The sequence below is a fragment of the Lynx canadensis genome, chromosome D1, assembly GCF_007474595.2.
Source record: "Lynx canadensis isolate LIC74 chromosome D1, mLynCan4.pri.v2, whole genome shotgun sequence".
Lineage (NCBI taxonomy): Eukaryota > Metazoa > Chordata > Mammalia > Carnivora > Felidae > Lynx > Lynx canadensis.
The window spans coordinates 30,625,270-30,907,939 of record NC_044312.2 but is presented as its reverse complement, the minus strand read 5'-3'; the positions used below and the strand labels follow the sequence as shown (position 1 = coordinate 30,907,939).

The 282,670-nt window shown below is 39.7% G+C and overlaps 5 protein-coding genes across 10 annotated transcripts; 2 read left to right on the top strand and 3 right to left on the bottom strand.

The window, feature by feature from the left end:
• Positions 1 to 71,666: 71,666 nt before the first annotated feature.
• Positions 71,667 to 90,031, bottom strand: ACAD8 (acyl-CoA dehydrogenase family member 8). Its single transcript, XM_030330875.1, has 11 exons — positions 89,688 to 90,031; positions 87,847 to 87,947; positions 87,008 to 87,177; positions 86,225 to 86,334; positions 85,785 to 85,861; positions 85,045 to 85,182; positions 80,437 to 80,572; positions 80,245 to 80,342; positions 79,713 to 79,865; positions 78,976 to 79,078; positions 71,667 to 72,444 (listed from the first exon to the last, which is right to left on the bottom strand). The coding sequence occupies exons 1-11, from the start codon at positions 89,794 to 89,796 to the stop codon at positions 72,392 to 72,394; spliced, it is 1,248 nt and encodes a 415-aa protein (XP_030186735.1). The 5' UTR covers positions 89,797 to 90,031; the 3' UTR covers positions 71,667 to 72,391.
• Positions 89,961 to 95,305, top strand: THYN1 (thymocyte nuclear protein 1). 4 transcript variants are annotated; one of them, XM_030330879.2, is made up of 8 exons: positions 89,961 to 90,017; positions 90,261 to 90,396; positions 92,119 to 92,300; positions 93,056 to 93,124; positions 93,432 to 93,524; positions 94,279 to 94,374; positions 94,628 to 94,778; positions 95,100 to 95,305. In XM_030330879.2, the coding sequence occupies exons 2-8, from the start codon at positions 90,345 to 90,347 to the stop codon at positions 95,144 to 95,146; spliced, it is 690 nt and encodes a 229-aa protein (XP_030186739.1). In that variant the 5' UTR covers positions 89,961 to 90,017; positions 90,261 to 90,344; the 3' UTR covers positions 95,147 to 95,305. The 4 variants fall into 4 exon arrangements, with proteins under 4 accessions (XP_030186739.1, XP_030186738.1, XP_030186740.1 ...); XM_030330878.1 differs by having other exon boundaries at positions 93,390 to 93,524; XM_030330880.1 differs by lacking the exons at positions 89,961 to 90,017; positions 92,119 to 92,300 and adding an exon at positions 90,031 to 90,140 and having other exon boundaries at positions 93,390 to 93,524.
• Positions 95,306 to 95,749: 444 nt separating this feature from the next.
• On the bottom strand, positions 95,750 to 118,344 carry VPS26B (VPS26, retromer complex component B). Its single transcript, XM_030330877.2, has 6 exons — positions 117,661 to 118,344; positions 108,742 to 108,898; positions 103,283 to 103,447; positions 100,293 to 100,468; positions 98,520 to 98,662; positions 95,750 to 98,101 (listed from the first exon to the last, which is right to left on the bottom strand). Exons 1-6 carry the CDS (start codon positions 117,881 to 117,883, stop codon positions 97,955 to 97,957), a joined length of 1,011 nt encoding a protein of 336 aa, XP_030186737.1. The 5' UTR covers positions 117,884 to 118,344; the 3' UTR covers positions 95,750 to 97,954.
• Positions 118,345 to 118,965: 621 nt separating this feature from the next.
• Positions 118,966 to 181,766, top strand: NCAPD3 (non-SMC condensin II complex subunit D3). 3 transcript variants are annotated; one of them, XM_030331632.2, is made up of 35 exons: positions 118,966 to 119,108; positions 121,255 to 121,409; positions 122,890 to 123,052; positions 131,231 to 131,415; positions 132,061 to 132,225; positions 132,330 to 132,391; positions 132,587 to 132,674; positions 134,391 to 134,524; positions 135,932 to 136,004; positions 137,278 to 137,403; positions 137,535 to 137,787; positions 139,562 to 139,618; positions 139,875 to 139,964; positions 145,651 to 145,724; positions 146,514 to 146,648; positions 147,950 to 148,170; positions 155,249 to 155,440; positions 155,763 to 155,860; positions 155,955 to 156,070; positions 160,597 to 160,704; positions 162,487 to 162,601; positions 162,696 to 162,803; positions 164,162 to 164,400; positions 165,335 to 165,414; positions 171,213 to 171,350; positions 171,624 to 171,757; positions 172,007 to 172,206; positions 174,425 to 174,535; positions 176,417 to 176,554; positions 177,264 to 177,430; positions 177,648 to 177,787; positions 179,191 to 179,268; positions 180,959 to 181,033; positions 181,111 to 181,171; positions 181,262 to 181,766. In XM_030331632.2, the coding sequence occupies exons 1-35, from the start codon at positions 119,045 to 119,047 to the stop codon at positions 181,368 to 181,370; spliced, it is 4,452 nt and encodes a 1,483-aa protein (XP_030187492.1). In that variant the 5' UTR covers positions 118,966 to 119,044; the 3' UTR covers positions 181,371 to 181,766. The 3 variants fall into 3 exon arrangements, with proteins under 3 accessions (XP_030187492.1, XP_030187493.1, XP_032450930.1); XM_030331633.1 differs by having other exon boundaries at positions 118,977 to 119,108; positions 132,590 to 132,674; XM_032595039.1 differs by having other exon boundaries at positions 118,977 to 119,108; positions 162,699 to 162,803.
• A 936-nt stretch (positions 181,767 to 182,702) lies between these two features.
• JAM3 (junctional adhesion molecule 3) lies at positions 182,703 to 265,751 on the bottom strand. Its single transcript, XM_030331634.1, has 9 exons — positions 265,638 to 265,751; positions 194,707 to 194,772; positions 194,076 to 194,189; positions 189,881 to 190,033; positions 188,987 to 189,189; positions 187,897 to 187,996; positions 185,798 to 185,927; positions 185,646 to 185,700; positions 182,703 to 185,356 (listed from the first exon to the last, which is right to left on the bottom strand). Exons 1-9 carry the CDS (start codon positions 265,711 to 265,713, stop codon positions 185,321 to 185,323), a joined length of 933 nt encoding a protein of 310 aa, XP_030187494.1. The 5' UTR covers positions 265,714 to 265,751; the 3' UTR covers positions 182,703 to 185,320.
• Between the last annotated feature and the right edge of the window lie 16,919 nt (positions 265,752 to 282,670).

The window sequence follows — 282,670 nt, the reverse complement described above, 5'->3', positions numbered from 1 at the left end:
TCAAAAATAAACATTAAAAAAAGTTCTTTTTTTTAAAAAAAGAACTAAAGACAGGAAGTAAGGTTCCCTGCTGACATCCTAGTCTCTCTTTTTCTTCAGTTTATCACACTCCTTCTGGCCTCACACTGTGTTCTGCTATCTCAAATAGATGCTTTCTTCCTTGTAAGAAGTTGTTATTTCCTTAACCTCACACATTCCTACTTTGCTAAACCTCACATTTTGGTAACAAACCAATCTTTCTCTTTCCTTTGCCCTGAGCTGATGAGGTGAAATAGGTAAGATCATAAAACCAAACTTACTTAGCACCAGGCAGTAGGGATCCATTTCATGGCTATATATATATATATATATATATAAAATCCTACATGGTATATATACATACATAAACATATACATAAAATGTATGTAAACCTGACACTATACACACACACGCACACACACACACACACACACACACACATATACACACACGGATATACTAGTGTTCATTGTTGGTAAACATAACCCATAAACCCTAAACTCTAAACATCCACACTCTCAGCTAACACCTTTCAGTCTCCATAGAAAACTTCTCCACATCTTTGCTATTTGTCTTCAAATAAAAGATGGTTGTATCTGAATATCCTGAAAGGGTTCAAGCGGGCAGTTTCCAAGATTGTAAACAGAAAATGAATGTGCATGGTGGAAGTGCTTAGGTAAAAGCAGAAGACAAGTTAACTTGTTCAATCCTTCCACCCAAGTGTAATAACTGCACAAGACGCTTACATAATGAAATTATTCAGGTAATGCTGAGCATCCATTTATTGCCTTTTTTTAAATATGAAATTTATTGTCAAATTGGTTTCCATACAACACCCAGTGCTCATCCCAACAGGTGCCCTCCTCAATGCCCATCACCCATTTTCCCCTCCCACCAACCTCCCATCAACCCTCAGTTTGCTCTCAGTTTTTAAGAGTCTCTTGTGGTTTGACTCCTTCCATCTCTGCACTTGTTTTTTCCCCCTTCTACTCCCCCATGGTCTTCTGTTAAGTTTCTCAGGATCCACAGAAGAGTGAAAACATATGGTATCCGTCTTTCTCTGTATGACTTATTTCACTTAGCATAACACTCTCCAGTGCCATCCATGTTGCTACGAAAGGCCATATTTCATTTTTTCTCATTGCCACGTAGTATTCCATTGGGTATATAAACCACAACTTCTTTATCTATTCATCAGTTGATGGACATTTAGGCCCTTTCCATAATTTGGCTATTGTTGAAAGTGCTGCTATAAACATTGGGGTACAAGTGCCCCTATGCATCAGCACTCCTGTATCCCTTGGGTAAATTCCTAGCAGTGCTATTGCAGGGTCATAGTGTAGATCTAGTTTTAATTTTTTGAGAAACCTCCACATTGTTTTCCAGAGTGGCTGCACCAGTTTGCATTCCCACCAACAGTGCAAGAGGGTTCCCATTTCTCCACACCCTCGCCAGCATCTATAGTCTCCTGATTTGTTCATTTCAGCCATTCTGACTAGCGTGAGGTGGTATCTGAGTGTGGTTTTGATTTGTATTTCCCTGATGAGGAGTGACGTTGAGCATCTTTTCATGTGCCTGTTGGCCATCTGGATGTCTTCTTTAGAGAAGTGTCTATTCATGTTTTCTGCCCATTTCTTCACTGGATTATTTGTTTTTCAGGTGTGGAGTTTGGTGAGTTCTTTATAGATTTTGGATACTAGCCCTTTGTCTGATATGCCATTTGCAAATATCTCTTCCCATTCCGTTGGTTGCCTTTTAGTTTTGTTGTTTCTTTTGCAGTGCAGAAGCTTTTTGTCTTCGTGAGGTCCCAATAATTCATTTTTGCTTTTAATTCCCTTGCCTTTGGGGATGTGTCAAGTAAGAAATTGCTGGGGCTGAGGTTAGAGAGGTTTTTTCCTGCTTTCTCCTCTATGGTTTTGATGGTTTCCTGTCTCACATTCAGGTCCTTTATCCATTTGAATTTATTTTTGTGAATGGTGTAAGAAAGTGGTCTAGTTTCATTGTTCTGCATGTTGCTGTTCAGTTCTCCCAGCACCATTTGTTAGAGAGACTGTCTTTTTATCCATTGGGTATTCTTTCCTGCTTTGTCAAAGATTAGTTGGCCATACTTTCGTGGGTCGAATTCTGGGGTTTCTATTCTATTCCATTGGTCTATGTGTCTGTTTTTGTGCCAATACCATGCTCTTGATGATGACAGCTTTGTAGTAGAGGCTAAAATCTGGGATTGTGATGCCTCCCGCTTTGGTCTTCTTCTTCAATATTACTTTGGCTATTCGGGGCCTTTTGTGGTTCCACACAAAGTATAGGATTGCTTGTTTTACCTTCGAGGAGAATGCTGGTAAAATTTTGATTGGGTTTGCATTGAATGTGTACATAGCTTTGGGTAGTATTGACATTTTAACAATATTTATTCTTCCAATCCATGAGCACGGAATGTTTTTTCATTTCTTTATGTCTCCTTCAATTTCCTTCATAATCTTTCTATAGTTTTCAACATACAGATCTTTTACATCTGTGGTTAGGTTTATTCCTCGGTATTTTATGATTTTGGGTGCAATTGTGAATGGGATCAGTTTCTTTAGTTGTCTTTCTGTTGCTTCATTGTTAGTGTATAAGAATGCAACTGATTTCTGTACATTGATTTTGTATCCTGCAACTTTGCTGAATTCATGTATCAGTTCTAGCAGACTTTTGGTGGAGACTTTCGGGTTTTCCATGCATAATATCATGTCATCTACAAAAAGTGAAAATTTGACTTCATCTTTGTCAATTTTGATGCCTTTGATTTCCTTTTGTTGTCTGATTGCTGATGCTAGCACTTCCAACAGCAGTGAGAGTGGACATCCCTGTCGTGTTCCTGATCTCAGGGGGGAAAGCTCTCAATTTTTCCCCCTTGAGGATGATATTAGCTGAGGGTTTTACATAAATGGCTTTTATGATGTTTAAGTATGTTCCTTCTATCCTGAGTTTTCGAGGGTCTTTATTAAGAAAGGATGCTGAATTTTGTCAAATGCTTTTTCTGCTTCGATTGACAGGATCATATGGTTCTTTTATTAATGTGATGTATCACATTGATAGATTTGCGAATGTTGAACCAGACCTGCAGCCCAGGAATGAATCCCACTTGATCCTGGTGAATAATTCTTTTTATATGCTGTTGAATTTGATTTGCTAGTATCTGATTGAGAATTTTTGCATCCATATTCATCAGAGATATTGGCCTGTAGTTCTCTCTTTTTGCTGGGTCTCTTTCTGGTTTAGGAATCAAAGTAATGCTGGCTTCAGAGAATGAGTCTGGAAGTTTTCCTTCCCTTTTATTTTTTGGAACAGCTTGAGAAGGATAGGTATTATCTCTGCTTTACATGTCTGGTAGAATTCCCCAGGGAAACCATCTGGTCTGGGACTCTTATTTGTTGGGAGGTTTTGGATAACTGATTCAATTTCTTCGCTGGTTATGGGTCTGTTCAAGTTTTCTGTTTCTTCCTGTTTGAGTTTTGGAAGTTGTGGGTGCTTGAGAATTTGTCCACTTCTTCCAGGTAGTCCAGTTTCTTGGCATATAATTTTTCATAGTATTCCCTGATAATTGCTTGTATTTCTGAGGGATTGGTTGTAATAATTCCATTTTCATTCATGATTTTATCTATTTGGGTCCTCTCCCTTTTCTTTTTGAGAAGCCTAGCTAGAGGTTTATCAATTTTGTTTATTTTTTCAAAAAACCAACTCTGGTTTTCATTGATCTGCTCTATGGTTTGTTTAGATTCTATATTATTTATTTCTGCTCTGATCTTTATTATTTCTCTTCTTCTGCTCGGTTTGGGGTGTCTTTGCTGTTCTGCTTCTACTTCCTTTAGGTGTGCTGTTAGGTTTTGTATTTGGGATTTTTCTTGTTTCTTGAGATAGGCCTGGATTGCAATGTATTTTCCTCTCGGGACTGCCTTCACTGCATCCCAAAGTGTTGGTATTGTTGTATTTTCATTTTGATTTGTTTCCATATATTTTTTAGTTTCTCCTCTAATTGCCTGGTTGACCAATTCTTTTCTTAGTAGGGTGTTCTTTTACCCCCATTCTTTTGGAGGTTTTCCAGACTTTTTCCTGTGGTTCATAGCATTGTGGTCTGAAAGTGTGCATGGTATGATTTCAATTCTTTTATACTTATGAAGGGCTGTTTTGTGACCCAGCATGTGATCTATCTTGGAGAATGTTCCATGTGCACTTGAGAAGAAAGTATATTCTGTTGCGTGGGGATGCAGAGTTCTAAATATATCTGTCAAGTCCATCTGATCCAATGTATCATTCTGGGCCCTTTTTTTGTTATTGACCCTGTGTCTAGATGATCTATCCATTCTTGTAAGTGGAGTATTAAAGCCTGCAATTTCCACATTATTATCAATTAGGTTGCTTGTTTGTGATTAATTGTCTTATATATTTTGGGGCTTCCGTATTTGGCGCATAGACATTTATAATTGTTAGCTCTTCCTGATGGATAGACCCTGTAATTATTATTTAATGCCCTTCTTCATCTCTTGTTAAAGCCTTAATTTAAAGTCTAGTTTGTCTGATATAAGTATGGCTACTCCAGCTTTCTTTTGACTTCCAGTAACATGATAGATAGTTCTCCATCCTCTCACTTTTAATCTGATGGTGTCCTCAGGTCTAAAATGAGTATCTTATAGACAGCAAATAGATGGGTCTTGTGTTTTTTTTTTTTTTAATCCATTCTGGTACCCTATGTCTTTTGGTTCGAGCATTTAGTCCATTTACATTCAGTATTATTATGGAAAGATATGGGTTTAGACTCATTGTGATGTCTGTAGGTTCATGCTTGTAGTGATGTCTCTTGTACTTTGTGGTCCTTGCAACATTTTACTCACAGAATCCCCCTTAGGATCTCTTGTAGGGCTGATTTAGTGGTAATGAATTCTTCAGTTTTTGTTTGCTTGGGAAGACCTTTATCTCTCCTTCTATTCTGAATGACAGACTTGCTGGATAAAGGATTCTCGGCTGCATATTTTTTCTGTTCATCACATTGATGATTTCCTGCCATACCTTTCTGGCCTGCCAAGTTTCAATAGATAGGTCTGCCACTAGTCTTATGGGTCTCCCTTTATATGTTAGAGCATGTTTATCCCTAGCTTCTTTCAGAATTCTCTCTTTATCTTTGTATTTTGCCAGTTTCACTATGATATGTCGTGCAGAAGATTGATTCAAGTTACATCTGAAGGGAGTTCTCTGTGCCTCTTGGATATCAATGCTTTTTTCTTTCCCCAGATCAGGGAAGTTCTCAAGCATGATTTGTGCAAGTGCACCTTCAGTCCCTTTCTCTCTCTCTTTCTCTTCTGGAATTCCTATGATACAGATATTGTTCTGTTTAATTGCATCACTTAGTTCTCTAATTCTCCCCTCATACTCCTGGGGTTTTTTTTATCTCTCTTTTTCTCAGCTTCATCTTTTTCTATAATTTTATCTTCTAATTCACCGATTCTCTCCTCTGCCTCTTCAATCCAAGCTGTGGTCACTTCCATTTTATTTTGCACCTCATTTATAGCATTTTTAGCTCCTCATGACTATTTCTTAGTCCCTTGATCTCTGTAGATTCTCTGCTGTCCTCTATGCTTTTTTCAGGCCAAGCGATTAATTTTATGACTATTATTCTAAATTCTCATTCCATATATTGCTTAAATTAGTTTTGATCAATTCGTTAGATGTCGCTACTTCCTGGAGTTTCTTTTGAGGAGAGTTTTTCCGTTTCATCATTTTGGGTAGTCTCTGGGGTGGCGTGGAACTGCAGGGCACTTCTCCTGTGCTGTCTGGAGTAACTTGTGTTGGTGGGTAGGGCGGCAGTCAGACCCGATGTTGCCCACAGCTGGGGCCACAGTCAGACTGTTGTGTATCTTATCTTCCTGTCCCCCAGGGGCAGGACTCAATATGGTATGGTGTGGCCTCTGTCTGGGCTACTTGCACACTGCCAGGCTTGTGGTGCTGCTTTGATGGGATCTGGCATATTAGCTGGGTGGATCCGTAAGATGCACAGGGGTGGGAGGGGCAGGCTTAGCTCACTTTCCCCTGATGGTCCCCTCTGGGAGGGGCCCTGCAGCACCAGGAAGGAGGCAGGCCTATCGGAGGGTTGGAGCCACAGAAGCACAGCGTTGGGCATTTGCAAGTTGGTGCAAGCAAGATCTGTGACTGGAACTGGTTCCCTTTGGAATTTCAGCTGGGGGATTGTAGAGGGAAATGGTGCTTGCCAGTGCCTTTGTTCCCCCACTGATCTCTGTCTTTCTGGGACTCAACTCTCCCTCCACTTGCCCTCCCTGCTTTCTGAGAGCAGAGCTGTTGACCTTTAAAATTCCAGATGTTAAGTCCTGCTGGCTGTTCAGAACTCATGGAGTCCGGCCCCTCCACTTTTGCCAGCCAGACTTTGGGGGCTCTGCCTTGCCTGGTGGGCTGCCCCTCCTCTGCCCCGGCTCCCTCCTGATAGTCTGTGTAGCACGCACTGCCTCTCCGCCCTTCCTACCCTCTTCCTTGGGCCTCTTGTCTATGCTTGGCTCTGGAGAGTCTGTTCTGCTAGTCTTCTGGCAGCTTTTTGGGTTATTTAGACTATGTGGGTCGAATCTAAGGGATCAGCAGGATAGCATTGGACATAACTGGACAGCAACATGCAGAAGCATGAAACTAAACCACTTTCTTACACTATTCACAAAATTAAACTCAAAATGGATAAAGGACCTGAATGTGAGACAGGAAACCATCAAAACCATAGAGGAGAAAGCAGGAAAAAACCTCTCTAACCTCAGCCCCAGCAATTTCTTACTTGACACATCCCCAAAGGCAAGGGAATTAAAAGCAAAAATGAATTATTGGGACCTCACGAAGACAAAAAGCTTCTGCACTGCAAAAGAAACAACAAAACTAAAAGGCAACCAACGGAATGGGAAGAGATATTTGCAAATGGCATATCAGACAAAGGGCTAGTATCCAAAATCTATAAAGAACTCACCAAACTCCACACCTGAAAAACAAATAATCCAGTGAAGAAATGGGCAGAAAACATGAATAGACACTTCTCTAAAGAAGACATCCAGATGGCCAACAGGCACATGAAAAGATGCTCAACGTCACTCCTCATCAGGGAAATACAAATCAAAACCACACTCAGATACCACCTCACGCTAGTCAGAATGGCTGAAATGAACAAATCAGGAGACTATAGATGCTGGCGAGGGTGTGGAGAAATGGGAACCCTCTTGCACTGTTGGTGGGAATGCAAACTGGTGCAGCCACTCTGGAAAACAATGTGGAGGTTTCTCAAAAAATTAAAACTAGATCTACACTATGACCCTGCAATAGCACTGCTAGGAATTTACCCAAGGGATACAGGAGTGCTGATGCATAGGGGCACTTGTACCCCAATGTTTATAGCAGCACTTTCAACAATAGCCAAATTATGGAAAGGGCCTAAATGTCCATCAACTGATGAATAGATAAAGAAGTTGTGGTTTATATACCCAATGGAATACTACGTGGCAATGAGAAAAAATGAAATATGGCCTTTCGTAGCAACGTGGATGGCACTGGAGAGTGTTATGCTAAGTGAAATAAGTCATACAGAGAAAGACGGATACCATATGTTTTCACTCTTCTGTGGATCCTGAGAAACTTAACAGAAGACCATGGGGGAGTAGAAGGGGAAAAAACAAGTGCAGAGATGGAAGGAGTCAAACCACAAGAGACTCTTAAAAACTGAGAGCAAACTGAGGGTTGATGGGAGGTTGGTGGGAGGGGAAAATGGGTGATGGGCATTGAGGAGGGCACCTGTTGGGATGAGCACTGGGTGTTGTATGGAAACCAATTTGACAATAAATTTCATATTAAAAAAATAATAAAATAAAATTTAAAAACGAAAGTAATATGTGAGTGAACCTTTTGAAAAAGTGAGGAATGGAGGTTGGTTCAAGGTCACAACATAGAAAGATCTTGGCCTCATATCCTCCCATGGCTGTATAAAATCTATATATACATTTGGAACAATTTCCTCTAAGAAAAAAAATCATAAACAAACAAACGAACAACAACAAAAAAAACGGAACAAAAGTAGCTGAGCAACTCTTACAAATTGAGCAAATGAGAAAAAAAAAAAAAAAACCACACACATCAAAGTCAGCCGGAGAAGCTAAGACACAATCTTGCCATAAACCCTGTCCCCACTGTGGTAATCCACAATCAGAAGTGAAATCAATACCCTAAGCTTCGCCATGAGGAGCAAAGTGTTTAAACCCCACTTCTGGCGCTTCAACATTTGAGACCTGCACTGGAGAGATGAGCCCCCTTACCATCTCTTTGAAAGCCAAAGGGGCTTATGTCCATGAGACCCTCAAGTCTATAGCAAACTGTGAAACAGTTCTTCACGGGCTCGAACATATGGGCTCGTTCACCCCAGGGTTAGGGTTAGCACAGAGGCTGCTAGATGACCGAAAAGTTCCCAGACCTTCTGTGGAAAATGTTTACTTGCTTATCTTAGAGCATTGAATGCCTGAGGAGCAGACAGGCATCTAATGTAACACATTATCTAGTGGCCTACTGAAATATTCTCCAAAGATGGAGACTGACAGGTGCCATTTTAGTGCTCTCACTCTGCCTCATTCCAGCTCACTGGAAGCTCCTGGGAAGCAGCTTGTACTCTTGTCTGCATCTACAATTTTTGTGGCTGCTAGCCTGGGGACACCTCTAGATGATCTGGTTCTGGCAACTAGTAGAGCTATGCTCTGGGTCCCACAGGGCTGTAACAATGGAGAAAGAGTCTTAATATCCCTAAGGGCAGAACAGAGAGGTAGCAGACTAAGACACCCATCCATTATTTAAAAGAGCCACATTAGCTTATCTCCTTAGCTGTGGCCTGAGGGGTAAGCCTCTAATTAAACACACATCAAAGGGCTGACTTTAATCTTCCCCAGAGTTCTCAGAGGGTGGTTGCTATCATCACTCTCTTTCTGCCATGCTCCAGAGATCTGATATCTCCCAGGAGGGAGATGTACAAACAACTGGTGCCCAAGTTTATACATGTGCTACTTCAGCTTTCATGGTTGCTGCCCAGGCAATGTCCTTTGATCACCTACCTCTGATGGTTAGTCAGGCTTGCATTCATGAGACTCTTAAGACTATAACAAATGCAGAGAGATTTCTGAGTATCCTACCACTCTCAGGGCACAATGCAGAAGGCAGACTGAAACGTGCCCCCAGTGTTTTTGTGAAAGTGGCCTATTTGCTTACCCTGGAGCTTTAGACTGAGGGGCAGGCTTCTGGTTTGGTACACAACTAGGAGCCTACTAAGGTGCTCTTTGGGGACATAGCTGGTGTGTACTATCTTTGAGTTCTTCCTCTGCCTTATTCTAGGTCACTAGAATCTGTCAAAGAGGCCTATTAGCTTCTTTTCATAGCTGTGGCCTGAAGTACAGGCTTCTAATTAAGCAATATCTAGGGGCTGACTACCATCATCTCCAGAGAGTGAGAGGCTGGAGGTGCCAACTTCACACTCTCCATCTGTCTCATGTGAGATTATTCGTGTCTCCAAAAAAGGAGCCTGTGTACACATCTGGCACCCTGGCCTTTGTGGTGGCCACCTAGAGGATACATCCTTTGATAGCCTGACTCTGGTGAATGCCAGGGCTTGTGTTCACAGGTTTAATAGCATGGTAGCAAAGAAAGAAACAGTTTCTAATAGGCTATCACCAGAAGACTCAGTGCAGAGTGAGCAATCAGAAACTCCAATCACCAGTCTTCCCCTGAAAGAGGTATATTTGCATACTTTAAAAGCTGATGCCTGAGTGTCTTGCTCCTAGTCAGCCTGCATCTGGTGCTGATATCTTCCCATTTGGGGCAATGACAGGTCTTGATACACCTTCACTACTGGGAGCTACTAAAAATAAAGTAGGCTTCTTGGACAATAACAAGAATTGGAGTGATAACCAAAGCTATGGCAAGGTTTAATGGTCACATCAGTCTCCTACACAAGACCACTCCTTCAATACCAGGAGAAGGGGCTGTTTCATATAATAGACAGAAAACAACATAGTCCAGGAAAATTAAGAAACAGAGAAATATGTCCCCCAAAATAAAAAGATAAAACTCCAGAAACATATCTTAATGAAATAGAGATAAAATAATTTACCTGACAGAGAGTTCAAATAAAATTTATAAAGATGCTCACCAAGCTCAGGAGAAGAATGAGTGAACAAAGTAAAAATTTCAACAGAGATATAAATAAAAGGAAGGGGGTGCCTGAGTGGTTCAGTTGGTTAAGCGTCTGACTCGATTTTGGCTCAGGTCATGATCTCATGGTTTGTGAGATTGAGCCCCATGTCAGGCTCTGTACTGACAGCACAGGGCCTGCTTGGGATCCTCTGTCTCCTTCTCTTTTTGCTTCTCTCTCTCTCTCTCTCAAAGTAAATAAACATTTTTTAAAAAGGAAAATAAAAGGAAATACGAAATAGAAGTCATAGAGCTGAAAAACACAATAACTAAACTGAAAAAAAATGCAATTGAGTAGTTCAATAACAGAATAGATAAAGCAAAAGAAACCATCAGTGAACTTGAAGACAGTGTAGTAGAACACACCTAATAGGAGCAGCAAAAAGAAAAAAGAATGCAAAAGAGTGAAGATACTTTAAGGAACTTATATGACAATATCAAGTAAACCAACATTGGCATTATAGGGGTCCCAGAAAGAGAAGAAAGAGAGAAGGGGGCAGAAAATTTATTTGAAGAGATAATGGCTGAAAATCTCCCTACCTTGTGAAAAAGAGCAAAGATATCTAAAGGGTCTTATATGACAATATCAATCTGACCAACACTTGCATTGTAGGTGTCTCAGAAAGAGAAAATAGAGAGAAAGGGGCCAAATTTTTATGGAAGAAACCCTTCCTATCTTGGGGAAAGAAACAGACATCTAGATCCAGGAATCCCAGAGAGTCCCAAAGAAGATAAAACCAAAATAGATCTCCACCAAGACACATTATAATTAAAGTTTCAGAAGCTAAAATGAAAAAAGAGAATAAAAAAGCAGCAAGAGAAAAACAACTTGTTGTATACAAGAGAACCTCCATAAGACTATCAGAAGATTTTCTGCAAAATCTTTGCAGGCCGGAAGGGAGTAGCGTGATATATTCACAATGCTGAAAGAAAGATAAACACAAATACAAAAAGTAAGAATATTTCAGCAAAGTTGTCCTTCACATTGAAAGAGAGATGAAGAGTTTTCCAGATAAGTAAAAGCTAAAGGAGTTCATCACCCCTTTAGATGGACCCTACAAGATAAGGATTAAAGAAAGGGCTTCTTGAAGCTGAAACAAAAGGTACTAATGAATAAAGAAGAAAACATATAAAAGTATATATTTTACTGGTAAAGGTAAATATGTAGCAAAATTCAGAATAATCTCATGTTGTAAAGGTGGTGGGTTAATTACTTATAAACCAGTATGAAGGTTAAAATAAAAAGTAGTAAAAATAACTATAATTACAATAACTTGTGAAGGGATATACAGATAAAACGATGTAAATTATGACATCAAAAACATAATATGTGTTTGTAGTAAAAATGTAGAGCTTTAGAATGCATTCAAACTTAAATCGTTATCAACCTAAAATAAGCTTTTATTACATATGCTGTTTTATATAATCTTTATGGTAACTACAAAGCAAAATCCTAGGATAGAAACACAAAAGATAAATATAAAGGAATCTAGGCATAACAATACAGAAAATTATCAAATCAGAAAGAAACAAAAGAATCATAAAACATCCAGAAAACTATTAACAAAGTAACAAGTCCATACTTACTGATAATTCCTTTTAATGTAAATGAACTAAATTCTCCAAACAAACAGTGGCTGAATGGATTAAAAAAAAAAAAAGATCCTTTTATTTTATTTTATTTTATTTTATTTTATTTTAATTTTATTTTATTATTTTATTTTATTTTATTTTATTTTATTTTATTTTATTTTAATCCCAGTATGGTTAACATACAGTGTTATATTGATTTCAGGTGTACAAGGTAGTGATTCAACATTTCCATAATCTTCTAGTGCTCATCACAAGTATACTCCTTAATCCCCATCACCAACTTCATCCATCCACTCCCTTCTTTCTGGTAACAGTTTGGTCTCTATAGTTTCTCTGGGCTTCTCTCTCTCTCTCCTTTCCTTTGCTCATCTGTCTTGTTTCTTAAATTCTACAATAAGTGAAGTAATATGGCATTTGTCTTTCTCCAACTGACTTATTTTACTTAGCATTATACTCTCTAGCCCCATCCACGTCATTGGAAATAGCAAGATTTCATTCTTTTTTTATGGACAAAAAATATTCCATTGTATATACATTGTACATACTTTTTCTTTATACATTCATCTATCAATGGACACTTGGGCTGCTTTCATAATTTAGATTTTGTAAATAGTGCTGCAATAAATAATAAATAAAAATGGTACATGTATCCCTTAGGATTAGTGTTTTTGTATCTTTTGGGGTAAATACCCCGTAGTGCAATTACTACATTATAGGGTAGTTCTATTTTTAACTTTTTGAGAAACCTCATACTGTTTCCACAGTAGCTGCACCAGTTTGCATTCCAACCAGTGGAAAAGGGTCCCTTTTTGTCCACATCATCACCAACATTTGCTGATTCTTGTGTTTTTTGTTTTAGCCATTCTGACAGGTGTGAGGTGATATCTCATTGTAGTTTTATTGGTATTTCCTTGATGATGAATGATATTGAGCATCTTTTCATGTGGCTGTTGGCCATCTGCATGTCTTCTTTGAAGAAATATCTCTTCTTCATGTCTTCTGCCCATATTTAATTGGATTATTTGCTTTTGGGGTGTTGAATTGTACCAGTTCTTTACATATTTTGGATACTAACTCTTTATTGAATACGTCATTTGCAAATATCTTCTTCCAATCAATAAGTTGCTTTTTAGTTCTGCTGATTGTTTCCTTTGCTGTGCAGAAGATTTTTTGTTTTGATGCAGTCCCAATAGTTTATTTTTGATTTTGTTTTCCTTGACTCAGGAGACATATCTAGAAAAATGTTGCTAGGTATGGCTGATGTCAAAGACATTACCACCTATGGTCTCTTCTAGGATTTTTATGGTTTCAGAAAAACAAGACCAATTTATATACTGCCTATAAGAGACTCACTTCAAATATAAGGACACACATGGACTGAAAATAAAGGGATGGAAAAAGATATTCCATGCAAATGTAAACTAAAAGAAAACTGGGATAGTTATACTATCAGACAAAATAGACTTTAAGACAAATACTGTAATAAGAAACAAAGAAGGTCATCATATAATGATAAAGGGATCATCTAACAGGAGGATGTAACATTTGTAAGTATTCATGCCCTCATAGCAGCACCTTAATATGCAAAGCAAGTATTAAAAGACCAAAAAGGACAAATAGATAGCAATAAAATAATGGTAGGAGACTTTAATGCCCCACTTTCATCAATCCATATATCATTCAGACAGAATATCAATAAAGAAACATTGGCCTTGAGGGAAGAGGGGCCAACATGGTGGAGAAGTAGGGGGATCTGTACTTCCTGCATGTCTCAAACAATGAAAGGTTGAAGTCAAAGGACTTTGAACCCCAAGAGTCTGGGAGGAAAAGAGACTGAGTCGACCAGGGAGACACCGAGACAACCTGATGGGCCACCAACCCATCGGTAGGTGATTGCAAACTGGGGAGATAAAATGGGCCTCGTAGGCATGGAGGAGAGGGATCCCTTTCTGCAGAGAGACAAAGGGAAGAGAACGAGTGGCTGGGGAAACATAGGACTGTATCTGGACAAGAGAAAAACCTTGGACTGGGACAGAGAGGGATCCCATTTCTAACTGCAGGACTTTCTTCTGACTGGGACTGGCTGCCCTTTTTGTGTACCTGGGAAGGAGGGGAGCCACCCCTGGGTTTGGTGGTAGGTCAGGGGTGCAGTCCCTGAGAAACTGGTCCCCTCCCTGAAGTGCTGGAGGACAGGGCAAAACAAGCCAGGACAACATATCGGGGGGCATAGGCAGGTACTTCCCCAGTGCCTGGGCCCAGCCAAACTCCAAGGCATGAGAGTCAGCAGAGCTAGAAAACCGCCTCATCTGCATCCATGGCACAGTGAGGAAGGCTTGAATGGAGTGATTTGGGACACCGGGTCTGTGGAGAAGACCCTGGGGGTCATCATTTTTCTCCCCTCCACCACCAAGAGGGGACTCCAGCAATCGGACAGTGGGGCCCACAGTGGAGGTGGGACCCGCCTACACCAAACCACACCCCTCTGCACTGGGTAACTGTGTATGTACTAGAGCAGGATAGACACTGAGGGACCAGAAGGCCCCCTCCTCCAGACCAGAGCTGCTGCATTGCCTGGATAAATTTTAGGACAATTTTGTTATTTAGATATACCCTTCTTTCCATTTCTCCTTCTTACCTCTTCCATCCTGTAGGCTGGTTACTCTGGTTGTTGGTTTGTTTAAGCAGGCATATTTAATCCATTCTCTTGATACATGTTCTACACCTCCTTCTTTACTTTACTTTCTCTCTCTCTCTGGAGTAATCAAGTTGTATAGTTTCTCTGTTTGGGTAACTTTATCTTTATTTCTTTCTCCCTGTCTCCTTTATTTTCCTTTCTCTCTCTCTGGATTAAGCCTTTCAGTCTCTCTGTCTGGTCAATGTTTATTTTTATTTTTTTCTTTTTCTCCACCCCTGTCATTTCTCTCTTTGTATGTGATCTTCCATCAACACTGCCTCTACCCTGTTCTTCACATGTAGCTGGTGTGTCTGGGCTTTTGTTTTTGGATTATTTTTGTTGTTGTTTGTTTGTTTGTTTGTTTCATTTGTTTGTGTGTTTGCCTGTTTTTGTTTCCTTTTTGTCTGTTTTCCTTTCCAGTGCTACTTCAAGGAACAAACTAAAACACACGTAGTGGAGGGTCCAAAACATCACTACAAGTAGGGAAATAAAATAACCAAATCACAACAGAGAGCAAGTAACACTCTCCAAAAAACACCTCCTGAAAGGCCAGGCCCTGGACAGTGTATGACCCCTCTTTAATATAGCAGTACTCCCAGGTGCAGAGCACATAACAAGCTTTTAAAACTCATAAGGGAAAGAAAGCTAGCCAAAATGATGAAATGATGGAATTCTCACCAAAAGAAATTCCAGAAAGAAGTGAAAGCTAAAGAATTGATCAAAACAGATGTAAGAAATATAACTGAATAAGAATTTAGAATAATAGTCATAAGATTAATTGCTGGGCTTGAAAAAATCATAAAAGAGAGCAGAGAATTAGGAGATGAGCCAAGATAGTGGAACAGCATGGAAGCTTTTTGTGTGTCTCCCATCCATGAAATACAGCCAGACAAAACTAAACCATCCTACACACCCAGAAAACTGATTGGAGGATTAACACAACAATCTGCACAACCTGAGCCACAGAATTCAGCAGATACACAGTGTGGAGAGCTGAACTTGAGGAGCAAGAAGCCATGAAAGGTAGGGAACTGCTTTTGCAGAGGGAGAGAGGATGGAGACTGGGGAGTGGGGGAGAATACAGGAAAAGAACCACTCCCCAAAAGCAGCTGGAGAGAAATTGGAAAATTGGAAACAGCCACAGGGACTAAACTAAAAAGGGAGAAAGGAGAAAGGAGAGGGTTTAAATTCCATTAAGACTGTAAACAAGGGGAGCTCAAAGGCTGCAACCACAGCTCGATACCTGGTGGTGCTCTGGTGGGAAGGGCAAATCCCCAGGAACAGAGTGGGGTCCAGGAGTTTCTTGGGCCACATGGGCAAAAGCAGTTCCACTGCTGGGAGGACATTTTGTGGACACTGGTGAAGCCACCTGGTCCCAGCAGACCCCAGAAGGCAGCCACATTTACTGGTGCTGGGGCAAGGTCATTAAGGGTGAATCCTGGTACCAGATGTGTGTTGTGATTTTCCATGATCCCTGAGACACTGCTGCTACACTGTCCCACAAACATTTTCTGGGACGGGCTGGCACCTGGCCTGCAGTCTTGGGGCACCAGCAACAACAGAGTCCAGCAGGCATACCTGGGTGCAGCTGATATTCGGCCATTTCTCATGTGGCCATTGCTTGCTGATACCCTCCTGCAGAGAGGTGGAACAGGTCAAAGCCGCAGTCCTTCAGAAGTAAGGGGCTGGGGAAAATGGCCACATCAGAGACAAAGTTTGGGAGAGAGGTACTGCCTGGGACCTGGTCACAGAGAGTGAAGAAGCAGGGAGTGGATGAGAGCTGAAGCAGGAAGATGGATGCGTGATTGCCGATCCAGGAGAACAGACTGGGTAGCTGGGTGGCGCCATTTTCAACGCTCCTGCACATGCGCATATGCACCTATGGGCCCTGCAACAATCCACCCCAGTAGGCTAGCAGTGACATCTAGTGGAGAGTGGAGCTGTTACACTGAGCCCCACCCAACAGGGCCAACTTCCCTCTTCAAGAATACAAGTCTCACCGCCTGCTAATTTACGGACTATAAAGAGCTACATAGACTGACTTCTAGGAGAAAACGAAGCAATTTCAGTCCTACTTCAATTTGTTAGCAGGTTCATATATTCAATTTTTTTCTTTTTTTCTTTTTCATTTTTCTCTTTTACAATTCTTTTCTTTTTCTTGAAACAGAAATATAAAAAATTCATTTTTATTTTCAACTTTTATTAAAAATATCTTTCTGTAATTTATTTATTTTTTTAAATTTTTTTTAACGTTTATTTATTTTTGAGACAGAGAGAGACAGAGCATGAACAGGGGAGGAGCAGAGAGGGAGACACAGAACCGGAAGCAGGCTCCAGGCTCTGGGCCATCAGCCCAGAGCCCAACGCGGAGCTCAAACTCATGGACCGTGAGATCGTGACCTGAGCTGAAGTCGGATGCTCAACCGACTGAGCCACCCAGGCGCCCCTCTTTCTGTAATTTATATTACTATATCTTTTACTTTTGTGTAAATGTTTTCGAATTCTACTTTACTTCCATCATTTTATTTTAGTCTCCTTCAGTGTACTCAAATTTTCAAATTTTCAAACAATTAACTTTTTTCTTTCTTTTTCTTTTCTCTTTTTTGCTTCTTTTTCATGAATGCAGAAAGAGAAAAACTCAATTTTTACTTTAAATTTCTATTAAAATATTTTTATTTGATTTTTATTACTATATTTTTTGCTGTTCTGTAATTTTTTTCAAATTCTATTCTACTTCCATCATTTTATTTTAGTGTAGTACAGTGTAGTCACTTTTTCAAATTTTCAAACGATTTTTTTCTTTTTTCTTTTCTTTTTTAATCTTTTTAAAATTTTTTTTGTTTCTTTTCTTTCTTCTTAACTACATAAAATGAAAAAAATAGTATTTATTTTTAATATTTATTAAAAATATTTTTCCTTAATTTTTTTCTGCTATAGTCTTTACTTGTATGTATATTTTTTTCAAATTCTATTTTACCCCCACATCTCAGTTTAGTCTACCTCAGTGTATTCATTTCTCAAATTCTCAAACGATTTCCATTTATGTTTCACCCCCCCTTTTTTTTCTCTAATCTGTTAAACCATTTAAACACCCAGACCAAAACACACCTAGGATCTAGCATCATCTATTCAATTTGTGTGTGTGTGTGTGTGTGTGTGTTTAATTTTTAATTTTAATATTTTTTAATTTTAAGTTTTTTAATTTCAATTTTTCTACCCCATTAATTCCTTTTCTCTCTTCAAAATGACAAAATGAAGTAATTCGCCCCAAAAGAAAGAGCACAAAAAAACGACAGCCAGAGACTTAACCAACACAGATACAAGCAAGATGTCTGAACCAGAATTTAGAATCACAATAATAAGAATACTAGCTGGAGTTGAAAATAGATTAGAATCCCTTTCTGCAGAGATAAAAGAAGTAAAAAATAGCCAGAATGAAATTAAAAGTGCTATAACTGAGCTCCAATCACAGATGGATGCAGTGGCAGCAAGGATGGACGAGGCAGAACAGAGAATCAGCAATATAGAGGACAAACCTATAGAGAATAATGAAGCAGAAAAAAAGAGGGAGATTAAGGCAAAAGAGCACAATTTAAGAATTAGAGAAATCAGTGATTCATTAAAAAGGAACAACATCAGAATCATAGGGGTCCTGGAAAAGGGAGAGAGAAATAGGGGTAGAAGGGTTATGTGAGCAAATCATAGCGGAAACCTTTCTTAACCTGGGTAAAGACACAGACATCAAAATCCAGGAAGCACAGAGGACACCCATTAGATTCAACAAAAACCAACCATCAACAAGGCTTATCATAGTCAAATTCACAAAATATTCAGGCAAGGAGAGAATCATGAAAGCAGCAAAGGAAAAAAAGTCGCTAACAAACAAAGGAAGACAGATCAGGTTTGCAGGAGACCTATCCACAGAAACTTGGCAGGCCAGAAGGCAATGGCAGGATATATTCAGTGTGCTGAATCAGAAAAATATGCAACCAAGAATTCTTTATCCAGCAAGGCTGTCATTCAAAATAGAAGGAGAGATAAAGAGTTTCCCAGACAAACAAAAATTAAAGGAGTTTGTGACCACTAAACCAGCCCTGCAAGAAATTTTAAAGGGGACTTTCTGAGGGGAGAAAACATAAAAAAAAAATTATATATATATATATATATATATATATATATATATATATATATAATAAATGCCAAAAAACAACAAAAGATTAGAAACAACCAGAGAACACCACCAGAGACTCCAACTCTACAAGCATCATAATGGCAATAAATTCATATCTTTCAGTACTCACTCTGAATGTCAGTGGACTCAATGCTCCAATCAAAAGACATAGGGTAACAGAATGGATAAGAAAACAAGATCCATCTATATGCTGTTTACAAGAGACCCACTGTAGACCTAAAGACACCTTCACATTGAAAGTAAGGGGATGGGGAACCATCTATCATGCTAATGGTCAACAAAAGAAAGCCAGAGTAGCCATACTTAGATAATTTGGACTTTAAAATAAAGACTGTATCAAGAGACGCAGAAAGGCATTATATCATAATAAAGGGGTCTATCCACCAAAACCTAACAATTGTAAACATTTATGCACCAAATGTGGAAGCACCCAAATATATATATCAATTAATCACAAACATAAAGAAACTCATCGATAGTAATACCATAATAGTCGGAGACTTCAATACCACACTCACAGCAATGGACAGATCATCTAAGCAAAAAATCAACAAGGAAACAATGGCTTTGAATGACACACTGGACCAGATGGACTTAACAGATATATTCAGAACATTTCATCCTAAAGCAGCAGAATATACATTCTTCTCCAGTGCACATGGAATGTTCAACAGAATAGACCATACACTGGGACACAAATGAGCCCTAAGTAAGTACAAAAAGATCAAGATCATACCGTGCACATTTTCAAACCACAATGCTATGAAACTCGAAATCAACCACAAGAAAAAATTTGGAAAGGTAACAAATACTTGGAGACTGAAGAACATCCTACTAAAGAATGAATGGGCTAACCAAGAAGTTAAAGAGGAAATTAAAAAGTATATAGGGGAGATGGTGGGGAAGATGGCGGCGTAGGAGGATACTGGGCTCACCGCGTCCTGCTGATCACTTAGATTCTACCTACACCTGCCTAAATAACCCAAAAAACCTCCAGAAGACTAACAGAATGGATTCTCCAGAGCCAAGCGCAGATGAGAGGCCCACAGGACCACGGAAGAGGGTAGGAAGGGCAGAGAGGAGGTGCGTGCTACAAGGACTGGTGGGAGGGAGCTGGGGGAGAGGGGCAGCCCATCGGCCAAGCAGAGACCCTGAGTCTGGCTTGCAAAAGCAGAGGGGCTGGACAGAGTGTGTTCTGAAAGCAAGAGGGACTTAACATCTGGAAGGTTATAAGTTAACAGCTCTGCTCAGAGAGCGGGAAGGCTGGAGGACCATGGGAGGGAGAGTTGTTGAGCCCCAGACAACAGAGCTCAGCTTGGTGGGGAACAAAAGTGCTCGCCAGTGCCATCTCCCTCGCCCATCCCCCAGCCAAAATACTAAAGGGAAGCAGTTCCTGCCAGGGAACTTGCTTGTACCACGCAAATGCCCAAAGCTGTGCTTCTGCGGATCCATCCCTCTGCCGGTGGTTCTGACCCTTCCCGCTGCCTCAGGGCCCCTACCAAAACAGATCACGAAAGGATAAGCGAGCTGAGCCTGCTCCTTCTGCCCCTGTGCACCTTGCAGATCCACCCCAGCTAATACGCCAGACCCCCAGCACCACAAATCTGGCAGTATGCAAGTAGCCCAGATGGGCCACCCCACCCCACAGGGAATCCCACCCCTAAGAGACGGGAAGAGAAGGTACACACCACTCTGACTGTGGCCCCAGCGGTGGGTTGGGGGCAGACATCAGGTCTGACTGCGGCCACGCCCACCAATGCAAGTTAATCAAGACAGCACAGGGGAAGTGCCCTGCAGTTCCACACCACTCCAGGGACTATCCAAAATGATGAAACAGAAGAATTCCCCTCAAAAGAATCTCCAGGAAATAGCAACAGGTAATGAGCTGATCAAAAAAGATTTAAACAATAAAACAGAAAGTGAATTTAGAATAATACTCCTAAAATTAATCACTGGGCTTGAAAACAGTATAGAGGACAGCAGAGAATCTATTGCTACAGAGATCAAGAGACTAAGGAACAGTCAGGAGGAGCTAAAAAATGCTATAAACGAACTGCAAAATAAAATGGAAACAACCACGGCTTGGATTGAAGAGGCAGAGGAGAGAATAAGTGAACTAGAAGATAAAATTATGGAAAAACAGGAAGCTGAGAAAAAAAGAGATAAAAAAAAAAACCAGGAGTTGGGGCGCCTGCGTGGCTCAGTAGGTTGAGCATCTGACTTCGGCTCAGGTCATGATCTCGCGGTCTGTGAGTTCGAGCCCCGCATCGGGCTCTGTGCTGACAGCTCGGAGCTGGGAGCCTGCTTCGGGTTTTGTGTCTCCCTCTCTCTCTGCCCCTCTCCTGCTCATGCTCTGTCTCTCTCTGTCTCAGAAATAAATAAAACACTAAAAACAATTTTTTTTAATCCAGGAGTATGAGGAGAAAATTTCAGAACTAGGTGATGCACTAAAGAGAAATAATCTATGCATAATTGGTATTCCAGAAGAGGAAGAGAGAGGGAAAGGTGCTGAAGGTGTACTTGAAGAAATAATAGATGAGAACTTCCCTGATCTGGGGAAGGAAAAAGGCATTGAAATCCAAGAGGTACAGAGAACTCCCTTCAGACGTAACTTGAATTGATATTCTGCATGACATATCATAGTGAAACTGGAAAAATACAAGGATAAAGAGAGAATTCTGGAAGCAGCTAGGGATAAACATGCTCTAACATATAAAGGGAGACTGATAAGATGTGTGACCGATCTCTCTACTGAAACTTGGTAGGCCAAAAAGGAATGGCAGGAAATCTTCCATGTGATGAACAGAAAAAATATGCAGCCGAGAATCCTTTCCCCAGCAAGTCCATCATTTAGAATAGAAGGAGAGATAAAGGCCTTCCCAAACAAAAAGTGAAGGAATTTGTCACCACTAAACCAGCCCTACAAGAGATCCTAAGGGGAATCCTGTGAGACAAAGTACCAGAGACATCGCTACAAGCATGAAACCTACAGACATCACAATGACTCTAAACCCGAATCTTTCTATAATAACACTGAATGTAAATGGACTAAATGAGCCAACCAAAAGACATAGGGTATCAGAATGGATAAAAAAACAAGACCCATCTATTTACTGTCTACAAGAGACTCATTTTAGACCTGAGGACACCTTCAGATTGAGAGTGAGGGGATGGAGAACTATTTATCATGCTACTGGAAGTCAAAAGAAAGCTGGAGTAGCCATACTTATATCAGACAAACTAGACTTTAAATTAAAGGCTATAACAAGAGATGAAGAAGGCATTATATAATAATTACAAGGTCTATCCATTAGGAAGAGCTAACAATTATAAATGTCTATGCACTGAATACCGGAGCCCCCAAATATATAAAACAATTACTCACAAACATAAGCAACCTTATTGATAAGAATGTGGTAATTGCAGAGGACTTTAACACTTCACTTGCAGAAATGGATAGATCATCTAGACACATGGTCAATAAAGAAACAAGGGCGCTGAATGATACATTGGATCAGATGGACTTGACAGATATATTTAGAACTCTGCATCCCAACACAACAGAATATAGTTTCTTCTCGAGTGCACATGGAACATTCTCCAAGATAGATCATATACTGGGTCACAAAACAGCCTTTCATAACTATACAAGAATTGAAATCATACCATGCATACTTTCAGACCACAATGCTATGAAGCTTGAAATCAACCATAGGAAAAAGTCTGGAAAACCTCCAAAAGCATGGAGGTTAAAGAGCACTCTACTAAAGAATGAGTGGGTCAACCAGGAAATTAGAGAAGAAATTAAAAAATACATGGAAACAGGGGCGCCTGGGTGGCTCAGTCAGTTAAGCAGCCGACTTCAGCTCAGGTCATGATCTCGCAGTCCGTGAGTTCGAGCCCCATGTAGGGCTCTGTGCTGACAGCTCAGAGCCTGGAGCCTGTTTCAGATTCTGTGTCTCCCTCTCTCTGCCCCTCTGTCTCTCTCTGTCTCTCTCTGTCTCAAATATAGATAAACGTTAAAAAAATTTATATATATATATATATATATATATATATATATATAAATATATATGGAAACAAACGAAAATGAAAATACAACAATCCAAGCACTTTGCAATGCAGTGAAGGCAGTCCTGGCAGGAAAATACATTGCAATCCAGGCCTATCTCAAGAAACAAGAAAAATCCCAAATACAAAATCTAACAGCACACCCAAAGGAAATAGAAGCAGAACAGCAAAGACAGCCTAAACCAGCAATAGAAGAGAAATAATAAATATCAGAGCAGAAATAAACAATATAGAATCTTAAAAAACTGTAGAGTAGGTCAATGAAACCAAGAGTTGTTTTTTTGAAAAAATAAACAAAATTGATAAACCTCTAGACAGGCTTCTCAAAAAGAAAAGGGAGAGGACCCAAATAGATAAAATCATGAATGAAAATGGAATTATTACAACCAATCCCTCAGAGATACAAGCAATTATCAAGGAATACTATGAAAAATTATATGCCAACAAACTGGACTACCTGGAAGAAATGGACAAATTCCCAAGCACCCACACACTTCCAAAACTCAATCAGGAGAAAAGAGAAAGCTTGAACAGAACGATAACCAGTGAAGAAATTGAATCAGTTATCAAAAATCTCCCAAAAGATAAGAGTCCAAGACCAGATGGCTTCCAGGGGAGTTCTACCAGACATTTAAAGCAGAGATCATACTTATCCTCCTCAAACTGTTCCAAAAAATAGAAAGGGAAGGAAAACTTCCAGACTCATTCTCTGAAGCCAGCATTACTTTGATTCCTAAACCAGAAAGAGACCCAGCAAAAAGAGAGAACTACAGGCCAATATCCCTGATGAATATGGATGCAAAAATTATCAATCAGATACTAGCAAATCAAATTCAACAGCATATGAAAAGAATTATTCACCAGGATCAAGTGGGATTCATTCCTGGGATGCAGGGCTGGTTCAACATTCACAAGTCAATCAACGTGATGCATCACATTAATAAAAGAAAAGATAAGAACCATATGATCCCGTCAATTGATGCAGAAAAGGCATTTGACAAAATTCAGCATCCTTTCTTAATAAAGACCCTCGAAAACTCAGGATAGAAGGAACATACTTAAACATCATAAAAGCCATTTATGAAAAGCCCACAGCTAACATCATCCTCAAGGGGGAAAAGCTGAGAGCTTTCTTCCTGAGATCAGGAACACGACAGGGATGTCCACTCTCACTGCTGTTGTTTAACATAGTGTTGGAAGTGCTAGCATCAGCATCAGACAACAAAAGGAAATCAAAGGCATCAAAATTGGCAAAGATGAAGTTAAGCTTTCACTTTTTGCAGATGACATGATATTATACATGGAAAACCCGAAAGACTCCACCAAAAGTCTGCTAGAACTGATACATGAATTCAGCAAAGTTGCAGGATACAAAATCAATGTACAGAAATCAGTTGCATTCTTATACACTAACAATGAAGCAACAGAAAGACAACTAAAGAAACTGATCCCATTCACAATTGCACCCAAAATCATAAAATACCGAGGAATAAACCTAACCACAGATGTAAAAGATCTGTATGTTGAAAACTATAGAAAGATTATGAAGGAAATTGAAGGAGACATAAAGAAATGGAAAAACATTCTGTACTCATGGATTGGAAGAATAAATATTATTAAAATGTCAATACTACCCAAAGCTATCTACACATTCAATGCAATCCCAATAAGAATGCAATCCCAGCATTCTTCTCAAAGCTAGAAAAAGCAATCCTAAAATTTGTATGGAACCACAAAAGGCCCCGAATAGCCAAAGTAATTTTGAAGAAGAAGACCAAAGCAGGAGGCATCACAATTCCAGACTTTAGCCTCTACTACAAAGCTGTCATCATCAAGACAGCATGGTTTTGGCACAAAAACAAACACACAGACCAATGGAATACAACAGAAACACCAGAATCGGACCCACAAAAGTATGGCCAACTTATCTTTGACAAAGTAGGAAAGAATACCCAGTGGAAAAAAGACAGTCTCTTTAACAAATGGTGCTGAGAGAACTGGACAGCAACATTCAGAAGAATGAAACTAGACCACTTTCTTACACCATTCACAAAAATAAACTCAGAATAGATAAAGGACCTGAATGTGAGACAGGAAACCATCAAAACCCTTGAGGAGAAAGCAGGAAAAATCCTCTCTGACCTCAGCTGTGGCAATTTCTTACTTGACACATCCCCAAAGGCAAGGGAATTCAAAGCAAAAATGAACTATTGGGACCTCATGAAGAAAAAAGCTTCTGCACTGCAAAGGAAACAATCAACAAAAGTAAAAAAACAACCAACGGAATGGGAAATGATATTTGCAAATGACATATCGGACAAAGGGCTAGTATCCAAAATCTATAAAGAACTCACCAAACTCCACACCTGAAAAACAAATAATCCAGTGAAGAAATGGGCAGAAAACATGAATAGACACTTCTCTAAAGAAGACATCCAGATGGCCAACAGGCACATGAAAAGATGCTCAACGTCCCTCCTCATCTGGGAAATAGAAATCAAAACCACACAGAGATACCACCTCACGCTAGTCAGCGTGGCTAAAATGAACAAATCAGGAGACTATAGATGCTGGCGAGGATGTGGAGAAACAGGAACCCTCTTGCACTGTTGGTGGGAATGCAAACTGATGCAGCCACTCTGGAAAACAATGTGGAAGTTCCTCAAAAAATTAAAACTAGATCTACCCTATGACCTAGCAATAGCACTGCTAGGAATTTACCCAAGGGATACAGGAGTGCTGATGCATAGGGACACTTGTATCCCCCTGTTTATAGCAGTACTTTCAACAATAGCTAAATTATGGAAAGAGCTTAAATGTCCATCAACTGATGAATTGATAAAGAAGTCGTGATTTATATACACAATGAAATACTACGTGGCAATGAGAAAGAATGAAATATGGCCTTTCATAGCAACGTGGATGGCACTGGAGAGTGTTATGCTAAGTGAAATAAGTCATACAGAAAAAGACAGATACCATATTTTTTCACTCTTATGTGGATCCTGAGAAACTTAACAGAAGACCATGGGGGAGGGGAAGAAAAAAAAAAGGTTAGAGAGGGAGGGAGCCAAAAAATAAGAAACTCTAAAAAATTGAGAACAAACTGAGGTTTGATGGAGGGTGGGAGTGAGGGGAGGGTGGGTCAGGGGTAGTGACGAGGTACCTGTTGGGATGAACACTGGGTGATGTATGGAAACCAATTTGACAATAAATTTCATATTTAAAAAAACACAGAAAAAAACAGTATTGGAAGTCTTAGCCTCTGCAATCAGACAACACAAAGAAATAAAAGGCATCCAAATCAGCCACAAGGAAGTCAAACTTTCACTGTTCACAGATGACATGATACTGTATATGGAAAACCCAAAGAATTCTACCATAAAACTGAGAGAACTGATTGATGAATTCAGCAAAGTTACAGGATATAAAATCAATACACAGAAATCAGTTGCCGTCCTATACACCAAAAATGAAGCAACAGAAAGAGAAATCAAGGAATCGATCCCATTTATAGTTGCACAAAAAACCATAGAATAGCTAGAGATAAATCTAACCAAAGCTTATGAAAGAAATTGAAGAAGACACAAAAAAATGGAAAAAGATTCCATGCTCCTGGATAGGAAGAACAAATATTATTAAAATGTCGATACTACCCAAAGCAATCTACATATTCAAAGGAATCCCTATAAAAGTAACATCAGCATTCTTCACAGAGCTAGAACAAATAATCCTAAAATTTGTATGGAACCAGAAAAGACCCCGAATAGCCAAAGCAATCTTTTAAAAGAAAAACAAAGCAGGAGGCATCACAATCCCGGACTTCCAGCTGTATTACAAAGCTGTTATCATCAAGACAGTATGGTACTAGCACAAAAACAGACACTCAGATCAATGGAACAGAGTAGAGAACCCAGAAATGTACCCACCAACATATGGCCAACTAACCTTTGAGAAAGCAGGAAAGAATATCCAATGGATAAAGATGGTCTCTTTAGCAAGTGGGGCTGGGAAAACTGGACAGCGACAAGCAGAAGAATGAACCTGGACCACTTTCTTACACCATCCACAAAAATAAACTCAAAATGGATGAAAGACCTAAATGTAAGACAGGACGCCATCAAAATCTTTGAGGAGAAAGCAGGCAAAAACCTCTTTGATCTTGCCCACAGCAACTTCTTACTCAACACGTCTCCAGAGGCAAGGGAAACAAAAGCAAAAATGAACTACTGGGACCTCATCAAAATAAAAATCTTCTGCACAAAGAAGGAAACAATCAGCAAAACTAAAAGGCAACTGACAGAATGGGAGAAGATATTTGCAAACGACATACCAGATAAAGGGTTAGTATCCAAAATCTATAAAGAACTTACTAAACTCAACACCCAAAAAACAAATAATCCAGTGAAGAAATGGGCAAAAGACATGAAAAGGCACTTCTCTAAGGAAGACATCCAGATGGCCAACCAACACATGAAAAAATGCTCAACATCACTCATCATCAGGAAAATACAAATCAAAACCACAATGAGATACCACATTACACCTATCAGAATGGCTAACATTAACAACTCAGGGAACAACAGATGTTGGTGAGGATGTGGAGAAAGAGGCTCTTTTTTGCATTTTTGGTGGGAATGCAAGCTGTTGCAGCCACTCTGGAAAACAGGATGGAGGTTCCTCAAAAAACTAAAAATAGAACTACCCTACCACCCAGCAACTGCACTACTAGGCATTTATGCATGGGACACAGGTGTGCTGTTTTGAAGGGACACATGCACCCCCATGTTTATAGCACCACTATCAACAATAGCCAAAGTATGGAAAGTGCCCAAATGTCTATTGATGGATGAATGGATAAAGAAGTGGTATATATATACAATGGAGTATTACTTGGCAATCAAAAAGAATGAAATCTTGCCATTTGCAACTACATGGATGGAACTGGAGAATATTATGCTAAGTGAAATTAGTCAGCCAGAAAAAGACAAAAATCATGACTTCACTCATATGAGGGCTTTAAGAGACAAAACAGATGAACATAAGGGAAGGAAAACAACAATAATATAAAAACAGGGACGGGGACAAAACAAGAGACTCATAAATATGGAGAACAAACTGAGGGTTGCTGGAGGGGTTGTGGGAGGGGGGATGGGCTAAATGGGTAAGGGGCATTAAGGAATCTACAGCTGGGGGCGCCTGGGTGGCGCAGTCGGTTAAGCGTCCGACTTCAGCCAGGTCACGATCTTGCGGTCTGTGAGTTCGAGCCCCGCGTCAGGCTCTGGGCTGATGGCTCAGAGCCTGGAGCCTGTTTCCGATTCTGTGTCTCCTTCTCTCTCTGCCCCTCCCCTGTTCATGCTCTGTCTCTCTCTGTCCCAAAAATGAATAAACGTTGAAAAAAAAATTAAAAAAAAAAAAAAAGGAATCTACACCTGAAATCATTGTTTCACTATATACTAACTACTTTGGATGTAAATTTTTAAAAATAAAAAATTAAATTAAAAATTTAAAGAAAAATATTTTTAATAGAAATTGAAGGTATAAATGAAGTTTTTCTCTTTCTGCCTTCAAGAAAAAGAAAAGAAATGAAAAAGAAAAAAAGAAAAAAAGGAGATCGTTTGAAAATTTGAAAAGGTGAATACACAGATGTAGACTAAAATAAAATGATGGAAGTAAAATAGAATTTGAAAAAATTTACACAAAAGTAAAAAATACAGTAATAAAAATAAAGAAAATATTTTTAATAAAAATTGAAAATAAAAACAATTGTTTTCTCTGTACTCAAGAAAAAGAATTGTAAAAGAGAGAAAAAAAATGAAAAGAAAATTGAATAGATGGACCTGGTAACAGATTGAAGTAGGACTGAAATTATTTCGTTTTCATATAGAAATCAGTCTATGTAGTGCTTTATAATCCATAAACTAAGCCTGTGGTCAGACTTGTGTTCTTGAAGAGAGAAGTTGGCCCAGCTGGGCTGGTCTCAGTGTAATGGCTCCGCTCTCCTCTAGATGGCACTGCTAGTATACTGAGGTGTAGTGTTGTGGCGCTTGTAGGAGCATGCACAGGATCAGTGAAAATGGTGCCACCCAGTTACCCAGTCTGTTCTCCTGGGTCAGCAGTCACTCACCCGCCCTCTGTCTTCAGGTTTCATCCACTCCCCAGACCCCAGGCAGTACCTCTGTCCCAAGTTTTGTGTCAGATGTGGCTGTTTTCCGAGCCCCTTACTTCTGAAGAATTGTGGCTTTGACCTGTTCCGCCCCTCTGTGGAAGGGTCTCACTGAGCAATGGCTGCATGAGAAATGGCTGAATGTCAGCTGCACCCTGTAACGCTTGCTGGACCGTGCTGGTGCTGGTGCCCCGAGACTGCAGCCAGATGCCAGCCCACCCCAGAAAAAGTTCGTGAGATAGTGTAGCAGCCGTGTTTTAGGGATTATGGAAAATCACAACACAAATCTGGCACCAGGCTTCACCCTTAATGACCTTTTTCCAGCACCAACGAATGTAGCCATTTTCTGGGGTCTGCTGGGACCAGGTGGCTTCACCAGTCTCTACAAAATGTCCTTCCAGCAGTGGAACCGCTTTTCCCCATGTGGCCTGAGATCCTCCCAGACCCCACTCTGTTCCTGGGGATTCACTCTTCCCACCAGAGCACCGCCAGGTATTGAGCTGCAGAGTTGCAGACTGTGCTCCCCTTGTTTACAGTCTTAATGGAATTTAAACCCTCTCCTTTCTCCTTTCTCCCTTTTTAGTTTAGTCCCTGCAGCTGTTTCCAATTTTCCAATTTCTCTCCAGCTGCTTTTGGGGAGTGGTGCTTTTCCTGTATTCTCCCCTGCTCCCCAGTCTCTGTCCTCTCTCTGCTCACAAAAGCACCTCCCTTCCTGCACCTTCTCACTCCCCAAGTTCACTTCTCCATGCCGAGTATCTGCTAACATGTGGTTCAGGTTGTGCAGATTGTTGTGTTAATCCTCCAATCAGTTTTCTAGGTGTGTAGGATGGTTTAGTGTTGGTCTGGCTGTATTTCATGGATGTGAGACACACAAAAAACTTCCATATTGTTCCACCATCTTGGCTCCTCCTCCAGAATATTTTTGAAAATGCCAACTTAAAAGATGCTTAATACATTTTAAAAGGAAGATGGACAACTGACAAATGGATAAAGATGTGGTTTATATCCACATGGAGCAGTGGGAGGGGTGAAAAAGTTACAGAGAGGGAGGGAGGCAAACCATAAGAAACTTTTAGATACTTAGAACAAACTGAGGGTTGATGGGGGGTGGGGGAGAGAGGAAAGTAGTGATGGGCATTGACGAGGGCACTGGCTGGGATGAGCACTGGGTGTTTTATGGAAACCAATTTGACAATAAATTATATTTTAAAAAAAGAAGACAGAAACAATCAGGGCTTAGAGAAAGGTATCTTGATGGACATAAGTTTAGGGCACTTTGTTATATAAATATAAGCGAAGTTCTAAAATGAAAAGTTAGCATTTTGGATAAATTTGCCAAAGTAAACTTGCCATTTTAAGAAATGCCAAAAAAAATTTAAATCATGTTTAAAGAATAATTTGGGCATCTCTGAAAGTCAGTTTGAATACATTATTTTGTTTACGGTGATAAAAAAAAGTTTTGTTTTAAATCCTGAAAAATAGTCCAGTCTGGTGAACGTCTAAACCTGAATTGGTCTAAAAATGTCTGCTTCTCTCCTATGTTTATGAAACATATTTCCATCCATTTACCACATATTTGCATCTGGATGGTATAGGAGTTAATTAAACCTATTCATATGCCTCAAACATATATATACATACATATTCATATATGAATATATAGGATGAGGCGGAAATGAGCTATCAAGCCATGAAAAGACATGGAAGAAACTGAAATACATATTACTAAGTCAAAGAAGCCAATATGAAAAGGCTACATACGTGTAATTTCAATTATACCACATTCTAAAAAGGACAAAGGTATGGAGACAAAAAAAAGATGAGCGGTTGCAAAGGGTGGGGGGAGGGAGGGGTCATGAATAGGTGGAGCCCAGAGAATTTTTAAGGCAGGTGAAAACACTCTGCATGAGGGGGAGGGGCCCAGATGGCAGAGCAGCATGGAACTTTTTTTTTGCCTCTCTCATCCCTAAAATTCAGCTAGATCAATGCCAAACCATCTTGCACACCTAGAAAATTGATTTGAGGGGCGCCTGGGTGGCGCAGTCGGTTAAGCGTCCGACTTCAGCCAGGTCACGATCTCGCGGTCCGTGAGTTCGAGCCCCGCGTCAGGCTCTGGGCTGATGGCTCGGAGCCTGGAGCCTGTTTCCGATTCTGTGTCTCCCTCTCTCTCTGCCCCTCCCCCGTTCATGCTCTGTCTCTCTCTGTCCCAAAAATAAATAAACGTTGAAAATTGATTTGAGAATCAACACAACAATCAGCACAATTTGAACCACAGAGCTCAACAGGTACATGGCGTGGAGAGGTGACCTGGAGGAGCTAGAAGCTATGGAAGGTAGGGAGCTGTTTTGCTTACAGAGAGAGATGGAGGCAGGGAGGAGGGCATAGGAAAAGCATGCCCACCCTGGAAAGAAGCTGGAGAGAAAGAGAAAGAGTGGACTGGAAAAAAGGAGAAAGGGACTGCAAAGGACTGAAAAAAAAAAGGGGGGGTAGGAGAAAGGGACTGCAAGGGACTCAACAAAATATGGGAGGAAGGAGAAAGGAGAAAAGAGGGGGTTTAAATTCCATTAAGACACTATAAACAGGGGAGCACAGAGTCTGAAATTCTGCAGCTTCAATACCTGGCAGAGCTCTGGTGGGAAGAGTGAATCCCCAGGAGCAGACAGTGAGTTCCGAGGGGTCCTCAGGCCACACAGGGAAGGGCGGTTTTCCTGCTGGGAGGACATTTGGTAGAGGCTGTGTGGCCTCCCCACAGGCAAAGGTCCCAGAGGACCCCAGAGAACAGCCACATTCGCTGACGTTGGAACAAGGATGTTAAGGGTGTAACCTGGCACCAGATGGTGTTGTAATTTACCATAATCCCTGAAATTCTGATGGTACACAATTGTGCAAACCTTTTTGGGGGCAGACTGGCACCCGGCTACAATCTGGGCATCTGGAGGGACATGGTTGTGTGAATGTACTGGGGTGGCCAGCATGTGGCCATTTCTCAGAGAGATGCTCCCCCAGAGGGTCTGAGTGGATCAAAGCTTCAGAACTCTCAGAAGTGAGGGGTTTGGAAACATAGCCACATCTGAGACAAAACTCTGAAGGGAGATGTCGACTGGCAGGGTGATGACTTGGTCACTAATGGTGTAGAAGTGGGCAGCGGATGGAAGCCAGAGACAAAGGAGGGGTGCTTGGTTATCAGTGGGCAAGAGCACTGAGTTCTGACACTAGAGACTAGGAGCTGGGTGACACCATTTTCACCCCTCCCACACATGTGCATACACGCCTACATGCACTACAACAATCCACCACAGTAAACTAAGCAGTGCCATGTAGTGAAGAACTACACCAAGCCCCACCCAACTGGGCCAACTGCGCTTTAGAGGAACACCACAAATCTCTTTACCTGCTTAGTTTATAGACTATAAATTGTGTCATAGTTTGACTTCTAGGGACACTGGATGTAATTTCAATCGTATTTCATTCTGTTTGCTGGTCCATCTATTCAATTTTTTTTCTTTTCTTTTTCTTTTCTTATTCTTGAATACAGAAAGAGAAAAAATTTCTTTTATTTTTCATTTTTATAAAAAAGATTTTTCTTTAATTTTATCTACTATTTTTAAAATCTTTTTGTAAGTTCTTTAAATCCTATTTTACTTTCATCATTTAATTTTATTCTATTTTATTGTATTCATTTTTTAAAAATTTCAAATGTTTTCCTTTTCCTTTCTTTCCCCTTCTTCTCTATTCTATCAAGCTTCCTTCAACAACAGACCAAAACACACCTAGGAGCTAGCATCCTTTATTTGATTTTTTGTGTTGTTTTTAATTTTTTAATTTTTATTTTTTTAATTTTTTTTGTTAATTCTTTTCCTTCCTTAAAAATGATGAAGCAAATGAATTCACCCCACAAGAAAGAACAGGAAGAAATGATAGCCAGGGACTTAACCAACACAGATACAAGCAAGATGTCTGAACAGAATTTAGAATCACGATAATAAGAATACTAGCTGGGGTTGAGAAAGGGCATAGAATTCCTTTCTGTGGAGATAAAAGAAGTAAAATCCAGTCAGTACAAAATTAAAAATGCTATAACTGAGCTGCAATCTTGAGTGGATGCCACAGTGTCAAGGATGGATGAAGCAGGGCAGCAAATCAATGATATAAAGGACAAACTTATGGAGAATAATGAAGCAGAAGAAAAGAGGGAAACTAAGGCAAAACAGCACGGTAGAAGAATTAGAGGACTCAGTAACTCACTAAAAAGGAATAACATCAGAATCATAGGGGTCCCAGAAGATGAAGAGAGAGAAAAAGAGGTAGAGGGCTTATGTGAGCAAATCATAGCGGAAAACTTTCCTAACTTGGGGAAAGACACAGAAATCAAAATCTAGGAAGCACAGAGATCTTAGATTCAACAAAAACCAATGATCAACAGGGCATAGCATAGTTAAATTCACAAAATACTCAGGCAAGGAAAGAATCATGAAAGCAGCAAGGGGAAAAAAAGCCCTTAACCTACAGGGGAAGTCAGATCAGGTTTGCAGCAGACCTATCCACAGAAACTTGGCAGGCTGAAAGGAGTGGAAGGATATATTCAATGTGCTGAATCAGAAAAATATGCAGCCAAGATTTCTTTATCCAGCAAGTTGTCATTCAAAATAGGAGAGAGAAAAACATTCTCAGATAAACAAAAACTAAAGGAGTTTGTGACCACTAAACCAGCCCTGCAAGAAATTTTAAGGGGGACTTTCTGAGGGGAGAAAAGATGAAAACAAAACCAAAAACAACCAAAAGCGACAAAGACTAGAAGGACCAGAGAAGACCACCAAAAACTCCAACTCTACAGGGAACATAATGGTAATAAATTCGTTTCTTTCAGTATCCACTCTAAATGTCAATTGACTAAATGCTCCAATCAAAAGACATAGGGTAACAGAATGGATAAGAGAACAAGATCCATCTATATGCTGTTTATAAGAGACCCGTTTTAGACCTAAAGACACCTTCAAATTGTAAGTAAGGGGATGGAGAGCCATCTATCATGCTAATAGTCACCAAAAGAAAGCCAGAGTAACCATACTTATATCAGGCAATCTAGATTTTAAAATAAAGACTGTAACAAGATATGAAGAAGGGCATTATATCATAAATAAAGGGTCTATCCACCAAGAAGATCTAACAATTGTAAACATTTATGCCCCAAATGTGGAGGAACCCAAATATATCAATCAATTAATCACAAACATAAAGAAACTCATTGATAATAATACCATAATATTAGGAGACTTCAATACCCCACTCACAGCAATAGACAGGTCATCTAAACAGAAAATCAACAAGGAAACAATGGCTTTGAATGACACTGGACCAGATGGACTTAACAGATATATTCACAACATTTCATCCTAAAGCAGCAGAATACACATTCTTCTCGAGTGCACACAGAACATTCTTCAGAATATATCACATACTGGGACACAAATCAGCCTTCAACAAGTACAAAAAGATTGAGAGTATACCGTGCATATTTTCAGACCACAATGCTATGCAACTTGAAATCAACCACAAAAAAAATTTTGGAAAGATAACAAATACTCAGAGACTAAAGAACATCCTACTAAAGTTAAAGAGGAAATTAAAAATTACATACAAGCCAATGAAAATGATAACACCACAGCCCAAAAGCTCTGGGATACAGCAAAGGCGGTCATAAGAGAGAAGTACATAGCAATCCAGGCCTTCCTAAAGAACAAAGAAAGGTCTCAGATACACAGCCTAATCTTACACCTTAAAAAGCTAGAAAAAGAACAGCAAATAAACCGCAAACCAGCAGAAGACAGGAAATAATAAAGATTAGAGCAGAAATCAATGCTATCAAAACCAAAACCAAAACCAAAACCAAAAACAGATCAATGAAACCAGGAGCTAGTTCTTTGAAAAAATTAACAAAATTGATAAAACCCTAACCAGTTGGATCAAAAAGAAAAGGAAAGGACTCAAATAAAATCAATAATGAAAGAGATCAGGTCACAATCAACACAGCAGAAATACAAGCACAATAAGAGAATATTATGAGAAATTATACGCCAATAAGATGGGCAATCTGGAAGAATAGGGCAAATTCCTAGAAACATATACACTACCGAAACTGAAACAAGAAGAAATAGAAAATTTGAACAGACCCATAACCAGTAAATAAATCAATCTGGTAATCAAAAATTTCCCAAAAACACAAGAGTCGGGGTGGGGGGGGGATGGCTTTCCAGGGGAATTCTACCAAACATTTAAAGAAGAGTTAACACCTGTTCTTTTGAAGATGTTCCAAAAAAATAGATGTGGGTAATAAGCTTCAGAATTCCCTGAGCTTGCACCCATGGGTTAACAAGGCATATAGGAATAAGAAGCCTCAGGATGAACGCATCCAAGATTAGGTAATTAAGATTAGATATTCAGGGTGGAAGCGATCCCCAATTTAGTACAGTAGCAGAAAGCTGCTTTCAGAGGAGGGAAGGACCAGTATGTAAACTGGTAAACAGGGCTATAGACCTCAGCAGAGTAAAGTTGCCAGGAGCGGAGCTAATTAGCAAAAGAAAGGTGCCTTGTTGACCTTGAAGTAGCATGCTGTATCTGTCTTATTCCCTAGGCTAGCTAAAGTAAACAGACATGGCACCTCATACCTGCCATAAACAACCATCTGCTGCATGCCAGGACTTTGTTTTGTATTGACCCAAACTCTCACTGCATATCTTTGAAATCCCCTTTCCCTCACATACATGAGTTAGTGTTCATGGTTTCATTGTCTCTTTGTGCATGTCCATCGTGCTTGCAAGCCTTCTGATCCCAATAAAAACGGAGCAAGGACCCTTTTGGGGTCTCTTGTCTCCTCCCGGATATTAGCCTCTCTCAAATTTTAATCCTGTGTCCACTCTCTTGCTGGACAAGAGAGAACTCCAGAACCAGAGTCTACGACAAATAGAAATGGAAGGAAAACTTCCAAACTCATTCTATGAAGCCAGCATTATCTTGATTCCAAAACCAGACAAAGACCCCACTAAAGAGAACTACAGACCCATTTCCCTGAAAAACATGGATGCAAAAATCCTCAACAAAATACTACCCAACCAGATCCAATAATACATTAAAAGAATTATTCACTACGACCAAGTGGGATTTATACCTGGGATGCAGGGCTGGTTCAATATCCACAAAACAATTAATGTGATTCATCACATCAATAAAAGAAAGGACAAGAACCACATGATCCTCTCAATGGATGCAGAGAAAGCATTTGACAAAATATAACATCCTTTCTTGATAAAAACCCTCAAGAGTGTAGGGATAGAGGAATCACACCTCAAGATCATAAAAACTATATATGAGAAGCCCACAACTAATATCATACTCAATAGGGAAAAAACTGAGAGCTTTCCTCTTAAGGTCAGGAGCATGACAGGGATGTCTACTCTCACCATTGTTGTTCAACATGGTACTGGAAGTCCTACCCTTAGCAATCAGACAAAACAAAGAAATAAAAGGCATCCAAATAGGCAAGGATGAAGTCAAACTTCCACTCTTTGCAGATGACATAATACTCTATATGGAAAACCCTAAAGATTCCACCAAAAAACTCCTAGAACTGATCCATGAATTCAACAAAATCACAGGATATAAAATCAATGCACAGAAATCGGTTTCAGTCCTATACACCAATAATGAAGCAACAGAAAGAGAAATCAAAGAATCAACCTCATTTACAATTGCACAAAAAACATAAACTACCTAGGAATAAACTTAACCAGAGGTGAAAAATCTATACATTGAAAATTATAGAAAGCTTATGAAATAAATTAAAGAAGACACACAAAAAAATGGAAACTTATTCCATGTTCCTGGATTGGAAGAACAAATATTGTTAAAATGTCAATACTATCCAAAGCAATCTACATAATCAATGCAATTTCTATCAAAATTACACCATCATTCTTCACAGAGCCAGAAAAAGCAATCCTAATATTTGTATGGAATCAGGAAAGACTACAAATAGCCAAAGGAATCCTGAAAATAAAATCAAAGCTGGAGGCATCACCATTCTGTACTTCAAGATGTATTACAAAGCTATAATCATCAAGACAGTATGGTACTGGCACAAAAACAGACACTCAGATCAATGGAAGAGAATAGAGAACCCACAAATGGGCCCACAAACATATGGTCAACTAATCTTTGACAAAGTTGGAAAGAAGATCCAATGGAATAAAGACAGTCTCTTTAACAAATGTGATGGGAGAACTGGACAGCAACATGCAGAAAAATGAACCTGGAACCATTCTTACACGATACACAAAAACAAACTCAAAATAGATGAAAGACCTAAATGTAACACAAGAAGCCATCAAAATCCTAGAGAAAAAAGCAGGCAAAAACCTCTTGACCTTGGCCGCAGCAACTTCTTACTCAACACATCTCCAGAGGCAAGGGAAACAAAAGCAAAAATGAACTATTGGGACCTCATGAAATTATAAAGCATCTGCACAGTGAAGGGAACAATCAGCAAAACTAAAAGGCAACCGACGGAATGGGAGAAGATATTTGCAAATGACATTTCAGATAAAGGTTTAGTATCCAAAATCTATAAAGAACTTGTCAAACTCAACCCCCCAAAAACAAATAATCCAGTGAAGAAATGGGTTAAAGACTTGAATAGACACTTCTCCAAAGAAGACATCATCTATATAGTTAACATACACATGAAAAAATGCTCAACATCACTGATCATCAGGGAAATACAAATTAAAACCACAATGAGATACCACCTCACACTAGTCAGAATCACTAAAATAAACAACTCAGGGGGGCGCCTGGGTGGCGCAGTCGGTTAAGCGTCCGACTTCAGCCAGGTCACGATCTCGCGGTCCGTGAGTTCGAGCCCCGCGTCAGGCTCTGGGCTGATGGCTCAGAGCCTGGAGCCTGTTTCCGATTCTGTGTCTCCCTCTCTCTCTGCCCCTCCCCCGTTCATGCTCTGTCTCTCTCTGTCCCAAAAATAAATAAACGTTGAAAAAAAAAATTTAAAATAAACAACTCAGGCAACAACAGATATTGCCAAAGATGCAGAGAAAGAAGATTTATTTTGCACTGATGGTGGGAATGCAAACTAGTGCAGCTAGTCTGGAAAACAGTATGGAAGTTCCTCAAAAAATTAAAAATAGAACTACCCTAAGACCCAGCAGTTGCATTACTATAGTTGTGCTGTTTCAAAGGGGCACATGCACCCCAATGTTTATAGCAGTGCTATCACCAATAGTCAAAGTATGGAAAAAGCCTAAATTCCACTGATGGATGAATGGATAAAGAAGTGGCATATATATACAATGGAATATTACTTGGCAATCAGAAAGAATGAAATGTTTCCATTTGAAACTACATGGATGGAACTAGAGGGATTATGCTAAGCAAAATTAGCCAGTCAGAGAATGACAAATATGTAACTTCACTCATATGAGGAATTTAAGGTATAAAACAGATGAACATAAGGGAAGGGAAGCAAAAATAATATACAAACAAGGAGTGGAACAAAACATAAGAGACTCTTAAATACAGAAATACTGGGTGTTGTACATAGGGAATGAATCACTGGAATCTACTCCTGAAATCATTATAGCACCATATGCTAACTAACTTGGATGCAAATTAAAAACTAAGTAATTGAAAAAAAGAAAATACTCTGCAAGATAGTATAATGATGGACACATGTAATTATACATTTGTCCAAACCCACAGAATGTACAACACCAAGTGTGAACCCTAATGTAAGCTATAGACTTTGGGTGATGATGATGATGTGTCAGTGTAGGCTCATCATTTGCAACACATGTATCACATTGCTGGCGGATGTTGATAGTGAAAGAGGGCAGGGGGTGTATAGGAAATCTCTGTACTTTCCTCTCAATTTTGCCGTGAACCTGAAATTGTTTTTTTTTTTAAAGTAATATCTTTGAAAAAAATAATATGAAGTGAGGAAGTATGGTACTGAGAGGCTCTGGGTTTCTAAATCTCTTCTTGATGAATACTTTTGGAATTACTTATCTGATCTCTCTCTCTCTCTTTCTCTCTCTCTCTTTCTCTCTCTCTCTCTTTCTCTCTCTCTCTCATTGTTAAGTGTTTTTACATAGTGGCCCAGCACACTAATCTAGGCCAATGATTTGGTCTCCACAAGTTGATTTTTATTTTAACTTTTTAAAAACTTTTTTTTTTAATTTTTTTTTTCAACGTTTATTTATTTTTGGGACAGAGAGAGACAGAGCATGAACGGGGGAGGGGCAGAGAGAGAGGGAGACACAGAATCGGAAACAGGCTCCAGGCTCTGAGCCATCAGCCCAGAGCCTGACGCGATAACTTTTTAAAAACTTAATCTTTGATATTTGTGTCAATTTTCCATTGATTTGACTAATTCTCAGAAACAACAACTTAAACAATGTCCCCCATAACAAATATGAATTCTTATAATCTGCCTCTTTCTTATTGTTAGAAATTTGACAAATTTAGTAACTTGGGAAAATAATAATATTCTATTTGAGGTTTTGATTAAAAGACAAGGATTTTTGTACGGGATGTTCCCAACTGAAGTAATAGCTACTTCATTGCACGAACTTACTTTCCCAAGATGAGAAAATCTCGTTGATACAAAATACAATAGAGTATTTTCTGTGACATACAAACTGGTGTCTAAGAGACTAACACTTGCATTTTCAACTGAAAGTAACACTTGTCTATCTGTTGAATAAGTGCTGTATGAAGGAAATTCATGCACTTGCCATGGCGTGGGGAGAGAAGTTAGGGACATAAAAATGCTTAAAAGGAGGGGTGCCTGGTGGCTCAGTTGGTTAGGCGACTGACTTCATCTCAGGTCATGATCTCACAGATCATGAGTTCGAGCCCCACGTCAAGCTCTGTGCTGACAGAGCCTTGAGCCTACTTCATATCCCGTGTCTCCCCTGTCTCTACCCCTCCCCTGCTCACACTCTGTGTCTCTCTGTCTGTCAATAATAAACAAACATTAAAAAAAAAATTTAATGCTTAAAAGGTGGCTTTTGGCATGAAAGAACATTCCACTTGCCATCCCTAAGGATTAATTCCTTGAGTTGGGACCATAACCCTTGGGTCCTTGGTGCCACATGCTGCCCCCAGTGAGCATGGCTGGCCAAGATTCGCACAGAGCCACTTTTGTAGTAGACATATTCTGGAAGTTGCAGGAGAGAAGTCCACAGGGCCCAGTGGAAAAGTTTCCTAAATTTGAGACATCCTGTGCCCTCACCAGCCCTCTGCCACCTATCCCTGGTGCCTGACTTTTCTGAATGGGAGCTAACAACCCAACCAGAGCTACCTCAAGCCCCTGCAGGCTCTTAGAACTTCTTTCTTTGCCTTGAAACAAGCATTCTGTTTCCTCAAATGTTAACAGGTCAACCTCAGAGAGAATTGAGTCCTTTCCCCCATAAAAATGGATGCAAGTTATTTTAAGGTCCTGTAGCTTATCTATGGGACAAATCAGATCTACCCATGGCCAGGTCTTTTCCAGGCCACCAATTCTTTAGTGGGTCACTTAGTACTGCATATACACCTGATGTCATCTCCATTTGTGTGGAGAGCTCCAGGTATCAGTTTCCACACATTCCTGGGCATGCGGGATCTAACTAATAAGTTATTTCCAAACTGACCAGAAGATAGCTGCTCTTTTCTTCCACACATGCACACCTGAAGGTGTGTCCACTGAAGCATGGGAGCATGCAGTGTTCTTTGGTCTGGTGACTACTTTTATTTTCCAGTCCATTTCCCTTAGAGTAGCCACTGTTCTTAACATTGATGGTGAATTATCAGAAGATAGCCCGACGTGATGTAGAACTGCCTTTGGCAACTTGTTTGCTTTTTTTTTTTTTTATTTTTATTGAGAGAGAGTAGGAGAGAGAGTGTGCGTGAGCACATGCCCAAGTTGGGGAGGGGAAGAAAGAGAGGGAAAGGCAGAACCTAAGCAGGCTCCATGCTCAGGGTGGAGCCTGACATGGGGCTTAAACTCACAAACTGTGAGATCATGACCGGAGCTGAAATCAAGTCTATTTCTTAACCAGATGAGCCATTCAATTGTCCCTCCACAAGGCTTTTAACGAAAACTGTAACCCTCTTTCCCATTTCTCTCCACAGTTCGACAGAGTCATTTTCAAAAATTTCATCTATGTCTTCTAGTTATTATCCCAATTTCTAAATAACATGCTTAAATTCCTATGTATTGATTTTTAATTTTGAATCATTTTATTATTTCTTGTTATAAAAAATTAGTATTTATGGCTCCTGCACTCCTGCTACTCTTTTCCTCTACTCTAATCTTTCTCTCTACCTATCCTCCCAGTACAGTTATACCATGATTTTGGTTAAATCAATATTATTATTTGGTTAAATATTTAATAATCGTATTTTATTAATTTAGTGTGCATATTTTTTTTGAAAATATTGACTCTTCTCCCAGTTGACAATCGAGACACCAAATAAGTCAAAATTGATAAATATTTATCTATATGCCAGATTTTATAATAATATATTTTCTTTTTAAAAATATTTTTTACCGTTTTATTTATTTTTGAGACAGGGAGAGACAGAGCATGAACAGGGGAGGGTCAGAGAGAGGGAGACACAGAATCCGAAACAGGCTCCAGGCTCTGAGCTGTCAGCACAGAGCCCGACGGGGGCTCGAACTCACAGACCGCGAGATCATGACCTGAGCCGAAGTCGGCCGCCTAACCAACTGAGCCACCCAGGCACCCCTATAATAATATATTTTCATCCCACAAATGTAGTCATAATGCTGATATAAAATACTGTTATATAAAATATAATTAGTAATACTAATGCAAATGCTAATATAATAATTAGTGTTATCAGTATTAATTATTAATAGTAATATAAAAATAAATTCTAAGAGACAGATGTTGCAAACTGAAAACACTAGAATATCTAGTTTGAATTGGCTTTCAGTTCTGGGACAGTAGGGACAGTATAAAAGTTTGGTATAGCCTTTGAGGAAGACACCTAGACTCAAAATGGATCACTGACTTAAATGTTAAACATAAAACTATAAAACTTTTAGTAAAAAGCATACAAGAAAATTTTCACGATGTGGGGCTAGGCAAAAAGTTCTTAGACTTAACACCAAAAGCATAATCCATAAAAGGAAAAATAGATAAATTGGTCTTCATCAAAATGACAAGCCTTTGCTCTGTGAAATATATTTAATTCCAATATAGTTAACCTACACTGTTATATTTGTTTCAGGTGTACAATACAGTGATTCAACAATTCGATACATCACTCAGTGTTCATCACAAGTGCACTCCTTAATCCATATTACCTATTTCATCCATCCCCTTACCCCTGATAACCGTTAGTTTTTTTCTCTATAATTAAGAGTCTGTTTTGAAAGATCCTGTTAAGCTGAAGGAAGGATAAACTACAGACTAGGAGAAAGAATTTGTAAACCACATTTCCAATGAGCTTCTAGTGTCTGGAATATATAGTGAACTCTCAAACTCAAAATAAGAAGCAATGCAATTAGATAAGAGACATTTAACAAAGATATATATGGCAAAAATGCACATAAAAATGTTCAACATCATAGTTATTAGGAAGTGAAAATTAAAACTACAATGAAATATTATGCAGTTATAAAAATAACTGAAATTAAAAAAATACAAGCAACAGCAAATGCTTGTGAGGATATGGAGAAGTTGGATTACCCGTACATTGCTTGTGGGATTGTCATGGAAAATAATTTGGCAGTTTCTTTAAAACTAAAAATGGGCTTACCACAGGACCCAGGTATTTACCCCAGACTTATGAAATAAAGACTTATGTTCACACAAATGCCTGTACATGAAATTTTCCATAATATTCAGCCCACAGTTGGAAAATACCTAGATGTCTTTAATGGGTGAATGATTAAGGAGACTGTGGTATACCCACACCATGGAATACTGCTCAGTAGAAAAAGGAACAAACTATTGATATACCTAATAACCTAGATGAATCTCCAGAATACTATGCTGAGTAAAAAAAGGCCAACCCGAAAAGATTGCATAAATGGAGAAGAGGTAGGAGGGGTGTGTGTGGCTATAAAAGTACAATAGGAGGGATCTTTTTGGTGATGGAAATGCTTTGTATCTTGACTGTCTCAATGTCAACATACTGGTTGTGATGTTGTGCTATAGTTTTGCAAGATGTTACCATTAGAAAAATTAGGCAAAGTGTATAAGGATGATTCTATTATTTCTTAAAATTGCATGTGAATCTATAATTATTTCATAATATAAGTTTAATTAAAAATATTAACAGGGATAGAAAGAGTTAGTATGAAATGATAAAAGAAATAACCCATTAAGAAAGTAATATAAATTCTAATATAAGTAAAGCAAAAATAAAATTTTAAGTAGGAATTGATATATCCACAATAATAGTAAGGCTTTTTAATACATTTCCACCTTAAGCTTATAGATTCAGTACAGTAAAATTAAGTAAGAATATAGATTTAAACAACACAATTACACAAGCTTGACCTGGTAGACATATATAGAGCCCATAACCTATCAAATAGATACTGAAAGGGGTGCCTGGGTAGCTCAGTCTGTTGGGCATCTGACTCTTGATTTCAGCTCAGGTCATGATCCCAGGGTCATGGGACTGAGCCCTGAGTCAGGCTCCAAGATGAGCATGGAGTTTGCTCAGGATTCTCTCTCTCTTTCCTTCTACCCGTCTCCCTCACTCGTGTATGCTCTCTCTCTCTCTCTCTCAAAAAAAGATAGAGAGACTGAAAATATTTCTGAAATATTTATAAAAATGTATCATGTTTGGCAAAAGTTTATTTATTTATTTATTTATTTATTTATTTATTTATTTATTTATTGTTATTTTGAGAGAGAGAGAGAGCACGTGTATGTGCACTAGGGAAGGAGGGCCAGAGAGGGAGAGGGAGAGAGAATCCCAAGCAGGCTCCATGCTGAGTGCAGAGCCCAATGTGGGGCTTGATCTCACAACCCCAAGATCATGACCTGAGCCAATATCAAGGGTCTGACACTTAACTGACTGAGCCACTTAGGTGCCCCTGGCAAATTTTATTTTTTAAAAATCTTATAGAGAATCCTTACCAGTCAATAAAATATAAAATCCAATGGAAAATTAGTTATAGTCACAATGAGGGAATAAACAAAATATGAGACACAAATACTCAATACATTTATAAAATTTTGTTCAATCTCACTAAAATTTAAAATAAATTCAGTTCAGGGAGGCCTGAGTGGCTCAGTCAATTAAGTGTTTAACTCTTGATTTTGGCTCAGGTCATGATCTCACAGTTCATTTTGAGCCCTGTGTTGGGCTCCACACTGATAGTTCAGAGTCTGCTTGGGATTTTCTCTGTCTCCCTCTCTCTCTGCCCCTGCTTGATCTCTCTCTCTCTCTCTCTCTCTCTCTCTCTCTCTCTCTCTCTCTCTCTCTCCCTCGCTCCTTCTCTGTCAAAAGTCAAAATAAATAAATAAACTTTAAAACAAAATAATAAAATAAAATAAAAAATACTGTCATTCCAAAATATTCTAGATTCCAATATGGCAAACGGGCAGTTTTCTCTAGTTCAGAATTATCATTCTCTGCTGCTAGGTACGACACTTTTTAGAAAGCATCATGGCAATGTATTAACAGCTGTCTAAACATGCTTATCAACTGCTTTGAGAGAAGATTTAACAAATTTCAAAAGTCAGCATCATATAAGTTGCATTCATTGACTCTCTGATCATAGTGCAATAGTATTAGAATTTTGGAGAAAACACACACAGAGACACATACACATACTCATAAAAATAATGCATCAAGAAAATCATAATAGATTTTGAAAAATGTTTAGAGCTGAATGACAAAATCACATGACATTTGTATGATGAGTTTAAAAAGCAGTGAGAAATGTAAATCTTTTACAATTGCACCAAAATAATAAAATACCTAAGAATAAATTTAACCAAAGATGTTAAAGATTTGTAGACTGAAACCTATAGCAGTGATGAAAGAAATTGAAGACAGAAATAAATGAAAATATATCACATGTTTGTGGATTGGAAGAATTAATATTGTTAAAATATCCATACTAACCAAAGCAATGTACAGATTCAATAATGTATGGTGACAAATGGTGACTACATTAATCATGGTGAGCATTGAGTAATGTATATAATTATTGAATCAATATGATATACACTTTACACTAATATAACATTATATGTTAATTATACTTTAATAAAAATAATTACCATAAAAATTTCAATGGCATTTTTCACAGAATAAAACAAACAGTTCTAAAATTTGTATGGAACCATGAAAGACCCCAAATAGCCAAAGCAATCTTGAAAAAGAACAAAGCTGAGGCATAAGCCTCCATGATGTCAAAGCTACATAGTAATCAAAACAGTATGGCGGTGGCATGAAAACAGACACAGGGATTAGAGAAACACAAAATAAAGAGGCCAGAAAAAAATGCATGCATATATGGTCAATTAATTTAAAACAAAGGAGCCAAGAATATACAATGTGAAAGGATTTTTTTCTTCAGTAAATGGTGATGGAAAAACCGGACAGGTACATGCAAAAGATTGAAATTGGACCACTTTCATACATCATTTATAATAACTAATTCAAATGGAATAAAGACTTGAATGTAAAATCTGAAACCGTAACCCCCCTAGATGAAAACATAAGAAATAGGGGCGCCTGGGTGGCGCAGTCGGTTAAGCGTCCGACTTCAGCCAGGTCACGATCTCGCGGTCCGGGAGTTCGAGCCCCGCGTCGGGCTCTGGGCTGATGGCTCAGAGCCTGGAGCCTGTTTCCGATTCTGTGTCTCCCTCTCTCTCTGCCCCTCCCCCGTTCATGCTCTGTCTCTCTCTGTCCCCAAAAAAATAAATAAACGTTGAAAAAAAAAATTAAAAAAAAAAAAAAAAACATAAGAAATAAACTCCTTGACATCTATCTTGGTGATGATTTTTTGGGTTTGACACCAAAAGCAAAAGCAACAAAAGCAAAAATAAACAAATGGGACTACATTAATCGAAAAAAAAGTTTCTATATAGCAAATAACACCCTTAACAAAATTAAAAGGCAACCTAGAAAATATCTGCAAATCATATATTGGATAAAGGGGTAATATCAAAAATATATAAAGAACTCATATAACTCAATAGCTAAAAAACAAAAAACAAAACAAAACAAACCACGTTTAAAAATGGGCAGAAGATCTCAATAGACATTCCCCCAAAGAAAACATATAGTCAACAGGTACATGAAATCATGGTCAGCAGGACCAGTCATCAGCAAAATAAAAATCAAAACCACAGTAAGATATCACCTCACTTCTGTTAGAATGGCTATTATAAAAAAGACAAGAAATAAGTGTTGGCAAGGGTGTGGAGAAAAGGTAATGCTTGTATACTGTTGTGAATGTAAGTTGATGTAGTCACTATTGAAAACAGTATGAAGTTTCCTAAAAAAAATTAAAAATAAAATTACTGTGTGATCCATCAATGCCACTTGTGGGTATTTATCCAAAGGAAATACAAGCACTAAGTCAACAAGATATCTGCTTCCCCATGTTTATCGCAGTATTATTTATAATAGCCAAGATATGGAAGCAACACAAGTGTCCATCCATGGATAAATGGATAAAGAAGATGTGGTGTGTATACACAGGAATATTACTCAGCTATTAAAAAGAAAGAAATGTTGTTATTTGTGACAACGTGGATGACCCCTGAGAACATTGTGATGAATAAAAGAATAACAAATACTGTATGATCTCACTTACATGTGAAATAAATTAAAAAATCATAGATACAGAGAATAGACTGGCGGTTGACAGAAGCAGAGTAATGGGGTTGGAAGAAATGGGTGAATGGGGTCAAAAGGTACACACTTCCAGTTATATAATAAAGAAGTCAAGGGCACCTGAGTGGCTCAGTAAGTTAAGCATCCACTTCAGCTCAGGTCATAATCTCGCATTTCATGGGTTCAAGCCCTGCATTGGGCTCTATGCTGACAGCTTAGAGCCTGGAGCCTGCTTTAGATTCTGTGTGTGTCTCTCTCTACCCTTCCCCAGACTGCACTCTGTCTCTCTCAAAAATAAATAAACGTTAAAATATTTTTTAAATAAATAAGTCAAGAGGACATAATGGATAGCATGGCACCTACAGTTAATAATACCATATTGCATGTTTGAAAGTTGCTGAGAGAGTAGATCTTAAAAGTTCTCATCACAAGAAAAAATTTTGTTATTATGTATGGTTATAGATGCTAATTGGACATGTATCCAAATACTGAATCATTATGTTGTGTATCTAAAACTAATATAATGTATGTCAATCATGCCTCAATTAAAAAAAAATAAAGAGGTGAGGCTGGAGCTGAAAACATATTTCGTATTTTCTTTCTTTCTTTCTTTCTTTCTTTCTTTCTTTCTTTCTTTCTTTCTTTAAAATAATTACAAATTTGTAAATATATTACAAATTATCATTGTAATAAGTCTAGTTATCATCTGTCACTATACAAATTTAATACAATGTTGTTGTCTATGTGACCTTGCTATATATATATATATATATATATATATATATATATATATATCTCTTAATCATTTTATAACTGGAAGTTTATACCTCATAATCTTTTTCAACCCATTCCACCTACCCCAACCTCCTTTCCTCTAGCAACCATTAGTCTATCTTCTGTACCTATTAGTCTGGTTTTGTTTTGTTGTTTTGTTTTTTAGATTCCACATATAAGTGAAATCATATGGCATTTATCTTTCTCATTCTGACTTATTTCGCTTAGCATAATGTCCTCAAGGTCCATCCATGTTGTTGCATATGGCAAGATTTCATTATTTCCTTTATGGCTGAGTAATATTCCATTATATGTATATATCACATCTTCTTTATGCCTTCATCTATCAATGGACACATGGGTTTCTTCCATTCCATAGCTATTGCAACTATTGCTGCAATGTTTATTTTTGCTTTTTGATTTAGTGATTTTGTTTTTGTTTTTCGGAAAGATACCCAGGAATGGAACTGCTGGACTATATGGTAGTTCTATTTTTGTTTGATGAATCTCCATACTCTTTTCCATAGTGGCTGCACCAATTTACATTCCTAGAAACAGTGCACAAGGGCTCCCTTTTCTCCACATCCTTGCCAACACTTGTTCCTTTTTTCTCCCTCCCTCCTTCCCTTTTTCTTTCTTTCTTTCTTTTCTTTCTTTCTTTCTTTCTTTCTTTCTTTCTTTCTTTACTAGCCATTGTGACAGGAGGGAGGTGATATTATTGTGGTTTTGATTTGCATTTCCCTGACAATAAGTGATGTTGAGCAACTTTTCATGTACTCTTCATGTACCTCTTGGCCATCTGTATGTCTTCTTTTGAAAAATATCTATGTGGAAATTTTACCCATTTTTAAATTGAATCCTTTGGGGTGTTTTTTTGTTTTTTGGGTTTTTTTTTTTTGTTTGTTTGTTTGGTTTTGCTATTAGGTTGTATGAGTTCTTTATATATTTTGGATATTAACCCCTTATCAGATGTATGATTTGTAAGTATTTTCTTTCAATCAGTAGGCTGCCTTTTCATTTTGTTGATAGTTTCCTTCACTGTGCAAAACCTTTTTACTCCCATTTGTTTGTTTTTGCTTTGTTGCTCTTACCAATGTAGTCAGTTCCAAAAAAGTTACTAACATTGATATCAAGGAGATTACCACTTATATTTTAATCTAGGAATTTATGATTTCAGATCATACATTCTAGTCTTTAACCCATTTTGAGTCAGTTTTTTTAATATGGTATAAGAGAGTGGTTCAGCTTCATTCTTTTGCATGTACCTGTCCAATTTAACCAACACCATTTATTGAAGAGACTATGTTTTTCCCATTGTATATTCTTGCTGCCTTTGGTTAGATTAATTGATCATATATGCATGGGTTTATTTCTTTTTTTTAAGTTTACTTATTTATTTAAGTAATCTCTATACCCAACATAGGGCTCGAACTCACAACCCCAACATCAAAAGTTGCATACTCTTCTAGCTGAGCCAGCCAAGTGCCCCTGGATGGGTTTATTTCTGTGTTCTCTTTCTGTTCCACTGATAAGTGTGTTTGTTTTTGTGCCAATACCACATTGTTTTGATTACCATGTATGGATTAAAATCATGGTGCATGATACCTCCCGCTTTTTCCCAAGATTGCATTGGCTACTCAGGGCCTTTTGTGGTTCCACACAAATTTTAAGATTGTTCTTATTTCTGTGAAAAATGCCACAGATCTACAAATGCTACAGATGGCATTGAATTTGTAGATTGCTTTGTGTAGTATAGGCATTTTACCAATACTAATTCTTCCAATCCATACCATAGGATGGCATATTTTTCTATTTATTTGTGTCTTCCTCAGCTTCCTTTTATAATGTCTTATAGTTTTCAGTGTACAGGTTTTTCACTGCTTCAGTTAGATATATTCCTGGGTACTTTATTCTCTTAGATGAAATTGTTTTCTTAGTCTCTCTTTTTGATAATTTGTTATTAGTATATAGAAATGCAACAGATTTCTGTATGTTAATTTTGTGCCCTCCAACTTTACTTATTTCATGTATTAGTTCTAACAGTTTTTTTGTGGAGTCTTTAGGGTTTCCAACACATATAGTATCATGTCTGAAAATATGTCTTCCTTTCCAATATAGATGACTTTTACTTATTTTTCTTGCCTTGTTGTTGTGGCTAGAATGTCCAATAATATGTTTAATAATGGTGGGAAGAGTGGGCATTTTTCTCTTATTCCTGATCTTTGAAGAAAAGCTTTTAGTTTTTCAATGTTGAGTATGATGTTAGCTGTGTGTTTGCTGTATATGGCCTTTATTGTGTTGAGGTATGTTCCCTCTACACCTACTTTGTTCAGAATTTTTATCATAAACAAATGTTCAATTTTCCAGATGCCTTTTCTGCATCTATTGAGATTATCATGTGATTTTTATCCTTCATTTTATTGATGTAGTGTATCATGTTGATTGATTTGAAGATATTGAATCATCCTTGCATCTCTAGATTGAACCCTACTTGATCATGGTAATAGGACCCTTTTAATGTATCATTGAATTAAATTTGTTAATATCTTCAAGATTTTTGCATGTATTTCATCAGAGATATTGGTCTGTAATTTTTTTTTTTTTTTTTTTTTTTTGTCTGTTGATGATTTTGTCTGGTTTTCATCAGAGCAATCCTGGCCTCATAAAATGAGGCTGGATGTATTCCCTCTTAAATTGTTTTTGAAATAGTTTGAGAAGAATAGCTATGAAGTCTTTGAATATTAGGTAGAATTCACCAGTAAAGTTATCTTTCCTGGACTTTTGTTTGTTGGAAGTTTTTTGATTATTGTTTTAATATTATTACTAGTAATCGATCTATTCATATTTTCTATTTCTTCATTATTCAGACTTGGAATATTGTGTGTTTCTAGGGATTTATCTATTTTTTTCTAGATTGTCCAATTTTGGGGCATATAATTGTTCGTAGTAGTCTCTTATGATCCTTTGCATTTCTATGTTATCAATTATAATTTCTCCTTTATTTCTGATTTTATTTTTGGCCTGTCTCTTATTTTTCTTGATCAATCTTATTTTTCTTGACTAAATATTTCTCAATTTTGTTGATCTTTTCAAAGAACCAGTTTTTAGTTTCATTCATCTTTTCTATTTTTATTCTCTACTATTATTATCATTATCATTAATTTGTTCTGATATTTGATATTTCTCTCCTTCTACTAATTTTGGGCTTTATTTGTTCTTCTTTTTTATAGTTCCTTGAGGTATAAGTTAGGTTGCTTATTAGAAATCTTTCTTGTGTCTTGATGTAGGCATTTAATACTATGAATTTTCCCTCTGGGGAATGCTTTTGCTGTGCTCCATAAGTTATGATGTTGTATTTCCATTTTCATCTCTCTGAAGGATTTTTTTAAATTTCTTGTTTGATTACTTACTTGACCCATTGGTTGTTCACTACCATGTTGTCTAATCTCCACATATTTGTGATTTTTCCATTTCTCTCTTATAATTTATTTCTAGTATCATAGTATTGTGGTGAGAAATGTGCTAGATATTATTTCAATCTTCTGAAATTTATTAAGACTTGTTTTATGGCCTAACAGTGATCTATTCTGGAGGAATTTCATGTGCACTTGAGAAGAATGTGTATTATATTACTTTTCAATGGAATGTTCTGTAAATGTCTTAAGTCCATCAGGTCTAATGTGTCATTTAAGGCCAATGTTTTTATTTAATATAATTTATTGTCAAATTGGCTTCCATACAACACCCAGTGCTCATCCCAACAAGTCCCCTCCTCCATGCACATCACCCACTTTCCCCTCTCTCCCACCTACTATAAAGTCTCAGTTTGTTTTCTGTATTTAAGAGTCTCTTATGGTTTGCCTCTCTCCCTCTCCCTGTAACTTTTTCCCCCTCCTCTCCCACATGGTCTTCTGTTAAGTTTATCAAGATCAACATATGAGTGAAAATATATGATATCTGTCTTTCTCTGATGCATTTATTTCACTTAGCATACTACCCTCCAATTCCATCCACGTCGCTGCAAATGGCAGGATTTTATTCTTCCTCATTGCCAAGTAGTATTCCATTGTATATATAAACCACATTTTCTTTATCCATTCATCAGTTGGTGGACATTTAGGCTCTTTCCATAATTTGGCTATTGTTGAAAGTGCTCCTATAAACATTGGGGTACAAGTGCCCCTATGCATCAGCACTCCTGTATCCCTTGCGTAAATTCCTAGCAGTGCTATTGCTGGGTCATAGGGTAGATCTAGTTTTAATTTTTTGAGGAACCTCCACATTGTTTTCCAGAGTGGCTGCACCAGTTTGCATTCCCACCAACAGTGCAAGAGGGTTCCCATTTCTCCACATCCTCGCCAGCATCTATAGTCTCCTGATTTGTTCATTTTACCCATGCTGACTAGTGTGAGGTGGTATCTGAGTGTGGTTTTGATTTGTGTTTCCCTGATGAGGAGTGGCATTGAGCATCTTTTCATGTGCCTGTTGGCCATCTGGATGTCTTCTTTAGAGAAGTGTCTATTCATGTTTTCTGCCCATTTCTTCACTGGATTATTTGTTTTTCAGGTGTGGAGGTTGGTGAGTTCTTTATAGATTTTGGATACTAGCCCTTTGTCTGATATGTCATTTGCAAATATCTCTTCCCATTCCATTGGTTGCCTTTTAGTTTTGTTGTTTCTTTTGCAGTGCAGAAGCTTTTTGTCTTCATGAGGTCCCAATAATTCATTTTTGCTTTTAATTCCCTTGCCTTTGGAGATGGGTCAAGTAAGAAATTGCTGCAGCTGAGGTCAAAGAGGATTTTTCCTGCTTTCTCCTCTAGGGTTTTGATGGTTTCCTGTCTCACATCCAGGTCCTTTATCCATTTGACTTTGCTTTTGTGAATGGTGTAAGAAAGTGGTCTAGTTTCATTCTTCTGCATGTTGCTGTCAAGTTCTCCCAGCACCATTTGTTAAAGAGACTGTCTTTTTTCCAGTGCATATTCTTTCCTGCTTTGTCAAAGATTAGTTGGCCATATGTTTGCGGGTTTAGTTCTGGGGTTTCTATTCTATTCCATTGGTGTATGTGTCTGTTTTTGTGCCAATACCATGCTCTCTTGATGATGACAGCTTTGTAGTAGAGGCTAAAATCTGGGATTGTGATGCCTCCTGCTTTGGTCTTCTTCAAAATTCCTTTGGCTATTCGGGGCCTTTTGTGGTTCCATATGAATTTTAGGATTGCTTGTTCTAGCTTTGAGAAGAATGCTGGTGCAATTTTTATTGGGATTGCATTGAATGTGTAGATAGCTTTTGGTAGTATTGACATTTGGACAATATGTATTCTTCCAATCCATGAGCATGGAATGTTTTTCCATTTCTTTATGTCTTCTTCAATTTCCTTCATAAGCTTTCTATAGTTTTCAACATACAGATCTTTTACATCTTTGGTTAGGTTTATTCCTAAGTATTTTATGTTTCTTGATGCAATTGTAAATGGGATCAATCTCTTGATTCCTCTTTCTGTTAATTCATTATTGGTGTATAGAAATTCAACTGATTTCTGTGCATTGATTTTCTATCCTGTGACTTTGCTGAATTCATGTATCAGATCCAGCAGACTTTTGGTAGAGTCTTTCAGGTTTTCCACGTAGAGTATCATGTTATCTGTGAAAAGTGAAAGTTTGACTTCTTCTTTGCCAATTTTGATGCCTTTTATTTCATTTTGTTGTCTGATTGCTGATGCTAGAACTTCCAACACTAAGTTAAACAACAGAGGTGAGAGTGGGCATGTCTGTCATGTTCCTCATCTCAGGGGGAATGCTCTCAGTTTTTCCACATTGAGGATGATATTTGCTGTGGGCTTTTCATATATGGCTTTTATAATGTTTAGGTATATTCCCTCCATCCCGACTTTCTTGAGGGTTTTTATTAAGACAGTGTGTTCTATTTTGTCACTTTTTCTGCATTGATTGACAGGATCATATGGTTCTTACTTTTTATTTTATTAATGTGTAATATCACATTGACTGATTTGCAAATATTGAACCAGTCCTGCAGTCAAGGAATGAATCCCATTTGATCATAGTGAATAATTCTTTTTATACGCTTTTGAATTTGATTTACTAGTATCTAGTTGAGAATTTTTGCATCCATATTCATCAGGGATATTGGCCTGTAGTTCTCTTTTTTTGATGGGTCTCTGTCTGATTTGGGAATCAAGGTAATGCTGGCTTCATAGAATGAATCTGGAAGTTTTCCTTCCATTTCTATTTTTTTGGAACAGCTTGAGAAGGATAGGTATTATCTCTGTTTTAAATGTCTGGTAGTATTCTCCAGTGAAACCGTCTGGTCCTGGACTCTCATTTGTTGGGAGATTTTTGATAACTGATTCAATTTCTTCACTAGTTATGTGTTCTGTTAAAATTTTCTATTTCTTCTTGTTTGAGTTTCAGTAGTATGTGGGTGTTTAGGAATTTGTCCATTTCTTCCAGGTTGTCCAGTTTGTTGGCATATAATTTTTCATATTATTCCCTGATAATTTCTTGTATTACTGAGGGGTTGGTTGTAATAAATCCATTTTCATTCATGATTTTACTTATTTGGGTTCTCTCTCTTTTCTTTTTGAGAAGCCTAGCTAGAAGTTTATCAATTTTGTTTATTTTTTCAAAAAAAACAACTCCTAGTTTCATTGATCTGTTGTACTGTAGGGCTTTTGGGTTTTTTTTGGGGGGGGGTTCTGTATTGTTTATTTCTGTTCTGATCTTTATTACTTCTCTTTTTCTGCTGGGTTTGGGGTATCTTTGCTGTTATGCTTCCAGTTCTTTTAGGTATGCTGTTAGATTTTGTATTTGGAATTTTTCTTATTTCTTGATATAGGCCTGGATTGCAATGTATTTTCCTCCTAGGACTACCTTTGATGCATCCCAAAGGTTTTGGATTGTTGTGTTTTCATTTTCATTTGTTTCCATATATTTTTTAATTTCTTCTCTAATATCCTGGTTGATCCATTCGTTCTTTAGTCAGATGTTCTTTAACCTCCATGCATTTGGAGGTTTTCCAGACTTTTTCCTGTGGTTGATTTCAAGTTTCATAGCATTTTGATCTGAAAGTGTGGATGGTATTATCTCAATTCTTTTATAGTTATCGACAGCTGTTTTGTGACCCAGTATGTGATCTATCTTGGAGAATGTTCCATGTGCATGTGAGAAGAAATTATATTCTGCTGCTTTGGGATGTAGAATTCTAAATGTATCTTTCAAGTCCATCTGGTCCAGTGTATCATTCAGGACCAGTATTTCTTTACTGATTTTCTGTCTAGATGATCTGTCCATTGTTGTAAGTGGAGTATTAAAGTGCCCTGTAATTACCACATTCTTACCAATAAGATTGCTTATGTTTGTGATTGTTTTATATATTTGGGTGTTTAAATTGGGGGCATAAACATTTATAATTGTTAGCTCTTCTTGATGGACAGACCCCATAATTATAGTTTAAAATACAGCTTGTCTGATATAAGTATGGCTATTCCAGCTTTCTTTTGACTTCCATTTGCATGATAGATGGTTCCCTATCCCTTCACTTTCAATCTGAAGGTGTCCTCAGGTCTAAAATGGGTCTCTTGTAGACAGCATAGAGATGGATCTTGTTTTTTATTTTTTATCCATTCTGATACCCTCTTGTGGTAGGGTCCCCTCCCTAAGGAAAGAAAAAAAAAACCCTCAAAGCAACCTGACTATATGCATACATGACAACGTCTCTCATGACCTTGTAACATAAGACCACTTTATCAGACTACATGTTTGTCTGTTACCATATATGGAAGACAGGAAGTACAAAATATATATTTTAAAAAACTATGCTACGTGCTGTTTGGGGCTCATTTCTTTGGGTACAAACCCAACTGAACAGTGCCAGCAAAAATGAAGTTGCTCCCTAGAAAGAAAAGCTTTGGTGTCATAACTCTGTGTGCAAGAATCCTATTACACTGTGCCTTTGATTGGACCATTTAGTCTATTTACATTCAGCATTATTACTGAAAGATATGGATTTAGTGTCATTGCGTTATCTGTAGGATTCATGCTTATGGTGATGTCTCTGCAACATTAGTAGTCTTTGCAACATTCCACTCACAGAGTCCCCCCCTTAGGATTTCTTGTAAGGCTGGTTTAGTGGTGATGAATTCCTCCAGTTTTTGTTTGGGAAAAGCTTTCTCTCTCCTAGTATTCTGAATGACAGGCCTTCTGGATAAAAGATTATTGGCTGCATATTTTTCCTGTTCAGTACATTGAGTATTTCCTGTCACTCCCTTCTGGCCTGCCAAGTTTCAGTGGATAGGTCTGCTACTACCTTCATGTGTCTACCCTTGTAGGTTAAGGCCTGTTTGTCCCTAGCTCCTTTCAGAATTCTCTCTGTATCTTTGCATTTTTCCAGTTTTACTATGATATATCATGGAGAAGGTCAATTCCTGTTACATCTGAAGGGAGTTCTCTGTGCCTCCTGGATTTCAATGTCTATTTCCTTTCCCAGATCTATGATTTGTCAAGTAAACTTCTGCCCCTTTCTCTCTCTTCTTCTGGAACTCCTATGAGATGGATATTACTATGTTTCATTGAATCACTTAGTTCTCTAATTCTGCCCTCAGTGGCCTAGACTTTTTTTATCTCTCTGTTTCTCAGCTTCATCTCTTTCCATAATTTTATCTTCTATTTTACTTATTCTCCCCTCTGCCTCTTGAATCCTCATTGCCACTGCATCTAGTTTATTTTGCACCCCATTTAAAGCATTTCTTAATTTGTCATTACTATTTTTTAGTTCCTTGATCTCTGCAACAATAGATTGTCTGCTGTCTTCTATGCTTTTTTCAAGCCCAGTGATTAATCTTATGCTTATTATTCTAAATTCTTGATTAGATATATTGTTTGTATCTGTTTTGAGCAATTCTTTAGCTGTCACTTCTTCCTAGAATTTCTTTTGAGGAGAATTCTTCTGTTCCATCATTTTGGCTGGTTTTTTTTTTTTTTTTTTGGTTTTTTTTTTTTTTTGTCCCTTATGTGTTTTAAAAGCTTATTATGTGTCCTTCACCTGTGAGCACTAGTATATTAAAGAGAGGTCATACACTGACCAGGGCCTGGCTCTTCAGGTGTTTTTTTGGAGTGTGTTATATGCTCTCTGTTGTTGTGACTCTGGTTGCTTTATCTCCCTACCTGTAGTGATGTTTTGGACCCTCCAACAGGTATGCTTTGATTTGCTCATTGAAGTAACCCTGGAAAAAAAATTTAAGGGGTGGTGGTGGTGGAAGAGCCTTATCACATACAAAGAGAGAAATGACATGGGTGGGGAAAAAGAAAAGAAAATTTATCAGGCAGGGAAAATGTATGACTTAATCCAGAGAGAGAGGAAAATAAAGGAGGAGACATAGAACAGGTGTAAAGAGAATAGATTAAATATGTCTGCTTAAACAAACCAACAACCAGAATAACCAGACTAGAGAAGGGAAGAAAAAGAATGAGAAAAGGAAGGAAGAAATGTATATATTTGTCCAAGAATTAAATCAGAAAGTGAAAAACCACTGGGTGCCTTGGAACTGGTGGAAGAGCTGGTCTGGAGGAGGGGCTGTCTGGTTGGTCAGCATCAATCTCTCTCTGGTAGATTCACAGTTACCAGGTGCCAAGGGGCCTGGTTTGGTGTAGGCCAACCCCAAACTCCATTGTGGGCCTGCTGTCCATTCCCACCTTGTTGGTGATGGGGAGAAAAATGGCGACACCCCAGTCTCTCCTCCTTGGAACGGGTGTCCCAAACCACTCTGTTCAGTACATTCTCACATTGCTGTGAGGGTGTGAGCGGGCCATTTTTTTTTCTCCAAAGTCTCCCACATCTCCCTGGGGCCTGTCTGGAATTTAAACCCCAATGTCTTAAAGGATCCCGCTCTGTATGCCCCAGTTCTGGGGAAGTGCTACTCTGCCCCACCGATGAAGGGCTTCTTCACAGTGCCCCAGAGGCATGAACAAGGCAGTTTGTCCTGCTCCGCCAACTCTGGAGCCTCCCTGGTGCTCACTTGGACTCAAGCCTCAAAGTCTTAGAGGATCCCACTCTGTGCACCCTGGTTCTGGGGAAGTGCCGCTCCACCCTGCCCATAAAGGGTCTCTGCCTGGTTGGCACAGGCAGGGTCCTTTGTCCCTTGAATGGCTATATACCTTTTTCCCACAGTACTCAAGGAAGGGGATTGCTTTCTCCCACTGCAGACTAGCCTCTGAACTAGTTACTGAGCCCAGGGCTGGCTCCCCACCTCACCAGGTACACGAACAGAGCAGCTGTCTCCAGTCTGGAGAAAACCCTGCAGTTAGAAATTGGATTTTCCTCTGTTTTTTTCCGATCTCGGGCCTGTGATTATTCTCTTGTCCAAATACAATCCTACACTTTCACAGCTTTTCTTTCTCTTTTGTCTCTCCGCAGAAGGGGATCCTTCCCCTCCATGCCTATGTCACCCATTTTATATCTCCCAGTTCACAATCATGCACCTATGACCTACCAGATTTTCCTCGTGGTCCCCTGAAGACATCTCTGTCACTCTGCAGCTCAGACTTTTAGAATTCCAAGACCTCTGGCCTCAATACTGCTGTGTTTGAGGGACGAGGGAACTTTGGGTCCCCCTACTTCTCATGTTGGATTCATCTGGATGCCTTTTCTTTTTGTTGTCTAATTTCTGAGGCTAGGACTTCTAGTACTGTGTTAAATAACAGTGGTGAGAGTGGACATCCCTGTCTTGTTCTTGACTGTAGGGGAAAAGCTCTCAGTTTTTATCATCATTGAGGATATTAGCTGTGAGTCTTTCATATATAGCCATTATTATGTTGAGGTATGTTTCCTCTATCCCTACTTTGTTGAAGGTTTTTATCAGAATGGATGTTGTACTTTGTCAAATGCTTTTTCTGCATCTATTGAGAGGATCATAGGGTTCTTATTCTTTCTTTTATTAATGTGTGGTGTATCATGTTGATTGATTTGTCAATATTAAACCACCTTGCATCCCAGGAATAAATCCCACTTGATTCTGGTGAATTATTCTTTTGTACTCTTGGATTTGATTTGCTAGTATTTTATTGAGAATTCCTAATTTCTAATACTAATTTCTCACCTAATTGGATGACTTTAGGTAAGTCTATTAACATCCTTGGGATTTTTTTCCCTAGTAATTAAATGTATTTCTGTTGTTCTAATATATTTTTGGTTGCCTCCTATATGCATGAACTTTTCAGGACAATGGGAAGGACACATGGATAAAACATAGACGGATCTCCTGAGTCTGGCAGGTTGAAACTCTACATTACGTTGTGATGTATAGAACGATAGAAATATATCCAAAGTAAAAACTCTGTTTTGTCATTTGCTCTGGACTGAATGTTTGCTTCACCCTAAAACTCATATGTTAAAGCCCTAATCCCCAGTGTAATGGTATGTCTACTATACAGTTTGTGATCAAGTCTTTTGTAAGTGGAGCCTTTGGGAGGTTATTAGGTCATGAGGCTGGAGACATGATGAATGAGAGCAGCACCCTTATAAAAAGAGACATGAGAGAGATGATCTCTGTCTCCACCATTTGAAGACAAAGCAAGAAGGTAGCCATCTGCAAAACAGGAATTGGGTCCTCACCAGATACTGAATCAGCAGCAAGTTGATCTTGGATTTCCCAGCCTCCAGAACTATGAGAAATAAATGTTTGTTTTTAAACCACTCAACCTATGGTATTTGTTAGAGCTGACCAAGGTGACTAGGGCAGTCATTCATACAATAACCTTTTAGTAAACCTGTTCAGTCTATGGCATTGCTTTAGTCTGTTCTCCCACCAATCGTGCAACAAATGCTGGTGTTGAATATAGCAAGTCTTTAGCACTTTCCTGATTGTAAATTCTGGTTGTAGCATTATATTAAATACACTGTTCAAGAAAATATCTAAGGGCTTATATATGCAGAAAATTCTTTATTTCATGAGTAAAGCAAGTTGGCAAAGCACCAACGAACTCGAAATAGTGGAACATCTGTAGAAAGAGGGTAAAGACAACAGTTTTTTAAACCCTAGAAGACTGCAAATACACTCAGGAGAAATGACAGCTGATTGGAAGTTTTAGTGGAAGTCATAGTGTGTACCACTATTGAAAAGAACTGGACAGTCTGACTCAGTGTGTGGGCAAGCAAGCTTCAGCATGTCCAGCCCAAATCTCTCTCATGAAGGCTACAACCATTTGCCCACCAGTCTATTCTACAGCTCACATGGAGGTCTCATAGTGAGCACCATATCAGACTGCAAAATATTTAGTTTATTATTCTTATCCCCAAACCTTCTTTTTTTCCTACTGTTTTCTCATTTCCTCAATTTTCCCATTTCTTCGAGCCTGTGAATCATCCCTACTCCTTCTTCAACAACACCCCACATCCAGTTTGTGACCAAGTCTTTTCAGTTCACCTTAATGGTTGCTTGTACATCTTCTCTGCTTCTGTGGCCACAGTGCAGGCCTCCCTCATTGCTCTCCTGCTAGTCACAACCATCAAACTTGTTGTCCAACTTTAATACATGTCTTCTACCTCTACCATATATGCTTTCTGAAAAGTAAATCTTTTAAGTTCCTCTCCCTGTTAAAATCCATCTGTGCAATTACCACAGAATAAAATCCAACTCCTTGGCATACAGGACCCTATATAATTTAATATTGCTTAGCAGGGGAATGGGGAAGGATAACACTAATCTTCTCAGAGCTGTGGGTCTTTAAGGGTCTTGATCTCCACCAAGGAATGCTATGGAAGTGCAGGGGGTTCCTGAACCTTGCTCTCAGGAGCCTGAATTGCAGGCACAGACCCCCTGGCTTGAAAATTAAAACCCAGTCCAAACCACCTGGCCCACCACTGCCCTATTCACCCAGTCTTCCCACTTTCCTTTGGGCCAAACCCTCTGTCGCCTGCACCCTCACCTAAGCAAGTTCAGTGAACTGTACTGTAGGGTGTAGAGGCTGCCACCAATAGCAGGGGATGAGGAGGGCTAAATCTGCAAAGAACAGGCCAGGTCTGGCAAGCAAGGTCTCTCATCAGCTAGTTGACCTATTTTTTTTTATTTTGAAGTAGCTATAGATTCACAAGAAGTTGTAAAAAATGTGTAAGGAGGTCCCAGTCACCCTTACTCCGCCCTCCCAACAGTAGCCTCTTGCATAGCATACAATATAAATACCAGGAGATTGACATCGGTGCAATCCACAAGGCTTATTCAGATTTCACCAGTTATGTTCATACTCACTTGTATGTGTCTGTGTGTACAGTTGTATGCAATTGTATCACATCTGTGGCTTTGTGCAGTGTTGGGGAACCTGGTCAAAAAGACCTGACTGCCGATTGACTCTACAGCTAGACCTGGGCACTCAGAGGCTCTTAAGATTTAACAGGCCAGTGCAGAGATCCACCTGTCTTGCTGCTGCCCAAGACAAACCTCATATAGAAGTTCCTTTTGTTTATTAAAACTGCAACCTACCAACCTGGAGTGACCTGCCTCTTTCTCTGATAGATCTCTGCCCTCTGCAAAAGGCTGGTTTCAGATTACACCTTGGAAGCTTCCAAGAGGGTTGCAAATCAATTTATGGCCACCACCACAATCACCATAGAGAGCCGTTCCTTCACTAAAGCCCACCCCGCCCCCAGCACACTACACTTTGTAGACCCTCTTTCTCTTCCCGTAATGGAACCCTTGGCAACTACTATCTTTCTTTTCACTTCTATAATGGCATTATTTCAAGAATGCTGTATGAATGGGATCACACAGTACACAGCCTTCTGAGTTTGCCTTTCTAATCACAAAACTTCCCTGGAGCTACATCCAAGTTCTTGTGTATCTAGTTAGCTGACTTTTGATTGCTAGCAAATACTTCATAATAGTTGCCAGCTGCTACAATGAGTATTACATTAGTGGAGATGGCTTTTTTTCCATTCTTTATCTGCTCAGTAAACATCAGGCTCCTACTATATAGCTCCTACTATATGCAAGGAAAACACAAGAATAAAGAGATGAATCAGATATATTTCTGACAACTTGAAAGTCTGGTGGAAAAATCTTATGGCCCATTAAGCCCACAGACTAGTTTAAAGAAAAAGGGGAGACAGATGATATTTACAGATTTTCTGTATAAAGGCCAGAATAGTGTGAGTCACTAATCGGGAATTGGAGTGGGGATGCAGGGACCTGTGCTGTTCCAGTGTATTTATCACGCCACCATGGCAGGCACTCCTCACCCTTCCACACTCACATGGAGAGCATTCATTCACATGGTGTTTGGCTGATCATAATTCCCAGGGATAACAGCTTGAGTGCCAAAGAAAAAATAAATTTTGGGTAGAAGAACATATATGGAAACGTTCACATAAAGCAAAGACGATAGGTGATAGGAATTTACTGTGATGCTAAGGAACCTTAAGCTCTGTGTCCCTTGTAAGATCCTGGGAGAAACCTTAGAAATCTGTTTATGTGCTTACATGTTTCTGTAAAGCTGGCAAAAGAGAAATGCAAAACTGCCACTTACCTACCTGGAAGAGAGACCAGAAATATCTGGTATTCAGTACTAACTGAATACTAGTCATGATTCTAACTTTTTAAAGGTTCTTGGAAAAGATGTGTCTTAAAACTTCAGCCTGCCACCTGTGTAAGTTTAAGCAAGACACTTAATCTCCTTACAGTTCACTATGCTCATCTATAAAATGAGGTTGATAGTATCTACTAATATTTGAGATTGCTTAATGTACTCTTTATATGGATTTTTTCACTTGATTCACCAACTGTTCTACAAGGCAGGAGCCTTTATTATCTCTAATTTACACATAAGGAAACAGGGACAGAGTGTTCAGTGTTTTGTCTTAAAGTCACATGGTTAGTGAGCAAAGCTGGCAATCAAACCAGGGGGCCTGAATTCAGAGCCCAGTCTCTTAACTGAATAGCAACACTGGTAGTTGCTGTTTTCAGCAGGGTTGTTACTCAAGTCAATTCAGATCAATTTAACACAAAAGCTATCTCAAGTACCTATTCATGCAGGGAGCCCCTTGTGAAAATCAAGAGAGATGTGAGACAATTGATAGGAAAGTGCTTTGGAGGAGATCTATGGAGGAGACCTAGTAGTTTTTTGTTTTTGTTTAGTTTTGTTTGGCATTTAGTTTTCTTTTTTTCAAGTTTTTATTTAAATTCTAGTTAGTTAACATATGTGGTAAAGTTGATTTAAGGTGTAGAATTTAGTGATTCATCATTTACACATAAAACCCAGTTCTCATTACAGCAAGTGCCCTTCTTGATGCCCATCACCCATTTAGCCCCTCTCCCCCTACATCAACCCCCAGTTTGTTCTCTATAGTTAAGAGTCTCTTATGGTTTGCTTCCCTCTCTTTTTTCCCCCTTTCCATATGTTCATCTGTTTTGTTTCTTAAATTCCACACATGAATGAAATCATATGGTATTTGTCTTTCTCTGATTGACTTAACATAATACACTATAGAGATTTCATTCTCTTTGATACCGAGTAATATTCCATTGTGGAGATCTATCTCTATCTATCTATCTATCTATCTATCTATCTATCTATCTATCTATCTCACATCTTTATCCATTCATCAGTCAATACACATTTGGGCTCTTTCCATAGTTTGGCTATTGTTAATAATGCTGCTATAAGCATCGGGGTGCATGTGCCCCTTTGAATCAGTATGTTTGTATCCTTTGGGTAAATACCTAGTAGTATAATTTCTGGGTCCTCGTGTTTTTAAAATAAAAGTATAACCACATAAGCACTAAAGCAAATAAGTAAATAAGGCATTTCTAATTTACTGAATCTACAAAGGATGAAAATTTTAATAGGTGATCTAAACATTCTTCTGTTTAAATATATATATAATCAGAGCAATCAGATTTTCCCTTCAACTGTAAGAGTGCTATAATGGGAGATAGTTTAAAAAGATATTGAAAAGTTCAGACAACTTGGAAATCCAATTTTGACTGAGGTCATCATGTTATGATCACAAGACTACTTGTGTCCCAAAGCACTTTGTGAATGTCTTTGTTGTAGCTATCACACACTGAAATTATATTTTCTAGTTGTTAGCTTTCTGGGCCCATAAACTCCATCCAAGTTAAGTTCTGTTTATCTGTACATATGCTGCACATAATATAGCACTTGGCACAGAGGTTTTCCTTAAGGCATGTCTATTCTGCTCCTTTTGGTTTTATTTATGGAACACCCAAATGAACAGTGACAGAGATTAGCTTGACTTTCCCTATGTCCTTGCTGCAGGGGTCAAATCCCTTGCTAGGCTGCTGGTAAACTGAACTCTGAATAATAACTGAGGGTGACAGTGTGCATTGCATTTGTAATAAGTAGCATTTCATCAACCTCTTATGAAGGGCACAAACAGATATCAATATAACCCCTATTTTTGCTTCAAGTCTGAACAGAAGTCTCTCAGAACTGAATGCCAGAAAGCAGCCCAATTACTAGAGAGATATTCATGTTCCATGCTCCACAGCAACATTCTAAGCATGAGTCCATATCTTCTCACATGTCCTCTTTTCTTTACCTTCCAAGTTCAGGCTCAAATTGCCTCATACCTGACTACTTTCAGAACCTATGGATTGGATATGCCTTATCTTCTTTGTCTTTCCTCACTCCTACTCATCTTTCATATGCATTCCAGAATGTTCTCATCAACGAATTATCTCATCATATCTTCACTAAAAACATTCTGTGACTCTCCACTACTTATAAAATAAAACACACCCTTTCGTTTTTATAACTCTCCATCCAGATTCAACTTACATTTTCTTTCTGTCCCATACCAAGGCCAAAGCACAACAAAAGAAAGGTACAAACAGCTCCCACACAAATTCTTCACTTTTTCTGCTCCAGGTTCTTTCCTGTCTGAAACTGACTTTCTTGGTTCTCTTTAAATATTATGCATTTTCATAAAGTTTAATTTGAATTCCTACCTTCTTTATGAATCCCTTCCTACTTATCACTTTTGCTAGATCACTCTCTCTCTCTACTATAGACCTATCGTTACCTTGCACTACAGCTGTTAAAAAGGCCTTTAGGAATTTGAGAAAATGGCAGTGGAATAGGAGGACCCTAGGCTCACCTCATCTCATGAACACAGCTAGGTAACTACCAAATTATTCTAAATACCCCAGAAATCAACCTAAAGACTGACAGAATAAACACCACAACTACAGGGAGAGAAGAGGCCACATCAAAGAAGGTAGGCTGCAGAGAGATGGTTTGGGGGAGAAGTGGATCATGGGTGCTGCAAAGGGGAGGGAACCGTGGGGGAAGAGAAAGGCAAGAGAGAGAGGAGCAAAAGGGGAATGCACAAGAACATTTCCAAAAGGCACTGGCTGGGAAAATGAGAGAAGCTGATTTTTAAGTTCTTGCAACCAGTGGGGCTTAAAGACTGGAGTTTTAAAGGTCAATGGGCTTGGCTAGGATAGAGACCTGTGGGTACTGCCCTCCTCCTGGAGAGAAGGTAGGCAAACAACCCAGAGACAGTGTGGAAACAGAGATCTAAAGAACATCTGGGTCACACATGGGGGAGATTATTCACTTTTCTTGGAGTGCATCCCAGAGGGGTAGTGTTCACAGAGATGCCTCTCTGGGGAAAAATGCCCCTCCAATGTCCTTCAGCCTGAATGCCTACCCCCCTGTGGGGGGCAATTCAGCCCTGACACTGGCCACCTAGCCTGCTTACTCCAAGTCACACACCACTGTGCTCTGGTGCCACTGCTCTTCTCAGTAAAACCTGCTTGAATCCCAGCACTACAAGACCCTTCCCCAAAAGACCAGTGCAGGGCCTGCCCACACCACATCTCTGAAGCCTGGAGTTTTGTTTTGTTTTTGTTTTGTTTTGTTTTGTGTTTTAAGCCTGGAGTTTTAAAAGTCAGTAGGCTTGGCTGGGATAGAGCCCTGAGAGCACTTGCTGTTCCTGGCAGTCAAACAACCACAGGTGGACAGTATGGAAAAAGCAATCTGAAAAATGCATGGGTTATACAGAGGGGAGATTATTCTTTCTTCGTGGAGTGCTTCCCTGAAAGGAAGCTTTCACAGAGATGCCTTTCTGGGGACAAAGGAGCTGGCTGGTGTCATTTCCCTCCCCCACCTTTCAGCATCAAAACAGAGCCACTTGCAGGGAGCAAGGCAGTGCTCACAGTGGTTGCCTAACCTGCTTACACCAAGTCCCACACCATGTGGTCTGGCAGGACTGCCCCACTCTGTTAAACTTGCCACATGTCCACACCATGTCTCCTGACCAGAGAGTTCTGCAGGGCACCAGTTCTAGTTGAAGTAGCACCAGGTCTCATTTATCAAGCAGACTAGAGCATATCTAGTTAAGATTTGCCACTCTGGCCAAGGATCAAACACTGCCCACTGCAGGCAAGAAGAGTCTCTGCAGATGACTGGCCCGAAGGAGAGAGCAACCAAAACACAACAGCAGAGCACACACAGCACACACCAGACACCTTCTTGAAGAGCCAGGCCCTGGATACTATAGGAGCTCTTCTTCATAAAGCCATTACTCTCAGCAGTGACAAACATAACAGGCTTTTCTAACACAAAAAAGAAGACAGAGACTTAGACAAAATGCCAAGGTGGAGGAATTCATCACAAATGAAAGAACAAGACAAGGTCATGGCCAGAGACCTAAGCAAGATAGATATAAGTAACATACCTGGTGGGGAATCTAAAGCAACAATCATAAGGATACTCACTGGACTTGAGATAAAAAAAATGGAGGACTTCAGGGAGACCCCTGCAACAGAGATAAAAGAGATTAAAAAAAGAATCAGTCAAAAAAAAAAAAAATGCTATAACTGAGACCAGAAACAGGCTTGATGCAATGAACACAAGACTGGAAGAAGCAGAGGAATGAGTTAGTGATATGGAAGACAGAATAATGGAAAATAATGAAGCTGAACAAAAGAGAGAAAGAAGATGTATGGAACATGAGAATAGACTTAGGGAACTCAGTCAAATGTAATAACATTTGTACTATAGGAGTCCCAAAAGAAGAAGAGAGAGAGAGAAGGGGGAAGAAAATTTATTTGAAGAAACAATAGCTGAAAACTTCCCAAATCTGGGGGAAAAAAAAGACATCCAGATCCAGTAACAGAGAACGCCCATCAAAATCAACAAAAGCAGGCCAACACCAAGACATATTGTAATTAAATATACAAAAGATAGTAATGAAGAAAAAAGTCTTAAAAGCAGCAAAAGAAAAGTAATCCCTAGCTTACAAGGGAAAACCTATAAGGCTAGCTACAAATTTCTCAGCAGAAACTTGGCAGGCAAGAAGGGAGGGGCATGATATATTCAAAGTGCTGAATGGGAAAAATCTGCAGCCAAGAATACTCTATCCAGCAAGGCTATTATTCAGAATAGAAAGAGAGATAAAGAGTTTCCCAGACAAAAAAAAAAAAAAAAAAACTAAAGGAGTTCATGACCACTAAACCAGCCATGCAACAAATATTAAAGGGGACTCTTTGAATGGAAAGGAAAGACCACAAGTGACAAAGACAAGAAACAATGACCAAACAAGCAATAAAATGGCACTAAAGACATATCTATCCGAATGTAAATGTACTAAATGCTCCAATAAAAAGACATAAGGTGTGGAAATGGATAAAAAACAAGAATCATTCAACAGGATCAGGTGGCATTTATTCCTGGGCCACAAGGGTGGTTCAATATTTGCAAATTGTATGAATGACTGCCCTAGTCATCTTGGTCAGCTGTAACAAATACCATAGATAGAATGGTTTAAAAACAAACATTTACCAGGGCGCCTGGGTGGCTCAGTCAGGCGTCCAACTTCATGTCAGATATTGGTCTCACCGTTCCCAAGTTTGAACCCCATGTCAGACTCTGTGTTGACAGCTCAGAGCCTGGAGCCTGTTTCAGATTTTGTGTCTCCCTCTCTCTCTCTGCCCCTTCCCCACTCACACTCTGTCTCTCTCTCAAAAATAAATAAACATTAAAAATAAAATAATAAAATAATAAAATAAAATAAAATAAAATAAAATAAAATAAAATAAAAGACAAACATTTATTTCTCATAGTCCTGGAGGCTGGGAAGTCCCCAAGATCAACTTGCTGCTGATTCAGTGTCTGGTGAGGACCCATTTCGTGTTTTGCAGATGCCTACCTTCTTGTCATGCCTTCAAATGGTGGAGTCTGAGATAATCTCTCTCATGTCTCTTCCTATAAGGGTGCTCATGACCTGATAACCTCCCAAAGGCTCCACCTACAAAAGGCTTGATCACAAACTGGATGTGGGTGATGTTTAGTAGACTTACCATCACATTGGGGATTAGGGCTTTAACATATGAGGTTTAGGGTGAAGCCAACATTCAGTCGAGAGTGAATGACAAAACAGACTTTTTGCTTTGGATACATCTCGATCCTTGTATACATTACAATGTAATGTAGTGTTTCAACCTGTCAGACTCAGGAGATGCAGCTGTTTTATCCATGCATCCTTCCATTGTCCTGAAAAGTTCATGCATGTAGGAGGCAATTAAAAATACATTAGACCTTGGATGGAACTGGATGGTATTATGCTAAGCAAAATTAGTCAGTCAGAGAAAGACAAATACCATATGACTTCACTCATATGAGGACTTTAAGAGACAAAACAGATGGACATAAGGGAAGGGAAACAAAAATAATATAAAAACAGGGAGGGGGACAAAACATAAGGGATTCTTAAATATGGAGAACAAAGAGGGTTATTGGAAGGGTAGTGGGAGGGGGGATGGGCTAAATGGGTAAGGGGCATTAAGGAATCTACTCCTGAAATGATTGTTGCACTATATGCTAACTAATTTGGATGTAAATTAAAAAAAAAATTAAATTAAAAAAAATATTAGACCAACAGAAATATATTTAATTACTAGGGGAAAAAAGTCCCAAGGATATTAAGAGACTTACCTAAAGTCATCCAATTAGGTGAGAAATTAGTATTAGAAATTAGGACTTCTCAATAAAATACTAGCAAACCAAATTCAATAGTACATTAAAAGAATCATTCACCAGAATCAAGTGAGATTTATTCCTGGGCTGCAAGGGTGGTTCAATATTCACAAATAAATCAACATGAAACCCCACATTAATAAAAGAAAGGATAAGAACCATATGATCCTCTCAACAGATGCAGAAAAAGCATTTGACTAAGTACAACATCCATTCATGATGACAAAAACCCTCAACAAAGTGCAGTTGGAGGGAACACACCTCAATATAATGATGGCCATATATGAAAGACCCATAGCTAAAATCATCTTCAATGATGATAAAAACTGAGAGCTTTTCCTCTACAGCCAGGAACAAAACAGGGATATCCACTCTCATCACTGTTATTTAACATAGTATTAGAAGTCCTAGCCTCAGCAATCAGACAACAAAAAGTAATAAAAGGCATCCAAACTGGCAAGCAAAAAAATCAAACTTTCACTATTTGCAGATGACATGATACTCTATATTGAAAACGCAAAAGACTCACAAAAAATTGCTAGAACTGATACACAAATTCAGTAAAATTATAGGAAACAAAACAAAAATACAGAAATATGTTGTATTTCTATACACCAATATATAATGAAGCAGAAGAAAGAGAAATGAAGGAATCCCATTTACAGTTGCACCAAAAACTATAAAGATACTTAAGGTATAAACCTAACCAAAGAGGTAAAAGATCTGTACACTGAAAACTATGAAAACACTGATGAATGAGATTGAAGATGACACAAAGAAATGGAAAACAATTCCATGCTCATGGATTGGAAGAACAAATATTGTTAAAATGTCTATACTACCCAAAGTAATCTACACATTTAATGCATTCCCTACCAAAATACCAACAGCATTTTTCACAGAGTTGGAACAAGCAATCCTAAAATGTGTATGAAACTACAAAAGACCCCGAACAGCCAAAGCAATCTTGAAAAAGAAAAGGAAAGCTGGAGGCATCACAATTCCACACTTCAAGTTATATTGCAAAGCTGTAGTGATCAAGACAGTATGGTACTGCCACAAATAGACATTTAGATCAATGAAACAGAATAGAAAACCCAGAAATTAATCCACAAAGATATGGTCAATTAAGCTTTGACAAAGCAGGAAAGAATATCCAATGGAAAAAAGATGGTCTCTTCAACAAAGGGTGTTGGGAAAACTGGACAACATGCAAAAGAACGAAACTGGACCACTTTCTTACACCGTATATAAAAATAAAGTGGATGAAAGACCAAAATATGAGACAGGAAACTATCAAAATCCTAGAAGAGAACACAGGCAGTAACCTCTCTGACACTGGCCGTAGCAACTTCTTACTAGAGATGCCTCCTATGGCAAGGGAAACAAAAGCAAAAATAAACTATTGGGATTTCATCAAGATAAAAAAGCTACTGCATAGCAAAGGAAACAATCAACAAAACTAAAAGGCAACTTATGGAATGAGAGAAGATATTTGCAAATGACATATCAGATAAAGGGTTAGTATCCAAATTATAAAAAGAACTTACAAAACTCAACACCCAAGAAACAAATAATCCAATCAAAAAATGGGCAGAAGACACGAAAAGACAATTTTCCAAAGAAGACCTACAGAGGGCCACAGACACATGAAAAGATGCTTAACATCACTCATCATGAAGAAAATACAAATTCAAACTACAATGAGATATTACCTCACACCTGTCAGAATGGCTAAAATCACCAACACAAGAAACAATAGGTGTTGCTGTGGATGTGGAGAAAGGGGAACCCTATTACATTGTTGGTGGGAATGCAAAACCAGTGCAGCCAGTGAAAAACAGTATGAAGGTTCCTCAAAAAGTTAAAAATAGAACTACCCTATGACCCAGCAATTGCACTACTCAGGCATAAAATGAATGAATTCTTGCCATTTGCAACAACATGAATGGAGCTAAAGAGTATTATGCTAAGTGAAGTCAGTCAGTCCAAGAAAGACAAATACCATATGATTTCATGCATATGTGGAATTTAAGAAACAAAACATATGATCATAGGGGAAAAAAAGAGAGAAGCAAACCAAGAAACATACTCTTAACTATAGAGAACAAACTGATGGTTACCAGAAGGGATATGGGTAGGGGGATGGGTTAAATAGGTGATAGGGATTAAGGAGGGCACTTGTTATGATGAGCACTTGTAATGATCATAATTTATAACAGGGTTCTCCAAAAAGTCTCCATTTAAATATTACTTTAAATCTACTTTCATAAATTATAAACAGTTCTTTTTTAAATGTTTATTTATTCTGAGAGAGAGAGAATGCGAGCACGAGTGGGAAAGGGGCAGAATGAGAGGGGAGAGAGAGGATCCCAAGCAGGATCCACACTGTCAGCTCAGAGCCCGACATGGGGCTCGATCTCACAAACTGTGAGATCATGACCAGAGCAAAATCAAGAGTTGGACACTCAACCGACTGAGCCACTCAGGTAACCCATAAACAATTCTTAATTTACAAATCCACTAGTAATATAAGGAGCCTATTATTTATAAGCTACTTTGGTTAAGGAGAGATTTTTTATTATTCCAAAATCTAGTTAAATGTTTAATTAAATATCAAAAAATTTTTAAAAATTGTTGTAAAGGCTTAGAGGATAAAATAAAAACTAACTTTGGGGCACCTGTGGCTCAGTTGGTTAAGCATCTGACTTTGGCTCAGGTCATGATCTCGTGGTTCCTGAGTTCAAGCCCTGTGTCGGGCTCTGTGCTGACAGGTAAGAGCCTGGAACCTGCTTTAGATTCTGTGTCTCCCTCTCTCTCTGACCCTCCCCCCCACTCATACTCTGTCTCTCTCTCTCTCAAAAATAAATAAAACATTAAAAAATTAAAAAAAAAATAAAAATTAACTTCAACAGAACTAGAGATGATACTGAGGGGGATAGATTTTATTTATCAATGTAGTGACTAAAATATTTATAATGACTAAAATATTTATAAAGAGGAGCAACTTCAAGAAAGGAAAGAAAAATGCAGAAAAAAAAATATGCTCAAAGTATTTATCAGGAAAGGTTATAGAAACTTGAATAACATTCCTAGATCATATACTTCTAAAAAAGAATATAAAAAATATTCAGAGTTCCACATAATCTCAGCCTTTGATGTTCACAAGTCTACAAGTATGGTTATCCCCTAAATCACAGTTCAGGAGTTAGGTTGCCTGAATATTCATTTTATCATGATTCACATTCACAGCAGTACTACAAAGAAAATGCAACCCACAGAAACCTTCTGCATGTTTAGCTGAGGTACAGAGGACAGCAAAAGATAAAACTACATTTTTCTCCATTTCTCCTCTCCCACACCTTTGCTTTATAATCAGGAAAAAACCCTCAATGGAAATATCCAGACCCCTGGGAGCAGGATTCGGGGAACCAGCAAAAAGCACACAAGTCAAGACAATGTAGATCCAAGAGAGAACGTTGATTTGGTGATGAATCTTTACTGGTCACCTTTCTGCATTAGGAAAACAAGGTAGTATGTCTACTTGTGATACTCCCAGTTAGGGCAGCTCCTCCAGTTCTGCTCAAGACTCTGTCCCAGTCCTTTAGCTGATGCTGCTCTCAACACACAGATGAAGGGCCCAGGTGAAAGAGCTCAGGCCTCCAATCTAATCCATGACTCAACTGGAACACAACAGTCCACATGAACCACTCAATGCTCATTCAAGTTGTACATTAACTGTCATGCCTGAACATCAAGTCTGGGTATTACTCTTGAAGCAGGCTTCGAGAGATCAGCATCCTCATCACTTCATTGCTACCTGCAAGGACAGAAAGAATAAGGATTTAGTTGCAGCAAAGTCTGAGAGCTCCGTAAACCTCTAACTAGTGTGCTCCAAGCCTCACTCAGGATAGGAGTAGGTGTAAACTACAATTGTTGCTTTAACACTGAGAGGGATGGGATTATCACAGACTGCTTTCCAAAGCACAGAAAAATGTCAGGAAGTAAGAAATAAACGTACCCTTAAAAACACCTCTCTTGGGAGAGGGAAGATGACTGAGTAGGAAGATGCTGAGCTTACCTCCTCCCATGGACACACTAAGGCTGAAACTACATATAGTGCAACTGACTCTGAGACCCTGAACTCTAGCAGAACAGCTATTCCACACCTAAAGATATAAAGAAAACATCACATTGAGGAGGGTAGGAAGGGCAGAGATGGTCAGGAGCCAAAACACCCCAGTGTAGTGACCCATAAGCAGGAAGATATCACAGGTGTGGAGGTCCTTCCTGAGGAGTGAAAAGTTCAAGTCTCACATCAGGCACCTTCTGCCCTGGGGATCTTCACTGGAAAGATGAGGCCCCATATTGTCTGGCTTTGCAAATTAGTGGGGCTTAACTCCAGGAGAGCCAGGGAGCTACAGGAAACTGAAAGGGCCCACACACAATATCAGTCACTCGGAGCTCAGGACAGAGGTAGTTGTTTGAAAAGCTCCTGGGCCATACATGAGGGAGGCTTAATGACTAACGTTTGAGTGTGTGCCAGAGGGACAGGGATCTGTAGGAACTTTGGGAATGAAAGTGTTGGCAAGTGCATTTTTCTTGTACTCCTATAGGTTAGTTAGCTAGATGCTTGTAGGACCAAGATCTGACACTCTCCACCTACCTTGCCAGCACTCTTTGTCCCACCCTGGCATTCCTCCACAGACCTTCCCTGCTTAACACACTCAACCCAGCAGATAGATGTCCCTCCAAGCAGATACCACCCACCATATCCAGCAGGTCACCTTAGATCAGTACCCGCTCCTGCCCAAAGTGACTGCTGCCCACTAGCACCCCCAGATGACCCAGAGCTGGGCCTGGTAGCCAGCCACAGTGGGGGCTAACCCCACCCAGCAGCACAGATACAACAGTAGGACACATACATCCTATATAGGGGACAGCCCTGGAATGCTTGGTTCTAGTGGCCAGGGAGATGTCTTCTATCCAGGACATTACTTTCAGGACCAGGAGACACAGCTGGGCTATCTAATACACAAAAACAAAAATGAGAAGACAAGAATATGCTCCAAATGAAAGAACAAGGCAAAACCTCAGTCAAAGAACTGATAAATAGAACAGATAAATAAAACAGATAAGCAATCTACTTGATAAACTTTCAAAATAATAATCATAAAGATGCTCACGGCCTTGAGAGAAGACTGTTTGAACTTAGTGAGAACTTCAGCAAAGAGACATAAAATATAAAACAAAAAGTAGTTGAAGAGTACAGTAATTGAAATGAAAAATACACTAAAGGGAATTAACATCAGAAGATTCAGAATGGATCAGCAATTTGGAAGACAGGGTAGTGTGTAAAGTGCCCAAGATGAGCAGCAAAAAGAAAAAGAGTTAAAAAAATAGGTTAAGGGACCTCTGTGACAACATCAAGCATACTAACATTTGCATTATTGGGGTCCCAGAAGGAGAAGAGAAAGAGAAAGATGCAGAAAACTTATTTTAAGAAGTAATAGCTGAAAACTTCCGTACTCTGGGGAAGAAAACAGACATCTAGTTTCAGGAAGAAAAGGAAGCCCCAAACAAGATAAACCATGACATATAATATATATAATATAATATAATATAATATAATATAATATAATATAATATTAATATAATATAATTAAAATAGTAAAAATTACATATAAAGAGAAATCTTAAAAGCAGCCAGAGAAAAGCAAATAGTTATATAAAAGGGAAAGTACTCAGAAAGGTAAGAGCGGTTTTTCAGTAGAAACTTTGCTGCCAGAAGGGAATGGCATGATATATTCAAAGTGCTGAAAGGGAAAAAACCTAAAACCTTGAATAGTCTACTGGCAAGGCTTTCATTTAGAACTGAAGGAGAAATGAAGGATTTCCCAGACAAACAAAAGTTAATGGAGTTCATCATCACTAAACTGCCCTCATAAGAAGTGTTAAAGGAACTTCTTTAAGTTGAAAAAAAAAAAGACAACAACTAGAAGTAAGCAAATTATGAAAGGAAAAATTTCACCGGTGAAAGCAAACGTAATATAGGTAGTAAATCAATCACTTATAAAGCCAGTGTGAAGGTTAAAAGAAAAAAATAGTAAAATCACTTATATCTAAAAATTAGTTAAGGGACTCATAAAATAAGATGTAAAATATGATATCAAATACACAAAATGGGGGGGTACTAAAAATGTAGTGCTTTTATAATGTGTTTGAATATAAGCAAACATCACTTAAAATAGACTGCTATATACATACGGTGTTATACATGAACCTCATGGTAACCACATACCAAAAACCTGTAAGAGATGCACAAAAAATAAAGAGAAAGGAATCCAAGCATAACATTAAGGTAAGTCATCAATCACAAGGGAAGACAGAAAGAAAAGAAAAAAGAAACTGAACAAAAACAACCAGACAACAATTAACAAAATGGCAATAAGTACATAGCTATCAATATTACTGTTACTTTAAATATAAATGGACTAAATGCTCCAATCAAAAGACAAAAGGTGACTGAATGGATTCAAAAACAAGATCCATCTATAAACTGCCTATAAGAGACTTACTTCAGACCTAAAGACTCATACAGACTGAAAGTGAAGGGATGGAAAAAGATCTTCTATACTAATGAAAATTTTTTAAAAAGCTAGGGAAGCAATACTTATATCAGACAAAATAGGCTTTAAAATAAAGACTACAACAAAACATGAAAAAGGTAATTACATAATGATAACAGGATCAATCGAACAAGAGGATATAACAATTATAAATATTGACACACCCTACACAAGAGCACCTAAATATATAAGGCAAATACTAATGGACATAAAGAGAGAAATTAACAGTAATACAATAATAGTAAGAAAATTTAACACCCCACTTACATCAATGGATAGGTCATCCAGACAGAAAATCAATAAACAAATAATGGCTTTGAATGACGCCTTAGAACAGATAGGACTTGAGGATATCACAGATATATACAGAACATGCCATCCAAAAATGTGAGAACACAATATTCTGTTCACGTGCACATGGAAGGGCACATTCTCTGAGACAGATCACATGTGAAGCCACAAAACAAGTCTTAATAAATTTAAGAAGACTGAAATCATATTAAGCATCTTTTTCAACCACGATGGTATAAAACATGTGGAGGCTAAACAACATGCTATTAAACGACCAATGGGTCAATGAAGAAATCAAAAAGGAAATAAATAAAATAGCATGAGACAAATGAAAATGGAAAGCCAACATTGCAAAATCTTTGGGCCAGAACAAAAGCAGTTCTAACAGGCAAGTTTATACTGATATGGGCCCTCTTCAAGAAACAAATCTCAGGGTTGCCTGAGTGGCTCAGTTGATTAAGCATCTGGCCTTGGACTCAGGTCATGATATCGTGGTTTGTGAGTTTGAGCCCTGTGTCGGTTTCTGTGCTGACAGCTTGGAGCCTGGAGCCTGCTTCAAATTCCATGTGTGTGTGTGTGTGTGTGTGTGTGTGTGTGTGTGTGTGTGTGTGTGTGTCTGCCCTTCCCTTCCTCATGCTCTCTCTCTGTCTCTCCCTCTGTCTCAAAAATAAACATTAAAAATAAAAGAAACAAATCTCAAACACACAATCTAACTGTATACCTAAGGGAATTTGTAAAAAAGAATGAACAAACTCAAAGTTAGTAAAAGGAAAGGAATAACAAAGATCAGAGTAGAAATAAATGAAATAGAGACTAAAAAAACAACAGAAAAGATCAGTGAAACCAAGAGTTGGTTCTTTGGAAAGATATACAAAATTGATGAACGCCTAGCCAACTTTATTAAGAAAAAAAAAAAAAAGAAAAAAGAGAGAGAAGACTCAAATAAGTACAATCAGAAATAAAAGATAAGAAGTTACAACCAACACCCAGAAACATAAAGGATTTAAGACGCTACCACAAAAAATGATATGCGAACAAACGGGACAACCTGAAGAAAGAAACAGATAAATTCCTAGAAACATACAATTTTCCAAGACTGAATCAGGAAGAAATAGAAAATGTGAACAGGCTGGGGGCACCTGGGTGGCTCAGTCAGTTAAGTGTCTGACTCTTGATCTCAGCTCAGGTCTTTGTCTCAGGGATGTCAGTTCAAGCCTGGCTCTGGACTCTGTGCTGAGCATGGAGCCTAAAAAAAAATCTGAACAGACTGATTACTAGTAACAAAATTGAATTGGCAATCAAAAACCTCCCAACAAAGAAAAGTCGAGGACTGGACAGCTACAAACATTAAAGAAGAGTTAATACCTTTCCTTCTCAAACTATTTCAGTTGTCAAATTACTATGCTGTCCACCTGAAACTATTATAATATTGTATGGCCACTATGCCTCACATAAAGAAAATGCACCTACAAAAGCACAGAAAAAGCACCAAAGGAGATATTTTGGACTTACATATATAAAGAATCTAAAATACGAATTCTGAATGTTGACACATGAGTCATTTTTTTTTTTTTTACTTTTCCTATATTTTATGAGTTTTCAATAAATATACCAATTTCATTGGTAATCAGAAAAATAAATTTTAGGGATGCCTGGCTGGCTCAGTCAGTGGAACATGCAACTCTTGATCTCTGGGTTGTGAGTTTGAGCCCCATGTTGGGTGTAGAGATTACTTTAAAATCTTAAAACAAACAAACAAACAAACAAACAAAAACACTGAATTTTTTATTTTATTTTTTAATTTTTTAATGTTTATTTATTTTTGAGAGACACAGAGAGACAGAGAATGAGCAGGGGAGGAACAGAGAGAGAGGGCGACACAGAATCTGAAGCAGACTCTAGGCCCTGAGCTGTCAGCACAGAGCCTGACGCAGGGCTTGAACCCACGAACCGTGAGATCATGACCTGAGCCAAAGTCAGTTGCTTAACTGACTGAGCCACCCAGGCGCCCCAACACTGAATTTAAAAAAACAAACAAACAAAAACATTTTCCCTGAAAGGAGGGGTCAACTTTTTGCTTCATTTTTACAGTGGGTTTTAATGCAAAGAGAAATATGAACCCCCATGAAGAATGAGTAATCACACATCTTGAATAAAACCAAGCCAAAATTTCAGATTTATCCAGTAACAAAGTCCACAATGAAACAAAGTGATCAAGACCAGTGCCCCAAATTTTCTAGAAGTGGATGATGGCATGGCCTGAAATCTATGTATCTGGCCTTTCCCATTTCTTCTTACAAGGTTAAAAGGCAGAGTTGGAATAAAGGTGAAGTCTCACACACTCATAAAAGCTGGGTAAGGAAACAACCACAGGAGTAATCAGAAGAATTTGACCAAGAGTGACTGACCTCATCGATGTGCTTCAGGAATGGGGTTTGCAGAAGAAAGCGAACTCTAACTTTTACAAGCTGTGATTTGGTCATCACACCAGAGCAGTGGGTTCAGTTTCAGAGTGGTGTTCCCAGACACACAGTGACAGTCTCGTTTGAAAACTTGTTAGAGATGCAAATTTTTAGGCCTACCCAAGACCTACTGACTGAGAACTTCTGGGCACAGAGCCTAGCAATCTGTTTTCACAAGCCCTCTAGGTGATTCTGACACTTCTTCAGGTCTGAGAAGAATGCTTTGAAAATGGCAGAGAGACCAATGCCCACAAGCCTCTCCTCGGCCACCATGGAAGCAGCCCCACATCGCACCACTGAAAGTCACTTAGACAAACCTCTGCCCCATCTGGCTCTCCTACAGTGTAAGTACCCCTGGCTGTTTACACTAACTGGGACAGGAGTCACTGGTGTGGAGTGTGGAGATGGCCATGCCCTGAGCCATACTCCCAACAGCTTACACATTTCCCAGCCCAATGAACTCTGTGATTGCCAAGAAGATACCCATATGATTTAGTTTACTGAAAAATCCATTAGTCATATTATAGAGATATGAATTTATAGAGGTTCCTGGTGATCAAATTAGCTCACATTTGCTGTGTTAATTACTGTACCGAAGTTTGGGGATCCTTGAGGACCAAGTACTTTATGAGAGTAAAGAACAGTTACTACTGCAGTTTTCAAAATGCTTTCTCATGTATTATCTGAGTTTGAATGTTCTCTAAAGTTTGCAAAGAAAAAGAGTAGAAATGGAGTGATTTGACAGCTTATTTCTGGTGACAAAGCAGAGCCTCCTGACTCCCAGGATAGTGCTCTTGTATGGCATCAAAAAGCACTTCCAGAGTAGGGTCAGGAAAAAGAGGAAGGAGGAAGGCAAAAGACAGACAGGATCTGATGGTACCCTGAGAACCAGCCAGCACAGGGACAGACAGGCCAGGGAAAGTGGTGACCCTATAACCATTCTGGAGAATAACCTCTGGCAATTTTTACCTTCTAGGATTTGATGGACTCTGGAGTCCCGCACATACTGCTGAACAGCATAGTCCTTCAGGTAGCCATAGCCTCCATGCATCTGTAAAGCCTGGTTGCAGATCTGCAGGGAGATAGGGACTACACATCTCTGATTTTGGGAAGACTATGGAACAAGTGGCTTCTCCTTCCACCCCAGCCTCCTGTAAACTAATATGAGGAAGAACAACCTACAGATAACCAGCCAAGCTCAAAAAGGGGCTCTGTATTCTGTGTGATTGGACAACAACTACTGAACTTACCAGTTCCCACCAGGCAGGCAACTCAGAAAGCTCTGCTTTTCTTGCTTATTATCTGCAGGGGAGAGGCTGCCCACAAGCACTTTGGCTGGGATTATGTGAAGTCATGGTGTCATCTAGTGGCAATGCAGCCTCATGTGGAAATGGCTTAGCCCTTGACATTTAAACACAGCATAGTGCTAAATTTGAACAAGAGGCACTGGAAGGCTCTGAACCTTCTTCCAAAAGAAGTGTCTCATCTAGAACACAATCAAATGACAGTGCCACAGTGGAGTGTGCAATGGCACAGGGCAGATAAAAAGTCAGCTCCCAAGCAGACCTCTCATTTGTTCATTTATATCCGTAAGCCCCAAGGCGATCTCTGCAGCATCTGAGGAGTTAACTAATGGCTCTCAACATCCCTGGACCCAAAAACTGGTCCCTGTCCACCCAAGACAGCCAGAGGGCACCATCACGCACAGCAAAGCATTCATCTGTAGCGAAGAGCTTGGCCATGGAGCACAGGGCCACTGCATCTTCCCGCTCCTCCTGCAGAGCTACTGCTGCACTGCGGATTATCAGCCGCGAGGCCACCAGCCTTGTTGCCATATCAGCCAGTTTGAATTGCAGGTACTGCAGCAACAGGGGAGAAGAGAACCAGACAAGATAGACAGGCTTAGACCAGCACCTGATCTGGGGACCTCCATAAGCCTTCTCTGATGAGGTACCTTTTCTAAGTGACCCCAAGCTTCAAAGTCTTCTTCAGACTTTGCAGAGAAATGTATTTTCTACAGAGAAAATGTATCACCTTGTGAGTTCTAAGACCACTTCACTTGCCCTGCACTTCAATATTACCTCCTGAAAAAGATTACTGATAAAATTAGAACATAAGTTCTAAGATGGGGGCAAAATTCCAACGAGAAATCACAGCCTCACCCTCCTAGAGGATGTGGACCACAAAGCAGATCTCACACAGAGCTGAAAGCAAATGCAGGGGCATCTGGGAAATGACCTGGTTACTGGCCAGAGGCTCTCCAAACTGCTTCCGAACGTTGAGGTAGTCTCGAGTGAGGATGACCGAAGCATGAGCAGCTCCTAGAGAGCAGGAAGCTGGAAAGGAAGAGTGCCAACATTTCAAGTGAGTCAGCACAGTGCTGCCTGATGGAGCCCGCTACCTCCCTGCCCCATCCTGTTGTGTTCTCACCAACATTGATCCTCCCTCCATTCAGTCCTTTCATGGCAATGATGAAGCCCTGCCCTTCATCCCCAATTCTGTTGGCCATGGGGACTACACAGTCTTCAAAGATCACGGCACGGGTTGGCTGTGAGTTCCACCCCACCTGGCAAAAATCAGGGACTGTATGGCTGCCCAATAGGGCAGCATTTAGGGCACCGTTCTCTGTTGATGAAACCCTGTGAAGTACAGGTTCCATTATCCTGGGACTTAGACCTTGAGAACTTAAAATCAGAGAAAATACAAAAGTTCAGACTTAAACACTTGTCAATTGTCATAGATAGTTTTTTCAGTGAAACATTTTTTAACATATTATCTGGTTTCTAATGTCTACTTTACCAGACTAACCTATCCACAAACATTTCTCACAATTTCTTTGAGGATTGGGGCAGAACTGTCCTAATTTTTAGTCCCTCTACAAGTATATTCTTTTATTAAAAAAAAAAAGTTGGGGGGGGAGCGCCTGGGTGGCACACTTGGTTAAGTGTCCAACTTTGGCTCAGGTCATGATCTCACATTTCGTGAGTTTGAGCCCTATGTTGGATTCTCTGCTGTCAGCACAGAGCCCCTTTGGATCCTCTGTTCCCTCTCTCTCTGCCCCTCTCCTGCTTGTGTGTTCTCTCTCTCTCTCGCAAAAATAAATACACATTAAAAAAAAACAGACAATATAAGGATTATTTGATTTGTCCTTCTGTAAGGATAACAAGGATTATCAAGAATACAGTCACACTTCTCCTTTTAAAAGCTTAGTGTTACTTCTAAGATTGTTATCATTAGATGAGAGGAATAACACTCACTGTGCTGGCAATACCTGGTTGAGTGTTTGGCTGCAGAGAGATCTAATGACGTGCTGTCAGCAGCTCACATGAGCCAATTACACACATCTTTTCCTAACGTGGCATTCAGTGATAACAGGTTGGTGGCCTTACATATGAGTGTTTTGGTTTTTGTTTTTCTTGGAGAGCCAATTTACCAGGACATCCCTGAATATGTCAGCCATGAGCCCAGAGAGAATTCTAAATACCTAAGATGTAGTCCATGTTATGAAACTAGCTGTATTTATCTCTGAACAAATCACTTGATTTCTTTGGGGCCTCGGTTTTCCTTTATGTAAGAGAACTGGACTGGAAAGCCCACAGGGCCACTTTCTTCAAATAAAATCTTATTCAGAAGTCTCATATATAAATAGATAAAGGCCCTCACTACTTGATCCTCCTCATCTCTTCTTCGAGGTACTTCAAGGTTTCAAAGAACCCTAAGGCTCAATGAGGCAGATTTTGAAAAGCACAAGACTATGTAAAATTTCCCACTTCTCGTATAGCTCTGTAAACACTACTGCCTTTACATGACCATTTCTTTACATAAAAACACTCAATAGCTCCCTCTGTTGGCAAATAAACTTTATTCCTCAACCTTTCATTTAGGGTCTTGTACAATTTGGGCCCGTCCTTCTTTACCAGCCTTTTCTTCTGTTGGTCACCTATTGGTAGTCTCAACTCAAACTGGTCTGTGTACTGTGCCACTAGGTTTTTTTCAATCCATATTTTTCTTATTCTGCTCTCTCTATCAAAGTCTGGCTTAAATGAAACCTCCTGAGGCCTTCTAGGTCACTTGAGCCAACACTGAACTTCTCTTTTAGGCTCCCATAATCTCTACAAGTCTCAAACCTCCCAATATTGGCCTGTACAGGGGTTACCTGAGAACCTATCTCCCCAAATAAACACCTGAAAGCAAGACTGAAACAAAAATTATTATTTTAAAAATATTTCTAAAGAGCCCAAAACAAATACCTGCTACCTCTTCACTTCTAACCCCTTACTATAAAAACATCTACCTTCCTCCCCTATGCAGAGAATTCCTTTCCTAATCCTATCTGGGCCCCTGGGTAGCTTTAGCCAGTGAGAACAGATACCCCCTTTCCCTTTCTGAAGGCCCTGAACTGCTAGACCACTACCACTAGAGCCCATTCCTTCTGTCACTCTTGACTTCTGTTCTACATATTATCTTCATTCCCTCTTCTGAGAGTCCTCACTTCCAGCCCTCCTATGACAAAACTCATTCTCCTATGCAAAACCTTTTAACAATTAAATCCAAGATAAAGTCCTCATTACCTTCCCATAAAGTCAATGCAAAACTAGTAGTTTAAAGCTCTCAGCTATACAATGTGCTAAATATACCAAGTCACAGCCATACTTGCAGGAAAGATGGCATGGAACAGGGAGAAAGGCCGGCTGCTTGGGTCACCAGAACAGTCAGGTCAACCATGGGGATCAATGGGTGACTCTTCATCTCGGTCTACAAGGCCCTGCTTGCTGTCCAATTTCATCCTACACCTACACCATTCTCTTCTTTGCTCACTTCTCTAGGACCATACTGAACATTTTTTCCATTTCCCAAATAGGCCATCTGTCTATTTGTTGTCTCTGCCCAGAATTCTTCCTATGGTTGTTCCTTCTAATATACTTGGGATCTCATCTCAAAAGTCATGACCTCTCAGAGTTCAGGTCTATTGTAGAAGCTCCCAAACTCTCCTCAATCAGTATCCTATCAACCTGTTTTATCTCCTCTGTAGCAGAGAACACTTCCAGAAGGCACCTTGCTTTTTCACCTGTCTGTGACTTGTCTCTGCTTGCTGGAAAGTTAATTCCATGGAGGCAGAGCTTGTCTTTGTTCACTGCTCCATCCCTACTGTTTAGAAGAATGCTTGGCACACAGTGGGCACTCACCAGCTGTCAAATGCATAAAGAGATGTCCTTCCAGATTTCCCTTACGTTGAAACATATACAAAGCAAAACTAATAATTAAAAAAAAGACAACAAAAAAAGAAAATGTATACACTTAAAAAGTGAGAGAAAATAGAAAATGAAAGGAGGAAAAGATATACTTTTTGTTTCTGGAACTTATTTATAACTTTTCTCTAGGCACTAACCTTGATAGCTTTGGTATTCTGTCAACAGAATACTGAGGTAGATACTACCCTTGTGTGTTGAAACAATTATCACTACCTTTATAAGCACAGACAACCTGAATCATCATAACTCAATCCTGTAAAATTATGTGCCAGACTATGTAAGTTGATCTATGTCATATGGCCCAAAGCAGACATTCCTAGAATTAAGATATCCTATAGCTGTATATCTTCACATACATTATACACATAAGACAGCATATGTCTTATAATTTCAGACAAGGCTAGGAGTGACTTTTGTATCCTCCCCATCCCAGGAGCCAGCATCAGGCTTTGTACATGGCAGGAATCTAGTAAAAATCTATTATCCTATAAAGATAAGGGCACTAAAACTTCTAACTCTTTGGCAGTTTATAAAATATCAGGAAGGCTCATGAAGGGAAATATGGAAACCCTAGGAGCTATGAACGGAGAAGTACATTTAGGGGTCATTTCATTACCTAAATTCTCCTCCAAAGTCATAACTGTAACAGTACATATTGGAGGCAGATGACAATTCTGGTCACCTGCCTTAACAAATCTGAATGGTCTCATCTTACCACCAGCTACAGTTACGTAACCATAGTTTTACTGTTCATGGCCTGACTAGGGGATTTCTTAATCCTAGAAATGTCTTTCCAAACCACCTGTGGAAACACCCTTCTTCTTAAATTATTGAAATACCCATAATCATCTCCAATGAGTTTTATTTTATTTTTATTTAAAGAAGAAAAGTGGCTGATATGCTTTTCATTCCTGAGACTTCTAGTCACCAACAGATCTTCTGTAAGTATTTTTTCCTGGGATAAAAGTGTGCACTAAAATAAGTTGGATAAAAAACACAGGTCAGGGGCGCCTGGGTGGCGCAGTCGGTTAAGCGTCCGACTTCAGCCAGGTCACGATCTCGCGGTCCGTGAGTTCGAGCCCCGCGTCGGGCTCTGGGCTGATGGCTCAGAGCCTGGAGCCTGTTTCCGATTCTGTGTCTCCCTCTCTCTCTGCCCCTCCCCCGTTCATGCTCTGTCTCTCTCTGTCCCAAAAATAAATAAACGTTGAAAAAAAAAAAAATTAAAAAAAAAAAAAAAACAAAAAACACAGGTCAGGGGCTATAGCTGAGTGGCTCAGTTAAGCGTCCAACTCTTGATTTTGGCTCAGATCATGATTTCATGGTTCGTGAGTTCGAGCCCTGCACTGGGTTCTGTGCTAACAGTATGGAGCCTGCTTGAGATTCTCTCTCTACCTCTCTCTCTGCCCCTCCCCTGGCTCGCACTCTTCCTCTCTCTCTCTCTCTCAAAAATAAGTAAAATTAAAAAAAATGAAATAAAAAAAACACAAGTCAAAAGTGGAGGTGAGGCAGACAATAGAGAACTCCCTCACACTAAAATGACAGGTGGCTTATGGAACTTACTGACAAACTCCACCATTTTTGCCAGTGGCATAGTATTTCTGTAGACATGCCCTATTTTATTTCACCTGCTCCTGTTGAAACTGTAATAGGAGCAACTGCCTCCAATGCAAGTTAGCAAGTATGTGAACCTATTCAAACAGAATAAATAGAACAGAGGTAGGTCTGGCAGGTAACAGATTCTTGAATTGCTTGAACTTGAATTGATTCATGTCCATTAGCCACTCACCTTTTTTTCCTTCTTGCCAAAGCTGAGGCCAGGTGTTCCCTTCTCAACAACTATACATGAGATGCCTTTGGGGCCTGGTCCTCCTGTTCGGCACATGACTACATAGATATCTGATTCACCTCCACCACTGATAAAGGCCTGGTGGTTGGAGAGGGGGTGCACAAGGATCAGGAAACACATGCATTCCTGCAGCCTAACAACTGGGAAAACATAGGGATTCTCCCAACAGTAGGTTGCTAAGAGGTATATGATGGCACAGAGAAATGAAGAAGGGGTAAAAAGAACCTGTGCTGACTGGGGAATCAGGGATCTAGCTGATGAGACTATAAAAAGGATAAACAAAAATGAGCAAAATTATCTGGACTCAGATCAGAAGAAAGGGAAAGCGGGGCATCTGGGTGGCTCAGTTGGTTAAGCGTTTGACTCTTGATTTCGGTTCAGGCCATGATCTCAAGGTCATTGACATGGAGCCTTGTGTTGGGCTCTGCACTGAGTGTGGAGTGTGCTTGGGAGTCTCTCTCCTTCTGCCCCTCCCCCACTTGCGCTCTCTCCCCCTCTCTCAAAATAAATAAATAAACTTGAAAAAGAGATAGAAAGTGAAGGTAAATAAAGGGAAATAGGTCAGAGGTTCTCTACCCAACATGTAAAAATCCCAGGAAATATTAACTCGCAGAGAGCAAGGATCTAGGTAATATCAGCAGGAAGATGGGAACAATTCTGTAAGGTGGGTATGCTGGTACCTTGGAGCCATTGAGGATGTAATGATCTCCTTGTTGTTTCGCTGAGGTTAAAAGGGATGCAGCATCACTGCCACTTCCTAAGGCAGGGATCAAAAGGAAGCAGAGAGGGTAGGAGACAAAGTCAGTGAAGTTAAGGGAGACCCAGCACAGCTCCATTTCCAAGGAAATCTTTCCTTATAACAAACAGCTCAGTGTTTCCTACTTTGAAACTCAAACAGCCAAAGGAACTCTCTGTATTTGGTGAAAACGGTGGACAGCAATCAGATTATTTTCCTACAAGGAAGTTCTAGTCGACAGCCTGGAGAGACTCTGGCCTAGAGGCCTCTGAGTCTTGTGACATCAGGCCACAGGAATGGATGAACTTCATGGTAAATAAGGGTTATATGCTTTGCCTGGGCAGCATCTCCTGATTCATCTTGCTGGCAGTGTGGCAAACCCACCTGGTTCAGTGAGGCAGTAGGAAGCAAATTTCTCCATGGTACAGAGCGGTGGGCAATATTTGTACCTCTGTTCCTCATTTCCAAAAGTATCGATCATCCAGACACACATGCTGACAGGTACACCAAGAAGAAAAGACCAAAAGGAAAAAAAAAAGAAGAAGAAGAAGAAGAAGAAGAAGAAGAAACAACAATGACAGAGTTAATATGGAGAAAAAAACATCTGAAGGGGGAAGGTCTGGGGAAGGAGAACACAGGTAGCAAAGCAGAATGAAGCAGAAGAGAGAGTGGGAAGAGAAAAGCTGCCACTGAGGAAATTCAACTTTAAAGGAAAGGCCTAGGTTAAAACATATTCCCGGAACACGCAGTTCCCACAGATAATCAGGGTCAAGGTATTTCTCACTTGGATGTTCATGCTACTTCTATTTAGGTTCAATAAGGTCCCTAAAAATCAAAGAGTTATATAGGTACTTTTGTAAATTCCTGGAGGCTTTGTCTTTGGGTTGAGGAAGAGGGGATCAGGGCCCTAAGCACTGTCCTAGAGAAGTCTATTTGGTTCCAGCTCAATCTAGGATTTGAGAGAAAGCTGACAGACCTCATTCTCCAAGCAACATACAACATGACAGATTCCAGTCCAAGAGGCAATAGCAGGCCTAGTGTGAACTTTTACAGTTAGGTTCCTCAACGGAAGTCAACCTTCAAAGATGAACTTTTCTCTCTTTATCTGAAATTTCGCAGTCAATTGGTATGAGCACTTTGTTGTGCTCACCAAGCTTTGGCACTCACTTGTGGATGCTTATATAGGCTGTGGTGCTTGTACAGCCTGTAGCCAAGGCTTCAAAGATGACAGAGGTATCGAGCCGTGACAGTCCAGACCCACCTACATCTGTTCGTACGTAGACCCCCCCAAAGCCTAGCTGAGCAGCCTTCCGCATAGCATCCACTGGGAACAGCTCCTACAAAAAAACCAGGGTCATCAATAAGTGATTCACAGATGGACTTTTCTTTAAATGGCACAATGGGGGATTAAGATGTTTGCATTTGGGAGACTGTAGTATTCCCTTAAGATAACAGGCTATTTGTTACCTATAACAGTTAAAACGCATTCTGGAAGTACTGGTTTTCTAGTGTTAAAGTTTCTTTTTATTATCAGAATTGCCTTGGTTTTAAGAGTGTCCAAATCTTTGTATAATTTAAAAAACAAAAAAACAAAAAAACAAACTGGTCTTAGGCACCTGGGTGGCTCAGCTGGTTAAGCAACCTGAGTTAGGCTCAGGTCATGAACTCATGATGGGGAGATGGAGCTCCATATTAGCTGACAGGAAAGAGCCTGCTTGGGATTCTCTCTCTCCCTCTCTCTGTGCCCCTCCCCGACTTGCACACACTCTCTCAAAATAAATAAACATTTTAAATAATTAATTAGTTAAAAAAAAAACAAAACAACCAACAGGTCTCTACAAGATGATGAGGATGTTTCTAGGAAAGGAATCACGCCATTACCAGTACTCTAATCTGCAGTAAGAATTGTGCATGGAGAATAAACACTGAAAAGTTAGGACTACAAGGAGATCTTGGTCACCACATGAGGCATTTTTGGAACATCTAGCCATAAGGAGAACTCCCACCTTCTGGTCCCACTCTGCCATATGTGGAGCCATCTCCTGGGCAGCAAAGTCAAAGGCCACTTTCTGAAATTCCTTCTGCTCTTCATTTAGTCCCATGGAAGCTGTGGGCAAGATTGTATACACTCAGTTCCAGGACAGGGGTCAGGGAAGGATACTGCCAAGAGCAAGAACCACAAAGCTGGGACAGTTGACCTAATACAGCATTTCTCTTACATAATAAGGTAAGTCAGGAACCCCAATCAACTTCAGTTATCCCATTGTAAAATGAGGGGGCTGCACTATATACTGAGTAAATTTCCTCATCTGTAGAATGAGGAAAGTATACATAATGAGTATATATGTAATATATGATACGTAAAATACAATACAAATCATAATTGTCTTAATCACTTTTCACTTATGCAATGAAACAAAGAAATATTTGTTAATCACTCCCATTAATTTGATATTCTAATATGTGGAATGATACATTAAAGGACAATTTCCTTTAATTGTACTGATTAAGAGATACTTTCTTTTAAAGGTGAAAAAGTACCTCATTGGTTGAAGTTACACAACTAGCTGATGGAAGTACTCCAACATATTTATTTGTTATTTAATATTAACCTATTTAATATTTAATCTATTTGTTGCCAGAACAATTCCTTACCTGCCTTGGTATCAGCAAGGGTAATTTTGTTTACCAAATTCTAAATGCTAGAACAGGGCAGCAACTTATGAAGGAGTTTTAGGACATGGAGAAGAAAACAGTATTCTATACTAGTGTATATTATAGATCTGGGTGTAATCTAAGGGATTCATCACCTATTCTACAATGAAGAAGTGTCATTTATTCGAAAGGTTTTTGTTTTGTTTTGTTTTTGTTTTTGTTTTTTTCAGAAGAAAAAAATGTGGTTAGGTACTTGACAGAATCACAAAGTGGCTGGGTATCTATCCCTAGTCAGCCTAGGCCCCTATCACTCTCTGTTCTTCACATCCAAATTATTTGGTACTTAAAAACATTCAGGTCTGTCAATTCTCATAGTTTCCCATTTGCAATAATAATTATTTTCCCCGCAGGAATTTCAATAGTAAAAGGTTTTAGGTGTTACATCATAAAATTTATGTGAGCAAATCTTGTGTCACATAAGGAAGGAGCATTCCTTCATCTAACACAACCAGCACCAGGCTTTTTACATTCTTACTACCTTTATGACCCTTAAATGACCTATGATTAAAACAAAATAAAATGAAACAAAGTCAAGAGTTTCTGCACCTCTCTCTATATTCACTCCTTATCAGGAAGCAGGGATCGTAACAGAATCTACCTCAGAGTTGTGAGGATAATGGTAAAACCCTTAGTTACTGTTTTCACAAGTAAACGTATTAAATGTATCAAGAAGTCGATAATATCAACTACGTTTAAGGAGATTTGAACAATTAACAAACAGCATCAGCAGCAAAGATTAAGCTGTAACTACAAAGTATTTTCCTATCTTAATATATCTTTAGAGGGCCCCTGTGAAGTAGGCAGGAGGAAAGACAGGGCTTAAGCAGAAGGCCTGGAGCACAAATTCGGACGCCTGGCTTCCCGACCACGGAGGGGATGGGGTGGAAGAGTAATGGACGAGGGCCAGGGGCGCAACAGATGGAAACAGCAAAGAGTGAGGGCGGCCAAGGGAAGCCAGCCAGGTGGACGGGATGGGGTGACCCGCCAGCGAAGAAAGCCGACTTGGGAGAGGGCAGGTGGGCCTTGGGGTGATGACCCCGGTGACGGCCCACGACAAGCCAGGGGTGACAATGCGCTCTACGGGCGCTCAGACCACTGCATTCCCTCCCCGCACACCGGGGGAGAGACTTACGATCGATGCAGGAGATCAAGCTCCGGCGGCCGCTCTGGGCGGGGACCTGCAGACCACCACGCAGGCAGATGAGCGGCCTTCCCAGCCTCCAGCAGCCTCTGCGCAACATAGTAGCCCCTGGTCCACACAGAGCTCTGCAAGCGGGTTACGTTCGCTACTGCAGGAGCCAGGCCCGCAGTGCACCCTGGGAGCTGTAGTGCATCCAGCTACCCTCACAGGCCAGATTCAGGGAGGCCTGCTCCAGAGGCAGGACTACAATTCCCAGAGACGCCGGGGTCTCGGCGCAACAGAGCCGGGTCTTGATGCGCCGCACTGGGACGCTGTGACCAGGTGCTGGAGCCTGGGGTGGTTGGTTGGGGTTGTGTAGGCTGTGCCTTTGGGTCAGTGTAGCGGGAGAATGGTGAATAAATGGGACAAGAATCAGATTACGAACCGAGGAGACGTTAGCGGCAGGTTATGCAAGATGGAATAGATAACTGGGGGAAGGATTGACGGGCCCAAGTCCAGGTCCGCAAAAGACCCTCGGGACTGAAACTCCGCTTCCTCTCATTGTCTGCATCTTGCTTTGCACAGGTTTCTGGGGGCAGATTCAGAGTTGCCTCTTGTACTCTTGGTTGATTCCAGAATCCTCTGCACTTCAGCCCTCGCAGGGGAACCATGCCGAGACCCCGGAAGAGGCTGGCTGGGTCTGCCGAGCCTGCTGGGCCAGGTGAGCTGCACCTAGGCTGCAAAAAGGCGGCCCTAGTTTCTCTAGGACCTGTTTCGTACTGCTCACTTTCAACTCCCTGTCTGTCGGGAGAATCCTTTTGTGGATTTTCTGTTACGTTATTCCTAATTGACTTCCATCTTCTTTATTCTTCCCACCAAGCTTATACCCAGAGCTTCTTGTTTGTTCATTAAAGCAATAGTAGATAAGGGGTGGCTTGTACTAAGGTCAATAACATACAGTTCTGCTGGGTGCCTCAGTTCGTTGAATGTCAGACAGTGGCTCAGGTCATGATCTCACAGTTTGTGAGCTTGAGCCCCACATAGGGCTTGCTGCTGTCAGCGCAGAGCCTGCTTCAGATCTTCTGTTCCCCTCTCTCTCTGTCCCTCCCCGCTCTCTCTCAAAAATAAATAAAACATTAAAATTAAAAAAAAAAAAAAGCCTAGTTCTGCTGTCATGGAAAATGCAAACAGACATGAGTGAAAAGGTCTAGGAAACTAGATGGCTAAGGGTGTGAGGGCAGTAAGGACTGCCAGAAACGGAAGTGGAACTTGAATCTAGCCTTAAAGAACGGGAAGTCTTTCCTCAGGCAGAGAAAATGCAATGACATTTTTATATTCACAAGAATGAATGGCATTCTAAGTAGATGAAGTGCAGAAACAAAGCAATTAAAGTACTTTTGGGAATGGCAGAAGTTCCAGATTGACTACAATACATTGTGTTATTTAACAACACATAATGGTATTTGCAGTGTGCTTACCTCCAAAGGGACCACCTGATCAACTAGGCTAGGGAGGTTCTGAGTATTAGACACCCATAAATGATACTTAATGAGGGCTGATGTAGGAGAGGTGGGACTAAATTCAGAGGCAGTGTGGTACAGTCATTAAGGGTGGATCCAGATAGACCAGGGGACAGTTCCTGATTATATTGTTTACTAAGTGTGTAATCTGGGACACATTTAGCAGATGAACAGAATATCTCATTATACAGATTAACTGAGTTACTGTTAGGGTAACAAATAGAGCTCAGGGTCCGTCATAGAGTATGGATTTAACAACTCATATTAAGCTATTGAGTGCCTAATATGTTCCAGAAACATTTTCTCTAATTCTCTTAGGATAAAGTCATCTTTGCCAAGTCTACAAAGTACAGAATGAGCTGTTTTATCCAGCTTCTTCTGGCACCTTCAAGGAGCTGAAAGGAAGCAGGCCACAAAGCACAGTGAGCAAGCAAAAAAGAACTATGAGATGATAATTATAATAATAGCTTATATTTATTGAGCATTTATTATAATGCCAGGCATTGTCTAAACCCATTGTTAGCACTATTGTTCTTAATCTCTAAAACAAGTTTGTGGAGTAGGTGTTTGGTTTCCTCATTGGAGAGAAATAGCCTCAGCAAGGGCACAGAAGAGAGTGAGGTAAAGAAAGAAAATTACTTAACACAAGTCAGAACTCTGCTAGGACTGTCAATCCTAACCCACAACCATCTAAGGTATTCTTATCCCACTGAATGGATAATCCAGAAGATACCCTGTGAAGATGGGCATTCCTGTCCCATTTTTATAGATAAACTGAAGTTCAGCAGTTCAGTTGCTACTGCTAGTAATCGACAGATCCAGGATTTGAATCCAGGTCTGACTCCAAAGCATGTGGTTTCCCCACAATGCAACATTACTTCTCAGCCAGCATGACCAGTTTCTGCTGTTTGTTTCTATTGCAGACAATAAGGGACCAGCAGGAAAACGTACCAAGACTAAGAACCCAGTGGGGGCATCAGCTCAAGTGGTTAACTCCAGCCCTCAGAAGACTTCAGCCTCTAAAACCTGTGGGAAGAATCTAAGTAGTTACTGGCTGATGAAGTCAGAGGCAGAAAGCCGATTAGAGAAAGGTGTAGATGTGAAGGTGAGACCAGGTACCTGTCTTTAATCCCTTCAAGCTGTTTTTTTAGGTAAGAAATAAATATGGGACACCACAGAGTCCACCAGCTTCTCTGAAGGGTAGAGTTAAGGGAAAGATAATAAGGAAATAAGGAATAAAATCAGCAAGGTTTATTACCAGCAACATAATAAATATTTTAGGTTTTCAGGTCTTCTCATTGCTGTTGCAGTTCTGCTGCTGTTGCAAGAAAGTGGCTATGGACGACATGTAAATAAATGGTGTGGGTGTGTTTTAATAAAACCATTTACAAAATCAGGCCTAAAACCTATAGTTTGCCACACCCTGACCTGGGCAACATTTCAATCTTATGTTGCCTTACTCTTGCCACCTGCCATAATCCTACATATTTCTCTGCCAACAGCTAGTATTTATTCAGTGAATTAATATAAACCAATTTTAATAATAGCTTGGAGAAAAATATTATAGAAGAAATATATAGTACCTTAATGAGTAAAATACAAATAACCAACACATTATCATCTGGATTATCCATTCAACTGATCTTCTTAATTAACAAGGATAACAAGTTAATACAAGGCTTACTTACATGTGCCCAACAGAAGTGGCTTTGCGGAACTACTTCCCAGTAAACTACATACTCCCACTATAGCAAGTAGCACCCTCACAGTGTAGGGTAGTAGAAGAAACTATCTACTTCCATATTATTTCCAGTTGGCGTCAAGATTGTTTAATGAATGGGTTCATTTCCTGTTGCCTAGTTCAGCATCGAGGATCTTAAAGCACAGCCCAAACAGACAGCATGCTGGGATGGTGTTCGCAACTACCAGGTAAGAGGGTAAAAGCAGGGCCTGAGACCCAGGCGTTGGGTAAACACCTGCCTCCTTCCATAACTTATTCAGTAGCAAAATCTCTTGGCCAACGGCCCTGATAATAAAATAGAAAATGTATTCAAAAATACCTTAATTACTCTGCATGCAGTTTGCAAATGGTCTGGATACAAGTCTGGGTGTTTCGGTAAAGGCAAGCTGCAGAAAAGAAAACCTCATCTAAGGAAAGCAGACTTGATTTCCACTAACAGCTAGTGTTTTCCAGTGGGTGAGGAGGAAGGTAGTTGTTTATTCTCCCCTGGGACAGGCCCGGAACTTCCTTCGAGCCATGAAGCTGGAGCAAGAAGCTTTCTTCTACCATAGCAACTGCAAAGAGCCAGGCATCGCAGGACTTGTGAAGGTCAGTTGTGTAGGCATTGGTCTTAATCCCTCTCCCTTCAGGGAAACTTACTCATGTAGATATAAAGGAACAAAGCTTAAATCAGTTAACAAAAAAGAAGTACCCTCCTCCCCATCCCTGATGTCACCACTCAGGCCTCTTCAGTATGAGAAGGACTATAACAAGGCCTTCATTTCAGGTCCCGCTGGTACAGACTTCTCATTTCTGTGCCTTGGTCTTTCACTCAAAAACAGGCCTGATGATAGCTCTTCCAGATCAGAAGTTACTAGGATAAAATTATGAACTGCAGGTGGAAAGACAGTGGCATCAATAATAACCTTTAGAACATTACTTTTAAGATTTTATCAAAATAAGATTGATTCCTATGCTTGCCTGTATATTATTTCCAGATATATGAGCCTTCATTGGCTCTACAGCACAGCCAAAGAGGTTAGAATGTGCAGGGTCAGAAGTGAAAGTCAGACTAGAATTAAAAATTGGCCCTGGAGGGGCGCTTGGGTAGCTTAGTCAGTTAAACATCCGACTTTGGCTCAGGTCATGATCTCACGGTTGGTTCATGAGTTTGAGCCCCACATCGGGCTCTGTGCTGACAGGTCAGAGCCTAGAGCCTGCTTCGGATTCTGTGCCTCCCTCTCACTCTGCCCCTCCCTATTCATGCTGTCAAAAATAAATAAACGTTAAAAAAATTTTTTTTAAAAATGGCCATGGAGCTGACTGTACAGGCAAATGATTGGAGACTTGGTTTTGTTTTCAGATTGTGAAGGAGGCTTACCCAGACCACACACAGTTTGAGAAAAACAATCCCCATTATGACCCATCCAGCAAGGAAGACAACCCCAAATGGTCCATGGTAAAGATTACTATTTTTCCTATTTCATGAAAGGAAAAGAATGGACAAAGAGAGGGAGGAAGAAGGTGTGGGGTGTCTTTAGGTCAAGGTATAGAGTCCAGTTCTTACTCAGATGAGGTTACCCTGGCTTTGGGAATAGGAACAGAACACTGGTAGCCCTACCTATAAGAACCTCCCATAAGAAGCTAAAGCACACAGTGGACAGAATCTACCTGCACGTGTCTTTCTGTCCCATACACTTTCTGTCACATAGGTGGATGTACAATTTGTTCGGATGATGAAGCGTTTCATCACCCTGGCTGAGCTCAAAACCCATCACCAAGCTCACAAAGCCACTGGAGGCCCCTTAAAAAATATGGCTCTCTTCAGTCGCCAGAGGCTCTCAATTCAGCCCCTGACCCAAGGTAAGAGTGGGCCCTTTCTTTTATATTACTCACATACTAGAATGACTACGTGAACTCACATTTATTACTGATTAAGCTTGGGCACAGTATTTAACCTCTTTGAGCCTGTCTACTCACCTATAATATCCACGAAGGAGGAAATAGGTCTGGAGTTACTCATTACTATGTGCCCAGCAGTGCTTGGCACATAGTAAAACATTCCATAGTTTTTGAATGAATGACAACCTACCTCAGTAACAATATGAAATGTCTGACACAACCTCCCTGTTTAAGAGACACACCTCCTAATTCTTTGCTTTCTTTTCCCCCTTTTTTTGGTAGAGGAGTTCGATTTTATTTTGAGCCTGGAGGAAAAGGAACCAAGTTAACTGGGACCCTGTTGCTGGAATAGGCAAGACATTGTTCCAAAGAATTCAAGCTTTTGTAAGACAGAAGGAGGTGTGAGAAGGCTTTCTTGTTATGTTGACCTGGGGTTGTGTACGTAGGTGATTTTCATGTACCTTTTTCAATAAAACATTAATATCAAAGTTGGGAAGCTTTTCTTTTAAAGTAGCACTAGGTGTGGTAGACTACTCCACTGCAGATCTTCTGCCCATCAGTAAGGTGCAGGGTTACCCTCTACCATCTTCCTTTACTGTAGCAAATTCCAGGGTGCACAGGGTTCTGTCTATTACCCCTACTGAAATGAACTTTTGTCTTTCTACACCAGCCTTCCTCAGGTGCCCCTGAAGTCATCTGGGTCCCATAGGGCTTTAAACCACCAGCAACATCAGCACAGGTTGCCAGGTGAGAATACAGCTGGGATTCCTTTCTCAGCATATGCTTATCTAAAATGGGTGTGAATAAAACATCAGTGTTCGCCAGGGGCCACAGCCACAGAGAGGGCAGGTGTCATGTTGGATCAGGGTGGGTGTCTGTCTCCCCTTTTGTGTGAGTATAAGACAGTATAAGACAGAAGAAACCACAGAACCTGGTGGACCATGGGCACAATGCCTCCAAGCCACAGGGGCTTCCTTTAATCAGAGAGACAATTGAAACAAGTGTTCTTTTTTTTTCTTTTTTTTTTTTAAAATACAGCCATTGAAAAGACGACACATTAAGAAACATGTAAACACTGCAGCTGCTTAATTACAAGTTGCACTGCTTGGTTTAGTACCTATGCACTCCCAGGTATGGGGACCTTTAAAGGAGGGGGCGGTCCCTCCTCTCACTTCCACAGTCGCATAGAGAAGTAGAGAATGGGGGCAGAGTGAGAGAAAACAGAAGACCTGGCTTGTGCACAGCTCCTGAGAGAATAAAAGCAAATTCTATCTTCTAGTTCTCCCAGAAAAAAAAGTTTAAGATGTTAGGAAAGTTGGAAAATGAATTTGGGTTATCAGTTGGGAGGCAGAGGAACTTTCTAGTTAGAATACCAGCTGTTATGGGAGGCACACCAGAGCCTAATCTCATGATCTGGAAAAGACAAGGAGCACACAATCTGCCTCCCCCATATCCTTAAACTCCAAACTTGATAATCCAGGGGCAGCTGAATGGGTGATTCTCTTCCCATGAGATTGTCCGTCGCACCTGAACTTGGGGTCCAGCATGTGGGGGAGCCACCTTACCTTCTGTGGTTCTGCTGTCCCCAGTCAACCTCTAGTGTCATCCCAGTGTCTTCTCCCCCCAGTCTCAGTCCTGACCCATGAGCCCTGCCCAGTCAGAGGCCCACGACTACACTGATTTCTGAGGAAAAGAGGAGTCCCCATTTTCCACACTAAAAGATGACAAAGGAACAAAACCCCCTGCTTTCCAAACTATAGAGAACTCAGACCCACAGATATTGGACTTATTGGCCAATGGGGTCTGCCTGAAGGGAAGGAAGGCCAATAGGTCATTTCCAGATGAGGCAGAAAAGGATGTCAACACCTTTACTCCAATAGGCCCGAGCACAGTGCAACAGAGGGAAGGTCCCCTTTCCTTTCATGTAACAAGAATACCCGCAAGAGTTTCTGTATGTTTTTAAACAAAAACATCAATGGTCCTAAAGTCTGGTCAGCCAACTGGTGAAGGTGAAGACATAATTTGGCAAGCAGAATTATTCTGAAGTTGTGTAGCAGAGTCTTCTGCTGAGGCTCTCCTCTCCCTCCTGAAACTCAGAGAATGAAGGGGCATGGGTGACAGTAAGAACAAAACTTAGAAGCCCTACTTCCCACAAATTAAATGAAGGGAGAGCAAGGAGTGATGAGGATCCATTCTTAGGGAAGCAAAGAGATCAAGGCCTTCCCGGGATCTCTTAAAGGAAACACATGCCCTTATTTGGGCTTGCTGTGGCACACAGCAGTATCCTAGAGCCACCCAGCCCTCAGGGCTGGAGAGTGCAGTCATGGGGTGCAGGCAGACTGCAACCACACATAGTCACCATACTTCTGGCTTGGCCTCTTATATCCAACACTGCTGCCATCCATGCGTGACACTAACCCCAGGTGTCTCTGTGCCCAGAATTTCTCACAGGTGAGGGGACAACAGCCAAAGGCCCTTCCACAAGCTTCTGTTCCAGGACATTACTGACAAGAGTCCGTAGAAGATGGAGAAGGGAGGTGCTTGGGTCCCAGCAGTGAGAGAAAGGCCAGAAAGGAGGTGGCTTGTGGAAACGTCAAAGCACCACATCCAAGACTCCCAAAGAGGTAGCTTCCTGATCTTGAGTCTCCCTGCTGCCATTTAGGATGGGGAAGGACCAGCTTCTTTGGCCACTACCTCAGAAACAGCAGAGGGGAGAATAAGATAGGACTACCCCCTGGCCCCGCTGGCAGTTCAGAATCCCAGGGACATGCTCAGATCCTGTATCAGGAAGCTCAGAGACCCAGGATCCAAGGATGCCTGCTCTTTGCTCCCCTGCAAGATGTGAGGCAGCCCCCCATGGAAGGCCTCAACAAAAGGCTCTTTTCCCCAGAGAGACCAGCTACCAGAATGCTACCTCTCCCTGTTCTCACATCAGCCGCAGAATCTCAAGGAGACTGCCTCCCAACCCACGCCCCTTAGGTTCTTCAGAAAAAAAGAATTTAAGTCAAAACATGATTTGTTTTCAGGTTGCAAGTAACGGGTCAGTTGAACATCACACCGTCCTCCCCTCCCCCAGCCGCTGGTGTTTGGTAGACGGGTGCTGGGTGGAAGCCCAGCAGCTTCTTGGCCCTGGGGGCCTACTGCCTGCTGTTGTTGTCAGACAGCTGGCTGGGGGTCCGCACCTCACCCAGGGAGGTTGTGCCTTCGAAGCGCTGTGAGGCAATGGCTGCCTGATGGGACATGCTCTTCCGTACAATGTCACCCTTCCGCCACAACACCACTTCCTGCAGAATTGGGAGAAGGAGGTGACATGATATCTTGAGAGGGAGGCATGAGGGTGGGGTTCCCAGAGGCTCTAACTTTCTCCCAGGAATCTTAGCAAAACCTCCTCTGCTCCTCTCTCACCAAAGATAGCCACTGTCCACACCACCCAGGGCTCCTTCTGGTGTGGGCAGGAAGGGCAGAGTGGTCACTGGCCTTGGGCCTGCAAAAGCGAATTTGAGGTGTCAAGTAGGGACCCTCATTCTTGTCATGGGATTCCCTCTCAGTGAACCAACAAGTGGCACAGAGACTAATAAACTCTCTCCCCTATACCACTCCACTTAATCCGTCAGAAATGGAACCTGATCTTCACAGGGATGATGCCCTTCCTGTGCTGGCTCTAGGGCAGCCAGGGGTCTCAGGGAGGTACCTGGGCCTCACCTGCTGTTTGAAGTAGCGTCGTTCCTCCTCGTCTATCAGCACCAGGTTGAGGTAATAGCGCACGGAAAACTTCTTGTTGATGTCCCGCATGGTGGGGGTGAGCTCGTAGCCCGCCAGGAAGAGCCGGATCGGGATGGACTCTCCTGGAAGGGCCAGGCAGAAGTCAGAGCAAAGGGCAAAGTGACCCACCCTACCTTACACCAAGTCACTCTCTGCCCACAGCAAGGGAGGCGCCACCTGAGCGTGTCATGGCACACTCAAGGGAATACTTCTAGCCTTTGGGAAGTTGCACTCTGTGGCTCAGTGATCTTCTGAAGCAAAAACGTGACTCTGCAATTCGATTCCAGGTCCTGTTGCATCTTCTCTCACTGTTCCAACATAGAGACCAGTGAGTATGAACAGCACAGGATACTACTGCTAAGCATCTTTCGATTATATGTAATGTGTCTAGTTGTTGTGTTTTAACAGGCCAATTGCCAAGCCCCAGCTAACTCATCATGTCAGTCAGCAATTTCAATGCCACCTTCCTCCAACCTAAATGGTGTATGCCCCGCAAAACACATCCCACTCTAAGATGGATAAACAGGGTGGTATAGTGATCTGAAAAAGAGAAAATCCTCATTCTGGTCCCAGTTCTCCATTAACCAGTTGTATGACTTCTGTGTAAGTCCATTGCTTTCTCTGGACCCTAATTTTCTCATGTGGAAAATTGTGGAATCAGACTACATGATATTTTAGGTCCCTTCCAGCTCTAACACTGTGCCTTTCCTAATTTAAGAGAAATGAAATTAGGACAGTAATTCTACTGAGAAAGGCCAAACTTATAATGTAGCCTAAGCTAAATATAAATGCACTTTTAATTATCTACTGTTTTGTCTTATTTCTCAGGGGAAATGACAAGTGGGTTTACTTGTACAGCTGGTGAAAAAAATGGAACATGCAGAGAGTCAGGAGAGTTCAGTCCTATCCCCCCGCAAGGACCTAGAATGATGATGCCCAAGAATCGGCTGTCATTGTCCCCTCCTTCCACATGGAAGACATGTAGGAATAAACTGAATAAAACCTTGGCATCACCAAGCACTTCTAAATGAAAAAATATATTCTTCATCATCAATGGCTGCAGGGCCAGAAAAACATAAATGATTGCTACTCCCAAATAATCACAGACTCCCCAAATAACAAAGCTTGCAACTCCATTCACTCCAGATGTAATGTCAGCTCTGGGGTGGGTGGGGCGGAGGCGCACTGTTTCTGTCCCGTTCCTGGTGTGGTCTGTGGCACCTGGTAGTGCTGGATGGAGTATGTGCACTTGGTGAATGAATTCAGAGAATGAGTCATTTCATAAGAGCTAGAACTAAGGAACAAAAATGATTATTCTGCATTAATATCTTGCTCCCTAGTAGCAAAGAATGTCAGTAGGTAAAATGTGCAAACTATCTGCTAAACCAGTACTTTTCAAGCTTTTGTTGTTGTTGTTGTTGTTTTTAAGACGTGTAACTCTTAAGATGAAATCTCCAGTACAAGCTCAATGTGTAAACGAGGCCAAGGTGGAGCTCTTCTGGGTGAAGGTAGAGAAGGATCTTGGAGTTCCATATACCCAGCCCTTCTTTTCCTCTTTATTGGGATCCACAATAAACAATTAGAGATGAGAAATTATAGGTGAATAGGCAATCTTACTTTAGCAGTATAACCACCCCAGGCCCCTCCATAATTCCATGCTGGGCCTGGGAAAACAGGGGAGGTGGCTGTGGGCTTGGGGGCCAGGATGCTCACCTCTCACGGGCGCCCCATCCATGATCTCATACTTGGCTATCGTGTCGTTTTCATGGTACACATTGGGGCCTGTGCCCGTCGTTTCCCGCTTGATGATATCTATCTCCATGTGCTTGATTTTGATTCTCACCAACAGGAAGTAGATCTTCCCTACAATGACATCTTTCAAGTGGTATCTGGGGAAGAGAAAGCACAGAAAACAAGATGTGTGTACAGCAACTGACCTGTGCACATTTCCAGGCCTTCTGGGTTTCAGGACAGGGGCGCCGCCATGCAGGCTGGCTAAAGATGGGGAGTCATGGTGCACACTCACTCATATTTTCACCACAACTGCCACTGCAGAATGATTTCCCACTATGCTCTTTACTTGAATCACAGTAGTCCCTATCCCTTCCATTCTTCCGTATGTAAGCACAGGACATCTTTCCTGCATGTTATATGCTCATCTGATCTATCTCTCCAGTGCTTTAATTCTGTTTATGCCTTGTGTATTTGTGTATGTGTTGTCTCAGATGTCCTGATGTATGGGAGTCCAGCCCCACAAATACAGGAACCAGGTCTTGCTCTCTGTCTCTGAACTCCACAAGACGTCTTTTGGGAAGTGGGCCTTGGTGGCCTGCAGCAAGCAGCTTCGTCTGCTGTGGATGTGACAGGCCAGGGCATGCATACTGCTCCATGGGCACCTTCTCTCTGGGCCCTGTTGACATGGTGTGTGCTCTGTGAGCTGTTGTGAATTCGGCCATGCTGCACGATGCTTTCTGACCTTTCAAGCTTTTGAGTCATTCTGTAGTACCAGTGGTCTGTGTGTGCACATGCAGGCAGAGGGGAAAATCTTCAAACCTGAAGCTCAGAATCATGGACGTAAGTATTGGCAGGGACTTTAGAATTCAACCTCCTTATATTACAGGTGAAGAAAAGAAAGTTCAAAGAAGATAGAACCCCTATCTTGAACCCCTGGTTCAAACCTGCACCAGATTTGAGTAGGGGACAGACACAGGGTGTAAGCCCAGGTGCCTAATTTCTAGGCTTGTCTTCTCCCCTCTATTGCATTCTGCCTTTCTGCTTACAGTCTAACTGGGAAGACTGCAGACACTCTCAGTAGATAACCTAAGAACACTTACAAAAGCAGCACGTAGGCCACTCCCAGCATTTTAGAAGGAATGCTGAGAGATCATAGATTCTAGGGGTTTTCAAATTTTGAAAAACTAAACATTTTTCTTCTAAATCTTTCTTAATGTTTATTTTTGAGAGAGAGAGAGATAGAACACGAGAGGGGGAGGGGAAAAGAAAGAGGGAGACACAGAATCCGAAGCAAGCTCCAGGCTCTGAGCTGTCAGCACAGAGCCCAACATGGGGCTCGAACCCATGAATCTTGAGATCCTGACCTGAACTGAAGCTGGACTCTCAACTGAGCTACCCAGGTGCCCCTGGAAATTCCTTTATTCTCAATGAAATCCTACATGGAAGCACTAAAATGTGAAAAACATAAAAGTATCACTCCTTTGGAGGGCATAGAACCCTGGTTCCTGGCTCTTCTTTCACTTCATCCTTTCTGTATGTGTTTGAAACCCATTATCCTGATCCAGGACTCCAGTTTTCAGGTGAGAAACCTGAGGCATAAAAGTGTTACCTGCTAATCTTACCCCAAGGGCAATCCTTAATGGCAGAATGGGATTAGGCTCTCCATTAGACTCCTTTTGCACAGCACAGCCTGCTGAGAGGGCAGGACAGGTCTGAACACCCAGTTCTTGATGTTATGAAATAGACTCCCTGAAGTGCCTTTCACATACCATGCTTGGTCCTGAACATATTGCTGACTGACAGCTATTTTGAGCTCCACAAGGTAGCACTGCCTGCCAACTACCCCTTTTACCAGGTGGCTAGAGCACTGGTGGGCATGCACTTTTGGTGGCTCCTTTCCAGAAGGCCCAAAGAGCCCTGAGACTGTGAGGAGAAAGTGGAAGAAGGCTGTTTCCTTACGTGTCCTTGCCTGGGGCAGATCAACACCCCCTCCCAGCTCGCCTCACCCCATTCCATAGGTGGGACCAGCCAAGCAGGGCCCGTTCTGGGTCACAAGTGGTTCCAGGGCAGGGGAAAAAAATATGCCTTTCCCTCACCCCTGTTCTAGGAACTATGTATGTTGCTAGTTTTTTAAAAAGCCCTGTTCCTCTCCCTTCACAGGAGAGCCAATTGGCTCAACAACACCCCCCTGCCTCCCCCCGACAACCCTGTTGCTCTTGAAAACAGTGGGTCTGATGTGAGGGTCTCCCTAGTGAGAACCCTAGTTAGAGACTCTAATTTCTTTTTTTAGCTCTCTGTGAATAGAATACACTTTTACTTTGCATGTTTGATTTTCAAACGTTTTCAGGAATGTATATACTGAAAAGAAAGATGTCTGTGGTACATTTTTGAAGTGTCAGTAAGTTTTGTGATTTACAAGCACTTAAATAGTTTCACGTTCAGACAGCAAACACAGTTTAAAATAGACATGGCTTCCCAACTTGCCAGCTAAAATTTAAAGACATTTATAAAGAGGTGTTCTTTGCTACAATTCATTTAAGCTCAGGAGGAAGCAACAAACTGTGGCCAGTGTTTGGTTTCTTCACATTGATCTGTAAAGACATATTGTAGATCAGACACAAATGATAACAGGAATGGTATTCTGAGATGCTTCGTGGTCATCAGTAGAAGGCAAGAGCTGTACCAAAACAACTTCAAAGTTTGTCTAGCTTGACTCTGAAAGACAATGCGGGGTATTTGACTTAAATGTACCTTTTTAACTGCAAACAGTTTAGTTTAAGTAGAATGAAGTTTGATTTCCTACTCTATCTACCTTTCACCAGCCTGGCACATATATTCATGGTACCATGTCAGTGAACACGTCACTTCAAGCCAGCCAAGGCCAGGACTCCACCAACTTGCGTTCTCATTAAGTACTATCTTATTAACCTCCCTCAATAGTTCACAACCATGAGGCCCCAGATACTTACTTGGACTTATTATACTCAAACTCAATGTGCAGGCAGTCCTCAATCCCAACCTCCATCTTGATGGAAGAGTTCAGCTCTGGATATGTGCTGAGTGTATGAACTACAATGTCCATCTCTTTGACAACATCATTGAGACGGCGGCTGATGGTGGCTCGAAGGAAATACCTATAGGAGATAGACGTATTGTGAACACTTCTGGTTTCTAGATGCTGCCTTGATTTACTCACCAAACAGGGCCACTGGAGAAAAGCCCTTACGGTGGTTCACCTTTGGGGCTTTGTATTCCTTTGAGAATTTACCTCAGTGGACCGTTATCCCGGAAAAACAAACAAACAAACAAAACAAACAAAAATGAACATATGCACTTATAACATGAAATTTTGTAATTATAGCTCCAGGGAGTTCAAAGATCTTCCCTCAAATCCCTTTTCAAGCCCATCCTCTGAGCTGAGAACACTGCCCTAAATAAAAATGGTTTCTGTTTTATATGCCTATAGCAAGTTATCCTATGCCTTTCATGCTCCTTACCACTGCCTACCATGTATATTTGTGTACGGGTTTTACTTCTTCAACTAACTCCTGGCTCTTCAGGCACAGGGATTTGTCTTACACTCTTCTATTTGCATGCCTGTTTACTTAACAATATTCAATCAATAAGCATTTTTCAAGTCCCTCGAGTTAAACGGGAGAAATAGGGAATGGAGAAAGTAAGTCAGCTCTTCATTCAGCAAACGTTTATTGTTTGGCACAGGATGAATAAGATATAGTCTCATGGGAAGCTCACGGTCCACTGGGGAGGGTGGGTCAACAAACAGAAAAATTAGAACACAGAGCAAGTGCTAAATCAGATAGAGGAATCAAGTGCTAGAGAGAGAGAAAAGGGCACTCAGGCAGAGCAGACCTTACAAGTAAAGCAGCAGAGGTGGGAGAGGTCCTGAACAAAGATAGTCTCTGGCTGAACTGTGGATCCTTGGGAAGGTGTTGCTGCAGTAGGAGACAAGTAGGGAAGAACAGAGACATGGCCCCTGAAGGGCTTAGTAAGCCAAGCCTGACCTCTCCAGTCAGCCACCCTAGTGCAGCCGATCCCCAGCATCCGTGTCCCCTGGACTTACTTTGTGCTAATACCCAGTGAATGAACACCCTTTTAATATCTTCTTCTAAAATAAACTTAGATAATCTGCATCACCTGTCAACTGTTCCTGGAGAAAACTGCTAACCAGATCGACTGCACATTTAGGCTACTCTCCTCTGTGTGGCCCTGACTGATGCTTGGCAACCCTTTTATTCATCTCAGTAACTTCTGCCACATTCCCCAAGACTTATTTGTCCCTAACCCTTTTCTAATTGTTCAGGCTTTCAAGCCTCCTCTCCCCTTCTCTGTGGGATTCACAGCTTTTACTCTACTGAGAAGAGGAAGGCCTTCCAAGTCAAGATTTCTAATTCTCTCCCTTCTCTGCTTTGTGCTGTGTCTAACTTAGGGCTTAAATGTGCATCTGTATCTTTGCCCATCCTTTCCTCCTTCCAACGGCACCTTGGTCTCTCAAGACCTTTCTCCTCCTCCATCAGGCAGAATGACTTTCACTCTGGGTGCACATTATAATCACCCTGGGGGGGGGGTGGAGCAGCTTCCAAAATCCTGATGCCAGGCAGAGCTGACATGTAACTGCTCCACAGAGGGACATAGGCATCAACATTTTTTAAAACCACCCAGGTGATTCTAATACAGGAGCCTTGGTGGAGAACCACTGTCTGGTATTTTGACTCTTCAAGTTTTCCAATTTTCTCAACATATTGAATCTCTCTCTAATAAAGTCCTCCTTCTTTGAGTTTATACAAAGTCCCAAACTCATCAATTCCCCAACATTCCAGGTCTTACACTCTTGACCGTTCTTCTGGAACAGCTGTCACTGAGGGGTCCTGTTCTAACTACTGCAGCTTCTTTCCAGTCACTACTACTCACCCCTGGCTTCTGTCTCCACCACCAGAAACTGTCCTCCTGAAGGTAACACATGGTCCCCTAGTTTCTAAATCCAGCGGTCTTTTCTTTTAGCTTGTTTCTACACTGGAATGTATAATACTTCCTCCTCTTCCTTGAAATGCTCTTCCCATAGTTCCACAAGAGGGCTTTACCCTGCTTCTCTCCCCACCCCACCCTCTTATCCCCCCACCAAATGCCCCAATAGATCCTGCCTGGGCTCTTCTCCCTCAGCTCTCCTTCTTGAAAAATGTACCAGCTTTTACCCCTGAGCAGAGGACTCCCAACAGTGCATTTCTCTGTCCTGAGTGCCAGGCTTGAATTTCCAACTGTCTAGTGAACTTTCACACATTCTGCCAGTGCTGCAGGCTTTAAAATTGGATGAATCATTTAAAATATAAGTCATCTCTTCTTCCTGATAGCCATATGTTTGCATCTCCACTCACTGGTCAATTCTATTGATATCTATTAAATTCCTCATTTTCTGCCTGGTCCCGTTGTGTCTACTAAGGTAAGATGCTTAGGAAGAACCTCATACTAGCCTTCTAACAATTTTGTCTCTGCACCATTCATCAAATAGTGTGGGTTGACTTTAAACTAATTGTCCAAAAGAACCACTCCCTCAACCAAATATAAAGAAAGAGGAGTCCAGAATGATCTTTTCATGTTTTCCCTCTGCCTGATAAGATAAAAGCCCTTAATCTGGAACTGAAATTTATAAACTTCCCTTAACTAATTTTCTCTTCTTGACTTCCTCTCTTTCTCAACATGAATCCTGAAGTCTTCATCTAATTGGACAGCAACACTTTTTTCTCTTTTATTCATTTTGTGTGTGCGTGTGTGTGGTAAAATACAGAAGGGATTTAGAGTATGCCACTCCAAAATATGTCACTCTGGTACAGGATTATATACAGCAATAAGAAGCAGACACAAGAAAAACTCTCTGCCCTCCCCACTCTCTAGCAGGAAGAGCAGAACATTCTTAATCATCAGAGACAACTGTTATCAGCCCAGAGACTGCACTAGAGAAATCTACATAACAAATCTTACTAAACAAACTCTTACTTTCCATTTGTTTCCCCCATATATTTACCTTCCCAGAATTTGTTGCCCCTAAAAGCTCAAAGTCCCTTTCCTTTGTTTCGTCATTTCTCTGTGAAATTATTATTCTGTTAAGATGCTCATGTAAGCTCCGAGTTCTAACCACCCCGTTGCATGACCAATCGCTGTGTGTATGCACAATGCACATGTGAATCAACTGGTCTGCTTCTCTCTTGCTAGCCTGTCTTCTGTCAGTCTGATTTGCAGAACCTCAGCCAGTCGACCTAAGATCGAAAAAGGGAAAAAACCCTTTTCCTCCCCTACAATATATACAACAAAATTTAACATTTTAATCATACTTCAGTGGCATTAAGCACATTCACATTGTTGTGAAATCATACAGTATTTGTCTTTTTATGCTGGCTGATTTCACTTAGCATAAGGTTTTCAAGGTTCATCCATGTTGTAGCATATGACAGGATTTTCTTCCTTTTTTAGAGCTGAATAATATTCCACTGTATGTGTATCCATTTATCTGCTAATGGAACTTACGTTGGTCCACCTGGCTATTGTGAACAATCTGCTATGAGTGTGGGTGTACACTGATGTTTGAGCCCTTGCTTTCACTTCTTTTGGGTGTGTACCCATGAATGGAATTCCTGGATCATATGGTAATCCTATTTTTCATATTCTGAAGTATCACCACTCTTTTCAACATCTTTATTTCTGACTTAAAAACATTTAAGAGCAATCCACTGAAAATACTAAATTAAATAACAGTAAGTCCCACAGGCAAGTTTAGGTGACAACTAGACAGGCTACTGTTGTAGCCTTTTCTGAATGCAATTAGGAAACACTGTCTTTAGTTTGGGTAACGTCAGTGTTTAGACCTCTCTGCAAAGATTGAAAAAGAAGAGCCTACAATCACTCTTCTGACGGAAGAGGGGAGACCAGGGAGACAGAAGGAGAGGAAAGGTCTTGCTGTAGCACCATCCGAAAACCAGGCCTTGAGGTGATAAAGATGAGCTGATCTTAAGGTGGCATCAAACCTGGAGCCAGGTGTCCAGAGTGATGGAGGAAGTTGGCTTTATCCCAGTAACTTCACATAATCTCAAGTTACATCCAAGAGTCTAGAGCTGCTCTGGACTTTTTAATTTTTTAAAAAATTTTTTTAATGTTTATTTTTGAGAGAGAGAGAGAGAGAGAGAGAGAGAGAGCAGGAGAGGGGCAGAGAGAAAGGGAGACACAGAATCTGAAACAGGCTCCAAGCTCTGAGCTGTCAGCACAGAGCCCCAATGTGGGGCTCAAACCCACGGACCATGAGATCGTGACCTGAGCTGAAGTTAGACACTTAACCAACTGAGCCACCCAGGCGCCCCCTGGATTTTTTTTTTTTTTTTAACCCAAGAGGCCCCTGGAATCAGTCCCTATCCTCAGAAACCAGAAGAATAAAAACAGTCCCATGTACTTAAATTGTGTTTATTAAATTTTTTGAAAATCTGTGTTATGTTTTATTCTCCTGTCACCCCAAAAGGTGGAGGACAGACCCAGAACTAGAATCCAAATCTATTACCTACTTTTCAAGCAAGAGCTCAGGATCCCACTGCTGCTGTGTGGCAGAGATGGACCGAGGATTTGCAGGTCCTGATGTGCAGCCCATGGTGTGCTGGGATATAGCTCATCCCAGTGTATGAAAGCTGACTATTCAGTTTTCAGGAATTTTATAAACTGGTTGTTAAATATAGCAATTTTTAAACATTATCTAAACTTGGGGTGCCTGGGTGGCTCAGTCGATTGGGCGTCTGACTCGGCTCAGGTCATGATCTTGTGGTCTGTGAGTTTGAGCCCCATATTGGGCTCTGTGCTGACAGCTCAGAGCCTGGAGCCTGCTTCGGATTCTGTGACTCCCTCTCTCTTTGCCCTTCCCTCCCTCCCTCCCTCCCTCCCTCTCTCTCCCACTCCCTCTCTCTCTCTCTAAAATAAACATAAATTAAAAAAAACCTAAATTACCTAAACTTAAATGGATTCTATTAAAAACAAAGATAATACATACTCAAAACTCATTGCTTCTTAATAATCTTGCTACAGTTTACCGATTTTGTCTGCTCTTAGGAGAATTAAAATCTAGTGTCTGACAGTAATGCTATGTAAAGGTGATTACCGTACATCTCTGCCCAACTCTGTAATCAGGCACCTCAGGTTGGGAGCTTGAAATTGGCCATGGGTAGGAATATTTACATGACAGAAACTGACAAATGCTATAAACTAGGGCTTCTCCTCCCAGAGAGTCCATTGTTAAACATTTACCAGCATGCCACTGCTCTCAGTTCTCTTCCTTCTCAATACCTATATAAAAAGACTCAAATGTAGATAGCTTCAGGGGTGAGGTGGGGAAACAGCAGGGACAAGGTGGGGAAACAGCAGACACAACTTAACAACTTACCGGAGCTTCACATTCTGGCCTGTGTATGACTCATAGGGCTTCTCCACGTGGGTGAATTCAAAGTCGAAGGCCTGTGATTGGCTAATTTCTCCGGGCCGGGCCAAATCCTTCACCAGGGACACAAACTCATGGTGGTTCCCACGGTCATAGTAGAGCTCTGGAGAGAGAGCGTCAGCCTCTACAACCGGACCCCAAGCTACACAGGGCTTAACAAGGGGGATCCCAGGCTGCAGGACCCCCGCTTCTGAGAGACCTCTCTCCAAAACAAACTTCCCCCAGCCTTGTTTTTGACTCCTTTTCTTTCCCTAATCCCGCTCTTGCACTGCATTCTCTATATACTGATCTCCTTCCCTCCCCACTTTCCAAACACTCGGTTTTATATAGAGAAATTCTGTGGCACAGTAAAAACCCAATATAACTCTGCTCTAGCACATCAGGCTGGTACTTTAAGAGATATATCGGGGGAACCGGTAACAAAAACACCACACTGTTTTAAAAACATTTCTAAAACTGTTTCTAACTTTTGAAAGCATATTCATAGTTATTTAATCCTATCTTCCTTATAATAATCTTCTGAAGTATCTAGGACAGGCCTTGTCACCCATTTAACAGAGAAGGAAACTGAGACATAGCATGGTTAAATGATTGGCTTAGAATCTGAGTTGGCTGCAAAGCTGAGATTAGAGATCTCCTGCTAGAATGAATCTGTTTTTATGACCTGGTACAATGGGAGTAATAACATAACCACTTCGTAAGGTTCTATTAAGAATTAGAGGAAGTAATGCAGGTAAAGGACTCAGAATAGTACCCAATAGATAGTAAATACTCAAAACATATTAGCTGCTGGCTGCTACTATCCCTCAAGGGAATCCATGTGGCCAATTTGACGCAGAAGTTTTAATGTTATTCCCTCCATCTAAATCAGGGGTTCCTCTACTTCAGGGAGTGCCAAAATCACTTGGAGAGTTTGTTAAAACCAGATTGCTCAGCCTCACTTGTAGTGTCTGGGGTGAGGCCCAAGAATATGCATTTCTAACAAGCCCTCAGGGGATGCTAGTACTGCTGGTCCAGGGACCACACTTTGAGAAGCAGCACTGCTCTAAATTCTTCCTCCTCTAGAAATAGTTCTGGCATTCGAGTCTTAATTATAAGTTCATGTTATCAATTTATTCTATATTATTTTGTACCTATTTGTACTTTGCTATTTGAGGATACTCTATATGCATGGTCTTTAGAGATAAGGCCTATATCCCCAGGTTCCTGGCACCTCCTCAGTACCTGGCTGTGCAGAGGGGACACTTAATACTGACTATGAGTATATATGGCCACATTACAGTCAAGGTACCACATCTCAAGCATTTCTGGGCTCCGGTCCTATGTGAGGCTGCAAACTGTGATAGGGTAAACCAACTGGGAACATGGAGCAGGTGGAGTACACTAACTCCTTCTGCTACTGGCTGCTTGGGGATAAAGAAACAGGTCCATGGAGAGGAGTGTCTGGGACAACCGCCTACCAAACCAGCTCCCATATCTCCAGAGCACAGCAGGTAATCTCTCTCAGGGATAACCAGAGCATCAGGGCAGTGGGGCAGAGATGCATTTGCTCAGGTCAGCCTCAGACAGCACAAGATGTAAGCCCTGATCAGGACTGAAACTTTGGGCCCAAGAAATGCAGTGTCCAGCCCTGCCCCAGGGGAGAACCATGCCCAGAAAGAGAAAATGGTTTCAAGCAGTGCTTTCAGTCTGAGTGCAAAATCAACCCCTTGCTGCCTGAGGAGCTGGTTCTGACAAACCTATTCCATGAGAAGCCTTTCCCCCTCTCCCCCCCCCCCCCCCCGCCAGACAAGGAAGCATTCTAAAGCAAAGTGGGCTCTGTCGTTAAGATTTATGCAACTCAGGAAGGTGGCAGCAGCATGGTTAATCCCAAACTAGTGCCACTTCTGCATTAATTTACATTGTATTCTGTGATTACAGCTTGCTGCTGATTTCCTATGTAGTTACACTTTGATCCACTTTATATTACAAACAATCCATTCTCTCTTCCAAACACTAAATGGAATCAGTAGCAAGTAGCATTCTGGGTGGTGAGTAATACTCCACAAAGTCACTAAATGGGAGATGACACTTACAAACAATAAGGGAAAGGACAGGGAAAGGTGAGCAATCCATTGCTAGTTTTAAAATCCAAGAAATGTGCCGCGCTCCCCCCCCCCCCACCAATAAATGCAAGGAAGTGCAGTGAGTAGGTGGGAAGAGCCTCGGTGACAAGGGCACCTTCACTTACTCTCCTGGATCTGCTGCTATACAAGTCCTTGTTGATGGTCCTGGAGCCTATGTGGGAACTGACCCCTTAACTGGGGGACCTGGTGTCTTAGCTCCCAAGCACTGGACTCTGCCCATAGTTTCAGGGTTAGGGCAAGGCAGAGCCCTAGTATCCATGATCTTTAAATGACAAATCCCAGAGTCAAGAAAAGGATGGAAAGAGAAGGATGGAAAAATATACAACTGTGATCACAGAGCCCAAAGGCAACATGAGAAACAGAACAGAGAAGGACCTGAGAGCGTTCAGAGAACATGCAGACTGCCAGCATCTGGGGATCCTAGCAACATTCTGCCTGACCCAGCAAGGGCACCTGGCTGTGGCCACCTTTGGTAAGAGAGGTCCTTCCCTGCATAGTGTAACATTCTCCTTAGTGCTTTTCTCCCTGGACACATGTTAATACTAGCTCCTACATTAATTGTCATGGAACAGTGGCCAGTGTGTAGTCTGAGTGGGGCTGGACTGGGCTTTTTAATTTATAATTTATAAGCCATTTGCAATGCTTTTGCAAACATTGTGGTGCAAAGGGGCAGAAATAGCAGCCATACTTCACTATTTGCCAGAAAGTCTGGTTTTCTCTCACATAAATTAGAACAGAAATCCCAATGCTGTTTTAGCAAGAGGTTTAAGCTGTCAAGAGACTATAAATGGCCTGTATCTATTTCAAAGATGCAGTGACAATTCATCTCTAGTTCTCTCCAAACTCCAAAGCCCTCAGCAACAAGCCACCTCAAGCTAGAAGTAGGAACTGGCCATGTTTTTTGTTGTGGTAACTTCCCTGTCTTGATTGTCTTTCTCAGTCCAATAGGAGGAAGTAACTTTTGTAGTTGGGATGTTTTCATGATGAAACTTGCCACCAACGGATAAGGAGTGAATTTGCCACTTTGGAAGGAAATTGAGCCAGCTTTGCATCACAGGGTCACCATTAGAGACGACCTGAGACCTGCTACAGGGCTGGAACCACATCTGGTCCAAGCTTCACGCAGGTCTTAGAAGAAAGTTAAGTCAGCAAGGGCAAAAAGACTTCCAAAGAGCCTTGTCTTCATCCTGATTTTCCCAGCCACTGTTTGCGGACTGGCAATCCAGTCAAGATTCACGCTGGCCACATCCACCCAGATCTCCCAGACACTGGAGCGGTAACAGCCCTGGGCTCCCCATCCCCAGCAAGATACAGCTCTCCAGGGCTCTCTAAGCCCTGCAACAACTCACTACTAGGCTAGAATCAATCCATTTAATCTCAATTGCCTTTTAGTTAGCTTTTCATGGGTTAATGAATTAAAATACAGAAAGCCTCTGGAGTTTTTAGAAGTATACACTTGACTAGCACTGATGGGTTCAGATCCATCTAGTGGCATTAATTTTAAAAACTTTTTTAAAAATCCAAATATTGTTTATTTGGCTTTGGAAGACAGGAGTAATCATGTCTGTTCTCCCTTGTAATTTTGACCTTCTAATTACCTTTGGTTTATTTAACCCCATTAGTCTCCAAGGTGGTCCAGCTCTGCCTTATGTCCTGCGTTAGAGTCCCCCCAAATGAGTGCAGCGGAAAAATGGTCTCTCTTAACAATTAAAAAACTTCCCTCTATGCTCCTTATATACCACACTGCATTCTTCTAAAAATGTAGGGCACCTGTTGGGAGGAGCACTGGGTGTTGTATGGAAACCAATTTGACAATAAATTTCACATTAAAATAAATAAATAAATAAATAAATAAATAAATAAATATTTCATAATATTAAAAAAAAAATGTAGGCCATTAGCTGTCACAGTGACACGGGAGATGCCCTCACCACACATTTGTTGGTTTTGTTACAACAGACCAAGCCATTGGAAAAAGTATACTAGGTGCAGGAAGAAACCCAATATGTCTCAAAAACTTACTGAAAGTAACAGAAAACATATACAACACAGGTGAATAAATAAGACCTTCTTATACTCTCAGGGGGCACCATTCAAAGTGCAACATCCAAGCAGTTGGTGTAGGACTGAGTGGATCACAACTCATATTTTCTTATACTCAGGGAGAAACCTGCCTCAACTTGGAATAAGAAAATTTGATCAAAGAAACATGCAAAAGCAAGCAAACTGACACCCGCTTTAATGTTTCTGTACCTAGTTCCCTCAGTGAAGATGCTGTGCATGGGTGACTGTCAGTGGGTAAGTCATCTTAGTTCTCAGTGGCCTGGAGTAAGGGCCACACCTAGCTCACCAATGCCTCAGCCACCAGCACCAGCAGGAAACCCTGTCTCCTAACAGTAAGCAGCAAAGCAAATCTGCACTCTCCCTTTCCTTCATTCAAGTAACTCTGGTTTATCTAGGAGGAGTTGGAAGAAAAAATCTGGAACACAGCCTTTGATTCCTAGATCTGACCATGTACCATTAGCAATTATTTATTGAGCACCTACTTTGTGCTAGCCACTGAGACTAGAGATTAGCTACCGCACTGGTTTTCAGTGAGGAAGGCCTGTAGAAGAACAGTGGAAGAAAGGCTTAAGTCATCTGGATATCATGTTTGCTGGGGGCTTTCAGAATGAGTATGAGTCTGGGAAGAAGGTCATACCTTGCAGAAAGATTTTCACAAAGGGAAGATGCCAAGATTCTAAAAGAAACATATTTTAAGGAAGTTACAAGGGTGAGGATGAAAGGTAAGGGAGAGATGAGGCTGGACAGAAAGGCAGGGCCACTCAGGAAGGAGCTGGGTACACTTTTGCCCTTCAACCAATAGAAAGTTGATGAGCAGAATTTTAAGGAGGGGACTGACAATGTCAGAACTGCCTTTTAGAAAGTTCATTCTTACTGAACTGAAAGACAAGAATGAACTGAAAGATGAGGGAGGGAAAGGCAGGAAGGCCAGTTAGGAGGGGGCTGTCAAAAGAGTTACAAAAGGCAGTAGCATTGGCATGGAGAGGAACCACAGAATAGGGACATATCAGAGAGTTGTTGGAGAGCCAGCTGGGCATGTGGGAGGAGTTAGTCTAAGATGGCTTCCAGATTTTTGAGGCTGAATGGACACAGGTGACATAGGCCACAGTGGAGCAAACAGGACAAGAAGCAGGGCTGAGGCTGGAGCACAGAGAGAAAGGGGTTTTGTTTTGGATGTGTTTCAGAGGGACCTATGGGGTATCCAGGTGGAGGTGCCTAGCAGGCAGTTGGAAACACAGGCATGGAACTCAGTAGAGTTCAGGTCAGGACAAAGAAAGAGGTTGGGAATCATCAGAATATAAGAGTGCGGATGAGACTGCGAGAGCAAGTTATAGAGAAGGGACAAGAAACAAAAGTTACCCTCTTCCTTTTGGAGGTAGGACCTCCAAAATCAAGACTGAGATAGCAGCTTTTCTAAGTAGGGTCTGGGCAACTATGAGGAATGGGGTCCAAAGAGGTCCAATGCAACAGAAGGCCAAATAGCTGTCTCAGCAAAGACTCTGTGTAGAGTCCCTCTCATAGGTTTTTACTTGCACTAACACACCTTTCAGAAAACAGTGGAAGGCAATGGTGGGGAGACAAACAAGCAGACCAAAGGGGAGGCAAACCTGGTCCAAACATTTCTTATGGATGGTCTGCACAGAAATCAGGGTGACTGCAAGGTAACATGTGTTAAAGGTCTAGTGCCTGGAAACTTCTTGATGAGTCAAGAGAAAATGACAATGATCATCTTAACTCCCTTTTACTGCGTACCTATGATGTGTGCCAAGACGTGCACATCACGTATATTATCTCTGGTCTTCACAAGACCCTAGCAAAGACTGTGCTATTATAAACTGAGCCCTATCTAATTCAAGTCACCTTGTCTGCTTGACCCTTAATCATGTACCAGTCTGTCCTTCAAATGAATACACAGGTGGGACAAATATATATTCATCAGGAGGAAAAAGAAATTAATCATAAAGATAAAAAGATTATGTAAAGCACTTGATTTTCAAGCTGTGGAACTGTTCCCTGTAAGAAAGGAAGGAGAGAAGGAAAAAAGAAAGAAACAAACCCAAGAGACTATGGTTTACAAGAATGCTTTTGAACTAAAATGGAAATCAACAAGGAAGGTGAACAGAGCACAATGATATCAACTTTCTTACTCCAGTACAGTAAAATCTATACTGTATGTCACTCATAGAGCCAGACCAAGGAACTCCACCAAAGCTCCACCCAGTTCATTCATAGTCAAAGATGCAATGAAGGAGAAAACCACGGGACCACAACCTCAGCAAAGTTACTCACTAGCCTCGCTCTGGTGCCCTGAGGTCAGTAGACTGTCAACAAAAATAGATCATACTCTTCATGAAGAAGAATCCCTTGACAGCTCAACATTATTCTCACAAGCTGACTGTTATTGCTACCTTACAGGTGAAAAAGCTGAGGCCCAGAGAGGGACACAGCTTCCTCAAAGTCACAGGGTTAACACTGCCCACAGTGCTCAGAGGCTTGGGAAGAGTTACCAAGGAAAGATAAAAGGTTGGTAGAAAACCTGGCAGGGCTGCTGTCCTGGGATTCAAGGAGTTAGACAAGACACCAGGCAGGGCAGGCCCAGCAAGCAGCTTCTGCAACTTCCTTTCACTTGAACTAGAGGGAGGCCTTGTCCCCATTCCCCAAGAACAGCTCATGTCACACTGCTGGGTGGGGGACATTCTGATCACCTTTCACGTATTGATGAGGTATCATCACCTGTAGTGATGGTATAAGACACAGAGTGTGACTGTTTACACTTATATTACAGAGCCAAAGAATCCATGCAGTAGCTTTAAAACTACTTGAAAATACAGATGCTCAGTAGGCAAGGACTTCTCAACTATCTCATACAATATGCTTAGCATAAAATGTTTTGGATTCACCCCATATACCTAGTGGTCCTTTACTAGATGTGCTTTTACTCTCCACAGGATATAAGGCAATATCTCAAGACATCTTTGTGGGTGCCTTTTAGGGGTGTTTCTGGTATCTGGTGGGTTGAGGCCAGGGTAAATATCCTGCTAAATGTCATGTGACAACAAAGAATTATCAGGCCCAAAATGTCAACAGTACTACTGTTGAAACACTATCCAAGCTAGAGGCAGGAAAACAGAGGGTATAAAATTCACTCTCAAGCCCCCTTCAGCTACATAAAAGGCCACTCATATTCTGGATTTAAAATAACAAAAAAGTTTCCTATGTAAAGAGCCAGTATTTGACCTGATTTCATTTTCTTAAGTACCAGAGGCAAATACTTCAGCCAGAGCACTATCCACATAGACTCTTTTTCCCAGGATTCCTCCTACTTGTGCCAGTGTTTCCTGCCTCTGTAAAACAGAGAGAACAGATTCTTTGTTGAACTCTCAGGATGTGAGAGAAAGTATTTGACGAGCTTTCTCAGGAAGTCCTTAAGAACAGGGTTATACATGCAGAGTGTGTTATAGGGTATGAATCCTTTGACAGAAGCTTTTTTCAGCCCACAGGAGTATTTACTGTGAATCTACTCCTGACCTAATGACACAGACCATGCATTTCAGAAGTACCTGAGAGTTTTTAAAAACACAAGACTTCAAATAGTCTTAGCATTAGAGACAACCCCACCTTCACTGGCAGCTTCAAAATCTTCTATATTGTTACCACCTTTTAAAGTCTAGTTTTAATTATTAATAATCATGTTTGAAGATTGTTAGAGCATCGAGAAATTATGATCTTTTTTTTTTTTTTTTTTGAAGGAGAGAGAGAAACAGAGAACGAGTGGGGAAGGGGCAGAGAGAGAGGGAGACAGAATTGAAGCGGGCTCCAGTCTCTGAGCTGTTAGCAACCAGAGTCTGATGCTGGGCTTAAACTCGTGAACCGTGAGATCATGACCTGAGCCAATGTTGGTCACTTAACCGACTGAGCCACCCAGGCGCCCCGATCATTTAATTTTGGACTTAGAAGGATCATTTCTTTGTAAGAAGAAAATTCGTCAACTGAAAACTAGCATTCTAATAAATCTTAGAAACACTAGCTAAGTAGACAGAAAGACTGAAGACTGCAGAGCTGTTTTCTCAAAACACCTTTCCTTAGCTTTGAGATAACTTTTTTCTATCTCTAACAGAGGGGATCAGAGCTAAGGTGAGACAGGAGAAGGGTGGGGAGCCCTCTCCATCACCACATCTAAAAGGAAAAGTGGGTGGATGGCAGTGAACTTAGGCACAGAGGACCAACTTAACTTGGATCTGACAGCTGTGGATGTCCAGACAATGGTAAAAGCAGTACTGGATCAAGGTCTCCCCCTAACAAACCCACCTGCAGGCTATGGCAGGAGAGCGTCTCACTCGGAAATCCTGGAGGCAGGAAGCAAAGCTGAGCGGCAGTTTGAAGGAACAACTAGAGTATCTCAGGGCAAGGTACCCACAACAATGAGGCTCTCGGCGGGGAGGCTCCCTGTCTTCCTCAGCCACCCCCACCGCCCTCGCGGTGCGCTGTCACTTTTGGCAGGAAAGCCGGCAACGCAGGGGCTGTCGCCGGCGGGCGGGCCTCAGACTGCAGTGGACAAGAGACTCCCACAGGCCTCATCGGAACTGGGCCCCGAACCACCCCGCTCCCCCCGCCTCCAAGTCGGCGCTCTGGGCCGGCGTACGCGGCCGGGAGGAAGGCCCGGGTGCCCACTCACCGATCTGCCCGATGAACTCGATCTTGATGCCCTGGTGCTCCAGCCGCTTGTTGGGGTTCTTGAGTGCGAGGCTCACCTTCCCGGAGACCGTCTCTCCGTCGTAGAAGAGGAAATATTTCTCCTTCTTCCCATCCTCTGTCTTGTGCTCGGCCCGCTTCCTACTCTCCGCATCATTCAGCAAGATTTCCACCTCCACGCTCTGCCCGAAGCCGAAGAAGCTCATCTCACCGCCGGGCGGGGCCGGGCCGGCCTCGGTAAGACCGCTCCTCTTTGCGGATCAAGGGCCCTAAGCAAAGGCCGGAGGGCTGGACGCGGGACCCAGCTCCGCTGCCAGACGGCGGGCGACTGCACTACTCCCGACTCCACGGGGAGGGGGGAGGGCCGGCTGCAGCGCCCGGGTACCAGTGCACCGCTGCTCGCCAGTGTCCAGTGAGCCCGAGCCGCCGGCGGCAGTGAGGGGCGAGGGCGGTCAATGCAATTGGAGGGGGGCAGTGTAGATCCCTGGCGTGCGTGGCCACAGCCGCCCACCGGGTGGGGAGCGGCGCTGAGCAGCACAGATAGCCAGCCCTGGCCTCTGGAGGTGCAACGCACCGAGGTGCTTCGGTAGCTTCGGGCGGAGGTGCAGAGGGGGGCGCAGTCTCCAGCCCGGACGCGCTGAAGACACAGCGCGCATGCGCTCGCCTCCGCCTCTGTAGCTTTCACCACCCGGCTGCCGGAAGGTGTGCTCACAGCGCATGTGCAGTGGTAGAAAGGGCGGCCGGCCTTTCCCTTAGTTGACATGGCAGTTACGGCGTTTTGCCAGAATTTGGGGCCAGACGTCCCGTAGAATTAAAAGAACTGCAGATACACTTTCTGAGTGCTTTTTTGTTTGTTTTCCTTTATTGTTTTAGTTCTATAAACGTTAGGCTACCATCCACATTCGAATATATACAACGTTCGATCGCTGTCTGACAGGGTAAAGGTAGCCCTTTGACACTCACGGGAAATGTCGCTTGATGGGGGGCAAAGGTGACATTTAATACACGAAGGTTCCTGTCTTAAATTCTCTTTAAAGAGTCGTCCCATTAAAAAATATAAGGCGAGAAAAACTCTATTAAGCTTCAATTTAATTATTGACCCCCGCCCCCACAACTTAAAGGGAAACCTAAAAAATCACCCCGTGGAACCTTGGTTCAATCTACAGTCCCTTATCCGCCCCATTCTTTGCGCATGCGGTAAGAAGACCTTGTTCATTGGTTAATAGAGTGGAAACGGCTGAGCGCTATGATTAGTCGGTGGGAAATTCCACCACGTTGTGATTGGTCCACAGGAACGTCTTGGAGCGCGCGCGGGAGCGAGCTTTGAAAGTTGACCACCGCGGTGGCTAGCCGGTTCTTGAGAGATAATGGTGGCTCTGCCGGGCCTTGGGAGTGGCCTGCAGCCCTGGTGCCCGTTGGATCTCAGCCCTGGTGAGAAAACGAGGCCGTGAGTCTCGGAGAGGCCGAACTGTGGTGCTTTGCCACTGCGGTGCTCCTCTGCCCGGGCTTGGGGTGGGGGTGGGGCCCTCCTCTTGGCAGACTCTGGGATCTCCAGGTCTGTGCACTCTAGGGCATTGGCGAGCCAGCTCTTGAATAGGGGCTCAACCTAGTAAAGGAACGAAAAAAAAGGGGGGGGGCTTATATTGTCTGGTCTTTTAGTTCTTTTGCATGTTTTCTCGGCCTTGCTTATTCTGCAAATCTTCACCGACAGCCTCATCCATTTTTGTGGTTTTACATAGCAAATCTATTTCTTCGTTCAGACTTATTTCCTGAAGTTCATGTTCGTTGGTTTAAATGGATGTCTCACAGGCACTTCAAACGTCACATGCGTGAAACTGGATTCCTGAAGCCAGCTAATGGTAGCAGCCAATCCACAAACCTGGGAGTCATAACATTCTTCCTTCATCTTTCATGCTTACAACCACCGGTTGTTCTCCCCTCAGAGATGTCTCTCGGGTCCTCCTTGCTCCTTTTCCTGATGCTGCTGTCCAGCAGCAAGCCCTTATTATGGGCAACCTATGCAATTGAATTATCCAAGCAGCTTTCTCATGCTAACTCTTCCAGCCCATTCCCCGCATCTCTCCTGGGGTCTCTTTTGAAAACACCAACGTCACCCTGTCAGGTCTTTAAACCTTTAATGTTACCCTTCTATTTGTTAAATAAATACCAAATCTTTGGCATACCCTGTAAGAGCTTTCACCATTCACTGCAGTGTTCTTTTCTAAGAGCTTAACCTTTTGAGTCAAAATAGTGGGTGGGATTGGTTCCATAGCTTACCATCTCTGTATCACTGGGCAAGACGCTTAACCTTGCTAAGCCTTAGTTTCCTTACATGTCAAATGGGGATTAAAATAATATCCACCTCACAGTTTTGTGAAGATTAATTTAATACCTGGCACATAGTAACTGCTGAATACTAATAATGACTCTCCCCCTTCACGCGAAGACTGAGTGCTATAACTATTTTGTTCATTTTTAAACAGGTTATACTTTCTTTCTCTTAGTTCCCTCTGTCTGGGATGCATTTTTTTTTTTTTTTTTTTTTTTTTTTTTTGCATTTCTTTCCCTGGTAAACTCCCACATTTAGGTCCAATTGAAGCAGAATCATTCTTCCCACCTCTGCCATCCTTCCCACCTCTCCCATATTTTCTGTTATGCTGTGTAGTGTTTTACATACCTGTTACTGTTTTAACACTGATCCATCGTAAAAATAATAATAGTAGCTATCATTTATTGAAAAAAAATTTTTTTTTGAGAGAGAGTGCAGGGGAGGGGTGGAGAGAGAGGGGCACAGAGGATCCAAAGCAGGTTTTGTGCTGACAGCAGCGAGCAGCCTGATGTACTCAAACTCACGAACTGTGAGATCATGACCTGATTTGGACACTCAACTGACTGAGCCACCAAGGCTCCCCTGAATTTTTTCATTTCCTGACACCAGATCTTTTCTTTTTTCATTGAGACTTGGGTAGGTGTAATCCAGAAATAAAGTAAAAATACTGGTATATGTTTAAAAATATGCATGTAAAAAAAATGGGAGAATATATGAAAGAAAGAGACAGGAAAAGATAGAACGTTTTTAGGAAGAAGATTGTATTTGTTAGGAGAATGATTAGGAAAGAGTGAATGAATAATTAAATTGTGGTAAACTGTCAGTTGTTTCACATGTCCCTTTGTGCTTATGTGCTTTATTTGGGTTTATTAACTTGATTGTAAGAGTTTCACACAGGGACATCTGAGGCATTCTTTTATTAACCTCTCTTTCTCCAGAATGAACTTATGGGGTAGCCATATCATTAGTGTTTTGATGTGTCATTCCATAAGGCTGTCATATCTAAAATGTGTGTTCCTTCTTGATAATTTCAGAAGATGATCAATCTTTTAGCAGCTGTCAGTTCTGATTTAAAAAATATTTTTTAACCTTTTCTGCTTTCGTTTAATTATGCTACACTTCTATTGTATAATTCTAGGTGAATTATGACTAGTTCCTTTTTTCTTTTTGAACGTGCCTGGTGTTTAAAATGATTGGTGTTTTACTTGTGATAGAAAAGTTATTGATTTCATTGCATTTTCCCACTAGAATGGGTGGACACAGTGTGGGAACTGGATTTTACAGAGACCGAACCTTTGGATCCCAGCATAGAAGCAGAAATCATAGAGTCTGGATTGAATGCATTTATAAAACTATATGAAAGTGTTTTTCCCTTTGCTACTGAAGAACATGGATCTACAGAGGTAAAAAAAAAAAAAAATCGAACCAGCCATCTTTAGGTGTTAGAAGTGGAAGATGAAAGTCATTATAATCTGAAGCTTAGCCTTTTTAGTATACAGTTCATAAGGAGTATGGTAAGGATAGCATAAAGAATGTGGTTCGTCTGTTAGAAAATCTTAGTAGCTAATAGCTAAGTCAAGTGGGGAAATTCAGATTTAGGCTTTGGAATGTGAGATTCTGTTAGGAAATTCTTAGAGAGATGTAACGGGTCACTGGAAATGTGAATTGGAAGACTAGGAAAGAAGTGAAGATTTAATAAAATAGATAGAGTCCTCTCAATTCTGAGACAAGGTGATGGATGAAGTGCAACAATGCATGAGGTCAGGGAGGAAGAGAAGAGGACAGGACAAGTTTAAAAAAGCTGGTTGAGGGTGACCTATAGGTGCACAGTCGTAGTGTGGAGAGTGTTGATATGAAGACCAGGAAGTGGCCAGGTATCACGTGCTGCAGAGGTCATGGGCAGGCACAGTCACCCCTCAGAGGTGATTGGATCATCCTTGGTGACGTGTAAGGTCACAGTTACAGGGAAGTGGGGTGGAGCTGAAGTGGCATTAGGAATGAGGAGGTAACTACTATAAAGGTAGGAGGTGATTTCTTCCAGAAGTTTCATGGTGAAAGAATGCAGAGTACTGACAGGATTTTAAATGGGCTCTTCCGTAAAAGTGGCACATGCTAACTAGTGTAGCTAAGCCAAGGCATTACTTGCCATTTTCCCTGTCTTCAGGGGAGCAGCAAGTATAGGGTCTGATTGCTTGACATCTGTGGGCCTGTGTTTTTTTCAAGGTACTCCAGGATAAATCATATTTAGTTCCCTGCTGTTTGGTTTATAGAAATAACCCGTTTCCTTATCATGTGTTTAATTGGCAAAACATGGAACCACGATACAATTAATAAAATAGTGGTTTATAGTCTAGGGTATATTTCCTTTCTCACTTTGGCTACTTATGAAATCTGCTGAGGGAGAAACTTTCAGGTATTTCTTTTCCTGTTCCCATTGCCCGTAGAGATTTACATTTAAGTAAACGGCTCTAATTTCTTCATTTAGTAATTAGAGCGATAAATGATTTTGAGTACATTTAATATAGCTGGATAGGTAACTTCTTTGAGTAAACACAAATATAGGGTGTCCTAAAGGTCTTACTATAGTTTTTGGCTATGATAATTTCAGAAATATATATGCTTCAAACCTATCCCCAAATTATTTTGATATCTAATTATTTAAATTTCTTATGTACTTATTTATTTTTATAATTTTGAATACTACATTTTAATTTTTTTTCAATCCCTTAGAAGATAGCAAACATTTAGAATTAGGAGCCAGGTTGGTCGTTTGTTTGTTTTTTTTTTTTTTTAAATAAGGTACTAAATACTTGCAAAAATTAAATAATAGGAGATTTTCCAATTTCTCTAATTATTGGCTTTTATGTTTCTCCCTCCCCACAGAGCATATGGACCTTCTTCATTGAAAACAGTATTTCTCACAGGGCACTGGTGGCATTGTTCTATCACTTTGTTCAAACTGTCCATAAGAAAAGTGTCAGTGTGCAATATCGACAGTATGGCCTTCATGCTGCTGGGCTTTATTTTCTGCTGCTGGAAGTACCAGGTATGTATATATTTGATCATAAGATAAATATATTTTTGTTTTAAATTTCTACATTGTTTTGAACTCTTGTATTTCTTTTTCTCACTTATAAAATGAGGCAGGGGCAACCCATCTTATAGAGTTGTTCTAAAAATTAAATACAATGAGTCTGTGAAATACATGGCTTGTTATAGGTGTTCAAGAAATGTGTTTCTTTAAATTTTTTTTTTTTGGTGTTTACTTATTTTTGAGAGAGACAAAGACAGAATGCAAGTGGGTTAGGGGCAGAGAGAGAGGGAGACACAGAAACAGAAGCAGGCTCCAGGCTCTGAGCTGTCAGCAAAGAGTCTGACGTGGGGCTTGAGCTCACGAGCTGTGAGATCATGACCTGAGCCGAAGTCAGACACTCAACCGACTGAGCCACCCAGGCGCCCCAAGCCTCGTTTCTTTAAGTGTGTTTGTATTGTAATATGCTGTGTCTATAACCTAATACGATTAATATCAGAGGGATAAGGCTGAAGGGGTTTGTTTCCAAGCTATAAGAGCTCCATTCCCACCCACCACCATCTAGTATAAAAACCTGATACCACCCACTCATCTCCTGACTCCCCGTCCAGACTGAGAAAGACTGCTGGAGAGTCATTGTGTTATATATATATATCTCTCTCCTATGCAGATATGGAAAAATAGGTTAAAACCATTCTAATAAAGAAAACATGAGAATAGCTAGTAATGCTTGATGAAGGAAAGCACAGGAAAGGAGTCTATTTATGAGCACTGTTCTACTTCCCTTATTGTCAGAGCGCTCAGGTGGCTGTTCCTCCTGTGCGCAATAAAGGAGTCCCTTCTACACACCCCAAACCTAAGGTAAGAGAGGCTGGAACAGAGGGAGATGTGGCTGGAGAACCTAAAGTTCATATAGACAAGAAAATCACAAGATTAGTCAGCATTTATGCTGCTTGTCATAGTTTATACAAGTTCATTTGTAATGAATGTTAAGGATTTATTCCATGTGATTGGGAATTGGTAAAAAGACATATAAAGCCTTGGACATTAATTTATATTATTGTTAAAGCTCCCAATCATGACTTTTGAAATAAGTTCCTAAAGACTTTAGTTGCTAAGCAATATCTCAGTTGGAACTGAGTTGTCTCACAGAAGAGTGGTGATTTTAGGAACCCAGTTTTACTCTTCTCTTCGCTTGCTAGATGCAGATCCTTCTGATTAAGGTTGAGATTTATGCCAAAGCAAAGAGTGTTGTTCATTATTGGCTACTTGCATCTTTCCAGAGAGTGTTTATGCTAATTACCTTCTGTTTTTAAATGTTTCCAGATTATGGTTGGGATGCTGTTGACACTTAATTTTTAATCATAGTGTGTTCTTTTTCAAGATGTTTTGGTTATTCTGGGTCCCTTTTATTTCCATGTGAATTGTAGGAGTTACATGTCAATTTCTGCCCAAAAAAAGGCTTCTACGATTTTGACAGTTACTGCACTGAATTTATAGATCAATTTGGGGAGTATTGCCATCTTAACAACATTATGTCTTCTGATCCATGAACACAGGATGTCTTTCCATTTAGGTCTTCTCTAATTTGTTTCAATGACATTTTATACTTTCCAACGTACACTTACTTGGTTAAACTTATACCTAAGTATTTTATTCTTTTCCGTGCTATTGTAGATGAAATTGTTTTCTCAATTTCATTTTCAGATTGTTTACTGGTAGTGTGTAGAAGTACAATTTATCTACTTATTTATTATTTAAGTATAGTCAATATACAACGTTATGTTAATTTTAGGTGTACAATATAGTGTTTGGATAAGTCTGTATGAAAAGTCTGTACCTTATGCTATGCTCACCACAAGTGAGGCTATCATCTGTCACCACTCAATGCTGTCACAGTACCATTGAGTATATTCCCTGTGCTGTGCATTTTATCCCCATAACTTACTCATTCTGTAACTGGAAGCCTGTACCTTCCACTTCCCCTCACCCATTTTGCCCATCTCCCAACCCCTCTCCCCTTTACCAACTACCAGTTTGTTCTCTGTGTTTATGGGTTGTTTCAGCTTTTTTTGTTTGTTTTGTGTTTAGTTTTCACTTATATGTGAAATCATATGATATTTGTCTGACATTTCCTTTTTATTTTTTTGTTTTTAACATTTATTGATTTTTGAGAGACAGAGACAGTGTGAGCAGGGGAAGGGCAGAGAGAGAGGGAGACACAGAATCTGAAGCAGGCTCCAGGCTCCAAGCTGTCAGCACAGAGCCCAACCCGGGTCTTGAACTCACAGACCACAAGTTCATGACCTAAGCCGAAGTCAGACGCTTAACCCACTGAGCCACCCAGGCTCCCCGTTGTCTGACTTATTTCATTTAGCACATACCCTCTAGGTCCATCTGTGTTGTTGCAAAAGGCAAGATTTCATTCTTTTTTATAGCTGAGTAATATTCCATTACTTCGATCTCACATCTTCTTTATCCATTCATCTATTGATGGAATCTTAGATTGCTTCCATGTCTTGACTATTGTAAATAATGCTGCAGTGAACATAGGGGTGCATTTATATTTTTGATTTAGTGTTTTTCTTTGGATAGATACCCAGTAGTGGAATTACTGGATTGTAGGGTATGTCAATTTTTAATTTTATGAGGAACTTCTGTGCTATTTCCTTTCCATGGTGGCTGTACCAATATTACCACCAATAGTGCATGAGGATTCCTTTCTCTCCACATCCTCGCCAACATTTGTCATTTCTTGTCTTTTTGATTTTAGTCATTCTGGCAGGTGTGAGGTTATATCTCATTGTGGTTTTAATTTGCATTTCCCTGATGATTAGTATTTTTGAACTTCTTTTCATGTGCCTGTTGGCCATTTGTATGTCTTTTTTGGAAAACTGTCTATTCAGGTCTTCTGCCTTTTTTAAATCAGAAAAGTACAGTTGATTTTTTATTACTGATCTCATACCCTGCAACTTTGCTGAACTCATTTATTGTTACTAATAAGATTTTCTATATATAAGATTATGTTGCTTGTAAGTAGACATAATTTTACTTCTTTTCCAGTTTGGGTGCCTTTTATTTCTTTTTCTTCCCTAATTGCCCTGGTTAGGTCCTCCAGTATAGTACTGAGCAGAAGTCAGGAGGTGGGCATCTTGTCTTGTTCCTGATCTCAGAAGGAAAACTTTCAGTATTTTGTCCTTAAGTACATGATATTTGCTGTGATTGTTGTAAGAATCACCTTTATGAGATTGTTGTTCCTAGTTTGTTGAATGTTTTATTATGAAAGGATATTAGATTTTGTTATTTGCTTTTTTGTATCTGTGGGATGGTCTTGTGGTTCTTTATTCCAATAATAGAATGTATTATGTTGATAGATTTTCATGTTAAACTAGTTTTGCATTTCCTTGATGATAGTGTATAACCTTTTTATGTGTTGTCGGATTTTGTTAGCTAATATTTTATTGAAGACTTTGCATCTGTATTCATAAAGGACATTCTTTTTTTGATATGCCTTTGTCTGGCCTGGGTTTCAGGATACCAGTCTCATAGAATGAGTTGGGTAGTGTTCTTGCCTTTTTTATATTTTGGAAGTATGTGAAGAACTGGTTGTTCTTCTGCCTTAAATTTTTGGTAGAATTCAATAATGAAGTCATGTAGGCATGCAGTTTGCTTGGAAATATTTTTGTTTGCAGAATCTGTAGTGATATGTCTTCTTTCATATCTGATTGATAATTTGTATTCCTTTTGTTGTTGTTTTCATCCCTGTAGATAGAGGTTTATTAATTGTATTGATCATTTCAAAGAACCACTTTTGATGTTATTGATTATACTCTATTCTTTGTCCATTTCTTATTTCAGTGATTTTGGTCTTTTATTGCCTTCCATCTTACTTTGGTTTAATTTGCTTTTATTCTGATTTCTTAAGGTGGTTGCTTAGATCTTTGTTCTTGCTTACTTCTCTTATCTGGCAAATTTCCCTATGTACTGCTTTATCTGCACCCTGCAAATTCTGATGATTTGTTTTTATTATCATTGAAGCCAAAGCAGTTTTCTGATTTTTCTTGTGATTTCTCCTTACACCTCTGAGTTATTTAATAGTGTATCCAATTTCCAAATATTTGAGGACTATCCTGAAATGTTATTACAGAGCTTAGGGGTACTGACCTCTCCCGCAGTCAAAAATCCCTGTGTAACTCTTGACTCCCCATAACTTAACTAATAGCTTACTGTTGACCAGAAGCCTTACCAATAACATAAACAGTCAATTAACACATATTATTGTGTATTTATTTTATACTGTTTTCTTACAATACAGTAAGCTAAAGAAAAGAAAATGTTATTAAGAAAATCATAAAGAAAACACATTACAGTACTATACTGTATCGGTACCATAAGTTTACATTATTTCTTTACAAGATGAATTGTCTTGCTGTGAGTACCTATATCAGTGTTGTCTTATGGGATACAAAACACTTTAGGTGTTATATATATTATTAACATTAGACAAAAAAATAAAAAGATAACATGAAAAAGGAATTCATATTTATTTATAGGTATAACGATTCATGCATTGATAAGAAGCAGCAAAATGATTGCTTTATGGTAGTGTAGTATAAGATTAGTTCATGGAGTCCTGGGCTATACACTAATGAATGAATCATTATGAAGTTTTTATGGCATACAGTATTACAGCTGTATTCATAATGCTGCATTGGAAACATTGTTACATTAAAAAAAAAAAAAAAACCTGTGATGATAGGCTGATACACAGTTTCTTCAGTTACCAGAGAAAAAGAGATACTATATAGTAATGTAACTCTTTGAAACTGAAGTTCTTTTTTTTTTGTTTTTAAGTTTATTTATTTTGAGAGAGAGAGTGAGAGAGCACATGGGGGACCAAGGGGAGGGACGGAGAGAGAGAGAACAAATCCCAAGCAGGCTCTGCACCGACAGTGTGTTAGCCCAATGTAGGACTCAAACTCACGAACCATGAGATCATGATGCGAGCTGAGATCAAAAGTTGGATGCTTAACCAACTGAGTCACCCAGGCTCCCCTGAAACTAAAGTTCTTTTTAAAGTTTATTTATTTTAAGAGAGAGCGAGAGAGCAGGAGAGGGGCAGGGAGAGAGGGAGAGAGAGAATCCCAAGCAGGCCCTGCACTGTCAGTGTCGAGCTTGACATGGGGCTGAAACTCCCAAACCATGAGATCATGACCTGAGCCAAAATAAGAGTTGGATGCTGAACCAACTGAGCCACCCAGGTGCCCCTAAAGTTCTAAAACAGTAAGAAAATTAACATATTGTTAATTTTATGTTAAATATCACTCACCTTATATCTATGTAAGAATAGGCTGTCCACTTCTACTCAAATCTTGCACATGGTGTCCTACACCGTGAATACTTAGGTAATGATGATGAGAACACAGAAACACCTTGTATAGTTCTTGCTGTACACTTATTAGATACTCACACGAAGATAACACATGCACAGCAGATAAGATCACTGACTGTACATCATGATGATTATTTGTTGTTCATTAAGTGGAAGTGGACCATCAGAAAGGTCTTCATCGTCGTCTTCATGTTGAGTAGGCTGAGGAGGAGGAGGAGGAGAACGAGCTGGGGTTGGTCTTGCTGTCTCAGAGGTGGAAAGAGAGGTACACACAGGGTCATTTCACAGAAATACATTGTAATTGGTCTGAATTTTTGCTTTTTCATTTCTCTAAAAATGTTTCTGTATGGTACCAATCCTTTATCCATCATTTGTTGTAGTTTCAGTGCCCATATCATAGAAAAGTCCATGTAATAAAAGAAAGGAGTGAAAAGCAGTCTTAAATGATCAGAACCTTCTGCTAGATTGTCTAACATCGATTTGTTTTCTGGCACTTCTTTTTTTTTTTTTTAATGTTTATTTATTTTGATAGAGACAACATGAGCAGAGTAGAGGCAGAGAGAGAGAGAGGGAGAGACAGAATCGCAAGTAAGCTCTGCACTATTGGTGCAGAGCCCGAAGCAGGGCTTCATCCCACGAACCATGAGATCATGACCTGAGATGAAATCAAGAGTCAGACACCTAACTGACTGGAGCTACCCAGGCACCCCTGTTAGTGTCTTCTTTCTCATTGTCTGGCACTGGTTCAGAGGCACATCATCTTCTGTTCATTCCTGTGGTGTTGGGCCTGTTAGCTCTTGAATTTCTCCAAGATCTATATCTTGAACCCCCCTCCCCCCCACACACACACACATTTTTTTGCCATATCCACAATCTCTTTCATGATTTCCTTGATTGGCTCTGTCATAAGTCCTGTGAAGTCATACACAAAATGTGGACACAGTTTTCTCCAGCAGGAATTTATTGTTTGGAGCTGAATGGCTTTCTTGGCTTCTTCCATAACAACAGTGGCATCTTCAGTGGTGTAATCCTTCTAGACTTCGATGGTGTGCCCTCTGTCAGGATTGTCTTCCATAGGGTTGACAGTCCTTTCCATGGAGTACTGTGTGTAATGAACCTTAAAAGTCTTTATGACTCCCTATCTAGAGATTGTATTAGAGATGTGTCTGGGGGCAAGTAGATCTCTGCCTTTTGTCTTGAACTCATGGGGTTCTGGGTGGCCAAGGGCTTTGTCCAATATCAAAAGAACTTTAAAAGGCAGTCATTTATTGGCAGGGTACTTCCTGACTTCAGGGACAAAGCATCAATGGAACCAATCCAAAAAATGGGTTCTCATTATCTAGGCCTTCTTGTTTTAAAAGCAAAGGACTGTCAACTAGTGTTTATCTTTTCCCTTCAAGGCTCTAGGGTTAGCAGCTATATAGAAAAGTGCAGTCTTGATCATAAATCTGACTGCATTTGCACAAAACAGTAGAGCTAACCTATCCCTTCCTACCTTAAATCCTGGTGTTTGCTTCTCTCCCTCAACTAATAAATGTCCTTTGTGATGATTTTCTCCAGAATCAGGCACTTTTGTCTGCATTAAAAACTTGTTCAGGCAGATGTCCTTTCTCCTCAGTGATTTTCTTAAAGGTGTCTGGGAACTTGTCTGCTTGCCTTTTGGTTGGTGGAAGCTGTTTCTCCTGTTATCATGACACTTTTTTAAGCCAAATCTCTTTCTAAAGTTATCAAACCATCCTTTGCTGACATTAAATTCTCTTACTTTAGATCCTTCACCTTCCTTTTGCTTTAAGTTGTCATATAATGACTTTGCTTTTTCTTGAATCATATAGGTATAGCTTTCTAATAACAATCCTGCACCCACATAAAGCTGCACTTTCTTTTCTTTTCTTTTTTTTTTTAATGTTTATTTTGAGAAAGAGAGAGAGCACAAGCAGGGGGGGTGCGGAGAGGGAGAGAGACAGAGAATCCGAAGCAGGCTCTGTGCTGTCAGTGCAGGAGAGAGACAGAATCCGAAGTCAGGCTGCTCCTTGTAATGTCATGAATTCTCTTTGTTTCTTGTGAGCACTTCACTAGTGGCACTTCGTATGGGCTCCATGGTGTTGTTCACAGTTTGCAGCACTGGACTAAACACAGTGAAAAATACTCAAAAACTGCGAGAGATCACTTTTTCCTGCAATACACAGTTTACTGTAGAGACAATCTGCTTATACTGAGATGATTAGCATCAAATGGTGTTAAGTGGGTACCCACAGTATTCAAGCTCATTGCAGTATGAATGGGAGGTGGCTATAAAATTATGACAGTAGTACAGTAGCTGTATGCCATTATAACTTAACACTGCATTTTTATGTTTATATTTCTCTCAACCATGCATTCCACCACATACAGCCTGTAAGTGTTGTGTGTGTAAGTTTTGATAAACTTTAACTTTTATGATAGATTTATATGTATTTCATGGTAGTAAATTATAAAACAGACTAGTGTCTACATATATTCAATGCATTAATGACATCCTTTTTTAAAAATTCTTTTTATTTTTGGGACACCTGGGTGACTTAATCGGTTAAGCATCCAGCTCTTGGTTTTGGCTCAGTTCATGCGTGATCGCGTGGTTTCAAGAGTTTGGGGCCCGCATCAGGCTCTGCACTGGCAGCGTGGAACTTGCTTGGGATTGTCTCTCTCTCCCTCTCTCTCTCTGCCCTTCCCCAACTTGCACTGTCTCTGTCTTTCTCAAATACGTAAACTTAAAAAAAAAACAAAAAAGACAAATCTAACCCACTTTTATTCTTTATGAATAGGCAGTGTAGCCAATCAAGTATTCCACCAGGTGATGTTTGACAAATGTATTCAGATTCTAAAGAAGAGTTGGCCTCAGGAATCTAACTTGAATCGGAAAAGAAAGAAAGAACAGCCTAAGAACACTGAGGCTAATCCAAGAGGAAATAGGAAAAGAGGAAAGCCACCCAGGAAAGAAGATATTGAGGTAAGAAGTAAGTAGAATAATAAAATGTATCTGTACCAACACATGATTGTGATATAAGAGTTAACTTTATATTAAAATATGGTTTCAGGCATTGTGATTATAACCAAATGATCCTAAAGCATCATCAGGTTTCCAGTGTGACTTTAAGTTGCTTCTCAGGCTTCATTTACTGCTGAGAATATATATTTCTACCTTTTCATCTTTCCAGCCTCCCCATAATCTCTCCCCAGCCTTGTTCCCAGGTATGCTTGACAACATCCGAACATGTATATTTGCACATCATCTGTTGTCATCAGAGAGGATGGTTGAAGTATCCTGAGGACTCATGTCCATAAGAGCATAATGGAATAACATTAATTCCAAATTCTTGTGTGCTGACTAGGTAGAGAAAACTTCCAAGAAACATAAGAATTCCCATTGACACAAAAATGCAGAGCTCAAAACTACTGTACAGTCATCTAGTCCAATGATTTACTGTTCTGGCTGTGGAGACAGAGCAGTTAAGGGACCCGATCAGGGTCCCATAACCTCAGAAGCTCAGCAACCACCTGGAGTTTAACGGACTTGATCTGAGTACATTGAAAACCATTGGACAAAGTGTTAGGCATTACTATGCAGTCACCTATATATTGCTTTATAATCTAGGTGGATGAACTAGAAGAACAGGAAGATGAGGAAAGTATTTGCTTTTCTGCCCGAGACCTTTGTCAAATTCGAAATGCCATCTTTCACCTATTGAAGAATTTTTTACGGCTTCTGTCCAAGTTTTCCCTGAAAGAAAAGCCACAGTGTATACAGAATTGTATAGAAGTAAGTGAGAATTCCAAAAATCCTTGGGGCAACCTCAGAAGGGCAGAGATGATGGCTAATACTTAATGAATAGGAATAATCAGGCCTCTTCTTCTATTTTCTAGGTCTTTGTTGCATTAACTAATTTTGAACCAGTTCTTCATGAATTTCATGTTACACAGGCCAGGTGAGGCTCTCATTCTTCCAATGCTGAAATTTAAATGTAATGTAATAAATTTTGATCTCACAGAAGTATAAATGCTATTTTATCCTAATTGGCACATAGATAGAGTTTATTCATTTGGATGTGGTTGATTATAGGGTTAGTGAATATTCCAAATAAAATCATATCCGTTAACTAATCTTCTGTCTTTTTCTTTAGAAGCCTTAACCAAGCAAAGTACATACCAGAACTGGCCTATCATGGATTGTATTTGCTATGCTCCCCAATTCATGGAGAGGGAGATAAGGTAAAGGAGACAAGGACTTAATTTAGTTCCTAGTTGAATTGAAAGAATCTGAATCATAATGGAAAACCATTGGCAGCATTTGATGTGATGCCATTTTAACTAGGTCATTTTCACGACTCTGTATCGTGTGTAGCATAAAAAGCATCACCACTTCTATTTGCTGCCTATTCTTCATAACCAAACTGATATTCAAATACTTGGAGGCCATGGCAAATTATTGTTAGGTTTCATACATAAAAAATGGTTCCAGTGTAGATTAGGTAGGAAGAACACTGAACAGGGTGTTATAAGGTTGTTCTGAAAAGACTAGACAGTCATGGAATTTTCAAGTTTTCCTTGGCAATGCTTGGCAAGTTTCATGTGCACTTCAGTGTTTCTAAAATGTTTATATCATTTTAGTTGAGAATTCTACAGAAATATTACTAGTTATCATTCCTGGTTAGTATTCATATGTGGATTTTGCCCCTTGAGCTGCCTTATCAGTATCACTATCTAAACATTGGAGTCAAGGATGTTTTAGCATTATGCTGTTAATACACTTGTATATCATTAATAAAACAAGATCATGCCAAAAATGTGATAGACTGAAGTCATATGACTTTTGGTGGCTGTGCTACACATAATTTCTAGGGCGAGTTACATGGTGGTTAATAAGAAGGTTTGAGGCTCTCGGGCCAGGTTTTGTACACCTGTGTTTCAATTCTGGCTCCACCCTGTCTAGCTGTGTATTCTTGTATGAGGTACTCAGCCTTTCCAAAGCCTCAATCTTCTTAGGTGTGTCAGGAGGAGTAAATGAAAGAATGCCCTTCAGATGCAGAGCATAATGCTTGTTGTTTAGAAAATGTGCTATATTTTATAATTTATTATACCGTTATCATTTCTGTGTTTAAAGTATGGCTGTGTTAGAACTCACATGAATGCTTTCAATTTCCATGCTCTTGATAACATTGGAAAGATTAGCTGGATTGGGAAATTTATGCCTTTAGGTCCACAGTGCCTTTAAAGATGTAGGATTTTTTTAATTGTGAAAGTATTGACTTGATGTTAGACAATGTCGGGTTCAGCCAGACTTTTAATCACTTGACTTTGGGCAGTTCACCTTTGGAATCTCTTTTATTAGGTGTAAAGTGGAAATAATAATACATATGAAGTAGGAATGCCTTGCTTACCTCCTGCAGTTTTTGTGAGGTTTAAGATCAAATATAGTAAAATCTAGTAATACATATGAACTTAACACAATGCCTGCCACATATTTGGTTTTCAGTACATGTTTTATTTACAGAATGAATGAATTGGTTAGGTGAGTAAATTATATGAGAAATGTTGGAAGGTGCAGTGTAAACTTCAGGAAAATTCAAGTGTAAAGTATTCTTGTTTCTGTAAGAGATTCTGTGAGAGATTATCAGTAGCATTTTTTTGCCGTTTAGAAGTGACAATTAATTCTCTATTTGCCCTAATTTCAGGGCTGCAGTTTGAGAGGGTGAGGAGAGAAACTAAATGATATTCCTGTCATTATCTATAAGCAGTGTTTTCATACTGTTTTCATCATGTGTTGATTGAATACTTGGTAATTGTCCAAGAAACATTTCCAAAATGTTCCAAAAGCTGTGTTAATCTGACTTATCTTCTTGGAATGGTTTACTGTGGTCTGCATGTCTATCTTTGAGGCCCTTGAATTCTCAATCATGCCTTAAATAGAATTTTCTTCTCTTCCAGGTTATAGGTTGTGTTTTCCATCAAATGCTAAATGTGATATTAATGGTAGAAGCAGGCGAAGGAGCCCATCGTGCTCCCCTTACTGTTACATCACCAGTGATCAACAGTAGAAACCAGGCAGTGCAGTTCATCAGGTGAAGCACACACAGCTTGGCATTTTACTCTCTTTATCACTCTCCCTTAAGTCTTCTGGGCCCTGTATTACCGAGGTTACTGACACCTATGGAAACTAACAGATTTCTGTCCTGTTGTGGTTTTGGGATCAAAGTAAAGTCCCTCAGAGCTCCTGTGGTTCATGTGGTCTAGGTCACTGTTGGTAGCCTTTGCACTGGGGCTTTGTTGAGGGATACAGAATCTAATTCATGGGCTAGCACCAGCCTCCAGCTTGATTCCCACCAGCCTGTAAGGCCAGGCACTGAGCAATGACAGTTATTTCTTCTATGTTTTATCATTGCCTCGGTGTTTGCCTCTCTTACAGGTCTGTCTTGTTTTTCCCTTTTCTATTTCTGTCTTCTCTGTGTCTCTTTCTTTTTGTTCCTTTGCACTTTTTCTTGTTTCTTCTCACTTTTCCATCCCCCTTCCCCCTACAGGTAGTACTTCCTAAAGGGAAGAATTAAGTTGATTTTTACTTCTCTAGTAATAATTGATAGAGCAGTTTTCTCTCATGAATCACTTAGCCTCACCTAAAAACTTCTGTGTCTCAGCTTTATTGGGGAAAACATATTTGCTATGTCATTGGCTTTTCTTTCCCTCCTTCATTGAATATTTGGCATGCAATGTGGAGGGAGTGGAATGAAGTGGTAAGTATATGAGAGTGTGTATATGCCTGCCGGTATTCAAGGAATGCAGTGTTGTTGGAGATACGGGGTGTGGTTGGTGGAATCCAGGTATAGACTGTCACGTGATCATTGTGCAACTATCTCTTGCTAGGTGTATTTTTATTTTATTTTGACTACAGATTTTTTAAACATTAAGTACATAAGATACTTTTAGTTCTTCCATTAACAGTTTATAATGTCTCCAAGTTCAGTAGTATACATCCAGTGGTACAGATAAACTTAGCATAAAGATGGGTCACATCTGGGCATTATGTAATCTTGGGTTAAAGTTTGGCAGGTACTGTTACAAATCCAATGAAATAGTAGCATTTCACCGAACTACCACACGGTGGTGCTGTGTCTTAATCTATTATTTACCCTGAAAGGATATACTGTATTTCAGTATTAATGTGAAATTCAATAAATAGTCAAAAGAGTCATTCAAAAATTACAAATTTGCTCCTCTCTGACTGTAGTTGTCTGCTTGGCACCAGCTCTCTAAAACCATACATGGGACGTGGTGAATGGTTTTCTGCTGTGACACTCTGTATTCTTTATTCACTGAGGCAATGTTTGCAATACAGGGTAAATATTTTCAGTATTCAGGCTTTCTAAGACATAAGGGTCATGGTATTTGAGAACAGAGTCAAGAAAAATTGCTATTTTATGTAGTCATAGGTGTATTGTAAACAATGTGGTTTTTATTTATTTATTTTTTAATAGCTCACTTGTGGATGAACTAAAGGAGAATATATTCCCAGTCCTTCGTATCTTACTCCAGCACATCTGTGCCAAGGTACCATTTGCTTTAATAGTATTAGTAATAATAATAATGAAAGGGCATCTGGGTGGCTCAGTTGGTTAAGTATCCAACAATTGATTTTTGCTCAGGTCATGATCTCACAGTTTGTGAGTTTGAGTCTTGCGTCAGGCCCTGTGCTGATGGCACGGAGCCTGCTTGAGATTCTCTCTCCTTCTCTGTCACTCCCCTGCATGCACTCTCTCTCAAATATAAATAAATAAATATTTTAAAAAAAGATTTCTCCAAAAATAATAATAATGATAAAAATATATGTGTGAAGGTAAATATCTGTGTTTGGTTTTTTTGTTTGTTTTTTTAATAAGTTTTTTTAAGTTTATTTATTTATTTTGAGAGAGCACAGAAGCAAGCAAAGGAGGGGCAGAGAGAGAGAGAGAGAGAGAGAGAGAGAGAGAGAGAATCCCAAGCGGGCTCCGTGGTGTCAGTGCAGAGCCTAATGCGGGGCTTGAACCCACAAACTGTGAGATCATGACCTGAGCTGAAACCAAGAGTCAGACACTTAACCAACTGAGCCACCCAGGTGCCCCATGTGTTTGTGTATATATTTGTTTTGGGGAAGAGTCTGTTATCGTTACTGAGAGTAGTTTTATTTAATATTTTCACTACATGTTCCCATGACAGAGTATTCTATTTTGGGTGAAAAACCCTTTTTATTTTGGAAAATTTCACACATATAAATAGAATAGAGTGATGTGTACCCATATTCAACAATTTTATGGCATTAATACACCTATAAGGTATAACTTCCCCAAAATGTATGAACACTAGGGGGTTTTTTTTGAAGCAAATTCTATCATAACCATTGATAACTTAAATATTTCTTATGTGTCTCTAAAGGGTAAGAACTCTTTAAAAACATAACCATAAAATACACCACACACCAAAGAAAATATATAATAATTTCTTAATATCATCAAATATCCAATGTTCAAATTTTTATGATTATCCCTTAAATTTCTATAGCAGTTTAGACAGAGGATTCTTACCTTGAACCCAGTACATTGTAGGAGGTCCATAAACTCTCTGAAATTATGTGCTAAATTTGCATTCCTGAGGAGAGGGCTTATCAATTTCCTATAGGTTAGTTTTCAAAGGTGTCCAAAACCTAAAATTTGTTAGTAATTCCTATAACATTTAAAGATTCACCAAATAGTTACATTCACTAATTTTCCACTTATGTCACAACATGTGTCTCAGTTGTCCTACAGGTAGATATTGGCTGAATGGCCTCTCACTGTTTATGTTTCAGGTGATTGACAAATCAGAGTACCGGACCTATGCAGCCCAGTCCCTGGTCCAGCTGCTCAGCAAACTTCCCAGTAGGGAATATGCTACATTCATTGCTTGGCTTTACAGATATTCACGAAGTTCCAAGGTAGGAGATACGTCTGCATAAAATCTTGGTTCCTGACTCAGCAACCTCCTGACAGCCAGATCTGAATATGCAAGGAATCCTTTGGTATTTATTCCTGTCTGATGGAGATTTTTATGACTTTGTTTTATCAGATCCCACACAGGGTTTTTACTCTGGATGTTGTCTTAGCTCTGTTGGAACTGCCTGAAAGAGCGGTAGATAACACTCTCTCCTTGGAGCATCAGAAGATCATAAAGCATAAGTTCTTGGTGCAGGAAATTATATTTGACCGTTGTGTAGACAAAGCACCAACCGTCCGCAGCAAGGCACTGTCCAGTTTTGCACACTGCCTGGAGGTGTCTGTTACCACTGCATCAGAGAGCATCCTGGAATTTCTGATTAACAGTAAGTGTGGTGACAGTTGTGACAGGGAGCCTGACTTGTGCTTGTGGAGAAACTGGACTGTAAGGGGATCATTCTTTGTTGTTGCAAAAGTAATAGATACAATATGATATACTATTAACCTCATAAACCTGTATCAGTATATTTTATGTGAATAACTTTTTAAACATAGTCATACCTTGGAGATACTCTGAGTTTGGTTTTAGGCCACCCACAATGAAGTGTACGTTGCAATAAAGCAAGTCAAATGAATTTTTTGGTTTCCCAGTGCATACAAAAGCTATGTTTACACTACACTGTTGTCTATTAAGTGGTACTAGCATTATGCCTTAAAAAAGTACATATCATAATTTAAAAGTACTTTATTGTTAGGGCACCTGGCTGGCTCAGTTGCTAGAGCACGTGACTCTTGATCTTGGGATTGTAAGTTCGAGCCCCACATTGGGTAGAGAGATTACTTAAAAATAAAATCTAAAAAAACCCAAAAAACCTTTATTGCTAAAAATGCTAACCATCATGTGAGCTTTTAACAAGTTGTAATCTCTTTGCTGGTGGAGGGTCTTGCCTCTGTGTTGGTGGTTGCTGAAGGGTGGTTGGCTTTGGCAATTTTTTTTTTTTTTCAACGTTTATTTATTTTTGGGACAGAGAGAGACAGAGCATGAACGGGGGAGGGGCAGAGAGAGAGGGAGACACAGAATCGGAAACAGGCTCCAGGCTCTGAGCCATCAGCCCAGAGCCCGACGCGGGGCTCGAACTCACAGACCGCAAGATCGTGACCTGGCTGAAGTCGGACGCTTAACCGACTGTGCCACCCAGGCGCCCCTTTGGCAATTTTTTAAAGTAAGACAGTGAAGTTTGCTTCATCAGTTGACTCTTCGCAAATGATTTGTCTGTAGCATGTAGTGCTGTTTGATAGCATTTTAGCCACAGTAGAACTTCTTCCAAAATTGGAGTCCATCCTCTCAAACCCTGCTGCTGCTTTACCAACTAAGTTTATGTGATATTCTAAATCCTTTGTTGTCAAAGCTCTTTCACCAGGAGTAGATCCCATCTCAAGAAACCTCTTTCTTTGCTTGTCTGTAGGAAGGAGCTGTTCATTTGTTCCAAGTTTTATCATGAGATGGCAGCAACACAGTCACATCTTCGAGCTCCACTTCTGATTCTGTTTCTCTTGATATTTTCACATCTGCAGTCAGAACACATACACCATGTATTAAGTTTGCTGTGTTGTATGGGTATGGTTCATGGTACCTGAAAACAATTATAATAGTAAAGTCGAAGATCACTAATCACAGATCACCATAAATATGAAAAAGTTTTAAATATTGTGAGAATTACCAAAACATGGCACAGACACAAAGTAAGCAAATACTGTTGGAAAAATGGCACCCATAGACTTGTATGATGTATGGTTACCACAGACTCTCAATTTAAGTGTAGTTTCTGTGAAGCACAATAAAGGGAAGTGTGATAAAACAATGTATGCCTGTAGACAAGCCTGATACATTTGAGAGGTCTTTTAAAGTATTTTAGATATTCATGTTTTAGAGGTGAGATTGTTGGCTGCCTATACACTACTTTGCATTGTTGGGTAATGGCTGTATTGTGCCTAGTATCCATTTCAAATGCATACAGAGGAGAACATTATTAATTGTCAGCAGTTTGGAATCTGTCTTGTGTTTAGGCCTAATTATCTTGATTTTGATTACTTTGAATATTTACTTGGGGATTATGATACTATGACATTTTTCCCTCTTATGTGTCTGCTTATTTTTAGGTCCTGCAGTTTCAAGAGCAGACAGCCACCCTGGTACCTTACTGAGAAATTCAGCAGGTAATGGGTCAATATATTTTCCAATATTGAATAATTGTCTTTTTATTTAAAGGACTTGCTGGGTATTTGACATGCTTTTTTCTGTCTCCATATTTACCTATTTTAATATTGAACTTTTTTTCTTTTTCAAGGAAATTGAAATTCATTTCAGTAATATGTAATTTAAATGTGTAATATGTCAGGCTTATATTATTAAGAGGTATAACAATTTCTTACCTCAATGACTGAGCCTTTTTTAAAATTTATTATTTTTAAGCTTTTCCCTATCAGAGGCAAACACTTAACCCTTCTGGAGGCTCAGGAGTGATCAATATAGACAACAGTGGTGAAACTGATGGATCTGGGGGTATGTCAGATTTTATCACTGTCAGATGAATGAATAATAACTGTTGGATTTCAACAACTGTAAGTAGAGTCTAAAAAACTTAGAATTTTTTTCTGACTAATTTATCCTGAAGAATTGGGACATCTTTCTTTCTTCTTAAGAATGGAATAATTTTTATTTTATTATACCTTTAATTGATATCCTTGCATTCTGTTTCATCTTAAGGTAAAGAACAAGCTATGTTCCACTTAGGACGTACTGAACCTCAGTATTTCTGTAATACTTAAGAGAATATTAGCAAATATTTTATTTATTAAAGACAATTGTGAACTCTTGGGATTGCTGACCAAAAAGGGACCAGCTACTAGAGAAAGCGCAGCACAGATTAAATTTGTGTTTGTAGAAAAGTCATCACAAAAAAAAGGGAAAAGATGAAGAATATTATTCTACCCAGTCTTGTTCCTGTTTTTAATTTCTTGTACTTTTTTCACTATGTCATCTTGACTCTGATTAAGGCAACCCAGAGTTCACCTTTAATATATGATAGGGAACTGTAAATCCAAGCTCCCACTGAAAATGACAATTTAGAATTTAGATTATAATTTCTCTTCATTAATAGTATGAACCGTATTTACTACATGGAATGGTTGTGGGGGTCCTCTCTCCCATGGACTCCAGCACAGGATTCTGAATACGAGGGATGCCTGATCTCCTTCATTGACTTACTGAACCCCGAGTAATCTGGATAGTTTAAGTGTTAATGTGATTCAGGGGGGGGAAAAAAATATGGACTAGATAGTAGGTAGACCTGGAGCCTACTCCTAGATTCTGTTTCTGTCTAGCTGTGTGGTCTTGAGAAAGTCACTTTACTTCTCTGGGCTCCTTATTCATCTGTGAAATGAAATAGCATGAAATAGTGGGGAACACACTAGAAAGGAGAGGCAGTCTGAGTTCTTGTATCAATTCTGTTGCTAAATAGCTGCTTGACTAAGACATGGAAGTCAGCAAAGCACCCTAATTGTCACTTTCTGAATCTGACACTTTCTCCACCTTTCACAGAGGGGCGTTGTCAGTCTATGAAAATAATGTTAAGAGAAGTGGTTTTTCAAGATAGATAAGTGAGAAAATATGTGTATAGAGGTTTAATTATATAATTAGATTAATTTATTCTGTTAACATTTATTTGGTCCCTTCTAATCTGTGCCTGGCATTGTAGATACTGACTTTAATAAAACATAGTTCTATCTGTTGGGGAGCAATGGGAGTAATAAATATACATGTATACAGATTTTACATATTTTTATATATATATACAATAGTAAGGTGTGAGATAAGTACTGACGTCAATCTGTAAAGTGTCATGAGGATAATTATTTATTTTGGCCTGAAAGATTAGCATGGAATTGGATTTATATGGCTAGATATTAGCATGTGTTATTCAAATTATGAGCAGTAATTCAATTTATATATTATCCGAGTTTCTAAAATATAAAAAAAATTATTCTGGAAAAATGTTGAATGTGTTGACTCCAGTCTTAAGTGCTAAGTGCTTTCTTTGTGGTGGGTCTTTTGTTTTGTTTTTGAGATGTAATTCACATACCATAAAACACCATTTAAATAAAGTTTGTGATTTAATGGTTTTTAGTGTATTCACAAAATTGATCAATTTTCAGAATATTTCCTTTGCCAAAAAGAAACCCTGTACTCATTAGCATTTACTCCCCATTCTCCCCTCCTCCAGCCTTTGCCAATCACGAATTAGCTTTCTGTCTCTATCAATTTGCCTGTTTTTGACATTCCATAAATGGAAGCATACAATATGTTTTTTTTTTTTTTGTGGATGTCTTCTTAGCATAACATTTTCAAGGTTTGTTTATCAGTTGATGGACTTGGGTTGTTTCCATCTTTTGGCAATTATGAATGATGGTGCTATCTATCAACATTCCTGTGCAAATTTTGTATGTAAATATTCATTCCTTTTGGGTGTGTACCTAGGAGTGGAACTGCTGCTGGGTCATGTGCTAACTCTACCTTTATCATTTTGAGGAACTGCCAAACTGTTTTCCAGAGTGGTCACACCATGTTTCAATCCCACTAGCATGTGTAATAAATCTTATTTCTCCACATCCTTACCAGCACTTGTCATGTCTATTTATTGTAGCCATCCTAGTGGATGTGAAGTATGTCTCTCACTGTGGTTTTGATTTACATTTTCCTAATGACTCGTGATGTTAAGCAAATTTTCATGTGTTTGTTGACCATTTATATGTCTTGTTTGGAGAAGTTCTTTGCCCATTTTTTAAAATGGATTATTTGTCTATATTTTTGAGTTGAGAGGGTTCTTTATATATTTTGGATCCAAATTCCTTATTAGATATATGATTTGCAAATATCTTTTTTTTCTCATTCTGAGGGTTAAATTTTCACTTTCTTGTTAGTGTTCTTTGAGGCATGAAACATTTTAGCCTTCATGAAATCTAGCTATCCAATTTTTTTTTTTTTTTCTGGTTTGTGCTTTTGGTGTCATAGCTAAGAAATCACTGCCTAATTTATCACAAAGATTTACATTTATGTTTTCTTTTCAGAGTTTTGTAATTTTAGCTGTTATGTTTTGCTCTTTGATCAATTTTTAGTTAAATTTTGCATATAATGGGATGTGGGGGTCCATCTTTTGCATGTGAATATCCAGTTTGATGTAGCACCATTTGTTTAAAAGACTTTTTTCTCCTTTGAATGCTCTTGGCACCCTTGTCAAAAATCAGTTGACCATAGGGGCGCCTGGGTGGCGCAGTCGGTTAAGCGTCCGACTTCAGCCAGGTCACGATCTCACGGTCCGTGGGTTCGAGCCCCGCGTCGGGCTCTGGGCTGATGGCCCAGAGCCTGGAGCCTGTTTCCAATTCTGTGTGTCTCCCTCTCTCTCTGCCCCTCCCCCGTTCATGCTCTGTCTCGCTCTGTCCCAAAAATAAATAAAAAACGTTTAAAAAAAAAAAAAATCAGTTGACCATAGACACATGAGCTTATGTACTTTCAGTTCTCTTCCACTGACATTCCATTGTCTTTCTTTATGGCAGTACCGCACTGTGTTGATTACTGGTACTTTATACTAATTTTGAAATCAGGAAGTGTAGGCTCTGCATTCTTGTTCTTGTTTTTCTAGATTGACTTGGCTATTCTGTTTTTCTTATATTTCCATATGAATTTTAGGATCACCTGTCAGTTTCTGAAAGGGAAAAAAAAACAGCTTGGATTTTGGTAAGGATTGATCTGTAGATCACTTTGGGGAGTATTGCCATCTTAACAATATTAAGCCCTTTTGTCCATGAACATGGGATGCCTTTCTGTATATTTAGATTTTCTTTAATTTGTTTCACTGATGTTTTTTCAGTTTTCATTGTACAATTCTTGCTCTTTAAGCGTGTTCCTAAAATTTTATTCTTTTTGATGTTATAATAAGTTACCTTGGTTTCTTAGTTTCATTTTCTAATTGTTCATTGCTAGTTTTTACAACTGATGTTTGATGATTTGATCTTGTGTCTTGCAACCTTGCTAAATCTGTTACTAGCTCTAATTGTGTGTGTGTGGATTCCTTAGGATTTTCTGTATATAAGCTCATGCCATCTGTGAACAGAGTTTTTTTTCTTTCTTTTCCATCTGGATGTCTTTTCTGTCTTTTCCTTGCCTACTTTCCCTGGCAAGGACCTCTGTACAATGTTGAAAAGAATTGGGGAGAGCAGACATCCTCGTCTTTCTTCTGTACTTAGCTTTCAGTCTTCCACCATTGAGTGTGATGTTAGCTGTGAGTTTTTTTCAGAATGGCTTTTATCAGTGTGACAGAGTTTCCTTCTCTTCTGAGTTTGTTGAGTGTTTTTATTATGGAATGGTGTTGGGTTTTACAAATGCATTTTCCTCATCTGTGGAGAAAATCATGCGGTCTTTGTCCTTTATTATATTGCTGTGGTTTTTTATTACATTGATTTTCATATGTTGAGCCAAGATTTCATTCCTGGTATAAATCCCCAAGCATGGTATATAATCCTTTTTGCATCTTGCTAGATTTGATTTGTTGATATTTTGTTGAAGATATCATGTGTGTATTTGCAGGAGATTTTGGTCTATCATTTACTTTTCTTGACATGTATTTATCTGGTTTTGCTCTCAGGGTAATACCGGCTTAATAGAATGAGGTAGGAAGTGTTTTCTACCGTTTTTTTTAAGTGTTTATGAAGAATTGGTGCTCATATTTGTTTTAACATTTGGTAGAATTCTCCAGTAAAGCCATCTGGTCCTGGACTTCTGTACATGTGTGAGAAGGTTTTCGATTTCCAATTCAATCTCTTTACTTGTTATGGGTATATTCAGACTATTTCTTCTTGAGTCAATGTCCATAGTTTTTATCTTTGTAGAAATTTGTTCATTTCATCCAGATTACTTAATATAACATAAAATTTTTCATAGTATTTCTTTGCAAATCCTTTTTATTTCTGTAATGGCAGCAGTAATGTTTCCTCATTCTTTCCTGATTTTAGCAGTTTGAATCTTCTATTTTTTTTCTTAATTAGTCTAGCTAAAAGTTTGTTGATTTTGTATATCTTTTTCAAGGAACCTACTTTTGATTTCATTGACGTTTTCTATTTCCCATTATTTCGTTTTGTAACATACTTCCTTATACATCAGTGGCTCTCCAAGTACTTTGGGATCCCTTAGCTTCTCTCAGCCAATCCTTCAAATTAATATTGTTTTCATAATAATATCATAATATCCTTTAGCAGGTCCTTGAAGTTAATATTTTTTTTCATAATAATATCAAGACTTGTACTCTTCAGCATTATGATTTTGAAGTAGAGATGAGAATCTAGATGTTTTTTATTTAGCCAGACATTAAAGAGTTTGCAAAGATGTAAAACAGTGCTAATATTTTCACTAAATTTTTTTTGGAGGGGAAATATAGTTATTTTTTATTTAAAAATATACTGTGCATAGTGGCATATCTTCCTTTTTTAAAATGAACTGTTAAATCTCTTTACTGGAGATTTTTACCAAAAAAGCCCTTAGAAGTCTTCAGTGATTTTTTAGTAGTGTAAAGGGGCCTGTGATCAAAAAGTTTTAGGGGCACCTGGGTGGCTCTGTTGGTTGAGCATCCAACTTGGGCTCATGTATGTCATGATCTCACGGTTCGTGAGTTTGAGCCCCGTGTTGGTCTCTGTGCTGACAGCTCAGAGCCTGGAGACTGCTTCGGATTCTGTGTCTCCCTTTCTCTCTGTTCCTCTCTGCTCACACTGTTTCTCTCTCAAAAATAAATAAAGATTTAAAAAAAAAAGTTTTAAAGCTGCTATTTATCTTTAGTCTTAAAAAAAAAAATTATGATTTGGATATTCCTTTTTTGTAGCTAAATAAAATAGAAGAGCCAAATAATTCATTCAGAATTTTAGATGTAAGAGCCAGGATTTAAAACTGAATTTTTAATATTTCAGAATTTGTGCCTTTTTAAAATTATAATACTGTGCCCTTTGCATTATTGTGAATACCTAATTATTTGACTTTTCTTTTTTTTTCTACATTATTTCATACTCAGATTTCTCAGGATTTAAAACAAGCTAATTAGTCAGTTTTTTAGAGTATTTTCTCAGAACTGTGTGGTGAGATGTTAGATGCTATAAATATAGTTTTTCTCAGACTGTATAATGATTCTTTGGCATTTCCTCAACAGTGAGATGTGTCATGGGAATGCTGAAAAAGAGAATCAGGGATGAGAAGACCAATGTCCGGAAGTCTGCACTCCAGGTGTGAGTTTTTCTAGGTATTCTTGAATGTGCTCTTTTTTCAAGCACTAAAAATCTGGAAATATTTCATAAAAATTTTGCCATGCTCATTATTTACCTTGTTTTTCACCTAACATTTGTTCATTTTGATCCCATTGTATGTATAAATTACAGAGATGAACTAAAAGGTTTATCTGTTTTTAAAATTCCTGCTGGGTTGTTGACTTTAAGAATTGCATATTTTGGGGCACCTGGATGGCTCAGTTGGTTAAGCATCCGACTTTGGTTCAGGTCGTGATCTTGCGGTTTGTGAGTTCAGGCCCTGGGACAGGCTCTGTGCTGACAGGTCAGAGCCTGGAGCCTGTTTCGGATTCTGTGTTTCCCTCTCTCTCTATGGCCCTCCCGCACTTGTGCTCTGTCTCTCTCTCTCTCTCTCTCTCAAAAATAAACATTAAAAAATTTTTTTTAATACAAAATTTTTTTGAAGAATTACATATTTATATTCTTAATTTCTCATTTTAGAATAGGGATTTTTAATCTGAGGACCATGAATGAATTTTAATAGGGTGCATGTAACCCCCAAAATGGTTTGTAAATACTTGTTTATATAAATGTATGTCAGAGAGAGAGAGAGGCCTGAGTTTTCATCAGATTCTGAAAAGGTGGGATGTTACTGGGTGGAGGGATGGATCTGTACCTCAGAAATGTTAAGAACCACAGACTTAAGTCTTATTTTTGTCTACAGTGTGTCTTTTTTCTATACATAAGTCTTTTTTCTATACATAATTCATGTTACATATGCTTCTTCTAGGTATTAGTGAGTATTTTGAAACACTGTGACATCTTGAGTATGAAAGAAGAGCTATTGCTTCTGCAGGACCAGTGTCGGGACCCTGCAGTGTCTGTCCGAAAGCAGGCCTTACAGTCTCTTACTGAACTTCTCATGGTGAGAGACAGTGTGTTTTTAACATTAAAAATAATTCAGCATACAGGGTACCTGGGGGGCTCAGTTGGTTAAGGGCCCGATTCTTGATTTTGGCTCAGGTAATGATCTCAGGATCATGAGTTCGAGCCCTGTGTCTAGGCTCCATGCCCAGTGGAGCTTGCTTAAGTTTCTCTCTCCCTTTCCCTCTACACTGCCCCCTGTTCACCCCTCCTCCTTCTCACACATGTGTAACTTTCTCTCTTTCTCTCTTTCTCTCTTTCTCTCTCTCTCTCTCTCTCTCTCTCTCTCACACACACACAAACTAAATAAATAAATAAATAAATAAATAATTCAGCCTAATAATTGCCTCTTGCAAAATATTAAATTGACTATTGGAAATTCTACCAGGTCTACTGAAGGACTATACAGTGGAAGAGAAGAGGTATGTTTCAATTACATATGATTATGTCTCATGTTAATATAATTATGGACTCATGCTAGAGAACGCTAGTGATTAGCCTTTTCTTGACTTCAGCTTAAATCTCACATAGAAATATGAGTGGTAAAATAGATTTGGTTAGGCCAGAGGCCTAGATTAATTTTTGAACATTAAGACCTATTAGATGATACTGTCAAAATAGCAGATCCACTAATCCAATATATAATTTACGTCTGCCAAATAATGAGCTTTTGAAGAATTTTTAAAGCCTGTTTATTTCTTTATTTTGTGATAGAAAGCATTAAACAATGCATACTTTGACTTCCTCTGTCAGCTTCTATTTTAATTTCTCTTTGGGATAAATATTTTTTATTTGCTCTTGATCTTAAATTATCAGGGCACCTGGGTGGCTCAGTTGGTTCAGCGTCTGACTTTGGCTCGGGTCATGGTCTCACCATTAATGAGTTTGAGCCCTGCGTCCGGCTCTGTGCTAACAGCTCGGAGCCTGGAGCCTGCTTCGGATTCTGTGTCTCCTTTCCTCTCTGCCCCTCCCTGGCTCTTGCTCACTCACTCTGTCTCTCTCAAAAATAAATAAATATTAAAAAAAATAATTTAATTACCAAAAAGTGCTGATTTACTGTAATAATACAGTAATGACTGTCTAAGTTTAAAATTTCAGTATTCACTGATATACAGTAACTGGAGATTGAACTTTGTTTTAATATATATTTCAAGTGTTGATTTTTTTTTTCACTTGTTTATTTGTACTTGTGTGTGTGACCACACACAAGTCTCAAAACATTGACCACAGCCTCACTGATACATGTTTAGATTTCTGCTAGCATCAGACTTCTTTATGATTTCATGATGTTTAATTCCTAAGGCCCAGCCTGGATGTGTCCAGATACAGAAAGCCTGGCTAACAGGGATCATTCCAGCTGTGATGGACTGTGAGAGCACTGTGCAGGAAAAGGCTCTGGAATGCCTTGACCAGCTCCTGTTGCAGAACATTAAGCATTATAATAAATTCCATACTGGAGACAACAGCCAGGTACTGGCTTGGGCACTTCTTACTCTCCTTAGTACAGAAAACCAGGAACTGAGGTATGTTAATTGTGTGATTTGTTTTCCTTATAGAAAGCCATAAAAGTTGTTATTAAAATTTCTGTATTAGGGGTACCTGGGTGGCTCAGTGAGTTTAGTATATGACTCTTAATTTTGGCTCAGGTCATGATCTCATGGTCATGGGATTGAGCCCTGCATAGGATTCTGTGCTGACAGTGCAGAGCCTGCTTAGGATTCTCTCCCTCTGTCTGCCCTTCCTCCTCTTGCACATGTGCACGCTCTCTGACCCTCTCTCAAAATAAAAAAATAAACATTTTTTAAAAAATATTTCTGTATTGATCTTGGAAAATCAGCTTTCCAAATTACTTAATATATGTGAAGACTCAATTTTGGTCTTTTTTTTTTTTTTTTTGACCCAATTCAAATCTAGCATTTTCATGATGACAATTTTCTGTGAAGCCTTTGATCTCCTCCTTTGCTTTTCTCTGAGTGATTTTAGTTTTAATTGATGTCTTAATATATAGCAGAAAGCACTGATGGATATGATGTATTAATATTAACTTTCCATAATACTAGTTTTTATGAAAGATGACTTCTTAGTTCTTAGAAATTAAACTTCTGACATTTTATTGGATTAGTTGACTTAATACCACTGCAGTATTCTTTCCCATTAGATAACATTTGCCGAGTGTACACTATACAGTGAACACTGTAATGAGGAGTTAGCACCTATAACGGTGTATTTTAATCTATATTGCAGTAATCTTACAATCAGTTTGACTATTTTTTTCCTTTTTTTTTATCATGTAGGAAACACTTTCCTATTTATTTACATGTAGTTATGGAGGAATTATCATACAATAGAAACATAATAGATTTTTTTGATCATACAATACTGTTCTGTGGTCCTGGCAAAAATCACCTAATCTCTCTGAACGTTGGTTTTCCCATTTGTAAGAGCAGCCAGTTGGATTACATGATCTCTTCAGGTCCCTTTTTGTATTAAAACACTATGACTGAAAGCATATTCATTCATTAAATATTTTCTCAGTACCAGCTATATGCTTGGCTGAAATTCTTAGAAAAGAGGAGAATTTAGCAATAGAATCACTTACTTTTTTGATTTTCTTAGGGACATCTCAGTAAGCAACCACAACATATTAAAATTCAGCATAAAAAGTAGTAGCCATTCTTCACAAAAAAGCAGGAGAGGCCTACTATATATATAGCTCATGAGATGCTGTTGGGAGGTTTATTTCATTTATTTTTATTTTTATAAAACTTTTATACTGGAATATAACATGCATAGAAAAGTATAGTAGGTCAGTACATAGGTCAGTAAGTATAAAAAAGAAAATATACCCATGTAACTACCTCCCAGGTCAAGAAATAGAACATTGCTAAGCCCAAGTAATACCCTCACACTCCTTCCCATCACTGTCCTTCCCTTGTCAAAGGTAACCACTGCTGTGATTAGTTTCCTCTGTTCTACGACTTTATATAAATGGAATTATGTGGTATATATTCTTTGTGTATCTGACTCCTAATACTCAAAGCAATAGAAGGCTCATTCACGTTATCGTGTGTAGCTATAGCATATTCACTTTCATTGCAGTTTTGTGTGTGTGTGTGTGTATGATTTTATGAATAAAACATAATTATCCATTCTGTTGATAGATAATTGAGTTGTTTCAATTTTTAAAATATTATATATAATGCTGCTATGGATATTCCTGTACACATCTGTTGATACACAGGTACATGCATTTCTGTTGGGTATATACCCAGGAACAGTGTTGTTAAGTACATTTTTAGGCACCTCTAATGGATACTGCGAGAAAGTTTTCCAGAGGGGTCATACCAATTTACATTGCATTCCAGTAGGTGTGGGATTTATAATGTTCACATTTATGAATTACCTACTCAGGTCTCTAGCCTTCCTTTTATTTTTTTATTTTTATTTTTTTAATGTTTTTATTTATTTTTGAGACAGAGCATGAGCAGGGGAGGGGCAGAGAGAGAGGGAGACACAGAATCCGAAGCAGGCTCCAGGCTCTGAGCTGGCAGCACAGAGCCTGACATGGGGCTCGAACTCACGGACTGTGAGACCATGACCTGAGCTGAAGTCAGACGCTTAACTGACTGAGCCACCCAGGTGCCCCACTGGCCTTCCTTTTAGACTGTCACTCTTTTGCTTGTTCATCTGAAAGTGTTCACTATATATTCTGTAGACAAGCCATTGTTATATGTATTGCAAATGTCCTTTTCTACCTCATGATTTGCCTTTTTACTCTCCTGATGGTATCTTTTGATGAGTTCATTTTGTCAGTGGTTTTCCTTATGGTTAATATATTTTTTAGAGAAGTTCTTTTCCTACCTCAGGGTCATATATTCTCCCATATAATCTAGAAGTTTGTTTTTTTTTCTTTCTTCCTTTTATGTTTAGGTCTTTAGCTTACTGCAATTAAGATGTGCCATAGTTTCCTTCACAGGCCTTGTTTTTTATTTTCACATAAGGGAATGTGCTTATATATATTTGAAGTCAGAAGGAAAGGGGGAGATAGAAAATACTGAGGATGAATGAAAGGAATACTTAGTGGAGTTTCTGAAAAAGAACAATATTATATGAAAGGACTCACTTTATAAGGTAGAAGGAGAGAACTTCAGAAATAAAAGGAAACAAAAAAATACAGGAAGGGGAGCACCTGGGTAGCTCAGTCAGTTGAGTGTCCAACTCAGTTCAGGTCATGATCCCACAGTTTGTGAGTCAGAGCCCCACATCGGGCTCTGAGCTGACAGCTAGGAGCCTGGAGCCTGCTTCAGATTCTGTGTCCCTCTCTCTGCCCCTCCCCCACTTGCACTCTGTCCCTCTCTCAAAAATAAACATTGAAAAAAAAAATACAAGAAGAAAAGTACAAAGGAGGAAATCATATGAACTCTAGAGCTTCTTCACCTTCTCTTCTCAGTACAGTAATAGAATATTTACTCAGTACAGTAGTGTCAGAGCATTGTACACAGTAGCCAGAAAGGTGGAAATACCCCAGCTGTCCATGGATGAGTGAAAGGACAAACAAAATGTGGTATATGCATACAACAGGATATTTTTCAGCCTAAAAAAGTAACAATGCTGATGCATGCTACACTATGGATGAACCTTTAAAACATGCTGAGTGAAATGGGCCTGATACAAAAGGACAATTAATGATGATTCCACTTATTTGAGATATATAGAATAGTCAAATGCTTAAAGACAAAAAGTAGAAAGGTGCTTATCAGGGGCTGTGGAGAAGGCAATGGGGAGTTACTGTTAAATGGGTACAGAGTTTCAGTATGAGGTGATAACAGAGTTCTGGAGATGGATAATTGCACAACAGTGTGAATGTGCTTAACACCACTGAACTGTACACCTGAAAATGGTTAAAATGGTAAAAACTCTATTATCTATTTTAACACAAAGAAAAAAAAATATTTGCCCAAAGTTAGGAAGGAGAGTATAGAATTAGGGTCTTAAGTGTAAAGAAGTTTTGGAATAGCCATTATAGAAAATGAGCTATGGTACAAATTCTCAAAGTGTAATGGATGGATTCATGAGCTCAGACTGTTTTGATCATAATATTAAGGTGATATATGCCATTTTTCACTTTTATTCTTTCACAGAAGTACAGTACAGTTTTCCAGAACCGTATGATGATATTGAAGCAAATTGAATGCAGAAGCAGTTACAGTAATCCACCTGTCTTCTATTTAAGCCAGACTTTAAATAGATTTACGAAAGTATAGAGCAATGACACTCTTTTCACTAAGTTTATTTTGTTTTGAGAAAGATTGTTAACTTTTTTTTGTAAAGCAGTGCATCTATGTTAACATGTAATTGGCTTATTATTATTTTTAGATTAATAGATAAATATTTTTAAATTTCTCAGTTTTAATTTTGGCACAACAAATATTGATAGATATGATGGACCACAAAACCAAAGCTCTTCAAGGTGGTCTGTAGGTTTTGAGTTCAAAAGTGCCCAGAAAAAGAAAAAAAAAGCACCCATAAATGAAAAAGTATGAGAGCCACTGAACTTGGGAATGAATTTTTCAAAAAGGAGTATTAAGAAATGTGAGGGCTAGCAGAATAGAGTTCTATAAACATTTGTAAACAAAATTTGTGACTTGTTCTTTGATAAACAGAAAGTAACTAGAAACATCAGCGAATGTTCAGGAAAAGAGACTTCACAGAACAGATGAATTTTGAATTTGAATCTTGAAGTTTCATAAGGGGGCAAAAGGGTATGTCCATGTAAAAGAAACAGCTGGTGCAAAGCCATAGAAGCATAAACAGTGTGCACTGTTCAGGAGCCAGAGGATTTCACTGCTGGAGAAATGGGGCTGGCTGGATATAAAATGAAACTGGAGAAGTTAAGCAGAGCCCAGATACTGCAGAGTTGTAACATAGCATTCTGAGAAGTTTGACTTTAGAGAAAACAGAGTGGGCAGGGGGAGGCTGCTGGTGAATATGAAGTGGATGGGTAATACAGGGTTTTATAAGTGTTAATCTTGAAAATAAAACACCCAGTTATTTTACCAGCAAAATGGGTTTATATGGAAGTAGCACAGAATTGCAATTGGAAACAAGCACACTGTGACAAACCACAAGAAAATCTGGAAATCAAAGGAAAGAACTGTTCTTCTTAAAAAAGAGAAAGTTGGGAGGGGCTGCTTTGAAGAAAAGTCCATTGAAAGAAAGTGAGAGTTCAAGGTGGCGATGGTTTCTCAATGGCAGAGTTGTGACAGACTCTCATTGGCTGGGCTGTTGCTGGGCAAGAAGAAATCCTTCCTCTTGCTGGAGTAGTAAAGGGCAGCTTGTTTGTTCCTCTTGGGTATGGGAGTCCTATCCCTTCCTGTTGGGTTTGTAGTTGATGACCAGTGGTAGGCATGAGAGCTTGCCATGCTGGCCTCCCAGCTCCACTGCCAATGAGGTTTCCTCTATTCAGTTTCACAGGAAGGGTAGCAAAGGTGCTTATGTTGGGTGACCAGGAGCTGACTAGAATCTAAGAAAACAGGCTACCACTGAAGTGATTTAAGTTAAAGGTGATGAGGGCCTGCATCAAGGATAAGGCAGTGGGCATGAAGAGAATGGGGTATATTTAAAAATGTTTAACAAGGGGAAGTACAGAGGTGGTAAAGGTTTGATTTGAGGGTTGAAAGAGATCAGTGTACTTCCTCTACTCAGGTTGCTCACAGTCTAGTGGAAAGAGACAAAATAAATTCACAGTTTGGGTAGACTTTTAGGAGGAAAGAGGGAGGGCATAGAGCAGTTTGGTAGTTTTTTGTCTTTGTTTTTGTTTGTTAATCTTTTTCCTTGTTTTAGCTATTAATGGTGGCAAGAGGTGAATTATTCCCAGAAGTGGAATAAATAGAAATTAACCAGGCAGCCATAATAGAGTTTCCAGACAGAAAATAACAGTGCAAAGGTTTAGAGGCCTGAAGGCTCCATGAGGCTATCCGAAATAACTGGTCAATGGGATTACTGTTGACTGAGGTATGGAAAGCAGAGGCAGGAGATGGAGCCCAATTTAAATGTGTGCTTGCAATGCTTTGACATGTCTGAGTGGAGAGCTTTTGGTAATGGATGAGATCACCCAGCGTTCAGTTGTAGATAAGAGAAGAGGACTAAGAATAGAACTTTTCAAAATCAGCCATAAGAGTGATTTGAAAAAAGGAATTAGTGAAGGGAAAAGAACAGAGATCCAATAAGTAGACCAGAGTACAAGGGCAGAGAGAATGGTCAATAATGTCTAGTAGAGGTGATGGAAAATGGAGACTAAAGATAGTGGATTGATTTTGATACTAGGATAGAGGTCAGTGGTGCTGTACAAAAGACACAGGTTGCTCTCTATTGAAAACATTCTGACTTGGTAGGGAGTGGCTTATGATCAACAATGGGGCTAATTGAGGGGTAAGCTAAATGAGGGAGGCTTTGGAAACTGTTGAACTCATGTGGAAGGGTGTGAGTTGTCCTAAGAGCCAAATTTGAGGTTTCAACTGGAAGTTCAGAGAATTTTTCCCCATTCTATTCATGTCTTATAGTAAACATTACTTAATATTTTGTGTGATTCTTTTAAATAAATTTTAAAATATTTACTGATTCCATGTGTTGTTTTTGGACCATAATCATATATGAGTTATGAGTTACCTGCAGTAAAACTCTAGATGTTTATAGACAGATTTTTTAACAATAGATAATTTATTAAAACAATTTGTATGGGCATGCTTATTGTATATAGATGTGTTTATTTTGTTACAGTTGCCTTCTGATGCTTTTAGAATTCCTTTTTTTCTTTTTTTCATTTAATGAGAAAGTCTTGGGGTGTGTGTGAGCGTGTGTGCGCGCGCATGTGTGATCACATGTGTGTTCCTAGCAGTCTAAGGAAAATTAATTGTGGGAAGAAGTGTATTTTTCACTTTACTTAGATATATAACACTGCATTTGTGCCATGGGTAATGTTTTCTCATCCAGTGCTGTGGGAGGAAGTCAAATAAATTACTTAAAACAACAAGTGACATAACACAAGCACTTTAATATACCAGAAGTATTTTTTTTGTTTTGTTTTACTTTTAAAGTGTTTGAAATATGTATTTCTGAATGGTATTGGTGGGTCATGGCAAAGTTTAGCTTGTTTAATATCACCATATTTAAATGCTAGGGTGCCATTTCTATCCATTCCTTCCATTCAAAAAACAACAGTGTCTACATTTTTTTTTGTCACTAAAACCCTATAAACTGTGGATGTATTTGTTATTGGTAACCTATCCCTTAATGTTTGTATAGAAATTTGGGAGGGAATGAGGATAAGAAGGGTCTCAAGTGAATTACGAAATTTTATTCTTTGCTTTAAAAAGAAATACTTTAGAAGGGGAGAAATAAATGTATCTTATTCTGTGTAATAAAAATTTTAAAGATACCTGATTTGTTATCAAATATGTCACTGGCCAGGAACTTCTGCATTGACTTCCATGTGCCAGGGGAGTCCTGGAGCAGCAGAAGTTGATAACCTTTCACTGAGGGCTGTTCTGAACAGTTTTGTATATTTACAGTTACAATTCTGCTTTCCCATCTTTTTTCCAGCCGCTATTTAAATAAGGCTTTTCATATCTGGTCCAAGAAAGAGAAATTCTCATCCAGTTTTATAAACAATGTGATATCCTACACTGGCACAGAACATTCTGCACCAGCCTGGATGCTGCTTTCCAAGATTGCTTGCTCATCACCCAAGCTGGACTATACCAAAATAATAGAGTCCTGGGAGAAAATCAGCAGGTTTGCATGCTTGTAATATAGTTGTTGATAGACACTAAAGATTCTTGGAAACAAAGCTCATGCCTTAAGGAAGTGGGCGTTTCCTAACTGTTTGTATACGCAGGTCTTTAAATTCTGGCATAAAAACAAACATGAAAAATAAGAATCAGTTTTAAGCTTTCAGTTTTACCCTTTGTCCAAGTAAATTAAGTGCCTTAATGCTCCTACAACTTGACTCCTAAACCATGCTTCCTTACATTCCTCCAGTGTTAACAATCCAGAGAGTATTTTGTTGGTGGCAGTGTTTTTTTGTATGTTGATATTCCTTATGCCCTTTTCCTAGTCAACAGAATCCCAATCCAAACACCTTAGGACATATTTTATGTGTTATTGGGCATATCGCAAAGCATCTTCCTAAGAGCATGCGGGACAAGGTGACTGGTGAGTGTGTATTGGGGAATCTTGAAAAAGCTTTGCCTCTCACTTTAAATATATTTTAAGCAGTTAAATTTTGAGGGTTTTAATTTCTTTTTAGATGTGGTCAAGTGTAAGCTGAATGGATTCCAGTGGTCTCTAGAGTTGATCAGCTCAGCTGTTGATACTTTGCAAAGACTCTGTAGAGCATCTGCAGAGACACCAATGGAGGAACAGGTACACTAGGAATTCTCCTGGATATGTTTGTTGTTTATCTGTACTTGGACATGTTACTCTGTTGTGAAGTTTGAGGAGTGTTCTCGGTGGAGAACCTATAAGAAATGGGTAGTCCCCAGCAGCTGATACTACAAGGAAACATTTATGTGACAAGCAGTTGACATTCTCTGAGAAGATCTTGGCTACTCATGACACACGGTTCCCTCAGGAAGTCACCACCTTGGTTCTGGGTACAAGTGCCTTCTAGGAAGGCACACATTCTGGGCATATATTTTCTAATGAAAACTGCACAGCTATTTTTTAACAAGTTGTAGCCTGGATGCTTACGATAGCTTTGTATCTCCTCCTCCTTCACTTCTACCTCATCCAAGAAGCTTAACCAATGATTCTCCACCTAGGCAGGGCGTTCCCTCCAGATCAGAAGATTTCTGATCATTTGATAGGTCATTCTCCTGGAAAATACCTGTCCTGTTACTAGAAGGCTAAGTTACTCTAACACCTCTTGCTTTATCGGAGCCTACAACTGATGTTCTCTACAGATGCATACACACAAAGGGTTTTGTGTGAGACAGAGCATTACTTTGACTCCCTAAAAAGGTATCCATATCAGTTTTAATAATAAATTATTTTACTGCCATGTATTCTATTTTTATCATGAAATAGACTCCTAGACAAAGCTAATCATAATGAAAAATTTTAGGGCTCGGGTGATAAATGATGATTTTAGAAGTCAAAGGTTAATTTAAATAATCGCTGGAATATATTTAAGTTTCCCAGAATAAAAATACCTTTGCTTCATCTGAGCTACCCAGCTACATTCCTTTGCTTCCTTTTCTTATATAAGTTCCTTAAAGAGAGTCCTTCCTTGATAAGTTACATCTTCTATTTGTAGGAACAGATATAATAAGAAAGTATATTATAACTTTTTTTTGCTTAGGACTTAAAACAGGTTAAAATGTACTTACCTAAAAATGCCCAGCTCTTTCCATGTAAATGGTGTCTGGTGTTTTCCTGGCATGTACCTTTTGGCTCATCTGATGAAAGGGATGCTTGTTTTGTTTGATTTTTCTAGCCGTTTATCTCTTGATCCAAGAAAAATTTTTAAATAAGGAGCATTACCTAAGTAGGGAGCATATTTGAATAGCAGAAAACAGGTCAAAACAAAGCAAAAAGGTGGTCACAAAGAAAGAATGATATAGGAAAACTGGGGAGAAATTTATATGGCAGATTATGAAACAGTCATCCCGCATTTCTCAGTGGCACACATCTGATTAATGGCAGAGCCATGCCTAGAACTAAGGCCTCTGATTGTCTTCCCAGTCTTTTCTTCACCAGCACTGGCTAGAGGAAGAGTGATCTATAGTACTTGGGGGGAGTCAGGGCCAGAAGCCACTGGCTTACTCACTAATGGCCCATAGTCGTTAGTTACATCATTGTTAGAGTCTGTGAGGAAGACAGAGTTATCTTAACATTTAAAAATTGAGAACTAGAGGGGTGCCTGGGTGGCTCAGTTGGTTAGGTGTCCGACTTTGGCTCAGGTCATGACCTCAAGGTTTGTGAGTTCAAGGCCCGCTTTGGGCTCTGCTGACCGCTCAGAGCCTGGAGCCTGCTTTGGATTCTGTGTCTTCCCCTCTCTCTTCCCCTCCCTGACTTGTGCTCTGTCTTTCTCTCTCTCTCAAAAATAAATAAACATTTAAAAAATTTAAAATTGAGAACTGGAGAGAGATTATTACTATGTTAGAAAAAAAGGCCACAATTGTAGCTTTGGCAATACCACTTCCCTTGGTAGTAGACACTGGACTAAGGCCCTGAGATTTTCCAGAATCTTAAGATATTTTATTTTTTTAAACACCTTTTTAACATTTACTTATTTTTGAGAGACAGAGACAGAGCACGAGTGAAAGAGGGGTAGAGAAAGAGGGAGACCCAGAATCCAAAGCAGCCTCCAGGCTCTAAGATGTCAACCCAAAGCCTGATGCGTGACTTGAATCCACGAACCACGAGATCATGACCTGAGCCCAAATCGGATGCTCAACTGACTGAGCCACCCAGGCGCCCACAGAACCTTAGGATATTTTAAATCTGTGTGACCTGGTTGTTTCCCCTAAACATACTTCTCTTTTTCTTTTCTCTATAAATGAACATTCTATATTTTACTGCAAAAAACAATTGCCCAAAGAACAGATGATCAGGATCTAGCTCAACAGCACTGTATATGAAAAGACATAGGTTTGGAGGCATTGTTGCTATAAGCTTGGTACCAGTTAATAGTGTTTTGTGACTGGGGCACCTAGATGACTCCATCAGTTAAGCATCTGGCTCTTGATTTCAGCTCAGGTCATGATCTCACAGTTCATGGGATCGAGCCCCACGTCACTCTCCTCGCTGACAGCAAGGAGCCTATATGAGATTCTATCTCTCCTTCTCTCTGCCCCTCCCATGCTTTCTCTCTCTCTCTCTCTCTCTCAAAGTAAATAAATAAACTTAAAAAAATAGTGTTTTGTGGCTATTGAACAAAATCTATGAGATCTTGGACTGTATTAATGGAAATAGTGTCTACAGTAAGAGGGGTGATGGTCCTCTGTATACTGGTAAAATCTAAGTCATATGCTCTTTAAAAAAAAAAAGTTTATTTATTTTGAGACAAAGAGAGAGCATGCACGCTCAAGTGGTGGAGGGGCAGAGAGAGGGAGACAGAGAATCCCAAGCAAGCCCCACACTGTGAGTGAGGAGCCTGACATGGGGCTCAGTCTCATGAACTGTGAGATCTTAACCTGAGCCAAAAAAGGGTGAGATACTTAACTGACTAAGCCACCCAGGTGCCCCTAAGTCAGCATGTTCTAATTTAACTCCAGTGGCAACTCTATAGAGAAATGTTGATAAAATTGAATATATTGATGGGAGAGCAATTTGATGAGGTGATTACAAAGCAGGTTGTATAAGGAACAGCTAAAGGTCCTGGGTGTTTAGCAAGAAGGGAACAACTATGTGAGATAGGCTGCCTAGCTAAGTTGAAATACAGGAAGGACCATAAAATGAAAGAAGAATTAAATTTATTTGGCATCACAGAGAACTGATTTGGACCAATGACTGGAAATTGCAAGGAGACGAATTTTGGCCAACCAAAGAAAAGCCATACAGAGGTCTGCCTACAAAGGAGGGATTTGCCTCAAAACATGTCCTGGGTCATTGGAGGTGTTCACAGAAAAACTGAACAACTTGATATGAATCCCGTGTGGAGAGAATCCCAGAATTAGATGACCATTACAGTTCTCTTCCAGATTCTGTTATTCCAAAAGTTTCTAGTCCAACCACCCAGCCCAGTTCTAGGCTTGAGGCCTCACATAAGTTAACCTTTGTCTTCTTGCCAGGGTAGAGCATATGGATTTCAGAAGCTCTCTTGCCCTGGCTGTGCAACCTATTAAAATCTTAAGTGCAATAATTCTTTAAAAAGTAATAAAGACAATCATTTTGAAACATTTTAGGCCAAGTCAGACTAAAAAACATTTGGATCATAGTGAAAGTTTCCTGCAATGGTAAACATTGAACACTGTTTTGCAGTAGTGCTGCTGGGCCCCAGCTCCTCACTGACAGTGTGGAACCTGCTTGAGATTCTCTCTCCACACTCTACCCCTCTCCCCTGCTCGTGTCCTTTCTCTAAAATAAAATAAATAAAACAGTGTCTTCCTAAGTCACCCACAGCATAATAGGGCAGACACACATGGAAACAGGTGATTTCAACATAATATGTAATATAATTATTAGGAATAATATAATCATTCCTAAAAGAGAAGTGAACATAGGGTAATATGGAAGTCTTGGGTTGGAGCCACTTAGTTCAAGCTGGGTATTTTGGACTGGCCTCCTACTGGAAATGTAGTCAGAGTTGTAGAATGTGATTGAGCTCCCTTGCTTAGCATAGAAGTGTTGTGTACCAGCAGTGGTGACCCCTTGAGGTTATTTTAACTAATAAAAAGCACTGAAAACTTGTCTTTAAGGAATACATTTCAAAACGATAACAGATGTTTTTTTTTTTTTTTATTCCTTGTCTTTAGAAAATATACTATTTACTATAGTAGTTACTTCACCATCTACACATACTGGACGAATTGTGATGTTTTTCTCTATTAAAGGAGCAGCACTGCTATTACAGAACTCTTATCAGTTAGGGCGCTAGATCTTCCCAGATATTTGCCTTTTGCTCTTAAAGGTCACATGTAGAAAGATATGATATCTACACACACACACACACACACACACACACACATACACACACACATATTTATGGCATCTATATGTGTGTGTGTATGCTGTATATATGTACTGTTCTTTGTAAATTCTGCTTAGTCCTTATAGGCAGATTGCTAAAAGAGCAAAGATCCAAAAGCATGATGGCTGAGGCTTCTCATAAGGCTTCTTATGGTTTATGCCTTTGAAGACCATAGAGTTTCTTCTGAGACAATTGTTTCATGGACAGTCTAATAGATGTGTGGGATCCTTCAGAGATTACCTTTGACTTGCTGCAGGAATTACTGAAGCGGGTGTGTGGGGATGTCCTCTCCACCTGTGTGCAGTCTCTGTCCAACATAGTTCTGAAGGAAAGTGGCCCTGGGAATGTGGATGAAGACCTGTTCGTAAGTAATTACTTTTCTTAACTATTGTTTTCCTTTATATCAGCTGGGATTTTCTAAAGATGACTTTCTAATGTGTATTTTTAATACTATTAGCAAGAAAAGGATTTTCTAGCCTAGAGCTTAACTCTTCTAAAAAGAAGAATTTCTGTGTTGGTGACCGACCTATTCATTTTTCTCTCGTGTTCTTATTATCTGGGGGAAAACTTGATGGGATATACTTAATCCAGTTAGAGCCTGTGAGGTGCCTGATCCATTAGGGAAAACACAGGGCATATTATGAAATAATAGGGCAAGAAAAGAATAAAGTGTGGGTGCTCCTTGTTCTTTTGGTTTGTTTGTTCAATATGTTTTTAAATTCTAATGTGTCTGCTAAGCTGTTTGAATATCAGATTGTAGAACTAGGGAATCATGTGGAGCCATTCTGAACCATGCCTATAATACAGTGAAATATTTGACAAATAAAAACATAAATAACGTTGGAGCAGCAAGATTGGGTGACATGGCAGCCTGCTTTAGAAATTTTGTTGGTGCCAGAGAGTCCTGTGTGCCAGTAAATGTGCAATTTCCCGATTCACGTGACTGACCGTCCACAAAACATGTTGCAGTCATTCTGACTCCAACATCTGACACTCAGTAAAGCAAATAACGAGCTGCTTCTTCATGCTCTTCAGTATAAGCCATCATTTCACCAGAACTGGCCATTTTCCTCATCTGTTCCTCTCCTCTGTGCTTGCCTGCTTTGCCACCTCACATTTGTACCTTGAGACCAAAGACTATGTTGAGATTTGTGGCAAGAGACTGGTTGTGCTGAGGCATTATTGTGAACACTTCAGTAATAAAACTATTATCAGTAGGAATCCACACATTTCAGTGCAGGGGGCTGTGACGTGTAGGATGGCCCCATCCCAAGCTTTCTAGAGGGTCTTGCACCTCTAATTTGAGCAGCTACTGCCCAAACTAAGAAAAATGCTTGTCATGACCAGAGAGTTTTTCCTTCTAAGATTTTTCTTTTCAACTGTTAAATATGTCACCAAAATCTACCTTTCAGTCAAAATATATATGGAGAAGTTTTGCCCTATATAATATTGTTTACTTCACTCTTCTTTAAATATAATGCAAGTATTCCTTTCATCCACTAAGAGATACATGTTCAGGATTTTTTAAATATACATACACTTACTGGCTTCCTCACTCTAAGCCTTTCACATTTTACTGTTTAGCCTCACCCATGCTTCTCTGGGATAAATTAAAACCAGTGTTATTAACTATCAAGTTGTATGTTCTTAATAAACACACAGTAGAAGCAGCTGTGAGGAAGCTAGCACTTACAAGTTTTTGATAGGAGTCTAAATAGTAAACCAATCAGGAACACCCTTTGGAAATATGTTTTAAAATGTAAAACAACTTTATGCCCTTTAAACCCTAGATTACTTCTAAGGAAGTGGAACAGTACTTAAAGGTGCAAAAGTGTTCCTCAGAGGGAATGCAAACAGTAGCAAAGGATTAGAAACAATGTAAATGTTCTTTAGTAATGGAGTAAACTATGATAACATCATAGTTTTTAATGTACTTATGTAGTCATTAAACATATTAACTATATATATTGACATAAAAGATAGAGTGAATTTTACCAAGTAATGACTAAGTTTTCACAGTGACTATTTTTATGAAAAAAATAGTTGTTTTAATTTGGGGAACAAAAAAATATTGACATGTCTTTAATCTAGCTAGAGTTATTTTTTCTTTTGCCTTATTATATTGCAAAACCAATTCTTTTTTCAGGTGAAGTACATTTTTACCTTGGGAGATATAGCCCAGCTTTGTCCAGCCAGAGTGGAGAAGCGAGCCTTCCTTCTGATTCAGTCCATCCTCGCTTCTTCTGTTGATGTGGATCATTGTAAGGCACTTGAAATTATCCTCTGCATGTGCTATCTCAAGGCTGACTTGGCCCCTGAGATACTGTAAATAAGTCCTCTTTTCCTTCCTTGTAGCAGCATCACCTCCAGGTTGCAATGAAGCCCCAGCATTTCAGCCACTCTCCCAGGTCAGAGGCTCTGTCATGCCTTCCGTGATCAGAGCACATGCCATCATTACCTTGGGTAAGTGAGAATAATGTGGGGAAAGTATTGTTTGTGCAGTTTAGTTCCATAGGTAGCTTTTTGTCTCAAATAAGCCAGCCTTAGTAAATATGTTACATACACGGAGCTAGTGTTTATTCTAGCTCTTGTGAATTTGGAAGGGAATTCTGATAGCAACCCCCAGCTCAGAGGCATACCAGAGTGCTGATAATGAGAGCCCTCAGTTGGCAGCTACCCTAGATGATCAGACTCAAGGCACTCCCTGGAGGGAGCTTTTGTTTTTTATGTTAATTTATCACAATTATACCTGTCCTGTGGGTTGTTTTTTAATACTCATAATGCAGCACCACAAAGTCTTCATCAAGACACTACACTAGGGGCGCCTGGGTGGCGCAGTCGGTTAAGCGTCCGACTTCAGCCAGGTCACGATCTCGCGGTCCGGGAGTTCGAGCCCCGCGTCAGGCTCCGGGCTGATGGCTCGGAGCCTGGAGCCTGTTTCCGATTCTGTGTCTCCCTCTCTCTCTGCCCCTCCCCCGTTCATGCTCTGTCTCTCTCTGTCCCAAAAATAAATAAACATTGAAAAAAAAAAAAAAAAGACACTACACTAATCAGAATCAGGCGCTACATTGATTTCTGGGAATGAAAAAATAAATTTGCAGTTCAGTTCATAAAAGGAGATAGTTTATCTGATACTTACCAGAACTGGTAGATGAGCTATTAAACATTTCCCCATGGACTCAAATTGTTGTTAATCTTGAAAAGATGGACCTCTGTGCTATACTTTAATTTTTTTTTTAAGTATAACTATGTATTTTATGCTGGATAGGATTTATGAAATTTTTTGAAATAGCAGTTATTTTTCAAAAATCTAAGAATTGTGAATGAGAGCAAAACATTCCCCAGGTCACAAAAAAAATACAAACCAACAAAACTCAACAACAGCCTTCCTTCTCCTAACTGTGAACGAGAAGTAAAATGAGGTGGTTATTCTTTCCTGTTTGCCTAGCTCAGATTTCAAATTCATTGCTAAACTTTTTAGCTATTAGATTTTGTTAGTCATTTTGAAGGGAAGTAGATAACTCTCAAATTCAAATGTTGACTTTAAAAAGAGGATAGTTTTACTCCAGTGAAGGAACATCTCTTAGTGTATGTCTCATGGAACCCTGGAGGGGCCGGGGGGTGGAGGGGGGGGACATTATTTTTAGGTATTTTGAACCTCCTTATATTTAGTAGTATGGGTTTGTTTTTGATTTTATTTTGTTTGTGATTATTGACATGATATTTTAACTTTGATCAAGTAAAATCCATAGCAAGATATATCTGGAGAAAATTTAGGCATAGAGTTATTAAAGTCAAGACATCTTCATCTTCTGTGACAGGTAAGTTGTGCTTACAGCATGAGGATCTTGCAAAGAAGAGCATCCCAGCTCTAGTGCGAGAGCTGGAGGTGTGTGATGATGTGGCCGTTCGCAACAATGTTGTCATCGTGATGTGCGACCTTTGTATCCGGTACACCGTCATGGTGGACAAGTACATTCCCAATATCTCCATGTGTCTGAAGGATTCAAATCCATTCATCCGAAAGCAGACACTCATCTTGCTTACCAATCTCTTGCAGGTATGTATGAGAATTGGGCCCGTCATTTTTTTTTCCTTCCACTATTTCTTCTGGTTTCAAGGAATATTTGAGTAGTATAGGAAATGTGCTGCTCTCTAATAGAATCGAAAAATAATCAGCCTGTTCTCTGGTTTAAAATATCATTCTACTGTTCTGTACAGCCTTCTTAAACAGATTGTTACTTCCTAATACTTGTTTTGGGTGTATGTTCAGATATCCCATCAGCCAAAGTGAAGTTTCATGTTTGCAAATAAACTCCATGCAAGGATTAGCCCGCTCAGTGGACAGTAGTTCTAGTTCCGGTTCTGTCATTCTTGACTTTGAACAAATCAGTGCTTCTCAGACGTAACTTCTTCTTTTGTGAAGTGAGGATCATATCTGCCCTGCTGTTTCAGAGTTGCTCTGAGAGTCCAATGAGACATTTTAGTGGGCAAAAGAGCTTCGTGAACTCAGAACTCTCAGTGAACAGAGTATTCAATGTTTTTCTTCCCACTGAGAACCTATGTTTAGCCTATAGTGAGGAAGGAAATATTTGATCTTTAAAAAGAAGGCATTTAACCAAGTTGTATATCTATTCTAGTATGTTCTGTAGGCTTATTTTTTTACGTGGTTGGTTAGGTACCTGACAAAGGCACCATTGGCGCTCTCCCTTTTAAAGCCATGTGCTTTGAGTCATTTTCCTAATAGAGTAGATATGATGCTCTTCTACCCACATATCCCTCCACTTCTCTTCGTGATTAACAAATGTATGTACTTTCAAGATTTGTTGGGAAGTGAGTGCTAACAAATTGCGCTAATGTGCCACAGACAGACTGAGTAGCTGACAGGTGTGATGTTAAACAAAAGAAAGTTAACAGTTGGTTTTATAACTGAATGCATTTAAAGTTTGTATGTTACAATTCATCCTTAAACATTCCGGTTTCTCTTCATACAGGAAGAATTTGTGAAATGGAAGGGCTCTCTGTTCTTTCGATTTGTTAGCACTCTGATAGATTCACACCCGGACATCGCCAGGTAACTTTCCTCACATGTCAGATAATTAAATGATTTACCAAATTTCTGGTATATATTAGATCTCTTTTCTCTAAAATTGGTTTAGAGTTGAGTTATTTAGGATTTAGTGAGCTTTTGGCAGTTGCCAGAAAACTAGCAGATTTTTAAGCTATATAACAAAGCTTTATTTTTTTATGTTTATTTATTTTGAGAGAGAGAGAGAGAGAGACGGCATGCACATGCAAGTGGAGGAGGAGCAGAGAGAAAGGGAGAGAGACAATCCCAAGCAGGCTCCATGTTGTCAGCGCAGAGGATGATCTGTGATCCCGAGATCATGACCTGAGCCAAAATCAAAAGTCGGACACTTAAGCAGCTGAGCCACCTAGTGCCCCAACAAAGCTTTATTTTGCACATAAATAAAAAAATAAATAAATCGCTCATCCAGATTGACTATTAAATAATCTCAGAAATTACTACATTTGCTAACATTGTTGATTCTTCCCTAAAGGAGTAATGAACAGCAGTATATGACTTTGTCATAGTAAATTATTTGGAATTTTAGCCATTAACTGTTGACTTAACTGTGTTGATTTCTAGGCCAATAAAATGTCAGTTTTGATGGAGTTAAGGCTTTCTTTTAAGTGTAGAAATTATAAAGAAGAAATTCTAGGAATTAAGACAATCACACAATGTAAAATGAGATTATACGAATTACAAGGCTTCCCTATCAATTCCCAAGGAATTGGAAGGGAAGGGAATTGCTTTGTCACTTGTTAATTCCTATCATTCTATAATTTTTTTAAGGATTTATTTTCAAGGGGATGAGAAATGATCCCACAGAATTAGTTAACCTTGATTATGTTGCATGAATAATTCTTTTTAAAGCAAGTCTGCAATTGGAAAATAGAATGTTGAATGCCATGGCAAAAGCTGCCACAGTTGGGAAAAGGTCTTTATAGAGTTCATTAACTATAAATAACTTATAATAATGGGTCCCTCTGCTTCTAAATATGGTCACCAATGATTTACTCTGAGTTCCATGGAAGAATTTCCGTTCAGTTTTCTTTGGGTATAATTTTCCAAGAAGGAATATTTTACATACTAAACTAGTAGAAGGTTAACATTCCAATTAATGCTATCTAGAATCAGAAATAAAAAGCTAAGACTATTACTTTTTCTTTGTGTATATAATTGAGAGAGAAAGGACCAAAATAGCGATGCATTGCCCTCTCACCTTTACTCTGCTACCATAAGATTGGCTGTCATGGCGTTCTCTATACAATGTGTAGCCCAGAAGCTGGCATAATTAGAAGTGTTGAGAAGGTTTTCACATGATGAGCCTGGGAGGTAAGATTGGTTGTTTAACTTGCACTTTTGGGTTTACTTACTTTTCTCAGCTCCTATGCATGTATGTTAACAAGAGCATTGATCAGTATGTAACATACACAGAACCTGTTGTATAGGCGATCAGAGTATGAATCAGAAAGAAATTAGAAAACCGGATAGGTAATTACACCATAGTAAAATTATCAGTGCCTCTTACAGTATTTTGATACTTCTTTTTTAAGTCTATTTTATCCCTGTATTGTGGGTGTGTTTAAACAGTTGTTCAAATGTGGGTCCTGATTTTCAGCTTTGATAAGCTGATGACTACCTTTGTTAACTGTAATTTAAATTAGTCTCTTTCCCTAGTTTTAGGTCAGGCCAGTCTGCTTACATCAAACACATTAGTTTTTCCATATGTATCTAGTAATACAGATCTTCCAAAGAGACTAGTGACAGAGCCTGTTGTATTTATTTCTGGCCCAGGAGGATTTCCTGAAGATTCTGGCATGAGCAAATTCACATGACATTTTTAATTGGTCGTACACACCCACAATTTGGAGGCTGCAAAATTGTATTGATGTACTTTCCCCTCTGCCTACAAGGTGGTATCCTTGTGGTACAGCATTCACAGATTGAAAGGTTACAGGCTGGTTGTTTTGGGGTTAACTGGGCAAATGCTGCAGAAGTGCAAAAGATGGCCAGAGAGATTCAAGGTAAGAGAATGACTAAGATAACGGCCATTGAGATAGAAAAGGAAGTAAAGACAGAGATTGTTTGGTTTGGAGGAGAGGAAGTGAGTACCTAGAGGGCTTAGTGAAGCTGTGGAACAAGAGGAATGGGGATGAGGTCAGAAAGCTGGAAGGATATGTGTATGTGATCATGAGGTAGATTAGCTGACTTCAGAAGTGGGTGTTCCAGGTGTAGTGACAGGTTCTGGATGGGGCTGCAGAGTAGCTTTCCAGAGCATAGACCTAAGGGTCACTAGAGCCGATGTAATCAGAAAAACAGAAAGTTAGGGGTTAAATGAGCCCATCTGTAGACATTGAAGATGCTCTGAGAGATTGTCTTGGTCAATTCAGATAGTTACAACAAAATACCACAGACCTAGTAGCTTTTAACAACAAAAATTTCTTTCTCACCTTTTGGAGGCTGGAAGTCTGAGACCAGGGCGCCGGCACGGTTGGGGTCTGGTGAAGGTCCTCCTCCAGATAGCTAGTTTCTGTTTGTATCTTCACATGGTAGAAGGGATGAGAGATCTTTCTGGGGCTTCTTTTATAAGGACATTAATCTCATTCACTAACCCCAAAGGCCCAGCATCCTAAGACCATTTCCTTAGGGTCTAGGTTTCCAACATAGGAATGGGGCAGGGGTGGAGGACACAATATTCAGACCATAGCAGTGATGCTGGGATCTGGAATGGAAAAAACTAAAACTAGGAAGTGGTTACCAAGCAGTTGAGGGGCAAATAGATAGCCAGAGCCTCTGTAGAGAAGGCTCTGTAGAAAAGGTATTATTACATGGACCAGGTAGAGGAAGCCAACCCACATTCCCTCTTTCCTGCACCTTCCTCAAACAGCCTTTTCTTCAGAGCACTTGTGGCAGCATATTTGTATGTATAACATCTCTCTACCTGCTAGAATATAAGCATCCGGGAGGGCCAAGATTTTGTTTTGTTGACTGCGGTATCCCTAGCACCTAAAAGAGAGCCTGAGACTAAGTGGACCCTCAATGAACATTTCATAAATGAATGAATGAAAATATTATGACAGGGGGGCGGGGGTAGTGGGTGTGGGAATATGGTCCTCCTTGCTCGACTCTGGCGTTTGGGAGAAGCAGCAAGTGGCCTTCCCTTAAGAGGACTGTGGGAAATGGTGTCCCCAGAGGAAAGCCAGCCCTGACTTGCGAAGAAGGGAAGTGTGGAGAGGGGAGAGAGCTGACTCCTGGGAAGTACAGTATACACTGTGGAAGCACTCAAGGCCAGGGAACGGAGACATGGGAAGTGAGATGAGGAGAAAAGAAACAGAACAGTATAGGGATGTGAGAGAGATGAGGAGGACTGGGTAACAAGGGGGCCTGGATTTGGGGTGTAGCCAAGGAGCACAGAGATGTGGGAAGTTACTTACCTCAGGTTTCAAAGAGAATTCTGGCATAAGTCGGTCTGAGATAGACCATGTTGTAACCCAGATCAGGAATAGGAGTCCATGAACAGTGGCCTTTATTGAACAGATAGCTGCTTCAGAATAGCATTTGGCATGGGAAAATATTTGAAAATAGTCAGATTTTTATGTTCCTACTAATACTGAAAGTGGAAGTAAGGCTGTTTGAAATCTGGATTTGGATTCTTACTAAGAGAGTAATAATTGTTTTCTGCAAGATTATTGTGACCCAGATTTAGCTGGTCTTCTATATAATACAATTAATGCTGTGTAAAATGTCTACAGGGTATCCCTGAATTGGTGGTGTGATTACATGCTGTTTCTTTTAATTGTCCTGAGGGATGAGAAGTGGTGGGAAAGGATGCTGAGATCTTAACTTAGTGCGGTGTCTTTGGGGCTGTTGAAGCTTTCCGTTCCAGGTACCTGAAGAGTGCTTCTGCCACTCTAAAGGAATGCTCCAGGAAGCACTGCTTGGACTGCTCGTTTTTTTTAACTTTACAGCTGACAAACAAACAAACAAAAAAATGCAGAATTGTCTCTCTTCCCCAGTTTGTCAAGCTAGTAAGATCTGTGAGTTTGATCCAGTCAGGGATGAAATGTACCCTTTTAAGCCCCAGTAAATGCAGCAGCAGGATTAGTGCTGGATGTTACCCCATTGACTGTGGTTTCTGGCTTCTCATGATGCAGAGCCCTCTCACTCTGCTTCCAGCCCTGAGCATGTGAATCCTTTGCATAATTTATGTTACTATTAGATTTATCTGTGTAGTTGGTTAAGCCAGTTATTCACTAGGGAGTAGACTGCAGTATCTTGCCCACCAGTTAGTTCCCTCTCCCAGTATGTATTCTTGACCTGAACTCCGAGTAGAGGAATGTTTGACATCAAGTTGAAGCCCGTAAGTTGAAGCTCAGAGCAGCCCTTCTTCTTGCAGAAGAGTTCCTGGATTCTGTCTGATCTTATCGTCATGTGAATGACTTCAAATATGAGGAGAAAATGCAGGTAGTTGTAAGAACTGCTGTGCTGTGGAAGGTTAACCGTAGTAAAACACTGCAGAAAGTGACATCTTGTTGTTTTGGGGGGAATAGTTTTTGTTTACTTAATGGTGGTCACAAATGGCTCCTAGATCAGTAGGTGCTTCTAGCTGGCCTTAAGTGAAATTCTGCTTGGGAGATTCCCTTTATGATACAGAGTTGTACTTGTTTTGGGTTCAGAATGTCAGGCTGCTCCCTTATTTCCTGGGTGAATGAATAGATAAAGTGCTGCTATTTACAGTGAAATTTTTACCTAGGCTTACTTCAACATCATTTTTGGAACTACCTTCTTTAAGTTTTAATTGATGGTGTGCTTTGAATACAGAGTGATTTTAATATTAGCCTCAGAAGGATCATTAGGGGAAGGTGAATCTCCTGCAAGTCCTATGCATTCCAAAGCCAATAATTGTTTTGGGTCATCCTTGTCACTACCACCCACCCTTGAGAGCTGAGTGGTGCCCCTGTGCAGGTTGAAATTGCATTTATCTCTGAAATGAAATTAAGACAATCGTCTGCACAATCTGAATGGATCAGAGCCAGCCTTGCACCACCCCATACTGTTCCCTGGGCAAACTCTCTCCCCTACTAAACAAACTGTCCGAGGCCTGTAGTTAGATAGCCTGCCTTTGTCCATGTCCATTTGACTTTGGAAACTGTTAGTGTTTTGCTCTTCAGGTGGGTGCAGTGCTGCTGACATCAGTATCTCATGTTGGATGCCTCTCCAAGATTTGGGGGCACAGGAGAAAGGAGAGTGCCCAGGGCTTGCTGATGAGTCCAAAGCTCAGTGAGAGCCCTTCGCTATCTGTGCTGACCCAAACTCTGAGGCTCTTGTAATTAATCCCAATTCTTGAAAAAGTCCCAGTTACTAAAACAGGTTTTTGCTCATTATTGTGGGCAACAAACTTCAAAGTGGGTTTGGGGAAGCCAAATATTCATTTTTTGGTAGTGGTTTGTTGTTGCATCAGCCATGAGGACCACAGGGTTTTGCTTAAAAGAGCAATTTGGGGACAGTTGGTTGTTCTCCCACATTTGAAGTGTAGCTGAATAATAACACTTTGTTAGAATTTTCAAAGGAATCCTTGTAGAAAAAGCCTTTATGCTGACCTTGGATTCAAAAAGGAGGCTGTTGAGCAAGGACAGACAAAAGAAACTAAATTTGTATCTTGCTTTTGATCTGAATGAAGCTGGGTATTGGGATAGATTACATATCCCTTTCTCTTATTCACATCTCAGCATTCTTATGTAATTTTAGAGACTCTCTGCAAACCGCAAACAGGTCTCTTTCTTCTGTTTCCTCCTTCTTTGCAGTTTTGGGGAGTTTTGCCTGGCTCACCTGTTACTGAAGAGGAATCCTGTCATGTTCTTCCAGCATTTCATTGAGTGTATCTTCCACTTCAATAACTATGAGAAGCATGAGAAGTATAACAAATTCCCCCAGTCAGAGAGGTTAGTGAAGCTCTTGGGAAGGGCTGGGTGAACGGACACGGCCCCGGCATTCCTTGTAGTGGCCTTCCTTCTCTTGGCCAGTGACTCCAGGCAGTTCACCCATGCAAGTAGCATCCTAAAGGAGGTGCCTCTGGGAAGCACTGTCATCTCCTCTGTGCACTTATGTAAGCCTTGCGTAGACGGCTTTTAGGATGCTGCAGAATGCTGTAGAAAGTAATGTCCTTGTACCCTTGCCCACGTGATGTGTGATAAAATTGTCCCGTTTTGCTATAGAGAGAAGCGGCTGTTTTCACTGAAGGGGAAGACAAACAAGCAGAAACGAATGAAAATCTACAAGTTTCTTCTGGAGCACTTCACAGATGAACAGCGATTCAATATCACTTCTAAAATCTGCCTTAGTATTTTGGGTAGGCCTGGTGTGTTTGGGATAAAGTATATGTTTCCAAATGAAATACTGTGTGGCTAGTGCAGACCAGCAGCAAATGAGACCCTCGTACTGTGGGAGGACCCCATTTTTGCTTTCTTTGACATCAGCTGTGCCAATGCAGACACCCACCTTGAAGCCAAGAGGAGCCCTCCTAGCTCTGTGGGATACATTTCCCCCACCCTGGGGCTGGACTCTTTCTCAGGGGCTGATCTTTTGTGCTCTTTTCCAGCATGCTTTGCTGACGGCATCCTGCCACTGGACATGGAAGCCAGTGAGTTGCTCTCAGATACATTTGAGGTCCTCAGCTCAAAGGAGATCAAGCTTTTGGCCATGAGATCTAAAGCAGATAAGGACCTGCTTATGGAAGAAGATGACACAGCCTTGGCCAATGCAGTCATGCAGGAAGCTCAGAAGAGGCTCATCTCACAAGTGAGTTTGTTGTTCCATAAATGGGCCTGTTTACGCCCATGCTTCTCTGTCCGCCCCCTAACTACTGGTGGTCTACCTCAGATCCAGATTTCATTCTCACCCATGACCTTAAGATGCACCCCAGTGATGATGTTTCTGCCTGTGTGTTTCTAGCTCCAACTTCTCTCATGGCCTGAACACATCCCACTTGCCTACCTGAATGTGCCACAGACATTTCAGGCTTACTGTGGCAAAACAGAGTTACTCCTCTCTTCCTCCTCTTTGTCTCTCTTCCCACAGTCTCTACTCTAGAGAAGGAGACTGTTATCTACCAAGTTGTCCATTAGGGAACCTGAAGTCTGGCATGCCAGGTGTATGCTTCCTTTGGCCAGAGTGTGAAAACTGGGATCAGACTGATTTAAGGGAGTGCTAAATTGCCATAGTCACAAGGCCCCAGTTCTTACACCTGGCCTCAATTACTAGGCTCTATTTCCCACCTGAGCCCTGAAAACTTTGGACCTCAAAGAAATAGATTTTGATGTCATTCAGTGTGTCAGCAGATCCTATATATTTTATCTCACAAACCCATCTCTCTACCCCATTCCAACCAGTTCTGCACACACTTAACCTGGTGCCATTTCTGGCACCCTTTATGTCTCTAGTTTCTTTCTGTTCCAGGCTGTATACCACTTTGCTGCCACAGCAGTCTTTCTTAAGGACAAATTGGATCATTTTATCTTCCTGGTTAAAAGAGACTGGAGGGAGATTGGCTGCAAAGGCAGCAGGGAACCTTCAGGGTGATAGATTACAGGTGGTTATGTGGATGATAGTGTTGGTTAGTCACCTCTGTACCGTTGTCAGACTCATCAAAGTGTTCACTTAACATGGGTAAATTTTATCACATCTAAGTTATAGCCCACTAATGCTACCTTTAGTCAGTCGTTTGGTGGCTTCCAGTCATCTTCTGAGTAAAATCCTGATTCTTTTTCAAGACACACAGAGCTGTTGGGTGTCCCTCCGCCCTTGCGCCTCCCGTCTCTACGCCCCCCTCCTTGACCATCCCATTCAGGTCACTGTTGGTTCCTTGGGTAGAAAGCATCGCTTCTGCCGTTGTGTCTTTGTGTGTTGCCCGTCTGTCTGCCTGCAGGGCCTCTCCCTCCCTGTCCTCCTTTCCTGCCACCATACTCCTACATCTTTTCAAAAGAAGCCCCTGCCTCTCTAGGCATCCCTTGTCTATAAATCCCTCACCATCCTGCCAGCTGTCACACCATGCCACACATCAGAGCACACAGTCTTGTCTAGAAGCAGCTTGAAGGCAAGAATTCTTGGCTTCGTTTCTACATCCCCAAGGGTTAGCTTTGTGTCTGGTACAGAGAAGGCATTTGATAACATTTATTGAGTTGAACTCACTTAGACCACTTTTTAAGACTATCCCTATACTTAACCATCTGCTCAGACTCATATTTATGTTTATTTCTCTACCGATTGCCCTTCTATTTCAGGAACTCTGATAAGACGTTTTTAGAAATAGTGATTTACAAGGAAGGAACCTATACTAGTGAGTATAAATGAGAGGAAAAAGAATACTTGTCAGATTCAAAATGGTAAATCTTACCACATATGAGGGCTGTTTAATGATTATTTTTAATTCTAAGAGATTTATTACAAAATATTTGTGGCTAGTGACCATTCATGGTAAAGAATTTGAAGCCTTGGTCAAATCGGGTACTATATAAATACATAACCCTTTTCTAAATGTGTGCAAAGTTTAGACACACAAAAAGAGAGAGATACCAAATTGACTCATGTTTGCCGTTCTCAACTATTTGTCATTTCACATCAGGAAAAAAAAATGTCTCTTTTGGGTAGCCAGATTTGAGCTCATTTTCATTCCTCCTGAGTGGAGGAATGGAATGCATCTGAGATGGATTTGTATGGACATTTGGAGCTTGTTGTCAAGTTATTCAACATTTTTCTAATTCCCGCTTCTTGTTTAGAAAGTAAGAATAGCATTCATCCTCATCCTCCTTCACAAATCCTTCAGAGTGTTTTGAGGTAATGCTTATAAAGTCTCCAGGACAAGGGTGCTGGGTCCTCTACAATCTCCAGTATCATAATAAAAAAATAAGAAGCTTCTGTAGCACCCTAGATTGGCTGTACAGAAAGAACTAGGTCAAGGAGAAGCCTTTGTCTCAGAACTTTATCCACCTAAAACATGCCGTTGTTTGTGTTACTACAGGTTCAGAAGAAGAATTTCATAGAAAATATTATTCCAATTATCATCTCCCTGAAGACTGTGCTAGAGAGAAATAAGATCCCAGCTTTGCGGGAACTCATGACCTATCTCAGGGTAAAAGATGACCTTGTGCTTTGTGGTTGGGGTGTCTCCCTTCTCCAGCTCAGTAGTCAGAATCTGTAGCAGTTATGATGGTGCAGTTGGTCAGTGAATCTAGGAGCTCAAACTGCTACAAAACCAGCTTCACATTTTTCTAGAACTAGACCAGCCAGACAGGCCTTTGACTGTGGGGGAGAAGAGAAAGAGTTTGACCATAGGTTCCACAGAAGCCAGTTCTTGCCTTTTTCATGCAATTGAGTTTATGAAGGGCTGACCCACTGTACTGAGCATGTGTGTCCTTGATGCCAGTTTTGAGATTTAGTTCTGAAAGCTTTCTCAGCTAGGGTCAAGGTACAAAGGTATCATCTTAGTTCATTCTGGTGAGGGATAAAGTGACTGGGCATCATGTTTAATTTGGGGGTGTTTACCTTTAACACTTCCTCTGCATCAGGAAATAGCAGTGGGTCTTGGGGAGCACTGATGGGGCTGGGCTGCCATCACTGGTGGAATCCAAAGCCATCAAAGGTTGCAGTCTAAGCACCCAAGATAAGTGGACTTGCCGTGCAGATATAAATGAGGCCCCTCACCTTTCTGGCAAAATTTTTCGATCAGAAATAAATGCAACATTTTTTCCTTTCTCTGTTTACACTATGCCATTTTCTTCCCCCCAAAAAAATGCTAAAATTTTTTTTTGCCAATAAGGGCTACCACCAAATTACATTGAATGTAAATTCTTCAAGTATCTCTTTAAAGAAAGTTAAGGTAGGAGAGATAGGATAATTGTATGGGAAAAAATGACAACTTCCAGTTATTCTTATACTTTTATTGCCCTGTTTTAAAGCTCAGAAAGAAAGGAGTTTAGACCCTCAATAAACTGCTGAAAGGCTTCCGAACAATGAGTCTTTCTCCTGTCTGAGCACATGCCCAGAGAACGGCCACATAGCTGCCTTCCTCCAGCTCCAGCAGCGTGGCACATGTGCATTGGCAGCCTTCTGTGCAAGCAGCTCTGGCCACTCTTTCGTCTCATTTGGGCAACCCTCTCTTGGTGGCAGCTGGAAGCATTCATAGAGTTCCTTCCCTTTGTTGGGACTTCCCTTGCAGTTGGGGCTACGATAAAGCTTCTCCCTCTAGCACTGTTAGGTGAAGTGGTTTCTTTCTCTTAGCAAGGAGGTCTGGTCCCTGGCAGCCCCTTTTCAGACCTGAGAATGTTCTTACGTTCATATGATAAAAGGTTTTCTGTCCTATTTTCAAAAGACACAAAGATAGTTGCAGTCCTCTCAGAAAGCTAGTGTGGACAGATAGATAAGCAACTTTTACACTGCACTGCTTTCTGTAACGTGTTCCAGAGGCCCTGTCTGCACCAGGATGTGCCATGTATTACCTGCCCATATAACCTCTGGCTTCAATTTCTAAGGGCCCTGACACTACAAGACCCTTTAAACTAGATCCTTGACTTAGAGCCAAGCCCACCACCTAGATATGTCACCATCCCCATCCCAGCCTTCAAGAATGGGAAGGCGGTAGCTTATTGGTGGCAGTTCTGTGCCTCTGTTGTAAGTTCTGCTTTAGGCAAAGATTGTGTGATTCCTTGTCCTTTGTCCTTCATCAGGAACCTGGGAAATTTCCTATTAATTGGCAGATAGGCAGGAAGCTCCGTAAGAGATCAGAACTAATAGTTAATGTCTCATGTTGAGCTCACTGGCTTGTGTGGTAAATACATGCATGGTTGGCATTTCCTGGGAAAACACCATTATGTTACTTAACTTGTTGGTTGATGTACTAGAAATAGTTCAGCAACACATGTCTTCCTGTTCATGTTAATATTTGTCAGGTCAGGTTGGAGAGCTTATTTATTTAAGAAAACTTACTAAAGTGTGCCTCTGGGATCTGTTTTAGGAGGTGATGCAGGATTACCGCGATGAAATCAAGGACTTCTTTGCATTAGACAAGCAGCTGGCATCGGAGCTCGAGTACGACATGAAGAAGTACAACGAACAGCTAGCCCAGGAGCAGGAGCTGGCGAGACTGGCAGACGTGAGTGGGGCGGCTTACAGGGCCGGCAGGTGCACAGAGAGCAGGTGCGGGGTGGCCCACCTTCACAGTCTTCCCTCTGCCATCAGCTTTCCCAGTGCTTCTCGAAACCCACACACAAACTGAGGCTGGTGTGAGTGAGACCTTCAGGACTGCTGCGTGTTCCTTTGCCACGTGTGCCATGCAGATCGCTCGATCAGGGAGGCTTCCCTTCCCTCATGGCCGGATCACATGAACTTGTCTGGAAAGTCATAGTAATACTTGGGGGAAGTACGTGAATACCCAGAAAGCAAGCTGGTAGTCGAGTTATTTAATCTGATTATAGTGATCACAGCTAACCAGATCCCCCTAGGTGTCTCCATTTACTTATGGTCCTGCTTCCTGTGTGCCCCTGTTTCGGACAGAATGTCACTTGGGCTATTTCTAGGTGAGCTGCTGTTCATTTTCAGACATAGTGTGCTCACTTCTCTGAGAAATCCAGACATATCTGCTGCATTAAAAAATGATTAGGACAAACTAACTTAATCTTTTTTCTCTTTAACACCACATCTGCCTCAACTGTTTCTGGAGAGAACGTTCTGTGTGCCCATGGCTGACATGGTTTTAAAATAAATTACTTACAGACTTACTCAGGGCATGTAAAGGTTCTATTTAAAAATAAATAAATAGAAGTGTCAGTAGATAAATAGTCTTTCTTTATCTTCCCTGACAGGTTGCTCCGAGTTTCGAAGGAATGCCAGCTCTGGCTGGCCAAGAAGGTGCTGCTGTGCCCGCTGCTGCAAGCCAGCCCTCAACACCCAGGGCGATTGCTGGCCAGGCACCGCCTCTGCCTTCTTCCCTAGAGACAGGGCTGTTGAAGACACTTATGCCCAAAGGCAGGTATGGAGCCGGGTGTCAGTAACGGGGACCCCTGCCTCTCACCACCTTCTCCGTGGCATCTGTATCTTCCCCACTGGGCGTTTTCACCCACACCCTCCAGGCTCCTCGCACTCAAATCTGAAATGGGTGTGGATGAGGGCACAATCAAGAGGCAGAGGGCAGTCACTCCAGTGTTTTCAGCCTCCTCTGCATGCCTGTGGCCTGTTTTCCTCTGCAGGCGCATGTCCCTGAGTACCATCGCAATCCTGAATTCTGTCAAGAAGGCTGTGGAGTCCAACAGCAGTCACCGGAGTCGGAGTACAGGAGGGTTGTCATTCCCTTTGAGTTCTCAAAGCCTGGACAAAATGTGCCATCGTGGTAAGTCCCAAGTCCCAGGGTGGCTCCAGGGGCTGGTAGATGTGTGGGGTTTTGTATCGCAGACACAGTGAACACACAGGTGAAAAGACAGAACAGGTCTCCCTTTCTTTGCTTTCAAAATGATTTCTGTTTTCTTGTCTTCAAAAAAAATTTTTTTTAATGTTTATTTATTTTTGAGACAGAGACAGAGTGTGAGCAGGGGAGGGGCAGAGAGAGAGGGAGACACAGAGAACTAAAGCAGGTTCCAGGCTCTGAGTTGTCAGCACAGAGACTAACACGGGGCTTGAACCCATGAACCGCGAGATCATGACCTGAGCCGAAGTTGGATGCCTAACCTACTGAGCCAACCAGGCGCCCCTCTGTTTTCTTGTCTTTAAAACAAACAACTTTGGGGATTTGGGATTCTAGGTAATAAAACAGTGCATATTTATAAGAGATTTGGAAAAGAGAGTGAAGTGAAAACTCACCTGTAGCAGTAAGGTGTTAATTCTTCCAGTCTTTTTATTCCTCACACACACATGCCTTTGGCCTTATTTATAAAGTTGTGATCTTAGGGGCACCTGGGTGGCTCAGTCGGTTAAGCATCTGACTCTCGGTTTTGGCTCAGGTCATGATCTCATGGTTTCATGAGTTCGAGCCCCATGTTGGGCTCTGTGCTGACAGCTCAGAGCCTGGAGCCTGCTTCAGATTCTGTGTCTCCCTCTCTCTCTGCCCTTCCCCCACTTGCACTGTCTCCATCTCTCTCAATAAACTTAAGAAAAAAAAATTAAGTTGTGATCTTAGTGTGCATTTCTGGTTTGTAATCCACTTCTCTGCACATACTGACAACAGTGAACATTTTTCCATGAACTTTTCTTTCTATCTTTTCTCCCAGTGGCTTTGTAGTTTTCTATCTTGCGGAAGTACTGGAACCTATTTACTATTACCCTATTCTTGGAAATATAGGTGTTTTTCAATTTTTTGAAGTAAGTAATGTCACAGTGAACATCCTTGTATATATGTAATCTTTAAGATTTAATTCCCAGCACTCAGAGGCCATGAACATTTTTAAAGCCCCAGACTGCCCTCTGTCATTGACTCCACATTGTACATTGGTGGGAGCAAAGGTACACCAGTGTCCCTTTTCCTTCTTAGAAACACTGGTTTTCCAATTTTCCCTCTTCTTTGCCGAGCTTTGTAGACCAAAACTGGTTATGGTTTTAATTTCCTAGTGGAGATGGACATTGTTTCTCAGGTTTATCATTTTTGGTATCTTTCTGAATTACCTCATTAGAAGAACACCTTATTTGGGATAATAACTTCATCAGATATTTTGCTAATATTTTTCCTGATTTGGTTGTTTTGCCCTTTGATATTGTGTTCGGGTGTTTTGGGACAGATAAAACTATACTGTTTTATCCTAGCAACTTCCTACAGCCTGGAGCAGGAGTCCAGCGGAGCTGTTGACCATGTAACGAAACGAGCGATCAGCACCCCTGAGAGTAAGTTCTCACGTGAATAAGCCAGCTCCTGCTGAGTATCTCCTGTGGTCGCAGTGTGTCTGCTGGAGCTGCAGTAGGACTCCTTCTGTTGTGAGACACATCTTTTACTAGATAAGGGTGCTCCTGATGGTCAACCACATTGTAGTGCATTGTCAGACAGCGTCTCGTGATAATTGCAGTAACTCCATAGACTGAGCACTAGCTGAATGTCAAGCGCTCTTCTAAATGCTTTTATACATATGAACTCAGTGCAACTCCCAACCACCTGGTGAGGTTCCTCATTTGACAGACAGGGAAGCTGAGGCACAGCTTCCCTGGACAGTGCCCCTCTTGCATATTCCTGCCGGCCTCAGGCAGCCCTGCTGGGTGGCAGTCACGTCACAATTGGTTTTGTGGGAGGTACGCAGCCTCTGACAGGATAGCCAACAGCCAGCCAGCTGTTGAGCCTGTGCTGTGTATCCCCGACAAGTGTGATGGTACAGGACAGAAGAGGGAGCAAGTCCCTGGGAGAGGTGTCACCACCCAGGTCTCAAGTGACTGGCATTGTCAGCAGGAGGAGTTCCAGGCAGCAGGGACTGCATGTGCAGACCGGAGCCAGGAAGAGAACAGTGATAATTGGACACGGTGGCCCACAGTGTGGGAATATAGCAAGTGGGCTGGTAAGGGTGGCTTGGGGCTGACTCACACTGAGGTTGTTATGTCCAGCTTACACAGAGGCTAGATTTGAGGCCTCCTCTAGAGCACTGAGCCATCAGGATGCGTAAGCAGAGCAGCCACCTCACCAGATCTTTAAACTTTAGTGACATAGGGGATAACTGCTAATAAATTACATAATTGTTAGCCTTTCTTCAGCACTGACCTTGTGCCAAGTACTGTGTTAAGAACTTAACATAAATAATCTCATTTCATCCCGACAACCCTGAGGCAGGTACATCTGTATCCCATTTTGGAGATAAAGAAACTTGAGGTTTTTAGAGTGATTTCACACAGCTAGTAAGACCCAGAGCCAGAATTCCGATCAAGTCTGATTCAAGTCTGTTCCCACACTCTGCTCCCTGCCTCCCAGGGGGGAACTGGAGGAAGGGGAGGCCATGGTGGAGACCACTGTGCTAAGTTGGAGTGGAAGAGGAGATAGGAGGAAGGTGGACGTGACCCGTTACTAGCTTTCCCACCTGGCATTCCCAGCTTGGACAGACCATCAATAGGAAAGAGATTCAGAAGGACCGTGCTGAGAAGCAGGGGTAACGAGTTGGCTAAGCGTCTTCAGGGAGTGTAGTGTGGGAGTAGGAAACGCAGGACTCTGGAGGGAGGTCAGAGCTGGGTGAAGTTTCGGGGGGGGGGGGGCACTGGTGTGTTGGCAGTAACAGGAGACATGGGGTGGGCGAGGAGCCAGAGGCCGTGAACAGTGGGTACACAGGGGTCAGCAAAGCTGTCTGAGGAGGGAGTGGTCCAAGGAGAGAGCCAGGGGACCACAGATGGGATGAATATCAGGAAGACGAAGTCTCATCCTGCAAAAAGTCTAATTGAGGCCTTATATGGCCCCTGGATTTAGATTTGACAGCACTTGGGGCCTGATGCAGATGACAGAGTAAGACTGTAGCAGAAGCTCCAGGGCTCTGCTCCAGTGACTTTATGTATGTCTATTTCCTACTGGCTTTTCATTAATGGTGCTGCTTTCCCCTTTATCCAGGGACCATCAATGATGTCACATTTGGAGCAGGAGTCAGCTACATAGTCACACCACGGACGCCTTCTTCAATCAAAGGCAAGTTCCCTTCTTGTCAGATATATTAGCTGTTTTTGAGAGTAGGAAATCTGAATTTGTGTCTGACTCCCTTTCAGAGAAAATTGAAACCCAGTGTCAAGGAAATGACATTTTATGTTTATCACTTCCTGATAAACCGTAAGTTTACCAAGAGTTCCTTTTGAGGTAAATGTTTTTGTCAGTGTTTTATCTTTAGTTCCAGAGTAATTGTCTCTTTCCTTTCCCTAGGGCCCCGCAGCCTCAGCAGTGGAACGTGAAGTCCCCAGCCAGAAATAAAGATAACCCGGCCCCCAGCAGGAGGTCACTCCGAAAGACCCCACTGAAAACAGCCAACTGAAACCGTGTGTTTGGGAGTGTCTGGGAGGCAAGAGCTCTAAGGACATGGTGTGTCCTGTCTGTGCAGAGTCCGCTTCCCTCACCCCCAGGGAGAGGGCAGCTTTTAGTGTGCGATACCAGAGACGTTCCTGTGATTCCAGCCCGTAACTGTTCACCTGTGTGGGCTGACCAACCTTTTACATTTCTCTTTATGATTATATGAAATATGAAAAAAGTTGTAAAATATTAGAGAAATGTCTTAGCTATTTAAAATATTCTAACTTTACTCCATTTGAAAGTATCAAGTTCATTCTGGTAAACTGTATTCTGGTCCTTAAGGAACACAACTTAACAGATGAGTTTTCTATTATATAAATCAGGCCTCTGTTATCTGTTTGGAATTCCCTACATAGTTTCCTGTATCTAATGATGAAAGTTTGACTGTAATTATTTTTTTATTCTTATTTATAAATTAGAAGTTTTTAAAGTGTACAGCTTTCTAAAATGGAATAATAAAGGTTAAACATAAATACAGCCTTCTATGTTCAAAAGAATATTTCTATTTTTAGCACAGGGTTTTTACTGGTAGTCATTTTAATTTACATGAAATGTTTAATAATAATAAAACCCTCCCAGCCTGGAGAACTGTGAGAAATAAATGTCTGTTTAAAAAAAAAAAAAAAAAAAAAGAATAAAACCCAACTTTCCTTGTAGGGGGAAAAAAAAAGCCTTTGTCAGTAATGTTCAGTTCCTGTCCCTTTGTCTGCCTCCTAACAGCATACATCCTTCTTAGTGTGTGAATGTAGGCCTGCTCGTGAAAGTCCCCCCTTGGGTCCTGACCTGCGTGCACTAATGCTGGCTTGTCTTAAGCTCCACAAAGACTGCTCCCACGAGGGGGAATGGCTTTGGTGTCTTCTTCTGATGCCATTGGGTAACCTTAAAACATGTCCATTCATGTTTTGTCCAAGAGTGACTGGGAAGAAATTCAGTCAGTTCACTTTTTAATCCCAGGACTACAGAAGCAAAAGTGCAGGGTTACTGTGTTGCTATTTTTTAAATAAATGTGGTAATTGGATCTGAAAGGTAGAATGTCATTGTGCTCTACCCCTCAGCTCTCCCATATATGAACAGTGACACACATGGACGTTGTCATTGGCAGAGGAAGTCACAGAGCAGTCTTCTTGAGTAAAGACTTATCTCCAGATCAGGTAGACGGTACTTGATGGCAGTCTCTCTTTAAACCTGGGACTATACCATCTTAAATGTATTTGCCTAACAAAATGCTAGGAAAAAGAGGTAAACCCAAGGTAAGAGCATATAAGAAAGAGAAATAATGAGGCAGGGTTTTTTTTGTTTTTTTTTTTAAAGCTTTTATAAATGAGGTTTAACAAATACCAACTTCTAGGTGTGTTAGTACAAGTCTCTATGTACAGCAACAGCCACACCAAAGGCCACAACAGCCTTGTAGAGGCTTCGAGTTTTCAGTCGCATTCACATTTTAAAAACACATGAATGTTCCTTTTTGGCCTACATTTTTACGTTAGGCAACTACTTCCCAGACTCCATACTCGCTTCTGTCAGACCCAGTTCACATGGCACTAGGATAGGAGGTTTTAGGGTCATAAGAAGGGAGGTGATAAGGCTGCCCTATCACTATGACAACCAAGATGGCAAAGTGTTGCTTCCCAGAGAACGGGGACACTATCCCTTTCCACCAAATACGGGTGAAGATGAAAGGACAGTCTTAAGTCTAAGCATTCAAGACCCAAATGCAAAAGAAGATGGGTACCATTAAGCAATTATGAAGAGTTGCCCACCGCTTCTGCCAAATACCCCATGGTAAAGTATTCACATAACTTACAAAAGAAAAGTCGACATAAGTCTCAAGTATTCAATTAAAAAAAAAAAAACAAAAAAACCCAAAGTAGAAAAAATTAAGACACTGAAGTTTAATACCAAGATGACTACAACCATCCTTTAAGCACACAGTGGAACTGGGGGGTGCTCCTCTGAGCAGCTCCTTCTTCAAACCTCTTCACATTGTGAGTTTAACACAGCAACATATCTGAGGCAAAGAACATCTGCTCTTGAAGAACAAAGGCTTTATAACGATGTTTCTAATGTCCCACACACAGTGAGCTGCAGTGTCTTGGGTAGAAAAAGACTTTAAAATCAAAATCAGAAAATGGCCTTGATTCAGGCATTTCACTTTTCTCACCATCAGGCTTTCTGCCCTGGCTGCACTACCCAACCGGCTTCAAAAGGCTGGCCTCTCTGCCGCCACATAATGGTTTATTGTGAAGCAAGACGCAACCTGTGGTGTCTGTGCTTTCTTCATGGCAAAGGGAATAGTGGAATTCATTTTCTTAAAAAACATTATTGTAGTTGATTTCAGAACTGCCTTTGGCCCTGGACAGTCTTAGGAACTACACAAATAAGTACAATGAATTTTAAAACCAAACAGCAGCCGCTGCTTTGTTTCATGAGCCATCCACAACCAAAAAGCGCTCTGTCACAGGGGACCCAAAGGTTGGGATGCCACATGGAGGACACCTACTCTTCCTGAAGTGTACACCTTAGAACTGTCCAACACAGTAAAGCTAACATAGAGCCACTGTCTGAGCATTAAAGATGGCAGTGCGCATGCTGGCCAGCCTTCATGTTAGTAGCCAGTATTTAGAGTGGGGCACAAGACTCAAGTCCAGGGATTGGCTGACATTTCACATGTATGTCTAAGCAGTTCTGGGTGGTCTTTCGGCACAGGTAGTTTGAGTGAAGAGGCCATTCAAAGCTAACCTTAGAGCTCCTTATGTCTTTAGGAGAGATGCAAACAGATACTAACATTATTCAACTGGAATTTTTTTTTTAAGGTTTCCTAAGTAACAATGATCTGATGTATAGCCAACGTTAAGTTCTCTTGTGAAAAATGCTGATACTATGTGGAAAAAAGGAATGTTCCAATAAGCCTCCTTAAGAGGATTTCTTGGGTCAAAATACTCTTAATCATTGATATCTTCCAATTTAACACTAGTAGTTTGGAACTCCTACCTTAAGTTGAAATTTTTAAAAAAATAGGTTATTTAACACTGTACTGACAACTATTTACAGTTTAAATAGAAATTTTCTTTTCAATAACCAAAATACATCTTTAGCAAAAATTTAGAATGTAAATTTATAAAATACCCATAGAAAGCAGAACATGATTTTAGTACCATTTCAGATTTCACCTAAAATGAAGGTTTTCTTTAAATACTGAACATCCCACACATCCACCCCACCCCCCAAAGGACAAGCAGGGTTCCTACAGGTGAGAAGATCCTTTCTTCCAACAAACAACATATCTTCCTGATCTGAGCTGTTTTAATAAAATTCCAAAGAGATTTTCCATGAAGGACACTAAAATACTGATCAATAGAACCTTTAAGAACAATGAGTACAGTGCTGACTGTGGGCCACTATGAACAAGGTCATTGCATAAAATGCCACTTTTCTGGACTGACTGGTTCAAACTCCAGCTGCAAGGTTTCACAGTGGGTCATGCTCTCAAGTCCTGCAGTACTGGTGCTATGTGGCTGCCCCGTGGCCCCTCTCATGGGGCTCACCCTAGCTGATGTCAGTGAGTGGCAAATACACTGCCTTCAGAGGCTCATGGTGCCCAGCCCAGCTTCTGTGAGCAAGAGCCTCACAGTGACCCTAACACTCAGGTGGGAACAAGGCCAGAAACAGACTGGGAATCAGCCTCAGTGAAATAGAATTTTTTTCCTTATGATGACTGGGCCCAGCTGGAGGGAACTTCTTTTATTTATGTGGCTTGTTAAAAAGTAAGAAAGGAGTAGCAGTCAACTTTGGCCAAACAAAAAGCTTTTGCGCAAGTGTGTAGCTCTGTCCAAGTGCACTTGGCCCCGGGCTGTTCTTGATAGGAGTTTCTGGTGGAGGTATTTGCGTGTGCTCCCTCAGCCACACCGTCAGATCTCAGATCACAAATGATGACTTGTGTCTGAAGTCGCCCTGCAAGGCCAGCACAGGGTTAGACACGGCTATCCTCTACCAACCAAGGGGCCCGAGGAGGACAGGAAGAGGAACAGAGGAAGTCAGGTCTAATCACGGTTTTCCTGAAGAAGAAACTTAAGGCAAAACAAATCAAATGAAACCATTCTTCAAAAGTAACATCTACTAGAGCCTGAGAACTATGATGCCAGAGTGTATAAAATATTATATCGGGAGAGTTTCCAAGAAGGAATGTCATTTTCCTGCTTGAAGACCCCCCCTTTCTAGGTTCTGAAACTCCTTTCCTTACCTCTTCCTCTGTCCTGACATAGTTAACTCCATCTGACTTCCCCGGACTCTTGTAACTGAAATACGAGAGAGAGGACTTCAGTGACTACTGATTTTTCATAGGATGCCAACTTAAACTTTGGTTTTGTCACTTAAGACAGAAGACAGGCTCACCTTTCACCATTCTGCTTATTATTGATGAAGTAACCCCGTCTGTATGCACAGCAGATGCCTACTGTTATCAGGGCCAGTACAGCAAGCACCACCAGGATCCCCCCAATAATGCCACCAATGTTCAGGTCATCTGGAGAAAGATGTGGAGGGAAGAGAGAATACACACTATCTGGTCTTATAAAAGCCCCTGACCCCACTGTGCCTCCCTCCTTTATCCTTCCACATCGCCGCCCTGCCCCCTCATGCCTACCCCAGCCAGCAGAGTGAGAGCACTTAAAACTCTTTCTAGCCCATCAACAAATAGGACCCCATACTCCTGATCTCACTTGTAAAACTACTGAGACCTCCACAGTTGAAATACTATTATACTTAATCCTGTATTAAAAGGGGCTTAGCGTTGTATAAAAGGCTTTAAAATCCTTGGGGTGCCTGGGTGGCTCAGTCGGTTAAGCGTCCGACTTTGGCTCAGGTCATGATCTCATGGTTTGTGGGTTCAAGCCCCGCATTGGGCTCTGTGCTGACAGCTCAGAGCCTGGAGCCTGCTTTGTGTGTCTCCCCCTCTCTCTGCCCCTCCTGCTTGTGTCTCTAAAAAATAAATGTAAAAAATTTTTTAAAAATTAAAAAAAATCCTCTGGTTAAATCCCTGAAAATATTATTAATGAGGAAATGGTTTCACTATAAAGACAGAATAAGGTGCCAGGAATCTCAAAGAAGAAAAAGTTCCTAATTTCCAGGGATTCCCTTTGCTGTGGATTATTTGGGGGAAGAGAACTAGTTTCACACAGCACTTAAAGGTAAAAATATGAGGCAGGAACGTGACCTTTCACCAGCAGCTGCCTGGCCTCATATCTATAAGCCCTCTTAGAGGAAACCCCTTGATCCCCTCCTCTTCCCATTTCTATATACGGGGCAAAGATACTCAGTCCCTGTCAGCTGGGGCACTGGGGGTGTTTCCTTCATGCAAATAAAAATGCAATGGAAAACATAATGGAAAACAACTTGGAAGTTGTTAAAATTCTCCTTTATCTCAGTGCAGTGATTTCAAATGTGAGTGTGCATTTAAAATTGAAATTCTGACTTTAAAACATCCAATTCCCAACCTCTATCACTAGAGATTCAATAGGTTTGGGGCAAAGCCCAGGAATCTTCCTCCTGCCCTGGAGCAGTTTCCCAAATTTGACAGATGACAAGAATCACCTGGAATGTTTTACACACAGACATTTCCACAGACACTCCCCTGGGGACTGAGTCCATACGCCTGGGGTGAGGCCTTGGAATCTGTATGTGCAAGTGCACTCAAATGATTCTCATGATCAGGCAAGTCTGGAAAACACTGCTCTGGGGTCAGTTATACCCAGGAAGGAAGGAGGTGTGCCCCATCCTGCCCCCAACACCACCCCTTCAGAACCAGTACCCTAGAGACAGCATCATCACAGAATAGGGTAAAGTTACTGGGGCTAAAACTCTGGGTTTCAGCTTATAACAAAATGGTTATAACTGGATAAATTGCTGGAGACCTTACACAATGTTATGTTTTGATAATCCTATCAATAACCAAAGAAATGGAGTTTATTTGAAAAGTGACATGATTAGCTACGTTCCCAACACCAGAAGACTCCTGAAGGTCTATTTTGAGGAGATAAACATATTGCAAGTACCCACTTCTTAGTCATTTAGCTGTTACTCAGAACTCTCTCATCTTTCCTTTCAATGTCCCCTAATGGGTTTTGGTGAATCCAGTCATCTCCAGAAGAAAGCTGACCTATGGCACAATAGTTGTCTAAACTGATGGTCTAATATTAAATTAAAAATGTTCTATCCACTTGCCAGTCTTCAGATGAAATTTTTTTTTTTAATTTTTTTTTTCAACGTTTATTTATTTTTGGGACAGAGAGAGATAGAGCATGAACGGGGGAGGGGCAAAGAGAGAGGGAGACACAGAATCGGAGACAGGCTCCAGGCTCTGAGCCATCAGCCCAGAGCCTGATGCGGGGCTCGAACTCCCGGACCGCGAGATCGTGACCTGGCTGAAGTCGGACGCTTAACTGACTGCGCCACCCAGGCGCCCCCAGATGAAGTATTTTCAAAAAATAACTCACAGACTTCCATCATCTGCTCCTCACATCTGGCTGAGCCTGCATCATTAGAAGCAATGCAGTAATACTGCCCAGAGTCTTCCTTGTGAACAGCACTGAAAACCTGTTTCCGGAAATCACAAGTAAACCACGAGACTAATCAACAGGGTGCACCTCTGGGGACAGAAGAGAAGATACTGCCATGCTTCTCCCCCACCAAGCTGCTAAGTTCAGAACATAGTAAAATGTCTATTTGCTCTTAGTTTCCTTTTGGTTTCCTGGTCAGTGTCCAGGTTCTTCCCCGATAATTTTTTCCCAAGTCTTGCCCAAGAGCTCCTGAACAATGAGATCCCATTAGGTTTCTGGAGACATCAAAGCCTAATAACATTCAGAATGCAATGTGAGCTTTACTTTTATTCAGGGAAAGGGACTCTCTGATAATGACTGTTTCTCAGGCAACACTTGGGCAATACAAATACAGAGGATCCTAGTATAACCTGCTTGTGGCTACGTTAGATACACCACCAGGAGATGCAGCTGTGGTAAAAGCTCGGTGAGATGCTGCTGAGGGCAATTCTGTCTTCTGCACATGACCAATCTTACTTCGTCTCTCCCCCCACCCACTTCCCACCACCACCACTAGGTCATTTTGAAGAAAATTCTAGACACATTTTATCCATAAATACTTCAGTATGCATCTCTAAAAGACAAGAGCTTCTTAACATTGTAACAATACCATTATGGTACCTAAAGCAACTAACAATTCCTTAATCAAATATCCAGCCAGTAATCCAATTTCCCTGATTGTCTCATGATTTTTATAATTGGTTATTCATATCAGGACCCTAACATCATCCACCCATTACATTTGTTTACTATCCCTTCATAATCACATAATCACACTTTATTCTCCAGGTTTCCCTTTATTTTATCCCCTTAGAACTTGTTTATAGAAAGAAGGGGAGGTTCATTTTTCCCACAGAATCTCCAACATTATGGGTTTTTAGCTCCTGTGTTATAAAGTTCATTGTCTCTCTCAATAAGTGCTCTTTCCACAATAGGAATCCCTTCCCCAATAAAGACGTTTCTATCCTCACCTCAGAAGAGATCTTACCAGAGTGCCTGTTTCAGAGTTTAAGAGAAAAGAGGAGTTTCGAAATCTGGGATTGGCTCTGGAATCTGTGGGCAGCGGCACGTCATTTCGATACCAGCTGTAGTGAGGCCGGGGGAAGCCCTCACTCTCCTGGCACTGCAGCGTGGCTGTCTTGCCCACGGGTACAGCCTTTGGTACTCTGCACACAGGAGGTACCGGCTTCACTGTGGGAGAAACACAGGTTGGGGTTTAAAATCAGCAACATGGCTTATCAAAGCCCACAATAAATCTCCAAAACCAGGAAAACCAGCCAGGGGATTCCTGCACCACTGCCATCCCCACATCCTGCCTGCAGGCTCTGATCTGCCACTGCATCTGCCTCACAGCTCACCCCCACATATAGTCCCACAAACGCATTTTAATGCACCCTCCATCTCCTGAGGAGCACCTCCTACAGCTAGTGGAGGGGAGTGGCAGGAGTTCCATTCCCTTCTCACCTTCCACCCCAACTCAGTCCAAGCTCTGCAAGTCCTGCAATACCCCCTGGGAGGATGGATGGATGGATGGATGGATGGAGGATGAGAGTGAGGAGGAGAGAGAGAGAGAGAGAGAGAGAGAGAAAGAGGAAAGAAAGAGAAGAAAGAAGAAAGAAAGGAAAGAGAAAGAAAGAAGAAAGAAAGAAAGAAAGAGAAAGAAAAGAAAGAAAGAGAAAGAAAGAAAGAAAGAAAAAAGAGAGAAGAAGAAAGAAAAAAAAGAAAGAAAGAAAGAAAGAAAGAAAGAAAAAGAAAGAAAGAAAGAAAGAGCGAGCTGATCTTTATTCTTTTTTCCCCTTCCCCAATCCTTCTTTTTTTTTTTAATGACAGACTCATGAGGCCTGAAAGGGAGAACATGTTTTAACTTCATGTGAGTTACTACCTTGCACAGTTAACTCAATGACAATCTCATCAATTTCTTTGCGGTCATTTCGAGCAACCACTTCACAGCGATAAAGGGCTGAGTCTGTCCGGGTCACATTCCAGATCCTTAAAGACGTTTTACCCAATAATTCTGCACGACCTGCCAAATCTCCTATAGAAAAGAGGAAACAGAACACCAAAAAAAACTGTTTAAAAACATTTTGGGGGTAGCCTGGGTGGCTCAGTCAGTTAAGCATCTGACTCTTGATTTTGGCTCAGGTCAGGATCTCATGGTTGGGAGTTCGAGCCCCATGTCCGGCTCTGTGCTGACAGTGTGGAGCCTGCTTGGATTCTCTCTCTCCCTCTCTCTCCACCCCTCCCCCACTTGCTCTCGATCTCTCTCTCAATATAAATAAAAAGATAAAAACTTTAAAAAATAAAAATAAAAAGTAAGAACATCTTTGCCACTTAAAGAAGGTGGCTTCTGGAGCCAGCATTTAATGCCTCAATTAGGAGATTTCAGACTGGATTTTGTTTCTGCTCCTCTACAACAGAGATGAACTGAGGACACTGAGCAGCAAAATAGTACCTGGTGTGTAAGAGGACTCATTACATGTGTCTTTGTTGTTAAAGCAGGGACCTCATTTCCTCTTCATCATTCCCAGCCAGGATTCCCCATTTAAAGAGAAAAAAAATCAAACAAACAACATTAAAAAACAACCAGTATTCATAAATGGTGGTGGGATAACTGGATATCCACATGCCAGAGAATGAGATTGGACCCCTACCTCATACCATACACTACAAAGACCTTTCTGTAAGAGTTAACAGTATGACTCTTAGGAAAAAAACATCGACATAAATCATCATGACCTGGGATTAAGCAATGATTTCTTAGAAATGGTACCAAAACCATAAGGAAAGAAGAAGTTACATTGGCCTTCATTGGACTTCTGTGCTTCAAAGGACACATGCAAATTTTGAAAAGACAATCCACTGAATTGGAGGAAGTATTTACAAATCATGAATCTGACAAAGGCCTAGTATCCACAATATATAAAGAATTTGCAACTCAAAAATAATTAGACAACCTAGTTAAAAATGGACGAAGGATTTGAGTAGACATTTCTCCAAAGAAAATATACAAATGTCCACTAAGAACATGAAAAGATGCTCGAAATCATTAGTCACCAGGGAAATGCAAATCAAAACCACAATGAGATACCACTTCACGCCCACATAGGGCAGAACTGAAAAGATGAACAATTACAAGTGTTAGTGAGGATGTGGGGAAATAGACTGCTAAAGGGATGTAAAATGGTGTAGCCACTTTGGAATAGAGTTTGGCAAGTTCTTAAAAACGACAACGACAACAACAACTATACATGCAACTACCATATTACCTAGCAATTATACTTTTGGTCATTTATCTTCCCCAAATGAAAACTTATATTTACACAAAAACCATTATGTCTACATGAATACCCACAGCAGCATTATTGATAATAGCCAAAAATTGGAAACAACCCAAATGTACATCAATTGATAAATGGATTTTAAAAATTAGCCTACTTACAATGGAATATTCTTCCATATAAAAGGAATGCAGTAGTGACACATGCTACAATGTGGATGAACCTTGAAAACAATATGCTAAGTCAAAGAAGTCACAAAGGACCACACACTGTATGCCTCCATTTCTATGAAGTGTCCACAACAGGCAAATCCAGAGACAAAGGAGATTACTGGCTGCCAGGAGGAGGGGATTAAGGGGAGGGGAGTAACTGCTAATAAACATGTAGTTTCTCTGGAGGCTGGTGAAGGTGTTCTGGAATTTGATGGTGGTGAGAGATATATACCTTTGTTGAATATACTAACAACTACTGTAGTATACACTTCAAAAGTATGAGTTTTATACCATACAAATTGTATCTTAATTTTTAAAACATTTAAAGCACAAAAAGATGGTAACTCTTTCAAAGAAGCATGAAGAACCTAAAGAATGACAAATAAGGGAAGGAGTTAGGAGGAAAATGACACAAACATAGAAACTAATTATTACTAAACCTGCTGAATGGTGGCAAGAACAGGAAGGATTTACCATAATATAATAAAAACAGCAAAATGCTTATTGCAAAGGATGAACATTCCAAAGGTATTTTCTAATAGGAAGGTTTGTTATTCAGCAGCCCTCAGTAGAATTTCAACAATTTAAGAAATTAGTAAATAAAAATCTATCAAAGATATGGGTGTGTGTGTGTATTATTGAGAATATTATTCAACCATAAAAAAGAATGAGATTTTGCCATTTGTGACAACATGGATGGGCCTACAGGGTATTATGCTAAGTGAAGTGAGGTCAGACAGAGAAAGACAAGTACCATACGATTTCACTTACATGTGGAATCTAAAAAACAAAACAATAGAAAAAAAACAAACAGATTAATAATACAGAGAACAAATTGGTGGTTGCTGGAGGGAGGAGGGTGAGGTGAAGGGAATTAAGAGGCACAAAATTCCAGTTATAAAATAAGTAAGTCACAGAGATAAAAAGTACAACATAGGGAACACCATCAGTGATATTGTAATCATGTACAGTGACTACACTTTTTGCAGTGAGCCTGAGTCAGGTACAGATTTGTCTAATCACTAGGCTGTATACTTGAACCTAATATAACACTGTATTTCACCCATACTTCAATAATAAAATTTTTAAAGATCTATCAGGATGTTTTTAGCACAGACCTGAACTGAGGCAAGAGGAGAGACCAAGCAGATTCAAGTTTTCCTCCAGCCTTCATATTTTGTGTGTAAATACCTTCCCCCTCCCTCTGGCTAAGAGTGTTTAATTCCCAGACACAGAAGTGCTTTAAGAAAATTCCTAATTGGTTTTTCTGATGATCACAAGTGTGTGTACAGGGTTTATCAGCAGCAGCCTAAGTTGCCAGAGAAAATGGACTTGTTTTCTGGGAAAAATATTTCCATCTCTTCAAAATTAAGAGGTGGGGGAGACACTGGTGAGGGAAAAAATGGTATTTAAAAGCCTATCACTCCTGATGATATTGGGGACCCAAAGCAGGAAGACTGAGATTAGGCTGTTTCCACAAAATCTCCATTCTCCTCTGAAGCCTCAACTAGCAGGTTCTCTGACAACTCCGAAGCCAGCCTTTAGAAGTTGCTGCATTTGTCCCTCATGTCTACCATGTCCCTCCTGTCAGAGTGAAGGGAAGGTCCCATGGTATTCATCTGTAATTCCTCCTTCTCCCTCCCTTGCCACAGCCAGCCCTTAGCAACCCCTCCTCATCTCTCTCTACACTGCCTTGACCTTAGCTCAGGCCATTAGCAACTCCCTTCTGCAATCTGCAAAAAATTCAGAATTAGCACTTCTGCTCTGAGTTTCCCTCTCCAATCTCTTCTCTACAAGGCAGGCAAGTCAGTCTTCCTGAAGTGTAAATGAAATCATGACACTTTCCTCCTAAAAATCTTTATGGACCCTCATTCTTGCCTGGCCCTGGCATGCCTTCCCAGCTGTGGAGAATCCCTCCGCTCTCCCCTCCCTAAGTCCCAGCTATGGTGGAGAACTTGCAGTTTCCCTGAGCCAATCTGCTTTTTGCTTCCACATCTTTATATACAACACTCTTTCTTGCCCAACACCTTTATCCACCCCTCTTCACCAGCCCCTCACTGGTTACCCAGCTTCATCACCTTGTCTAGATGTCACTTCTGGGAAGCCTTCCCCACCACCCACCCTGCCCCTACTTCATGCAACCCGAGAACACCCTATGCTGACCTCTGTTCTAGCAAACACTTTCTCAACATGGGAAGTGTGGCACATAGTAGGTGCTCAGTAAATACTTGTCTCCCTGCTGCTCCACGTGATCTTTCTGATTAACTCATGCAGCTTGTATCACAAATGTCATGGACTGTGATAAGAGGATGGCCTAACAAAATGTTCACTCTGATACTCCAACAGGATGGGCAGACAGATTTAAATCCTTACTAAAGAGGTGATACTTGTTAAAGCTGGATGACAGGGATGGGAAGGTTCAATACACTGTTCTCATTACTTTTCTACGTTTGAGTTTTCTATAAGTGAAACAAACAAAACAAGAAACCAATCCTTGCTACAGATGCAGGACCAGTCAGAGGAAAGTCTCTGGCCACAAGTACATGCCTGGACCTTGTGGACAAAGGAAGGGATTAGAGGGTCATACCCTGGATTCTGTTGTCAAAAAACACATATGCAGTTCGGTCATCTTGAATTTTCTTCCATTCAATCCTGGGGTCATTTGTCTGTGAATCCGTAATGATACAAGAGAGTTCCACACCTAATGAGCAGAAGAAGAAGAAGAAGAAAAGAACTCTCAGAGGATGTGAAACAATTTTACAATCACTTGTGTACCCAGAACCTGCAAGTTATCGCAAATTTTAGAGACGTCTTTCATGCAGGTTACAAATCTACCTATCTCCAGGCTCCAAGTGACCTTAACAAAAGATAAATTTTAGCCAGAAAAATAATACATATGATTAGCAAGGACTTTTACTAAATAGAATACACATTCCCCCTTAATACTCTGCTTATATATATGAAAATTCTTTGTTGTATACGTATAAAGCCAGAGCAGAAATCGGATTTTAGCCCATGTAAAAGCTGCAGAGTTCCCTGTTGGCCTGCTGAAGCAGTGTTGCACTGACCCACCTGTACACCTGATGCACTGCCAAGGGGCCACCCACCTGAACATCTCTGGCACTACAGTGTGTGTGTTTGTCCTCAGTTGGCTGTAAGACTACCAAGTGTCCGTTAGATGGCGCCTATTCTCCTAGTGGTCTCTCCCTTGTACTTACTTTCAAATTCTTGTACCACTGGGGTTCGGTTGCTGGATTTGAGATTCACAGCCCCAATCAAGCAACCTGAAGGAAAAAAAAATAAAGTGAAATCAGAGACGACATAACTCTAAAATAGCAGAGAACTCTCCAACTGAGCTCAGATTTTTCCCTTCTAAATAGGCTACAATCACTTACCACAGAGGATAGAAAAATATTATATTCCAAAACAAAATCTCTTAGATAGAGCAAGTTGCTTTCTTTCTCAGTCTGACCTCACTGGAATGAACTGAGAGAAGAGTCCTAAGAATTCATTTTCTTTCTTAGTTCCAGAACAAAATGGCCCTGGGGCTTTAAAGACTCTTCCTTTAAGAATTTTCTTTTTGCTCAGAGTCATTATAAATCCTGTCAACATCCTTCATCCAGACCCACCCGGGTCTTCTTGTCACTCCTGCCTCCTGCAACTCTCCTCCCCTCTAAGGCTTCCTACCCGGCAACAGCACTCTTGGTGGATTTGATATGGCACAGACTCACGGCCAGGTGCTCTCCCCTTCAGGATGGCACGACACTCTCTGGTATGGCACAACCAGCTAAGAGACCACCGTGCAATATTAGCCATGCAACCCAGTGATTCCCATCCATTAAAAAGTTTTCACTAGTTTTTAGTAAAATGGGAAAAATAATAAAGTAATTTTCATGAAGCTAAGTTGAATGAAGCCACTGATGAAATCAGGATATACCAACTGCGTGGTAATCCCTTTCAAACTAGCTTTGACTCTCCATGTGTTTCAACAAACATTAAAACTAGTTTATTGTGGGGCGCCTGGGTGGCTCAGTCGGTTAAGCGTCCGACTTCAGCTCAGGTCACAATCTCGCGGTCCGTGAGTTCGAGCCCCACGTCAGGCTCTGGGCTGATGGCTCAGAGCCTGGAGCCTGCTTCCGATTCTGTGTCTTCCTCTCTCTCTGTCCTTCCCCCATTCATGCTCTGTCTCTCTCTGTCTCAAAAATAAATAAACGTTAAAAAAAAATTTTTTTTTAAAAACTAGTTTATTGTGGTCTCAAAATGTCTTACTAATTTTCTTGGAGAAGATCAAGTAGTAGACTGACCACTCACAAAATGTCATTCTTCAGCTACCTGGCCTCTAGAAAAATATGCATTCCCCAAAGAAGGCCTTCATATATAAAACCCTCATTAATGGGGTGCCTAGCCGGCTCAGTCGGTGGAACATGCAACTCTTGATCTTGGGGTTGTAAGTTCAAAACCCCACGTTGAGTGTAAAGATTACTTAAAAATACAATCTTTAAAAAAAAAAATCCTCATTAAGGTCTCTAGTTCTTAGCTTACTTACTATCCCAGATAAAGAAAATGTGCAAAGATGTGTACTCTAAGCTGCTTTTTTTCTAACACCTTGAATCATTAGGTGGGATGAAGGTCACAACAATCTATTCTTTTCCCATTTTTAATCATATTTAATGGTTCAGTTTCATGCATAGTTCCAAGTATACATTTGATCCTTTCTTATTTAGTAAGACTTCATTAGTTATAGCAAAATCCATTAAAAAAACTAAAAGGGATAAAAATCAGAAATATAATATGTACACCTGAGTTGCTATTAGTATCTAAAACAATGATTTCTATAAAAGGTTGTTGAACCAGGACAAGTAAAGATAATTTGATTTTGTTTTGGTTAGCCATGGGCTATTCCTTTTGGAAACCAGAAATACACCCTGTGTATCTGCAGCAATTTCTACATCTCCTTTAGTCTGAAAGCTCCCAGTGACCCACTGATAAAGAGTAATAAATGATGCTCTGAATATCTACCAAGGACACACATGTTCCTTCTAAGGAAATGACCATAGACAGTTCTTTCAGTATGATCACCATAGTTTAGATGATGAGAAAATAAGACTCTGGTTACAAAGAACTATGACAAGTAATCAGCTTCCAACCGAGAGGCCATCTAAGGAGACTTTGAGGTAACTCATGAGAGCTTTGTCCAACTGGATAATAAATAATTGGACAACCCAACTTGACCCTTTCCTGCTGAGAGAAATTAAGAATGAATTAGAGAGTGCATAGTCACCCAAGAAACTGAGTGGAAGTAGAGTGAAAGATTAGCTATCAAAATGGTGGAAACACTACAGTTGGTAACAAATGAACTGGAAGACAAAGAGGTACCACTGAAGTTACTCTAGTGTCTGCAACAATGTCAAATTTTCATGAAGGCCAACTGAGACACATTCTTTACAATAAGCCTCTAAAGTGAAATAAGCCAATTTGTTTCTTACCACCTAAAAGAAGCTAAAGGAACACGCCCCAGATAATGGAAATAATCACCTCTTTAATCCCTCTACTCTGCAGCAAAGAAGTGAGTGCTCTATACTCCTTAATAAAGGCTTGGTCTGACCCTCTACTGCCCAACGACCCTGGGTAAGTTTTCACAGACAGCTGCTTGTGCCAGTCCTGGATGTCCCAAGAAGATTCAACAACAGAGGACCGCTATAAGCAAGTGAAGTTCTAGCCCAAGTGATGATTCACGACAGCTGGGCCCAGGGTGTGAGGTGGTCCCGCTGAGAGTCCTCCCTCAAAATTCTCCTTCCATTCTTAAACAAGTCTTAAATTTACAAGTATTCTATACTGCCTCATTTACCCATCCTCACTAACCCAGATCCCTACTTTAAAATACAGATGACCCTTGAACATGGGTTTGAACTGCACAGATCCATTTTTAGGTGGGTTTTTAAGAGTGGACAGCAAAAGCCACATAGCATTTATTGACAACTGCCCACCCTAGTCTCCACAGAAGAATCGAAGCGACTGGCACAGAAGTTGCGCCTGCTGCCCTCTGAGAACCCAGGCAGGGACGCCCACAGAGGCCATCTGCAGCCCGGACCCCTGGTACCAGATAGGGCTGCAGGTCACCCCATGTGCCAACAGGGTGGTCCAGTGGAACACCCAGGGCTGGCAGGCAGGAGGAACTGGGCTGGAGCGGAAGAACATGCCCAGAGGGCTCTGGGCTGCATTGGAGCTGCGGCTGGTCCCTCCTGGCCCAGCACTGATGCATCCTGGCAGCCTCCCAGAGGCCACAGCTGCTGCTAGCTATAGCCAGCCATATACTCCAGGCAGCTGGGGCAGCTATACGGCACCTCCAGGACACTCCCAGTGCCTGTGGGCTGCCCAGCCACTGCCAATGTTGAGCAGAGACCACCAAGCTAAGGAAAAGTATCACCCCAGGGCCAGGCTCACTGCTGCCACCCTCTGTCCCAGCCCCTGCCAGCCCATTTATGGAAGATGTTTTAAATATACATACAGTACTGTAAGTGTACTTATGATTTTAACATTTTCTTTTCTCCAGCTTACTTTATTGTAATAATACAGCATATAATACAATCAACATAACAAAATTTGTGTTAAATGACTGTGTATGTTATAGGTAAGGCTTCTGTCAACAGTAGGCTATTAATAGTTAAGTTTTGGTGGAGTCAAAAGTTCGAGGATTTTCAACTGCAGGGGCGGGGCACCTCTTAGCCCCTTGTTCTTCAAGGGTTAACTGTATAGCAATACCGTGTGTAAAAGAACAGTGCTGTGAGGGCTGGAACAAACCCAACTCTTGAAGGTATCACAGTGACTCAGCTGGAACACTATCCCCGCCTGAGGGTAAGACTCTGACAGAACCAGTAGAAATGGGGTCTGGAAGCCAGCCCTGAAGTTTAATTTTGCACATACCTAACTCCAGTGCTAGCAGAATACCCACACAGTGATTGCATTACTTAAGACTGAACAAAGGGTTTTTTGAAAGGAGAAAAGGGGGGAAAGTCTGTGATAGCATCTATCACATGTTGTCCCTATTTATTTTCTTACCTATCTTGGCTTGTCTATCAGACTCTAAGCTTTTTAGGATAATCCATTGATTCAGCAATTTTTACTTAGCACCTATTGTGTGCCAGATCCTGGCCTAAACATTACCGATGATTACATGAATAAAGCAAATAAAAATCTACGTTCTCATGGAGCTCACACTCTAGTTTAAAGAACAAGTTTCAGGGGCGCCTGGGTGGCTCAGTCGGTTAAGCATCCAACTTCGGCTCAGGTCATGATCTCATAGTTTGTGAGTTCGAGCCCTGCGTCGGGCTCTGTGCTGACAGCTCAGAGCCTGGAGCCTGCTTCAGATTTTGTCTCCCTCTCTCTACCCCTCCCCTGCTCACACTCTGTCTCTCTTAAAAATAAAATAAACATTAAAAAATTTTAAAAGAACAAGTATCATGTTTCTTCATCTTTACATCTTCAATTCCATGACTGAATGATATTTAGTAGGTAACTGAAAAGTGTTTGCTGAATAAATCAAAGTGCATTTTTTTGTATTCTATATTGTATTTCCTTGACTTGAGCTTTCCAAAGCATCATTTAGTTGAATTCCATTTTCTCGCAGAGCTATAATGTGGGCACTCTCTTCTTCATCCTGCCTAGAAACATATTATTGAATCTTGGACTTAGAAAGGATCTAAGATAGGTGTAGTTGTCTGTTTCTATTCAAAACCTCTTAACCAAATTTAAGACTCTCCTCTAGAGGCAGGTAAGGTAAGTCTCAAATATATTATGGTTTCAGTATGTGGTCATTAAAATTCAGTATAACTTTTACCCACGTTTTCCCATTGGTCATATCTTACATAATTCCCCACAATATCAAAACCAAAAACTGACATGTGTAGAATAAATGTGTATGGTTCTAGGTCACTTTATCACATGTGAAGAACACCACTGCAATTAAGATACAGCACTATTCCATCATCACAAAGATCTCCCTCATGCTACCCTTTTCGATCACATCTACTCCCAACACCATCTGTTACCCCTAGCAACCACTAATCTGGTTCTATCTCCATAATTCTGTCATTTAGAGATATATAATATATATAAATGGAAATATATCATAGATGATCTTTTGAGATTGACTTTTTTTCATTCAGCATAATGCCCTTTTGAATCCAACTTGGGTACAATGATAGTTCATTTCTTTCCATTGCTCAGTAGTATTCCATGGTATGGACATACCACTGTTTAACCACTCATCTGTTATTAAGATACCTAGGTGGTTTCCAGTTTGGGGCTATTGCAAATAAAACTACTGTGAATATATGTATACAGCTTTTTCTATAAACACGTTTCCTTTTCTCTGGAATAACTACCCAAGAGTACAAGTGCTCCACTGTATGTTGCTGCATGGTCAGTTTTTTTAAGAAACTGACAAACTGTTGCACCCCCTACTTTCCTTTCTGATTTTAGTAATTCAAACTTTCTTTTTTCCTTAGTCAAACTAATTAAACTTTGCCAATTCTGTTTAGCTCTTCAAAGAAGATACTATTATTTTCATTTATTTTCTATTGTTTTTCTAATTTTCTTTTTTATTAATTTCTGCTCTAATCTTTATAATTTCCTATGTTCTGCTAGTTTGGGGTTTAGTTTATTCTCCTTTTCCCAGTTCCTTAAGGTATAACATTGTTATTGATTTTATACCTTTATTTTTTGAAATCTGAAGTATTCTAGCCTTTAGTACTTCTTTCTCTGAATCCCATAAATTTGGGTATGTTTTCATTTATCTCAAGGTTTGCTTTGTAACTTCTTTGATCCACTGGTTAAGGTGTGTTAATTTCCATGTATTTGTGAATTTCCTAGTTTCTTTCAGTTACTTCTTTCTAGTTTCATTCCATTGTGATTAGAAAAGACACTTCATATGTTTTTTTTTAATTAATACTTTTTTGGCTTAACATATGGTCAATCCTAGAGAATATTCCACGTGTACTTGTGACAAATGTGTATTCTGCTGTTATTGAGTGCAGTGCTCTGTATATGTCCATTAGGTCCCATTGGTTCATAATGTTGTTCAAGTCCTAAATTTCCTTATTGATCTTCTATCTTGTCTATCCATTACTGAAAGTGGACACTGAAATTTCCAATTATTATTGTAAAAATATTTCTCCCTCAATTCTGTCAATTTTTGTTTCATATATTATGAGGCTCAGACGTCTGATGCACATATTTGTAATTATTATACCTTCTTGATCAACTCATCTTTTTATCAATATAAACTTTCTTTATATTTCTTTATATTTGTCTCTTGTAACAGTTTTTGACTTAAATTCTATTTTATCTTTTGGTTACTATTTGCACAGAATATCTTTTCCCATCCTTTTAGCCCATTTGTGTTTAGATCTAAAGTGAATATCTTATACACAGCATGTAGCTAGATCACTTATTTAGCCTTTCTGCCAATCTATGCCTTTGATAGAGAGTTTAATCCACTTACATTTAAAAAAAATTTTTAATGTTTATTTATTTTTGAGACAGAGAGAGACAGCATGAACAAGGGAGGGTCAGAGAGAGAGGGAGACACAGAATCCGAAGCAGGCTCCAGGCTCTGAGCTGTCAGCACAGAGCCCGATCCGGCGCTCGAACTCACAGACTGTGAGATCATGACCTGAGCCGAATTCGGAGGCTCAGCCGACTGAGCCACCCAGGAGCCCCTGAATCCACTTACATTTAAATAATGAACTTATTTCTATTTTGCTACTTGCTTTCTGTATGTATCATTTTTTGCCTCTCATTTTCTCCATTACTGTTTTCTTTAGTGTTTTCTGGGGAGTGACACATTTTGACTGCCTTCTCATTTTCTTTAGTGTAAACTCTGTAGATATCTTCTTCGTAGTTATCATAAGGTTTATCATAACATTCTAAAATTATAACAAATTTGAGTTGATACCAACCTAATTTCAATTATACACAAAAACTCTATTCTGTCCTTTCCTTTATATTATTAATGACACAAATCACATCTTTACATGCTGTGTGCCTTATAAATAACATATATTTGTAGTTACTTTTATGCATTTATCTTTTAAATTCTGTAGAAAATAAAAAGTGCACTGACAAACCAAAATTATGGTAATACTAGCTTTTTTTTAATATGAAATTTATTGTCAAATTGGTTTCCATACAACACCCAGTGCTCCTCCCAACAGGTGCCCTCCTCAATGCCCATCACCCACCCTCCCCTCCCTCCCACTCCCCATCAACCCTCAGTTTATTCTCAGTTTTTAAGATTCTCTTATGGTTTGGCTCCCTCTCTCTTTTTTTTTCCTTCCCCTCCCCCATGGTCTTCTGTTAAGTTTCTCAGGATCCACATAAGAGTGAAAACATGTGGTATCTGTCTTTCTCTGTATGACTGATTTCACTTAGTATAACACTCTCCAAAGACTAGCTTTTATATTTGTGTAATTATCTCTACCAGAGATATTTATATCTTCATATGGCTTTGAGTTACTGTCTAGAGTTCTTTTGTTTCAATCTGAAGGATTTCCCTTAACATTTTTATGTAGAGCAGGTAATGAACTCCCTCCCACAGCTTTTGTTTTTCTGAAAATGTCTTAATTTCTCCCTCATTTATGAAGGTCAGTTTTGCCAGATATAAAAATTTCAGTTTGCATGTTTTCTTTTTTCTATCAGCACATTAAATATTACGCCATCCCACTGTCTTCTGGCCTCCAACACTTCTAATGAGACATCAGCTGTTAACTTTATTAATGGTCTCCCTAGTGATAATTCACTTCTCTCTTGCTGCTTTTAAGATTCTCTTTTTGTCTCTGGCTTTTGACAGTTTGATTACAATGTGTCTCAAGATGAGTCCCCTTGAGCTTACCCTACTTGGAGTTCATTGATCTTCATGGATTTGTAGATTCATGCCTTTCATCAAAATGGGGAAGTTTTCAGCCACTAATTTTTCAAATAATCATTCTGCCCCTTTTTATCTCTCTTCTTCTGGAACTCCCATAAAGCACATGTTGGTTAGCTTGACAGTGTCCCACAAGTCCCTTCAGCTCTGTTATGGGCTGAAGTGTGTGTCCCCCACCCCCCAACACACCCCAAGATTCATATTTTGAAGCCGCAGCCCCCAGTACCTTGGAATATGACTAGATGTGGAGACAGAGCCCTTAAAAAGATGAGAAGTTAAACTGAGGCTATTAGGAGTCCAAATCCAATCTGACTAGTGTCTTAAATAAATAGAAAATCAGGATACATAGAATGATGTGTGTGCACAGAGGAAAGACCACGTGAGGACACAGCAAGATGGTGGCCATCTGCACACCAAGGAGAAGCCTCAGAAGGAACCAAACCTGCTGATACCTTGATCTTGGACTTCTACTCTCCAGAACTGTGACAAAAATAGATCCTGGTTATTTAAGTCATTCAGTCTGTGGCATTCTGTGACGGCAACCTAGCCAACTAATACAGGCTATGTTCATTCTTTTTCATTATTTTACTTTCCGCCCCCCAGATTTCATAATTTATATTGTCCTACCTTCTGGTTCACTGATTCTTTCTTTTACCTATTCAAATATGCTATTTTTCCTCTCTAGTGAATTTGTCATTTCAGTTACTGTACTTTTCAGCTCCAGAATTTTTTATTCCTTTTATAATTTCTCTCTCTGTCAATACTTTGTTGATCATATAATGTTTTCCTGAATTCCTTTCTATGTTTTCCCTTAGCTTTCTGAACATAGATAAGATAAATTATTTAATGACTTTTTCTACTAAATCCAATGTCTGGGCTTCCTCTAGGACAGCTTCTTTTCATTCATGTTTTCTTTGAATGAACCACACTTTCCTGCTTATTATATGCTTTGCAGGTTTTGCTGAAAATTAGGCATTTGACTATTACCAAACTATTACTCAGGAAATCAGATTATCCTTCCCCAGGGTTTGCTCTGTGTGTGTGTGTGTGTGTGTGTGTGTGTCTGTGTGTGTGTGTCTGTGTGTGTATGCATGCATGTGTTTAATTATTGTTGAAAACTATAGTATCTGTTTTGAGAGCTCCAGTTTTTTTTTTCTTAAACACTATTCCTTTTTAAACATGGTCACTGAGGTTCCCTTACCTTCTCTTCAGCTAATGTTCTTTTTTTTTTTTTTAATTTTTTTTTCAACGTTTTTTAATTTATTTTTGGGACACAGAGAGACAGAGCATGAACGGGGGAGGGGCAGAGAGAGAGGGAGACACAGAATCGGAAGCAGGCTCCAGGCCCTGAGCCATCAGCCCAGAGCCTGACACGGGGCTCGAACTCACGGACCGCGAGATCGTGACCTGGCTGAAGTCGGACACTTAACCGACTGCGCCACCCAGGCGCCCCTATTCAGCTAATGTTCTGACAGACATTTCCTGTTCTGATAAAGATTTCCTCAATGCCAAGAACTGAAACAAACACACATACATACACACACAAAAAGGAGAACATTCTTCTCTCCCACATCTTTGCAGACACTGTGCAGGGGCACTCCTTCACCCCTTTCTTAGCTAGGCTACTCTGAGTGTAGGGATCACCCTGAGATGTTATGCTGCTGCTCTGAATGTCCTAATTTCCTAGTCTCATCACAACTTCTCTTCTGAGCCTAGAGATTGTGTATCTCTACCCAGAATCTCTTCCAGCAATTGTGGGTTTATAGTCCCCTTGTAGCTTTTACAAGCAGTGGCTACTTGCTTTTCCCATATGCATTCCAAGTTATGTGAAACAAAGATAAGCACCTCATGTCAGTCCTTCAGATATCCCCAGAAAAGTTAAAATGAATATACCCAATAACCTGCAAATATGGTTTTCCCTGCTCCAGTTTGGGAAGAAGGGACAGGGAAGGAGAGAGACTGTTTTGGGGAAAGGGTGAGTAAAAATATCATAAAATTTTCCTGCCATTTTAGGGGCACGTGAGTGGCTCAGATGGTTAAGCACCTGACTCTTGATTTTGACTCAGGTCATGATCTCATGGTTCATGAAATCAAGCCCCGTGTCAGGCTCTCCACTGAGAGTGTAGAGCCTGCTTGGAATTCTCTCTCTGCCCCTCCCCTATGTGCATACACATTGTTTCTCTCTCTCAAAATAAATAAATAAATAAAAACTTAAAAAAAACAATTTTCCTATCATTTTGAAGACTGTTTTTCCTCAACTGGGCATTTATTTGGTTACTATAAACCTTCAACCTTTTTCCAAAACTCCTACAAAGTTGGTTCACCTACTGCTTGTTTGTGGGTTTTTTCAATGTTTCTGTGGGGGAATAGGAGCCTGGAGTTTCCTATTCTACCTCTTGCTGATGTCACACCAAACTAGCATTACTGCTCTTTTCATTTTTTATTTGTTATCTCAGCCATTCTTATTCATCTTTGCACCTTCAATTCCCAACAGTCGTACCTGAGATGCAAGAAGTTTTGGGAAATATACTGACTGAAAATTGGAGAGAGATACAATTTCAATACAATATGATAATCTACATGTCAGAAACCTACAGAGTATACAGCACAGCTGGCAGAAGAGCCAGGATTCAAACCCAGAGCTGTCTGACTCACTTCTTGCCTTTTAGTATTTCTCCTAACAATGTAGCTTTCACTATAAATTGGGAAAGTGGCATTTTTGGATTCCATGATTTCCTAGGACTTAACTTCAAGTAAAACTGATAAATGTTCTATTTTTCTCAGAACTGACAAAATGCTTCAAGTAGAACTGACAAATGTTTTCTCAACCCAGAAGAACCAGGTGACCCAATCCAGTATAGAGGTATAACCAGTCTTGTGCTTGTAATTCCATTTTCAAACCTCTTCTATATGCCAAAGCTGTAAAGTATTATCAAGAAATCTGGGCCCTATTTTTAAAAATTTTATGGGCCTAAACGTTGAAAAAAAAATTAAAAAAAAAAAAAAGGGGCGCCTGGGTGGCGCAGTCAGTTAAGCGTCTGACTTCAGCCAGGTCACGATCTCGCGGTCCGTGAGTTCGAGCCCCGCGTCAGGCTCTGGGCTGATGGCTCAGAGCCTGGAGCCTGTTTCCGATTCTGTGTCTCCCTCTCTCTCTGACCCTCCCCCGTTCATGCTCTGTCTCTCTCTGTCACAAAAATAAATAAACGTTGAAAAAAAAAAATTAAAAAAAAAATTTTATGGGCCTTACTTTTAATACTCTTACTGACTTTAAATGTGACTGTACTCTTCACTTTTCCCAACTGTAAAATATTATTAGAAACTTTTTATCCTTCTTTCACCAATAACTGAAGATGGAGAAACATTTAATTATTATTATCTTTAACATCATTGCTATATTTGCTATGTAGAGATCAATGCCTTTCTAGTAGCTGAAGGAACAGTAAGTTTCAAATCAAATGGCTTCACACTTAAGACCAGAAATATATTTACCCCAAATACCATGAGTGGAATAATATAAATGAGAATCACAAGAAAATTCAATATGAGGTCTGAGGCAGGTTAAGGAGAGGTAGGCTAAAAAAGAAAAAGGAAAGAAACAAAGAAGAAGGGAGGGCAAGAGGAACTAAAAAAGAGAACATTAAATAGTGGCAAGACAAAAAAAATAAATGAAAACATAAACATGAGAATTTCTTTTATACCAAATCCAGAAATTCTAAATTTTTGAGCATCCAAATATGCTTGAATTCATAGCTGGCAAAAGCTCTTAGTCTTCTAATCCAATGATATTTAATCCCATCTGGGTAATGGGGAGTTCTGAGAATGCAGACACTTGCATCCACTCCTGGAGGGCTCTCCGCAGATAAGCAGAGAAAAAGGAATTATAAAACCACACAATATGACATTTCCAACTACATTAAGGAGAAGACTTGACTTCAGGCTGGTGTGTTCTCAAGCTCATAATAATTATGAAAATATACCAGCCCAGTGTCAAGCCAAAGCTAAAATCTAAGAAGCAAACCTCATTTTTCCTTTCTTTTTTCTATAAACAACTCCCAAAGGCTCTGATTTTATTTTAATAAGAAAAAATACCACTGCTTGGTTCACTGTGAGAGTCAATAAATGCTTTCTGCCTGGAAGTACCTCCCAGCACAACACCCACGTCAAACCAGACACAAGGACAGAGGAGAGAATAAGGAGCTCTGAGAAGACACATGTAATGATGGGAAGGTCAGGTGTACAGGCCCAGCCTCACATTGTCTCTTGCTTTTTATCTCCTCTATGCTTTTAATGTTATTCTAGGAGTAGCAGTTGTCACTCCATTCTCCACTGGGCTTACTTTTTTGAAAAATATGAAGCTAATTCTGCATTTCTGCATTTCCAGAGGCATCAAGCTTTGAAATGGCTTATTACACAATGGTATTATTTCTTATTCTTGAAACCAAGGCCATCAGAGATGTCACAGTTCCTGAGGTGAGGAAGGAAGTGAAAATGACACCAACTTATTCCTTAGATCACCCTCTAAAATACTGATGTAAGTGGTATCATTTCCAATTTATGACTTGCCTGTAGTCTACAGCTAACTGATGAAGCTGGTACTCAAGCTTTGTCCTCAGACTCCAGGTCGAATACTCCTTCCATTACACTGTATTGTCTACACTTCCTTTTTTTCACCAGGGACTACATGAAAGAAATTAACATTTGGTTGGTTTCATATGAGTATGTGCTTGACAAGAAATGTGGCAAGAGATAATAAAAAAAAATTGGAAAATTCTTCTAAACACTTATTTCCCAAATGCTAAATGGCTCTAAGATGGTCCAAAGGCAATGCTATTCTACAATGCAAGAGGGCCAGGTTATCACCAATATATTGATGCTAACCATATAACATTATCAGAGGCACGGCAAGTTACTGATATCCTTAAGGCACAACAGTTAGGTATAATCAGCAAGACTTGAGGAGGAAGAGACAAAACCAAGATATAGAAAGGTCACAACATGGGACAGATCTGCTTCCAAACACACACCCCATGGCATAAATAGTGGTTTCTGGCAAAAGCTTTCTATTCTACATAAGAAGTTCTGACCAAGAAATTGTGACTGCTGTCCTAGCTCTGTCACAGATTTCTTGACCCATCTCCACCTACACAGTTCCTAGACCAACCCAGCTAAGTGCCCCCTTCTCCCATATCTGTGTGTCCCTGCCCACACTGCCTGAAGTAAGAGTCAGAGGAACGAGGCACTACATGGAGAGAAGTAACCCAGCTGGGAATCCTGCCTTGAGAAAACAGAAACATGGGACTGCCCTAAAATAAAGAGCATAGGCCCTTCCCAGTCAGGAGGTTCCCTCTCTGCTCTCAGAAACAGATGCCAGAGACATGCATATAAATGAACCTGCTGGGCACTGCAGCACGGGCTCAGCAGAAAAACAAAAGAGAGATGATAGCAGGGATGGAGCACACTGTGGCCATTCATCTACATATGAGTCACCACATTTGACATAAGCCTTTGCCTCATTTGGTTAGGGAGCCTGAACACAGCACACACAGAACAGAGCCGGAGGACTGTGGTGTCAATTTCTACGTTCCAGTATAATCTGGTTAAGCAACTGGGCTCAAGAATTACAAGTATCCCACTCCTCTGGACACTGATCTACAAAGAAAATACACGCTTTTCCTGAGAAGACAAGGGTGGGCTGGCAAACAGATGTCATATGGAATATAAACTTTCACCTATAAAAAGCCAGTCAGCAGTGCTCAGAGAAAGAAGAGCAGACAGACAAGTTAGACCATTAATCTCACAAATAACACTGTTCTGACCTGTAGTAAATGTGATGGTAAGCTGCTTCTCATAGTTCAGTTCCCTATTCTGCTAAAAAGGAGAGCTGGACCTGTTAAGGTACTTCTGAACAGGACTGTTCCACCTGCAGGATGAATGCCTAATACAGAGAAAAGAGAACAAGGCAGATGCTGGACTTCCATCCACCAACATTCTGATAATTAACAAAGTAGGAGGGAACTACAGGGTAAGTACATAGTGCTGCTGGGGATTCAATGAACTGCACATCCTTCTGAATACTGTTTGGGTGGTACAACAGCACACTGGGAACACTAATTAAGCCTCCAGTATTCCATCAAGGTGGGTAAGGATGACTACGCTCATTTCCCAGTTAGAAGACCAAGTCCTAGAGATCAATGTCTAGAAGTACAAAGAAAAAACCAGAAGCCAGGACTTCTGACTCCTAGTCTCCACTTCCTGTTCTATTTCATAATCTTTCTTATATAAGAAGAAACATATTATTAAAATCTATCTAGACAGAACTAAAAGAGACTGCAACAAATACATGTAAAGAGGATCTGGAACTAAAAGGGAAACATGACTCAGACCCTGAAGCCTAAACTTATATCCCATTGTTCTACTGAAACCCTTTCTTAGATGAGTTTGCAAAGGAAGTGGCCTTTAAAAAAGAAAAAAAAGCCTCTGGAATGATATGCAGATGGCACTGGCATCTTCAACACAACCATCTCTTCCTTCTAGGAAAGATGTGGAACTGAATGAAGGGGCAGAGAAGGGAGCAGGCAGATGGGAATGATAAGGCAGGAGAGGAAACACTGACGCTGAGGTTCACAATGGCCTTCCCAGTTCATGCAGGCTCCTCAGATTATTCTCTGGAACCACTGTGTTCTTTGTCTGCCCTTCCCTTTCCTAATCTGAAACAATTTTAGCAGCTGTGCAGAACAACTGCAGTTTCTTATTCTGGTTTTGAGAGACCTTTTGGAAATTCTGCCAGAGTCTGGGGATCTGATGCCAGATAAGTTGCATGATGATCCCCTCAGGATCTTGTTTGAAATGCTATTTCCCAACACATCTCCTCAGTCCCTAGAGCACATGCACCCCAAATTATTATTCAGTGGGTTGGGAAAAGCCTGGATCTGTATTTTTTTCCAAGCCTCCCAGGTGACTCTTATGTGCAGTCCCATTTAGGGAACCTTACGACTAAGTTAGTTATTCATTATGAATGGGCCCAACCAGAAATCTAGAGTTGTGTTCACAGAAGCACAGCCCTTTGTTGGGCATGAGGATGATGACTGCTTTGCTTTACTAAAGAATTATTGGCTATAAAATGCTTCTAAAGCCTCAGGCAAAAGAATAACAGCATAGAATATTATAATAAAAAATACATTTAAACCATAATGGATCTTGAGGTAATGTCAGTCTCAGCCCACAAACTCTTTGATTCAGGAGAGGTGACTTTATTTTGATTGATTCTTCGAAGAGCCTTGGCACACTGGTATAAGCATTCTGAGGAAGAGTAAGAGTCCAGGAAAAACTAAACTCCAAAAGTGACGATCCAACCCACAGCCAGGAAGATCAAGATCTCAAACTACAAACTACTTGTCTTTTCCTCTTATGGAAACAAAACCAATCTGAACAGCAAAACAGGCTTACTGGCTCATGACAGGGATACCAGGAGATGAAGGAGCTTCTTTCTGTATTTAATAATGGCTATTATCATGTAACTGCTGAGAGAACTAAAAGAGAAAAATCAGTGGCTGTCTTAGCTCTACACAAGTAAATCAAATTAATTTGGGTTTATACTCATTATTATAAACCAATTTTTCTTTTATAATTTTCTTTTAGAAAATGTTTTCACTTTAAGTCAGATGTGTTCACCAAGAACTAGTTTATGGATGTCTGGCTCTCTAAAAAGTTATAATTAGACTTCTGGCATTCTGTCCAGTTTTTCCCCTGCTCAAAAGAAACGTTTCCCTGACTGAGACTATAGTTGTGTGGGTGCATGTCAGCATGCATCACTATGAGACCTCATTGGCCTACTGGGGTCAAGTCTAAATATAAAATGGTGATGCACGCTTTCCAGTGAAGAATATTTACATGTTTATTCTTCAAGACTACTTCTGTTAGCTTGCTTAGCAGAATCCATCTTAGAGAAGAAAATATCAAATAAAATAACCTTTTCAACAATGTCTATTTAGTTCCTTAACCAACTTTTTAAAGAATTTAATAGCAAGAGCAGGAGAAAGTACATGTCAGCCAATGATACTTTCCAGACCCACTCACCTATACACAGAGCTAAGAATACATAGTAAATCAAGCAAAAAAGGGTTATGAAAAGAACATAGTCAGCTGAGGCCCTGGTATAGCTTACCCATTGTTACTTGGGTTTAAATAAATGTTTATACACAGAGACCTTTAAAAAATAAAAGACCTAAATAAAAAGACTAAACCAAATATAGAATTCCAAATACACTGGTTGTGATGGTTCATTTTATATATCAACTTGGAGGGTGTTTTGGGATGAGATTAACATTTAAGTTTGTGAAATCTGAGTAAGCACACTGCCCTTCATAATGTAGGTGGGTCGCATCCAATCAGTTGAAAGGTATAAATAAATCATAAAGACCCGTTTCCCCAGGCAAAAGGGAATTTCTCCAGAAGAATGCCTTAGAACTTCATCTGCACCTTCAGCTCTCCTGAGTCTCCAGCCTGCTGGCCTATCCTATTGATTTTGAACTTGCCGGATTCTTTAATCACATGAGCCAATTCCTTATAATAAAACTCTTCATATATTATAAAAGATATATACATAAATAGATAAATTTGACTCCATTCTATACATACACACACACACACACACACACACACACACACACACACACACACACAAACCCAATGATTCTGTTTCTCTGGAGAACCTTGACTAATACACTGGGCTATGTTTCTTCTTGTTGCGAATCTCAAATTTAAAAGAAAAATCTATGTAATTCCTGCACATATGCTTCATGAAGAACTCTTTCAGTGGCAACCCTAAATGCAGAGTCAGAGCAATATCATGTCAGATGCCATGTTAAGCTAGCAGGAAGACATGAGATGAGGTGCTACTGATTTGAGTATACTATTAGTGTTTCTATTTAATTTTACATCTAAACCAAAGCATCAAAGATGGTTTGACCATGAGTCTGCCTAACCATGTCAGATAACACTAGAGTGAAAATCCATCTAGTGGTCACCTTAAATAGAAGTGTTTGCAGAAATAACTACCTGGAAGAACCTTTCTCCATCCCTCTTCTATGTCTAATAGATAGGTTTATACAGCTTTTTTTTTTTTTAATTTTTTTTTCAACGTTTTTATTTTATTTTTGGGACAGAGAGAGACAGAGCATGAACGGGGGAGGGGCAGAGAGAGAGGGAGACACAGAATCGGAAACAGGCTCCAGGCTCTGAGCCATCAGCCCAGAGCCTGACGCGGGGCTCGAACCCACGGACCGCGAGATCATGACCTGGCTGAAGTCGGACGCCCAACCGACTGCGCCACCCAGGCGCCCCTTTATACAGCTTTAGTAGAAAGTCCAGGATTATTGTGGGGAAGAAATTACTGTCATGTTAATGAAAGCTTTGGGAGAAGACCAACAGGGAAAAGGAGAAGGGCTATGTCTTACATGCCCTTTCAGCAAACAAGCAAGTAAAAACATGGATAAAATATCCTAAACTAGTGGTTGGGGAAAGTTTTGAAAGCAAGAGGAAAAGTGGGTGAAGGCAGGAAGTGGAGCAGCAGAGAAGAGTGAAATGGGGGGAATAGGCAGAGGGAAGGCAGAAGAGAAAGACAAGAACACAGGAAGGAATTACCTAGAATAATGTCACTTCCACTGCAATGATTTCTCAGTGTTTACAATGGTTTAAAAAGATTCTCTGCAATGGAAACAAAACTGTATAGTATTGCCCTTCACTCACAAGGAGCTTTGCTTTGCACTGAAATAAGGAAATGAAGTTATACAAATGGTTGGTAGAGAGGAAGTCACCATCTTTACATGAATATAGCACACTGTCACTTTTTCTAACTGCAAACCCATCAGACCAACTGTAAAATATTCTTGGCTTTAAAGCACAGATAAACACATAAAATTCTCTGTTGCAGTGAGACCCATCTTAGAGGTACTGAGGCATGACAAATTCATGTAACTAAATACAGAACATGTGTCCAGGCATATTCTTGTTCTGTAAAATACCTCATCTGGAAATAAATTATCCCAAACACTTGCCCTGAGCATAAGACCTTGGCATAATGTTATTCTCTGTGTGAGCCCAGTCCTGTAACAGTTTCATATTGATTACAGATGCTCTGGTATCAGAGCATTCTGGAAAGTGTATTCTCTCACATGCTATAGAGAAATAATGCAAAGTTACATCTGCATTCCAACTGCAGACACTGCAGTCAGCCTATCCAACACGTCCTCTCTAGAGTCCACTCCATCTTTGTATCCTTCAGAGGTTGGAAACAGCCTTTGCTGTTAAGATAAAAGGCAGTGCAAGCATATCACCCTACTATAGAATCTGAATAGGTGAACCACCTCAAAGGCTCTAGGCTTGAACATGTAAGGTAATTTCACCTACAAGATCCACTGTATAAAAGATAAGGGCTGGTTATTTGTTTTGTTTTGTTTTGTTTTATTCTACTAACATATCAACAAGAGGAAACATATTCAAGCTATAACACATGCACTTCAGGTTTAACATGTTTCTTAAAATGGTATGAAATATCCCAATGGGGACTAACCTACTGGAGGAGTGGGCGAAGTGGAGGAGGTGGTCTTCACAAAAATTTAAATCCTCCTATGTTCATATTAGTTTTAGTGCAATCCCATCTGAGGTAGAAAAGATAATCAACTACCAAGTATTTCTTCTTACAGGGGTAAGAAGATGTTTTTCTTTTTTAAGTTTATTTATTTTTTGAGAGAGAGAGTGTGAGTGGGGGAGGGGCAGAAAGAGAGATAGAGAGAGAATCCCAAGTAGGTTGAGCACTGTCAGCATGGACCCCCATACGGGGCTTGAACTCATGAATTGTGAGATCATGACCTGAGCTGAAATCAAGAGTCAGACACTTAACTGACTGAGCCACCCAGGTGCCCCAGAAGATCTTTTTCTCTTGATGACCACTGATTCATACACAGACTAAACAAATCATATAAAAAGCAACTTAATTTGCTTTTTCTTACCTCAATGAAGAAGAAAATATTCAATCCATTTACATTTTAAGACCAGAATATATTCAATAAAAAACTAACACTAAAAATTATTTTAATTTTATGTTAAAACCAGTTGTAAAAAAGTCAATATAGGAGTCAAATCTAGGGGTGCCTGGGTTGCTCAGTCAGTTAAGCATCTGACTCATGATTTCAGCTCAAGTCATGATCTCACAGTTCATGAGTGTGAGCAATGTGTCAGGATCTGCTTGGGATTCTCTCTTTCCCTCTCTCTCTCTGCCCCTCCCCTGCTCGTTCTCCCTCCTTCTCTCTCTCAAAATAAATTTTAAAAAGAGTAAAGTCTAGAGTTTAGTGACACATGCATAGTCATGACTAAATGTATAAAACTCAATGAATCAATGAACATACAATGAGCACAGGAAAAGAGTGCAAACGTGTAAAAAAAAAGATAAAGAAAATGGAGTAACAGCTATGCTATGTCGTTACAGTGTAATAGAATTTTGAATATTAATAGTGGCAGGCTTTAGACAGTCATCACTAACAAGTGACCTTTGATTTTTAAAATGGTTACCATTCGCTCATCTTCAACTGCTCTACAATGGGTAGAAAAATTAGAGATGCCTATTTTGAGGGGAAAATATTCTCTGGAAAGCCACATCAAATACTTTCTATCATTCTAAAAGAAAAAGAAAACAAAATAATGGTCTTAGCTTAATTTCCCTACTGCTAATTTCAACCTAACAAAAGTTAATGACTCCAGCCTTGGCTAGTCTACTTATTTTTTCATATTAGAAGTGACTCTGAAAAATTGATTTCAGCATTCTATGGTTTACTTTAATAACAAAATACACTATAAGGATCCATGAAATAAAAAATTTATTTTAATAAATAACTTTATTTTTAGATTGACTGCAAAAGAGCTACATGATGGAATTTTTAGGGTATGGTACAGTGATGGAGAATACGTGACTAAGCATTATCAAACACTTTACAAATGTACAGCCCAAAGAGTGAACTTTATGAAAATTTTTAAAAATATATCATCCAGGATGGAATGCAGACTGACAAATGAAACTAACAGTATTACCTAAACCACATCTGTGAGGGTAGGGAAAAGGAGCTAACATAAATAACTTTGCAAAAATAGTGTTCTTAACTGTTATCATAAGGCTACCAACAAAAAAATTCTACACAAACACTGTATTCTAGTTGAAAAATTTGTTTCACACAGTGGTATAGGTTAGCAACTCTGAAAATACTTTATGTGTATAAACAGGGTTGAACAAATAAGAACTATAAATATGCCACAGACTATGAGAGCCAAGTTTCTCACTATCAAAGAAAGAAGTTATGAATATATAAGGGGGAAAAGCTGGAATTAACCCTGTATTACTGAATTAGACATACCAATATTAACTAATGTTTATTTTAATATACATACAAATAGAGAAACAAACAGGGATACGTGTGTTCACGGGTTAGTATAAATACATGTATCTCTTAGCTCTGTCTACTGAGAGAACTTAGAAAGTACTGACACTTCAGGGATGCCTGGGTGGCTCAGTTGGTTAAGCATTTGACTTCAGTTCAGGTCATGATCTAATGGTTCGCCCCACATCAGGTGAGCACAAGCCCTGCTTTGGGTGAGCTTGAGCCTCATATCAGGTGAACATGAGTCCTGCTTCTCTCTCTCTCTCTCTCTCTCTCTCTGTCCCTCAGAGGATTCTCTCTCCCTCTCTGCTACTTTCTCTCAAAAAAAAAAAAAGAAAAAAAAAAGTACTGACACTTCAGTAACAAAAAGCATACTCAGTGCCCGGATCTTGGTTTCTAAATACCATACTCCAGAAAAGGGACCTAGGGTTCCTTGGAGCAATGGCTGATTCTAGGGCTAGGACAGGAAAAATCCAAGATACGCTGGACCACCTTGTAGTGCCAAAAAGTCGGGTAGTGCTCAAACAATATAATATCAAAGAACCAGGAGCTAAACTGAGAGAACTTCAGTGGTTAAAGCTGGAAGATATGAGCAAAAATTAAATTGTGAGAGCACCAGACAATAAAGGATAAAATAAATATCCATGAGTCCAGGATGACATAAATAAATGAATAAGCAAATAAATGAGAATAAATTTTCTTTGTAAAAGAATTCCAACTAATTAATGTAGAAAGAATTAGGTAAATAAAAAAAAGTCACCTTTAGACCACAGTAATAATTGCTGCAGGCAAGATCCACTGATGATTGCCAAAATTAGGGAAAAAATTTTAAGGAGAAACAGAGTATTTGAATTATTTCATAATATCTGATCCTCCAAAATATTCATTAGTTATTGTGGTGGTTTTATCATACAACTACATGTGGGAGAGCATTTGATACTCCTCCATCCAAGAGGTGAACCCTAATACCCCTCCCCTTGAGTGCAGGCTACTCTTATAAATAACAGAGTTCAAAATGGGAAAACTAGTAACTTTATGGTAAAGAAACTTTGAGGATACCACCTAGACCTAGAGATTTAGGTAACATCAGTAACATGTCATGATGATATTATGTACCCTTTGATACGTATGATGAGAAGGTTATTACACCACTGTGGTATTCTCCTCCCCTAATCCACAAAATCTATAACCCAAATCTAATCATGAAAAAACATCAGACCAACTCAAATTGATCGACATTCTACAAAATAACCAACTACTACTCTTTAAATATGTCAAGGTCACAAGTTACAGCTAACAGCAAAGAAGATATCCAAACAGAATAAGAACTACTTAATTGGAAAGAAGACAAGAAAAAAAAAAAAAGAGGAAAAGACAAAGAAACAAGACAAAGAGAAAACAAACAGCAAGAGAACATATTTAAACCTAACTATATAAATAACTACATTAAATTAAATGGTTGAAATATCCCAATTAGAAAGCAGAGGCTGTGAGATTCCATTTTTTTTAAAGCAAGACATCTTTAAATATTGACACAAATAGGGTAGAAATAAAAGTATATTTCTAGTCAAAAGAAATGTGGGGTGGTTATATTAATATAAGACAAAATAGATTTTAAATAATATTACGAGGGATAAAAAAAGGTCATGCATAATGATAAAGGGGTCAATTCATCAAGAGGACATAACAATCCTATATAATGATGTACCTAATAACAAAGCTGCAAAATATATGATGTACAAATCCAGTTATTAAATTGCAATGCTCTTCTCTGAATAATTAATGGAACAAGAAAACAGGAAATCAGTAAGAATATAGACTTTAAAAAGCACTATCAACTTGACTTAGTTGATATTTATAGAACACTTCACTCAAAGACATGTGTATTTACATTCTTCTCAAATGCACATGAAACATTTAGCAAAGTAGACCATATTCTGAGCCATAAAATAAATCACAAAAAAATTTAGAAGACTCAAGTATACAAAGTCTGTTATTCTCTAACCACAGTGACATTAAATTAGAAATCAAAAACAGAAAGGTATCTGGAAAATCCCTAATATTTGGAAAGTAAACACTAAACACTTTTCAAAAACCCATAGATCAAAGAAGAAATCAAAAGAGAAATTCAAAGTATTTTTAAACTGAACAAAACTGAAAACATGACAGGTCAGAATTTGTATCAGGCCACTAAAGCAGTAATTAGAGTAAAATTTACACCACTAACCACCTACATTAGAAAAGCAGAAAGGTCTCAAATCAATGACCTTGGCTTCTATATTATGAAAGTACGAAGAAATTAACAAATTGTATCCAAGATAAGCAAAATAAAGAAAATAATAAAGATCAAAGCAGAAATCATGAGATAGAAAACAGAAAAACCAGTAAAACCTAAAGATGGTTTTGTGAAAAGATCAATAAAATTAACAAACGTCTACTTAGACTGCAGAAAAAAACTGAGAGAAGACACAGTATCAGGCATGAGAGAGGGGACAACACTACAGTTGTACAGATATTTTAAAAAGAGGCAATATTACAAGCAAATTTATACTTCTAAATTTGACAACTTAAAATAAATTTCTTGGAAGACACAAATTACCAAAGCTCACTCAAGAACAAATGAATATCAACCTGAATATCCTCATGTATAATCCCCCACAAACAAACAACAAACAAACAAACAAACAAATCCTCCAGGCCCAGAGAGGTTCACTGGTCAATTCTATCAAACATTTAAAGAAAAAATACCAATTCTGAACAAACTCTTCCAGAAAAGTAGAGAGAAGGAAATATTTCATAACTTATTTATTCTATGAGGCCAACATTACCATAATACCAAAACCACACAAATGCATTACAAGAGAACTACAGACCAATATATCTCATGAACACAGATGAAAAATTCTAAATAAAATCTTAGGAAAGCAAATCTGAAAATATTTATATTTTTTAAGTTTATTTATTTACTTTGGGGGGAGGGGCAGAGAGAAGACAGAGAACCCAAAAAATGTATTTTTAAAAGACCAACAAGGTTTATCCCAGGAATGCAAGACTGGCTTAACATCTGAAAACCAATCAATGTAATTCATCATAAGAACAAGTTAAAACTATGATATTCTCAATAAATGCAGAAATATCATTTTGACAAAATCCAAAATCCATTCCTGATGAAAATATTCTAAGAATAGAAAGGAACTACCAGAGATGGACAACAGAAACAAAAAATAGAAGAAAGTTAATAAACCAAAAGCTTTCAATTAAACCAAAATTAAGAATAGAGGGAATTTCCTAATTATGATCAATAGTATCCATGACAAACTCACAGATAAAATTATAATTAGTGATGAAAGACTGAATGCTTTTCCCCTAAACATCAGAACAAGTCAAGGATATCTGTTCTGACCATTTCTAGACAGTATTGTACTGGAAGTTTTAGACAGTACAATCAGGAATGAACAGAAATTTTCCAGAGTGCCTGGGTGGCTTAGTTGGTTGAGCGTCCAACTTCAGCTCAGGTTATGATCTCACAGTTCGTGAGTTCAAGCCCCACATTGGGCTCACTGTTGTCAGCACAGAGCCCACTTCTGATCCTCTGTCCCCCTCTCTGTCTACGCCTCCACCACTCTCTCTCTCAAAAATGAATAAACATTTTTTAAAAATAAGAAATTTTCCAATACAGCCAGACTGGAAAAGAAGAAATAAATCTATCTTTATTTGCAGAGGACATGACCATCTATGTTAGGAGACAGCAAACTACAATCCAAAGTCCATATACAACCTGTATATGGACTTTATTTTTATCCCTGTGTTTTTTGTTGCTGTTGTCTTGGTAAATAAAATATTATTGTAACACAGCCACACCCATTCATTAATATTGTTTATGGGTGCTTTCATTCTAAAATGGCAGAGTTGCATAATTGTGAAAAAGATCTTACTGAAGAAAAATAAACACAAGAAAAGATGCCCAACATCATCAGCCATTGATGAAATGCAAATTAAAATAATAAGATACCTGGGGCTAGCTCAGTTGGTAGAGCATATGACTTCTTGATGTTGGGGTCTGAGTTTGAGAACCACATTGGGCACAGAGCTTACTTTAAAATAAATAAATACAATTTAAAAATAAGATACCACCACACACCTAACCTATTAGAATGTCTAAAATTAAGAAGACTGACCGTAACAAGTGTTGACAAGAATGTCAAAAACTGGATTTCTCATTTACTGCAGGTGAGAATGTAAAATGGTACAACCACTTTGGAAAACAATTTAGGAGTTTCTTAAAAATTTAAAATACACCTGTCATTTGGTTCACACCTACCAAAGAAGGTGAAATTACATGATCATACAAATACTTGCACACAAATGTTTATAGCAATTTTATTTGTAACAACTAAATAGTGAAGCAGCCCCAAAGGCCCATGAACAGTGAATAGAGAAATCAAAGGTGGTATTTCCATACAATGGAATAGTACTATTCACCAATAAAAAGGAATGAATTATTGATACATACTTTAAGATGGATAAATCTCAAAATAATTATGCTGAGTGAGAAAAGCCAGACAAAAAAAGATTACATATGGTCTGACTCCATTTATATAAAATCCTAGGAAATCCAAAGTAGCATGCCGTGATAGAAGAGAGATAAATGGCTGCCTGGGGAAAGTGCAGATGGGTTGGGATAGAGATGGAGGTGCAGAAGAGGATTACAAGGGGACACTAAAAAACTTCTGATACTGATGGTTATGTTCAAATCTTGAGTGGGTTGGTAGTTTCAAGAGTTTACAAATATGCAAAAGTTATCAAACTGTACGCTAAATATGTGCAGTTTACTGTGTGTCAGTTACACCTCAAGTGTTTTATAAAACATCCACAATTGAAAAACAAGTCTGAAGTGTGGCCCTCTGACACAGAGACCTGCTGAATAAGGATGCTGTAGTTCTAAACCAGAATTCCTCACTCCTAATACTTGGCATAGATATGGAGGCATCCCAAACATTTCCTTCTGTGAGAAGCTTAATGTATAAGAATATAGACTAACATGGTTCCTTGAAGAGCTTCTTCGTCCCTACTCTACCTTTTCTATGCCTGTGCAACATGCCTGCACTCCACCCCAACACACATCCATCATTTAACTCAACTACAAAAAGACACCCATGAAAATCCAGGCAATTTCATTTCCCACTTTGTATGATCTTAAGGGGGAAAGGTGGGGGGTTAGCAAAATCATAGCATTAAAAAGAAAGAAGTTCTTAAGTTTTCTTATACCATGTAATTTTCCTCCCCAAATATCCCAGAATTAAGCTTTTGGCCCTGGTTTTGAACTTTAAAATGAGATACTACAATGTATAAGAAAGAGAATGGGAAAGGGGAAATGGTAAACATCACACATTAAAAAAGAAACTGAAGCTTAGAAAAAAGAAAAGTGCTCTCATTCCAGATAAACAATAAACCAGGGATATCCACGTTCCTTTTACATAATTCCTCTAAATGGAGGATTTTATTTTTAGCTTCTGTAGATCCATAAATTAATAGGATACCCACACACCAAATTTCAGAGTTATTACAGAAGCCCAACATGCTCACAGCATCCAACCAACCCAGAGATCTGAAGTCTAGCCTCTCCCTCCTACTGAAACCTCCATAACCACATGAATTATATTTTTAGAATCAAGGAGGACAGTGGATCTCTAAAAATAGAAAAAATAACTTGTATGTGAAAATTACCATCTCATATGGTAACATTTTTATTATAGGAAAGCAAATTAAAATGAGCTGTAAACTCAGGATCAGAAATCGAAGTTCAGGTTTCAAGTCAAACTATAATCATAATCTAAACAAGAATGCTATGTATGTGTGTAAGTACATTACATAAATTGCACATGCTCATATAGATACGCCTATGTGCCATTACACACGCATGCACACAAACACCCCTCTGCGAACATTTTTAGGAGAATTTCCTACGTGCCATGTGACAAGTTCCTTAAACCACTGGGCTTTCATTTTCCCAACGATCCTGTGGGGACAGAGCCAATGATCCTCCCCATTACAGATGAAGAGAATGACTTGCAGAGAGGTCACACAGCTACTAAGATGATACAGGGGAATTTTGTTGGTAAATAAACCTTTCCTATCATCCTTCTAACTTCCTAAAGCCCTAGACATAAAGGTCCTCCTTTATTTTCCCCATATACCCCCTGGCTGGGAATTTCAAAATCTGTATTATGCTGATCTTATTCCTTCCAAAATTTCTTAAAGAGTTCTCATAGCCCCCTGGACATCTACTTTTCCGGGGGATGTTTTAGGGTTGTCCATTCATAGAAAACAGCAAAAGTATTGTTAATGGAATTGGTAATGTCAGTAAAAGGCTGCTCTTTAGCATCAGTGGGTTTGTGGATTTTTTGGTTTTGTGGGTTTTTTCATCTTGTTTCTGTTTTTGTTGCTTCCTTGTTTGTTTTTGTTTGAAGGGAGTTGATCTTAGAGAAAGGCAGAAAATTTCGTTTGGATTTTTTAAAATCAGAACTGCTTTGATGCTTTTGGCAACATTTTATTTCCTTGACTATTTGGAGCCATTAGGAAGAGTACCTGGATCCTAATGGTCAACTAAGGGGACTTTTGGCTCTTGTGTCTACCATTATTTGTTTTCTTGAGTTCTCAAGACCTGTGACCAGCTGTTATAAAAAGTTTCCTGTTACTCTCTAATTGCATCAGCTTGCACATTGTTAACAACATGTGGCCTTTAGAACACCTTCTTAATTCTTTCTGAGCAGCCATTGCCTGGATTTTCTCAGCTTCTCTCTGGCTTCCTTGCATAGGCTCATCTGACAAGGAAATACTGTTATTCTGTTTGTCCTCTCCCTACACTGGACCATCTATGTCAGTGTCCTAATTCATCCCTGGTGGCCTCTGAGATATACAGACTATTTCACAAGACTCAATAGTTACTCTTAAGGAATTTTTAGGTAGAATTGGTCCCTGTTAGGAGAAGACTTTTGGTGTCATTTTTGTTCTCTTAGAAGCTGGTCCCTTCCTTGAGGCTCTTTGTTGTTTTTTTTTTTTAATTTTTTTTTTTCAACGTTTATTTTATTTTTGGGACAGAGAGAGACAGAGCATGAACGGGGGAGGGGCAGAGAGAGAGGGAGACACAGAATCGGAAACAGGCTCCAGGCTCCGAGCCATCAGCCCAGAGCCTGATGCGGGGCTCGAACTCACGGACCGCGAGATGGTGACCTGGCTGAAGTCGGACGCTTAACCGACTGCGCCACCCAGGCGCCCCGAGGCTCTTTGTTTTTTGAAAACTTGCTGTTTCAACTGAAAAATTAGCAAGACTATTAAAAAACAAGTTAGGGGGTACTGTTTAAGAAATTGAAAAGTAACTGCAAACAACACTGGGTAATTATGACTTTCAGTTGTTCTGTATCAGTTAAATTTTTTTGCTCTTTTCCCTGTGTACATGGCCGTTCTATTTTTCTCCAATAAATCTTTCATTTAAAAAAAAAATAAGGTACAGGAGAGATAAACCAGGTTGTGGCTCCAGAAACATGCTCTTTCCCACACTGCTGTACTGCCTTGCCTGCCTGCATAAGGGGATGCTAACACAGATTTCTTCCAGTAAGAAAAGGGAAGGGTGAAAAATGAAAATCCTATGGTGTTTGAGGTGTAAAGCCACCAGACCAGTATTGGATAAAGTATGATGTGCTGCTTTCTGTGTACTAGAGTGGGGGCTGGGGTGGCCTCATGCTCCTATTAAATCACCAGAAAGGTTATTAGGAAAGCACTCTAATCAAGTACACTCTTAGAGACAGATTATTTGAACCCCAGTGCTTGGATGTTGGTTACCTCTGAATCCCCAGTGTCTAGAATAGTAACTGGCATAAATCAAGGGCTCCTAAGTGTTTTTGTTGATGATTTTCAAGAATGAAATATTTCATTGACAGGCAGTAAAGAGTACTAATTGACAGTGGTGGTTTGGGCATTGAACTGTCTGGGTTTGATATCAGCTCCATCACTCACTATGCTACTTTGGGTACTACTATGCTACTTTGGGTACTACTGTGCCTCAGTTTTTTCATTTATGAAATATGGGTATTAGTGACCACCTTAAAAGGTAATTGAGAAAATTAAATGAGTTACTGCATATAAATGACCTATAATAATTTCTAGCAGAGAGCAAGCACTTAATAAAAATTGGTGAAGAAGAGAGTAATGTGATCAGATTTGTTTTTAAGAAGATAAAAGGCAATACTTGTGGTGGATAGAAAATTCTATCAAAATTAAATTAAAAAAAGAAAAAGAAAGAAAATTCTACCAAAAGAACAAACACTGTATCGTTATAAAGGCACAAAGAAAGTCACATTTTCTAGTATAGTTAGGACACTTTCTGATATTAAAGCAAAGTATTACAGCATAAATGCTTTAGCTAAACCCAACAGAAATTTAAAGTGGAGAGAGAACTAAAATCTAGATATCCTGACTCACAGTCCAATGCTCCCTCCACTAGGAGATAGCATCCTTAGCCAAGTTACTTCCTTGTAACCCCTCTTTTAACAAATACTGTGGTCTTCACAAATCAAATGGTTGTGCTTATAGTTAAGTGTCTCTCCCCCTTGAAAATATGCTGTAGTTCCCACAGCACTACTTAATAAACACAGAACTGGAATGAAAATCTACATTTAATTTGTACTTATATGACAGCACCACTTTATCTATGCCACATTAACTTGTCATTACCATTAAGTAATATATGTTAAGTTTATAAGCCAAGTATCACTGTTAAACTGCTCCTGGTTGTTTTATTTGAAGAAGGCTATAAGAAGAGAATAAAATTCAGTGTTAACACTCTTATCCCATGTTGAGTGTTTATAACATGGGTGACATCTCCGTGAACTGAGTAACACCAAGCACAGCACCACACATTCTGGCTGACCACTTATGCTGAGTAGTTTATTCTAAGAAGAGGTAAAATATCACTGTGTGACTTCAGGAAATTAATTTTAGGTTTGGTTCACTCATTCTTCTGCTCAACAAAAATTTATTTTAAAACTAAGTAAGTATTTAATAAGGATATAATATGGTGGTTTAAAGCTCATACTCTAGAATGCCTGGGTTTGAATTCTGCTTCTAACTGCTTACCAGGTATTTGCAATTTGGGTCTTACTCAACTTCTGTATTTTCTTATCCATAAAATGGGTATAAATTACAATATCTTCCTCTTAAGTTTGTACAAATTAAATAAAACAGCATATGTAAAGCACTTAGTACAGTACCTAACACATAAAAGGCATTCAATCCATGTTAGAGATTATTATGACTCTATTAAAGAGCCACTTTCTAAGGTGTTGGAGTTGCAGTGGTATACAAACCAAGAATGCCCTCAAGGAGGTCACTAATCAGTTGAGAAATGGAACTCACATGCCTAAGTGAGACTGGAAACTCTACAGTGGTCTTAAAAGAACGTGAGTCTAATTATGACTTTTCAAATTCTATCACCTATTCAATTTTTAGCTCCCCAAGGGATTTTCCTTACCATCTGGGCCTTCAACTCAAATGGGTTTGAAAAGCACTCATAATTTTTCCACATAACACCTCCTCCTCAGCTAGAAAGGCTATGTGGGTGGAAAGCAGCAAAGAACACTGGATGTTATGCAGAAAGCAATCACTCTTCAGAGGACAAAAGGGCCCTACAGAATTGAGAGTCACAGAAACTTGCCTGGATTAGAAAAAAGTGATCAACTCATTGAAGATTCAGAGACAAGGGGGAAGGGGGGAGTCACCTCAAAGTATTCTTCTAAACAGAAATATACGTTTGAGAACAGTTATCTAATCAGTTACAATGCACGACAAATGACAGGTCTCTTCTGCCACCGTCAACCACAAGAGAGAGAGAATGACAGAGAAAAGGATGGAAACAGACTCCTCATTATGAATTTATTTTTTTTTTAACGTTTATTTATTTTTGAGACAGAGAGAGACACAGCATGAACGGGGGAGGGGCAGAGAGAGAGGGAGACACAGAATCGGAAGCAGGCTCCAGGCTCTGAACCGTCAGCCCAGAGCCCGACGCGGGGCTCAAACTCGCGAACCGCGAGATTGTGACCTGAGCTGAAGTCGGACGCTTAACCGACTGAGCCACCCAGGCGCCCCCAGACTCCTCATTATGTACACATCCTCAAATTCCTTTTTAAGTAGCAGGGAGTGGGTAAGAAAAAGAAAAATCTTGAAAACGGAAACACATTCTAATAACAATGTGGATAAACCTCTGAAACTTGTTCCGGGGTTTGCCTTTCCCAAGAAGGTGCCTCGTTCACCTCACATCTTACATTTACCTCATCTCATTTCTACCCCATGCAGCACAGGTTCACATAACCAGAGACTTTGCACAGACTCTGACTGAACCCAAAGGTATGTCTCTAATGGTGAAGTATCAGTGGGAAAGATATTCTGGGAAAAGCACAGTACTTACCGAGCTACCCCTCACAAACATCAGCAGGGGGGAACCCACCTTGTCAAGCTCAGAGAGCTGGCTCAGAATTCAGTTAGGAAGATCAGTATGCCATAAAAATCAGGCTGAGAAAAATGAAAGATAAAATGTTGCTATTTGCCTAATTCAGTTTAGTGTATTTTGACAATGCCCTTGGTATGAGGCAACAAAGGATTTCTCTCTGCCACCTCAGCTATCTTGTTAGAGGTAACCCTAACATGTAGGAAAGATGGCTGACCCAACTAGAAAGAGAATGCACATCTGTCTACCTGGCCTACCTGTGAAGAGACATTTCAGCCTAAGGGACGACTGGTTCTGACTTTAGATACACAAGAAAAGCAAAATCTTGCCCAAGTAAGAGAAGTTGACTGTTTTCTCCCAACATATTTAAGCTAATTTTGCAAATCCCAAATATCTCACACAAACCTTCTAATGGGTTTTATCTGGTTTGAGTTACTGCACTTTTTGTAAAAACTACTGCAGTTTATAAACAGACCTCTTTTAAAACAAACAATTTTAGTTAACTTGGAATTGCTCTTAGCTTTCCTCTTTGAACTTCTGTGTCCATGTTCTTAAAAAATAGCCCATATGCAGCTGAAGTTTCTGCATATGCATGATGTTCTATGTATGCATGGTGTGGGTGCCAGTAAGAGAAATGGCCAACTCAGTCTTCTCCACAACTATAGTATTTCTCCTGGAGAACAGAGCCTTCACCATGTTTTAGCACAATGCTCTACATGTATAGCAGGCACTCAATAAATACTGACTAGACACAGGGGATGGATCTAATCTAGATTTTTTGGGAATGAAGTGGGAAATGTTGAGGGAGATGTTTCCTGTGTGTCCCATACAGCGTACACGCTGCAAATGATTAGAAAAAAACCAACACAGTCATCACAACTAAGCAAGCACTAAATTTTCTAACTCAAGGGCTGGAGCCATTAATAATGGCATGAAAGGGGCGCCTGGGTGGCGCAGTCGGTTAAGCGTCCAACTTCAGCCAGGTCACGATCTCGCGGTCCGTGAGTTCGAGCCCCGCGTCAGGCTCTGGGCTGATAGCTCGGAGCCTGGAGCCTGTTTCCGATTCTGTGTCTCCCTCTCTCTCTGCCCCTCCCCCGTTCATGCTCTGTCTCTCTCTGTCCCAAAAAAAATAAAACCGTTAAAAAAAAAAAAAAATAATGGCATGAACTACCTTCTCTCCCCACCCCACCCGCCAAGGCACCCTTAATTCTAGAAGAGAATGAATGGGTTTCTATACAGGGGTAGGACAGGGGGTGAAGGAGGACTGTCTAGAGACGTGACTTAACCAACTGTGAGTATTATATTTCTAAATTTTATGTTTTACCTTAAAATCAAGTTAATTTTATATTTTCCATCACAATGCATCTATGTGTTTCCAAATGATGTTACATTTTCTCCAAAATCTTGGAGTAACACTGATGCTCTAAAGGAAGCTATGGCATGTCTAGCTCCAGTCTCCCAGATATAATTCCCAGGTAGAGCTTACCAAGTGTGGGAAATACAACACCGGAAGACATCCAGTCAGAAAGTTTATTTGGTTAGTTCATCACCTGTTGAGGGAACAGTATGTGGGAAGTTCAAGTGGGACAGGTGTGAAGTACAGATGTCAGACAATTCCTAGACTGAGCCCTGTGGTACAGTCCAGAAGAGCAGCATTCAAAAAGGCCACCATGGGCCTGGGGAAAAGGGACAATGACAGAAGGAAAGGGTAGGGAGGACAGCAGGCTTCCAGTCTTACATGTCCTGCCTAATTGGCTGTAAAAGAGTTTGCAGGATAGGATTAAACTGACCACTTTCTTAGTCTGGTTTACAAGTCTTCTGCCTCAGGCCCTTTTAAAAACTTCCTACTTTGCCTTTGAAAAGCCCTACTCAGTGCATCTGAGGGCAGTAGCAAGGAGCTGAGCCTTTGTACAGGAGCCTGGGCCTCACTCATTAATGCTTTTATTGAGTGTCCACCAGGTGCGGATCATCACCAGGTATCACTGCTCTGTTTTTGAGTGCATCAAGATTCTCTTTGCTTTGTCATCTCACATAAAATACAGGGCTCATATTTTATTTTTAAAATTTTTATAGCTTTTCTTAGTTGAAGTACACTTTACAGTATTAGTTGCTGGTGTACAATATAATGGTTCAAGAATTCTACACATTATTCAGTGCTCATCTCCTTTATCTATTCTATTTCACTTACCTCTCTGCCCACTTTCCTTTGGCAACCCCAGTTCGTTTTCTGTTTTTAAATGATTTTATACTCTTTGATTGTTCATTTGATTTGTTTCTTAAATTCCACATGAGTGAAACCATATAATATTTGTCTTTCTCTGAATTATTTCATTTAGCATATAATCCCTGTGTCCATCCATGCTGTTGCAAATGGCAAGACCTCATTCCATTTTTGTGACTAAGTAATATTCCATTATAGATATATACTACATCATCTTTATCCTTTCATCTATCCATGGACACTTGGGCTACTTCCATATCTTGGCTATTACAAATAATCCTGCAATGAACATAGTACATATGCTTTTTTAAATTAGTGTTTTCCTCTTCTCTGGGTAAATACCCAGTAGTGGAATTACTGATCATATGGTAAGTCTGTTTTAGTTTTTTGCAGAAACTCCATATTGTTTGACACAGTAGCTGCATCAATATACATTCCTACCACTAGGGTTCCTGTTTTTCCACATCTTCACCAACATGTAATTTCTGGTCTTTGACTTTAGCCATTCTGACTGGCATGAGGTGATGTACCACTGTGGTTGTGATGTGCATTTCCCTGATGATGAGTGATGTTGAACATCTTCTGTGTCTGTTAGCCATCTGTATGTCTTCTTTCGAAAAGTAACTATTCAGGGGTTCCCCGGGTGGCTCAGTTGGTTAGGCATCCAACTTCGGCTTTATCATGATCTTGCAGTCTGTGCGTTCAAGCCCCGTGTCAGGCTCTGTGCTGACAGCTCAGAGCCTGGAGACTGCTTCAGACTCTGTATCTCCCTCTCTCTCTGCCCCTCCCCTACTCATGCTCTCTCTCTCTCTCAAAAAATAAACACTGAAACAATTGTTTTAAAGTGTCTATTCAGATCCTATGCCCATCTGTAATGATGTTCAGTTGTAGAAATTCTTTGTATTTTTTGGATATTAACCCACTATTGGATATATCACTTGTAAATATCCTCTTTATTCAGTCAGTTGTCTTGTTTTGTTGATGGTTTCCTTCGTTGTGCAAAAGTTTTTATTTTGGTGTAGTCTCAATACTTTAATTTTGCTTTTGTTTCTCTTGCCTGAACCATACTTGCAGACCAGGAATAAATCCCGCTGGATCCTGGTGGATGATTCTAATTAATGATTAATGTACTAGTGTACATTACTGTACATAATGATTAATGTACTATTGGATTTTGTTAGTATTTTATTGAGAATTTTTGTATCCATGTTCATCAGGGATACTGACCTATAGTCTTCTATTTTAGTGGAGTCTTCTGGTTTTGATATCAGGGTAACGCTGGCCTCATTCAATGAATTTAGAAGTTTTCCTTGGTTTTCTATTTTTTTTGGAATAGTTTGACAATAGGTGTTAACTCTTCTTTCATTGTTTGGTAGAATTCATCTTGGAAGCCATCTGACCCCCTGGAGTTTTGTTTGTTGGGAAATTTTTGCTGGTTAGTGATCTATTCAAGTTTACCATTTTTTTCTGTTTCAGTCTTGGTAGTTTATGTTTCTAGGAATTTATCCATTTCTTCCAGGTTGTCCAATTTGTTGGCATAGTTTTTCACAATATTCTCTTATAATTGTTTCTACTTCAGTGGTGTTGGTTGTTATTTGTCCTTTCTCATTTGTGACTTTATGTGGGTCCTTTCTCTTTTCTTTTTGACAAGTCTGGCTAGGAATTTATCAATTTTATTAATTTTTTCTAAGAACCAGTTCCTGGTTTCACTGATTTTTTTTAGTTTCTATATCATTTATTTCTTCTCTAATCTTTATTATTTCCCTTCTCCTGCTGGCTTTAGGCTTTGTTTGTTGTTCTTTTTTAGATCCATTAGGTGTAAGGTTAGGTTGTTGAGATTTCTCTTGCTTCTTAAGGTAGGTGGTCCCTCTTAGGACCACTTTTGCTGCATCCCAAAGGTTTTGGACCATTGCATTTTCATTTTCACTTGTTTCCACATATTTTTAATTTCTTCTTTGATTTCCTGGTTGACCCATTCATTCTTTAGTAGCATGTTGTTTAACCTCCATGTATTTGTGATCTTTCCAAAAAAAAATTTTTTTTTATGGTTGGCTTCAAGTTTCATAGCATTGTGGTCAGAAACTATGCATGATATGATCTCAATCTCTTTGTACTTGTTGAAGGCTGATTTGTGATCTAGTATGTGATCTATTCTGGACAATGTCCCGTGTGCACTTGAAAAGAATGTGCATTCTGCTGCTTTAGGATGGAATATTCTGAATATATCTGTTAAGTCCATCTGGTCCAGTGTGTCATTCAAAGCCACTGTTTCCTTGTTGATTTTCTGCTTAGGTGATCCATCCACTGATATAAGGTGGGGTGTTAAAGTCCCCTACTATTACTGTATTACTATCAATAAGTTCCTTTATGTTTATTTTTAATGTCTTACATATTTGGGGGCTTGCATGTTGGGTGCATAAATATTTACAATTGCTGGATCTTCTTGGTGTATTTGTCCCCTTTATTATGATATAGTGCCCTTCTTCATCTCTTGGTACAGTCTTTGGTTTAAAGTACAGTTTGTCCAATATAAGTATTGCTACTCTGGCTTTCTTTTGACATCCATTTGTGATAAATGTTTCTCCATTCCCTCACTTCCAATCTGAGGGTGTCTTTAGGTCTAAAATGGGTCTCTTGTAAACAGCATATAGATGGATATTGTTTTTTTAATCCATTGACACCCTGTATCTTTTGATTGGAGCACTTACTCCATTTGCACTCACAGTAATTATTGATAGATATGTATTCAGTACCATTTTATTATTTGTTTTGTTGTTCCTGGAGATTTGCTCAGTTCCTTTCTTGTCTTTGTGACTTTTTTTTTTTGTCTTTCTTCAACGTTTATGTATTTTTGAGGGGGGGGGGGGGGGAGAAAGCATGCACACATGACCAGGGGAGGGGCAGAGAGGGAAAGGGGGACAGAGGATCCAAAGAGGGCTCTGCACTGACAGCAGAGAGTCTAATGCAGGGCTCAAACTCATAAACTGTGAGATCATGACCTGAGCCAAAGTCAGAAACTTAACTGAATGAGTGACCCAGGTGTCCCTGGTCTTAACTTTCCACTGAAAGAATCTCCTTTAATATTTCTTCCAGGGCTGGTTTAGTGGTCATGAACTCCTTTAGCTTTTGTCAGGGAAACTCTTTATCTCTCCTTCTATTCTGAATGATAGCCTTGCTGGATAGAGTATTCTTTCTGGGCTACAGATTTTTCACATTCAGTACTTGGAATATAGTATGCCACTCCCTTCTGGACTGCCAAGTTTCTGCTGAGAAATCTGCAGCTAGCCTTATGGGTCTTCCCTTGTAAGTTAAGGACTTCTTTTGTCTTGTCTCTTAAGATTTTGTTTCTTTATCACTATATTTTGCTAATTCACTCACAATATGTCTTAGTGTTGGCCTATTTTTATTGATTTTGACAGGAGTTCTCTGTGCCTCCTAGATCTTGATGTCTGTTTCCTTCCACAAATTAGGTAAGTTTTTAGCTACTATTTCCTCAAATAAATTTTCTGCCCCCTTTTCCCTCACTTCTTCTTCTGGGATTCCTATAATATGAATGTTACTACATTTGATGTAGCCACTGAGTTCCCTAAGTCTATTCTCAGTTCCATAATTCTTTTTTCTCTTTTGTTCAGTTTCATTATTTTCTACTATTTTGTCTTCTGTGTCACTTATTCCTTCCTCTACTTCTTCTGGCTTTGTGTTCATTGCAGCAAGCCTGGTTCTAATCTCAGTTATGGCATTTTTCATTTTTGTTTCCTTTTTTCTCTCTTTTATCTCAGCAATAAGGATCTCCCTGAAGTTTCCCATTCTTTTCTCAAGATCAGTGTGTATCCCAGGGCACCTAGGTGGTTCGGTTGGTTAAGCGTCTGACTTCGATGATCTCGCAGTTCGTGAGTTCGAGCCCCACATCGGGCTCTGTGTTGACAACTCAGAGCTTGGAGCTTGCTTCAGATTCTGTGTCTCGCTCTCTCTCTCTCTGCCCCTCCTCCACTCATGCTCTCGCTCTCTCTCTCTCTCTCAAAAAATGAATAAACATTAAATTTTTTTTAAAAAAGACCAGTAAGTATCCTTATGATTACTGCTTTAAATTCTCCATTGGCCATGTTACTTACATTTGTTTTGCTTAGATCTCTGGCCATGACTTTATCTTGTTCTTTCATTTGGGATTAACTCCTCCATCTTGACATTTTGTCTAAGTTTCTGTCTTCTTCTGTGTGTTAGAAAAGCCTGTTATGTGGGTGCCCAGTTGGCTCCATTGGTTAAGCATCCAACTCTTGACTTTGGTTCAGGTCATGATCTCATGGTTGGAGTTTGAGCCCCACATCGGGCTCTGCTGACAGTACAGAGCCTGATAGGAATTGTCTCTCTCCCTCTCTGCCCTTCCCATAATCGTGCTGTCTCTCTCTCTCTCTCGCTCTCTCTCTCTCTCTCTCTCTCTAATAAATAAACTGATAAAAAAAAAAAAACAAAAAGAAAAGAAAAGCCTGGTATGTTTTCTGCTCCTGGTAATGGTTTCATGAAGAAGAAGTCATATAGTGTCCATGGCCTGACTCTACAGGGAGGGCCTCTGGTGTGTGCTGCATGTACTCTGCTGTTGTGTTTTGGCTACTCTATCTTTCAGGCCAGTCATCTGAAAATCTCTCCTTGCCTGCAGTGGGCAGTGTTTGGTCCTTGGCCACAATGTGGAGAGTTTTAACTAGGTATATTGTGGTCTGTTTGTTAAATGAGACCTGATGCTACTTCCATTAGAACTGAAACTGCACAAAACCTCTTTGACCTCAGCCATAGCAACTTCTTACTCAACACATCTCTGGAGGCAAGAGAAACAAAAGCAAAAATGACCTCATCAAAATAAAAAGCTTCTGCACAGCGAAGGAAACAATCAGCAAAACTAAAAGGCAACTGACAGAATGGGAGAAGATATTTGCAAATGACATATCAGATAAAGGGTTAGTATCCAAAATATATAGAGAACTTATCAAACTCAACACCCAAAAACAAATAATCCAGTGAAGAATGGGCAAAGACATGAATAGACACTTCTCCAAAGAAGACCATGAAAAAACTGCTCAACATCACTCATCATCAAGGAAATACAAATCAAAACCACAGTGAGATACCACCTCACACCAGTCAGAATGGCTAACATTAACAATCCAGGCAATGACAGATGTTGGTGAGGATGTGGAGAAGAAAGGTTCTTTTGCACTGCTGGTGGGAATGCAAACTGGTGCAGCCACTCTGGAAAACAGTATGGAGGTTCCTCAAAAATTAAAAATAGAACTACCCTATGACCCAGCAATTGCACTACTAGGTATTTAACCAAGGGATGCAGGTGTGCTGTCTCGAAGGGGCACGTGCACCCCAATGTTTATAGCAGCGCTATCGACAATGGCCAAAGTATGGAAAGAGCCCAAACGTCCATCGACGGATGAATAGATAAAGTAGATGTGATATTTCTCACCACTGTTATTCAACATAGTATTGGAAGTCTTAGCCTCCACAATCAAACAACACAAAGAAATAAAAGGTATTCAAACCGGCCAGGAGGAGGTCAAACTTTCACTCTTCACAGACGACATGACACTTTATATGTAAAACCCAAAAGATTCTACCAAAAACTGCTAGAACTGATTCATGAATCAGCAAAGTTGCAGGATATAAAATCAATGCACAGAAATTGGTTGCATTCCTATACATCAACAATGAAGCGACAGAAAGAAATCAAGGAATCGATCCCATTTACAATTGCACCAAAAACCATAAAATACCTAAGAATAAATCTACCAAAGAGGTGAAAAATCTATACACTGAAAACTTATGAAAGAAATTGAAGAAGACACAAAGAACTGGAAAAAGATTCCATGCTCCTGGATAGGAAGAACAAATACTGTTAAAATGTCGATACTACCCAAAGCAATCTATACATTCAACACAATCTGTATCAAAGTAACAAGAGCATTCTTCACAGAGCTAGAACAAATAATTGGAAAATTTGTATGGAACCAGAAAAGACCCTGAATAGCCAAAGCAATCTTGAAAAAGAAAACCAAAGCAGGAGGCATCACAATCCCAGACTTCAAGCTATACTACAAAGCTGTAATCATCAAGACAGTATGGTACTGGCACAAAAACAGACACTGAGATTAATGGAACAGAACAGAGAACCCAGAAATAGATCCATAAACATATGGCCAACTAATCTTTGACAAAGCAGGAAAGAATATCCAATGGAATCAAGACAGTCTCTTCAGCAAGTGGTGCTGGGAAAACTGGACAGCGACATGCACAAGAATGAACCTGGACCACTTTCTTACACCATACACAAAAAGAAACTCAAAATGGATGAAAGCCCTCAATGTAAGACAGGAAGCCATCAAAATCCTCGAGGAGAAAGCAGGCAAAAACCTCTTTGATCTTGCCTGTGGCAATTTCTTACTCAACACGTCTCCAGAGGCAAGGGAAACAAAAGCAAAAATGAACTACTGGGACCTCATCAAAATAAAAAGCTTCTGCACAACCAAGGAAATAATCAGCAAAACTAAAAGGCAATTGACAGAACGGGAGAAGATATTTGCAAACGACATATCAGATAAAGGGTTAGTATCCAAAATTGTTGAGTTATCAAAAGCAACACCCAAAAAACAAATAATCCAGTGAAGACATGGGCAAAAGACATGAATAGACACTTCTCCAAAGAAGACATCCAGATGGCCAACCGACACAGGAAAAAATGCTCAACATCACTCATCATCAGGGAAATACAAATCAAAACCACAATGAGATACCACCTTACACCTGTCAGAATGGCTGACATTAACAACTCTGGCAACAACAGATGTTGGCAAGGATGTGGAGAAAGAGGATCTCTTTTGCATTGTTGGTGGGAATGCAAGCTGGTGCAGCCACTCTGGAAAACAGGATGGAGGTTTCTCAAAAAAATAAAAATAGAACTACCCTACGACCCATCAATTGCACTACTAGGAATTTATCCAAGGGATACAGGTGTGCTATTTCGAAGGGACACATGCACCCCCATGTTTATAGCACCACTATCAACAATAGCCAAAGTATGGAAAGAGCCCAAATGTCCATCGATGGATGAATGGATAAAGAAAATGTATATATATACAATGGAGTATTACTCAGCATTCAAAAAGAATGAAATCTTGCCATTTGCAACTACATGGATGGAACTGGAGGGTATTATGCTAAGTGAAATTAGTCAGTCAGAGAAAGACAAAACTCATATGACTTCACTCATATGAGACTTTAAGAGACAAAACAGATGAACATAAGGGAAGTTAAACAAAAATAATATAAAAACAGGGAGGGGGACAAAACAAAAGAGACTCATAAATATGGAGAACAAACTGAGGGTTGCTGGAGGGGTTGTGGGAGGGGGATGGGCTAAATGGGTAAGGGGCATTAAGGAATCTACTCCTGAAATCATTGCTTCACTATATACTAACTAATTTGGATGTAAATTTTTAAAAATAAAAAAAAAAGTTAAATTAAAAAAAAAGATGTGAGATATATATATATATATATATATATATATATATATATATAAAATGGAGCATTACTCAGCAATCAAAAAGAATGAAATATTGCCATTTGTAACTACGAGGATGGAACTGGAGGCTATTATGCTAAGCTAAATTAGAGAAAGACATATCATTTGACTTCACTCATATGAGAAATTTAAGATACAAAACAGATGACCATAAGGGAAGGGAAGCAAAAAAATATAAAAACAGGGAGGGGGGCAAAACATAAGAGACTCTTAAATAGAGAACAAACAGAGGGTTGCTGGAGGGGTTGTGGGGGGGGGATGGGCTAAATGGGTAAGGGGCATTAAGGAATCTACTCCTGAAATCACGGTTGCATTATATGCTAACTAACTTGGATTAAATTTAATAATTAATTAATTAATTAAAAATAAAAACAAAAAAAGAACTGAAGCCCTGCAGAACTATCTGGTTGGTGTGGGCTGGGGTGTCTGCTGGTCCTCTGGGGACAGGGCCCACCACACTGGGACTGGGGCCAACTTGACGGAGAGGGGCAGTCCTGCAAGAGTGCAAGGGTGTGGGACTTGGTGTAAGCAGGTTAGGCAGCCAGTTTCAGCACTGTGCTGTTTACTGTAGGTGACTCTTGTGTTTATGCTGAGGGGTTGGGGAGGGAAATGGCACTAGCTGGCTCTCCCTAGAGAGGAGAGGCATCTCCCTGAACACTGCCTCTCAGGGAAGTACTCCGAGAAAAGTGAATAACCTCCCCTATGTATGATCCAGGCGTTTTTCAGATCACTATTTCCACACTGTCCACCTCTGGTTTGTTTGCCTGTCTTCTCTCCAGGAACAGTGCAGTGTACTCCAGGCTCTATCCCAGCAAAACCCACTGACTTTTCAAACTCCAGTCTTTATGCCCCTCTGGTTGCCAGAACTCATGAAAATCAGCCCCTCTCATTTCCCAGCCAATGGCTTTGGGGAAATGTTCTCCTTGTGCATTCCCCTGTGTGCTCCTCTCTCCCTCTCCTTCTCCACAAACATGGCTCCATCCTTTCTGCAGCACCCACAGTATGTTTCTCCCCTAAACCACATCTCCACACTTTTTAATCTTCTTCAATGTGGCTTCTTGTATCCCTTTAGTTGTGGAGTTTGTTCTGTCAGTCTTCAGGTTGATTTCTAGGGTATTTAGAATGATTTGATAGTTATCTAGTTGCGTTAGAGAGAAGACACGAGTTTAGGGTCCTCCTACTCTGTCACCATCTTAGCTCCCCCTGAATACTTTTTATTTCTTTTTCTTGTCTAATTGCTGTGACTAAGTCTTCAACTACAATGCTGAATAGAAGTGGTGAGAGTGGACATCCTTGTCTTATTCCTGATATTAAAGGAAAGGCTCTCAGTTTTTCAGTTTACAGTGATGTTAACTGTGGGTTATTCATATATGGTTTTTATTATGTTGCGGTATGTTTCCACTAAACCTACTCTGTTGAGAGGTCAATATCAATATTACAGTGCCAAGAAAGTATATGCCTAGAATAAGAAAATTAAGAACAGATTTTTTAATTTTAAAAACTAAAGATCACCCCTTCACACTACCTTCCATAAATTGGGGAGGGGGGAAATTACCATCTTATAAATATAAAAATAATTCAAGAAAACATTGCCCTGAGGTAAACATTATTAGGTCAGATATACAGCAAATGTTATTCAAAGTAAAATACAGTTTTAAATTGTTTCTAATACTTTGCAAATTTGGATTTTCCATTTCTGATAATACCTTCCTTCTCCACAAGTAGAAAAAAAATCTAGCTGACTGTGCAACCAGAAGTCAAGCCTGCTTCTGAAAACCAGCACAGATTAAGCACTTATAAGATGTAAGAAGAGATGTCTCTGTAAAACACATTAAGTTGTCATTAAATGTTCCAAAGAGGTTTATCAAAAGATCCAGAGATACTTGTGGAGTATTTCACTAAGTCTAAAATGAAGGTGTTGTTAATGTACCTCTTCCTGCATACATAATGTAGAAGGCAGTGACCAGCTAAGCCTCGAACCTATGTGCAAAAATGTTCTGCAAGGTAGAACATCAACCATAGATGCTAAAACTGTTTCCACAATTTGCCAACTTCTGTAATACTTATTTATGGAAATTCCCACTTAGAAACTGTTTCTAAGTAACACTCAAACTCTTGGGGGAAAAGGAGATGGTAGGGAGGAATTAAGACACAGTCACTATCTCTATTCCTCCCTTAATTGTTCCCCCTCATGCCAAGAAGCTCTGCCTAAAGTAAGCATAGAGGTGTGAAGGGGACCATGCAGAAAGCTTTTCTATATTATACATCACAACAGAACCCCTCAAGGGCAATGCTATATTCTAGCCTTCTCCCACAATACCCAAGATACACACATGTACTTTTGGGGTAATCCCCAGAGTTCTGGAAAGTGTCAAGCACAATGTGAACATTCAACAAACAATATACTGATAAAACTAACTAAATACACTAAATTTGGTGAATTATATGAAACCAAAAACTGAGGAGTCTTTTATTGACTGATACAAGATAAGAAAAAAGTACTTCTGGCCAGCATCTACCAAAGGAAAGAAGAATCCAAATGTGTTTACCACTGATAAACTGAGCACCTCAACACACCAAAGAAGTCAGTTCAAAGCACAAGGTAGGTGGAAATGTCCAAACAGACTCAGCCTTCCCTGGAAGTAAGAAAGACCAGAGGCAGGTAAATGTAGAACCATCTTTTGGATAACAGAACTGAGACTCCAAAGACACTGCCTTTCCTCAGGGGGAAGAACAGGTGATTAGAGTCTCCAGTAAACCCCAACCCAAATAACTGGTACCTGTATTTGAGAAGAATCTTAAAATAGAGGAATTTCCCAAATACTGCTATATACTTACCATGCAGTATGAAGTAAAACAAGAAGTGTAAAAGCACTTAAAGTTTATCTCCACATACGAAGCCACTGTACCAATCTAGAGACCCAGAACTTCTGGATGGAACTGAACAGACCAAAATCAGAGTATACAGGTCCTTCCTATTCATATTCAACTCAGACCTTACTCCAGCAATAGCAGCTCATTATATAAAGGGCTTCTAAAGGCCAGACAACATTAATGGTTGTATTTGAGTCCAGCAAAGAGAAGATGATTCATTTGCTATGTGTTAAATTTTAGACTTCTGCTGAACAAATGTGACAGATGAAAAATTCAATAGAAAAAGAGAAAAGCCAACCTGTTTTCCTACTTGTTAAAATTAGGTTTTATAACAAAATAGTCCAAATATAAGTGGGAAAATACATCTGTTTAAAATATATTCTTAATATCTCTTTGCATATACAAATACAGAAAACACTATTTTCTCTACTGGTACAAGAAGACTATGTTTAAAGGTTTTGTGGTCATATAAAATCAGGCAAAGGGAATTAAATAATTAAATAGGAAAAAAAAGTCTAGGTTAAAACACCATAGAAATACTGAGTTGTGACTGCTATTAAGTTACTACATGGCCATACACTAAATAGGGGCTATTCTTTCTCTCTCAGGAAGAAATATCTCCCATATCAGTATCACTTACCAAGCATATATTTTAGCAAAGGTATTATGAATGAAGAGGATGGCTGCCTATAATGTTTTGTCATTCATTCATTTATTAATATATACTGAACATCAACACCCAAAGAACAAATAATTCAATTAAAAAATGGGCAGAGGAAGTGAACAGAGATTTCTCCAAAGAAGACATACAGATGACCAACAGACACATGAAAAGATGCTCAACATCACTCATCATCAGGGAAATACAAATCAAAACTACAGTGAGGTTTTACCTCGTACCTTTCAGACTGGCTAAAATTAAAAAAAAAAACAAAAAAAAAAAAAACAAACAAACAAACAAACAAAAAAAAACCAGTGTTGATAAGATCGTGGAGAAAAAGAACCCTTGTGTACTGTTGGTGGGAATGCATACTGGTGTAGCCACTATGGAAAACAGTATGGAAGTTCTTCAGAAAGTTAAAAATAGAAATGCCCTACAATCCAGTACTACTAAATGTTTACAGTAGAAAAAATACAAGAACACTAATTCAAAGGGATACATGCACCTCTGTGTTTATTGCAGCATTATTTATAATAGCCAATTATGGAAGGCAGCCTAAGTGTCCATCAACAGATGAATGGATAAAGAAAATGTGGTATACACATTCACACTAGAATATTATTCAGCTGTAAAGTAGAATGAAACCTCGCCATGTGCAACAACATGGATGGTGCTAGAGAGTATACTGTTAAGGAAAATAAGTCAGAAAGATACCATATTATTTCACTCATGTGGATTGAAGAAACAAATGAGCAAAGGGGAAAAAAAGACAAATCAAGAAACAGACTCTTAACTATTGAGAACAAACTAATGGTTACCAGAGGGGAGGTGGGTGGGAGGATGGGTGAAATAGGTGATGGGGATTAAGGACTGTACTTGTGATGAGCACTGGGTGATGTTTGGAATTGCTGAATCACTGTATTGCACATCTGAAAACTAATACATTCACTAAAGTTGCAGAATTATAAAATTAATATAGAGAAACCATTGTATTTCTTTACACTAATAGCAAAGTAGCAGAAAGAGGAAATAAATTACAATCACAGCAAAATAAATAAATAAATAAAATACTTAACTTAGGAATACATTTAACAAAGGAAGTGAGAGACCTGTACTCTGAAAACTACAAGCCACTGATGAAAGAAATTGATGATGACACAAATAAATGGGAAGACAGTCCATGCTCATGGATTGGAAGAATTAATATTGTTAAAATGTCCATACTACCCCAGTCTATAGAATTCACTGCAATCCATATCAGAATGCCAATAGTGTTTTTCACAGAGCAAGACCAAATAATCCCACAATTTGTATGGAGCCACAAAAGACCTGGCAGAGCCAAAGCAATCTTGAGAAAGAAGAGCACAATCACAATCCATGATTTCAAACTGTACTACAAAGCTGTAATAAAACATTATGACACTGACACAAAATAGACACACAGACCAATAGAACAGAATAGAGAACCCAGAAATAAACCATACTTATATGGTCAGTTAATCTCAAAAAAGAAGTAAAAATATACAATGGGGAAGAGTCTCTTCAATAAATGAGAAAACTGGACAGCAAAATGTAAAAGAATGAAACTGAACCACTTTCTTACACCATACACAAAAATAAACTCAAATGGATTAAAGACCTACATGTAAGACCTGAAACCAAAACAAAACAAAAAAAATTAGGCAGTAAACTCTTGGACACTGGCTTTAGCAATGTTTTTTCTGCTTCTGTCTATTCAGGCAAGGGAGACAAAAGCAAAATTAAAGTGTTGAGATTACATCAACATAAAATGCTTTTGTGGGAGGGGATGGGCTAAATGGATAAGGGGCATTAAGGAATCTACTCCTGAAATCATTGTTGCACTATATGCTAACTAATTTTGATGTAAAGTTTTTAAAAAACTAAATTAAATAAAAAATAAAAATAAATAAAAAAATAAAATGCTTTTGCACAGTGAAGGAAACAATCAACAAAACAAAAAAGCAACCTAGTCAATGTGAGTAGATATTTGCAAATGATACGTGTGATAAAGGATCAGTATCCAAATATATAAAGAACTCTTAAACTCAACATCAAAAAATAATCTGATTAAAAAAGGGGCCGAGTACTTGAATATGTATTTTTCCAGAGAAGACATAGATATGACCAGAAAGCACTTGAAAAGATGCTCAACATCACTAATCATTAGAGAAATGCAAATCATCCAGAATGATATATCAACTCACACTGGTCAGAATGGCTACTATCAAGGCAAGAAATAACAAATGTTAGCAAGGATGTGGACAAAAGGGAACCCGTGTGTGTGGTTTGTGGGAATGTAAATTGCTGCATCCACTATGGAAAACAGTATGGATGTTCCTCAAGAAATTACAAATAGAAATACCACACGACCTAATAATTCCATTTCTGGATGTTTCACTGAAGGATTGAAAAATGTATTCAAAAAGATATATGCACTCCAGTGTTTATTGCAGCATTAGTTACAATAGCCAAGATACAGAAGTAACCTAAATGTCTATCCATCGATGAATGGATAGAGCAGATGTGGTATGTATGTATTACTAAAAAGGAATGAAATCTTGCCATTTAGGACAACCTGGATAGATGCAGGAGGTATTATGCTAAGTGAATAAAGACAGAAAAAGACAAATACCCTATGATTTTACTTACGTGTAGAATCCAAAAAACAAATGAACAAACAAGGAAAAACAGAAACAGACTCATATATACAAAGAACAAGGGCTTCTGAGTTGTTCTGTCAGTTGAGAGTCCGACTCTTGGTTTTGGCTCAGGTTATGATCTCTGTCATTGGGTCGAGCCCCGCATCAGTCTCTACACTGATGGTGCAAAGCCTGCTTGGGATTCCCCTCTCTCTTTGCTTCACCCCTACCTACTTTCTCAGAATAAATACAGAGAACAAACTGCTGGTTGCAAGAGTGAAGGGGTCAGGGGATGGGTGAAGTAGGTGAAGCTGATTAAGAGGTACAAATGTCCAGTTACAAAATAAGTCACAGGTATGAAAGTTACAGCATGGGGAATATAGTCAATATTATAACAACTTTGTATGGTGACAGATGGTTACTACACTCATGGTGGTGAGCATTTGGTAATATACATAATCTTAAAATCATTATATTGTACACCCAAAACAAATACAATGTTGTATGTTAACCATACTTCAATAAAAAATGCTTGAGCAACACTTAAGAGCAATTGGAATGGATGGCTTGGAAGATTTCAATCTGCATTGTAAGTCATACTGGTAAATTTAAGTTGGATATGATGTACGGGGTATTGAAAAGTAGTGAATTTTGTTCTGATCAAGGGTCTCTAGAAGATGTATTTCTGAATTCTAGTGCCCATGTATTAAATTAAATTTCTGTGTTACCTATGGTTTATGCTGAACCTTCTATATCTTCCATTCTTTATGTACTTCCAAGTTTATGGGTTTTAATAAGCATTATGTTTGGAAACATAGTAGCACTTGGTAAATTTTGTTTAGTTGTTTAATTCCATATCTAATGTTTCAGTTTATCATATCTTGGGTTTTCAGTATGTAGAAATTCAGGCTTGGCTTGGGGACATGAAGGGAAAGACATAAAAAAAGGAAAACCAGATAAGAAGAGCAAATTGAGTAAAATTAGTTGTCAGAAAAGAAACTCACTGTCAGGTAGGAGAGCTTATAAATAAACACTTTCCTTTAAAATCAGGGTAAATCATCTGAACATCTGGATTCTGGAATACCTCAAGCTCTGTGTGAAGGACATCTCTGATTTCATGTGGTCTCATTACCAGAATCTCTTCTCTGATAGCTGTGCAACATAGCTGTATATCTTTTGAAAATTCCAGACTCCTGCAATGTTGAAAACCTCAGACACTGAGCTTTGAAGATGCTTTTTTAATCTATTGAAATTTTTGAACTCAGATACAACTGGGTTGTTATGTAATATTCTGAACATGCATAAGTTCACAATATGAGAGTTCCTGAAGTCCAAACTTAGGGGTTTGGAGAGTAAGACAAACCGGAGCCATTCAACATTAAGTGTAATTATCTGCCATGCTTATATTTACTTGCTGTTTTTTCCTCTAAGTACATTATAAACTATCTTAAGCTAAAGCATTGGCTACCTAATAAGATTCTCACAAATTTCATTCTTCTCACTGGGTATCAGTATTCTTAGTGTTATTTTCCCCTAGAAAATGAACTAACACTAGACAATGTGGATTGGACTAGTACTGAAGGGCAGTTAGAAGTGGTCCTTAGAGTTAAGCTTTGGTAGTAGAATTGAGGGGCAAAGACTAGGTCTGGGGTGGAGGATGTATCCCGCAAATAAATGTGTGTAGCAATGGAAAGGTTGCATGAAGCAAGGGAAGAATGGAGCCACTACTGTGTTATATTTGGTGACCTGGACTTTTTTTTTTTTTCACTGTTGAGAATTTATAGTCTGTAAAATTTGGTAAGTTTAAAAAGTATACATAAGAAAAATAATCATAATCTTACCAGGACAATGTTGCAACAATTTAACATTTTTATGTATTTGTCATTTTTCTGTAAATTTTTAGAAATAATTGAGTTCATACTTTATCATTGTTCTCTACTTTTCTCATGCCCTTGTTTAAAATTCTTGAGGGACTTCTATTACTCTTAGTATTAGCTCAAATTCTTGAGCCTTTTTTTTTTACCTGTTTCTCTCTCCTGTCAGTTGTCCCTTTGCTCACTATAGTTAGCTTTCCTGGTTTTTATTTTCTCATAGCTCCTCAGAGATACTGTACATGTTTCCCAGTGCATATATTATCTGGCCACCATTTTGCAGGGTTGAATTTACCTTCTCATCAGATTCAATCCCAAATGTCACTTCCTTAAGGGAAGCTTTCCCTAATTCTTCGGATTAGTACTTTCTGTTATATGCTTTCATAGCCCCCTATACTTTTCTTGATAGCCTTTGTTGCAAATATAATCAATAATGTATGTAGAATTAGAATGCTGTATATTGGTTATGTACATATTGTTAGAATGCAGGGTTCCAGAGAGCAGGAATTGTTCACTGAATCTCCACTATCCAGTACAGAATGTGGTAGGTGCTTAGAAACGCTGTATTACATATTTTGGATACTAATCCTTGATCATTTATGTCATTTGCAAATATCTTCTCCCATTCTGTTTGGTTTGCTTTCAGTTTTGTTGTTTCTTTCACTATGCAAAAGCTTTTTATTTTGATATAGTACCAACAGTTTATTTTTGCTTTGATTTCCCTTGCCTCAGGAGACAGCTAGAAAAATGTTGGCTACAGCCAATGTCAGAGAAATAACTGCCTGTGCTTCCTTTAGTTTTATGGCTTCACGTACCACTATCACATTTAGGTCTTTAATCCATTTTGAATTTATTTTTGTGTATGGTGTAAGAAAGAGGTCCACTTTAATTCTTCTGCATGTAGCTGTCCAGTTTTTCCCAACACCATTTGTTCAAAACACTGTCTTTTTCCTGTTGCATTATTCTTTCTTCCTTTGTCGAAGATTAACTGACCATATACTTGTAGGTTTATTTCTGGGTTTTCTATTCTGTTCTATTGATCTGGGTGTCTTATTGTTGTGCCAGTACCATACTGTCTTGATCTCTTCAGCTTTGTATTATAATTTGATGTGTGGAATTGTGATACCTTGAGATTTTCAAGACTGCTTTGGCTACTTGGGGTCTTTTGTGGCTCCATACAAATTTTAGGTCTGTTCTAGTTCTATGAAAAATGCTGTTGGTATTTTGATAGGGATTGTACTCAACCTGCAGACTGTTTCAGGTAGTACAGACATTTTAACAATACTTACTCTTCTAATCCAGGAGCATGGAATGTCTTTCCATTTCTTTGTGTTTTCTTCAATTTCTTTCATCAATGTTTTATAGTTTTCAGAATATAAGTCTTCCACCTCCTTGGTTAGGTTTATTCCTAGCTATCTTATGGTTTTGGTGCAATTATAAATGGGATTATTTTCTTAATTTTTCTTTCTGATACTTCATTATTAGTGTATAGAAATGCAACAGATTTATGCACATTGTTTTTGTATCCTGTGACTTTACTGAATTCATTTATCAGTTCTAAGTTTTTGGTGGAATCTCTCAGGTTTTCTACATATGGTATCATGTCATCTGCAAATAGTGAGTTTTACTTCTTCCTTACCACTTTGGATGCCTTTTATTTCTTTTTGTTGTCTGATGGCTGTGACTAAGACTTCCAGTACTATGTTGAATAAAAGTAGTAAGAGTGGACATCCTTGTCTTGTTTTTGTTTCTTTAGGGCTTTTTATATACAGTGTCATGTCATCTGCAAATAGGGAAAGTTTTACTTCTTCCTTACCAATTTGAATGCCTCTTATTTCTTTTTCTTGTCTGATTGCTGCTGCTAGGACTTTCAGCACTATGTTGAATAGAAATGATGAGAGTGGACATCCTTGTTCGTTCATGATCTAAGAGGGAAAGTTTTCAGCTTTTCGCCACTGAGTATGATAATCCTTTTAATGTATTGTTGAATTTGATTTGCTAATATGTTGTTGAAAACTTTTGTGTTTATGTTCATCAGGGAATCTGACCTGTAATTTTCTTTTATTGTAGTGTCTTTGGTTTTGGTGTCAGAGTAATGCTAGCCTCGTAAAATGAATTTGGAAAGCTTTCTTCTGTCTTCTATTTTTTGGAATATTTTTTAAAGGATAGGTATTAACTCTTATTTAAATGTTTAGAAGAATTCAACTGTGAAGCACTCTAGTCCTGGACTTTTGTTTGTTGGGAGTTTTTAAATTACCAATTGAATTTCACTACTATTATTGATGTTTCCAGATTTTCTGTTTCCTCCTGATTCAATATTGGAAGACTGTATGTTTCTAGGAATTTATCCATTTCCTCAAGGTTGTCCAATTTGTTGGCATATAACTTTTCATAGTGGTCTCCTATTATCCTGGGTATTTCTGTGGTGTTGGTTTTAATTAATTCTCCTCTTTCATTTCTAATTTTATTTGAGTCCTTTTTTTCTTGATAAGTCTGACTAAAGGTTTACTAATTTTGTTTATCTGTCCAAAGAGCCAGCTCTTAGTTTCGTTGATATTTTCAAATGTTTTGTAGTACCCATTTTCATTTATTTCTACTCGGATCTTTACTGTTATTTCCTTCCTTCTAACTTTGGGCTTTTTCTTTTTTCTAGTTCCTTTAGGTGTTAAGGTTAGATTGAGATCTTTCTTGTTTCTTGAGGTAGGCTTGTATCACTAAAAACTTCACTCTTAAAACTTCTTTTGTTCTAAAACCCCAAAGATTTTATGGTGTGCCTGGGTGGCTCAGTCAGTTAAGTGTCCAACTTCGGCTCAGGTCATGATCTCACGGTTCTTGAGTTCGAGCCCCATGTTTGTGGGTTTTTTTCCCATTTTTTTGCAACTGATTGCCAGTTTCATAGCATTGTGGTTGGAAAAGATGCTCAATATGATTTCAATGTTATTAAATTTACTGAGACTCATTTTGTGGCCTAAAATGTGATCTATCCTGAAGAATGTTCCATGTGTATTTGAAAAGAATGTATTCTGCTATTTCTCGATAGAATGTTCTGTATATATCTGCTAAGTCCATCTGGTCTAATGTGTCATTCAAGGCCACGGTTTCCTTATTTTCTGTCTGGATGATCTATCCATTGATGTAAGTGGGGTTTTAAAATCCACTCTATTACTACTGTATTACCATCAATTTCTCCCTTTATGTCTGTTAATATTTGCTTTATCTATTTAGTTACTCCTATGCTGGATTCACAGGTACTCAAAATTGTTATATCCTCTTGTTGGATTGATCCCTTTATCATTATGCAATGATACTTTTTGTCTCTTGTTACAATCTTTGTTTTAAAGTCTATTTTATCTGATAAGGTATTGCTACCCCAGGTTTTTACACTTCCATTTACATGAAATATATTTTCCAACCCTTCACTTTCAGTCCATAAGTGTATTTAGGTCTGAAGTGAGTCTCTTGCAGGCAGCATAGAGATGGTTTCTTTTTTTAAATCCAGTCACCCTGTCTTTTGATTGGCGCATTTAGAACATTTACATTTAAAGCAATTATTGATAATACATATTTATTGTCATTTTGTTAACTATTTCTGGTTGTTTTGTAGTTCTTTTTTCTTTTCTTCTTTTCCTCTCTTGTTTTTTGTTTTGTGGTTGTTTCTCTTCCCTTGTGATTGATGACTTATTTCAGCATTATACTTGGATTCCTTTCTCTTCATTTTTTTTTGTTATGTTTTGTTATACATTATATCTATTACATGTTTTTGATTTGTGGTTACCATGAAGTTCACATACAACACCCTAAGTATACAGTGGTCTGTATTAAGTTGATGGTCACTTAAATTCAAAAACATAAAAACACTATAGTTTTCTCCTTCTCTTCCATGTTTTATGTATATGAAGTCATAAGTTTCATCATTTCAAGAATCCTTTAATATTTTAGATAAAATTAATTTTATTACTCTTGTCTTTTAACCTTCATACTAGCTTTATAAAGGACTGAATCTTTTATATGTTTGCTTTTACCAGTGAAATTTTTCCTTTCATAATTTTCTCACTTTCTACTTACTGCCTTTTCTTTTCCACTAAAAGATGTCCCTTTAACATTACCTGTAAGGCCGGCTTAGCGGTGATGAAATCCTTTAACTCTTGTTTCTCTGGGGAAATTTTATCCCTCTTTAAATTCTGAATTATAATCTTGCCAGGCAGACTATTCTTGGTTGCAGGGTTTTTTATTTCACTTTTTCCCCTTTCAGCACTTTGAATATACTTTTCCACTCCCGCTAGCCTGCAAAGTTTCTACTGAAAAATCAGCTGAAAGCCTTATCGGGTTTCCCTCGTACATAAATAAATAGTAGTTTTTCACTTGTTGCTTTTAAGATTCTTTAATTCTTGACATTTTAATTATTATGTGTCTTAGCACAGACCTCCTTGAATTCATCTTGTTTGGGGCTCTCTTTGCTTCTTGGACCTGGATGTCTGTTTCTTTTCTCAGGTTAGGAAAGTTTTCGGCTATTATTTCTTCAAATAAATTTTCTGCCTCCTTCTTCTCTTTCTGGGAACCCTAGAAGGTAAATGTTAGTGTGCTTGATGCTATACCAGAGGTCCCTTAACCTATCTTATTTTTTTTTCTCTCTGTTTTTTTCTTTTCTGTTCAGCTTGAGTGCTTTCCATTGCCTTGTCTTCCAGATTGCTAATCCATTCTTCTGTATCCTCTAATCTGATGTTGATTCCCTCTAGTGTATTTTTCACTTCAGTTATTGTATTCTAAAACTCTTATTGGTTCTTTTTTATACTTCTCTCTTTGTTGAAGTTCTCACTGAGTTCATCCACTGTTCTCTCAAGTCCAGTGAGTGCTTTTATGACCAATACTTTGAAGTCATTATCAGACACATTATTTTCATTTCATTTAGTTCTTAAGTTTTGTCTCACTCTTTTGTTTGAAGCATATTTCCATATCCTCATTTTGTTTGATTTTCTGTGCTTGTTTCTATGAATTAAGGAAAACAGCGATGCCTCCCAGTCTTGAAGGAGTGGCCTTATGAGGGAACATGCCCAGTGCAGACTGTGAGTGTCTGAAAACTTTAGCTGACTAGCTGGAACTGAAGTGGGCACGAACCAGTGGTCCTGAAGCACTCTGTACCAGCCACCCCAGCAGGATGGCTAGAGTTGGACTGGGCACAGCCTAGGGGCCTGATGGGACAGATGGAGCTGAAGTGGGCATAGGTCAGGGCTCTGTGCAGAGGGTGCCCTGTTGGGACAGCAGGAGCTAAAGTGGTGCTGAAGCATTTTTCAAGTGTTTAAGAATTAAGGAAAGCAAGGTTCTTTGGGATGTATGGTTAAGAGCTTTGGAAGTGGTGGGATGGAAGTGAGTGGGTAATACAAAACTGGTAAATGTAGATTTGTCAATATTTCTTTTGGTGTCAAAATTTTAAATGTATGCCACTGCTTTTGACATGGAATGAAACTCTAAATTAATTTAAGGGGGAAACCCAGGAGGGGTGCCTGGGTAGCTCAGTCAACTGAGAATCTGACTCTTGATTTCAGCTCAGGTCATGATCTCACAGTTCATGAATTTGAGCCTGGCATCAGGCTCTGCAATAACATGTGGAGCCTGCTTGAGATTCTCTCTCTCTGCCTCTGTCTCTCTCTCAAAAATAAGTAAAAATAAATAAATAAATAAACAAACAAACAAACAAACATTAAAAAAAGAGGGAAGGGGGGAAACCAGGGAATTGGGTTGGGATTATACTAATAAAGTTGGATTCTACTTCCAGCTAAACCACTTAATATTTATGTGATCTAAAGCTGGTGACTGAATTTCTCTAGGCCTCAGCTATCTTATCTTGAATAATCTCTTACAGCAGGGGTTCTGAACTAATAGAGATACTGCTATCCACAGAATATTTGGAAATGTCTGGAGTCATTTTTGGCTATCATAACTAGCAGTCCTACTACTGGCATTTAGAGGTCAGGGATGCTGCTAAACATCCTACAATGTACAGGACAACTCACCATAACAAATGATTATCCAGCTCAAAAGGTCAACAATGCTAAGGTTAAGAAATGATGTCTTAGGAGTGCCTGGGTGGCTCAGTCAATTAAGTACACAACTCTTGATTCTGGCTTAGGTTCATGAGATGGAGCTCTGCACCAGCCTCTGTGCTGACAAAGCAAAGCCTGCCTGGGATTCTCTCTCCTTTTCTCTCTGCCCCCCCCCCCTCAAACACATAGGAAACCAAGAAAGAAAGAAAGAAAGAAAGAAAGAAAGGGAGAAGAAAAGAAAAGAAAGAAGAGAAAAGAAAAGAAAGAAAAAGGAAAAAGGAAGGAAGGAGAAACCATGTCTTATGAGATCTTTCAGCTCTAAAATCTTATAAGCTATATATCTGTGTGAGTTGAGAGGGGTAAATATTACCTTGGTGGGTAGAAAACTTAACACAAGATGATTAAATGAGTTGCTGAGATCATCATGTACATCAGTGACAAAGTATAGATCTCCTGATAACCACTCCAGTTACTGAGAAATTAGATTTGGCCTATGAGACAGTTCCCTCTTCCAGAGAAGTCCAACATGAATGACCTTCAAAAGAAGAGAACTTTTTTTTTTTTTTTTAAGTATCTTACCTACCTAGGTTTGTAACAAGACAGATTCCAAATTTTGGCCCTCCAATGAATGAGTGCCTCTAACTTTGAGCAGTAGTTAATACATTCAGACTCTCCAGACTTCAACTAATGCTTTGAAATAAATAAAAATATAATCTGTGAGAGAGAGCTGGGAGCTCAGAATTTAATGCCTATAATGCTCTGGTTTAATAACAACATATGGTTTTAGCATTTTTTAAAACTATATATTCTTTGGGCCTTAAAACAGAGGTATTTAAAAAACACAGAGGTATTTTATTTGTTTAGTTACAGAATGTTTTCCTTCATACTCCCATATGCAAAAAAAGAAAAAAAAAAAAAAAGCACTTCATCTGAAGGACTGCTAACATTATATGGCACACTTATCTGAGAACATGAAATTCTGTCACTTCATTTCACTAAGGGTTTGGGAAAAGGCAACGTAAAACTCTCAGGTGGAAATAGCCTATGAAACATGGAGATCTACTGATTCATAAGGCATTTTCTTATCCTGAACTCATCCATTCTTAATATCTATTTATCTAATAAGACATTTATTTTTAATGTAAACTCACTGATTTATATTGGCATCCCTTTTACTAAAGATATGCTGAAATTCTCACCAATACTTTTTATTATTGAAAGTTTGCTAGTTCAGACATGAAAATTTCCCAAAGCATGAAAGGTCTAATCCTTTCTACAAATATCATTGAGCCATTTTTTAAATCCCAGAATGTCAAAGAGAATTTTTTCTTCTTTACTCTTGAAACTTAAAACTAGTTTTTTTTGGTTTTTGGTTTTTGTTTTGTTTTTAATTAAGGACACTATCTGTACTTTAGATGAAATGTCTTCCCTACATAGAAAAAAAAAAAAATTAACTGGCAATCTCATCAAAATAAACCATCAGGGAAGCTTTAATAGAAGAAAGTTCCTTGGGGTGCCTGCATGGCTCAGTCAGTTAACTGTCTGACTCTTGATCTCAGCACAGGTCTTGATCTCAGGGTTTTGAGTTCAAGCCCCATGTTGGGCTCTGCAGTGGGTGTAATCCCACTTAAAAAAAGTTCCTCTAATTAGGATTGTAACCTAAAGTTTTGGAGAACCAGAAGTCTAATAAAACTTGAGCACCCAAAAGGAATAAAGCAAAGAATGGTAATAGTTTACATTTGTAGCACTTGTGAAAGTGTGTAGCATTTGGCAAAGTACCACTTTCACTTACTGTCTCAATTGATCCATGTAACAATCCTATAAAGTGGGTATTATAATCTCTTCCTAGATTAAGAGAATAAGTCTGAAATATATTAGGAGACAATTATAACCTCAAAACTTGAAAGTATCAGAGATCAAAGTGGAAAAGTAGAAACCAGGTCTGCTGGCTCCAAATTACTTTAAAATAAAGATTAAGAAACATAAAAATTAGACCATGGCTTCTCATCTGTCAAGACTGTAATATGTTTGAACAGAAATACTTGTCAGTCCCCATCTAAAACAGCTAGTGAAACTCCTACCCCTTTCTCAAACCCACAACTAAAGAATAGACACCTCCTTTTGCCACACTGTTCTCTCATCAATGAATATCTGTATACCTATATCTGCACACCTACTTCAAGAATTATGCTAGGCATTAAGACAAGATTTCTACCCTCAAACTGCAAACTACTTGAAGAGTCAAAGGTACACAAATAGGAAAAACATACTGCCATTAATAATTTAAATTAGATCAATCTAACATCCAAAGATATGATTCAAATTAGAGTATAATTAGTGTACACTAGGTTTTGTGCAGCCTGATGCTATAATTTTGAGTCCCTCAATAAGAAAATGAATACAAAATTATGAATACAAAATTAAGTAGTAAGTGAATACTTATTAAGAAAGAGAACAAAAATCACAAAAAAAATTATAAGTTTTAAAAGCTGGCCACACAAATCTCACAAAATCTAGACATATAACAAACAATATTTTCATTAATTCCTTGGTACTCTACAATCTTTCCTTTATCTTGGGATTTTATTTTTATTTTATTTTTTTTTTAACGTTTTATTTATTTTTGAGACAGAGAGAGACAGAGCATGAATGGGGGAGGGGCAGAGAGAGAGGGAGACACAGAATTGGAAGCAGGCTCCAGGCTCTGAGCCATCAGCCCAGAGCCCGACGCGGGGCTCGAACTCGCGGACCGCGAGATCGTGACCTGGCTGAAGTCGGACGCTTAACCGACTGCGCCACCCAGGCGCCCCTATCTTGGGATTTTAAATCACCTTATCATATGCCAATCATTTTGTAATACTGCCTATGAAAATAACAATGATAATTAAGATTTTCTTTCAGCATGATTAATAAAAAAATGTAATATTGATACTTTAGGAAAGTTTCTTTCTGCTTCATAATTCATTATTCATTATTGGTAATATCACAGGAAAATAAAATATGCACTATTGGCAAATCATGCAAAGTGTTAAGTATTGTTGTTAAATTTGCAAAAACTTCTATCTAAAGTTTCTTTCACATTTAAGCTGTAAGACTTCAGAATATTTTGAGTTTTCTTGAACAGTGACAAATCTTAAATACTCTTTGACATGAGAAAACTTATTACCTACTTTTCAACCACATACTCACTATAATGGCATTATGAGGGCTTAAAAATGGCACTCACAGTAGGCTCTACAATTTCATATCACAATCCTCGTAAGTCAAACAACATGGCTGAATATTCTCAGAAGCCATTCTTACACTGAGATGGTTAACAATAACAGCTCTATATACCAGTGACCATGGACCACATAAACAATTCCACTAAAACCAGAACTGAATGTGTTCCCAACTCACTTCCCCTTAGCTGGGGAAAATGCCTGTGACCATTACAATACTACTCAACATAAGGAGAAGTATGACAGAGGGGAAGGCAAAGTGGAAGAAGAGAAAAATCTTAATTGATTATAGCTATGGCATCTAATTTATGCAAATTTGAGGACATATTGCTAGTATGAAATCCGGGGCCTTAAAATTTTTAAATTTTGTTAATGTTTATTTATTTTTGAGAGAGACAGAAAATGAGCAGGAGAGGGGTAGAGAGACACAGAATCCAAAGCAGGCTTCAGGCTGTCAGCACAAAGCTGGACACAGAGCCAAACCATGAGATCACAGCCTGAGCTGAAGTCAGAGCCCCAAACGACTGAGTCACCCAGGTGCCCCAAAAGGGGTCCCTTTTTAAGTGAGGAGTCCAAAAGCATAAGCTTGATAAACTTCACTTTAAACTTGCTTCTGAATAATTAAGGATCAAATGAACTGTAGTAAAACAGTAACAGTAACAGCAACAACAGTAATAAAGTAAATCTCTACCACTTACCGACTAATAACAACAGCAAGAACAAAAAACAAACCTAACACTAAAAGCGTATTGTTTTGCCAGACCCTCTGCAGAGCATTTTATAAGAATTATGTAATTAATTTTAATTTTGCTATATTAATTAGTGTTACCTTTGTTACCATTTATTTAGATACTTTGATGGCAGCTTTACATATAGTCACTGGTTTGAAAAACAATCCTACAAAGTTACACATTATCATTATTTTTTACAGTAAATTTTTAAAGTAAATTAATTTTGGCAAGTCATATAGCAGAGCTGAGACCTAAATCTTGGTCTAGTTTATGCTCTTCCTAATAAATAGGAATTCAGAAGAGGACAAGATCACTCCAGGTTAGAGATCTAAAAAAGACTTTACAGAGAAGTACACTAAGCTGGACACTAGGGAATAAGTAGGAATGAAGAAGAAGACTATACTCCATATTTCAGGGTAGACGGGCCATGATAATAAGATAGAAATGGAATAAACAAGGGTTACTCAGATGATAATAATGAAACAATTTTACAGAGATAAAGAACATGCTCCAAATCATGATTCCCAATAAAAAGTAAATAAAGTCTTATTATCTATGTTCCCTTTATTACATGGCCAGAATCTTGCAAAAGAAAAAGAGAAAGAAACATTTCTCTAGAATCCAATGCCTCAATGAAAAGGGTGGCTGTGGACAGGTAAAGAATTGCCTCACCTCTGTCATGAGGAAACCCAAGTCTAGTAATCTCTCCCTTGAAGGCAAAGCAGTGATTTCCACTGGAAACTAAGGCTTTACAACCAAACATATCACATTATCATCATGCTGTAGGCAAGTCACGAGGCTTAAAACTGGGACTCTAAATTCCAATTACATTTTCTTCCTCGAGGTTTCATTAAAAGTAGCTTTTAAAATATATGAGCCAAAAGGTGCTGCTCGCATATAATAGAAACAACCAAAATTTTAACAGATTTTATTTACTCTACACGTAGAAAACGTACTTGACAAGAAAAGCACAGAAAGTAAAACCTGGGAGTTGAAGAAAGAACAAAACACAAAAACATACTCCTTCTCAAGAAAATTACCTGACCCTGAACTCACTCTGAGGAATAGTTTGTTGTAATTTGCAAACAGCATGTGGCATATTAGCCACAGAGTAATAGAAGGAGAAAATATTTATTCTGGCTTCAGTGAAGTCCCTCATCCAATGTTATGAAACATCTTCAGGACTCTTCTCTCATCACTAATGCCTAAGTAAAAGAAAGAGAGTGAGCCAGGGAGGAACAGAGAGACAGCGAAACCTGCTATAAACAGACACCAGACATAGATGGAAGAGGAATTCCAGCAATAATTTCATCTTGGCATTTCACTCTGTCTTTCATATGGCTTACCCCTGCATACCTCCTAGAGCTGTACTGATATGATGAAACACTGAAAATTATGGAATTAAGCATGTCTAAAGTATGCTTTGTTTTCCATTTAAATCAAACTCTTCACTCTCTGACTTACCTATAGAGAAATTTAAATTGGAAATGTATAGAGAATATAACCAGATGTTTGACACTAAGAGTCATAATATATAAAGAGTCTAACAGAAATGTTGGGCTATAACAGAATTAATGGAAAGAAGAAATAACATAAGAATAAAATAACATTTTTGTAATGCTCCTGAACTCTATATGCAGTAAGCATCTATTTCAAAAAACATTCATTCTGTGTGTCCCCCATAAGGATCCTGAGCCCGAGGGCAGGTTTCTCAACCTGAGGTGTATAAATAATCTTCTGGGGGCTATAAATCCCCAAAAATAGTATATATATTTTTTAATATATGTACATAAGAATACCGTTTTGAGGAAAGGATCTGTAGCCTTATTTCCTATGAAGTATTCATACCACAAGCAACTTCACCAATGTATCTGGACAGTCTGAAACAGTGCCTATTAAATTAAAGACACTTAAATATTTGTTCTTACTGAACCAGTGCTCTAAAGCCTCACAACTAAGGTTCTAAACTGGTTCTTTATTACCAGTGGACTTATGGTTAGAGTAAAGCTTCATATCTGATACTAAGAAATCAAACTGAATTAAGAACACCAATCTAACCAAATAGTTCTCAATTTTTTCTTCACGGTAAACAAACACAGAAACTTTTTTTTAATTTTTTTAACGTTTATTCATTTTTGAGAGACAGAGTGTGAAGGGGGAGGGGCAGAGAGAGAGAATGTGAAGCAGGCTCCAGGCTCTGAGCTGTCAGCACAGAGCCGGATGCAGGGCTCGAACCCACAAATTGTGAGGCCATGACCTGAGCTGAAGTCAGACGCTTAACCGACTGAGCCACCCAGGTGCCCCAAGAAACACAGAAACTCTTAAAACATTAGACATAGTAAGGCTGTAGCAGATTTAAAAAAACAAAAAACAAAAAACAAAAAACAAAAAACAAAAAAAACAAAAAAACAAAAAAAACAAAAAAACCCTGAGGCTCTGAAAGATGAATATTCCCAACCTCTTAGAGTTCAAACCAAGTTTACCTGTTTCTAAAACACTTCTAAACTTTCAGTAAAGAAAGAGATTTTTGTAAACTTCTAATGCACTTTTAATTAACAAATAAACTAATTCAACTAACCAGTTAAAAATTCTCTTAACTTCTCATAAAATCACTTCTTTTGATGTGAAACTCATATAGTTAAAGTGAGCCATCTAATAAGGGGAATGAAATGTAGATGTTTTGCTGGTAGTGTGAGAGGAATGGTGTTTAAATTACTTTCAAATGATTTGGATTAAAACCAATATTATCTCCCCAAGGTCCAAATATGAATCACATGCAATGCTGGGAAATGAATCCAGAATGCCTAACACCCACGATGCTGTGATCCTTCCTTCAACCAGAAAAGTATCTGAAAGGCTACAAACAATGGAGCCTTCCCAAGATGCAGTGGGTGGTTTTCTTCTTCCCAGTACATGGACTGATCAGCCTTTCAGAGAACCAGCATTTCATTCTGTAGGAATCTGAATCTCAGATTCAGATATCAGCTATAAAGCTCAAGGTTACTTTTACATTTTACCTCTGAATGTCTTCACCTATACCTGTTCCTAGCAGAGTAAAAAGCTGCTATTTCAGGTGCCTGTCTAGTGCAAAACAGCTGTAATTCTCCAAATTTTAAGTTGCTGTATCTTGAATGATAGATGGTTGCTTCTCAGAGAATCCAATCCACAGAGATTATAGTTGTACAACTGGGCATATCTTTAAAATAATATAGCCCCATCCTCAAAGCAGTGATGCTTAGCAAGAATCATGCAATCCTTTCCTTCATGCATACCACAACCTCTCTGAGTATATATGTGCTCTGAAAACACATAGTCAAAATTTTTTATTTTATATCTGAAAACTGAAAACAAATTGCCTTCACAAGATGAACATTTAAAGAAACGTATGTGACTCTTATGTTAATCAAAAGGGGGACCAGGGGCACCCGTGTGGCTCAGTCGGTTGAGCATCCAACTCTTGATTTTGGCTCAGGTTATGATCCCAGGGTCGTGGGATCAAGCCCCACATTGGGCTCCATGCTCAGCATGAAGCCTGCTAAAGATTCTCTTTTTCTCTCCCTTTGCCCTTTCTCCCCACTCACGCTCTCTGTCTCTTCAAAAAAGAAAAAAAAAAGAAATTAAAATGATCTTTAAAAAAGGGGGGGTGGGGGCAGGTTAAGTAAAAGCTGAGACTCCTGTTTCCAGCAGTATGGATTAGATACTTCAAAAGGCCTTTTCATTCCAATAACAAGGTCCAATGCACACCATAGTTTCTAATATACCTCTGGGCTCCCAGGAGATGGAGGGATCTGCAAAATAAAACAGCCACAGGCTGAAACCAGAAAGATAGGTGGGGGTGTGACTCTGAGAGCAAATGCTCATTTTTAACACTTTAGTGGGGAGACTGTGCCCTTGGGCCAGCAGGAAGGCAGAGAAGCTGAGCATCTTCAAATAATCCCAGGGACCCTCAAAGGAGTAAAGCCATCCCAGGTGGCCACTGTCTGGTGGAAGCTACTCTCATAAGAAGCATCATAAGGTCAGACCCATATTTCCACTAATAACGATCAACCAAGTGTCAGCTTATGAATAAAGAAAAACAAACAAACCACCTTAACAGTCATAAGAAACAACACACATTAGATTTTGATCTCCAGGAACTTCAGATACCTAAAGTATCAGATAAAGATTATAAAACAGCTACACTTGAAATGTTTTTTTTGAAAGGACTTAGGGGTGCCTGAGTGGCTCTGTCAGTTAAGCTTCTGATTCTTCAGCTCAGGTCATAATCTCACAGTTCATGGGCTTGAGCCCCACATAAGGCTCTGCACTGACAACGCAGAGCCTGCTTGGGATTCTGTCTTCCTCTCTCTCTGCCCTTCCCCCACTTGCTATCTCTCTCTCTCTCTCAAAATAAATAAAAATAAACTTAAAAAGTTAAAAAGGACTTAAAAATATGAGCAAGCAAAAGAGACCAGATTATAAAAAGAACCAAGTAAAAATTTCAAAAATGAGCAATATAATTGGTGAAAAAAAAAAAAAAACTCTATGTATTGGTTAAATAACAGATTAGACACAGCTGAAAAAAAGAGCTGTAAATCAAAGCTAAATAAATAACCCAAAATAGCAGAGGGAATATGAAATTATGACAGAAAGGTTAACAGTCTTGAAAGATAGAATGAATATATATCTGATCAGAGTTCCAGAAGGAAAGAATTAAGGAACAGAAAGTAGACAGTATTTAAACAAACCTTAGAATTTTCAGCAAAGACATAAAGTCATAGATACACAAAGTATAGCAAATTAACAAGGAAAATAGTAACATTTCAGAATGCCAAAGACAAAGAAGAGATCTTTAAAGTAGCTGAAGACAGGCAACCTAGAAAAGACTGAGGATATGATGAACTGAAGCACAGACTTCACCACAGTAATAATGGAAACCAGAAAGCATCTAAGTTACATATTCCAGTTTCTAAGACAAAATAACTATCAACCAAAAATTACACATCCATAAACCTATATTTCAAGAAAATAAATATATTTTTATATATGCATAAAAGTGAATTGAAGATCAAGAGGCCTACCCTGAAGGAAATGAGCTTGAACTTCCTAACCAACCTTCCCTCTCCAATCTTCTTGAATATCAGATTAATGCTCCTAAAACCATATGATCATATCACTTCCCTGCTTCAAACTGCCACATCAATTTCTAGAACCTACATAACAAGATCCAAATTTCTTAGTCTGGCATCGAAAGCACTTTACAATCTAGTTACTCCCCAATGTTCTTTACATGGACAATCTGGCTCCTTAATTTACTAACTGTAACCTTAAGTTAGGTAATTAACCTTTCTGAGTCTCAGATTCATCATCTGCAAAATGAAACCTATAAAAACTGACTTCTGAGATCAATTAAAATAGCCCAGGTGAAGCTATCAGCACATTGCCTGCCACATAGTTTTCAATAAATGGTAGGTGGTATTATTTCTTATTATAACTCATTGGTCCTAAAATACAATGTAGGCATTTCCAACTCCATGCCTTTGCTCAATATTTCCTTCACTTTACTGGCCCCCAACACCTCCATTCCCCCCAAATCTGCACTAGGTAAATCAAAATTATCCCTAAAAGTCCAGCTCCTTCTTGAAATTCTTGTCTACCAGGCCAGAGCAAGTAAGTGCTCTCACTTCTAAACACATTAAAACATTTTCCAAAAACGCTATTCTGTTAACTATCTAAACTGTATGTTTCTTCTGGTCTAAAGAGGTGTTCATCTTAGATTTTCCTGTTTTACTCATGGAAAGCTTTACAGCCGTGAAAACAGAGACTGCCAAATAAATATGGATTGGCTGTTTAAGTTCTAATACCCTGGTAGAGATACTTTAGAGGAAAAACAGGAGCGGGGGGGGGGGGGGGGCGGAAGGCAGCTGTCTTAGGATTCACTGCATTCTTTGTAACCTTCCAGACAGCTGTGCTTCATTCTAAAGACATTATACATATTCCTTACAGAAAAACATCAGACAAGGAAGTCCATGGTGGGCAGGAAGAAGTGATAAGGATACATCAGCTGACAGCTCTCTTCAGGAAACATCTTTCAGAGTCTATTTTCCAAGGAAGTCAATTTGACCTGGTGTTCCTCTCACCCAAGACAAAGAAAACAGTTTTCCAGGAGTTGCCCAGCTAGCACAAAGGAGGTGTTCAATAAATGCTGGCTGACTCTGAACAGGCAGACCAAAGCAACTACTCAGATTATTTTGCTTGTTTAAACAAAACAAAAAAAACAAAAAAACAAGAAAACAAGGTAGTGAGGCAGATTTTCTCATCAGCTCTTTCAGTTTTCCAGTTAACCATTTGCTGAGGATGCCACAGTTGGCTCCCCCACCCAAAACCCAGTAACAAACCTCTCAAATGAGTCACAATGATCAAACAACTGAATCAGGTTAGCCCCTCCCTACTTCATTCACTGTGGCGGACATTAATTAAGGTTCACAATCAACATGCTATCACATTGAACTAAACAAAGTTTTTCCATTTTAATTTTTTTTAAAGTAGGCTTCGTGCCCAACATGGAGCCCAATGCAGGGCTTGAACTCATGACCCCAAGATCAAGATGTGAGCTGAGATCAAGAGTTGGATGTTTAACTGAGCCACCCAGACTCAAAGTTTTTCCATTTTTTTTTTAAGTTTATTTATTTATTTTGAGAGAGAAAGAGAGTAAACTCATGCGCAAGGGGCAAAAAGAGAGGGAGAGAGAGAATCCCAAGCAGGCTTCACACTGTCAGCATGGAACCCGATGGAGGGCTTGAACTCACAAACCGTGAGATCATGACCTGAGTCACCCAGGCACACCAAGTTTTTCCATTTTAAAAGAAAATCTTTAGGGGTGCCTGGGTGGCTCAGTAGGTTAAGCATCCGACTTTGGCTCAGCTAATGATCTCACGGTTCATGAGTTCGAGCCCCACATCCAGCTCTGTGCTGACAGCTTAGAGCCTGGAGCCTGCTTTGGATTCTCTATCTCCCTCTCTCTCCTTCTCCCTCTCTCTCTCTCTCTCTCTCTCTCTCTCTCTCTCTCTCTCTGTCCCTCACCCACTCACACTCCATCTCTCTCTCTCTCCCTCTGCCCCTACCCAACTCACTCTCTGTCTCTGTCTCTCTCTCAAAAATAAATACACATTAAAATAAACTTAAGAATTGTCTGGGATCTTACTTATGCTTCATTACAGAGAAAGAAACCTGGCTTCTCAGACCATGAAGGAAAAGCAGGAAATGACCCATAGCTTAAATAAAAACATAAATAAAAATTAAAAAATAAAAGGAAAACTTAAAAAAAGAAAAGAAAATCTTTACTACTGTCAAATCTAAAATTCCACTATTTTATCTATCAGAGGCCAAAACAAAATACAATTTTTTTCGTTATTAAAAAACATCCTCATTAAAGAAAACTTGGGGGGAAAATAAAGAAAACTTGGGAAAAAGACAAAAGAATCAGCCAGAAAAAGAGAAAAGTAGAAAACAATCAGCCATAAGACCTACCACTCAAAAACAGCACCTATCAACATTTTGGTTCATTAGATTCCAGGGTTTTTTTTTCCCCCTAAGCATAAGATTAGTTTTTGCATAACTGTAATCATATGTATATGCTAATCCTACCTGCAGCTTGTGTCACTTAAATTATTCATAAACATTTCTCCATGTTTTTTTTTCTTCTTAACCATGTATAACTTGCATACATGGTAAGATTTTTAAATTAAACCAAGAAATACTTACCATTTGCTTTCTTTCACAGAAACTACTGCAGTAAAAACTAAGAATTCTCAAAAGTTCCTGGGGCCACTGGAGCTAAGATACATAAAAAAATGCCTAGACACAGAGGAAGTACTTGAGATAGTTAACTGACTTACAAGTGACAAAGAGAATATTTACTATAGTCATCTCTAGAAAGATACAAAAGAAATGAAATTAAGCCTCGGTTTCTAATGAGTTTTTAGTGTCATTGAAAAGATAGAATGTATTATACCCAATAATTGAAACCCAATGTAATTCAGAATACAACTATCCTTGCTCTTCAAGAGCTGGGGATGCTTTATTCATTTGTGCACCCGTAGTATGCACAACAGTGCCTGTTCAATATATTGAACAGATATTCAATAAATGCTATACTAAACTGAACTACAAACTAAGAGTCATGCTTATACAGAAATAAGAAAGGTCACTGAGAGACAAGGTTAGGTTAGGCAGAGTAGGAGTATGAATATAGCATAATTTGACTTTGGCAATAATTCACAGGAAGAAGTCTGAACTATAGAAGCTTTGGGATTCTGTGAAAATGAAAAATAACATGAGGAAAAAAAATGTTTGTAGGGGCGCCTGGGTGGCTTAATCAGTTAAGCGTCAGACTCTGGATTTCTGCTCAGGTCACGATCTTACAGTTTGCGAGATCAAGCCCTGCATCGGGGTCCATGCTGACAGCGTGGAGCAGGCTTGGGATTCTAGCTCTCCCTGTCTCTCTGCCCCTCATGCATGCTCTCTCTCTCTCTCTCAAAATAAATAATAAATAAATTTTAAAAACTTTTTTTTAAAGAAATATGGGGTGCCTGGGTGGCTCAGTCAAACGTTCAACTTCAGCTCAGGTCACGATCTCGTGGTTCCTGAGTTCAAGCCCCACCTCAGGCTCTGTGCTGACAGCTCAGAGCCTGGAACCTGCTTCGGATTCTGTGTCTCCCTCTTTTTCTTTCTTTCTTTCTTTCTTTCTTTCTTTCTTTCTTTCTTCTTTCTTTCTTTCTTCCTTTCTCTTTCTCTCTCTCTCTCTCTCTCTCTCTCTCTCTCTCTCTCCCCCCCCCACTTGTGCGCATGCGCTTGCTCTCGCGCGCGCGTACTCTCTCCCTCCTCTCTCTCTCTCTCTCAAAAAATGAATAAACATTTAAAAATTTTAAAGAATGTTTGTATAGTTTTAACTTATAAAAAGTTTGATGTTTCTACACAATCAGCATTGAAACTGCCACTGAACATATGAACTACTCATGGGAAATATATAACAGAATAGATACTACCTAAAAACAAAGAAAACACACCACCACAAAATACTACAGTATTCCTTTAAATCAGAAACAAGGGCTAATTCTCAGGAAGCTTTCTGTATGTCATGAAAAGTGGCAAAAAGGCAGTAAATTAAAGCTTTAGATCTCCATATAGAGTACTATGGTGGATAGTGTCCTTGCTAAACTAGGTGTAAAAGAATGTGCTTACCAAACTTTCTTTCAGGATCTCTTTATACTCCAGTGAAGCTATTTGCATATATGGTTAGCATTCAGAGGGTAGAGAGAGCTCTGAAATCTGTATTCAACCCTAACAGCATCATACTCACACCGCCTGATTCTAAACATATCTTAAAAAAAAAAAAAAAAAAAGAATCCAGCTTCATGAATAGAGTATCATTCAACAGACTCCATACATCCTCACTTCATTCATACACATATTTTCTTTTCTTTTACCCCACTTGTGCTTTGAAAAAATTCAAAGAATTTATGGAGAAGGAATCTGCTAATATCACATCTCTAACAGCTGCTAGCTTGATATACTAAATCCATAGCTCCTTCAGTTACATTATGTGTCCATTTCAGAAAGTGTGCTTAATTACAAATCTGGTTTCTTTCAGAACTGTTCTAAGCCTATCCTACTAGGCTTCCTTAAGTGCAAGTTACACAGACCTTAGGGGCTGGTGTATGATAATTTTGTCTGGATATAATACTGCAATTACTTATGATTAAGTACCTCTAATAGCTATCCATTCAGTCTCTGAAGCCTGAACTCATGAATAAATGCCTATCAACAAGTCATTTGAGAATGAACAGCTGATTTGAGGCACTGCATAATGCAGGGCAGGTGTTCTTTGTTTTTCTGAACACACACACACACACACACACACACACACACACACATCACACACACACACATCTGATAGCAATTATATCTGCCAGAAAATTTAAAAGGAATTATAACATAAAATAAGTCATTCTTAAAAAATGGTTTAGAATACTTTTCAAATTTTTTTCCAGGAAATTTTAATTTTTAGATTTTGCTAAACTTAAGCACACAAGCTTGTTTTATATCAAGAATACAAACTATTACTGTTTTAATTCTAAATGAAGCACTTCTCTCTAGGACATCAAAAGATTCGGAAGCCAAAAAATATTACTACATAATCATTCAAAAAAGCCATGTGGCATAACATTTGTAAGGTTGAATTGCACCTGTCACCAATACAACAAAAGAATATTTTATATGCAAACCACAAAGCTTTGAACATTTGATAAATTGTTAAACTGATGCATAACAAATCGACTGTCAAATGAAATGATACAAGTAACCACAAATTAAATTAACAGAAATAGTTCAAAACTCCCAAATTTAAAACGCATAGGCTATCACCTTGAGCAAGTTACTGCATCTCTCAGTCTGTTTCTTCATGCACAAAATGAACAAAATAATTTTAACAATCTCTTAAAGTTGTTAGTAATATGAAATGAATTACATATTAAATTCTTAAACAGCCTGGCAAAGGTTAATAAAGAATGTACTGTATTAGGAACAACAACAAAAACAATGTATTATATCAGGAACAATTTTTTTTTAAATGACAACGCTGAAAAATAATAGTATTTGAAAAGAATAATCATAAAAATAAAAAAGACACAGCTGTCATGACCTGCGGAAGAGTAAAGTTTTCAAGGTATTACAGTGTGTTTAGAGTACACACAAAATAAGAGAAAAAGAGCTCCTTACTGAAAAAGATAGCTATAGCCCCTTAAGGTGTATTAATACAACCTACCACCTTGATTCCTTGTCATTAGTCCTATTTTGCAAAATTTTATTCTTCCTCCTATGCTCTGCAGGTAAATCCCAGCCCTTAATATCAAGAAAGCCACAAAACCTGTACCTCCAGAAAAACAAAGTAAAAAGTTAATGGTATACAAAGTCCTTAGCATCTTCTAGTTTTATTAACAAGCAACCAAGTTGAAATTCAACTGCCAAATGTGTCTGCAATAAAAACTGCAAACTTTCATATGAACAGAACTTTTCAACAATGGGGAGTTGTTCCAGTCTGTGAATAGGACAGTGTCAGTGTGACCAACAAAGCTGGGAGCTGGACATTCCTGACACCCTTGTCCCCTGGTTAGCCTTTGATCATTTATATCTCCCAACCACATGTTTTTGGAAATCACTTTCGGGCAAAGTATATGACAACACCTACCCATATCCTGAAACTTATCCTTCATCATACAGCCCTGTTTCCACAGCTTCTGCCTCAGACCCTCACTTTTATCTACCACCATTATGAACATTCCACAAGAATGAACATCAAACACAGGAGTGCTTTGTTTTTCTGGTCTGTCCACCCCCACTCCCAAACAGTCACTTTGTGTTTTAATTTGTATATTCTGGAAAACATCACGGGATGACAACAGCAACTGAGCCAAACAATAAATGACCTAAGAACTATAAGACCTCATCTGGTTACCTGAGGATGTCCTCCACAGAAGTGTTGTGTAGTGTGCTTTAGGTAGACATGGGTTTCAGTCTTTACTACTCACTCAGGATGCAGTCTTGGAAAGGTGGCTTGACTTAGGTCTTAGTTCTCTTATTTGAAAATGGGTTAATAAAATCCACCTCACAAAGCTATTGTAAGCTCTAAATGAGATTTCAAAGTGCCTAGTAGATAGTACATGCTCACTAAATACAAGCTAAGTTAGACCCTCCATCCAACTGTCCTGAGACACACAAATCTAAGAGAATTCTGGACAGTGGAAAAGACAAAACTCCGAAGTTTGTCAGTGTGACCTGATGAAAACGGCCAAGATGCTATTTCAGGGTAAGGGTCTGCAGGGTCTCCTGGGCCAGGCTGGAGACAAAAAGGATACTTGATTGAGATCTATGGCATTTTATTTCCACCAAAGGAAAGTTGGGTTTGCCCAATTCAGTTCCTTTGTTTACAACAAAAGAGAAATGAACAGCACATCCCCAGAGGGCTGTGACCAAGAAGGCAGGCCTCAGAGTTGCGCTTCGCTGGTACTTCGGAAGGCCCCTCACTGTCGACTTCTAGGCAACGCGCTCGCTCCGCAGTGTGTTCTAGCAAGTTCCGAGCCCACGCCTAAGCTTACACCTTCTTTCCAGAGAGCGGTGCCCACCGCCCGGAACCGGCCCACCGCCCGGAGCGAGCTACCCGGGCCTCGCACCGGCCCCTCGCACCCCCGCAACGACCCGGCTGGGACCCCGCCCAGAGGCCCCCGATCGACCCCCTTCCGCCGGGACGCGGGCGCGCGCCGCTCCTCCGGCCGAGCCCCCAGCGTCTCCGGAGCCGGGACCGCTATTCCCGCCAGGAACCACTTCAGTCGCTCCGGGCCCGCTCTGCTCCCATCCGCCCCAAATCCTCCTCTCCCAAAGGCAGAAACATGCACACTCACCCCTGAAAAGCAGCAGGAGGAAAAAGTCAGACAGCCGGGCGCAGAGCCGGACCGTTGGCCGCCGCCTCAGCGCCATGTCTAGAGGAGCTGAGGGGCCGCGGACGCGCGGCGCAGCTAGGCTTCCCCGCGCGCATGCGCCCTGCCTGCCGGGGCCCCGACTACCCGCCCCTAGTTACCATAGCGACCACCTGGACCAGCACAGCCGTCACCATAGTAACAAGGGAAGCTGAAATTTGGTCGCTATGGATTCAGGGATGCTCAGGACCCAAGCGCATGAGGTCTCATTCAACGAATTTGATGGGAGGAGATAAAGAAACGTGTTCAAGAATGGGGCGGGGTAAATTTCCATAGCTATAAAATGAATGGAACACTACAGATCAGAGAAGGAGCACTCAATTAAAACTTGGAAATGAAGTATTTCCTCAAATTATTTCCACAAATCCTTATTCCACAAATAAGGATGCATTCTAATTGTCTTTAAAGCATTATAGCCTGCACCTCTTTCGAGTCCCTGATTCCAAATGTGATAGAAGCAAAAAGCGCTGAAATCTATTTAAAACATAAGCAAGACATATATTATGCAGAATATAAAAGTGATGTCTTTCTGGAGAGCCTGGGTGGCTCAGTCGGTTGAGAATCCGACTTCGGCTCATGTCATGGTCTCAGAGGTCCTGAGTTCGAGCCCCACATCCATATCTCTGCTGTCAGTGCGGAGCCCTCTTTGGATCCCCTGTCCCTCTCTCTCTCTCTGCCCCCACCTCCGCCCACATTCTCTCTCCCTGTCTCTCTCTCTCTCAAAAATAAACATTTTTTTAAAGTGATGTCTTTCAACACAATACATAGTTTCTGTGGTAGATCAAAAGCATGATGGCATGCCCATAGTTTATTCTGCAGAAAAGCAGGATGATAATTCTTTGCTCTGATTTCTCAATATTGGAAAATGATAAGGCTAGGGTAGAAAAATGGAGCAGAATCTTATGAAGACAAGCAGATAAGATGAAGAGAAGGATAAAATGTACTGGAAGTTGGGCCTAGGGATGCAGGAGATTTTGAGTGTCACTTACTACCATGGAAATTCTTGGGGCGCCTGGCTGACTCTGTAGGTTGAGCACCCAACTCTTGATTTCAGCTCAGGTCATGATCCCAGAGTAATGGGATCAAGCCCCACGTTGGGCTTCATGCTGAGCATGGAGCCTGCTTGAGATTCTCTCTCTCCCTCTGCCACTCTCCCTCTGCCTCTCTCTCTAAAAAATAAAAAGTACTGTGGAAAAATCTTGAAATAGCTTTTATTATATCTAATATAGAAAGTATCCCTAATGCTTCAGGAAACAACAGAGTGAAAACAGAATTCTAAGTATAGTTATTAGTAAAATATGCCAGAGTTTACAACAACAAATATTTTTTATATATTTTTTTAATTTTTTGACATTTATTCATTTTTTGAAAGACAGAGAGGCATGGTGCAAGCAAGCAAGGGTCAGAGAAAGAGGGAGACACAGAATCCAAAGGAGGCTCCAGGCTTTGAGTTGTCAGCACAGAGCCCAACACGGGGCCTGAACCCACAAACCATGAAATCATGACCTGAGCCAAAGTCAGAAACCCAACCGACTGAGCCACCCAGGCACCCCTCCAACAACTAATATTTTTTAATGTTTAACTTAGTGGGGGGGTGCCTGGGTGGCTAGTCAGTTGAATGTCCAACTCTTGATTTCAGCTCAGGTCATGATCTCACAGATCATAGGATCAACCGCCACATCAAGCCCCATGTGAAGATCTGCACTGAGAGTGCACAGTCTTCTTGGGATTCTCTCTCTCCCTCTCTCCCTCTCTCCCTGTCCCTTCTCTTTTCCTCCGCTTGCATTCTCTCTCTCTCCTCTCTCTCTCTCTCTCTCTCTGTCTCAAAAGTAAAACAAATGAATAACTTTTTAAAATGTTTAACTTAAAGACTTCATTTTTCACACAGTCACCCTACATTTTTTTTAGCATTTAGTATTTTTAGCTTTCACAAAGTAGGAAACTGTGTGTGTATAATTCACATATATACCAAATTATGAACGCCAAGAAACATGAAATAAAGTGAGGCTGTTGCCAAGGACATTCTTCAACTGTCATCACTTTATGATCTTCTTTATAACTTTTTATAATTGCTCAAACCTTTGCAAGTGTGAATTAATTACATTTTCAAAATTTCATAAAGACAGAATAAAAACTTTAAAAATAACTCAACCACTTATTATGATTTTGTCTTTCTTTTCTTAAACCCTCTTTCTGTTCCAGTTCTCCATATTCCAAAGTCACAAATAAAAATATGTGAAAATTATATTATCATGGCAGCCTTTCTCCCTTCATCAAACACAACATACAGGAATTAAAAAGAGAAAAATTCTTCTTAGGCCCACTGACTTTTTTCCTTTTGTTTTCTCTTGTCTTATCATTCCCTTTAGTTCTTGGAAATATAATCAGGCATATTTGCCTAACTAAAAGAACCATTTTGATTACCTGGGAAGTATGAGGTGTCTGACTGTGGACGGAATAGTTTTCAGAAACTAGTGATTCTTTTCTCCTGCTTGATTTCCTGTGTTTGCATTGTGACATGGTTCTGTCTGTTAAATGGTTTTCTCTGTTAGGGAATCTTTTGAAATTCAGAACAAGACCACAGAGAAAGGCTCCATGAATATTCTATATGGAACAGAGGTTCCTATGAGAGTGGATGCAGGTGCTTCATTGTAAAACATTGATTTTCCTCCACAGATGGAGTCTGCATGTCATGGCTGGTGGTTGAGACACAATCCTGGAATGGTGCCTAACTGGTGATGCACCAGGACAGGGTAGAATGCCTTTGGCTGTCAAGTGATCTGCTTCTTCATATGATCTAATTATTCCCAGGAGAGCTTTGGCCCTGTTCAGAAGGGAACCAGAGGTCTGGAAGCATTCAGTGAGTGAAGCTGTGGCGTCTGTGCTTCTATCACCACATTATCCAACTGAATATGCTTGTTTCTAATGTGTGATTTACTAAGGAGAGATTCATTTCTTAAAAGAGTTCAGGGAACTAAATACACTTGTGCTAAACTTGAACAAAAGCATTGCAAGACTTTTCAATACTAATGCAAAGTGTAAATCAAGTAGCAAATAGTAGGATTTTCCTGTAAGAATCACCTCTAAACAAACTGGAGAGGTCCTGGAATCAGCAATTACAAGAGGGGAGACATAAGCTCTGAAGTCTGATGGGCAATGATGCAAATTCTTGGCTTTTGTAAAGTTGGGAAAGTTACTTAATGTCCCTTAGCCTTAGATTCCTTGTCTGTAAAATAGGGATAACAATACCTACCTCAAGTGGTCGTTGTGAAGATCATGTGAAATAAAGTTCCAAAACATACTAGGTGCTCAGTAAATATCTGTTGCCTGTGCCCCTTCCGTTTCCTACTATTTTGGCTCAGAATGGGAAAAATGTCTACAATATTCCTGGAGAGTCTTGATAAAGAAAAGTACCTTCAGTCTGCAGTTGGGTCAAAGAGAATGAGAAGCAAAGAGGAACTTTTACATCAATGTGTATTTGTTCTCTCAGTGTGATTGTATTCTTAAAAAGTAACATGGCTATGGCTTCTGCCCCTTCACTATGCCACTAGACACCTGAACAATCACCTGAAGTCAACCCTCACAGCATGATGGAAGTAAGATCCATTGACTAAGGGAAGTCTGTGACCCTAGAGTTATTCTATAAAAGCATTCCTCTTCAGGGTTTATCAAAGATCCTGTTGCTCCATCTTACCTCCATTCAAGTTTCCTCTTCCTTGAAATATTTCCAACTCTGGTCTCTCACATGTTCTCCCAACTATCAGGTCCTGCTCCTTCTCTTCAAAGTATTTCTTTAATTTCATCTAAATAGAAGGATCCCCCCGCAATCTAAGGAAACAGTAGGGGATAAAACCTTCACCCCTTCTAACGAGATGTGCTGCTCATGCTATATGAGGAAGGGAAGTTCTTTTGCAGTTCAATTTATTTGCAAGGTCCTTTCTTTTGTAGTGGCACAGCTGAGAAAGGTCATATTAATGCCAAAGTTTTGGCTTAAAGTGTCTTCCTAGAGAGACACCTTTATAAGAAGCTGTTTAGCAGCCCTTTCATATTTCACCGAAAAGAGCCTGGGTGTTCGTGTGCTAGAGTGTGTTAGTGTGTGTTTTTGTGTAGTGTGTGTTTAAGTAAACATATCATACATGCCATGGGTGAAAGAAAGAGTCACTTACCTCTGCTACAGGAGGAATTAGAGTGTCCCATCACCATCAGCCAAGGTCTCTTTACTCACCAGTGGACCTGAAAACACAGCACAACAAACAACACTTAATGGACAATTTCATGGCCACAGTGGAAACCTAACTAGGGTTTGCTGCTCCAGGGCTGAGGGCCCTAAGAACTGTGAATCCCAAGTTCCCCTGTTGAGGTGTCTGTCTCAGTTCTTTCTTTGAGGAAGTAGAGAAGCAGGGCTTGGCTGGATGCCCTATCCAGACATGAGAGAAAAGGTGTTAGGGACAGCTAGCAAACAACACTTCCCAGACCACCTTTAGGAAGGACACCTGTGATGAGATAAAACAGACCAGTTCTCTCCTCTGCTTGCCCTGATGAATATTTCCACTGGTCTGGGGAGAAGATGGGAAGCTTTCCCTCATCTGTGCTTCAGTACTGAGGACACCAATGAGCATGAGCACCAGTGGAGATTATCTTGGAGCCAGACTGAGGAGCCGATTCAGGGGAAGGTGTGGAACTAACAGTGGGTAGAGAGCATATCTGCAGCTCTGCAGTTCAAGTTGTGTGCCTCCAGGATGCTCCAACAACTTTGTTTACAGATTGGAGATATTTTTATCCCAACCTCCAATTAGAGGTAATTTTCTTTTCCTACAAATTGTACCATCGAGTGTTTACTTCCTGGCAGCACCAAAGAGAGACCAGGGCCTCTGCTATTCTCCCTCTTTCACTGCAGGGAATCTTGTGCCTCTTTCAGAGTCCCTTCGAGGGTCAATTCTCTACTGCATAGTTTGAGGAAGAGGCAAGTTCTTCCTGATGGCCTTGGGTCCAAGCGTTTGACCTGGTAATTTATACTGATGGAAGGATCTTTTTGTGGTTGCCATTGCAGAGATTCTGGATATCCTGTTCCAGGACTGGAAATAGTGGGTATTTCATTCTATTTTCCAGAACTCTAATGTGATGAGGATTATGCCACAAGCCTTTTTCCCCCCAGAGATTATTCAATACCAGGTCTCTTAAGCAAATGATAAGGGCTCTGGAGAAGACTCTGAAGTTTCTATTTAATCTCATGGAATTGTATTCCCACAAAATTTGGGATTGGGAGGAGTGGGTGTGTTTGGTCTTCTGTGATGATATCAGGTACTCAAGATACTCAATAGCAATGCAGAGATTTACTGCAGTTGGGAGGCCACTGTAGCCTTACAAAGGTCAGAGAACCATCTCCTAAGAGTGTCTACAGTCTGCAACCTTTATACTCTGAGGTCTCCCCTTATTCCTATCAGTCTTTCCAGGCAGTATTTTGTCTTCTGGCCAGGCCTTGTTCCCTAGAATTGCACTGCCTAGTGTAGTTCAAGCCTAGCATTAGCAGCTGCTGAGGACAGACTCCCAGAAGAGGTGGGGAGTTCTGCTAAGCACTAAGATACTCCTTGCGCACCCCCCACAGCAATGGCCACCTCACTGCCACCAGCCTAAAGCAAACTGCATCAGTTTTCATTCAGATTGTTAAAATGATCTGTAGGCACCTGCCTGTATCTTCTGTCTCTAGACTTTTCTCTTCAAAATTATGAGTAGCACAGGGACTAGAACATTGGTAAGTGCTCAACGAATATCCGTGGAATGAATGCCTATAAGACTCTTGCATCCTATAAACCCAATATCAGCTCATGTTGTTCTGTTTAAAATTCTTAAGTGGCTCCATATTACCTTCAGAATCCAGTTAAAATCTCTTCTATAACTAAAAAAGTCATGGCTGAAATAAAGAAGTCCTTTGGTCATGAATAACATCATGTCAACATCTCATATTACACCCTCACCTATAGCCTTGAATCTAGCTACTCTCAGTTATTTGAACTTCTTACTGCTTGTCATGCTTTCTCAAGCCACTGGAGTAACCTACATGGTCCCTTTTGCCTACATTGTCTCCTCTTCAGCCCACTCAGTTTTCTAGCTTTCATGCATCTTTGAGGAACCACTTCAAACATCACATCCTCATGGAAGAATTTCTTGACCACATTGTTCCTTCCAAGATGATTTTTTTAAAGAATCTATTACCTGGATTCTATGATTCTTTTTTTAAAAGTTTATTTATTTATTTTGGGGGGGGGAAGGGCAGAGTGAGAGGGAGAGAGAGAGAATCCCAAGCAGGCCCCATCTTCAGCACACAGGCTCGATCTCATGAGCCAAGAGATCATGACCTGAGCCAAAATCAAGAGTCAGACACCCAACTGAGCCCCCAGGTGCCCCTACTGACTTTTAGTTTTATTGCACGGTGGCCAGAGAACAAGGTCTGTGTGAAATCAGTGCTTCATATTCCCTGAGAGTGACTTTACAGCTTAGTGAGGGTGAGTTGTTTTAAATGCTTCCTGCATACTTAAAAAAAATGTATTCTCTAATGGTTAGGTATAAGGTCTTTTATATATCCACTCAGTTAAATTTTTTTTTTTTTCAACGTTTATTTATTTTTGGGACAGAGAGAGACAGAGCATGAATGGGCGAGGGGCAGAGAGAGAGGGAGACACAGAATCGGAAACAGGCTCCAGGCTCTGAGCCATCAGCCCAGAGCCCGACGCGGGGCTCGAACTCACAGACCGCGAGATCGTGACCTGGCTGAAGTCGGACGCTTAACCGACTGCGCCACCCAGGCGCCCCCACTCAGTTAAATTTTATTGTGCTACTTGAAACTTCAATATTTTTGCCTCTTAAAAAAAACGTTTTTTAATGTTATTTATTTTTGAGGGAAAGAGAGAGAGAGACAGAGTGCAAATGGGGTTGGTGCAGAGAGAGAGACACACAGAATCCGAAGGAAGCTCCCAACTCCTGAGCTGTCAGCACAGAGCCTGACGTGGGGCTCCAACTCACAGACTGTGAGATCATGACCTGAGCCAAAGTAAGACGCTTAACCAACTGAACCACCCAGGCACCACAATATTTTTGCCTTTTTAAAAAAAATGTAGCTAGTAATTTCTGGGAAAGATTTGTTAAATATTACACTATGATTATGGATTTCTCATAATTTCATTACAATTCTGTAGAAATGCTTTTTGTTCTTAACTACATGGCGTATAGGCTCAGGAGTGTTGTACCATTCTCATGACACCATGAAGCACTGAGGCTTTCACCCTCTCCCTGTCTTCTCTCCTCTCCCTCACTCTCCCTCTAGCTCAACCAGAAAAATGCTATCCTTGTCTGCCTCAGAGCAGCTTCTTCTATTCTCAAGTTCTTTGGAGCCTTAGCTACTCTCCCAAATAGGCCTAGTAAACACTTTCTTCCAAATAAACATAGTCTTCTCCATGAATAAAATCATGGCAAATGCAACTATCAATGCTGCAAAACACATGTGATAATTATGCTTTCCACATCATATTCTGCAATTGGAGGACCATGAGCTCAGTGCAGGGCTTGTGGTATATCTCTACATTTGTCCTCCTAAGGGCCAACTGCATAGTGGTTGCTTAATAAACATGTTAGAATGTTAAGTAAAACACACTTACATAGGTATCACAAGGACATATGTTACAGAATCTCCCACAAAGATTTTCAGAACAAAAGAATGTCCTTGTGCTGGGGCACCTGGCTGGCTCAGTTGGTGGAGCATGTGATTCCTAATCTCAGGGTCATGAATTCAAGGCCCATATTGGGTGTAGAGATTACGAAAGAAAGAAAGAAAGAAAGAAAGAAAGAAAGAAAGAAAGAAAGAAAGAAAAGAAAAGGAAAGAAAGGAAGAATATCCTTGTGCTCGGAATGATTGAGGAAATCGTCACCTTCTTCCAGATTGAGGAGATCTAGAAAAACTGTATAACCTTGGGAATCACCTTCTGTCATTTAATTTTCCATCTAGCACACATTATATTGTGTATGTTCTTGTACGAGTTAGGAACCAGAGATAATAAGGGCACAGTTTCTTTCTTCATGGAGCCCACAGTCCAGTGGGAGAGACAGGAACAAAAATAATTATGCCTTAGGGGTCTAGTAACTCACAGAATGAGCTGGTATGGATATCTACTGCTTTACTGAACCTTGCAGGGAAATTCTGAATAGAGTATAACAGAAAAATTAAAATGCATATTGAGCTTGAAGTAAAGAAATAAATCCTCAAGTGACAGTAACAGGGAGGAATTTAAAGCCAAAAGAGTAGCATTGCAAACCAGAACCTTGGTGGTGTGAACAGCAGGAGGAGGGAGCCCTAGAACTGGGGGAGCCGTTAACACCCATGTGCATGAGGGGGCATGTCCTACGACCCACTGGAAGCAGGGCTTTGGAACTGAAATCCTGTTCTGTCAGGGAAAGATGGCTAGAAAAAAATCTCCATCCACTGGTTTCTGCCCTAAGGCTCTGGGGAAGAAAGAAATCAGTTTCCTAGGAGAAACTCAAACTTCCAGACCTATGTCATATTCTGGTGTGTGATGTGACTTAACTTTATCTCATGGGATGGAAGTCCTCAAACCCCAAAATTAATGTAAAACCTTTTCCTTTTCCTTTCTTTTTTGTTACCATAGTCATGGAGGAAACCTTTGGACCAACCGGTAGAAGCAAATGCACAGCTCTTCCTGGCATGTCCTGAGAACATACAGGGCCCCCACAGAATAAAACAATCCCTAATGAAGACTTTAACAGTAAGTGTACAAACCCCAGGAGGAAATCACTTGCCACAGGCAGAGTCAACACACATAACAAGCCGGAGAATCAGCACCTCCAAATCTTGAGACAATGAAACAACCCAAAAGAGATAATAAAATAAGTAGGCTTAAAAAGTTTAGAGAGATAAAAGGACTAGAAAACAGAGAAATAAAAGATGCTGGAAAAGAATAAGCAGATAAGGAAAAGAGCCATATGGAATTTCTAAAAAATGAAACATCTGGGAAAAAAAAAACTTCAGTGGATGAATTAATAGCTGACTGAAAAAAAAATTAGTGAAATGAAAGTTAGATCTTAGAAAATTACCAAGGATGAGGCACAGAGAAATAAAGACATTAAAATATGAAAAAGATGTTAAGAGACGTGCAAAACAGAATAAGAGTTGTGTAGGAATAAAGTGAGAACAAGGAAAAGGCAGTCACTTAGGAAGCAATGGCTCAGAATGTTTTAGAATTGATGTCATAAATCCCTAGTTTGAAGAAGCTATCCTAAACACAACATCCCATGATAAAGAAAGCTCTCATTTTGTTTAGTCACCCCTAGCCACATGAGTCATTCCTAGACATAATAGAGTGAAATATTAGAACCCCAAACTAAAAGAAAAATCTCAACACTAGTTATGTTGAAAAGGTAGGCTATTTACAAGGAAACCGCAATAGTGATAGCAGAGCCGGGAACAAAATGGAATAATAGCTTCAAAGTGTGGAGGGAAATGAGAAGTCAGTCCAGGATTCCATAACCAGCTCAATTATAAAGCTGAGCAAATCCTTAATCACAAAGCTCTCAATTGGGGCTCACAGTATACCTTACTGTGTTCTGGCCACTGTCAGAAATTCATCTTTTTCCTGTTCCTTTTTTTTCTTCCTCTCCACTTTCCCATTTCCCCTCTTCTCTTTTTCCTCTCTTTCTCCTTTTCCTTTTGTTTGTTTTTTTTTTTTTGGTTTTGTTTGTTTGTTTGTTTGTTTGTTGTTACTCTTGGAGCAAATCAGCCACCATCTTCCACAAATTAGGCTGGACTGGGAGGAAGGACACCCAAACTTGGCTACTGAGTAGCCCTTGGTTAATTCCTTTCAATTCTCTAGGATTTATTTTCCTAATTTTTTGTCATGACAATTACATATCTTCTGTCCCTTACAGATTTTCTGTGATTATTGAAATGAAATGGCAGACAAAAAAGCCTTTTGGAAGAAGGAAAAGCAAATGGCACACAAGCAGAGGATTACTATTCTCTTCAAGGAGGTAGAGAAAGTTTTCCAGCCACTTCATTTTCTCCTTCTCCTCCTGGCTGGCTGGATAATCTCGTGTTGGAGTCTCTCCTGCAGCAGACATGGATAGTAGAGCCAGCCCTGCCAGTGCCTGAGATGCCAGGCTGGGTGAAGCCTCCTTCCTGAATAAGAAAGGCTGCCTAGTTCCCTATGCAGGGGCTGAAAAGTATTAACTGTGGCAAGGAGGATTAGTCATATGCCACTTAATTCCTGTTAATCAGGATTGAGGGGAGCTTGTGCTTGTAAATTACAGATGAGCCAGCTGCCATCCTGAGGTCCTGCTGGGCTGGACTCTGCTGGGCACAGTGGGCACAGCGCAGCAGGACTCTCAGACGCTTGCTGAGCCATTCTGGCCCTCCTTCATTTCTTTTGCCTTCAAGTTCTCTCCCTCTCCTCTTTCTCCCCAATCACTTCTCAGATTTGATTCTCTTTCCTATAATTTATTATTCCTACTCTTCCACTTCTAAGTTAACATTCCTTATTTATATTCCTTTCTCTGACTTACATTTTCTCTGTTTTCTCTGACTTACATTTTTGTCTTGTTTAAAAAAAAATTCAGCTGAGTAAATTTGAATATTTAATTGGTTTTATTAAGTCATTCACGAATCAGGCAGCATCCCATCCAGCAAGTAGAGAGATGCTCCAAGGAGTTGTACAATTTTTATACAGGACGGTAGCGCAAGAGGTTATTAGCAAAAGAAAAGAAAGGTTTGCTCCAGGCCAGGGCATCTCTTTTGTGAAGAGGGATGAGAGTTTTCATTGAGCAGATGACCTCACTAGTGCTGATCAGGAAATTTCAGATTGACTCTTTAAAGGTCACATTCCTGGGAGAGATTGAAACTGTAATTAAGTCTTGGTTTGCTGTTGTGAGGGCCGATGGCTCTATTTTGGGCCTGTCTCTTTTGTAATAATTGCCCTCTTTTGGTCAGCCTAAGAGGTGTGATCACAAATTAAGGCACTAGTGCCACTCTCAGCTACTGCTCTGTGGTTCTTATGGTTTTTCACTGATCCTCTGTGTGATATTCACAGGTCATGACGTTTTTTTGCTTAATCCCTGTGATACTCTCAGATCACAACTCTGGGTTCGCAATCCTTAAGTCAGTCATGCTCCTTCTCCTCCAACATTCTAGTCTCAGGGAGATCATCCGCTTGGTAGCTATCAGCTGTGAACATGCATTTAAAGCTTTTGAGATGAGGGGCGCCTGGGTGGCTCAGTCGGTTGAGTGTCTGACTTTGGCTCAGGTCATGATCTCATAGTCTGTGAGTTCGAGCCCCGCGTGGGGCTCTGTCCTGACAGCTCAGAGCCTGCAGCCTGCTTCGGATTCTGTGTCTCCCTCTCTTTCTGCCCCTCCCCCACTCATGCTCTGTCTCTCTTTCTCTGTCCAGAATAAATAAACATTAAAAAATTAAAAAAATAAATAAAGCTTTTGAGATGATATAGCACACCAGGGAGATCATAGGCAGGATAATTCCCAATGTTTGGAGTGTACTTTGAAGCCATTGTCCCCCAAACCCAAAGCAATCAAAATCAAATGAGTCAAAAAAAGATCTTGTTTAAAGGAATCACTCCTTCAGGCCAAATGGCTGCTCAGTGATCTTATGTAATGGGGTTTCCAACCTCCTCAAAAGTGTTGATCGAGGTGTAGCAGATGGCCATAGCACAGGTACCTCCTTGCTCAGATAAAAGATAATCAGGGGCTATCCTATTATCCAGAAGAACATTGACCAGAGAGTCTAGGGAACTTTGTTGGGCTGCTATTACTTCAGCAGCAGATTCTGCAATAAGAATTAAGGAGAAGTTCCTCAGTGTGCCTGCATGGTTCAGTTGGTTAAGCATCTGATTTTTGGTTTCAGCTCAGGTCATGACCTCACGATTTGTAGGATCAAACTCCAAGTTGGGCTCTGCACTGATAGCATGGAGGCTGGGATTCTCTCTCTCTTCTCTATGCCCCTCCCCCACTTGCATGAACTCACACTTACCCATGTTCTCTCTCTCAAACTAAGCAAATAAACATTAAAAAAAAAAAAGAATTAAGGAGAAGTTCCTGATCAAAGCCTCATTTATATTTATTCCTAGCCAGGGAAGAAGAGTCCTGCCAAAAGGAGTGAATCCTGAATCACGAAAGCCTTCATATACAAACTTCTGCTGCTCTCTTCCAACTTGAAAATGTAAATTCAGAGGCCTTGGTCAATGCAATGTCTTATTTGCTTTGTGAGAAGTTTGAGATATGATTACATTTTCTCCTAGCCTGAAATGATACAGATGAGGGCATTATCTTTCTAGGCCATTGTCAGAGTAAAGGAAAGAAAAAGAAGGATAAAGGGTTTTGGGCTTAAAGTATGAAGTCTTGTTTTATCTTCTTGGGTGAAAACAGTCTACTTCAATGTCAACTATTTCTCTTCTTGGTCAGTTTGATTCAGAGGTCTTCCGTGTCTGTACAGAATCAGCTGTCAGGTGGGGCCTTCTTTAGCTATGAGATGTGTATCCAAAGCTTAATACCTTCTAGTTTTGCAGCAATGACAGTGTCCAGGGGCACTTGGTAAGCTTCCTTCCAATGGGACTTGAGGGCTGTCTTCTTGATAACGTTTCCAGAAAACCCAGTCATCAGGTCCTACATTATAGCCAACAGGATCCTTCGAACTGGGATCTAGGAAGCCTTCTTTAACCTGTTGATGACAGGCTTGAGCATAAAACATTAGAGCCTCCCAGTAGCTTGCCATACTAGCATGAGACAAGTGATCAGCAGAAGGTTGTATACCAACAGATATTGGCCTATCAGTGGCTATCTCATACAGAGTGAGTTTATGTTTCCCAGAGTGGGTACTGCATATAGTCAATAAGACCAAAGGCAATGCCTTGGACCAGGGAAGTCCAGTAGTTACTGCAGGTTTAAAAAATTTAAGTTTAGGATCCCATTAGTTCTTTTGGCCTTGTCTTATGGTTGAGAGTGATAGGGGCAGTGTTAATTGTAAGAAGTTTGCAAGGCTTTCATTAAGGCTTATATGATTTACCCAGTGATGTGAGTGTCTTGATCATTGGAGCTCATGGAAGGTATACCCCAAGTGGGAAACCCAACAGCTTCTTTGCCACTGAGGGGCATTAGCCTTGTGTCAGGGGAAAGCTTCAATCCATACGGAAAAAAAAAAACACACACACGGGGCACCTGGGTGGCACAGTCAGTTAAGCATCCAACTCTTGGTCTCGGCTTAGGTCAAGATCTCACAGTTGGTGAGTTTGAGCCCCACATCGGGCTCTGTGCTGATGGTGCAGAACCTGCTTGGGATTCTGTCTCTCCCTCTGTCTGACCTTCCCCTGCTTGTGCTCTGTTTCCCAAAATAAATAAATAAACTTAAAAACCTTTAAAAAAGAAAACACACACACACATACAATAACAGGAGCATATTGAAAACCTAGACTAAGTGGCAGTTGAATGAAGTTTCACTGTAGGTGTTCAAAGGATCCACGGAGAGGTCTGAGGCCTCTAGGGACAAAAATATTGTTTCCAGGATAAAGGACCTGACAGGCCAGCCTGCTGATAGACTGTTTTCACAATTTTGTAGAAGTCTCCCCACCAATGTCAATTCATAATTTGAGTCATCTTAAATGCAAAAGTGAGTGAAAAAATACAAAAACAAATAAATTGGATTTGATAGGGAGCCAAGAAGAACCAAGCAGCCATCTTGGGTTTACCATGGTTCTGACTGTTTAATTTACAGATATTATGATTTTACAGATTTTTAAAAAAATGTTTATTTATTTATTTTGAGAGAGAGCATGCATGGACATGCACACAAGAAGGAGAAGTGAAGAGAGAGAGAGAGAGAGGGAAAGAGAGAATCCCAAGCAGGCTCCACATTGCCAGTGCAGAGCCTGACATGGGGCTCAATCCCATGACCTTGTGATCATGCCTGAGCCGAAATCAAGAGTCCGATGCTTAACTGACTGAGCCACCCAGGCACCCCTAGAGCTATTATTTTCAAGTAATCTCTTCACCCAGCACAGGGCCCTAACCCATAACCCTGAGATCAAGAGTTGCACACTCCCCCAACCAAGCTGGCCAAGCACCCCAATTTACAGCTATTATTTACCAACCTGTTTCTCTGATTCAGGAGCAGACTGTTGCCATGCTATAGGGACATCAGGATGGCAAAAGTCTGGCATTGAGGGGCCATTTTTTGCAGATGCAGAATAGACTTCATTCACATGTGCCACAATCTTTTTTCCCCCTCCCTATATGCAACATTTTATTTGGACAGATTTATATGTTCCGACCCTGTTGTGGGTCAAAGAATTACAGGATAGTGACAGGAGCGCTGGGACACTAAGGGGGCTCAGATGGAAATTGCAAGAACCATAGTCCAAAGGCCTGTTCATCTTGTCTCAGTTTCCCTTTTATAGATTTCCCTGATACTCAGGCTCTCTCCTTTTAGTGTAAGCCTCAGTTTTAATGACAGCAATTTCAGAAAGTAAAAGAACTCCAGTAATACCATTTACTTGTTGCCCTTTTTTTATCGGAGTCCCAAAGGATATAAGACAGCATTTTAAGATAATAGTTAGACATACAAGAGATAACATTATAGCAGAACATATCAGATTTCTAGGAATTTTATGTAATTTGTAGAACATTTATATACCTATACAAAAACAACATAAAGAAGGCTTAGTATTACTTCTTATGAGACAGTTTCCCATATAATTTAACATATCAGGTAAACCTAATCAGTTTAACAAACACTTTGGAATATTCCAGGGCCCCTCTAAAAAAAATCCCAAAGTGTCTTCCAGACCAAAAATACTTCATTTAGAATTTGGTTTTGAGAAGTTTGTAAAAACAAACACACAAATAGACAAAAACCCATATATATGGTTTTAAAGAACTTAGTTTCAGAGAATCACAGATTTTTATGAAACTTAATACATCATTATCTCTTAACAAAACTTAGTTCTTTTAATTTTTTTAAAGATTTATTTTATTTTTAGAGTGTGAGCAAGGGACAGGGGCAGAGGGAGAGAGAGGATCTCTCATGACCCTGGGATCATGACCTGAGCAGAAATCAAGAGTTGGGCATCCAACCAACTGAGCCACCAAGGCTCCCCAGTTCTTTTAATATTAAGATGATTCTGTTTTCCTAAGTAATGAAAGACCTGATAGAGACAGTAAACACAGTAAATTAATTTGATAAAACGTAAAATCTTTGTTTTCTAGGCAGATCATTTAAAAGGTAAAGAAACTTTCATGACCTGTTATCAAAAGCAGACCAAAACACCAACGAGAAAGCCAAAATCTAATTTTGCCAGCTTACTTTTTTTTAATGTTTCTTTATTTTTGAGAGAGAGAGGGAATGCACATGAGTGCAGGAGGGGCAGAGAGAGAGGAGGGACAGAGGATCTGAATACGGCTCTGTGCTGATAGAAGAGGGCCCAATGCAGGGCTTGAACTCATGAAACAGTGAGATGTCAGAGGCTTACCCAACTGAGGCATCCAGATGCCCTGCCAGCTGACCTTTTTAAAAAGTAAATTACATTTGATGTCAAGAACAAGGGCAAAAGAAAAAAAAATAACTTTCATTACAACTTGCAGCCCATTGACAAGTACTTGGGACAGGCATGGTGACTTTCTTCCAGAAATTCAACTGCATGGATGTTAATACTTAGCTAAGGGCAAAAGGCAACCTTAGCTTGACATTAGCTTGACCTCCAGAATCCTGTAATTCTCCTTTAACATATAAAAATCCCTTTGAAAACTTCCTTTATCTCTACCCACCTCCCAAGATATATGTTTGAAATGATCCTCCAAGCACATGACCCACTGATACTCACTGAAGAGTCTCATGACTAAGGGTATACTAGACATTAGTAAATGACCTTATCCTAACAGCAGCTAGCCCCTCAAGGTCCTGGAAACCTTGCTTTCAAACTCCTTAGAGACTTATGCTATCCCTAATCCCCTCCCAATTTGAAAGTATATAACTGGCCACTCCTCACACCTCCAGTGCAGCTCTCTCTGCCCACAGGTCCTGTCCCCGTGCTTTAATAAAACCATTTTTTTGCATTGAAGATGTCTTAAAAATTCTTTCTTGACTGTTTGCTCCCAGACCCCAACATTTCACTTCACATTTTTAAATCCTTTTTTTAAATTGTTTTAATGTTTATTTATTTCAGAGAGAGAGAGACACACAGAGAGACAGAGAATGAGCAGGAGAGGGGCAGAGAGAGAGAGAGAGAGGGAGACATAGAATCTGAAGCAGGCTTCAGGCTCTGAGCTGTCAGCACAGAGCCTGACACAGGGCTCGAACTCATGGACCATGAAATCATGACCTAAGCCAAAGTCAGATGCTTAACCAACTGAGCCATCCAGATGTCCCTAAATTATTTTTTTCTAGTTCCAATATAATTAACATGCAGCGTTATATTACTTTCAGGTGTACAATACAGTGATTCAATAATTCTATACATTGCTTAGTGCTCATCACAGTAAGTGTACTCTTTTTTTTAATAATTTTTTTAATGTTTATTTTTGAGAGAGAGAGAGACAGAGTGCGAGTGGGGGAGGGGCCAAGAAAGAGGGAGACACAGAACCAGAAGCAGGCTCCAGGCTCTGAGCTCTCAGCACAGAGCCCGATGTGGGGCTTGAACCCACGAACTGCAAAATCATGACCTGAGCTGAAGTCAGACACTCAGCTGACTGAGTCACCCAGGTGCCCCTCAGCCATCATTCTAGTCATCTATTTTTTGCTGACAGTTTTGCAATAGGACAACAGGAATTTAACTAGTAAACTCAGACAGAATAAAGAAGACATCCAGAGGGCTAACAGACACATGAAAAGATGCTCGACATCATTCATGGTAAGTGAAATACAAATCAAAACCACAATGAGATACCACCTCACACCTGT

Bases quoted from the DNA above. Each gene is read 5' to 3' on its own strand.
- ACAD8 (XM_030330875.1), bottom strand. From the start codon at position 89,796: ATGTTGCGCAGAGGCTGCTGGAGGCTGGGAAGGCCGCTCATCTGCCTG. The intron at 85,862-86,224 runs GTGGGTTTGCCA...TCCCTGCCTTAG, and splicing joins CTACTGCCTCACTGAACCAG to GAAGTGGCAGTGATGCTGCA. The intron at 85,183-85,784 runs GTACCAGCATAC...TCCAACCACCAG, and splicing joins ACATCCTCAATGGCTCCAAG to GCCTTTATCAGTGGTGGAGG.
- THYN1 (XM_030330878.1), top strand. From the start codon at position 90,345: ATGCCGAGACCCCGGAAGAGGCTGGCTGGGTCTGCCGAGCCTGCTGGG. The intron at 90,397-92,118 runs GTGAGCTGCACC...TTTCTATTGCAG, and splicing joins TGCCGAGCCTGCTGGGCCAG to ACAATAAGGGACCAGCAGGA. The intron at 93,125-93,389 runs GTAAGAGGGTAA...AGTGTTTTCCAG, and splicing joins ATGGTGTTCGCAACTACCAG to TGGGTGAGGAGGAAGGTAGT.
- VPS26B (XM_030330877.2), bottom strand. From the start codon at position 117,883: ATGAGCTTCTTCGGCTTCGGGCAGAGCGTGGAGGTGGAAATCTTGCTG. The intron at 103,448-108,741 runs GTAAGTTGTTAA...TATCTCCTATAG, and splicing joins GGCCAGAATGTGAAGCTCCG to GTATTTCCTTCGAGCCACCA. The intron at 98,102-98,519 runs GTGAGGCCCAGG...CCAATTCTGCAG, and splicing joins GACGCTACTTCAAACAGCAG to GAAGTGGTGTTGTGGCGGAA.
- NCAPD3 (XM_030331632.2), top strand. From the start codon at position 119,045: ATGGTGGCTCTGCCGGGCCTTGGGAGTGGCCTGCAGCCCTGGTGCCCG. The intron at 156,071-160,596 runs GTACACTAGGAA...GACTTGCTGCAG, and splicing joins AGACACCAATGGAGGAACAG to GAATTACTGAAGCGGGTGTG. The intron at 160,705-162,486 runs GTAAGTAATTAC...TTCTTTTTTCAG, and splicing joins ATGTGGATGAAGACCTGTTC to GTGAAGTACATTTTTACCTT.
- JAM3 (XM_030331634.1), bottom strand. From the start codon at position 265,713: ATGGCGCTGAGGCGGCGGCCAACGGTCCGGCTCTGCGCCCGGCTGTCT. The intron at 189,190-189,880 runs GTAGTAACTCAC...TTTCTCCCACAG, and splicing joins CATTGAGTTAACTGTGCAAG to TGAAGCCGGTACCTCCTGTG. The intron at 187,997-188,986 runs GTAAGATCTCTT...TTCCGGAAACAG, and splicing joins ACTCTGAAACAGGCACTCTG to GTTTTCAGTGCTGTTCACAA.